Raw genomic sequence first — 210,989 nt, forward strand, 5'->3', positions numbered from 1 at the left:
GAGAAATATAACACATAGAGAAAAATAATAACACATAGAGAAAAATAAGTTAACAAAGAAATAGGGGAATGTGCTTTATAATGTATTAAATAAGGAGTAGAAAGGACTTGTTCTAGGGAAAGAGGCACAGGCAAAAATGTATGACAGATATGTGGCAGACATTTATGCACTTAAGTGCTTTCGGAGTTCTTTTCTTTTCTTTTCTTTTTAAGAGTTTATTTATTTATTTGATAGACCAAGGTCACAAGTAGGCAGAGAGGCAGGCAGAGAGAGGAGGAAGCAGGCTCCCTGCTGAGCAGAGAGCCCAACGTGGGGCTCAATCCCAGAACCCTGAGATCATGACCTGAGCAGAAGGCAGAGGCTTAATCCACTGAGCCACTCAGGCACCCCTCAGAGTTATTTTCTACATATATAAGGAAATACATATATATGGTCTCCCTTCTACACTCCCCTAGCTATTTTTTCATGAATAGCATTATACTAAAAACACTGGTCTATATCTTGCACCGTGAAGCTTGGAGTTCATCCCATATGAGAACTTAAAGAGCTTCCTCATTTTTAAAAAATGGCTTCCTAAAAGTGATAAATATACTCAAATTAGAGTATATACTCAAGTCAGAGTATACTAATGCTAAGAATATTTACAAGAAGGTCAAGGCCAGATTCAGGGAGATTTGAAAACTGAATGTGAACTTGCAAACTTTAAGGACTCAAAATGACTTGAATTTTAGGCAAGTAGTTCTCAACAACTGATAGGTCCGAAGTCTAGTTGAGACAGTTTTGTTTTGTTGTTGTTGTTGTTTTTTTTTTTAAGATTTTATTTATTTGACAGAGAGAGATCACAAGTAAATGGAAAGGCAGGCAGAGAGAGAGAGAGGGAAGCAGGCTCCCCGCGGAGCAGAGAGCCGGACGTGGGACTTGATCCCAGGACCCTGAGATCATAACCCGAGCTGAAGGCAGCGGCCCAACCCACTGAGCCACCCAGGTGCCCCTGTTTTGTTGTTTTTTAATACCACTGTGTCTCATTTATCCTGTCATGTATACACTTCTCTGATTTTTATTTTTATTTTTATTTTAAGATTTTATTTATTTATTTGACAGAGAGAGATCACAAGTAGACAGAGAGGCAGGCAGAGAGATAGAGAGGGAAGCAGGCTCGCTGCTGAGCAGAGAGCCCGATGCGGGACTCGATCCCAGGACCCTGAGATCATGACCTGAGCCGAAGGCAGCGGCTTAACCCACTGAGCCACCCAGGTGCCCTGATTTTTGTTTTTTTTAATAAAGATTTTTATTTATTTATTTGATAGCAGACATTACAAGCAGGCAGAGAGGTGGGGGGGGGGAAGCAGGGCAGGCTCCCTGCTGAGCAGAGAGCCGGGTGCGGTGCTTGATCCCAGGACCCTGAGATCATGACTGAGCCAAAGGCGATGGTTTAACCCGCTGAGCCACCCAAGTGCCCCGCCTCTCTGATTTTTCAACACACCAGTGATCATATTGATCACATAGCATTTCATAAATACCAGCAAGTGTCCTTGATGAACAATATATGTAAATGAATCAATAAGTAACAGACAGCCCATAAGCTTACAAATGTCTTTCTCAAAAAAGCTAGGATTTTTTTTTCTCTGTTTTGTTTAAAGGTAAACTGTTCTCTTTATTTTGTAGGGTTTTGTTGTTGTTGTCATTGTTAAGTAATCTCTACACCCAAGGTGGGGCTCCATGACTCCCTCCTTTAAGCTCCTTCAGCTCAGGTCATGATCCCAGAGTCCTGGGATCCAGTCCCATAGTGGACTCCTTGCTCAGTGGGGAGCCTACTTCTCCCTCTGCCTGCTGCTTCCTCATGCTTGTGCTCTCTGTCTTTCTCTCTAACAAATAAATAATAAAAATCTTAAAAAAAAAAAAAAAGTCACATGCTTTGTTGACTGAACCACCAGGTACGGAAAATTTTTTCTCAGTTTTGATGGGATAGTGACTCTAAACATTTCATATATTACATCCCACCAGTGTGGTTGAGAATCAATTTATGAAATATTTTGTTGGTTAAGGAAGAGAAAGTGGGGGAGAGAATAGAGGCAAAACTGTCAGCCAGGAAAGGTGAGGTGCCTATGTAATTAGGAATTGGGGAGAGTGTAGGAGGGAAGGAATGACCAGGATTCAGTTACCAAATGGTTAGAAGGCCACAGTCTGAAGAAACATCCCAAATATGATTCTAAGGCTTCAAGAACAAAAGAGATCGCTTTCAGATATGAAAAGTGACTAGGAGCAAAAGTTTCTCAGTTTAACCTGAAATGCAACAACTTTTGGATCTAAAGATTTATTTTTATTTTTATTTATTTATTTTTTAAGGATTTATTTAATTTGGGGGTGGGAGGGAGAGAGGGGGGAGAGAGAGGGAGACAGGGAGGGAGGGGAATGGGAAGAGAGCGTGCACCAGGGGGCCTATGAGAACCAGTGCCAGTGAGCTACCGAGGGACAGAGGAAGAGAATCTCAGGCAGACTCCAGTTTAGTGGGGAACCCCAGGCAGGCTCTGTCTCATGACCCTGAGATCATGACTGAGCAGAAACCAAGAGCCAAAGGCTTAACCAACTGAGCCGTCCAGCCACCCCCAACTTTTTGGTCTGGATGCGACCTTAGAGATACATTTTAAACCTTTTTTTTTTTAAAGAATGAAGAAACAGGGGTCCTGGAGGGCTCAGTCCTTAAGCATCTGCCCTTAGCTCACATCATGATCCCAGGGTCCTGGGATTGAGCCCCATGCTTCCCCTTCTCTCTTCACAGCTCCCCCTGCTCATGGTCTCTCTCTCAAATAAATAAATAAAATTAAAAAAAACAAAAACAAAAACAAGTTACTTGCCTAAATTTTCACAGTTGGCTCAGTATAGGCATGTCCCCATGGTTAAGGTCGGTTTACTATAAACTTGGAGAAGTCCTTGAAGCCATTCTCACGCTGCACTGCAGAAGCAGCTCTACCAAACATTGGCTCTAGATCAGTCATGTGTTACAGGAGTCCTAAGTTATAGCTAGATATGGAGTGACAGTGTTCTGGAATTTTAGGTAAAGTGTAAAGCAGAGGGGTTTCTAGTATGCAAGGAACTACTCTATTTTTTTTATTCATTTATTTATTTTAAAGATTTTGTTTATTTATTTGTGTGACAGAGAGATCACAAGTAGACAGGCAGGCAGAGAGAGAGGAAGGGAAGCAGGCTCCTGGCTGAGCAGAGAGCCTGATGTGGGGCTCCATCCCAGAACCCTGGGATCATGAGCTGAGCCGAAGGCAGAGGCTTTAACCCACTGAGCCACCCAGGCGCCCCTTTTTATTCATTTATTTATGGAACTGCTATTTTGACCTACTAGGTACTTCTCACTTTACATGTATCTCATTTAATTCTTACAACCCTAAAAACATGACCATTTTAGAGATGAGAATATTGCATTTAGAAAGGCTAAATTGCTCAAGCTTGTAGGCAAGAATCTCAAATCCCAGCCCAAAGTCAGAAGAAGCGTACATCGGAGAAGTCAGGTTCATTCTGCTTCTTTGCATATCGCCCTCTTGACCCAATACACCCAGAGAAGGTTAATTCACACACCTTTGGAGCCAAGGTGGGGCCAGAAAGCCGATAGGCTGATTTCCAACCCCGGTCAGAGGTTTTTCACGGCGGATACAGGCCTTTCAGGCTTCGACAATTTACACCACCGTGGAAGTGATGGGGGCGGTCAGCTAAAAACTGGGGCAAGAAGAAAAAGGAGCAAGGAGGAGCTGTCAGAACCGTGTGAAGAGGGTGAGGAGTGAACCATGTCTTTTATACTCTACTTATGCTGTTAAGACCATCCAGCGTTATTTATTTATTTTTTAAATATTTTATTTATTTGACAGAGAGAAATCACAACTAGGCAGAGAGCCGGACGTGGGGCTCGATCCCAGGACTCTGGGATCATGACCCGAGCCGAAGGCAGAGGCTTTAACCCACTGAGCCACCCAGGCGCCCCCCATCTAGCGTTATTTAACGAAGCTAATCCTTGGCCAGCTTCAGTCCTCATCGCCTCTCAGAAACTGTTTTAACCTCTTAGTTTAGATCTGGAAGACTAATAAGGCAAGCAAGGTGTGCACTTCCGACTTAAGTGGAGACTCACAGTGTGAACCAAAACTTGAGCCATCCGGGCGACAGCGATTTGAGGCCAGTTTTGAAAAGAAGTTGGGGAAATGGGCGGGTTCGGCGGCTAGACGCGCCTGCCGCAGAGGGGTGGGGCCGCGTTTCCTCCCAGCCCACGCCGCCTCCGCCCGCCACGTGACCCGCCGTGTTGTGGTCCGGCCCGCGTGGGTGGCGGGAGCGGCGGGAGGGCGGGGGCGACGAGGGCCGGGTCACGTGACGGGGTTTAAATCTCCCGCAGCCGGAGCCGCGGGGGCGCCACTGCCGCGAGTCGAGCGGGAGCAGAGGAGGCGAGGGAGGAGGGCCAGAGAGGCAGTTGGAAGATGGCGGACGAGGCGGTGCTCGCCCTTCAGCCCGGCGGCTCCCCCTCCGCGGCGGCGGCCGAGAGGGAGGCCGCGTCGCCGCCCGTCGGGGAGCCACTTCGCAAGAGGCCGCGGAAAGACTGTCCCGGCCTGGGGCGGAGCCCGGGCGAGCCCGGTGGGGCGGCCCCTGAACGTGAGGTGCCGGCGGCGACCGGGGGCTGCCCCGCGGCGGCCGCAGCGCTGTGGCGGGAGGCGGCGGCGTCGGTGGCGGCGGCGGGCGGGGACCGGGAGGCCCAGGCGGCGACGGCCGGAGAAGGAGACAATGGGCCGGGCCTACAGGGCCTATCCCGGGAGCCGCCGCCGGCCGACGACTTCTACGACGACGACGACGACGACGACGACGACGACGAAGGCGAAGAGGAGGAAGAGGCGGCGGCGGCGGCGATTGGGTACCGAGGTGCGCAGGGCGCGGGCGGCAGGGACTGCGCATCCCCTCCTCCCCCTCTTGAGGCCCCTTCTGGTATGGGGTTGGCGGGGTTCTCTGAGGCGGGCTGGGGGCTCAGGTCTGGTTCTGTGGCGTCCCTCTCCCCACCACTGGCCTCGACTGTGCACCTCTCCGGCTGATGGCCGGGCTGCTGGAGCGGCTCGAGTACTCCCTCCCTCTGCTCCTTCTTTCCGTCCCTCCGCGGCCCGCCTGCGCGGCCTCGCGCTGTGCGCAGCCGCCGGGCGGCTGAGCTCCCGCAGTTGGTTTTTAAAGTAAGTTTTCCTCTCCTCCTACTCTTTAGCATATTGCCTTTGTTTAACATCTTTCGCTTTTCCACACCCCTTACCTGCACTGTTAAATCTGCAACTTTTGCTGGTCCTTTGCATTAACCTTAGTTGTCTTTGCAAACTGACACACCTGTGCAGTTCGGTTTGGTTTTGTTTTGTTTTTCTGAGGAGCTTTATTTTTAAACTTGTTTTAAATTTTAGGGAGTAGAGCTGTTTCTAAAGTCATAGTCTGCAAAATTTGAAAAGCATAGCTTTTTCTAAAAGACATTACCGTTCTTTGGTGCGGTTCATGCTGGGTATGGAGCATGATAGTACTTTAAGAGTATTTAATATAAGTAGTGCTTTTTTCCCTGATTATATACTTAGAATTTTTTAGATTAGGTGTAATTTTGTATGTTCACGTATATCTGTAACGCCGACACGAGTTGACATTTTTCTGGTATGCTAAAACATGTGTTAGTTAGTTGTGTATGTCATGTCCTGTCATCTTTGAGGGTTTTCATATTTTCAGTCTGAGGAGTTTCTGTCCTGGATGGATGTTCGTCTTTATCAAAAATCCAGTCAGCAGACCATTTGACTATACATGTGCATTAAGGTCTAGATTAGTAAATCGACCCTTGATTTCAATGAACAGTTTAATATGGGAAACCACGCAAATGTATCTTTGTATATCTAGTATTATATGAGAAGGGCATAGTCATAGTTTGAATGACTTGTGAAGTTTTTGACAAGTTTCATGAATTCCTATTTTGATCAATAAGTTCAGTGTAACCAGTACTTTAGTGTTTTGATTAAGTATAATTATTTCTAGATTTTGATGAACTTAAAGTTTTAAGATTGTGCACAGAATCCGTAAAGATGTGTATATACTGCTCCTTTGACTGGCACAGGCTGACCCAGGAGGCATTTTTTAATCTAGGCAATATGAATGAATGTTCAGTGGTTTATTCAATCACTGCATCATAACTCTTATAGATCTTCATACATTTTAGATGCAGCTTTGCTTCAGCAACCTCAAGTTACTTTGGGTTCTTTTGCAGATGACCTTCTGTTTGATGATGAAATAATCACCAACGGTTTTCACTCGTGTGAAAGTGATGAGGATGATAGAGCCTCACATGCAAGCTCTAGTGACTGGACTCCAAGGCCACGGATAGGTATGATTTCAGAGCTTTACAGAATGTACTCTTTGTGTATTTTTTAAAGTCAACTAAAAATAAAGTCTTATGTACCCTTAAAACCTGATGAGGTTTTTAGGTGTTTCCTGAGATGTAGTGTCCGCTTATGTTTCTGGGGGAAAGTCTAGTGCTTTGTTCTGTTTTTGTTTTAACTTGTGATCTCTGTCTGTCAAATAAATAATTAAAATCTTTAAAGAGATTTTTTTTTTTTTTAATTTATTTAACAGAGAGAAATCACAACTAGGCAGAGAGGCAGGCAGAGATAGAGGAGGAAGCAGGCTCCCTGCGGAGCAGAGAGCCAGATGCGGGGCTCGATCCCAGGACCCCGAGATCATGACCTGAGCCGAAGGCAGAGGCTTTAACCCACTGAGCCACCCAGGCGCCCCAATAATTAAAATCTTTAAAAAAAAAAAAAAGATTCTATTTATTTGACAGAGATTACGATTAGGCAGAGAGGCAGGCAGAGAGAGGAGGGAAAGCAGGTTCCCTACCGAGCAGAGAGCCTGATGCAGGGCTCTATCCCAGGACCCTGGGATCACGACCTGAGTCGAAGGCAGAGGCTTTAACCCACTGAGCCACCCAGGTGCCCCTCTGTTTTTGTTTTTAAACAGCTAAATAAGCCCATGAAAGCTGGCATCTGGTATTTCTCAGGTCCTTTGCACTCCTCCAGTTCTTCACTTGTACCCCCTCTGTGTGGAGTGCTTTTTCTCCAGTTAGAGTATCTTGCTCTTTCTCAATTCAAGTCTGGTCTTTTTTCTTTTTTTCCGTAATACTTACCACTTCTTAATAAGCTCTGTATCTAACTTTTTTGTTTTAGTTCCTGTATATAGAATATAAACTCCGTGGGAGCAGGGGTTTTTGACTATATGGTATAGCATTTTGTTGGTGTCTAGAAAAGTACTTGGCACACAGTTTGTGCTCAGTAAATGTTAAGTATGGATAAAATGGGAAGGTATTTTGACGTAGAAAACACTATCAGATTTTTTTAAATTTTTTTTTTAAGATTTTATTTATTTATTTATTTGACAGAGATCACAAGTAGGCAGAGAGGCAGGCAGAGGTGGGGTGGGGAGCAGGCTCCCTGCTGAGCGGAGGATGTAGGGCTCAATTCCAGGACTACAGCCAGAGCCGAAGGCAGAGGCCTAATCCACTGAGCCACCCAGGCGCCCCTACACTATAAGATTTTTATATTATATGACATTACATAAAATATTACATGACCATCTTAATGTGCTCTCCGTCTTTGAAAAATTGTCTTGGGGCGCCTGGGTGGCTCAGTGGTTTAAGCCGCTGCCTTCGGCTCAGGTCATGACTCAGGGTCCTGGGATCGAGTTCCACATCGGGCTCTCTGCTCGGCAGGGAGCCTGCTTCCCTCTCACTCTCTCTGCCTACTTGTGATCTCTTTCTGTCAAATAAATAAATCAAATCTTAAAAAAAAAAAAAAGTGTCTTGACTCTTTAAACAGTGGTACTTAGTTCCTCTTTAGTATCTGTAATATTCAGTCTATTTTTGGTTTTCTCAAACTAGAATACTGATCTAAGAAATTTCAGGATAAAAATTATTACTATCCAAAGCATCAATATTGTGTCATTTTGGGAGATTCGTTAAGATCAGATTGAAGATTATTACTGGAAAATTTTAAGGAAATTGTTATTACGAATGGATTTCCTGTGGGCTTATGGGACTGGTGTCTTTCCTTTATTGATTTGTAGAACTCTTTTGTACATACTTCTGTTATTAATTACTGTGTATTCTTCTGGATCTTAGCCTAGACATTTAATCCTGGTGGTTTTTTCTTTTTTGTTTTTATTTTATTCAATATTGTCCTAGAGGTTCTAGCCACTATAATAGATAAGAAAAATAAAGGCGTCTATATTAGAAAGATAAAAGATAAAAAAAGATAAAAGCTGTTACTGTTTGCAGTAGACAAGATCATCTAGGTAGAAATTTGATGGAAATGTCCAAAACTACCAGAATTAAATGCTTAGACCGAAGTTATAGGATACGTGATCGTTTAAAACTCAATTGTATTTCTTTATAGTAGCAACAATCAGAATTTGAAATTTAAAAGTTGATGTCATTGACCCTTTTATCATATAATGGCCTTCTTTTTCTCTTAGAATCACTTTTTCTCTTAAAAGATCATTTTAAAAAATCTGTACTGTATATAGGTTGACTTCAAATGGGCACAGGTGCATTGGAGATGATTATAGTAGTCACGATATAAGACATGATTTTAGGTTAAACCAGGATGATAGTAATGAAGAAATAAAGAAAAAGTTGTTTTAAAATTAAATTTTGAGGTAGAATTGGCAAATTTATTGTAAATGCCAGTCATCTCTTTTTATATCTTACCAATCTGTGATTTTTAATGTCTTCTTAATTTAGAAAGTTATTTTGGGTTAAAGAAGAGTGTATCCTTGACAAAGAGGAGATGTAACTGAATTTGTAGAGTAACGCCAAAAGCTATTAGAGAATCTAAGATTTTTATCCAGTGAAGATAGTGCTTTGATCAAGATTTATCATAGATGTATAACCCTTATATTTGTGTTAAGATAATTTTATAGTACGTCTTTCAAAAGATTTTTAAAAAGTGTAAGTGGCAATACTTCATTTTGTTGCCTCTAGGAATGAGACACACCCCCATCTATCAAGGCAGAGTCCTAAGGGTGGACTTAACAGCACCAATAAAAACATAGGTTTGGTTTGGTTGTTTTAAAAAAAAAAAAAAAAAGGTAGTCAACTCTGACATTTTTAAAATTAATTTGATTCTCAAAATACATACTTAGTATTTTATAGATTGAGATACTTCAACTTTTTTTAATTTTTAATTTAATATCTTTCTTTGGCTTCAAATGATGGTATCCATGATAAAAACAAACAAGAAATGGTGGAAGAAGCAATTGCTTTGGAAACAGAAAATTAGAGCATGGAATTTGGTGTGCAACTTTGGGTGTGCATTCTGGCTTTGCCACTTACTAAGAGGCAAACTATTTTACCTCTCTCAGTGTCAGCTTTCTTTCTTTCTTTTTTTTTAAAAGATTTTACTTATTTATTTGACAGACAAAGATCACAAATAGGCAGAGAGAGAGAGGAGTAAGCATGCTCCTGCTGAGCAGAGAGCCACGTGCAGGACTCTATCCCAGGACCCTGGGATCATGACCTGAGCCTAAGGCAGAAGCTTAACCCCCTGAGCCTCCCAGGCACCCCAGTGTCAGTTTTCTTATCTATTAAACATATTTTAAGGAAGACTTATGTGGTTTAGTAACTGACAGTTCCTGACATTAAATAACTACTCAGTAAATGAAGGTAATCATTATCAGCATTTGAATAATTCTGAAAGTTTTTTAACCCAAATCAGCTTAACATACTAAATTTTTAAGTCTTTCATGACATATTTTTTTGAAAGAAAATAATAAATGATCTGAATAGTGAATTTTGGTTTTACTCTTAGAAACAGGAGAACAGAGTCTGGATTTATGTAAGAGCTGGCACCTCTTTTAATTTGATCTCCTTAAATCTCATTAGGATAGAGCACTAGCTCTAAAGAATGAATACCTTTATGTTGCCTTTTTTTTTTATTTTGAAAAAAATCTTTGAAGATTGCTAATTCATTATTTTAGAAAATGAGATTTTGAATTACCTGAGGTGGATTAGATCTAATTCTTTTCCTTCTTGATGTAGGTCCATATACTTTCGTTCAGCAACATCTCATGATTGGCACAGATCCTCGAACAATTCTTAAAGATTTGCTACCAGAAACAATTCCTCCACCTGAATTGGATGATATGACATTGTGGCAGATTGTTATTAATATCCTTTCAGAACCACCAAAAAGAAAAAAAAGAAAAGATATTAATACAATTGAAGATGCTGTGAAATTACTGCAAGAGTGCAAAAAAATAATAGTTCTGACTGGAGCTGGGGTATGTAAGATGTATAAAAAACACTAGTAAAAGAGGGATGTGTGATTTTTCTTAGGCTTTTTTCAATTATAAGAAACATTTTTTTGTGTAGAAGAATTATCTTAACATGATAATGGGAATTTGTATTTGGAAACTACTATATTAAAAAAATGCTATAGCAGTTGTTAAACTGGTTCATTTCTTTAAAAACCTCCAGCAACCATAGAAAAGACTTCTGTTTGTTAACACAGTAAGTGGAGTTAAGGCTAGGTTTTTACTATTAATACACTACAGCTCCTAAAGGAGAGGCAGGGAATACTTTTGCATTGAAGTGTGTTAGCGTCTGTCTGATGGAAAAATTGGGTCTTTGTTCCATCTTTATGGGGGAAATCAGGAACCTAATTGGTATTCATAAGTAAATAACTTAGTGTTGGGAAGGCAACAGGTTTCTACCTCCCCTTCATTTTAATTTAAGGAGATACGATTGTGGTAGCATTAGCCCCACTTTGGGTTCACACTTAACTAGCTACCTAAGGCCATTATGTGTTGAGAACAGAATATGTTACATGACCTGGGGCAACTGTTGGAGTAAAATTCAGTCTTGCTTTTTGCCATTTTGAGTTAAGGCAGAGTGCTATTTAATCATAAATAATTATCAAGAATAGTTCTACTTTGTTCCCAGATGTGATTTAAATCAGACAAGCTTATTTTACTCTGAGGTTAGAGTGGAGTCAGTTGATAAAATTGTGAAACAAAAAGTTAACTTTTGAAATTCTGATTTGAAATGTCAGTTAAGATTTAAAATATCATATGATAGAGTTTTTAAAGAAAATACAGAAATTTAGTATTCTTGAAATAGTAGAACCCTGACCAGATGACAATTATTTTTTCAGATACCTGACTGTGATAGAAAATCATGCCTGCTTTGTAGTTAAAATAATTTGAAATGGTTTACTCTGTCCTCAAATTGTAGTTGCTTTATGTCTTTAAACATAAACCTTTAAGTTTAAAATTTAGCCTGAAAAAAAAAATTAGTCTGACTTAAAATTCTTTACCCCATTATGAATGGAAAATGTGATGGATTTCATTATACTGGGTTTTTTTGTGTTTGTTTTATTTGAATTTGAAATTAAGAGTAGGACAGTATTTTTGTTCCCCAAAATAAATTTTAAAATAAACTATTTTTCAGCTCTTCCCTAATTATATGATGAACTAGTAATTATAAACGTAGAGATAGAAGATTTAATTGTACAAATTATGCCATGCATATTTCAGGTGTCTGTTTCTTGTGGAATACCTGACTTCAGGTCAAGAGATGGTATTTATGCTCGCCTTGCAATAGACTTCCCAGACCTACCAGATCCTCAAGCAATGTTTGATATTGAATATTTCAGGAAAGATCCAAGACCATTCTTCAAGTTTGCAAAGGTACTATGAAGTTTTCTAGTTCTTTGACCTTCTCTCATTAAAATGTATTTTATTCACATTTAGGCTTCTTAAGTTTACCATTCATTGTCTAGTAAATTGAGTCCTAGGACTGTGGTTTAGAGTAAGATCACTGAAATAAAACAATTTCAGTCAGAATTTTCTTCTTCCCAGAAGGGGGACTATCGTTTACTTTTTATTTTAGGATTGAGCTTATTTATTTATTTTTTTTTTAAAGATTTATTTTTTTGACAGATAGAGATTACAAGTAGGCGGAGAGGCAGGCAGAGAGAGAGAGGAGGAAGCAGGCTCCCAGCCAAGCAGAGAGCCCGATGCGGGGCTCGATCCCAGGACCCTGGGATCATGACCTGAACCGGATGCAGAGGCTTTAACCCGCTGAGCCACCCAGGCGCCCCTGAGCTTATTTTTAAAGAGACTAGTTCATATTTTTCAAGTTTGTGTTTTAGTAATGGCCGTTACATTGTTCGGGCTACTTTAGAGGTCAGTAGACGATATGAAAGTAAAATCACTGTTTTGATTTTTAATATTTTTTTATGGGTCATATTGTAATCTCTTGTATTTTTTTATAGTAGCCAGAGATTAATACATGAGGATGTGCCTCAAAAGTCTGTTTTTAGGGATGAAAATTCTTAGGTAATTTTAGTCAAGTTTGCTTTATTTTGCTCTAGAGTATCTAGAGCTGCACTAATTCAGAATCCTTCATCCGCATGGGGCTGTTGAGTACTTAAGTGTACTGAGATGTGATGTAAGTGTGGAAGATGTACCAGATATTGGAAATATATGGAAAAAATAGAAAATAATATATATTTACATACACTGATTATATGTAAAAATAGTAATGCTTTTGATATTGGGTCAAACATTATAATTTCATGTTTTTAATGTGGTTACTAGGAAATATAAATTTTATACATGACTCACATATTTCTATTGGGCAGCTCTCTTATAAAGTTTAAGATTAAATTATACCATGTCCAGGAGATTTTAGTCATTAGAAAACTTCTATTTTTTTATTCTATAGTGGTTTTATGGAAAGAAATTGTAAAATTGTTATTGCTAAACTTTAGTATATTTGATAAGGGTCTTTTGTATTATTGACTAGTTTTTCATAAATCTGGAAATTAAATGAACCTGATTTTTAATTAAAGAGCACTACTTTCAGACTTTGAAGTACTATTTATATAACTCAGAAAAGCTGTAATATTCCACTGCTAGTGGTAGGTACTACATGATTTTTGAAGAAGTGAAGTATCACTTAATTATAGGTTTCTTGAGTTGGACTTAGACACTCACATTATAATAGCTCTAGTTAACAGAGATCAACACTTAGAGGGCCAGCAAGTAAATAGAAATTACCTTATATTTGATGATAAAAGTTGATTGACTGGTACATTTATATAATGCTCACTAGATTTTTGCTGTAAATTCTGTGTTCTGAGAAGAAACACATTGCCCAAACTAATTTACCTTAAGTATATATTAAATTGTAGTAAAGTAGTAAAGTAGTAACCTGATACTTGGAAAAATGTGGTAACTGAGAGTTGAAATAGCAAGGGTAAGAAACTTCAGTTGTCTTATGTACAGACTGGATACTCAGTTTGAGCTTAAACTAGCTTTGATAGGTAAGAATCTGTAGAAGCAATTCAGAATTACTCTGCTAAGGACAAATTATAGGAATTTTAAAAAATGAACTTAACAGAAATCTAGACCATGCATAAGAGAAAATAAGTGAGTTATGGTAAAAATGGCAGCTGTTAATGTGTTACAATGTTTTTAGTCACTTGTGTACATCTTTTTTTTTTTAATATATTTTTTTAAGATTTTATTTATTTATTTGATAGAGAGAGGTCACAAGTAGAGAGGCAGGCAGAGAGAGAGAGAGAGAGGGAAGCAGGCTCCCCGCTAGGCATAGAGCCTGATGCGCGACTCGATCCCAGGACCCTGAGATCATGACCTGAGCCGAAGGCAGCGGCTTAACCCACTGAGCCACCCAGGCGCCCACTTGTGTACATCTTTAACACCCCTGGGAGAAGAAAAGTTTTGAGGGGCAGCATTTTTTTCTTTTTTCTTTTCTTTTTTTTTTTTTTTAATATTTTATTTATTTGACAGAAATCACAACTAGGCAGAGAGGCAGGCAGAGAGAGGAGGAAGCAGGCTCCTTGTGGAGCAGAGAGCCCGATGTGGGGCTCGATCCCAGGACCCTGGGATCATGACCTGAGCCGAAGGCAGAGGCTTTAACTCACTGAGCCACCCAGGCGCCCCGGGCAGCATTTTTTTTCTTATATAAAAGTTTTAAGATTTTATGTGTATTTTTTTAGTTAATAAAGTGAAAAAAATTAAGTTTAGTCTTATAAAGTGCATCCTTTCTCAGTTTTGTTTATATAAATTTAATTCTGCATGATTGCTTTGAGTTTTCATTTAAGTTATGGTAAGAGCCAAATACATTAATCCTTGTAACTGCTACTCATATAGGATTGTTATACTTTAATTCTCACACTGCCTAAACGAATGCTTTTAGTTGCTGAAGTAGCATTTAAAATTGATAGTAATGGTAATAGACTGAGTTAATTTTGGTCTAAAAAATGAATAGGAAAAAGCTTAAGCAGGAAATAAGGACAAAGAATGAAAGATCATATACAGAAATGGAGGGTAGGGAGGATATGTAAATCTTACACAGTATTATACTAGATTCTCAAAATATTACATAAATAAAATACTCATAACCTAAAATTTTTTATCAGTTTCTCTAACTGGCCAGAAAGTTCATAAAGATGGCTGATGATTTTAGTTTGTTATGAGCAAGTAAATTTAATATGATACCATGAAAAAATATTACTGGTGAAATTTAGACATTTTGGAAGGAAGGAATTTCTACACATGTATTGAGGCAGTGATTATATATAATTATTGAGAAGAAACAGATTTCATTTAGATGGGAAATTTCAACTGGCTCAGTAGAGAAGTTTTCTCAATCTGTTGACATTTTGGGGTGGGTAATTATTTGCTGTCAGGAACTGTCCTATGCATTGTAGGCTGTCTAGCAGCATCCACGGCTTTCTCCCACTAAATGCTATTAGTAACACTCTCACTCCCAGTCATGACAGTCAGAATGCCTGCAGACATTGCCAAATGTCCCCTGTTAAATTGGTCCCTTTTTGAGCACCATTGTATTACAGTGTGCCTACCTGTGGGTATCTCTTTGAATTCTTGTATATAAGAACAATTAAGCCCAACACTAAAGCTGTGTAGCAGTGTTCTGAGCCATTATCCTAGTGCATAGTAAAGATTTGGATTGATAATGAGTTGTGGTCATGGTTTTCAGGGGTCTAAAATAATTTACTGATAATTGTTAAAAACGAGGGGTTATATTAAGAGTCAAGGTGAAACTGAAGATCTATAAATAACTTTCTGTTGCCAGAAAAGACTGTTCACAGGGTGTAGATGCTATCCCATATTGAATTCAGTGAATATCCTTTACTCTAAAGTGATTAAAAGTCAAATAGTAGAGGGGGAAATATGAACTGAATTTTTAGGAACTTAATTCCAAACATCTTTATATATATTCAAAAAATGATCACTTTGTTAATGTTAATGTGCAAACATACCAGATTCTGTAGTTAGAAACTTAAACTCTTAAAACCAGCTCATCACCTAGCATCAAAAAATGCAAGCCAAAAACAAAAAGCCAGAGTCCTATTCATCTGAAGATAATGTTAGTACCTATGTATATGTAGGTCACTTCTGTATAAACGCACCTATAGTTTTACACCCGAATGTATTTTTTCTAATTTATTTATTGAATGCATATTTTTGTTATAAAAATGAGCTGTTTTGTCTACTGCTTTGGATTTGTAGTCTTTTGCATTTAATAATTTTTTTCTTTCAGATATTTGAATAATTTCTAATGGTCATATTATGTTTATCCACTGGTGTACTATAATTCCACAAGTGTACATTTCGGGTGTTTCCTATTTTTCTTTTATTGTAAATAGTGTTGCTGTGATTGTCCTTCTTGGCATGTTTCCAGTGTTTCTAGGATAAATTCCTGAAATTGCAATTGCTGAAAGTCATGGTATGTTTTTTCTCACTGCTACCTGGAAAGGTGGAATAAAATACACTCCTATCAGAAGTGTATTAGAAGGCTGATTTAGCATGCCCCTGACCCCTACATACCTAAGAAACCCTCCACAGTGCACTATTGGTATTAAAATACTTAAAAAAAATCACATGCGCACGTGTGTTTGTGTGTGTGTGTTGTGTATGTGGTTTATAAATTCTAACTGTATAAGACATGTTAGTTGGCTTCCCCAATCAGTCTTCTCTACCTCCAGTCTCTTCAAAGTTACCATGGTAAGATATTTTCTTGGGTATCCTTCCAGGAAAAAAAGAGTAAACTTGGATGTGTATATAGAAGGAGGGACATTATTAGAAGTTTTCAGTATTTTAAAAATAGTTACTAACAGAATCACACATCCTCTTCTCTACCTTGCTTTTTTCCCTACTTAATATTCTTGGAAATAGTTTCATGATGGCACTTACAGATATACATCATTTTTAAGAAAAGACTGCATAGTATTAACAGTTGTACCACAATATATTTAATTAGTCTCCTATTAATGGATATCTAGAGTTGTTTTTAAGGCAATTAAAAATCTCAGATAAAAATTAGCATCTTCTCATACTCATGTTTTGTTTTTCTTTATTAGTGTGGATGACTGCTTTTTACTCCTGGCATTGTGTATAACTTTGAATTGCCTATTTGTTCTTAGCGGTTTTTTTCCATTGGAATGCTTTTCTTTCTCATACTGACTTGTGGAGATACCATGCATTCTTGAAGAGTGTTTTTAAGTTAGATAGTGATTGGAATTCAAGCTTGCAGCAGTCCCTTGAAGAGATGCAAAATACAGTACCTAATAGTGGTGCTTATTAGCCTAGAAGAGTAGTAGGGAGCTTGATGTTGAGGGATCAAAAATTGAGAAGGCAGCATGCATAGTGATTAAGAACCACACTTTGTTTTCAGAACTGGATTTGAATGACAGCTTTGCTACTTGTTCTTGTGACTTTTGGCAAGTTACTTCTGTGCTTTAGTTTGTTCATCTGCAAAATGGGGATATATATGTCTGTAATAGAGTCAGCAAACCTATTCAGTATAGGGCCAGATAGTAAATGTGATTTTCTTTGTGGACCATATAGGAACTCTGCCATATTGTGTTTGCCTTTCCAACTGTAAATTTTTTTTGGGAGGATTTTATTTATTTATTTGTCAGAGAGAAAGGGGGGGGCATGCTCACAAGTAGGGGGAGTGGCAGGCGGAGGGAGAAGTAGGCTCCCTGCTGAGCAGGGAGCCCTCTGCAGACTCAGGTCCATGTCCTGGGATCATGACCTGATCCAAAGGCAGATGCTTAACTGACTGAGCCACCTAGGCATCCCACCTTTTCAGTGGGTTTTTACCTCTTCTACAGCATTATAATAAATAAAGGACTCCTGTTATGCCTGGTACACGTTGAAAGTTCATTAAGTGGTAACTAATAGCTTAACTGATTGAAATTCTCTTGTGCTTGTTTCTGGGTACATCTGCATGGAAGCAATGCATGTTTTTTGTTTTTTGTTTTTTTTTTTAATTTATTTGACAGAAATCACAACTAGGCAGAGAGGCAGGCAGAGAGAGAGGAGGAAGCAGGCTCCCTGTGGAGCAGAGAGCCCGATGTGGGGCTCGATCCCAGGACCCTGGGATCATGACCTGAGCCGAAGGCAGAGGCTTTAACCCACTGAGCCACCCAGGTGCCCCGCAATGCATGTTTTTAATAGCATTTCAGCATTTGGTCCCAGTTCTTCCATTCTAATCTATAAGTACCCCTGTGGCAGTAACAGAATGGCCTAGCTCACATGATTGTTTTCCTAATAATGCTTCAGGATGTTGAGATTTGGGATGGTCTGTCTGAGAGCAGACAGTTCCAACAAAGAAGATCAATCCAGGCATTTGTGACCTTTTTTTTTTTTTTTTAAGATTTATATATTTGAGAGAGAGGGAGAGCACAAGGATGGGCAGAGGGAGAGGGAAAAGCAGACTCTCCACCGAACAGGGAGCCCAGGACCCTAAGATAATGACCTGAACTGAAGTCAAATGTGTAACCAATTTAGCCACCAAGGCCTCCCAGTCCGTACTTTTATCTGAAAGTTTTAGCCTCAGCCATTTGGTTTTTAGCAGACTTCATGTTAAGAGCCTGCCTAGGAGTAGTGTCCTTTAAAAGCCCTACCATGGTAATTTTTTTTTTTCATTATTTCAGATTGTATCCTTTAGTTTGAACACAGTATTTACATTTTTTTTTTTAAGATTTTATTTATTTGACAGAGATCACAAGTAGGCAGAGGCAGGCAGAGAGAGAGAAAGGGAAGCAGGCTCCCTGCTGAGCAGAGTGCCTGATGCTAGACTCAATCCCTGAGATCATGACCTGAGCCCAAGGCAGAGGCTTAACCCACTGAGCCACCCAGGCGCCCGTTAACATAGTATTTAAATCTAATGGTTCAGACATGGCCCACTGTATATTCGAAAGAAAATACAGTTAAGATTCAAGTCATTTAGGTTCTCACATAATAAAATGTAGACTTACAATATTCATAAGTTATCCCCAGATACAGAAATTGATTTGTAACTTTAAGGGCTAAACTACCCTGAACTGTCATGGATTGGACATGAAGGGAAACTGGAGTGTACTGAATCTGATGTACTGCACATCTTTGTGCTTCTTAACCTTACTCTTTAAAAAGGGAATGGGGGAGGGCACCTGGCTGGCTTAGTCAGTAGAGCATGATGAGTTCAAGTTACATGTTGGGCATGGAGCTTACTTTAATAAACACACACACGCACACACACACACACACACACATACACATACATACATATAAATAGAGGAATAGGGGATGATAAGACACAGAAAAGTTCATTCCAGGAGGGTAGAGTCTTGGTACTGTTGCTCCCCAGACCTGCTCTCTAGGTAGTCATTTGTTCATGTTATGAGTTTGGCATGTTGTTCTCGTGTTCCTTATTAGAATCCATTTGTCTGTAGCCTCGCATATCATAATGTTTGTTGTAAAAAAAAAAGTATATATTACATATTTTTAAGATTTTGCTTATTTATCTGACACTGAGAGACAGCGAGACCAGGAACACGAGCAGGGGGAGTGGGAGAGGGAAAGCAGGTTTCCCGCCAAGCAAGGAGCCTGATGTGGGGCTCGAGCCCAGGACCTTGGGATCATGACCCGAGCTGAAGGCAGATGCTTAATGACTGAGCCACCCAGGCACCCCTAAAAATATATATATATATATATATATACACATATATATTTTTTAAGATTTTATTTATTTATTTGACAGACTGAGATTAGAGGCAGGCAGAGGCTGAGCAGAGAGCCCGATGCAGATGCGGGGATCATGACCTGAGCTGAAGGCAGAGGCTTTTTTTTTTTTTTTTTAAGATTTTTATTTATTTATTTGGCAGACAGAGATCACAAGTAGGCAGAGAGAGAGAGGAGGAAGCAGGCTCCCTGCCGAGCAGAGAGCCCGATGCGGGGCTCCATCCCAGGACCCTGAGATCATGACCTGAGCCGAAGGCAGAGGCTTTAACCCACTAAGCCACCAAGGCGCCCCCCCCCAAAATATATTTTTTAATAATACTTTTAATCGCCATTTCCAGAGAGCTTAGTAAATAATTATGGTGATTAATCCTTTAAATGTACTAGAACAAAGCATTCTGGGGAGAAAACAGTAGTTAGTATAGCATGTTGTAGTGGTTCAAAACATAATGTTAGCTTTCAGTTTTCTATAAACATAGTTTTAATAAGCTCTTCACTTGTTACTTCTTTCTATATGCATTGTCTGTTTCTTAAATTGCAAAGTTGTCAGTGAAATTCATGACAAAAATTTGAACGTGAGGCAGAATTTTGGGGTTTTGGTATAATATTTTCAGTAATATAGGTATATGTATATGGCGGTGGTTAGGAGATTTGCTTATTATTTTTGCCTAAAAGGTATCCCTGTAGAGAGTTTCTTAAAATTCGAAATATTAAGTAGGTGAAAAGTAAAGTCATCTGTAATCTTATTAAAGTTTTTTGTATAACGTCAGAAGTTGAATGTTTCCCCACCTGTCAGTAGCTTCTTTGTATCCTTGACTTGGTGTTTGTGTGAATGTATCTATAGACATGTGCTTATTAATTTCTATTTTTGCTTAATAACAAAACAACAAAAACAAAACTCTACACACTGGTGACTAACTTGCTTTTTTTCACGTCATTGGACCATTTTCCAGGTCAGTACATCTAGACCTCTCACATTCATTTTAATGGCTGCATACTCCACTATTATGGATGTAATATATTTCTACAACCGGTCCCCTATTGACAGACCTACGGTTGTGTCTGATTTTTTGCTAGCATTGTAATAGGTTAGAGGCTGTAATGAATGGGAAGGAAGTAGGTAGCATTACTACTTTAAAGAAGAAAGTAGAGAAGAAACTTCCTTTGCCATAGTCACTTACTAAATGAAATTTAATAAAAACACTGTCAAAAGTTGAGAGGACCAAAATTGATACTTTTTCTCTGATCTTTTTGCCATGTGTATATCTGAATTCTTTGTTTTTAAAGAAGAAACAGCATTGAAGCATTATTTGGGGGGAAAAACACACACACAAAATCCAGCAACTCAGCATTCATGAGCAACTCTATACTATACCAGTATGTGCCTGTGCAGTGGAAGGAAAACAATTTTGGTAAGGAATTAAAACTTTAGCTTTAAACTTCCAACAGGTTGATATTTATAATGAATGATGAATAAACAACTTTTAATATTGTGTTGACAGTGCCTTTTAGTTTTTAAAAGAAGTCACCATATCTTTGATATCTTTAATTTCAACTTAAACTTTTCTTTTTCCTTAAAAAAAAAAAAAAAAAAACAACAAAAACCCTGAATTTGCAGCCAACAAAAAATTAGATAAGTTCTCAGGTGTGTATTTCTTCTGACTTTTATTAAGATATCTGTTAACATTTACTAAAGATGTTTATGGGTTGACTTTTTTCTTCAAGGGGCAAGTTCACTAATAGCTGAGTTTTATACATATTACAGCAGCAATCCTTTTGTAGGTGTGTGTTGCAACCATCTATATGCTTTGAGATGCTCATGTATTTTTTAATTTATTTATACATGGGGACTATCGTTGGTAGTTTTTTGGTTAAACCTAAACATGACATGTGTTATACTTATTTCTTTAATCATTTTTTGCCTTTTGCGTCATATAGGAAATATATCCTGGACAGTTCCAACCATCTCTCTGTCACAAATTCATAGCCTTGTCAGATAAAGAAGGAAAACTACTTCGGAACTATACTCAGAACATAGATACACTGGAACAGGTTGCAGGAATCCAAAGGATAATTCAGTGTCATGGTTAGTAAACTTCAGAATGCTTTCTGTTATTTAATTAGTTCCATAGGAAAAAATAGGATTAGAAAGTAGGTTGCCATCCAGAAATAGATTAAGCTTTTTTATTTAGTCATGTCAGTTTAGATAAATTTTTAAAAGTAAATACAAAAAAATTTAACCAGAACTAGTGGCCTTGATACTTAATTGTACAAATTAATTGTACAGATTAATGTCCTATTGTGTTTCAAAAGGTGTAGCAGTTGTATTCCATTAAATTCTTCTAAATAACCCCTTTTGATTACAAAAGTAACATTGACATATAAGAAAACGACCTCTTTAGTTTATGAAACTAAACAAATGGATAGTTCAGATGTATAAAATTTAGAAATTTTGAAGACTTTCACTCAATTCCAGGATAATTAAAGTAGGCGCAGGCCATTTTCTTATGTATCTATACTGTTTTTGGGGTGCGTTGGTAGCTTAGTCGGTTCAGTGTCTGCTTTCAGCTCAGGTTGTGATCCGCAGGGTGCTAGGATGGAGCCTTGCATGGGGCTCCCTGCTCAGCGGGGAGTCTGTTTCTCCCCCTGCTTGTGTTCTCGCCCCCTTTCTGTCAAATGATTGAATAAAATGTTTAAAAAACAAAAACAAACTTGTTTTTAATGTATAACTATTAATTAAGCTGAGGTCACACAATTACAGCCTTCCAAGTCTAGACTTTTAGTTCTGGAGGAATTGGTTTATTTTACTGAGAAGAATAGCTTTAGAAAGTGTTACTATGTCAGCATCTCAATTGAGGACTGGATTCTGTCTGTATTTATTATGTATATGTATTTTAATTATTCATCCCTGAGATTCCCCTGTGGAATCTTAATTCTCTTTTCTGGGGCCAAACTTTATAATCTTTGTGGTATGTTTAAATAAATAGAAACGTTATTTACTAATGCATGTGTGTATTGGTTTTTAGGATCCTTTGCAACGGCGTCTTGCCTGATTTGTAAATACAAAGTAGACTGTGAAGCTGTACGAGGAGATATTTTTAATCAGGTAATTTATTACCCATAATTTAGGAATTGTGCATATCTTTGGTCTTATTTTTTTTTTTTCTTCTTTTCTGAAAATGTGTGGTACAGAAAGATGCCAGGAAGATAATATTACCATTGGAAATGCTGATGAAATAAATATATAAGAATCTTTTAATCCCTTAAGTTGAAAACACTGCTCTATAATGTCTCTAAAATGATGAAATTGGTTAATTATTCAAGTTAAAATAAAAACCCAAATCATACATGAGGTGTTGCTAATTAGAGTTTCTCTTACTTTCCCTTTTTAGTGCATGTTATATTTTGAATTTTAAATTAGTTCATTAGTTCTTGGTAATCCTTTAAAGCATTTAAAAAGTTACTCTAAAAGGTATTTCATGTATGATCGCTGTCCTCCAAAAAAGAAATACGGGAAAATAATGGCAGAGAATAAGAACCATCCAGAAAAATTTTATGTGCTTAGTCGTATATGTAGTTAATCATACATAATTATGAATGGAGAAAAGCACATTAAAATGGAATCTTTGTCTTAAATTTTTTGAGAGGATCAAGACATGTGTGTATATATATACAAGTGCTGGTTTTTCTTAATCTGTGGTGGATATCAAATGTATGTCTTCAAGGATATTACAATAGCTACATACTTAGACAATAACACCATTGTATTTCATTGTATGTTGGTAAAGTCATTGATAGTTGACATTGCCATTGAGGGTTGTATTCAGTTTTCCCTACTATTTATCCATAGCTTTTCCTCTTTGATAATCCCCCCACTCCCACCCAGGACTTCAACACATGGCTTATTTATTTCATATGCTTCTATACTTCAGTTTGAAAACACTTTTTTTTTTTTAAAGATTTTATTTATTTGACAGGCAGAGATCACAAATAGGCCGAAAGGCAGGCAGAGAGAGAGGAAAGGAAGCAGGCTCCCTGCTGGGCAGAGAGCCCAATGCGGGGCTTAATTCCAGGACCCTGGGATCATGACCTGAACCCAAGGCAGAGGCTTTAACCCACTGAGCCACCCAGGCGCCCTGAAAACACTTTTTTTATGTGGGAAGTCTATTCTTTAAGTTTTTAATTTTAATTCTGGTATAATTAAAATAATAATTCTATTAAATATTATTTTATTATTAAATATTATTAAATAATAATATTTATATTAATTTCACTACAATATAGTAATTCAGCTTTGATAATTTGGAAATGCATTCTTGCGAAGTGTGTAAGTGTTGATTATTTCTAACTTGAGTGCTTTCCCTTTTCCTGTCTCAACCAAAATGTGGACCCTGTAGGTGGTTCCTCGTTGTCCTAGATGCCCAGCTGATGAGCCACTTGCTATCATGAAACCAGAGATTGTCTTTTTTGGTGAAAATTTACCAGAGCAGTTTCATAGAGCCATGAAGTATGACAAAGATGAAGTTGATCTCCTCATTGTTATTGGGTCTTCCCTGAAAGTAAGACCAGTAGCACTAATTCCAAGTAAGTTGATGATTTTTACAGCATATTTCTATACAGATTGCCATAGGTTGTGGGTCTGTACAGTGGACCGCAATGATCTTATTCTCTCTGTGGGTTAAAGAGTGGTGAAGAGCCAAACTTTATTTCTTGGTGATGTTCATATTTGTGGAGATTGGTTAATCTTTTTGGTGCAGGGTTTGGGAAAGGAAAAAACTAAAACAAGGGGAAATAGCTTTTTCAGTGGAGTGTGTTTCTGTTATGACAGGAGTTAGCTTTAGCTAATTTTCAAACACTTAGGAAACAGTCCTTAATCTATGTTTTTCTAGTCTTAATTTGATTATAGTTGTTGATCGTTCAAATGTAGTCGATTTTTAGTTCCAATAAGTTCATATGTTAGATATAAATGTAATCTAGAAGTGTAATATATTCATATAAGAGAATTTGGGGGCTCAATGTTGGTCTGTTTTTATGAGAGTAACAGTCATGCTTTGGGGCATGGAAGTGGCTCAGTCAGTTGGGTGTCTGAACTTGGGCTATAGTGTCAGGGTCATGTGGTCCTATGCTGGGCATGGGTGCCTGTTAGGGATTCCCTCTCTCTCTCAAAAAAAGTAACAATCATGCCTTGTCATAATCATTGTATGTGGATCAGCTTTACCCATAAGGGATTTTGTGTGTTTGAGAAAGCTCAAATATAATTTAAGTCCCTTTTACTCTCAGGAATATTTAACATGTGTTCTCATATTATCTCTCTTCTCCCTCTAATGAGGAAGCAAGGGTAGAGGAAGATAGAGTGACTAAATTCACTAGCATGAGGTGTGCCCTAAAAGGTGAGGGAAAAAGAATATCAGACTTTTTTTTAAGATTTTAAAAAATTACTTATTTATTTGAGAGAGAGAGCGAATGCACGGACGTCTCCTCAGGGATGCCTGACACTGGCCTCAATCCCAGGACCCTGGAATCATGACCTTAGCCAAAGGCAGATGTTTAACCAACTCTGAGCCTCCTAGAAGCCCCCAAACTTTTTTTTTTTTTTTAGAGGATTTTATTTATTTATTTTAGAGTACATGCATTGCAGGAGGAGGAGCAGAGGGGAAGGGAGATGGAGGAGGAAAAGAATCCCTACTGGAACATGGGCTGATCTCAGGACCTTGAGATCATGACCTGAGCTGAAACCAAGAGGATGTTTAACAGACTGAGCAACCCGGCTGCCCCGAGAATATCAGACTTTTTTTTTTTTTTTTTTTTAAAGATTTTATTTATTTATTTGACAGACAGAGAAATCACAAGCAGGCAGAGAGGCAGGCAGAGAGGAGGAGGCAGGCTCCCTGCGGAGCAGAGAGCCCGATGTGGGGCTCGATCCCAGGACCCCGGGATCATGACCTGAGCCGAAGGCAGAGGCTTTAACCCACTGAGCCACCCAGGCGCCCCGAGAATATCAGACTCTTAATCAGAGAATTAAATTAGAACTCTACATGAGCAATCATATAGGCAAGCCAGAGCAAACAGTTGGAAGAAACAGGAGTTCAGCTCTACAATTCTGCATTTTTTTCCTACCTGCATGTGGTGGCTTTATCAGTTTCAGTCTTCCCAAAATAGCTGTGAAATTTTTTGACAGAATATAGGATAAAATTTAATGAATACCTTACTTTATTTTTTAGTTATTTTTTCTCTTTAAAGGTGAGCAGAGACATTCTTAAAAGCTTTCTGTGGGGCAGTATTAATAGTGTGTTGCTGATACCCAGAAGTTATTTTTAAACGATGTAAAACACAGGTATATAATGGTGGAAAATGGACTTGAATGAATTTCCACACATTGTATCAGGAGCTGTTTTGATAGAGTAACCATCACTATGTGCCGAGAGCTCTTCTGTGCACTTGATGAATTCTGACTACAACCTTGTGAGAAAGTACTGTTACCTCATTATACAGTCAAGGAAATTGAGGTACACAGTAGAAAAGCCTGAGAAGGTTGCTCAGAGGTAATCAGGTGTTGGGAAACAGGATCTGAAATTTTACGAAGATGCTTAACTGCTCATCTCTATTTGATGGCTTTATAGGAAATGGGATGGCTTGGCTAAATAGTAGTGGCTGGTTTCTTTTTTGGTGTTGGGAGCATGTTAGATTTTGCATAGTGTTTTTATTGTGGCTTTATTAGCTCCCTTCCCTTTTTCTAATGCATTTTTCATCTTATTTTTAGGTTCCATACCCCATGAAGTGCCTCAGATATTAATAAATAGAGAACCTTTGCCTCATCTGCATTTTGATGTAGAGCTTCTTGGAGACTGTGATGTCATAATAAATGAATTATGTCATAGGTTAGGTGGTGAATACGCCAAACTTTGCTGCAACCCTGTAAAGCTTTCAGAAATTACTGAAAAACCTCCACGAACACAGAAAGAGTTGGCTCATTTGTCAGAGTTGCCACCCACACCTCTTAATATTTCAGAAGACTCAAGTTCACCAGAAAGAACTTCACCACCACATTCTTCAGTGATTGTTAAACTTTTAGACCAAGCATCTAAGAGTAATGTTGATGATCCTGGTGTGTCCGAGTCAAATGATTGTGTGGAAGAAAAATCACAGGAAGGACAGAATTCTTCTAAGAACATTGAAAGTGTTACTGAACAGGTGGAAAGTCCAGATTTGAGGAATGTTGGCTCTAATACTGGGGAGAAAAATGAAAGAACTTTAGTTGCTGACTCGGTGAGGAAGTGCTGGCCAGCTAGACTTGCAAAGGAGCAGATTAGCAAACGGCTTGATGGTAAGGAAGTGCTCTTGGAGGTATAATTATTTTACCATTTTGAAGGTGTAAGTATTTTAACAAAATATTTGCAAGAAATAAGCAATTTTGGCAGGTTAGTTGATAGAAGGTACCTTTATGCAGCCAGATATAACAGTTGTGTTTAGAGAAACTGTAAAGTTGAGAATTTAACCTAGAAGAAGGTTTAAACAGTGGTATCTTAGAGTAGGGGAAGACAGTGTGTTAATTCAAGTGTTCTCTGTATCTTGTGTTCCTCTAGGGAATGAGAAGGTAAGCATTGAATTGAGAAGAAAATTGAAAAATAAATTGTACTCTGCCATTGTCGGGTGAGCTTTAGCTGGTAGAACAGATGACTCAGATTTGGGGTGGTTACCATAGGGCAGCTACTTTATTTATATACATTATTTGATTTTAATATCATGAGGCAGGAACTATTACTATTTTTCTGCTGTTGGTGGGGAAACTGAGGACTATAGAGGGGTAAGGACCCTGTGCAAGGTCAGTGAGGACATGGAAGAGCCAGTTTGGATTCCAGGTCTATCCTCAGAGCCTGTCCTCTGAATCACTATGCTGTATTGTCTCAGATCTAGGAAACATCTGATCCTTCTCCACAGAATATTAGGAATAGCATCTACCCAGTTTTTTGTTTTAATTGAAATATAGGTGACACGAAATAATTAGTTTCAGGTGTTTCACATAGTGATTATATATCTTGGGAAATGCTTACCATGATTAAGTGTAGTACTGCCACCATACAAAGTTAGTACAACACTCCACCCTCCCTTCTCCTCTGGCAACCACCAGTTCTGTTTTTATGAGTCTTATTTTTTAGATTCCACACATAAGTGAAACTGTATGGTATTTGTCTTTTCTCTGACATATTTTTACTTTGCACAATACCCTCTAGGTCCTCTAGGTCCATCTGTGTCACAAATGGCAGGATTTTATTCTTCTTTATGGCTGAGTAATATTTCATTGTTTATATACAACACATTTTCTTTATCCACTTACCTGTTGATGGATATTTAGGTTGCTTTTATATCTTGACTATTGTAAGTATTGCAGTGAATATAGGGGTACATATATCTTTTCAAATTTGTGTTTTTGCTTTTTTAAAGGAAGATACCCAGAAGTAGAAATCCTTGCTTTTTTAAAGGAAAATACTCAGAAGTAGAAATTTTTATATCTAGTTCTCTATTTCTTTTTAAGGATCCTCTGTACTGTGTTCCGTAGTGGCTGCACCATTTTACATTGCCACTGGCAGTTTGTGAGGGTTCCTTTTTCTTCATATTTGTGCCAGCAGTTCTCTTGTCTTTTTGATAATAGCCATTTTGACAGGTGTTAGGTGATCTCATTGAGGTTTCAGTTTGTAATTTCCCTGATGGTTAGTGATGTGCTTAGCATCTTCATGTGTCTGTTGGCCATTTATATATTGTCTTTGGGAAAATGTCTGTTTGGAGCCTCTACCCTTTTTTTTTTTTTTTTAAATTTTTATTTTTAAGTAATCCCTTCACCAATGTGGGGCTCAGACTAATAACTCCGAGATTAAGAGTCATAGTCTCCATGGACTGAGCTAGCCAGGTACCCCTATTTAGCACCTCTGCTGGTTTTTTCATCCAGTGTTTCTGCTGCTGTTACAAGAGTTCTTTGTATAATCTGGATGTTAACCCTCTATGGGATACATCATTTGCTAAGTATCTTCTCCCAGTCTGTAAGTTGTCTTTTTATTCTGTTGGTTTCCTTCACATGTAAAATTTTAGTTCGATGTAGTCCCAATTACTTTTAGGTCTTTAGTCCATTTTGTGTTTATTTTTGTATGTGGGGTGGGAAAGTGGTTGAGTTTTTTTCTTTGTGTAGCTGTCTAGTTTTCCTAATACCATTGATGGAATAGACTATCTTTTCCCTATGGCATATTTTTGCCTTCTTTGTCACAGATTAATTGACCATATAAGTCTGGGTTTATTTCCGGACACTCTGTTCTGTTCCATAGATTTGTGTCTTATTTTTGTGCTAAATTTGTGCTGTTTTAATTACTGTATACCTTCATAGTACAGTTTGAAATCAGGGAGCATGATCCCCTCCAGTTTTGTTCTTTGTCAAGGTTGCTTTGGCTATTTGGGGTCTTTGTGGTTCCATTAACACTTTAGGATTATTCCAGTTCTGAAAAATGCTGTTGGTGTTTTGATAGGAATTGGATTGAAACCATAGATTGTTCTGGATAATGTGGACATTTTAATAATAATAATTCCAATCCATGAACATAATAGGTCTTTCACCTCCTTGGTTAAATTTACTTCTAGATCTTTTAAGTCTTTGATGCAGTTTTAAGTAGGATTGCTTAATTTCCCTTTCTGCTACTTTGTTATTAGTGCATAGAAATGTAACACATCTATCCTGTTTTGACACATAAGAACTCTTTATCAAGTAGTAGGGTGAAAAGGGCGCGCGCCTGGGTGGCTCAGTGGGTTAAAGCCTCTGCTTTTGGCTCAGGTCATGATCCCAGGGTCCTGGGATCGAGCCCCACATCAGGCTCTCTGCTCAGCAGGGAGCCTGCTTCCCCTCCTCTTCGCCTGCCTCTCTGCCTACTTATGATCTGTCAAATAAATAAATAAAATCTTTTAAAAAAAAAGTAGGGTGAAAAATCCTAATTAAAGTTAAAAAAATATATATATATTCTAACTTCAACGTAACAATCTTGTATAACTTTTTTTTTTTTTTTTAAGATTTTATTTATTCATTTGACAGTGAGAGAGAGACAACCAGAGCAGGAACACAAAAGCAGGGGTAGTGGGAGAGGAGGGAGCAGGGAGCCCAATGCAGGGCTTGATCCAGGATGCTGGGATCATGGCCCGAGCCAAAGGCAGACGCTTAACGACTGAGCCACCCAGGCACCCCAGTCTTGTATAACTTTAAAACATTAAGTCCCATTTCATTTACAGTATATTACTTGTTCTCATCATTACCATAAATGAATTTTAGTTCATTTGAGTAAGACTTTGTATTTTCCATACCAGGCACACTGTGTAGTAAGTTCTGGATATACAGATCAGTTTGTTGTGATCAGTTTGTTGATGTTTGTATATAGTTATAAGAAATGTAGATGTTACTTGGAGGGGATTAGGTATAGAAGGCTTTCCAAAAACCTAATTTCTGACTTTGGTCTAGAATAGTAAGTAGGGAGTTAATGAGGGAACATCTTCCCAGGAGAAACTAGGAAAAGCATAGAAGAATGCTTATGTTTGCAAATGTTCAGGGACACCTGGCTAAACTCATTTGGTAGAGCATGTGACTCTTGGTCTTAGGGTGGTGAGTTCAAGTCCCAAATTGGGCATTGAGTCAACTTAAAACTAGTCAGGTAAATACTGATGTCTGTTACACACAGTATCTATCTACTTACTAGAAGACTTTTTTGCACTGGGATTTGAGTATCTTTTTGACAACTGGGTCAAACAGAAAACTCTTTGCTCGCCTCAGGAAGCAAAGATCAAACCTGGAGCAGTTTTCAGATTTTTCTCTACTAATTTAGGCCTTAAAGGAACAGGCTTTGGTATTAGACCTGAGTTGTCTCAGACCTACCTGGGCAGAGTTATTTAAGCTGTTTCTTAATCTGAAAGATGGGATAAAACAGTCTATATTTCAGCATTGTGTGATAGATTTTAAAAGATAACTGATGGGGCGCCTGGGTGGCTCAGTGGGTTAAACCCTCTGCCTTTCGCTCAGGTCATGATCCCAGGGTCCTGGGATCGAGCTCCGCATCGGGCTCTCTGCTTGGCAGGGAGCCTGCTTCCTCCTCTCTCTCTGCCTGCCTCTCTGCCTACTTGTGATCTCTATCTGTCAAATAAATAAAATAAAAATCTTTAAAAAAAAAAAAAGATAACTGATGTAGAGTGTAAAATTGGATCTGTTAAAAACAAATTACCATACTAGTCTTAATTTATGTTTATCATCTCTGTTGGTGAGATCAGGGTTGTAAAGGAAAATGAATATGGGAGCATATATGAGGCAAACTTTTAAGTCTTGTCTTGATGGTTCCCAAGAAGAGCCAAAAACCAAACAGGTACAGGATTCTTGGGCTAAGAAATAGTAGATTATTCTGTTCATCGGGGGGCTAACACAGAATGAAGCATTTTTTCGAAGCACGGATAAAAACTATTTTAGTAAAATGAAAAACAGCCATGTGCTGGGGCCCTTTACAAGAGATACTAAGAAGCAGCAGATGGGCTTTTCTGTTAGCAGCCGGAATACAGGTACTCCCTCTTCCAGTTATGGAAATTGATATGAGTAGCTTAGAAAACTGAAGAATACTATGTATTCTCCCAAAATAGAAGGAAATAACATGGTTTTCACGCTGCAATTTGTGATCTACTAGTGGAATGTGAAATCAGTTTTGTGGGTTCAGATCAGAATTGTTATGCACAAATTAGGTTGTTTCAAAGTGAGAACCTCATCATGATAGGGTATAAAGTTTGAAAGCCATTTTGAAGAGAAACCTAGATATGCTTTGCAGATGGTGTGTCACTTCAGAGCAACTATGTCCGTAGCCAGGCTTTTGTGAATCAGTCTGGGATATGGTACAATAAATAATACATTTATTATGTGTATCAACAGGCTTAAGTTAAAAGTTACTTGTTTTTATGAATTCAAAGGCAGAAAACTTATTTCATCATTGAAATTTCAAGTTCCCAGGGCGCCTGGGTGGCTGAGTGGGTTAAGCCTCTGTCTTCGGCTCAGGTCCTGATCTCAGGGTCCTGGGATGGAGTACTGCGTCGGGTTCTCTGCTGGGCGGGGAACCTGCTTCCCCCTCTCTGCCTACTTGCGATCTCTCTGTCAAATAAATTAAATCTTTATTTAAAAAAATTTTTTTAAAATTATTTGACAGATTACAAGTAGGCAGAGAGGGATGGGGAAGCAGGCTCCCCGTAGAGCAGAAAGCCTGATGTGGGGCTTGATCCCAGGACCCTGAGATCACAACCTGAGCCAAAGGCAAAGGCCCAATCCACTGAGGCCCCCAGGTACCCCAAATAGAATCTTAAAAAATTTCAAGTTCACACCAAAGGGGTGCTATTAACCTGGAACCCGTAACTTAGGGGAGAGAGGAATTGTCCTCACCATCACAGGTCACATCTTAAACTATGAATGCAAATTTGGGAGGAGGTTGGAAAAGAAAGGTTAACGTCCAATGCTAGATCAGTGTTTCTCATACTTTGGTCTAGGACTTAGGTAAAAATAGATTGATTTAGTATGTGGGTGGTGGGGCTTGAGAATCTAAACTTCTAATAAACTCTCAGGTGATGCCATTGCCTGCAAACTACACTTTTGAGTAGGTGGTGAGGCCATTATGGAATTAAAGGTCTTTGAAAATAATGAAGGTGCTATGAAGGCATACTATATGCTTTAGAGAGGTTCTGTTCAGTGAACACGGACTGAGTAATGTAGGCAGGCCTGGATATTTCATGTCATGAATTCTGTTCAAAGGAGTTGGTTAAATAACCTTTTTTGAATATGGTTCTGTATAGTTATTCATACTTAGTTGATAGAGTTGTGAAAATTAATTTTCCAGATGAGGAAATAGAGGCAGAGAGATTGCCCAAATACACAAAGCAGAACTAAGATTTGCAGCCGGGAGTGAGCACTTAGTTTTTGAAGAACACTATAGTAATAGCCTCTAGTATGGATACTCAGGTGAAAGGCAGAGCTGGAATCTACAATCAGACCAAATTAGTCTTATAAAACTGGGAATAACTTATTTCTCTTTTATTACTGTATTTCAGGTAACCAGTATCTGTTTTTACCACCAAATCGTTACATTTTTCATGGCGCTGAGGTATATTCGGACTCTGAAGATGACATCTTATCCTCTAGTTCTTGTGGCAGTAACAGTGATAGTGGAACATGCCAGAGTCCAAGTTTAGAAGAACACCTGGAGGATGAAAGTGAGATTGAAGAATTTTACAATGGTTTGGAAGATGAAGCTGATGTTAATGACAGAGCTGGAGGAACTGGATTTGGAATTGGTGGAGGTGATCAAGAGGCAGTCAGTGAAGCTATATCCATGAAACAGGAAGCAACAGACATTAACTATCCATCAAACAAATCATAATGTAATAATTGTCCAGGTACAGGAATTGTTCCACCAGCATTAGGAACTTTAGCATGTCAAAATGAATGTTTACTTGTGAATTCAACAGAGCAAGGAAACCAGAAAGGTGTAATATTTATAGACTGGTAAAATGGATTGTTTTTTTCCATGGGTAATTTTTAACTTCTTATTTCTGTACTTGCACACTCAACACTAACTTTTTTTAAAAGAAGGGTACTAAGTATCTTTAATCACCTGTTGGTCAAAACTTTCTTTTAAAGGTTCATTTGTATGATACATCCATATGTATATATAATTTTGTTCTTGCCTAGTGAGTTTCAGCATTTTAAAGTTTTCAAAAGCCATTGGAATGTTAAATTAAAGGGAACAGCTTATCTAGACCAAAGAATGGTATTTTCACACTTTTCTTTATAACATTGAATGGTTTGAACTCAAATGTCTGTTCTGCTAAACTTTTATTAGCACAATGACCTATTTTTAAACACTGGCATTTTCCAAAACTTGTGGCAGCTAACTTTTTAAAAATCTCATGACATGCAGTGTGTAGAGGAAGTCAACAATATGTGGGAGAGCACTCTCTTGTCTTTACTTTTTAAAGTAAGACTTGGTGCTAAGAGTTTCAGGAATATTGTATTGTTGAAATGAAGATGGCTTTTGTACTTCCTGTGGACATGTAGAAATGTCTATATTGGCTCCTAAAACTAACCTGAAAAAAATAAATGCTTTGGAAATGTTTTCAATTGCTTTAGAAACAATAGTGCCTACCTGGGTACCCTTCGTTTCAAGAATATTTGCCCTTGTTTAAATACCTGTCACTGTGGTAAAAAAAAAAAAAACCTGCATCAGTTCTTTCCCACAAGTATTAAACTGCCAAGATGTGAATATGCAAAGCCTTTATGAATCTATAATAATGGTACTTCATCTGGGGAGAGTGTAATATTTTGGACCGCTGCTTTTCTTTTCCATTAATGAGGGGAGCAACAGGCCCCTGATTACGGTTCCAAAGTACTAAGATGTTAATTATAACTCAGCCAGTAAGTACATGTCTCCTGTTGGGAGGATTTGGTGTAATAGACACCAAACTGCTAGCCTAGTATTGCAGAGATCAACATGATGTAACTTGCAATAGCAGAATAGTTAATGAATGAAATTAGTTTCTGTAACACCTTTATTTAAAAGCTTAGCCTGCCTTAAAACTAGAGATCAGACTTCCAGCTGCAGAAGCTTCCTAGCCTTTCCAAAAAAAGTTCATACTTTATAAAATTGCACTGAGCAATTTATTTTCCGGACTTTTACCCTACATTACTCCCAAATTATAAAGTATTCCTATGTTGCTTTAGTATTTATTACAGTTTTTAAAAAGGGTTTGAAATATAGCTGTTCTTTAAATACCCAGCTAGGACCATTACTGCCAGAGAGAAAAATTTTGTTGAATGGCCACTTCCCTACCTAAAAGATGTTTCAATCTGAATTATTTGGCTACACTAAAGAATGCAGTTTATTTAGTTTTCCATTTGCATGATGCGTGTTTGTGCTATAGATGATATTTTAAATTGAAAAACTTGTTTTAAATTATTTTTACAGTGAAGACTGTTTTCAGCTTTTTATATTGTACATAGTCTTTTATGTAATCTACTGGCATATGTTTTGTAGACTGTTTAATGACTGGATATCTTCCTCCGACTTTTGAAATACAAAACCAGTGTTTTATACTTGTACACTGTTTTAAAGTCTATTAAAATTGTCATTTGACTTTTTTCTGTTAAATTACATTGTTCAAGGTATAAAATTTTAATCTTAAAGATAACTTGCACAGCTTTGAGGGCCATAGTAAGATGCTTTCTTCTGACATTTCTTCCTTCAACTTGAGTCTAAACAGAATAGTAAGCAAACACTGGTTTTGGCAGTTGGTGCTTCACTAAAAGTTTCAAAACTAATAGTTCAATTCTAGGCCCAGAAACCTTTGTAGGTGAAAAGTGGGGAGAGGCAAGGCAGGGCCCAAGAACTTGATATACAGAAGACCTGACATAGTTCAGCACTTTGGTAGTAAGAATACAAGATTGTATGTGCTATAAAAGCATGGAGCCTCACAGATAACACAAGTCTTAACACACAGGAAGGTGTGGACAAAAAATGACTGCAGACCACATTTGGTATGAACTTTTCAAGGCTGCCCTGCAAACCTTTAGTCCATTCAAGTTCTTGAGTGACATACTACTGTTCAAGAAGCCAGGAACATGCCCCTTGATTTCCTCACCAGCAAATTTTTGAAGTGAATTTTAAAACAGTACTCTTATTCGTCTAGGTTATTTATAAAATGTAAAAACAAAATAAGACAGTACTCTGCCCTGGTATGTCCTGTTTTCACTAGAGAAATTACCTGTAAAAATTTCATTTTCAGGTATTAAAAAAAAAAGACTGCATTCACTATATGCACAAAATGGGAGGGTTCATACCTTAAAAGGTGATGGTCAGTTTAAGTAGTTAAGCTAAGTACATGTTTCGACAACAGCTAATTTTAAGCCTTGTATTGAGTCTCCTTGGTTAATGCAGTATATATTTAACTGGTTGTAATACCCTAATTAACGACGCGGTTTAGTTAGCACTGCTCTTCATGGTATCGGAAATAATAGTGTGCTTTTTTTTTTATTTGACAGAAATCACAAGAGAGGAAGGGAAGCAGGCTCTCCGCTGAGCAGAGAGCCCGATGCGGGACTCGATCCCAGGACCCTGAGATCATGACCTGAGCCGAAGGCAGCAGCTTAACCCACTGAGCCACCCAGGCGCCCCAATAATAGTGTGCTTTCAATCAGTGGTGGGTTTACATCATCCACCTATGAAGCAATTTTTTTTTTTTTTAAGATTTTATTTATTCGACAGAGATCACAAGTAGGCAAAAGAGGCAGGCAGAGAGAGAGGAAGGAAGGAGGCTCCCTGCCGAGCAGAGAGCCCAATGCGGGGCTCAATCCCAGGACCCTGGGATCATGACCTGAGCCGAAGGCAGAGGAGTTAACCCACTGAGCCACCCAGCCGCCCACCACCTATGAAGCAATTTGGTTAAGTTTCGCTGGAAAGAAGTCTCAAGTCCTAGACTTGTAACCTAGAAAGGCAGTGTGTGTATGCACACCATAACAAAGTCTAAAGCTAGGATGTTACCAGAAATACCGAGAAATGGTCTAATGACCTCTCCCCACTTCTGAGTGCCTCTCAACTCTATTAAATTGTCTGGGAAACTTTTTTTTTTTTTTTTTTTTTTATTTATTTATTTATTTATTTATTTGATAGAGAGAAATCACAAGAGAGGCAGGCAGAGAGAGAGGAAGGGAAGCAGGCTCTCCGCTGAGCAGAGAGCCCGACGCGGGACTCGATCCCAGGACCCCGAGATCATGACCTGAGCCGAAGGCAGCGGCTTAACCCACTGAGCCACCCAGGCGCCCGGAAACTTTTTTTTTAAAGATTTTATTTATTTATTTGACAGAGAGAAAGATCACAAGTAGGCAGAGAGGCAGGCAGAGAGAGAGGAGGAAGCAGGCTCCCTGCCGAGCAGAGAGCCCGATGCGGGGCTGGATCCCAGGACCCTGAGAATATGACCTGAGCCGAAGGCAGCGGCTTAATCCACTGAACCACCCAGGCGGTTTTGTTTTTTTTTTTTTTTTAAAGATTTATTTATTTGACAGAGATTACAAGTAGGCAGAGAGGCAGGCAGAGAGAGAGGAGGAAGCAGGCTCCCAGCCAAGCAAAGAGCCCGATGCGGGGCTCGATCCCAGCACCCCGGGATCATGACCTGAGCCGAAGGCAGAGGCTTTAACCCGCTGAGCCACCCAGGCGCCCCCCAGGCGTTTTTAAAACAAGTTATAACCTGGGCATCACTCCATTTAATTGGCATAAGGAGACTCGTGCATCGTATTAAAGAAGGTACCTCCAGAGGTTTGAGAAAGGAAAAACACAGGGAGTTCCCTTCTGCATTTGACTCTCCATTCCAGAGAGGGGTTGGCCTCACAGGGAAGGCAGACTTCCATGAAACAAGGGGACTAGTCTCAATTTATCTCTAGGAGTGGTTCAGCAATTAGCAAACACTGGCAAGAATAGGGGGCTACTGGGGCACCTGGGTGACTCAGTTGGTTAAGAGACTGCCTTTGGCTTGGCTCAGGTCCTGGGATCAAGTCGAGCTCTCTGCTCAGTGGGGTTTCTCCATCACTCTCTGCAGCTCACCCTGCTTGTGTTGTCAAAATCTTGGGGGGAAGATTTTGGGTCCTGGGATCAAGTCGAGCTCTCTGCTCAGTGGGGTTTCTCCATCACTCTCTGCAGCTCACCCTGCTTGTGTTGTCAAAATCTTGGGGGGAAAAAAATAGGGAGCTATTAAACCAGGAAGAATTCCTTGGTAAAGGAAACTACCATAAGAGTATGGATGGGGGCACCTGGGTGGCTCAGTGGGTTAAAGCCTCTGCCTTCGGCTCGGGTCATGATCCCAGGGTCCTGGGATCAAGCCCCACATCAGGCTCTCTGCTCCGCAGGGAGCCTGCTTCCTCCTCTCTCTCTGCCTGCCTCTCTGCCTGGTTGTGATTTCTCTCTGTCAAATAAATAAAATATTTAAAAAAAAAAAAAATAAAGTATGGATGGCGGGCGCCTGGGTGGCTCAGTGGGTTAAGCCGATGCCTTCGGCTCAGGTCATGATCCCAGGGTCCTGGGATCGAGTCCCGCATCGGGCTCTCTGCTCAGCAGGGAGCCTGCTTCCCTCCCTCTCTCTCTCTCTGCCTGCCTCTCTACTTGTGATCTCTGTCAAATAAATAAATAAAATCCTTAAAAAAAAAAAAAAGTATGGATGGCCAAAGTGCAAAAAAGGTTGGGGAGTAAGGAAGTGGCTAACAGGAATACATGCCCTTGCTCTCAGCTCACCATATGCTGCTCCTTCAGGGGAAGACTCCCCTGTTAACACTTTGAGGACTTTTTGTTAAACGAAAAACTAAATGTAAAAACCAAATGTAAGAAAGGCTAGTGCTTTTTATTGTAATTCTCTAGTTTTAAAAAACTGCATTCTGGTTTTATTGCATGCAATATATGTCTTGGTTCTACCATTTCGGTCAGTTTGAACAATGGCTATTGATTAAAATCACTACTGAACCAGACAGGAGCTACAAACAGCTAATTGCTCTTACTAGTAGATCTGTACGGAAGCCAAATATTTTCAAGTTTAGGCCACTCCATAATCACAGTCTATAATTTAGAGAACTCAGTATTTGCTTACTTTCTACACTAACATACAAAGCTCAAGATATTATTCTTGCCTTTTTTTTTAGAAAAATAGGCTGCATATATTAATGTATAGCCCAATGCAGAGCTCAAACTCACAACCCTGAGAACAAGACCTGAACTGAGATCAAGAGTCAGATGCTTAACCACCGACTGAGCCACCCAGGCGCTATTTTTAAAAAAAGCAAACAGGGGCACCTGGGTGGCTCAGTGTGGTTAAGCCGCTGCCTTCAGCTCAGGTCATGATCTCAGGGACCTGGGATCGAGCCCCGCATCGGGCTCTCTGCTCAGTGGGGAGCCTGTTTCTCCCTCTCTCTCTGCCTACTTGTGATCTCTGTCAAATAAATAAAATCTTAAAAAAAGAAATGGATGCACAGGGAAACAATACAAAATGAAGAATTTTCAGAGGGAGAGTGCTACTTTGAGAGCTGAATTACTGTATGTGAGAATACTGCTTAAGGGCTTCCATCTATATAAAAAGACACCGATGGCTTATCGGTGGCAGTTTTTAAGTTAAACTGGAAAATAGAGGTCCACAATCCCTTCTCTAAAACCCTTGGGCTCATTTGCATTTTTGAATTATGAATGTTAACAGATTTTTTAAAGCACCCAAAGGGGTCTGAGGCAGCACTTAAGATCAAACATACTAAAGTAAACCTATTAACATCGCCACAGTAAAATGTATAATACCATAAATAATAGCCTCAACAATTCAAATCAAGTTCTGCTGCAAAATGAGGTAACACAAATTTTTTTCAGAGTTGTTTTGGATTTGGGAATTGTAATAGCTAAGAAAATTTGAGACCTCTGTAAAACAGTTTTGTATGGCAAAGGTAAAATCTAAATCTAAAATCTAAATCTAAAATCAAAATCTAAAAGACCTTCCCTGAGACCCTGAGGAATTTTGAATCTTATATGAGAACCACTGAAAGGGCAAATATTAAACCAATAAATCTTTATTACTTAAACAATTTTCACGGCATTTTAAAAAATAAATTTAAAAAATAAATATTTGCATTATAGCAGAAAATCACATGTGTAGCATCAACTCGCTGTTACAGTTAATCACAGGAGATAACTAAGCATCAGCACCATAAAAACTGTGTTAAGATTTGTTTCTAAAAATTCAAGGAAATAGTCTAAAGCACTGAAAATTCTGACTAAATACAAACCTGCAGCATCAGTAGTTTTGGAAGCTATAAGCCAGTGGTTGGTTCTCATAGTAGCCACTTTCTATTCCTGGCAGCTGTAGGACAAAGTTCTTCCAGTACCGAGTATTAAGCTTTCTGATAGCCTCCCATTTATCAGTAGCATCTCCAGGTTCACAAAAGGAAAGAACCACAAGTTACTTAGGTAATTCCTATCTGTAATTTAGATTTGCACAAGGATATTTATTCTAGTAAAAAAGCAAAGACTGTTTCATCATGCTAATTTTTGCTTTTATAGATTCTCAGAATAAGATTTAATCATAATTGTTAATCCTTGTAGCTCAGTTGAATTACAACCATAGAAACTGTACTGGTATCAGAACATAACTATTTTATTACAAAACTTAACATTATTTACAAAATGAAAAAATAATCGAATGACTATTGCAGGCCAAAGATAAAGGTTTTTCACTCAGTGATTGAAAATTAAGCAACATTTCCATGCACTCACACACCAGATCATTTGTGAAATATGCAAACTCTTAAAATTCATGTTAGTAAAACTTCAATGTATTCACAATGCTCGTATGTTTATTGGAAGATGGCAAAAAAAAAAATCCATGGTTCTGTACAATAAGCTTAATATTAACACAGTTTGTTCATTTTCCTTTAATATTTTTTAGCTTTCATGAATACTCAGAGCATTGAACATTTTGCAAGTAAGAATTATAACAGTACTTCTGTCACCTTGCTGAATTCATCACCACAAGAAAAACACAAATAATTAGTTTAATGCTTTTGCAATAAACTGATTAGTTAATATTTCCAAAGTTATATTAAACTGAAGCCTTCATTATGATCGATTGCTTGAATCAGTTTAGAGCGTAGAGTTTCTTTATCTTTGTATTTTGGAAGATCCAGAAGATTAAAACAGGTATGAGAAACTGGGAGATATTCCTCGCCACCTCCTGTTGACTGGATGACTAGTTTTAGACTCTTCATACCAAGAATAGGAATGCGATCACTACCTGTCAAAAATACTAACAAGAAAAAAAAAATCATTCAGCCAACCACTTTTATCAAAACATAATAGAGTACCAAGTTATTTAGTACAAGTACAGTCACCATGGCAAACCTTTATATTATTACTCTATTATATTATTACTCTAATGTGGAAGCATGATTTTGGAGACATACTAATTATACATCCACACAATATTTTCCCTTTATTTTTTTTTTTTTTTTTTTTTTTATACTTTTTATTTATTTGACAGAGAGAAATCACAACTAGGCAGAGAGGCAGGCAGAGAGAGAGGAGGAAGCAGGCTCCCCGCAGAGCAGAGAGCCCGATGCGGGGCTCGATCCCAGGACTCTGGGATCATGACCTGAGCTGAAGGCAGAGGCTTTAACCCACTGAGCCACCCAGGCGCCCCATATTTTCCCTTTAGAAGTATAATCTTAATGTTAGCACACAGAATATGCTTAAAAATTTTGATGAATAAATGACTACTATCCCTGGCAAAACATTTGAGAGCCATTCTTTTGGGAATAGCAATTTAGTCTATACATCAAATACAAAATGCAGTTTTTTTCAAACTGCAGGTTTTTTTTGTTTTTTAGAGATTTTATTTCTTTATTTGACAGATAGAGATTACAAGTAGGCAGAGAGGCAGGCAGAGAGAGAGGCGGAAGCAGACTCTCTGTGGAGCAGAGAGCCCAATGCGGGGCTCGATCCCAGGACCCTGGGACCATGACCTGAGCCGAAGGCAGAGGCTTTAACCCACTAGCCACCCAGGTGCCCCCAAACTGCAGTTTTGATTATGATTCCTTTTTCAATGTTTCTAACATTTTTTTAAAGATTTTACTTATTTGACAGAGAGAGACACAGTGAGGGAGTACAAGCAGGGGGAGTGGGAGAGGGAGAAGGTGGCTTCCTGCTGAGCAGACAGCCCGATGCAGGGCTCGATCCCAAAACCCTGGGTTCAGGACCTGAGCTGAAGGGAGATGCTTAACGACTGAGCCACCCAGGTGTCCCAGTTTCCGACATTTTTGAATAAAAATTTATAATGGACAGCTAAAACCCAAATCACTTAAGAAAGACTTGTCATCCTTAAAATACACAAATTCAGCAAGCTTATTTCAGCTATCAGAAAAAGATTAACAAAAATATTCTTGGTAATAGCAGGAATATCAAAGGGAATGTCATTTCCTGATGAATGGATAAGTAAGATGAGAGACAGACACACACACGATGGAATATTATTCAGCCATCAAAAAGAATGAAATCTTGCCATTTGCAAAAAATGTGGATGGAGCTGCAGTGTATTTGGCTAAGCAAAATAAGTCAGAGAAAAACACCATATGATCCCACACTACGTGGAATTTAAGAAAACAGATGGACATATGGGAAGGAGGAAAAGAAAAGAAAAAAAAGGAGAGAGGGAAATAAGCCACAGTGAGTCTAAATGACAGAGAACAAACTAAAAATGGAAGGGAGGTGGCTGAGGGATGCGCTAGATGGGGGATGGGTATGAAGGACCGCATTTATGAGCACTGGCTGCTGTATTTAAATAACAATCACTGAATTCTATGCCAGAAACCAATATTGTGCTCTATGTTAACAAAATTTAAATTAAAAAAGTAACAAAATACAAACATAGGGAGTGTCATTTCAGTAAGCATATAAATTTAACAGATGAAAGACACACTAAATAGGTTATAAATGAGTAAAGTCCTACAAAAGTTCTATTTTCCACAGAAATTCCCAAAGTTTTGATGAAAAAGGAAAAAAAAAGCCAAAAGAAAAAAAAAAGAAAAGAAAAAGCTATCCTCTAGAAATCTTTTTAGAAATTCTAAAAGGAACTAAAACCCTAGTTGATTGTAATCAATGTTAGAGTTTGTTTTCATTTGAAAGAACCAATTCTATTTAAGGCAAACTGAATGCAGCTTTCAAAATAAGAATGCAGATAAAAAATTTACTCTAACTGAAAATTAGAAACAGTACCTTGGAATGATACTATAGGGAAAACACCTTATCCTACAAAGTGGTCAATTAATATATGAAGGTAAGTTTAATAGTTGATTCCATTTCCCATAAAACATACAGGACTAGTTAGAAATACTTACACAGAAATTGTTTTTTCTTTTCCAGTGGTAATTCATGAAATACTTCCCAAAAAATTTTTATCGTTGGATGTTCTGCCCAATACTCCCCTTTGTATTCTGTATTCTAAAAACAACATAATCTTTTATTAATATTAAGTGATCCTAGTTTTGTCTTGCATTTGACAAGTTTTCTGTGGTAGTCAATTTCCACAATGGCCCCTAATGATCTCTGCCTCCTACTGCTCATGCCCTTCCTTATGCAGCCCCTCCCACAGAATATAGGCCTGACTCTGTAATCATTAGGATATAGCAGGTATGAGAAATACATGAGTGACTTCTGAGGCTAACTCATAACAAACTCTGTGGCTTCAACGTCTTTGATCATTCACTCTGGGGAGAACCAGGTGCCATTTCAAGAGGACACTCAAAGAACTGTATAGGGAGGTCATCTTGGTGAGACACTAGGCTATTAGCCAACAGTCTTGTGAGTGAGCCATCTTGGAAGGTAATCTATCCTTAATGAAGTCTTCAGATGACTAAAGCACCAACCAGTATCTTGACTGCAATCTCATGAGAGACCCCTAAGCTAAAAACACCCAGCTAAAGCTGTTCCTGAAATGCTTGCCTGCAGAAAAGTGGGAAAATAAATGTTCACTGTTTATGTTAAACCACTAAATTTTGGGATAATCTGCAGCAGTGGAGCTAGTGTACTTCTCTTTTTAAAAAAAATGCCAGCACAGGGGCGCCTGGGTGGCTCAGTGGGTTAAAAAAATGCCAGCACTAAGAAAAGGTGAGGAAAGAGGAGAGAGGGAGCCATACTTATTGAGCCCCTGTGGATAGCAAGTACTGTGCATGAGATTAGGGAGACATTAGTAAATAAGACTGAAACATAGTCTTTGCCCTGTAATAAGGAGGTAGACATTAAATAATTTAACTCTGATGAATACAAAGAAAGAGTGTTCACTGAATAGTATGTCAAGAGGAACTTAACATAGGCTACACAAATCTGGGAAAGCATCTCAGTAGATGGTAGTCTCTACAAGGTAAGGAAGGACTTTGTTGACTGCAGTTTACCCAGGGCTCCACATTTTGACTAAATCTCTCTTTTGCTGTGTAAGAGAGAGAACCTGAGTAGTCTAACAATCCCTTACATTAGCTCTGAAGTAATTCTACTGCTTTTAGCCTAACCATTCATCCTGCCACCACAATAACATGATGTACCAATTTCTGAGCCTTTTAGAAATTCTAGGCTGTGAAATGGGTTGCCTCTTAAAAACCCTGTCCCTCAGGAGGCTTAGAATTCCATTTTCTTTGCTCTAGTCACTCATCAACTCATCCATCCATGCATCTTGTCTTCAAAAACCATTTTTTTCTCTTGTTAATGGTATTTTTATATTTTCTCTGTGTATTCCTATTTTTATTCCTTTATTGCCATTCTAGTGAGATTCTGGAAAGGAGCAGAGAAAAAACATGTTTATTCTAGCATGTTTAACTAACTAGAAGTCCTAATTATTTTTGAACTTAAAAAATGTATTCCCTGAATTATTAAAGGGTAAAATTGGCCTCTTCTGGTGTGTGTATAGTTCTGTGAGTTTTAAGCACATGTATCAACTCGTGTACCTACCACCACAATCAGGACACGGAACACTTCATTACCCCAAAGAACTCTTTAGTGCTACCCTCTCCCATCACATACCCACTCCCGCCAGCCCACTTCACCATATTTTTGTCTCTTCAAAAATGTCATGTACATGGAATCATACAGTCTATAATCCTTCTTCACACTGTGTAAGGACTCTGAGTCATCCCAAATGTCGCATGTATCAGGAATGTATCCCTTTTTATTGTTTAGTATTCTACTGTATGGATATACCCTAGGCTGGTTTATACATTCACCCACTGAAGGACATCTGGGGTTGTTTACAGTATTTGACATATTTGCAGACTTTTAAAAACACAATTTAAAAAAAAACAAACTGGTAAAATACCTATAACGAAGTTCACCATCTTAACCCTTTTTACGTGTACAGTTTGGTGGTATTAAGTACATTCACGCTGTTATGCAACCATCACCACCATCCATCTCCAGAACTCTTCATCTGGCTAAACTGAAACTCAATACCCATTAAATGTCCCATGTTTATAGATTTTTGTATGAACATAACTTAATACCTTAGAGTAGAACTGCTAGCTCATGTGGTAAGTGCATATTTAACTTTATAAGAAAATGCCAAACTGTTTCCAAAGTGGCCATACCATTTGTATTCCCACCAGCAATGTATGAAAGTTCCCAATGCTCTGTATCCTTGTTAGACTTACTGTATTTTGTGATGTTAGCTAACTTAATAGGTGTTGTTAATGTATCAAACTTTTTAAAATTATTTGAGTGAGTGAGTGAGAGAGAAGGAGACAGAACAGGAGCAGGGGCAGAGGGTGAGGGAGTGCGAGAAGCAGTAGAAAGCCCAATGTGGGGATCAATCCCAGGACCCCAGGATTATGACCCCGAGCCAAAGGCGGGAAGCCTAACCGACTGAGCCACCCAGGTGTCCCATATCAAACTCTTACTGTGAGAATTGTATCAGGTGTTTTCTAGGTTACAAATAAGAAAAAATTATTTGTGTGTGTGTGTTGAATTTTTAAAAATTCACATATAATGTATTATTTGCTTCAGGGGTACAGAACAAAGATGGAAAAACTTGTAAGTCAAACTTGCATACATCTTTCTCAAAGCTGATCTAGCCTAGCACTTTTTATTCAGTGTTTATCTGAAGAAATATCTGAGAATTCTTTGTACAAAGAAGGAAAAGGAAAAAAGTTGTTTAAAAATTCCTCATCTTCTTCCTGAAGATCCCTTTATTGGTTAAGGCACTAGTGATGAAGATCATGAATATTATTTACTGTCTGCTAAAAAATTTAACATTGAGAATAATCAGGAAAAAAAGAAACAACGATCTTAAGCAATGTGAGTGCTTTTCCTAATGGTTTTCCTATGATTGGGCAGAACAAAAACTCAGTTTAGCTGGACTTCTATCTTATCTCTGTCATAAATGACATTTTCCATACAAAAACTATCACTACCCAAATCCAAAAATGCTATCTAATTCATTTACAAGTAAAATTCATTAATTGTGGACGAAGAAGGGTACAGTGTTTTCCTGTAAATAGGACAGTAATAGTGTAAAATGGAAAACAGTAAGTGAGAGTGCAATTTTTCCATCAATAAGCCATATTTTCCTTTTTCCTTTCCGTTAAAACAATTCATAGAATTCATAGATTTGTTTTCCCCTACCTTTTCCAGTTCCTTCCAATCATAATTTGTATTTCCAATAACCATTGCTTGTAGTTCATTTGGCTGGAAGAGTTGAAGAACTTTTCCTCCACAGACCTTATGAAAGCCCGCATGAAATGCATCAAACAAGGAAGCCACTGATTTATTGAATATGTAATCCACATAAGCATCAACAAACTCCTGCCTAGAAATGAAAAAGGCACACATGGCAAAGAATATAAAAATCTTCTTTTATGGAGAATAGATACATAGTCTCAATAAAAATTTGAGTGCTCCTGTACAGTTGTTACTTGTACTTAAACTGAGGAAGTTTGACTATGATTCTAAGGGGACAAAGTCTTTGCAGAGAAGTTAATTATTCTTTCTATACAAAATCCAGTATTATCTGGGATGCATGTAGACTTAATCTATCATTCATAGCCCAATGTAAATGAGGCTATTCCGAGGTAAAATGTTATTTCCTAATGGGAAGAATGATGACACAAATGTCTATCAAAATAATTTTTTTTAGTATTTTATTTATTTATTTGACAGAGAGAGACACACAGTGAGAGAGCGAACACAAGCAAGGGGAGTGTAAGAGGGAGAAGCAGGCTTCCCACTGAGCAAGGAACCCGATGTAGGGCTTGATCCCAGGGCTCTGGGATCATGACCTGAGCCAAAGGCAGTCGTTTAACGACTGAGCCACCCAGGCGCTCCCAAAATAATTTTTCAATACTCACAAACTGTTGGAGATTTATATGCACCACTCCACATGTATCCCTAAAAAGATTCATCTGTTAAAAATATCAGGTGATAAAAAAATGAGAGCTTTGGGATTCAGACTATTAGCAAACAACAGTCTGCTTTTCCTCAGGGTTCAAGGATCTGAAAACAGGGGCGCCTGGGTGGCTCAGTGGGTTAAAGCCTCTGCCTTCGGCTCAGGTCAGATCCCATGGTCCTGGGATCGAGCCCCGCACAGGGCTCTCTGCTTGGCAGGTGGCCTGCTTCCTCCTCTCTCTCTGCCTGCCTCTCTGCCTACTTGTGATCTCTGTCAAATAAATAAATAAAATCTTTAAAAAAATTTTTTTTAAATTATTATTTTAAAAAAGGATCTGAAAACAAAATTTTTTTTTTTTTTTTATAAAGTAGGCTCTGTGTCTGACGTGGGGCTTAAACTCATGAGCCAGAGATTAAGAGTCACATGCTCTACTTACTAGGCAAGTCAGGTGTCCCAATAAAATTTATTTTAAAAACTAAATACCAAAAGGGTCATTAAGCACTCTTTTAGGATAATCATTAAAGATTACAAGTACAGTTTCCTTTTCAAAACTATGTTATATACATACATGTACCCAAACACACACAAATACTTCTGATGCATTTTCCTGCAAGGAAACTATTCAAAAAAAAAAAAAAAAAAGCCCTCTTTACCTAATAATTAGCACTACAGTTTATTAATTTGTTCTGTTAACCACAAATATTTTATGCAGCTATCTAGTCAAACAAATAATGAGAAGGGGTACTAGATGATTTCAATATTTTTTACCCCTGTCTTCCAAATTAAAAAGGATAATTCTACAAATGGGAATACTGGCAAATTCAGTTATCCTAGCAAATTATAAAATTATTATAAAATAATTCCAAAGTGAATTTATTTATTTGTTTTACTTATTTGAGAGAGAGAGAGAATGAGAGAGAGAGAGCATAAGAAGGGGAGGGTTAAATGGAGAAGGAGACTCCCTGCCAAGCAGGGAGCCCAATGTGGGACTCTATCCCGGAACGCCAGGATCATGACCTGAGCTGAAGGCAGTTGCTTAACCAACTGAGCCACCCAGGTATCCCAAAGTGAATTTAAAAAGAGGAAAAAAGGAGGCCACTGTAATATAAAATTGGCGGGCCTAAGGAAAAATCAATAGCATATGCTATTAGGCTCTGATGAAAAGCAGCAGGTAATTCTGTAATGCATAATTTTATAATTCATCCAACTGGAAAGTGAAATTATCTGTACTATAAGGGCCTTAAACACAAAAGGCTAAATTATTTTATGTGCTAACATTTTTATCTTCAACACTTTTATTATCTAAGTAGGAATGGTAATACAAAGATAAAATTCTTTAAATTGTTTCTAAACTAGATTAAAAAAAACTAAACAAGATCTTTAAAAGCAGGAATAAACCTATCTAAATCACAAAGTTTTTCAAAACCATTTTTTTAAAAGAAAGGTTAGAAAAACCTAAATTTTTTCACATTGTTTTAAAAACAGCTTTATTTTTAATCAAAGTAAGACATATGCACAGTTTTAAATGTCAAATAGTAATACTCCTAACAGCCAACATTTACTGAGCACGTACATGTGCTAGGCACTACTCTAAACATCTTAGAATTACTGCCTCATTTAATCCTCAAAATAGCCTCATGAAATAGGTACAATTTAACATCACATTTTACAGAAAAGGAGACTGAGGCATGGAGACATTCCTACATTTACACAGCTTTGAAGTAGCAGAACCAAGATTATAACCATTTGGATAAAGTCCCTTGTAACAGCCAATAAGCTAGCTCTGTCTAAGGAATTGTAACACAGTAGAGAATGAACCAATTTTGTCTTGCACCTTTAGAAATTTCAGATACTCGAAGGCAAATTCTTAACTTTTTGCTATTCCTTCTGATATTTACCTTCAAACTTCAACAACCTAATTTTATTGTTATTCCTTAATTTTCCATTTAAAATATAATCTAATGAACTGATTATCTACTGTCGGAAGGTGAAGGTTTACCTTTTATTTACTTGGCCCATTCTCACTTTGTCTCCCCCAAGGCTCCCATTATAACAATTTTGGTTCACTATTCACTGAAGTTAATATTTTTATGATTATAAATATTATTCAGAATTAACCTAGAGTAATTTAGGGTTACCGGCCTTTTCTTAAAAAGAACTTCTGCTTCCCTAATTTGCTACTTCATCTCTAACTTCAACAGAAATGTTAACCTCCTTTAGACTTATTCAACTCTAGGGAGCATCACATAAGGGAGCATCAGTTGTATTTTTCTTCTGGAGCCTTCCGTCCTCTTTATTTCACCCACTCTGGTTGCTCTTCCTAAACCTACACATTGCTGTTTCTGCAGAAGGAAGCCTCTTTGCCTCTCTTCTATATTGGATCCTATGTGTGTTTTTTGATTTTTTTTTTTTAATTTTTTTGATCATGTGTCTTTCTCTTTCTTGGTTTTTTTTTTTTTAAAGATTTTATTTATTTATTTGAGAGAGAGAGATCACAAGTAGGCAGAGAGGCAGGCAGAGAGAGTGAGAGGGAAGCAGGCTCCCTTCAGAGTGGAGAGCCGGACGTGGGACTCGATCCCAGGACCCTGAGATCATGACCTGAGCCGAAGGCAGCGGCCCAACCCACTGAGCCACCCAGGCGCCCCTCTTTCTTGGTTTAACTCCTTGTTTGGTGGAACACATTCTCCTGTAACTTCCTGTGAAAACTGCACTGGAAGTAGGTATCTGAGACTCTGGATGCAGGAAAATGTTTTAATATACACTGATATACTTGACAGAGAATTCGAAGTTAAAAAGTAATTTTTTCACACAATTTTGATCTCCTAGCTTCAGTGTCATTCTTTAGACATTTCATGTTATTCTGATTCTTAATTCTTTGTATATGGCATACTTTTTTTTTTCCTGGAAGGTTTTAGGATCCTTTTTTCCCCTGGGGATTTTGAAATTCTATTTTGCCTTGGTATGTCTCCCCACCGCCCCCCCACCCCCCACCTTTTGATGCTTTCAATTTTTTTTTTTGAAAGATTATTTTAACACAGAGAGAAGAATCACAAGCAGGCAGACAGGCAGGCAGAGAGAGAGGGGGAAGCAAGCTCCCTGCTGAGCAGAGCCCAATGTAGGGCTCAATCCCAGGACCCTGAAATCATGACCTGACCGAAGGCAGAGGCTTATTAACCCACTGAGCCACCCAGGCGCCCCTTAATGCTTTCGATTTTAAAGGCATGTCTTTTAAGGTATGCCATTCAATTCTGCAAGTTTTTTGATACCATTTCTTCAACAAATTTCTTTCAGTGATTTTTTTCCCAATTTTTAATTGAATTTTTGATACTTAGAAGAGAATAATTTTTAATCCATATAGATAAGAATACTGATTTTAGTTTCTTTTGAAGTTTTGTTCTTCATCCTGCATTGTTTCTCTATCTTGGCGTTCTTCTCAACTGTTTTGGTTTTTCCTTAAAGGGCTATCAATCTTTGGCTATCCATTCATATTTAAAAGTGAGGCAGTTTATCTAAAAAATCCTCCAATATACAGTGCAAAGGGGGGGGGTGTAAATCAATCTACTTGTTTTCAGTTCTGTCTTTCACCCACCCTGTGCCTAACTGTACTCAAATCCACAGTCATCTCCCTGCCCACCCACCAGCATATCCAAAGTCCCTTTAGTTCAATCTTCCCCAGAAGATAAATTTTCAACCATCTGTCCAGACTGGAAAGGTGAAGTTGCCAGGCTACTGTACTAATTAAAATGGGTTTTTGTTTTTTTACAACAGCAATCTTTCTGTCTCCAGCATTCCCCTAAACTCCATATACCTTCTTCTAACATTTTTTATTCTCAATGCCCAAGACTTTGGCAATATAAGCTGGCTGTCTTTGTGGCTCCTCCCAGTCCAACTTATGTTGCAGCTTTCTCTGGTTGGCTAGAGTTAGTTACCCTGTTTTTCAGATTTCAAAAATGAGTTTGTGGTTGTCCCCTCTCCTTTCTCTTTGTTTTGCTTGTTTATGATCTTTTTATCCCAAACTTTAGTCATGTCTTAAAGGGATTTCAGAAGCAAAAGGCAATTACTTCCTTACTAACCATTCAAAAAGTAAATTCTATCTGAGTAAAAACTTAAGGTTGTGACATGTTTCTATATACAGAAGAAAAATGCCTATGGAATCTTATTACTACCACTGATGCTGCTATAATTCACTTACCGATTTTGTTTGTTAACAGCTGTGTCTGCACCATTTAGAACCAGCTCTTTCACTTCTGTTGCACCAAAGTTTTCAACTGTGATCTATTAATTTAAATTTTTAAAAAAAGTCAATGTCAGACTCAAAACTTATTAGATTTTAATAACCTATTATTATATTCTACCTTTCTCTCATTAAATATAAAAATAAAACTGAGGTAAAATTCTGCTACTACCATAAGCTTATTTGTGAATTCTGTATAAAGCCATACTAGAAATTTTCATCCTCTGTAGTAGTGTGAAATCCTACTGTGATTAATTAATTACAAATTACCAAGTGTTTGGTTAGTTAACAACAGGAAACTGAGTATTTATTATATGCAAAACTTTTTTTTAGAACAGTCACTATATTAGAAAGGATGCTTTCTTTGTACACATGACAGAATCTAAGTGTCAAAATGTATGTAGCCCAGACCAGCTTTGCATTCTTCTCACATGACAACCACTGCTATGTATGTATTCCTAGTATCTACCTTGTTTGCATTCTTGATCACAGGTGATTTTTCTAGTATGCTATTAATTGGACTTATAAAGACAGTCAATTATTTTGAAACTTTTTATTTCCCTTACTAGTCTGCTAATTTTTCTATTAATATTACCATTCCCACCTTTGTATTTTTTCTTTCTAGTCCCTCTTTTTGGAATATTGCCCTCTTCTATCAGAACATTTTTTTTTTTAAAGTACCTGCTATCTAGAAAACACTGTGGTGGTAGTGGGATGATAAGAGATGAAGAAATCCCTGCTGTGGAGTTTATTATCTAGTTAAAGAGGAGAAATGTGTTATGTAAACAACTTCATATAATAAAATAAATGTCATAATAGAGACATGAACAAAACGCTATCAGACCACAGAAGAGAGAACACTCACTTCTAGGTGAAGGAAGTATGAAAGACCTCAAGGAGGAAACGTCATCTGAAAAGAACCTAGAAAGATGAGTAGGCTCTCAAGAGATTGAGAGGGGAAAAGATTTCTGACTGAGCACAGAGACTGGATAGGATACACATGAGAGTAAATATCAAGTTCTGAAAACATATGGCCCTAAAACTAGGAGGATAAGGTATGTGAGAGAATATGTGTGACGTGATAAAACTCAGCATGAACAGAGGGACAACGTAGGTTAGAAAGAAAGTCATATTTACAAATTTTTTTGAAGCCCATTATAGAGCTATTACTATGCAAGCAATGAAGAGTCACCAAAAATTTCTGGGGAAGAAATGGCAGTGGGAAGAAATGTTCAAATTACCATAGTTCTTGAATATACTACCCATTCACAAACTTGGTGACTGATAAATTAGAAATTATATTGTTTGGAACCCAATGTATCAGCCCACTGAGATAATCAATAAAGGTTTAAAGATAATTGATACTGCTATAAGTGAAACTGAGTTGAAGAATTAAACCATTAGAAAACCAACCATTCAGTTGAAATGGGGAACTAAAAATTTCATAGTAAACAGAAAAAGTCCAAGGAAGACCTTTTTCCTTGGGGGAAAAAAACTCTTAAAATATATTCATTTATTTCATCTTAAATCTACCAAATTTTCTTCCAACTGTACTATGTGCCAATTCTTTTTTTTTTTTTTTTTTAAAGATTTTATTTATTTATTCGACAGAGAGAGAGATCACAAGTAGGCAGAGAGGCAGACAGAGAGAGAGGAGGAAGCAGGCTCCCTGCAGAGCAGAGAGCCCGACGCGGGGCTCGATCCCAGGACCCTGAGATCATGACCTGAGCCGAAGGCAGCGGCTTAATCCACTGAGCCACCCAGGCGCCCCTATGTGCCAATTCTTAAAATGATGAAAAAATGGGTAAACTTTTTTGAGGGGGCACACAGTATTTCTGGTAAAACTGTGTAATAGCAGAATCCAGTATCTGGCATATTTCACCTCAATATCATAAAGAAGATTATTTGAGGGAGAAAACAAATACACGATGTTTTTAAAATGAAAAAGAAAGAAAACCAAAGGTTTTACCATTTTCCCAAGAGTTTAATTTTAATATTCAGATCATTTCATTCTGAAATCCCTTCTCATAATCTTTGCTTATTTTTTGTTCTTTGTCAACTGTCTACTTCTGCCAGATCCTTGTTTGTCAATGGCTTTGCATTTGGATGGGTAAGTTATTCACCATCCCTTTCACTGAATTAACAAAATTCTGTATCTTTGATTTGCAATTTCATTTTCCAAATAACTTTCCAACAGATTTGCATTTTTACTGTGGTATGTCATTTAAAAGGACAGACAAATGGTCAAGGACAAATACTAGTGTGAAGCAGAAAGGGATGTCTGAGCAGGAATTAATCTTTTAAGTGGTAAGTTTATTACTGAATATTCTATGTATAATAACCTTTGCTTCTCTAAACACTCTTATAATTGTAGACTCAAAAATGAATACTTGAATAAAGAGGTCCTCTTGTATTTGTAAAGGCTCTTTAGTATAATGATAGAGCACTAGGCTCTGAAGTCACAGGCTTGGGTATAAATATTATTTCTGACATTTAATGATTGTTTTCAGTTTTCTTCATCTGTAAAGTAAGGATAATAATACTAATCTCATAGGACTGTTATGAGGATTAAATGAAATAATGTACGTACTGTGACTAGCATATAGTTAATGCTCAATAAATGTTAGCTAAAATGGGTTAAGAATTCCACCCATCCAAAAAAAAAAAAGACAACCCAAAACCTATAAGGCACAGCTGTTAAATAAAAGGGATGATGAATAATCAGGCTATTCTTTCCATCTTACCGTAAAATTAAGACAAAATGTTTCCTCAACATCATCTTCTGGATAATCCAGTAACTGCTGCATGCTTCTGCAAAACAATACATGTTTCTTTGAGGTAAAACATTATTGGGTATTTTGACTATTTTGGTTATGAATACATACATATTTCTCATTCATTCTTGATAAAATCCTTTTATTAATCTGTACTTTTATATTTGTTCAGATGGTAGATATACAATGGCTACCTAATGAACAATTCCAAAGGAAAAAAAATCACTCTAAGGTCTTTATCTTTTCTTCTGAATACAAAGGCCATGTATCCACCCATTTTCAACATCTGTTCTTACTTATATACAATTTTTTTCCATTTTATGTAATAAATAAAAAGAAACTTTACATATTCCAGCTAGGAATGAAGGTAATCAAAAGTCCAAATAAATCATTTAACTACTCTCAGGAAACATTACCTTCCTAAGTTTATTATCTGATATTTGCAAAACACTGTTAAATTACTAAAAATTTAGCAAATGGTTTTATACATACAAGTCTTTCAGTAGAAAATTCTGGATCTGGTAACACAAAGAGTTCTCCAATATCAGAAGGGCTTTTGTTTTAGAAATTGAACAAGAGCAAAATAAATTATTCCTAAAAGGAAAGCTTTCTGTACATTTCCCATTCTCTATTAAAACCTTTGTCACTTTTTGTAACTAACCTTCCAACATCAGGTACTAATTCCTTCAAATCATCCAAGGATGGCTTCTTTTTTAGCAGTTTCTTATACAAAGCCAAAGGAAAATGGAGGTCCACAATAGTAAAATTATAAATTGCTAATCCACAGATAACACCAATCAAGTGGAACAAATCACTGTCTTCAAATGTCTAAAGATAACAGAGAAAAGGAAAGATGTGTTTTCTCCAAGTTTTAAAACAATAAATTCTTCTGATGACAAAAACACATATTTGGAGTAGAAAAATTTGAAGATATAGGAATAAGTACTGATTAATAACAAGGAAATAGCTCATTCTCAATCACATCTCCATGAGATAGTATCACGATTAGCAGTACTGCACATTTCCATCCAATATATTTTCTTTTTAAAAAATATTTTATTTATTCATTTGAGAGGGAGAGAGAGAGAACAGGAGCAAGGGGAGCAGCAGAGGCAGAGGGAGAAGCAGATTCCCTGCTAAGCAGGGAGCCCAACGTGGGGCTTGATCTCAGGACCTTGAGATTGCGACCTGAGCCAAAGGCAGACACTTAACCATTTGAGCCACCCTGGTGCCCCCTACCCAATATATTTTCACAAAATAAAGATCTAGCTAAAACCAGACTACATGTATAACTTCACAAGTGGCCTTTTCCCCAGAAATATAAAGCATTTCCACATCATTAAGCATTAAATTAATAAATGAAATGACTACTAGAACATTTAATCTGATTTAAATTATATACTTTTAAAATTTGGAAAACAAAAAGCATAAAGAAATTGTAATCACTTAGAAACAAGAATTTAAACAATATTTTTATGTATTTCCATCCACTGTAAGTTTAAAAAGTAGTGAAATTTTTTCCTTTGTCTAATCACAGGTATTTTCTTATATCATTAAATATTCTTCTACTAAAACATGATTTTTACTTACGTACTTTTATTATTTTTAAAGTAGGCGCCACAGCCATGGAGCCCCGAGTGGGGCTTGAACTCATGACCTGAGTGAGATCAAGAGTTGGACGCCCAACTGACTGAGTCACCCAGCAGCCCCCATAGAACATGTTTTTTTTTTTAGAACATGATTTTATAATGATTGCCTATCACTCTTACAAAAGTACCAAGGTCTGCTAAATTAGCTATTTTACTATAGTTGGATATTTAGATTTTTAAATCATTGAATCATTATTTACCCCAATCTTTATTCAGTGAGCATGATAGGTAAGAGAAAAACATTTTTTTATCAGATTTGGAGCTCGACCTAGCTCATTCACTATCTAGCCTCAGTGTTTTCAAAGATAAAAACAGTATATCTCATAAGGTTGTTGTGAGGATGAAATGGTATTAATGCATGCAAAATACTTTCAACTCAGTTCCTGCAGCACATGGTAAAGGCATAATAAATGTTAATTATTCCATAATATTCAAAATAAGATGGTATCATTTCTGCACACACACACACATATTTTTAAGATTTTATTATTTTAGAGAGAGTGAGTGTGCACAAGGGGGTGGCATGGGAGGGGCAGAGGAAGAGGGAGAGAATCTCAAGTGGATTCAGTGCCAAGCATGGAGCCCCAAGCGGGGCTGGACCTCACAACCCTGAGATCATGACCTGAGCCATAACCAAGAGTCAGATGCTTAACTGACTAAGCCACGCAGGCACCCCCTTCTGCACATATTTTTGTCCACAGTTTGGAATATTTGCTTAAGAGAAATTCTGCTTTGTAAGAAGATTTTAGAAGTCAAATGGACAGTTAAGCATACCTCGAAACTTTTTGTTCACACCTATTCCAATTTACTCTGACACTTGTAGTCTAGGAAAATGTCTATCTTTCCACATTTTCATCTGTATACAAACACACACGCATTTCTACTTGAGTTAAAAAAATGAAAACTTGGGGTACCTGGGTGGCTCAGTCACCTAAGCACCCAACTCCTGATTTCAGTTCAGATCAAGATCTTAGGGTTCTGATAGTTTGTCCCCTCTCCATCAGGCTCCACGCTGGGTGGGGAGACTGCTTAAGATTCACTCTGTCCCTCCCCAAACCCCCCCCAAAAGAAAAAAACTTGTTTTAGTATATATTTTTGTCTATTAGTGATACTGAAAATGAGGGATTTGTGTGTAATTGTGAAATGCCTCTTTGTATTCTTGGCCCATTTACCTTTCAGGGGCCAGTGTTATCTTTCTTTGGTGCAAAAAGACGATTTTATTGCAGCACGGATCCGTAGGCAGAAAGAGCTGCTGCCGCTAGTATTTTCTTATACATATTTATATTTGAATTCTTCATATACCAGGAGTTAATATTACCCTATGTCATATTTGTTAAGTATATTCCAGACTGTTATATGCTTTTTAATAATCTTGCTTTTGTTATGCACAATTGTCACATTTTCCCCCAGTGATCAAGTCTTTTTCCTCTGTGATGTCCTATACTGTGTTTAAGTTTAGGAAGTCCTTTTTAAATAGGGCAGATTGAATAATGTGTTAGTTAATCTTCCTCCTGAAATCCCTATAAATGAGAATAAAGGAGTAAAAATGATATATACCCACAAGAAAAAAAGAATAGGGGATGGTTTTAATATCATTAAAGAGATATTAATATTTTAAAATATGAAAAGTAAGACAGATGGCTGGTACCCGGTTCAGTAAAGCAGAAGAAACTTAAACAGTAGATTGCTAAGAGAAAAGTCAATGAGAAGCTAATTTGTACTTCAGGCTGAAGAACTGGAAGTACCAAAGAAATACCTTAAAGTCAAGTAGCTAAGCTAGATCAGTTGGTAAAACATAAGACTCTTAAAGTCAGAGGTACTCAGGTAGGCTTAAAAACTAGAACGAGTGGTAAAAAGTTCCTTGCTTTACTGGAAAGGATGAGCCAAAGTAGCTCTGGATTCTCAAACAAGTGATACATTTAAAACAAAGGGATCAAAGGGTTCAAGGGGATAAAGAGGTACAAATCTCTAGTTATAAAATAAGTCACAGGGATTTAAACTGCTGCATACAGAATATAGTCAATAACGTTTTATTAACTTTGTATAGTGACAGATAACTACACTTACCACAATGAGCACTCCATACTGTACATACATGCTAATCATTATGTTATATACCTGAAACTAAGGTCAACTATACTTCAATTAAAAACGTAATTTAAAAAAATTAAAATGTAAAATACACACACAAAAAACAAGATGGTCAGGGGCGCCTGGGTGGCTCAGTGGGTTAAAGCCGCTGCCTTCAGCTCAGGTCATGATCCCAGGGTCCTGGGATCGAGCCCCACATTGGGCTCTCTGCTCCACAGGGAGCCTGCTTCCTCCTCTCTCTCTGCCTGCCTCTCTGCCTAGTTGTGATTTCTCTCTGTCAAATTAATAAAATATTTAAAAAAAACACACAAAAAAACAAGATGATCAAATGAAGGTATGTATAGTTAACAATGAGAATCCTAGCCTCCCTTTCCAGTGTTCAGAACACTACCAGAACACTGGCGATCAAAGAGTAAAAAACACAAAGGGTGAAAAATTATATATGTTGATATTTGAGGGTTCCCTCTTCAAATGCCCATATCTAATCACTCTATGAAAGGGGACTTTAAATCATAATGTGTATGCCCACAGGCACTAGGTGGCTCAGTCAATTAAATGTCTGACTCTTGATCTCAGCGTTTTGAGTTCAAGCACTGTGTTGGGTTCCATGCTGGGCATTGAGTGGTTCCATGCTGGGCACTGAGCCTACTTGGGGAAAAAAGAAAAAAAAAAAAAATGCACAAACTAAGTAGCTTTTCAGTGTCACATTCTTAAAAATGTGAATAAAAAGTCAAGGGTGAGGGGCACTTGGGTGGCTCAATGGGTTAAAGCCTCTGCCTTCGGCTTGGGTCATGATCTCGCGGTCCTGGGGTCGAGCCCCGCATCGGGCTCTCTGCTCGGTGGGGAGTCTGCTTCCCTCTCTGTCTCTGCCTGCCTCTCTGCCTGCTTGTGATCTCTGTCAAATAAATAAAATCTTAAAAAAAAAAAAAAGAAGCCAAGGGTCAGAAGAAAAAGACAAAAGAAATAAAAGAAACCTGGAGGTTATAATTGGTATGGTGGGGGAAAAAAAACCCCAAACTGTCAAACAACAATTAAAAAAATGGCCAAAATTCAACAAAACTTAGGAGGCATGAAAAAAAAAAAGGATACACGGCCCATTCATAGGAAAAAAAGAAATCCCATAAATTGTTGAGAAATCTCAGACATTGAATTTACTAGATGAAGATTTTAAATAAACTGTTTCATTTCATTTTTTTTTAAAAGATTTTATTTATTTATTTATGTATTTATTTATTTGAGAGAGAAGAGAGCACAAGCAGGGGAAGCCACAGAGAGAGGAAAAACAGGCTCCCGCTGATCAGGGAGCCCTGATGGTGGGTTTGATCCCAGGACCCTGAGACCATGACCTGAGCGGAAAACAGACACTTAACTGACTGAGCCAGGTGCCCCCAAATCAACTCTTTTAAATATGCTCAAATAGCTAAAGGAGATCATGGAGGCAGTGGGTGGAGGGGGAAGAGAACAGAACAGTAATGTCTTATGAAGTAGAGACTATAATAAAGAGACAGAAATTATGGAAAAGAAGCAGGCAAAAATTCTGGAGCTGAAAAGTACAATAACTGAAACAATTCACTGGAGGGGTATAAGAGATTTGAGCAGGCAGAAAAAAGAATCCACAAACTTGAAAATATGTCAGTTGAGATTATCTACTTTGTAGAACAGCAAGAAAAAGGAATGAAGAAATATGAAGAAAGCCTATGATACCTGTGGGATACCATCAAGTGTACCATTATACACAGCAAAGGGCCACAAGGATGGGAGGAAAGAGACAGAAAGAACCTTTGAAGAACCGGTTGAAAACTTCCTAATTCTGATAAAAGACACAGATCTACCACCCAAGTAGTTCAACAAACTCCAACTATAACAAACTTGAGATCCACATTAAGACACATTTAAATCTAAGAGTTGAAAGTTAGTTATGACAAGTACTGCAAGCAGGAAAAGAGAAGCAACTCACCACACAGTAGGGCTCTTCAATGAGACGAAGAGCTGATTTCTAATTAGAAACCATGCATGCCAAAAGCAGTGGGATGACATATTTAAAGGGCTGAAAGAAAAAACTGCCAATCAAGAATTTTATATCCAGGAACTCTCATATTTAAAAAACACAAACAAAAAAAAAACCCCAACAATTGAGTTTGTTGCTACTAGACCTTCCTTACAAGAAATGCTAAAGTCCATCAGCTGAAAGGAAAGGATGTTACACAGTAACTCAAAGTCATACAAAGAAATAAAGAACTCTGCTAAAGGTAGCTACACAGGTAAATATAAAAGTTAAAATTACAGTATTTTTGATTTATAACTTTTTTTCTGTATATGGTTCAAAACTCAAATGTATAATTACAAATCTACATTAATGGGCACACAATGTATAAAGCTGTAAAGTGTGACAATAACAAAGAGAAAGGAACAGAGCTGTTCTAGGAACAGTTTCTGTACACTATTAAAGTTGATATTAATTCAAACTAGACTGTTATAAATTTAAGACTGTTATAACTGTAACCCTCAGAGCAAGAACTAAGGTAATAAGAGATCTCTCTCTTGCTCTCTCTCAAATAAATAAAAAATTTTTTTAAAGATTTTACTTATTTATTTGACAGACAGAGATCACAAGTAGGCAGAGAGGCAGGCAGAGAGGTGGGGAGGCAGGCTCCCTGCTAAGCAGAGAGCCCAATGCAGGGCTTGATCCCAGGACCCTGAGACCATGACCTGAGCAGAAGGCAGAGGCTTTAAGCCGAAGGCAGAGGCTTTAACCCACTGAGCCACCCAGGCACCCCTCAAATAAATAAAATCTTTAAAAACACACACACACAAGCAAACAACTTGAAAGGTAAATGAATTAAATTCCGTAATCAAAAGGCAGAGACTGGGGCGCCTGGGTGGCTCAGTGGGTTGAGCCGCTGCCTTCGGCTCGGGTCATGATCTCGGGGTCCTGGGATCGAGTCCCGCATCGGGCTCTCTGCTCGGCAGGGAGCCTGCTTCCCTCTCTCTCTCTCTCTGACTGCCTCTCTATCTACTTGTGATCTCTCTCTATCAAATAAATAAATAAAAAATCTTAAAAAAAAAAAAGGCAGAGACTGGCAGAGAGGATTTTTTTTTTGTTTTTTGTTTTTGTTTTGTTGTTTTTAAGTATTTATTTGACAGAAATCACAACTAGGCAGAGAGGCAGGCAGAGAGAGAGGAGGAAGCAGGCTCCCCGTGGAGCAGAGAGCCCAATGTGGGGCTCGATCCCAGGACCCTGGGATCATGACCTGAGCCGAAGGCAGAGGCTTTAACCCACTGAGCCACCCAGGCGCTCCTGGCAGAAAGGATTTTTAAACAAAGCCCTGTTCAATGATAGCTGGTCCCTAATTTACAATATTTGACATGATTTTTTGGTTTTACAGTGGTGCAAAAGTGATCTGTGCCAGTAGAAGTTGTACTTCAAATTTTAAATTTTGTTCTTCTCCTGGGCTAGCAATATGCAATATGATAATCTTGTGATGTTGAGCAGAGACAGTAAGCCACAGCTCCTAGTCAGCCATGCAATCATGAAGGTAAACAAATAATACACTTAAAATCCTTGTGCTTATACAACCATTTTATTTTTTCACTTTCAGTACAGTATTCAATAAATTAGGTGTGATGGGGCACCTGGGTGGCTCAGTGGGTTAAAGCCTCTGTCTTCAGCTCAGGTCATGATCCCAGGATCCTGGGATCGAGCCCTGCATTGGGCTCTCTGCTCAGCGAGCAGCCTGCTTTCCTCTCTCTCTGCCTGCCTCTCTGCCTACTTGTGATCTCTGTCGAATAAACATTTAAAAAATAAATAAATAAATAAATAAAATAAATTAGGTGTGATATTCAACACTTGGTTATAAAATAGGCTTAGTGTTAGATGATTTTACCCAACTGTAGGCTAATATAAATGTTCTAAGCATTTTTTAAAAGATTATATTTATTTGAGAGACACAGAGAGCAACAGTAGGAGGAAAGGGGCAGAAGGAGAGGGAGAAGCAGACTCCCCATTGAGCAGGTAGCCCAAAGCAGGGCTCAATCCCAAGACCCTGGGATCATGACCTGATCCAAAGGCAGACACTTAAACCAACTGAGCCACCCAAGTGCCTCTGTACTGAGCATATTTAATGTAGGCTAGGCTAAGATATAATGTTCAACAGGTTAGATGTATTCAATGCCATGTTGACTATAGAATTTCCAACTTACAATGGGTTTACTGGAACATAACACCATTGTAAGTCTAGGAAGATCTGCATATGCTGTCTATAAACCTCACTCTAAATCCAAAGACAATAGATTGAAAGTGAAGGTTTGAAGAAATGATATGCCTAGTAAATAAAAACCAAAATAGAGCTGAGTGGTTATACTAATATGAGACAAAAACAGATTTTAAATCAAAAAGTGTCAATTTTTATTTTTTTTAAAAAGTGTCAATTTTTCAAGAAGATATAACATTTACAAACATCTACATACCTAATATAGCTTCAAAATATATGAAGTAAAAACTGACACAATTAAAGGGAAAAATACAGTTCTAAAATAAAAGGTGGAAGCTTCAATATCCCACTTTCAATAAAAGATATGACAATCAGAAGATCAATAAGGAAATAGAGAACTTGAAAAATACTATAAAACAACCAAAGCTAATAGCTACAGAACACTCCATTCCACAACAGAATATTGTTGTTTTTTTCCAGGAGAAAAAAACAGGAGAGAACATATGTTAGGTCAAAAACTAAGTCTCAATAAATTTAAAGAGACTAAAATCATCAAAAGTATATTTTCAGATCCCAAGAATAAAACTAGAAATCAACAATAAGTTGACTGGCTCAGTGGCTCAGTGGGTTTAGCTTTTGCCGTTGGCTCAGGTCATGATCCCAGGGTTCTGGGATCCAGCCCCATGTCCAGCTCCCTGTTCAGGTGGAGAGCCTGCTTCTCCCTCTCCTTCTGCTGTGACCCCGCTTGTGTTCTCTCACTTGTTTGCTCTATCAAATGAATAAATAAAATATTAAAAAAAATTGAAACCAACAACAAAGAAATATGGAGACAGGGCACCTGGCTGGCTCGTTTGGAGTAGTATGCAATTCTTGATCTCAGGGTTGTGGGTTTGACCCTCATGTAGGGTGCAGAGATTACTTTAAAACAAATGCTAAGCCGCTGCCTTCGGCTCAGGTCATGATCTCAGGGTCCTGGGATCGAGTCCCGCATCGGGCTCTCTGCTCAGCGGCGAGCCTGCTTCCCTCTCTCTCTCTCTGCCTGCCTCTCTGTCTACTTGTGATCTCTCTCTGTCAAATAAAAATAAACAAAATCTTTAAAAAAAAAAAAAAAAAAAAAAAAAAAAAAAAAAAAAACCAAATGCTTTAAAAAAAAAAAAAAAAAAAAGGAGGGGCGCCTGGGTGGCTCAGTCATTAAGGTCTGCCTTCCGCTCAGGTGATGATCCCAGGGTCCTGGGATCAAGTCCCGCATCGGGCTCCCTGCTCAGCGGGAAGACTGCTTCTCCCTTTCCCACTCCCCTTGCTTGTTTTCCCTCTTCCACTGTCTCTCTCTGTTAAATAAAATCTTAAAAAAAAAAAAGGAAATATGGAGAGTTCAAAGATGTGAAAATCAACACATTCTTAAACAACCAATGGGTCAAAGAAGGTATCATAACAGAAAAACTTAAAAGATACAGTGAAATCAGTATTCAAAGGGAAATTTATCATTATAAACATATATATTGAAAAAAAAAAAGTACCTCAAATCAATAACCGAACTTTATATCCTACGGAACTATAAAAAGAAGAGCAAACTAAACCCAAAGCTAGTAGAGGGACATCATTAATGAAGATTAAAGTGGAGATAAATAAAACATAGAATAGAAAAACAATGAATACAGAGAAGCAATAAAACCAAAGTTGATTCTTTTAAAGCATCAACAAAACTGACAAATCTTTAGTTAGAATGACCAAGAAAAAAAGACTCACATTACTAAAATCAAAACTGAAATTGGGGACATTCCTATTGTCCTTACAGAAATAAAAAGGACTGTAAGAGAATACTATGAACAATCGTATGACAACAAAATAGGCATTCTAGATGAATCAGATGAATTCCTAGAAACATACAAACTACCATGCTGACACCTGAAAATCTAAAACAAAAAACCAAAAAACCCCCAAGGAAAAAAACCTATAACAAGAAACTGAATCACTTATCAAAAAACTTCCAGGGGTGCATGGGTAGCTCTGTCAGTTAAACATTTGCCTTCAGCTTAGGTCATGATCTTGGGGTCCCTTCTGCCTATGCTCTCTCTCAAATAAATGAATAAAATCTTTTAAAAACTCCTCAAAATAAAAAACATTCCAAAAGGGCACCTGTATAGCTCAGCTGATTAAAAGTCCAACTCTTGGTTTCAGCTCAGGTCATTATCTCAGAGTCATGGGACTGAGCCCCACGTGGGTCTCCATGCTCAGTGGAGAGTCTGGGATTCTCTCCTCTCCCTTCACCTCTCCCCCTGTGCACATGTTCTCTTTCTCTGTCTTTCAAGTAAATAAAATCTTACAAAACAAAACAAAACCTTCCAACAAAGAAAAGTCTAGGACCAGACTCTACCCAAACATTTAAATAAGTTACAACAATTTTTCCTCTTCCAACAAATGGAAGAGGGAACACAAGAAATGGAAGATGAGGGAACATTTTCTAACTCATCTGTGAGGTCAAACTACCATGACACCAAAGACAGACAAAGGCATCACAAACACCAAAAAGAAAACTATAACCAGTATCCTTAACAAATAAGGATGGAAAAATCATCAACAGAATACAAGTAAACTAAATGGATTATATACCATGACCAAGTGCGCTTTATCTCCAGAACACAAGGTGGGTCAACATAAGAAAATGTACCAATGTAATACATCACATTAATGGAAATGAAGGAAGGAAACCACATGTTCATCTTGAAGCAGAAAAAGCGTCTGATAAGATCCCACTCTCTTTCATGATAAATGATAGATAAGGAAGAGAATTTGCTTAACATGATCAAAGGAATTTATGAAAAATCCAGAGCTAATATCCAACTCAGATCAGGAATAAGAAAGGCATGTCTACTCTTACCACTTGTATTTGACAGTGTACTGGAAGCTAGAATTAGGCAAGAAAAAGAAATAAAGGTATCTAAATTAGAGGGAAAGAAGTAAAATTAAATCTATTACATTTGTGGATGTCATTATCTCATAGAAAGAAAATCCTAAAGAATCCACAAAACCAGGGCGCCTGGGTGGCTCAGTGGGTTAAGCCTCTGCCTTGGGCTCGGGTCATGATCTCGGGGTCTTGGGATCGAGCCCCACATCGGGCTCTCTGCTCGGTGGGGGGCCTGCTTCCTCCTCTCTCTCTGCCTGCCTCTCTGCCTACTTGTGATCTCTGTCAAATAAATAAATAAAATCTTAAAAAAAAAAAAAAAGAATCCACAAAACCACCTATTAGAGCTGATAAATGAATTCAGCGAAGTTGTATGACACAAGATCAACATACAAAAAGCAGTTGTATTTCTATACCTCAGCAATGAACAAACCAAAAATATAATTTATGAAAAGTTTAATTTATGACAGCATCAAAAAGAACAAAATGTTTATTCAAGAACAACTTCATCAAATCTTTAATGACCTTTTTTGAAGAAACGGACAAGCTAACTATAAAACTCATACAAAACTGCAAGGGACCTCTAATAATCAAAACAATCCTGAATGAGAAAAACAAAGTGGAAGGACTCATACATTCTAATTTCAAAACCTACTACAAAGCTACAGTAAATAAAACAGTGTGGTACTAGCGTAAGGACAGACATTTATATCACTTAAGAGTCCGGAAATAAATCCGTACCTCTGCAGTCAATTAATTTTCAACAGGGGTACTAAGACTATTCAATAAGGCAAGAATAGTCTCTCTAAAAACAATGATGGGAAAACTAGTTATTCACATGCAAAGAATGAAGCTGAATTCTTACCTCACAGCATAGACAAAAATTAACTCAAAACAGATCGAAGACCTGTAACAGCTAAACTATATGACTCTTAGAAGAAAATTCAGGGGTTATAGTCAATGGTTTCTTAGTTATGACATCAAAAGCAAAACAAAAGGAAAAAAACAGATAAATAAGACAACAAAATTTAAAACTTTGTGTGTCAAAAAGATATTACCAAGAAAGTGAAAAGACAACCCATAAAATGGGAGAATATTTGCAAATCATACATTTGCTAAGAACTTAGTATCCAGAATATATAAAGAACTCTTAAAACTGAACAGCAAGGGGCACCTGGGTGGCTCAGTGGGTTAAGCCTCTGCCTTCAGCTCAGGTCATGATCTCACAATTCTGGGATCGAGCCCCGCATCGGGCTCTCTGCTCGGCGGGGAGCCTGCTTCCTCCTCTCTGCCTGCCTCTCTGCCTACTTGTGATCTCTGTCAAATAAATAAATAAAATCTTAAAAAACAAAAACAACAACAAAAAAACTGAACAGCAAATAGACAATCTAATTTAAAAATGAGCAGGACTTAAAAAGACATTTGCTATAGAATATAACAAATGGCCAAACAAGCACATTACTAGCCATTAGGGAAATGCAATTCAATACCACAATGAGATGCCACTTCATATTCACTACACTAATAAGATATAAATGAATATATTTTTGAAATATACTGGAAAACAGTTTGGTGGTTCCTTAAAAAGTCAAACTGAATTATAACATGATCCAGCAATTCCACTCCTAGGTATACATCCAAACTAACTGCAAACAGTTTGCAAACAAAAACTTGTATATAGATGTTCATAGCAGCATTAGTCATAACATTTTATCAAAAGAGCTAAAACAACGGAAATGTTTATCAATTAATAAAGGATAAACAAAATATAGTATATATCCATACAAATAAGTATTATTCAGCTACAAAATGGAATGAAGTAAGTACTGATACATGGTACAGCATGGGTGAACCTTGGAAACAAGCTAAGTAAAAGAAGCTAGCCACAAAGGCCACATCTAATATGACTCCATTTATAGCAAATATCAAGAACAGTCAAGTCCAGGGGCACCTGGGTGGCTCTTGAGCCTCTGCCTTCGGCTCAGGTCATGATCCCACAGTCCTGGGATCAAGCCCTGCGTTGGGCTCTCTGCTCAGTAGGTAGCCTGCTTCCCCTGCAACCCTGCTTGCCTTGTGATCCATCCCCCCACTCTATCATATAAATAAATAAAATCTTAAAAAAAAAAAAAAAAAGAACAGACAAGTCCATAAGACAGATAGTAGAATAGTGGTTGTCAGGGGCTAGAGGGAGACAGAAATGGAGAGTAACCACTTAATGTCTACCGGTTTCCTGTTGAGGTGATGAAATGTTCTGGAACTATCTGTGTGATGGTTGCACAACAATGTGTGAATGTACTAAATGCCACTGAATTGTACATTAAAAAAACTCCTAAAATGGTCAATTTTGTTATATGAGTTTTACCTCATGAAGAAATATTTATAAGAACATATGGCCCTCTGCCTTCTCCCTCTCCTTGTCAGTCAGGACTGAGCTTTTAGCTAATACAACTACTCTGAAGTAATGGCTCAGTAGGTCTGGAGCTGAGCTTTTAAAAAATTTATTTATTTGACAGACAGAGATCACAAGTAGGCAGAGAAGCAGGCAGAGAGAGAGGGGGAAGCAGTCTCTCTGCCGAGCAGAGAGCCCGATGCGGGGCTCGATCCCAGGACCCTGATATCATGACCTGAGCCGAAGGCACAGGCTCAACCCCCTGAGCCACCAGGCGCCCTGGAGCTGAGCTTTTAGCCATATAAGAAGAAGACTATTATGTAGGGTAAATTGAGTAAATATCTTGAAGATGCTAGCTATGAACTTTCTTTTTTTTTTTTTTTTTAAAGATTTTTATTTATTTATTTATTTATTTGACAGCGAGAGAGAGAGATCACAAGTAGGCAGAGAGGCAGGCAGAGAGAGAGAGAAGCAGGCTCCCTGCTGAGCAGAGAGCCCGATGTGGGACTCGATCCCAGGACCCCGAGATCATGACCTGAGCCGAAGGCAGCAGCTTAACCCACTGAGCCACCCAGGCGCCCAGCTATGAACTTTCTGCTTTAAGTCACATAAAACAGAAAAGGCTAGAGTAAATTCAATGATGTTTGCATAGAGTTAGAAGTATCAAGGGATGCGCATGGGTGGCTCAGTCAGTTAAGCATATGCCTTTAGCTCCGGTCATGATCTCAGGGTCCTGGGATTGAGCCCTGCATCAGGCTCCCTGATCAGCAGGGTTCGCTTCTCCTGCTCCCTCTCCCTCTGCTCCTGACCCCACTCATGCACACTTTCTCTCAAATAAATAAAATCGTAAAAAAAATAGAGGTATCAGTATGATCTTGTGTCTGGAAACCATATATATACTGAACACCACGAGATGTGTACATGTGTGTATACATATTTACAGCTCCTAGTTCTGTCTGCTGAGAAATTTGAAAGCAATGACTCCCTGGTAGTAGTGAGAACACTTAGGATCCAGAGCGTGACTTCTAAATACCACTTCCACCCGAAGAAGTCAGGGCTTTTAAGGAGAAATGGTTAATACCAAGGCTGGGGTAAACACAAGAAGAGCCTGGAACATTTGTTGTACTAAAGGCAAAGAATTAATTAAGGAAAAATAGGGACATATCAGAAGTACACAAGAGAGGAACCAGTTCAACAGGACTTCCATTTCCATTGGCCAAAACAAGATATAACTGAAAAGTCTCACAAAGATCTGTGATAAAGCTTGCTGAGACTGCCACTCCCCTGGTTTCAAAACAATACCTCTCTGTAGAACTGAATAAAGGCCCACAGAACTCTTTTGTGTCCCTACCAGGACAGGCCTCCATCTTATGTACCCTCTCGAGTTCTATCTGCCACATCATTAACAAACTACCCTAAGAGACCAAGCCAAGAAGACTGTAATTCAATCAGATTGTCCATCTACTGGGACAACAGGGTGGCTTAGTCGTTTAAGTGCCTGCATTTGGCTCGGGTCATGATCCCAGCGTCCTGGGATTGAGCCCCACGTCAGGCTTCCTGCTCAGCGGGAAGTCTGCTTCTCCCTCTCCGTCAGCGCCGCCCCCCACCCCAACCCCTGCTTGTGCTCTGTCTCTGTCTCTCTTTCTCAAATAAATAAAATAAATAAAATTTATAAAAACAGGGCGCCTGGGTGGCTCAGTGGGTTAAGCCTCTGTCTTCGGCTCAGGTCATGATCTTAGGGTCGTGGGATCAAGTCCCGCATCGGGCTCTCTGCTCGGCCGGGAGCCTGCTTCCTCCTCTCTCTCTCTGCCTACTTGGGATCTCTCTCTGTCAAATAAATAAATAAAAATCTTAAAAAAAAATTATAAAAACAAAACAAACTCTCCAACCTATAGACATCTCCCTAGACAAAGATGAGATAATATGAGCATCAATAAAGATAATAACTACAATGGACTAAAAACACCAAAAATATTAAATCCGTGAATAAATAATATTTGAAAACAAAACGAGAAAACAAATGGTCACCACTGAATTATGCCAATGAACAGATTTATTCTTCTGCAAAATTAGCAACTGAAGTAAGAGAATCCTTCCCCATATGAATTACACTTCTAAAGAACCAAATAGTAGATGCAGGTAGATTTCTCTATATAGAAGTATCCAAGCCAATAAAATGAAAAAGAAATTAAAGAGTAGTACCACTTTTACAACCTAATAAATTAATGAATGTAGTCATTGATCATCAATGACTGCTAACATCACAAAGGACAGTGAACGTCCTGAAACAATGAATAAATAACACCACAAGGTTTTTAGAACCAATAGTAAATATTCTATTCAAATTTCTTTCAACTCTTTCTATAACTGAACCATCTCCCAAGGGTAGCAAACTTGCTCTTTAAGGGGACAGAGGGGAAATATTTCAGGCTATGTTGATCACAGGATCTTTGTCTTAACTATTCAACTCTGCCTCTTCCAGCTGTAACTAGAAAGCAGTCATGAGCAGGTAGATGAGTGGACATGACTTTCTCTGCAAGAACATGTGTGGAGAAGAACTTATGGACTATAATTTGCTGAGTAGTTACCTCTGCCCTAAATGATAAGGTAGAGAAATCAATGACTGCTAATAATAAATTAATTTTTCCCAAAAGAAAAGTTTATCTGATAATTATTATTTAATCCTCAAAAATCTCAATCAGCAGAAGGAAAGGTCATTGTCACTCTCAGGCTGACTACTCCTTTAACTTATTTTGCTAATCTGAAATGTGTCAGAAGTATTAAGGTGTTCTGATGACTCTGAGTCCAAAAGTTTGTAATATTTCAAACTGTAATAAAGCAAATCTCTGAATGTTAGGAATCTAGTAATTCTGACTTACTGAGTCAACTTGACACATGTAGGTATACATACATAGGAATATACAGAGAAATAATTTAGACAGTTGGACCTTACCTTATCAGAAAACCAAATGAGCCTGGAATCTTCGTAATACCTAAACATTCCATACTTAGGATCCAACAATTCCCTCATGATGAGCAAGAAAAATTCTTTGCGTACTCCTCCTGCATCAACAGCATCTTCTCCAACAAATATAACCTAAAACAGCATAATGTAAACACTGAATGTAAAGAAATGGAAGTATATTCTGAAGAGCTGAGAGACCATAACATGTAATTTATTAACAATAAATGCTCAGCAATTAAGTTTTAAAAAATTTAGAAGTTTTATCAAGTTTCAAAGATACTTACAAAACTTAATTTTTTAAAACTATTAACTGCTGAGCATATATTATAATATATATGTATTAGAAAACGTCGAATTACCTTGAGTGGCTTTTTGTAGTCTATATTCTTTGTTTTCCTAAGGACTTCCATTGCATCTCCTACAATATTTTCTCTACGCACGACTAAAATTAAGCAGGGATTCACAGATTCAATCACTGGGAGAAAAAGAGAGGACACATTCTGTCTGTGGGCCTGGTCAATAGCCATCTAGAAAACAAAAGATTAAAATTTTAACAGCGATGCTACAAAGAAACTAATGTGACTGGGTAAGCTAACTTCTACCTATTGATTATAAATCCTATATTTATAATTCCTATAATAGCAGCTATACTACTGATTCACAGACCGCCTAACACAGTTACCTAGTAGAGCATAAGAGCTTAATAAAACTATTCTCAGCATAAAGTGCCTTTCTGAATGTGTTTATACTGAAGTATAACTAATGATACCATTAAGCAAACACGGAAATATAATATGGTAAATCTGAACACTGCTATTTCTCAAAAAATAACTGGGATGAAGAGTGAGAAGAAAAAGAAAACAGCATTAAAACAACCTCCAATGATTACAAGGAATAGCCTGGCTAAGTAGTATTACAGAGATTCATCTAGAAGAATGACGGCCACATGTGCTCACAAACCAAGCATTTGGCCTTCACCATCTAAAACCTTTGGTTTTTTTCCATATGTTTTTTCCTGTGTTCTTGTTCTAACGTGGAATATACTATATATTAGTATATGTGCTGCCGAAGCGAGCACGAATAATGAGGCAATTATTGTTTTAACAATAACCATCAAAAAACTGCTTTGCCAGCTGTTAGTATAAACCCTACAAAAATATTTATTTCTTGTGTTGATGAAAATGGATACAAGCACATCTCTAAAATTCCCCCAGTATTTACGATTTAAATATCTGGAGGCATTTAAAATACTAAATGCATTTATTTTAAAGGAATGAAAATAATTATCAAAATTGGGTGGGGGAATAATTTTTCAAAGCATTTTTAGAATATTAAGTGCTCAAGGTTTCTTCCCAATCTTCTTAGTTCTTAGCTTCTACAGTCTGATACTCTATACCAGAAAATAGAACTCAAAAACTTTTTAATTTACAGGCTCAAAAGATAAAGCAAATCTACTGTAGCTCTCAAAGTGATAATATAAATCAGTTATAAAAATCCTCATTATAAATGAATAAATGTTCAACATAAAACAGAGCACGTGGGAGGAGAAAGGGGAGGGAGGAGCAGGAGATGGCCAATCTTAGGAAAATGCCTTATTTATTACTAAAAACTTTCTTCAAGGAAACTTTGTATCCTCCCCTAACAAGTGATGAAATGTCTCTTATTTTACATCATCTCATCTCTAGTTACTCCCATTTTTTTTTTTTTACCAAGTATATAAATATGGAATATATAATGAAGGAAGATTTGAAACAAGTCAATGTTCATCAAGTAAATTAGTAAAACTGTTTACAAAGGTTGCATATTTCTATAACAAAAAAGGTTTATACTTTTTAGATATAAAATGATTAAAGGCTAAACTCTACTATTTTCATTTAAATATACAGAAGTAGCTCTCATAAGAATATCTACATCACATCCAACAGTCCTCTTTAGAAGGTACCAAAGGTACTTTGCAAAAAGCCAGACCCCACTGAGGTACAGAATGTTCCCAAGGATTACTGACTGTAGGCAAACTTGAAATATTTACTTTTAAAAACCTTACAGAAACAATTAAAAAACCATCCTCAATCAGATTAGAATTAAACTATATTTTACCTGCATCTGTAACACTGCATCTGTTTGTAACAGAGTAGTTTTTGCTTGGGCATCAAATACAAATGGATATGTGCAGATTGTAACAGGGATATCTGCCAACTGGAAATAAAAAATTAACATATTAGTACAAACTGATTTGTGATATATTTTTTTGTAGGTACTGTCATTTCTTTTAAAGCTTATCACATTCTTGGTTTATTCACTTAATTGCTGCTCAGGAATTATTAATAAAACATACTTCTTACTTTCAAATATGGAATGTTTACTGATAATGAGGCACTGGAATAACCCCAATTCCCAACCAATAACTCTGATTTTAGGAGGGAATTGTATACTTAAAAGTCCATACAATTGTAAATTACAAGTATCTCCTGTTTAGCATATATTAACTCCGAGATTCAGTGAGTTAGGGTGCAAATATATTCTAAAACTGGGGACTTTTAGGGCATCTAGGTGGGTTAGTTGGTTAGGCGTCCGACTCTTGATTTCAGCTCAGGTCATGACCTCAGGATTTTGAGATGCAGCCCCCTATCAGGCTCCATGCTGGTATGGAGCCTGCTTAAGATTCGCTCTCTCCTTTTCCTCTCGCTCTCTCCTCCACCCTCTTAAAAATAAAAATAAAATAAAATTAGGGGCTCCTATGTTAACCCAGTTCTTATATTTTAGGTCTACTCTAGCAACTGAGGCCAGTAATAAGCAATCTGATTGTCCATTTAACAGGTATTTACTGTATGTCATTAGTATGCCAACAAGTTCAAGAATCTTTCATTCATTCAACCTACAAAGCACAAGTATTATTTTCCCTCAACCTTTAACGTTGAGAAAATTGACCTATTATTGCCATTATCACACTTAATTACTTTAAAATTATTCATCCTAGCAAGTAGTACAGTTATTGACTGACTGCTAAGTATTTTAACAATGCAGAAAAATACAAAGAGCTATGAATTTCCAGCCACAGATTCTTACAGTTGGAGAAGGTTGTATTCCTACCATGTACCCAACAAGACAATGATTTTGTGTCAGCCCTGAAACAAAGCCCCCTGCTGTAAGGTTTCTGTGAAGACAATATACCATGATACAACCCACTTCTGAAGTGCTTAGGAAGTTCTCTTTATTCTGAATTCACATTTCTATACATTACTATGCACTATTTCCTTTTGTATTTCAGTCTTCATTGCAAAGAAGTATATACGCTTTAACATATTTCAAGTCTCCATGCTCTCTTTAAATTGTTTTTCTTCCACAGTAAACATTCCCAGTCTTCCCAGCCTAGTCTGAAAATAATACGGTTTCCACCCCTTCTCCTAAATGCCTATCTAAAAATGTATTTTATCTAAGTCTCTCTTAACAAAAACAAACAAAATAATCCAATAGAGCCCAGTCAGTATAGAATATGATGAGACTATCAACTTTTTGTTGTCAACATATTAGACACAGGCTGAGTTACATTAACATTACATCATCATTCTTCACTGGTTTTCAAATGACATTTTCACCTTGATCCTGTATTTGTGTCACTTCCTACTGATGGCAGGAAGTGATTTCACTACTCTGAAACTCAAAAACTACCGAGATGATTTCTAAAGTCCCTTCTGGTTCCAAGTCTATGATTTCATAATCTTATGTGCTACTTCTATGTGAAGATGAGGAAGCAAACAATATTAGGCCTACGATATAAAGTTAATTCTAAACGTTTCACTGGGAAAAAAACAACCGCCCCCAAAAAAACAGAAGTATGAAAGTATAAAAGAAACATAAAAGCAGAAGTATAAAAGTACAAAAGTATATAAAAGAAAGTATAAAAAAAAAAGTATAAAAGTATAGAAAAAAAAGTATAGAAGTATAAAAGTGTTAAAAAAAAAAAAGAAGGTGGCTTAGGTTTGTTGGTAATGTAAACTGAAGTGCTAGAACTTTATACATTAAGATGGTATGTTATACAAAGTGAGGAAGATGACCATAATGGGTTTATTTAACTTTATTATCATTTTGAGTATCAATTATAGTTTAAAAACTGAAAATCATTTTAGTTCTGTAATATAAAATATTTTCTACCTTACTGGGTAAGCATTTGTCAGAACTTAAAAGTATGCTTTTCTTATTACAAAGGACACATATTAATTTTATACTGGAAGACTTTAGGAGGGTAGAAATTATTTTTACACAAATACTGGTGAAATGCATCATATAGAGATGTAATGTTAACTAAAACAGAGGTTTTACTTTTCTTCAGGAAATTCCTCTGAAATGTTTAATAAGGACAATTCCTATATACTTATTAAAAAATAAAAGCCACACAAAACAGGAACCTTGTGTTCTCCTATCACTTAAGACAAAACAGAGTATTTCCTACTCTGAACATGAGACTACATTACACCAAACTTACCTCAGTTAATCCATGGTTGACATCCTAAGACAGCAGTGCAGAATATAACAGTAATGAGGAAAGAGCAATGTTAGTGTCCAAATTTAACTATTTCTATTCAAAGTAGATTTCATATATTTTGCTATAGCAGAATACTGAATTAACAAAGTAGAACAAAATACACCTACAACAAAACTTACCCTTTGCACGTGCACTTTATCTATCTATTATCTATAAAAATAAGAACTTTGTTTCACGTATCTTGTGGTCATAAACCCATTTGTAGAATTTAGGTAGAACAGGGAAAATAAACCTAAACTTGTTCTTGAAGATGTAATTTTATGTCTCAGTTACTCCACCTGGAAAATGGAGAAAATACTCCCCAGACCTCAGGACTTGATTAATTTTGACAAAATGTTTGAAAAGTCCTTAGTAGATTAAAATGTTACATGTAAACAAAGTGAAGAAAATTAAGCCATTACTTATTTCAACTAATTCATTTTAGTTTGTGTGCTTCCCCTATAATAAACTGTAAACATTGGTTTAACAGTTGTCAGTGAGTTCTGTGAGAACTTGCAGCCAATTATCGAACCTACAGATGGGCCCTCCCCCACCAAACTGCAACTTGTGCCAGAAGTGAGGGCAGTCTTGTGTGGACTATTCCTTCTAGCTTTGCAGTTTGCTAAATGCTCACATGCCTTAGGGGTACCTTTGGAGACTTTAAGATATGAGCAAAGACTTAGTATTCTCTTACTATATTGTGCTAAATAAAACCAAAGCAGTATGAGTGTAAGCAAAATATGACTCCATACAAATCCTGTTCTGAGAAAGGTAACTACTGATTAATATTTTCTTCCAAAAAATTCAGAGTACCAAGGTATCACTAGATAAGTGCCCCTACTGGCAGCGTTAACAAGAACATATTTAGAAGCTGTACTGCAGAGAAAGCCTTTTAGATTACACTCAGTTTAATTTGAAACCAACTTAAAAGGAACATGTGACATTCTTTTATAGTTTATCTGTGGGACATTTTAACTGTGCTATTATTACTATGAAAGTCCACAAGCAAAGAAAAAACCTTTCAATATTTTCTGACTACCTATAGCCTGCTTGATACACTAGATACCAAGACAGTTTATATCATGGGAGATTAATTTTTTTTTCTTAAGTAAATAATAAAACAATATAAATGCACTTTTTTTATTGCTACATGTAAACAGATAAAGGTGCTATGCCTATCATTATGCACTGGGGAAGTCAATAAGATTGTTAGAATTTATGGTGTTACTAAACCACACTAAAGCAGAATCTAAGTTTGACTGTAAGCTGAAAAGAATATAGGAAATAATGGGACATATGGAAAACTTGAGAAAAGAGAGGCTTTTAGATATCAAGTAGAATGACTGTCTAGGAGAGCAGCATCAAAGGGTAAAACAGGTTAAGATCATTATTAGCAATTTCAATTTAAGGGTTAAGGATCTTATACAAAAGCTCAAACCTTTAAAAAGGTAAATGCAAAAAGAAAAAAAGGTAAATGCTTAAAAGAGCAATGGATGAATTCTTCTGGGAAATAGGAGTTGCAAGATAGTTGTTACATTAGTTGCAAACCTGATTCAGTCAAAGTAGTATTTCTAAGAGAATTTTAAAAGGAAAACAAAGTCAAGTGGGGGCTGGAGACAGGCTATCATAAAACATGTGAGGTCAATTAAAAGTCTATTGCTAAAAATATGACATATCATTCAGTGTGTGACCTACTATTGGCTCCAAATCTACATCCTCAAGCACTAGTTGTTGGCTGTTTTTAGACGGGAGTCCTAAAAATGGGTCAAGGCTTGCCTAATTTTAGTTACTCAATGTCCTAGAAGCTGGAGTGAGAAAGGCTTGAAGCAATGTTCAAAAGTCAGGTTCTCATGGTCTAAAACAGACCTCACTAAGGATGGTTTTAATACCAATGTTTAATGATGGTTCCTGTTATAGACAAGAAGATGGAGCTCCTTGGCACATTTTAGTTTTGACAAATTACTAATGGCAAAACATTATACCATTGCTGGTGTCATCTTGATATAATGACATAACACAGGATTACTCTAAAAGGGCATAAAGAGGGGATACTGAAGTTAATGAAGTAATTCCAGTAAAAATGAAAGGTCTTGGTAACTAGATAGAAATGGGATAACTTCTAAAACATGAAGGAAGTGGAAATGTGTAAACATAATTTGGTAATCCAGTGCATAAGGAGTTAATTGAAGAAGTCAGTCAACAAAATATTAATGCCATTAAAAATAACAAGGGAGCTTTAAAAAGCAAGGATGACCTTTTGTAGGAAGTATTACAGTTGCAAGGGAGCACAAATGTACTTTTCTTTTTATTAAATGAGAACAAAACTCAAACCTAGAAAGTACTGATGTATCTTTCCCAAGCTAAGCTGGTTCTCCCCAACTGTCATATCAGTCTTTCTAGTTTGCTGGTGAACATGTCACACTGCTACCTCAGCACTGAACATAGGTAAAGTACAACTTTAACGCCATAGAACAAATAGTGATGATTTATAGATACAGTACAACTAATATCAAATAAATAAGACTTGTGACTTTATATATATATAATGTAGGGGGCGCCTGGGTGGCTCAGTTGGTTAAGCCTCTGTCTTCGGCTCAGGTCACGATCTCAGGGTCTTGGGATTGAGCCTTGCATGGGCTCTCTGCTTGGCGGGGAGCCTGCTTCCTCCTCTCTCTCTGCCTGCCTCTCTGCCTACTTGTGATCTCTCTCTGTCAAATAAATAAATAAAAATTTTAAAAATCTTTAAAAAAATATATGTAATGTAGCATCGAAGACTAAAAACTTCACCAAGTATTTTCACTAGTATCTACTTATATCTGACATGCCTTACATAGCTATATAGTTCTAGAAATAAATGAGTATGTATTTTTAAAAAATGCGTAACATGAAACGTACAGTAATTCAAACTAGCAGACCCAGCATATGCCTTTCTATACTTCATTCTAAACCAGTCAATTTTTACTAAATAAATATTGATGATATGTATGCACAGTAACTAGAAGTTTAAGAAAGGGAAGAAAAAAGAGCAGAGTTTAGGAGCAACTACTAAAGTATTTTCAACTTAAGCAAAGTTAAAAGAAGGTAAGGAAATACACAACTAAGAATAGTACCTAGAAAGTGGAGAAAAATCAAACAGCAGAAGAGAAAGAGAACCCATGTGCCATTTTACTTTGCCAAGAGATTAACTGTAGAGGGAAAAAATAGAGAAAAAACAAAAGGAATTCAAAAGTTTCATACACCAAAATCAGAATCGTGAAAAAAAAAAAAAAAAAAAAACAGAGAAACTTACATAGGAACAAGCAAAAACTTTATAAAAACAAGTAAAAAGAAAGAGGTAAAAAGGGATGGGAAAATGAAAGGGGATGAAGTAAAGTCAGAAGTATCAGCCATATAAAAGGACTCTATAGGAAAAGCAAAGAACTTCACAGAATTAGTTTTTAATGCTTAGGGATCAAGGAAGTGTGTATCTGCTAGATTCTTAAAATCCTTGACTGGGAAAGAAAAGAAATGGAAGAAAAAATAACTCAAAAGATTATTGCATGAAGACAAATAAAATACAGGTAAAATAATTTCCTTGCAGTATTTAAAACAGGGTAAATAAAAAAAAAAACAGGGTAAATAAATAATACCTAAGGACAAATATTCCTTGTAATTCATAGTAATTACATTTTATCAAAGACTTAAGCTTCCACACTGAAGCAATGGAATTATTTCAAGACTATAACTCTTATTTAATAGTGGTATACGTGTATGTACATATACATGTATGTGTGTAGTATGTGTATATACACATGTATATGTATACTTATGTATATACACATACATATCATCACAAAATAGCATGTGATTATCTTTAGGATGGATTCTTTAAAATCTTTCACTTAGAGTGTTAATGTGATAGTTCAGCCTAGAATTAAGACTAGTAATGTAAGCATGAATTTTATTAAAAAGCCCCAGGAAAAAAAGTCCTTAGAGTTATGTGTAAATGTGAAATGTGAAAGTGCTCTGAACTCTCTGAAAGAAAGAAGTTTGTGAAATCCAATGTTATAACATAAATTAATGAACTATGTAAGAGTTGCACAAAGACTTTCTTTCAAAGTAAATGACAGCTTTCTATTCCCAGAGGTAGATTAGAAGAACCCAAATCACAGGTTCTACATTTTGATTTCTAAGATGTGATATTAAACTCACTACGCAAGTTAAAGAACAAGCTTTCTCTCATTCTGTCTACAAATGAAGAGAAAGGAAAAGCATATTGTTGAAAGAGTAGACTAACAGAGGGCAATCATCAAGTATAGCAAACATATAATCTGGAGAGAATGAGAAGCAAAGAAGAAAAGCCTGGAAATTGGAAGGTACTCTTCTACTGCCTCCCCCTTAGCAGAAAACAGCAGAGCTGAAATAGCTCCTAAGGAAATTCAATTTGATATCACCACAGCTATATACCAAAAGAAGCTTGGATACAGGCCTGCCAAACTTAAAAGTAAACATTCAAACCACAACTTTTCCACATAACACCAAGATTACTACAAACTAAAAAATGCTATTAGACTGGCATTTGTCCTACTTGCTCAGAATACAAGTAGTTTATGACCTACATACTAGATATAAATTCAGATGGCAAAGTATCTTTTCATAGTGAGACAGGAGGATATGACTCTCTAAGACAATGTTTCTCAAACTAGGCTTGCAGATCCCTGGAGAATATAATTTTAGGGGTCTATGACTGCTCTGGGAGAATTTGTAATTTTGGTGTTTTTAATACCAGTATTTTAAAAAATTGATTAAAAAAATCTAAAATTAGGATAATCCATTTATAATCCCAGTATTACAATGAAACTCCAAGAGTTGCAATGGTAGTAAATGTAATCACACTGGTGCCAAACAGGAAGCATCTCTGTGTCTAGGACTTCATACAGAAATGATGTGCTTTGTAAGTGAGGGCCAAATGAATATGACATCTCATTCTAAAAGCAAATGTTTCACTGTAGTTCAAATAAAGACAGCAAGGTAACATTAGACACCTCAAAGCCTGTGTATAGGCAGCCAGCAACAGCCATTATTTTACCAGGACTTAACTATGTGCCAAGAACTATGTGCCAATCATTGGTATGATCCATATAAAGTGCCCTAAGCCCTTTATATGGATCATACCAATTAATCTTCTCAGTAACTATAAAAGGTAGGTACTGTTATCTCTAATATACAGAAAAAGAATTAATCATTTCTCCAAGGACACAGAGAGAGTAAATGCTAAGCTTTTACTCTCTGTAAGCTGGGATTTGAATCCAGGTGCTCTTATGTTATACACTACTTTCTCATCATATTTAGGCTGTGAGGTGAGATTCCAGATCATCAAAACAAGTATCCTCCACACTAATATTAACTTGAGTTTTTAAATCTGTAGTCTTACTTATATAAATCTGTTATGGTTTCAGAGTTCTTTTAAAATCTAAGCAGCCAGGGCGCCTGGGTGGCTCAGTGGGTTGAGCCGCTGCCTTCGGCTCAGGTCATGATCTCAGGGTCCTGGGATCGAGTCCCGCATCGGGCTCTCTGCTCAGCAGGGAGCCTGCTTCCTCCTCTCTCTCTGCCTGCCTCTCTGCCTGCTTGTGATCTTTCTCTGTCAAATAAATAAGTAAAATCTTAAAAAAAAAATAAAATAAAAAAAAATAAAATAAAATCTAAGCAGCCAGAGTTTAGAACTAGTGTAGTGTTTGTATATATTTAAATAAGATGATCATAATGTAAGTGAATGCTGGACTTCTTAGAAATTGTTTTACTTTAAAAGGGGTCCATGTATCACTCCAGTTTCAAAAACACTGCTCAAAGACCTAGGGTACCCTACATTGCTTTGTCTGGGCTTATATGCAAAGTCAGGATACTGACACCACGCCCCACCCCGCGCCATGGCTTACCATAACACTTCAGATAAAATCCAAGTTCTTGATCCTAATTTACTAAACCCTCCATGATTTGGTGCCTGTCCATTTCTCTGATCCTTTCCCAAAACTCTTTCAACTTCCATATTTTAGACATACTGGCCTCTTCCTATCCTTCAAACATGTCAAGCTTGTTCTCACCTAAGGTCTTTTACTGGATATTCATTTTTTTCTTGAAATCCTCTTTGGTTTGATCTTATGTGGTTGCTTTTTGTCACTTAGATTATAGCTCATATTTCATCAGACAGGACTCATCAGACAGATTGATTACTCAATTGCAAGAAATCAACCACAGTCTTTCTTTTATTTTAGTTCTCGATAGACTGCAAATTATTAGCTAATATATTTGCTTTACTGGATTACTGTCCATCTTTCCCACCAGATTATGAACTACATAAGAACATGGCCCTTATCCGTCTGGTTTCTCATGTATATCCAATACCTAAATTGATGCCTGTCACTGCAGGTTCTCAATATTCTCAGTATTTGTTAAATGAGCAAATGAGTAGACCTAAATCTATTGAAAGGCTACAAATTTGACCTACAATGATTCTTGGGGTGAGGGGGATCAACAAGTCTCTCCCCTAATCAAGATGCATATACCTAGTGAAGCAAAAGATGTTCTAGAAGTGACCTGATTTCTACAGATTAAGAGTATTCCAAAATGAGCATGCACTAATCACACTGAGATTCTAAAACTACTATATATGTTTGGTGCCTACTACACTTATTCCAGACACTATTAGAAGTACTGGTGAATAAAATCATAGAGTGCCTATCCACAAGGAACTTGCAGCTGGTGCCTAGCAAGCCATGAAAGGCTACTCAGCCTTCTACAACTGCTACAGACACATTGCTTAAATTACCTACTTCACGGGGAAAAAAGTTGGCCTCAAGTATACTATAATGGTTAGCAGCAAATCTGTTTTAGATCTGCCTACTCACTTCTATATTAAAGTTCTGTGTGTCTAAATGAAGCTTTATAAGACTGCTATTATTTTAATGCGACATGAAGTATCTAGTTATTAGAAATTTAGCCACATGGGAAGGGGTATGTACACATGGGGGTTTAGGTCAAAACTCTGAAAATTAAGAACTTATGAAAGTGGGGAAACTAGAACCAATGGTCCTACAACTCTCTTCTGATAATTCTGAGGCACTAATTTCACAACAGTAATACATTCCTAGAGCTCCAGTATCAGGGACTCCAATATTCTCAACATGAGAGAATTTAGAGGCAACCTCAAGAAAAATAAGTGAAAGTTAAGAATCTGTGTCATATTTGCGTTTTTCTTTAGTTTGGCTGGGCTTTGGTATAAGAGCGGAATGTCTACTTATAAATACTGCAGAGTAAGTAGCTATCCCTTCCCAATGTGTTTTTATTTCAAAAATAAGATCTGAATAAAAGCTCTGAAAAAACTCTGGTGTTTCAAAAACAAGCAATTGTTTCTTTTCTGAGAATAAATGATACATAAAGATGAAATCATAAGATGCAATAGGAAACATACCATTCCATAGGCCTGCTGTTGGACCCAGTTGATATAATCATTCCTTATGTCTATTAATTCTTGTACTTCATGTATGTAAAATTTATCATACTGTATAATCTGTCCCGATTTCTCATTTACCTACAAAAAAAAGTATAATTATCATTAAGTTTAACCAGTACCTAATAAAGAGATTTAAAATGTTTAAATAGAAAAAGTCTTGAGATTTCTTAGCTAATTTTGCCTTTCTATAAAAAAATTTTACTGAGTATCTACTATATGCAAAATGTTAGTTAAGTGCTATGTGAAACATAAAGAGGTCTAAGACGGAATATATGCATGTAGTACCTCAAAATCTACTAAAAAAAGAAAGATACTTCTGTTACCACCACATGAGATATGTACCATTAAAGTATACATGGTATAGAAAAACTAGAATCTCTAAGAACTTCTGCCTGGGAAATAGGAATTAAGTAATAATAAGAATAGCTAATGCTTGGGGCGCCTGGGTGGCTCAGTGAGTTAAAGCCTCTGCCTTCAGCTCAGGTCATGATCCCAGGGTCCTGCGATCGAGCCCCACATCGGGCTCTGCTCTGCAGGGAGCCTGCTTCCTCCTCTCTCTCTGCCTGCCTCTCTGCCTGGCTGTGATTTCTGTCAAATAAATAAAATATTAAAAAGAAAAGAAAAGAATAGCTAATGCTTGTTAAGTGTTAACTCTGTACTGTCATCTGAATAAAACTAAGAGGTGATATTTGGGTAGGGCACAAAAAAAATGAAGAGAGGGCAAATTACCACCCTAAAAATTACTCACTAATTACAAATCCTTGCAGTGAAGAGCACTATGACTGAGTGATCAAATCAATCACCACTGATACTGAGACAAATATAATGCTCCTGATGATAATGCAAAATAGAAGTACAGGCATCATATATGAAGCAGAAAAACATTTAACCCGAATCTAATCAAGTCTCAACCTAAATTCCAGTTCATAGGTAATCCAAGAGATAGAGGACCAAATTAAGTATCACAATAAGGAAATAATAAAATATTCTGATTGTAGGACTTTCATAAGAAGACTGGCCAGGAATCTACAAACAGTTAAGGGAATGCGATAAAAAAGTGGGGGTTGTTATAAATTAAGAGAGACATACAAGGGTTCTGGTGCTGGATACAGCAGAGCTCTTTATGTCAGACTAACCTCCTGACAACAACAATTATAAACTCTGGATAATATATGTAACTCCGACAATCCGAAAACACTGGAGATCAACCAAAAGCAAGCAGAAACAGGAAGGCACAATCTTTGAAAGAAGCATGGGTGATACACATTTTGGCCCAAGGGAGTACTTACAAATCAGCGTCAGGTTAAGGGGGTAAAACCTCAAACACAAAGCAGCAGTTTTACCAGACAGAAGAGGCAAATGTTACAAAGTGAGGCAGCCAATGAGGGAGAAGAATCCCAGAAAGGAATCCAGAGGGTGAAGCTATAAAACTAGCATGCAAAGTACCCCCACATCTTTTGTTTTTTTGTTTTTTTTTTTAAATGCATTTTTATTTATTTGAGGGAGAGAGACCAAGCAAGTAAGCAAGTAGTGCCAGCAGGGGGAGGGGTAGAGGGAAAGGGAGCTCAACTCTACTTGGGACTTGATCCCAAGACCCTGGGATCATGACTTCAGCCAAAGGCAGTCGCTTAATTGACTGAGCCACCCAGGCACCCCACTTTGGCTAACCTCTCAAACTTTGAGGGCACAAGGTGAGACTTGGGCGGTGAGGGTTGGGGGGGGGGCGGGAATACAACCCAGCAGAAAGCAGCAACTTGGGAGGCTACTCTTAAAGCAGACTTTAAGACAAGCATTTCTGGAGAAAAAAATGCACATTTGATAGGCATAACGATAAAAGGACTGATTTATCAAGAAGTCATATAACAATTCCAAATTACCAGTGCTTCGAAAATAGATCTATCGAAAACAGACGAAGGGAGGACTGACAGAATTTGTTGCTAATTTTAATACCCCTCTCTTGGTAACTGATAGGAAAAAAAAGAAAAAGAAAAAGAAAAAGAAAAAACCACCAAGCACCAAAGATCTGAACAATTTCAACCATCCTGAATTCACCATAATAGAATATTCCACCCAACAACTGTACATAGAATGTTCACTAAAATACTAAAATAAAATATCCTGGGCCACAAAACAAGTCTTAACAAATACATTTAAAAGAATCCAAGGTGGGGCACCTGGATGGCTCAGTGGGTTAAAGCCTCTGCCTTCGGCTCCGGTCGTGATCTCAGGGTCCTGGGATTGAGCCCCACATCAGGCTCTCTGCTCAGCAGGGAGCCTGCTTCCTCCTCTCTCCCTGCCTGCCTCTCTGACTACTTGTGATCTCTGTCTATCAAATAAATAAATAAAATCTTTAAAAAAAAATTAAAGAATCCAAGGTATAACGAAGTATGTTCTCTGACCACAATGGAATTAAACGACAAGTCAGTAACTAAGATATTTGGAAAATTCTAGCACACTGCAGTCTATCCGGTCAATACCTCTAAATTACCCAAAAATGTATCTTGAATCCATCAAAGAGCTAAAGCCGTAAGATAATCAAGTAGTCTGAAACCCAAAGATTGAAAGATACTTCCAAAGAAAAATCAGAATGCCAGAAATTTTAAATTTCCCAAAAGAAAATTCCAGACTAAGATAGTTTGATGAATTCTATCTAACACTTAACGAAGAAATAATACCAATCTTAAACTCAGAAAAGAGAGAATGAGGGATTATTTCTTAATTCATTTTATGAAGTTAGAGTAACCTTGATACTAGAAGTTGATGACAATACAAGAAAAAAATGATCAGATCAACATCCTTCATGAATACAGACCTAAAACCTTCAATAAAATATTAGCAAATTAAGCCCAATAATATATATAAAGTATAACATATAATGCCCAAGTGGTATCCCAGGAATGCAAGGTTGGTGTATCATTCAAATATTAATGAATTTCACTATGTTTCAGAAAAAAAGTCAGAAAAGAAAAAAATGGCTTGTTCATCTCCACAGATGCACAAAAAAGCATCTAACAAAATTCAGCAACTCTTCATAATAAATACTCAGAGCAAAACAGGAATAGATGGGGACTTCTTTGAACAGATAAAGCCCACCTAAAAAACACAAAACACTACTGACTGCTTTTTTTTTTTTTTTTTTTAAGATTTTATTTATTTATTTGACAGAGAGAGATACAAGTAGGCAGAGAGGCAGGCAGAGAGAGTGAGAGGGAAGCAGGCTCCCCGTCGAGCAGAGAGCCCGATGCGGGACTCGATCCCAGGACCCTGAGATCATGACCTGAGCCGAAGGCAGCGGCTTAAACCACTGAGCCACCCAGGCGCCCCTGACTGCTTTCTTTTTAAGATCAGGAACTAGGGAAGGATGTCTTCTACAACTACAACCATTAATAGTCAATATTGTTGGTAAGTATTATTAGTCAATAAGGGAAGAATATAACATGCTTTTGTGTACATAAAAAATCCAAATGAAATCTGTAAGAGAATTACTGAAACTAATAAATTAATCTACCAAGGTCACAGGGAATAAGACCAATACACAAAACACAACTGAATTTCTCCATACTACCAAGAAACAACTGGAAAATAAAAAAATTAAATTCATTTACAGTAACAACAAAATATTTAGGAATAAATTTAACAAAAGATGTTTAAGACCTCAGAACTGCAAAAGACTGCTGACAGAAAATAGAGACCCAAATACATAAAGATATATACTTTGTTCACAAACAGTAAAAGACTAATAAGACTCAATAAATGGGGAAAAAAAAAGAATAAGAAGTAGAAGGAAAAAAGAAATTTGACTCAACTCTAGTTTTTTAAAAAGCAGCAATACAAAAATATTTTTGGCACAACAGAAGAAATTTGAATATGCCTGGATAGTCAGGTAGATAATATTACAGAATTACAATTAATTTCCATAAAAAAAATAATAGTTTTGCTGTTATATAGGAAAATGCCCAAGAAGAAGAATGCTGAGGTGGCATCAGGATTTACTTTCAAACAACAAGAAAAAAGTATATACACACACATATATGGTGCTCGCTTCGGCAGCACATACACACACATATATGGAAAAGCAAATGTGACAGCATGTTAATAATTACTGAATCTAGAATGGAGGGTATGTATCTATTTCGTTTGTCTTTCAATGTTTGTATATAAAGATATTCAAAATAAAAATTGAAGATTAAAGTAAGTGAAAAGTATTTTATTTATTTATTTATTTATTTTTGAAAAGTATTTTAAAACAAAGTCTGAGGAAGAAAATTTTAGGCAAAGAGAAGAGCATGAACTAAAAGAGAAAAATTTCATAGGAAAATTAGGTTTTCGAGTCAATAAATGATAGAATAAGAATGGCATTTTATTAAAATTTTCTGTTGATGGTGTGAAATACAGTCAAAAGTAAGTACAGAGGCTGGTGGAGGAAATAAATCAAGATATTAAAGATTCAAGATTTCTAGATAATAAGAAAGAATGCAGAGGCTGTGGTAGCTAACTGATATCGACAAGAGTCAAAACCAACTTCAAAATTCAAGCATGAGGAACTGAAAATACGAACTGTATTTTCACAATATGTGAAAACACAGTTTTATATGTGTAACACAAACACATATAAGTCAGGAAAAGAAGACAGTTCTGGTAGGAAAGGACAGCTGGGAAGGCAAGAAATTTGGTATTAAGTCATTTTTTATTTTAAAATGATGGCAAGAGAAAGGTTTGCCTAAAACACATAACTGAGAACATTTTCCTTAAAGGAGACAAAACTGTGGCAGGAGCTGAGAGAGAGGTAGAAAGTAAAACAAAAAAGGTCAAATACAGACCACTAGGAAAGATGGCACATTTAGGGGAAGAAAATAAGACATCAAAAAAAAAAAAAAACCCGAAAACCAATCTGATCTACACACAAACTAAATAAAACTTGCTAAACATCCTACAAAATGTAACAAAGGTAGGTGCTTATAATTAAAAAAAAAAAAAAACTAAACCAACTAAACAACATTCAAAAAGGAAAAAAAGAAATCATTAAGTAGAGGTATGAGACAGTACTTATGTCCAAACAGGTGCCCTATAGCCACAAGACGAATGGACAAATAAAATTAGAAATACACACACACACACACACACACACACACACACACACACACGTAGTTTGTGCTTCTAATGACACTTCACACTTTCACTGAAATGCAAATTTTACCTTAAAACCCCTCAGATGTTATGTTCCACAAATAAAATAATAATAGCTATCATTATGGACCACTGAGTAGACGCCATGCACATTACCTCATTTAATCTTTAAAACAACCCTGACACAGACACTATTATTATCACAGATGAATATACTAAGGCTTAGAGTTCAAGAATCTTAACCAAGGTCACAGAGCTAAGAGCCAGAAATCTAACACAGACCTCTGTTACAGACATGCGCTTTTTTTTTTTTTTTTTTAAGATTTTACTTATTTATTTGTCAGAGAGAGAGAGAGCGCACAAGCAAAGGAGTGGCAGGCAGTGGGAAAAACAGGCTTCCCACTGAGCAAGGAACCCTATGTGGGACTTGATCCCCAGAACCCTGGAATCATGACCTCAGCTAAAGGAATACACTTAACCAACTTCCCTGTACTCTTTATTTTTTTAATACACATGCATTCTGAGGGCACCTAGGTTGCTCAGTCGGTTAAGCACTGACTGTTGATTTCAACTCAGGTCATGATCTCAGGGTTGTGAGATGGGAGCCCATGTGGTGCTCCAGAGTTAGTGGGGAGTCTGCTTGAAATTCTCTTCCTTTGTCCTTCCCTGTGCACACATGCACACTCTCTCTGATAAAATCTTAAAAAAAAAAACAACACCTTGGGGCGCCTGGGTGGCTCAGTGGGTTAAGCCTCTGCCTTCGGCTCAGGTCATGATCTCAGGGTCCTGGGATCGAGCCCCGCATCAGGCTCTCTGCTTGGCAGGGAGCCTGCTTCCTCTTCTCTCTCTGCCTGTCTCTCTGCCTACTTGTGATCTCTCTGCTCTCTGTCATATAAATAAATAAAATCTTAAAAACAAAAAAAACACCTTAACTCACTATATGACAATTTTATTCCTCAGTATATGTTCATATATATATGAATACATATGAATGACTACTTGCATAGATAAATGTGTGCAACATATATTTAGAATATATACAAAAACATACTTTGTATTAACGTTTAAAACTGTAATTAAGGGGTGCCTGACTGGCTCAGTCAGAAGAGCATGTGGCTTTTGATCTTGAGGTCATGAGTCTGAGCCCCACATTGGTTGCATTGATTACGTTAAAAATAAACTTCGTTTTATTATTTCCTTCTTAAGATTTTATTTATTTATTTGACAAGGGGTAGGGGGGAGAGCAAGCACAAGCAGGGAGAGTGTCAGGCAGAGGGAGAAGCAGGCTCCTGCTGAGTAGGAAGCCCAATGTGGGGCTCAATCCCAGGACGCTGGGATCATGACCAGAGAAAAGGCAGCCACTTAACCAACTGAGCCACCCAGACACCCCAATAAATAAACTAAAAAAATTTTTAAATAAATAAATAGTCACCAAGTATAACCAATGCTTGATCCTGTGGCCTCCTCTTAAGAGAAAAAATAACCCAGTTTAAGAAGCATATGTTAATAATACTGCATTCACATCTGACTCTTGATTTCAGCTTAGGTCATGATCTCAGGGTCATGGCATCAAGTTCTGCATTGGGCTCCACATTCAATGGGGAGTCAGCCTGAGATTCTCTTTTTCTTGCCCCCCATGTCCCTGACATGTGCAAGCACATGCATGTGCACTCTCTCAGATAAATAAACAATCTTTAAAAGAAAATGCTGCTGCTGTCATTTTCAAAGTTGATACTTTTAATCCCTCTATTTGGTGACAAAAGCACTCTGAGTCTTTTTTTCACTGTTTGATTAAATTTTTATCTGTGGTCAGGATACACATTTGGGAAAAACTGACCAGAGTAAAACTGTTATTTCTGGCTTTCAAACAAAATAAAGATACTTAGTTTATATATGGCGATCAAAACCCTCATCCTAGAGCAGCGGTCAGCAAACTATATATATAATGCTATGAGCCAAATCCTGCCCTCAGACTGATTTTGTAAATAAAGTTTTACTGGAAAGGAGCCATGTCCCTCCATTTACATACTATCTGCAGCAGAGTTGAGAACTTTTTTTTTTTTTTTGAGAGTTGAGTAATTTCAAGAGAAATCATATGGCTTGCAAGGCGTAAAATACTACTATCTTTACAGGTAAAATCTGCAGGCCCTTGTCCTAGTATCTTTAGTGAAGATCTTTCTACTAAAAAATAAAACATACACAATACTTACACAAAAAACTCTTTGCCTTTTCCCTGCCAATATTTGTTTATAAACATACACACCAACTTTTAATCACATTGGACCCTAAAATTTACTGAGTCCTATATAAAATGACTCACATCTCACTGACCAATATATATTTTTATCTTAAATATTTTAGATTTTAAAAGATAAATTGTAGTTTCCTTCACCAATAGCAACCAATGTTTGCAGTTTGTATATCCTACAGATAGATGTTTTTGAAAAGAAGTGCTATGCAAGAATAAAAAACAATTCAGAAACCAGTTTTGGCTCAAAATAGACAAATATCAAATTTACACTGGGGGAAATTATGGCTGATACTTAATTCAGTCACAATGATTTAACTAAAGAGAAAATCAGTTAATACTGCTTCTAATAAAAACAGGGAAATTAAACAAGAAGACTGATCTAAAAGACCTGCATATATTTACGTATAAAATCAACAGTCTAAAAAAAATATATACACACACACACACACACACATTTGTATGGCAGATAACATTGACATTATTTTCTCCAGGAAGCCTTCCTTTATTCTTCAGAGTTATGAGCCCTCTTATGTGTTTTCATAGCACCCTTTATATTCCTCAATCTAGCACTTACCATGCTTTATAACAAATGTTTATTTATTTGTATGTCTATACTGTTCTATATTTACAATCTCAGCAAGGGCAGAAATCACATCTTTTCTTTATAACTGCATCCCTAATGTCTAATACAATGATAACATAGTAGGCTCTCAATAAACATTTGTGAAATGAATAAAAAAGAAGAAATCCCAAGTTTAAAACAACCTATACAGTAGTATTATGGCCTAAAATACACAAAATAAAATCTATGTATGTTTAATCACAACACTTCTATTTCACTTTTCATTACTGTTTAGTATTCTGGTTCATTAACCTCAGTTCAGAGGTGGTATATGTTAAGTATATATGTATGCCTTATCTGTTTGGTTTATTTAAGTGTTCCTTAACAACAACAAAAAAAATTTGAAAATCACTGATTTAGAAGATTACCATGATATGTAGCAATTGGGCTAGAGATGCCAAGTCAGTCTTCTCTTTAGGTGTATCAGTATCTCTACAATGTACTGTGTCAAAACTCAAAAACTACTAAATAATTGAATGACTTGCCAATAAACTCATTTATTTGGTAATATATCCATTCCTGACAGCAAGTACCAGAGCTACCTTTCTTATAATACCATTTGGAACACTGGGAATGATTTTTAACTTAAAAGCTTTTGAAAGGACATGACATAAGGGAGGAACCAGTCATCCACATATCCTGAAATGATTAGTAAACACAGTCCAATTCTCTAGTTCCTGATCTAGTTCCTAATCCTTGACCAGTAGGTCAAGAAGGCAACTATTTGAGGAAACTTCTAATTTTCAACCATGGAGCAAAGAGAAGGAATATAAACACAGTTGTCAGAGAGAAGGTGTTTTTGAAAATACAAGTTTCTGATAAGCAACTTGGGTTTCACTAAAAATGAAAATGAATCATCCTTGATGATAATATCCACAACTATCTATTTGTGGCAGATTAGGACCAAGGAAAGTTTTCTTCAAAGTAAGAGGAGGAGAAAGATAAGTGATTGCCCTAAAGACTCCCAGTAAGAGATGCTTCAAACATTAATGCTTCAGACATTAATACCATTATCATTCTGCTTTTGAGTGTAACAACTTCAAACAACAACCCAGTTTCCTCATAACCCAATAAATCAAATTGAAAGTAGCCATTTCCCAAATGGTGGTGGTGGTGGTAACAAAATCATTGCCTTATGAAAGTAGAATAATTACATATATTATATAATTTGAATAATACATTAATTGTGGGAAACTTTCAGGCCAGTATTTTAATCCTTATTTTATAGATAATTCTCCATTTACATATATGATAAAGGAAAAGGCTTGTTCAAAACCACACCGATAGGAAGCAGCAAAAATAGTCTTTTAACAATAAAATGCTACCTGCGATTATGTAAGTATGAACCTCTAGATCTAGGGGCATAAAATAAAAGCAAACCCCTTTCTAAACATGTTCTATTACCAAACCAAAAGAGAAGTACTTTTGTAGCAACATGGACGGGACTGGAAGAGATTATGCTGAGTGAAATAAGTCAAGCAGAGAGAGTCAGTTATTATATGGTTTCACTTATTTGTGGAGCATAACAAAGAACATGGAGGACATGGGGAGATGGAGAGGAGGGAAATTGGAAGGGGAGATGAACCATGAGAGACTATGGACTCTGAAAAACCTGAGGGTCTAGAAGGGGTGGGGGGTGGGAGGTTGGGGGAACAAGGTGGTGGGTATTAGTGAGGGCACGTATTGCATGGAGCACTGGATGTGGTGCAAAAACACTGAACACTGTTATGCTGAAAAGAAATTAAAAAAAAAAAAAGAAGAAATGGCAGGGACTTTGGAAGCAGATCTGTATTTGTATTTCGATTCTCTTATTTATTGGTTTATGACTTTTGACATTTAGATTAAGGGGTTTTATAAACTACAGAGTTTAAAAAGTTAAATGAAGAATATATGTAAAGTGCTCACATGAATTAATGTAGAAGGGACGTTCTAATCTTGGCCAGTGTTAAAATTATTTCCTCTTCCCTTTTAGCCAGCAAGAACACGGGATCCTAGTTTCTAGCATTGCTCCATCAAAAAAGTCTCTGGAGATGGAGTCCCATAGGGTTCTACCTCAGTACAAGTTGAGGCTTCTAAACTAGGCAAAGAACTTAAGTTACTTGCTCAAGTTCAGTCTTCAATTATTAAAAAAAAGTTCAATTTCTCTTCCTTCTCCCACCTTCCCTTTAACTTGTGGTAAAGACATAGCTAAAGAAACCAATTTTTTTTTTAAAGAAGTAATAAAGATAAACAGATAAAGAAGAGAGTGAATAATTATTTGGCAATAGGGTACAGCTGACAAAGGATGATTCACTGAAGTAACAGTAAAACAGAGTCCAGAGGAAAGAAAAAAAAATCTAATTAATCTCTTGAATCCTAGACAAAAGGCACACAGAAAAGCAAAAACTCATCCTATGAAGACAGAGGATTTTAATAGAAGTTTACTGCAGAATTCAATTAACCCTAAAATGCTGCAAGAAAGCCTTATTCTGGGAAAGGAAAAAGAATGACTTGTTTTCCCATGGAAAGAAATGGCAATCATCTCTTCAATTATAGTAAGAGAATTACTAGGAATCCTGAACATACTCAATACCAAAGAAAAAAGTAAATTCAAGAAGTTTAACTGAGGAAATACCCAGGAACTTCACTAAAAGAGTAAGAAGGATTATCTCTTTTATCCCTTAATATTTATCTTAGTACTAGGCAAGAAGGGTCTGAAAATGCTAAAGAAGCTATTAAGGAGAGGAAACTAAAGATTAAAGGTTCCAGTGGGTTTTTTAGTCATTCTAGAGATAAGAAACATATGCTTCTCCCTTAGGTCATGTCTCCCAAAGTAGCTTCTCAAGAATACCAAATGGCATAACAGAGATATACCTACCAGCTGTCAGGGATGTCTCAAATCCATCTTTAATCAAACAGCTGAGACTCTACTTCTTCATGTAACTTTGAACTGCTACAAGTGTAAAGGGTACTATTTCTTACACTGGGAAGAAGGGCAGGAAAGAACAATAGGCAAATTAATGAATTATATATGGTTCCAATTTCAAGTTAGTTATTTGTTTCAAATGGAATATTCTACTTTGATTGAAACCATTAGTACCCAATAACAAAAGAACTTGAGTTTAAATATTCATAATCACAACCAGGATGCAATCTCTCATATAATAACCACTTATAAATGACAAAAATCATATTTAAACTAATTATGTTCTTCACAAAGAAATGTAAGGAGATTTCTAATTCATTAGTATGCTATTGTTCTGCCCAACTACAGACAAGTTATCTACAAATGCCTAACAAAGTCAATTAAGACCAAAGCTCCAAAGTATGTATTATTTTTTTAAAGAAAAATTTAGTTAACTTTTCTAAATATCTGTAATCTGTATCTCTTAAACTAACCTAAATCTATAATATTAATGTTAAAATAAACATCATCAATCTATTAGGCAGCAATGAGGAAAGAGGAAAATAAAAGAACTACTGGACATACCCTATGCAGTATTTCTAAAACCTTTAATGCAGTATGAAGGAAATTGTTGAAAATTCTTCTTTCAGAAGGGGGGATGCCGATCTTGTAGAGTTTCAAAAGATGTACCACAACTTCCTTAAAAAGTTCTACAATCTTGAGGAACAGCGGAGGTTCAAGTACTGACCACCAGTTTTCTGTTATTAAAGGGTGAACATACAAAGAAAATGAATTTTTTAAAAAAGAATCACAATTTTCAAAATCATACAAGACTTTTCTTCTAAAAGCAGTACTCTCAACCCTCTCAAAATCCCAGGAAGATCCATATAACACAGTATTTTATGTAACATTTCTAGAGTTCATAGACATCATCCTGCTCTCAAAGATTACTGTTCTGAAAGCTCTCAGAAGCAAAAATAAAGTACAAAAGGTCTTCTGAATTCTTTTTGTGGCTTCCTAAATTATATTAAAAACTTAATACTATACCTAATATTAAAATCAGTTATTAAAAAGGACTTACAGGGTGGGTACCTGGCTAGCTCAACAGGAGGAGCATGGGACTTTTGATCTCAGGGTCAGGAGTTTGAGACCCATTTTGGATGTACAGATCACTAAAAATAATAAACTAAAAAAAAAAACCCCGCACCACACCTTTAAAAAAAAGTGCTTTGAAAAATCAGAATGTTAATTTTTAAACATGCTAAAGTTCCAATATTTAGGGATCTTTTCAAGTTTTATCTTTCAACCTAACAAAGTTGAAATATTGTGAAGTATAACACCTTTAAAATGCAAGGTAATCCTGAAAATTGGATACTGAGTAGTATGTAAAGTATTAACATGTCTGTTCTTCCCCACATATTTGTTTGTAGTTGTTAATTGCAAACACCATAATCTTATGAGGCAGCCAGAAATAAAAAAACTTTTGACAACATGGAAGGAAATACTCTTGTGAGTCCCTGCTTCACTTACTGAGGATTCTACACTTTGCTTAACTACTTCCTCTGCTCACTCTTAGCCTAAAACTTTCTGTACTGATTTTATGACTTCTATATATCTTAGCTTCATAAATCAATAAATTCTATCAGCAAAGAAAGTACTAGGTTAAATGTAGCAAGCAAACTATAATGGCCAGGAGACAGAGATGAAATCTGGACAAATTGAGAAATTAAGTTGAGAAAAGTTTAGGCCAAAAAATTACAGTGGATAAGAGATAGAACAACAAGATCAGATTAGTGGTAGAATCTCATCTACATTCAGAGAAATAAAATCAAACATGGGGAAATTAGCAGGTAAGAGATATACAAGGCAAAGAGTTTATAACAGAGTTCAAGAAGGATTTAATACCCATCTTTGTTCAGTTTTAATTGTTCCTCCACCTTTACTTCTTTAATAGCAAGACCAAGAGGGACAAGGGAGGGGAAATACAAAAAACAGCTGGTTCTCTTTCCTGATACTGTCTCTGCTGCTGTTTGATTAAAATTTTAATATTTAACATGCTTTGCCTCCAATAACCAGCATGACTAGAAAAAAGCAATGAAAGGAAGAAAAACAGGTTTATTTTTCTGTAAGACAGTGTCAAATAAGCAGGGTAGCAAAATTTCAGACAGCAAAAAAAATTAAAAACTTATTAGCACCTTTATTTAAAGAGAAAAAATTACAAAAGAAAAAAAAAAGACCAGAATTCTTACCAAGTACTTTCAGTGGTGCCTTTTCTAGATTCACAAGAGCTGTACCAAAGGGAATTGCTATTGTTGTGAAATTGTTGGAATCACTCATCAGGGGGCATTCTGGTAGAGTAAGATAAAACCTCAATGCTTCAACATCAGGTAAGGAGCTAGTCAGTTTAGGAATAAGATTCTTTTCCAAACTAGCTGCCACCTATATTTTGACAAAAAGTAAAACCTACTTTATTTAAAATGAATGTACTTATCAAAAAGAAGGAGAAAAATCATAAACACAGCAAACATAAAATGGTTAAAAAAATGTATCTTACAATGAATCACTGAATGTACTTTGAAAGACAGGAAAAATTAATGCCTAAGCATTACTAAGAGCATTTTAAAACTCTTGTGTATAAATTTCAATTTAAACTCTCTATAGCTATACCTATATAGAAACTTAACCAACATGGTAATGTTAAGTATGAAAGGTCTACTTAAACGTTTATCTGGAGAGGTTTACAGATATTTGATAGCTAAGCTGTAAATGCTTTAAAATAAAACCTTATTTAATTCTTATATTGGCTTATATAATAGAATCATAAACAGCACATCACAATGAAGTATCTAAAACTATAAAGTTGGTTAGGCTATAAATATACAAAATAATATAAAGTTCAACAGGCTATATAACAAAATATAAAATACTTCAAGAACAAACCTGCTGAGATATCTGAGGATGATCAGGTTGTATAAGTTTGTGGAATAAAAGTCTAGCAGCATTCATATCAACCCCTGAAAATTTGGTGCCTGTTCTATAGTGATCATCATTGCTATAAAAGAGAAACAAAAAAAGAAGAGAGAAAAAAAATAATAAACCCTTAAAGTTATTTCATTTATTTAATATATTACTTAATACAATAAATTTTAAAAATCGTGCATACCAAAGAATTACCACTTACCTAACAGCTAGAAAACTTCCATTTAGACAACCAGAGGAAGAAAATGTTCCATCTATTTCACTAAAAAGAAAGTTAAAAATCCCCAAATCACAAAATGAGAAATCCAGTGTCCACATTTTTTAATCAAAATATTTAATATACTTTTTAATGCCACAGAGCACTCCTCTAACCAATATTCAACTAGTATAAATCAGAATTTTATAAATTACTAAATTACTAAAGGTTAAAGTAATACCGCTTATCCTAGACTTTCTAAAATTCATCAAACTGAGCACCCACTACTCTTAAGGCAGTCTCCCATCCAAGTACTAACCAGGCCCAACCCTGCTTAGCTTCCAAATCAAATGATATTAGGTGCATTCAGGGTGGTATGATCACAGACACAAATCCAATGTTGTGAAAAAAAAAATTGTTTTTTTACATAAACATATACATTTAATTTTCTTAATTATACAGGATGGTAAATCTAATATCAGATGTTACTATTTTTTCTGAAATCCACTTTTTGGGGCTTTTAAGAAAAATCTTAATTTAGGAAAACAATCTATAGTTTAAAAAAACAGCTTATTGGGGCTCCTGGGTGGGTCAGATGGTTAAGCATCTGCCTTTGGCTCGGGTCATAATCCTGGGGTCCTGACTGAGTCCCCCATCGGGCTCCCTGCTCATTGGGGAGCCTGCTTCTCCCTCTTCTCCCTCCGCCCCTCTTTCTCTCTGTCTCTCATGAATAAATAAATAAAATCTTTAAAGAAAAAATAATAAAAACAGCTTATCAGATATAGTCCCTCATCCCTAAAACCAACGCCATCTGCAACAAGAGAAAACTCTAAATACTAAACAAGTTCATCTACATGCAGAATATTCAAGAAAGATTTAATACTTAAATCTTTTAAGAAGCATAAAAGTTAAGACAGTGAACACTAAGAAGCTAGAAGTAACATTATTTCAAATCCAATCCTAGTGGTTGTGTTTAATATTACAAGTTATCACTTAATATTATATATATGAAAAAATTAAAACATATAAATATATTCAAATGAGAGCTCTTAACGTATCATTATAGAAATTCCAGACATTTAAACTTATGTATTTGGTGAGTGATTTTTTTTTTAGTAAGTGATATTAATAAAATACTTATTAAACAAAAACTTCTAAGTACAAGATAGCACTACCATGGAGGTAAGAGGTTGTATTTGTGTTGGGTAGGCAAAATGTTTTTCTTACTTGGCTATCTCCACAGGCAACCTTCCAGAGGGGTAGCTCAGCCATTTTTGAATTAGAGCTTCATTCACAGTCCAGATCTGTTTTGAAGGATCAGGACATCTAAAGTCATCTGGTGGCCCACAGTTCTAAATTTAAAGTAAGTAGATTAGCCAGAGAGCAGATATATATATAACTTAAACCAAGACAAGTTTCCACTATGTATTTCCGTTTTTTTTAAGAGTATATCTCTACTAAATACCTGAAACAGTACTTATCAACTGGATCAGAAAAATTCTGCAGACTTGGGGGCAAAAAAGTTTAAGGCAATTACTTTGTAACATTAAAAAGAACATTAATATGGGCTTTAAAAATTATTCAAAATTATCTGAGCTCAGTAATTATTTGTATGACTACTATTACCTGGCGATTAGAGTAATGTGAAAAGCTTTGATCGCCCCCTGAGAAAATTCTTTTCACACAGAAATATTCTTCAGAATCTGTAATAAAAATAAGATGTAAAGAAATTCAAGATTTATATGACATTTTCAGGCTATCAAATATGCTATTGGATTTTTCTCTTAATAATCTAACTCAATTAGACATTCCATTCAGCATTCAACAGTATAAAATGACTTGGAATATTTTGATTACTGTGGAAAAGAGACTGACCTAGTGACACACACTGAATGATTCTACAAGCATAATGAGCACTTGGTAAGTCTGCAAGTCTTTCTTCCAGCTTGCACAATAAAGCGGTGTTTCCAGTCTATGCCTTTTTTATCTCAATATATTTTAGTTTAAACTGAAGATGATGTAAAAATTGAACGAAGGGTGTAAAAGCTCAGAAGAAAATAAAAATTAAGAATATTAATTTTTAAAAAAGAATGACAACAAACAAGTAAATGTTAAAACTTCTTGAGTAAAATACTTGATAATGCAAAATTTTCTTTTACTATAGCTGTACAAAAGTAAGATGACACACACAGCTCTGCATTGGCAACTTTTTATTAAAAAAACCCAAATCAACCACCTGGGTGGCACAGTCGGTTAAGCTCTGTTTCCATTCAGGTTGAGAACTCAGGGCTGTGAGATCCAGCCCTATGTTGGTCTGTGTGCTGTTCTCAGTGGAGTCTCCTTAAGACTCCCTCTTCTGCACCTCCCCCACCTGCCGTGTGTCTCTCTCTCTCTCTCAAAAAAAATAAATCTTAAAAAAAAAAACAACCAACAAACCAAATCCAGTCCAAAAATAATTAATAAGCAAATTTAGCAGCAGTAAAATTAAGACAATAAAGTTCTTTTTCAAAAAGATATTCAATGCCTCGTCCTTTCTTCTTTTTTGCTTTTCAAAATGGAAAGAGCATCTATTATCAAAAGTACTGTGGGGGAGAAAATAAAAAGGACTGCTGGGCTAGCACTCAGTGGTATCACATACCAAAACAACAAGCCCAATACTGGGTTAATTAAGTCTCATTATTTCCAAATATAATACATTTCTGTCATCCTACTCCTGACCCCCACTACCCTTTAGTTTGCTAGTTCTTTACCTTGTATTATTTGTAACCATGGCTGCTACAGAATTATAAATTCTTAAGGACCACATCTTAATTTCCTTGATTATTCCCTACTACCAAGCACAATGTTTGATTTGCAAAAGAACTCACTAAATATTTGTTAACATCAATATGTAATACAAAGAAATATTTACCTAGCTCAGAATATACTGAGAACTTCAGAGTTCAAAACATCAACATGACTAAATTTTCCACAAGTACCAAGAATGCTCTATGGCAAAAATAATTTCTAAGAACAGCTTAAAAGGGTAAATCTAAAATATTAAATAAACAAATGATTCAACTTAAAATCTTTTCTCTACATCATTTTCACAAATCTACTTGAAACTGTTAGCTTCCTTAAAAGATTTAGCAGGATGTTATTCATTTATCCCTAAAATGTGATTCTACTCTCTATAATCAAGAAGAAAGATGAGTACAGTACATAGTAAGTTTCTTGGGGATACGAGGGAGGTACCAAAAATAATTTTTCTTAATTTCCTTGTAATCACTCCTCCAAAAAGTTTATAAAATCTAGTCATCTGTCTTACACAGCTTCTTACAGACTGAATTTTGCTAATTGTATCCTCAAGGTTTCCCCTCACATTTCTCTTCATCTTCTGTACCTCCTGTAAATTGGTGGTTGGATCTAGAAAGGCTTTAATTAAAGTCTGAATGTTTCAACAAAACTATTACAAGGTGGTAGCAGGAGCTGTTCTTCCATCAGGAAGCACACAATGTGTGGCTGGGTTTCTTTCTGCAATGTTAGGAACCACTGATGCTCGGTGCTTAGACCATTAATTCACTGTGTGTTGAAAAATGATGATATGCTAACATTACTTCCTCCTCTTGTAGCTGGCCCATTAGCTTCCTTACCTACATAGTTTGTTACCCAGAAAAAAATTAACTCTTGGTCTTTTCCATTATTTATTCATCTCTTGCTTTTTAAACTTGTATTTCTTTGACACTAAGGAGGATAACATTTTTTTTAAAGGATTTTATTTATTTATTTGACAGAGAGAGCACAAGTAGGCAAAGCGGCAGGCAGAGGGAGAGGGAGAAGCAGGCTCTCCGCTGAGCAGGGAGCACCATGCAGAGCTCAATCCCGGGACCCTGGAATCGTGACCTGAGCCAAAGGCAGACACTTAACCAACTGAGCCACCCAGGCACCCTGATAATAATTTTTCTTGAAGATTTATTTAGTTTAGAAAAGAAGAGTGCATGAGCAGGGGGAGGGGGAGGGAATCTCAAGCAGACTCCCTGCCGAGCATGGAGCACCACATGGGGCTGGATCTCACAACCCTGAGATCATGACCTGAGCCAAAATCAAGACTAAACTTGACTGAGCCACCCAGGCACTCCAAGAGGGTAATAATTTTTGCATGGGTTTTAGTTAACATGAATTTCCTCTTTGGGCATTTCCATTAATTTCCTTCATCTGTTGAGTGTGTTAATGTTTGTCTTATTTATTTATTAAGTGTCTCACTGTTTTTCTCACCAATATGTATGAGCACTTTGGATATTCAGGCTAATTAATCTTAGGCTGTATTTGCTACAACCATTTTTCTTTTCTTTAAGATTTTATTTATTTATTTGACAGAGATCACAAGTAGGCAGAGGGGCAGGCAGACAGAGAGGAAGGGAAGCAGGCTCCCTGCCGAGCAGAGAGCCTGATGCACTGCTTGATCCCAGGACCCAGGGATCATGACCTGAGCCAAAGGCAGGCTTTAACCCACTGAGCCACCCAGGCGCCCCTACAACCATTTTTCTTAAATTACTTAATTTTGATTCACACAGGATTTGTTTTTCCATTTAATCAAACGTATTTCATTGCCATAATGCTGAGAAAGGCTTTCCCATTTCATGTGTGTTTTTTTTTAAAGTAATCACTACACGTGGGGCTCCAATTCACAGCCCCGATATCAAGAGTCACATGCTTTTTTTTTTTTTTTAAGATTTTATTTATTTATTTGACAGACAGAGATCACAAGTAGGTAGAGGCAGGCAGAGAAAGAGGAAGGGAAGCAGGCTCCCTGCTGAGCAGAGAGCCCGATGCGGGGCTTGATCCCATGAGCCAATGACCTGAGCCAAAGGCAGAGGCTTTAACCTACTGAGCCACCCAGGTGTCCCTCACATGCTCTTTTGACTGAGGCAGCCAGGAACCCCAAGGCTTTTCCTAAGTTTGAATCAGAGAATTATTTTAAGAACTTTCTAACATTTTTTTAAAAAGATTTTATTTATTTATTTATTTGACAGAGGAGACACAGCAAGAGAGGGAACGCAAGCAGGAGGAGAAAGAGAGGCAGGCTTCCTGCCAAGCAGGGAGCCTGATGTGGGGCTGGATTCCAGGACCCAGAGATCATGAGGTGAGCCCAAGGCAGATGCTTAATGACTGAGCCACCCAGGTGCCCCAGAACTTTTTAACATTTAATTCTTTAATCCCTTTATAACTTAGTGTACACTATTAGGTTACGATCTAAACTGACCTTTTCTCCCCAATTTTCATGTGTTGAGTAATTCTCCTCCCTTCTCAGATTAGTGATGCCTTGTTTTAAAAAGTTATGAAAAGGCACTATCTCTTCCACCTATAACCACAACACTAAAAATCCTGACACTCTTCTCCAACAAAGTGTTCTCTCAAAGTCCTTCTCAATATTTATCTCCAAGAACCATTACCAACCAACTATAGAGTTTGTACTTGAAATAAAACTTACATGCAATACCTATATAGAATTCCCCTCCCTGGACTTTCAATTAAATTTGAATGATCTGAATATCTATGTTATACCAATTATCTGATTTGTTAGTTTTATGTAGTACATATTGTCCTATCTAGAAGGGCTATTTCACATTCTTCTTTGCACTTTACAAAATATTTTTTACATTGTCGGAAAAAATTATGAAGACTTTGAAACAGGGCTCCCTGCCCACCAATACTGAGCCCTGATTAGAACACCCTTTAGGAATCTCTCCACCTGAAAGGTATTACTGAGCTATTTACGATTCTGTAAATTATACTTCTATTTAGCAGCAGTACTAACAGAGAGATACAACTATGTGTGCGCCTTTTTTATTTTTTTAAAGATTTTATTTATTATTTATTTGACAGACAGAGATCACAAGTAGGCAGAGGCAGGCAGAGAAAGAGGGGGAAGCAAGCTCCCCGCTGAGCAGAGAGCCCGATGTGGGGCTTGATCCCAGGACCTTGAGGTCATGACCCGAGCTGAAGGCAGTGGCTTTATTAACCCATTGAGCCACCCAGGCACCCCGCCCTTTTTTTTTTTTTTTTTAAGATTTTATTTACTTACCTGAGAGAAAGCGTGAATACAAGCAGGGGGAATGGCAGAGGGAGACAGGCTCCCCACTGAGCAGGGAGCCCAACACACATTCAATCCCAGGACCCTGGGATCATGATGGGCTGAGAAGGCAGACACTTAATCAACTAAGCCACCAGGTACCCGTGAATGTGCTTCTGACTTACAAGGAAAAAGGAGTACCTTTTGATGGTCTCTGAATTCTTTTATACTTTTAGGACATTCAGGACCCCAAACAGCTTCTTTTTTTTTTTTTTTTTTTTTTTTTTTTTTAAAGATTTTATTTATTTATTTGACAGAGAGAAATCACAAGAGAGGCAGGCAGAGAGAGAGGAAAGGAAGCAGGCTCTCTGCTGAGAGAGAGCCCGATGTGGGGCTCGATCCCAGGACCCTGAGATCATGACCTGAGCTGAAGGCAGTGGCTCAACCCACTGAGCCACCCAGGTGCCCCCCCAAACAGCTTCTTAAACAGAGTTTAAGAGGTTAAAAATCACCAATACTGTATTAGAATTTAAAGTTAAGGGGGGGGAGCTTTTTTTTTTTCTTTTTTAAAGATTTTATCTGCGGAGAGAGACTATGGGCAGGCAAGTAGGGGTAGCAGCAGGCAGAGGGAAAAGCAGGCTCTCTGCTGAGCAAGGAGCCTGATGTGAGACTTGATGACCTGAGCTGAAGACAGACACTTAACAACTGAGCCACCCAGGTGTCCCCCCCACCTTTTTTAAAAAAAGATTTATTTATTTTAGAGAGAGAAGAAGCACAGAGCTGGGGAAGATGCAGAAGAGTGAATCTTCAAGCAGATTCCCCACTAAGCATGGAGCCCATTGCAGGGCTCAATTCTAGGACCCTGAGATCATGACTTGAGCCAAAATCAAGAGTTGGATGCTTGATCAACTGAGCTACCCAGCACCCCTAAACTATGAAAATTTTAAATATTGATTCAATTTAAAGATGAGCAATAATGAATATACTACATATTAACAAAGAGAACATCTTTAGTAATAACACGAAAGTCATTTTGATTTCATGGACCCTCTGAGATAACACCACTATCCTGATGGAAGTCTGTCTGTTTTAGAACATGAAAGAATATAAATGAAGACAATGTAGCAAGTAAATTTTATTTGCCTTGGTTTATATTTTATTCTGAAAGAAGCTATAAAATGTGTTAACATCTTAGCAAAGTTCATTCAATTTTGAAGGGTGTGCTCCCATGGTTTAATGATTAATGCCTTCACCTATGATATAAAATATTATTCTTTACTTTTTTGTGTAATCTGATAGAGAAAATTCTGTGTCTTATTAGAATAATCTTTGATGCTTTATGTTGACTTTGTTTTTCATTATTTCAGGAGGGAAAAAAAAACAAATGGTCCTCAGTTTAGGAAGAACTAAAAGTTCTTTTCAATCTTATTACCCTCCACATTTATTCTGAAATCTTTTACTGTCACTTTGATAAAATAAGTAACCAATTATTGTTTCTAACATTAATAGTTGTATCTTAATAAAGTGTTCAAATCTCCTCTCACGATTTCTTTGATTTTTGCCTTCCTGTTATGGGTTCAATTGTTTCCCTAAAATTCACATGTTGAAGTCTTAACCCCCAGTAACTCAGAATATAACTGTATTTATAGACAGGCTTTAAAGAGGAGATGAAGGTAGAATGAAGTTGTTTGGGTACTTGGTGTACTTAGTATAAGAGGAAAAGACATCAGCAATGCAAAAAACACGGAGAAAAGGCCATGTGAGAACACAGAAAAAGGCAACCATCGCTAGCCAAAGAGAGAGGCCTCAGAAGAAACCCAAACTCCTAATATGACACCTTGATCATGAACTTCTAGCCTCTAGAACGGTGAGAAAATAAATTTCTGTTGTATAAAGGCAGTCAGTCTGTGGTATTTTTTATGGCAGCTCTAGCAAATGAACAACATGATTCACAAAATCATATCCTAAATAGGAAAACGAAACTTCTAAAATACCTTTTACGCATCTGTGAAAATATCTTTGAGATTTTCCAGAGAGGACTGGACAGTTATAAAAGTTATTCTTTTAATATGTAAGAAGAGATGCAAGAAATAATTAGCTTTGTTTGATGTGTTACTATTTCAAGAGTTGCATGGGAAGAATTGTCAAATCAGAAGAGACACTAAATCTTCCCTAAGTTAAATGTATATGGTAAAATGTAATTAATACAAACATTTCAAAAATTGTTTGTCTTATGATAAGTCCCTGGAGATTTGTCAATATCCTTGTTTTCTATATTTTTAAATGTGAAGTAAAGCAGTATTCAATACTCTTATGAAATTGTTTTTATTTTCCTATATTTATCAAAGTCTAATTGGTTCTAATTTCAGTTATTATTTAACTGTTATTTTAAACGTTTTGTGCTATATTCTTACTGCTTTAATTCATATCTAGTATCTTCTTGGTTTGCAAATGAGATGTATTTCAGACTTACTATGAAGTCATAAAAAATACTGATTTTTTATCAAGTGAAATCTCTTTACTTGAAATTCTTAGTGTTATTCCTCAAACATTAGGTCTCAGGATTATCATGTTATATCTTAACATTTTTTCATCTATAAAAAGTTACCAAAAAAAAAGAGTTACAGTCCTCTATATTTATGAGTCAGATGTTAAGAGTCACACTGTCTATGAAAACAAGCTTAATCAACATTTTTAGAAATGTGTTTTGCATGCCACAGACACAACCGAATATCCCTGTCAGCCGTATTATTCTTATAATAAATGCTCTTTATATCTTTCCATTTGACAATTATCGGCAATAAACTAGTCACAGTCATTTTAAGCCTCTGTCATCTATTGATTTTACTCTAATGCTTATCTGAAATCTCTCCTATAAACTCTGATACAAGCCAGAGTTTGCATTTTCAAAAAAGAAGGACATCTCAGAGGCATGCAAAAAGGACTGTACTGTGTATATGAAGCCACTTATGCTTCATAGAATAGACACTCAGGCACAGGGCTCTGAGGAAACATAACTCAGGTAAAGAAACCTCACACTGGAATGGATGAACTGATGAAGAAAAATTTATTGTGGTTATTTGTTTAGAATAATGTTTAACTTTGTTTTAATGTTCTGTTTTTTGGATATATAAGGGAACTATCTGTTGTTCTTCTCAAGATATCTAATTCACAACAGTTTTGTAATTCTGCTTTATTAAACTGAAATGAAACATTTTATATTGGAACTTCCCTCTGCCTCACTTCAGCTTGTCAGTCTCTCCTGGAGAGGAGCTTGTATCCTGATCTGGCATCCCAGTTTTGGTGGCTGCTGCCCAGGGAATACCTCTAGTTCACCCTCTAAGGTCACCTGACTCTGGGACCTACTGGGGTTTATGCTCACAGGTCTCACAGGACTTTATTCAACAGAAAAAGTTCTTAAACAGCTACCACCCCTAGGGTATAGCAAGAGACAACCGATAAAGATGTTCAATCTTTCTGTAAAAGTCCCATTAGCTTATTTCTGTAGCTCTGGTCTGAGAAGCAGGATTCTAATTGAACACAGGGCTAAGGGCCTACTGTAATCCTCCCCAGAGACCTCAGAGGGAGGGCCTTATCTCTGTGTTCTCCCTCTGCCACAATCCAGAGCACAATTACCTCCCACAGAGGAATTGTATACACATCTGGTGTCCTGGTTTTTGTGGCTGCCAAGCAGTGGATACCTCTTGAGTGCCAGGTTCTGATGGACTACAGGATTTGCATTCCTGGGACGGGGGTCTCATGGGTTGTAAAAATTAAAGAGAGTTCTTGGCTGGCTACCACCCCCCGTCACAGCACAAACAGCAGACTGAATTATACCCCCATTCTTTCTGTGAAAAAGGTCTACTTGCACGTCCTGGAGCTTCAACCTTAGGGGCAGGATTCTGGTTTAGCATACATCTATTGACTAAGGTGATCTCTGGGGACTAAGGCAAACAGATGCCATCTTTGCTCTGTCCCTCTGCATTACTACAAGTCACTGCTATCTCCTGGAATGGAGCTTGGACTCCTGATTTTCATGACTTTTTCATGAATGGAGCTTGGATGTCCTGATTTTCATGACTACTACTCAGGGGATGGCTAGTGGGACTTTCACTTGTGGTCCTACAGTACCATATATATTTGCATACCTTAAAAGCTGCTACCTGAGTGTCTAGCTTCCAATCAATCTGAATCTAAGTGCTGTCTGAGATCCTCCCATTTGGGACACCCATAGGCCTTAGCACACCCTTAATTACTGAGAGCCACAAAAAATAAAAGACAGCTTGGACAATCACAAAGGTCTGAGAGACAACCAAAACCTAGGGCAGTTAAACTATATTACAAAGCTGTAATAACCAAAACAGTACAGCATTGGCATAAAAACAGACACTTAGATCAATGAAACAGAGAAACCAGAAATAAACCCACAAATACATGGTCAATTTGTAACAAAGAAGCCACGAATATATAATGGGAAAAGGACAACCTCTTAATAGATGGTGTTGGAAAACTGGAAGGCCACATGCAAAAGAATGAAACTGGACAACTATCTCACCCCATAAACACAAACTAACTCAAAACAGATTAAAGACTCGAACATTAAGACCTGAATCATAAAATACCTGGAAGAAAACAAAGGCAGTAGTTGACATCAGTCTTAGAGATGATTTTTTGGGTTTGACACCAAAAGCAAAGACAAGAAAAACTAAAACTCTTCTGCATAGCAAAGGACACCATCAACAAAATGAAAAGGCAACCTGAGGGATGGAAGAAAGTATTTACAAATGATGTATGTGATAAGGGGTTAAATATCCAAAATAAATACAGAATGCATAAAACAATAGCAAAAGGCAAATAATCTGATTAAAAATGGGCAGAAGATCTGAATAAACATTTCCCTAAGGAAGATATACAGATGACCAACAGGTATATGAAAAGGCGCTCAACGTCACTCCTCATTAGAGAAAAGCAAATCAAACCCACACAGAGATATCACCTGTAAGACTGGCTACTATTAAAAACACAAGAAATAACAAGTGCTGGTGAAAATGTGGAGTAAAGGGAACCTTTGTGCACTGTTGGTGAGAATGTAAATTAGTATAGCCAACTACGGAAAATGGTATGAAGATTCCTTAAAAAGTTAAAAATAGAACTACCATGTGATCCAGCAATTTTACTTCTATGTATTTATCCAAAGAAAATGAAAACAAAAACAAAAACGAAACTTAAGACTATATGCACCCCCACATTTCCTGCAGCATTATTTGCAATACCCAAGACATGGAAGCAACCTAAGTATCCACTGACAGATGAATGGTTAAAGAAAATGTGATACATACACACACACACAGAGGAATATTATTCAGTCATAAAAAAGAATGAAATCTTGCCACTTGTTACAATATGTATGAGTCTTGAGGGTATTAGCTTAAGTGAAATAACTCAGAGAAAGGCAAATACTGTATGATCTCACTTACTTCTATGTGGAATCTCAAGGGTGAAAAAAGCTCATAGATATAGGGAACAAATCAGTTGTTCCTTGCCAGAGGTAAGGCGGGTGGTAGGGTGGACAAGATGGGTGTAGGGGGTCAAAAGGTATACATCTGGACACAGATCCACACAGAAAGAGAATGCCATGTGAAGATGAAGGCAATGATCTACTTGCCAGGAAATGCCAAAGACTGCCAGCAAACCACCAGAGGCTAGGAGAGACACATGGAATGGAGGCTCCCTTATAGCCCTCACAACAAAGTAACCCTGGGGTGCCTGGGTGGCTCAGGTGCCTAATTGTTTTTGGCTCAGATCATGATCTCATGTCAGGCTCTCTGCTTCTCCCTCTCCCTCTGCCCCTCCCCCCCCAACCCTGCTCCTGCATGCTCTATCTCGAATAAGTAAATAAAATCTTTAAAAAGAGGAAGAAGAAACCTTGCTTTTTCTTGGATTTCTAGCCTCCAGCATTGAGTCAATAAATTTGTGTTGTTCAAGTTACCTACTCTGTGGTATTTTGTTACAGCAGCCCTAGTACACTAACACAGTTGTCCAAACATTTACCTTCTAAAGAAAGGTGTGCTCTGTGCCAAGCTCCAAGGGCATAATTCCAAAGCCTGGAATAAGAATTTTTTTTTCACCTGTGATCTTGAGGCCACAATAGACAGTTTATGCTAACAATGTGATTTATGGTGGGGTCCAAGGGCTTCACCTCCGAAGGGACCAAGGAAATTCATATTTAATGGGGTGCCTGGGTGGTTCAGTCAGCTGAACGTCTGACTCTCTAGGTTTCGGCTCAGGTCATGATCTCATGAGTCATGAGACAGAGCCCCATGTCAGGCTCTGTGCTCAGTGGGGAGTCTGCTTGAAGACTCTTTCCCTCTGCCTCCTACCCCACTCACTCACACTCTCTCTCTGAAATAAATCTTAAAAAAATATAAATTCACATTTAGCTAGTTTTTATCCTACACAGCCTTAGTATAGTGCAAAATAATTATCAACCCTTATATATATGATACACATATATGTAATTTGTGGTAAAATAAACACAAAATTTCCCATTTTAACCATTTAAATTGCTTAATTCAGTGGCATTAAATACACTCAAAATGTCCATCTATTAATTATTCATCTCCAGAAAGTTTTCGCTAACAATCAGAAATTCTGGGGAGGGGTTAAGATGGTGGAGGGGTAGGGCGATGGTAAGTTTGTTTCCTTCCTCGAATACAGCTAGATAAGTATCAAATCATTCCGAACACCCAAGAAATCAATGAGAAGTCTTAAGAGTACAAAGCTGCACATCTATAAGCAGAAAAAATGACCAGTGGAAGGTAGGAACTGTGGAGAGTTGATTCACGGGAGAAAAAAGCCACCAGCACTGCACAGGGGAGGGAGCCCTAGTGGTGGAGTGGGTAGTTAGAGAAAAGGGGAGAGAGAAAAAGAGTTTGTTGGGGGGGGGGGGGACGGGTGGTGAAAACACACACACAGGACTGTACAAGAAAACTGTTCCCCAAAACCATTGACTGGAAAAAAGGAAAGGGTTTCAATACTGCCAGTTGTTTTGTTTTGTTTTTTTTAAAAGATTTTATTTATTTGACAGACAGAGATCACAAGTAGGCAGAGAAGCAGGCTCCCCGCCGAGCTGAGAGCCTGATGCGGGACTCGATCCCAAGAGCCCGGGATCATGACCTGAGCCAAAGGCAGAGGCTTTAACCCACTGAACCACCCAGGTGCCCCTTCCTTTATTTTTTAAATTAAAAAAATTTTATTTTATTTTGCTTTATTTATTATTATTATTTTTAAAGATTTTATTTATCTATTTGAGAGAGAGATCACAAGTAGGCAGAGAGGCAGGCAGAGAGAAAGGGGGAAGCAGGGTCCCCGCCAAGCAGAGAGTCCGATGCGGGGCTCGATCCAGGACCCCGAGATCATGACCCGAGCCAAAGGCATAGGCCCAACCCACTGAGCCACCCAGGCGCCCCTATTTTTATTTATTTTATTTATTTATCCCAAAGAAAGAACAGGAAGAAGTGATAGCTGGGCATTTAAGCAATACAGAGAGAAGTAAGATGTCTGAACTAGAATTTAAAACAATTATAAGGATAGTAGCTGGACTTGAAAAAAGCATAGAAGACACTAGAGAATTCCTTACTACAGAGATAGAAGAGCTAAAACCTAGTCAAGCTGAAATTAAAAATGCTATAGCTGACAGCAAACCCAAATGGATGCCATAACAATGAAGATATATAAAGCAAAGGAATGAATCAGTGATGCTGAAGATAAAATTACAGAAAATAATGAAGCTGAGGAGGGAAACAAAGATGATGCATCACAAAGGTAGACTTAGGGAACTCTGACTAATTAAAACATAGTAACATTCATATCATAGGAGTCCCAGAAGGATGAAAAGATAGAAGTGGCAGGAAGTTTACTTGAGCAAATTATAGCTGAACACTTCCCCTTAAGTAATTTAAGGACACAGACATCAAAATCCAAGAAGCATGGAGAACTCCCATTAAATTCAACAAAAGCCAGCCATCACCAGGGGTACCATAATCAAATTCACAAAATACACAAACAAGGAAAGAATTCTGAAAGCAGCTAGGGGAAAAAATGTCCTTAACCTACAAGGGAAGACAGATCAGGATCACAATCTGTCACAGTAACTTGGCAAGCCAGAAGAGAATGACAGTATATTTATTTTTAATTTTTTATTTACTTGAGAGAGAGAGAAAGTGAGAGGGGAGAGGGTGAGAGGGAGAAGCAGACTCCCTGCTGAGCAGGGAGCCCCATGTGGGACTCCATACTGAGACTCTGGGATCATGACCTGAGCCGAAGGCAAAGGCTCAACCAATGAGCGAGCATGCAGGCAGCCGACAGGATATATTTAAATTGCTGAAAGGGAAAAAAAGTGCAGTCAAGAATATTTTATCCTGCAAGGCTATCATTCAGAAAAGAAGGAAAGATGAAGAGTTTCCCAAACAAAAACTAAAGGAATTCAGGACCACTTAACCAGCCATGCAAGAAATATTAAGGGGGACTCTTCAGGGGAAAAAACCACCAAAAGCAACAAAAAAAGAAAGGAACACAGAACATCATCAAAAATACCACCATTACAGGTAACACAATGGCACAAAATTTGTATTTTTCAATAATGACTCTGAATGTAAATAACTAAATGCTCTAATGAGAAGACACAGGGTATCAGAATGGATTAAAAAAACCAACACCCGGGGCGCCTGGGTGGATCAGTGGGTGGGCGCCTGGGTGGATCTGCCTTTGGCTCTGGTCATGATCCCGGGGTCTTGGGATCGAGCCCCGCATCAGGCTCTCAGCTGGGCGGGGAGCCTGCTTCCTCCTCTCTCTCTGTCTGCCTCTCTGCCTACTTGTGATCTCTGTCTGTCAAATAAATAAATAAAATCTTAAAAAAAAAAAAACAAACCCAACACCCATCTATATGCTGCCTATAACTCATTTTAGACCTAAAGATGCAATCAGAAATTCTGTACCCATTAAACAACTCCTCTGTTCTCCCCTCCCCCAAGGCCCTGGTAACCACTATTCTACTTTCTGTCTCTATACATTTGACTGTTCCAGGTACCTCACATAAGACCAATCATATGATATACTGTCCTTTTGTGAGTAGCTCTTTTGACTTACCATATTATTTGCAAGGTTCATCCATGTTGTATTACATATCAAAATTTTACTCCTTTTTATGCCTCATTTTCAACTACATACACCTACCACATTTTTTTTCCATCTACTCATCTGTTGATGGACACTTGAGTTGTTCACACTTTTTGGCTACTATGAATCTACAAATTTCTAATGAAAATAAACTTCGGCAAAACAACTAATTTTACAATTCCATTTCCTAAATGAAACAGGAGGAAATCAGAGAGGGAGACAAACCATAAGAGAGGAATAATGTCAGGAAACAAACTGAGGGTTCCTGGAGTGGAGGGAGTGGGAGGGATGGGGCGGCTGGGTGATGAATACTGGGGAGGGTGTATGTTGTGAACGCTGTATACTGTGTAAGACTTTTGAATCACAGACCTATACTCCTGAAACAAATCACACACTATATGTTAATAAAAAAATTCCATTTCCTTTCTCATTTGAATGCAAATAATCTCAAGGTACAGTTTCAAGGGTAACAAAATGCACTCCTAAGTGACTAAATTTTACAAACAAAAATACATGTTCATGCTCCTTTTAACTATAAAATCTCTGTTATGTGGAAGAAACTAATATAATAAATCACCAACATGCCACTAAGGACACAAGAACAGCATTACTAAAATAAATGCATGTTCTAAAGCTAAGAGTGACTGGAAGAAAATGAAGACATATACTAAATACAAAATGAAACAAAAACAAGACAAAACAGTATCACAGGCTGACCTTTGCTATATAAAGTGTAACTGAAATAGCCTTTTAGTTACCAAAAAAATTAAAAAAAAATCTTCGGGGTGCCTGGGTGGCTCAGTGGATTAAAGCCGCTGCCTTCGGCTCAGGTCATGATCCCAGATTCCTGGGATCGAGCCCCGCATCGGGCTCTCTGCTTGATGGGGAGCCTGCTTCTCTTCCTCTCTCTCTCTGCCTGCCTCTGCCTACTTGTGATCTCTGTCTGTCAAGTAAATAAATAAAATCTTTAAAAAAAAAAAACAAAAAAAGTCACTAAAAAAAAAAAAATCTTCAAGATCATTCATAAAAAGTTATGGACCTTTTCAAATATCAACCTTCATCCTACGCTCACCACTGAATAAAATCTTGACAGAACACGCAATTCAAAGAAAAATCCCTAAAGAAATCAGACATACTAAAATGAACAGGAAGAAAATTTGAGGATTAGTTTAGGATGATAAAGGAAATACACATATTTGGAAATGTACGTATTTTTTAAAAGCATATTTTATCTTTTTTTTTTAATATTTTATTTGAGAGAGACTGAGAGAGAACACTAGCGGGGTAAGGGGCAGAGGGAGAAGCAGGCTCTCTGCTAAGCAGGGAGCCCATTGCGGGGCTCAATCCTGGGACTCCAGGATCCGGATCTGAGCCAAAGGCAGACATTTAACTGACCAAGCCACCCAGGCACCCTTACCCCTAAAAAGCATATTGCAGCATGTTAAAAAAGTAAATGAGAAAACGGCATTCAAATGTTTCAAACTCTTTAGGAAATTAATATCAATGAAAAAATAACCAGATCTACTGAAAAAAAAAAAAAGAAAAGAAAAATAAATAAATCACAGATGGGATAAAGCAGTAGGGATATGAAAACAAAAGTATTAAAAATTTAATACTTTAAGTAAGGAATATATTCACATGATTCAAATTTCAAAAAAAAATAGAAACTGTCATGTATTTTAAAGTCCTGTATGTACTCAAATAAATTGAAAGCAGGGTCTTCAAGGGATATCTGTACACCCATGTTTACATGATTCACAACAGTCACAAAAGGTGGAAACAATCCAATGTCCACAACAAGTGAGGAGACAAACAAAATATGGTATATACGTACAATAAAACGTTATGCAGCCTTTTTTAAAGAGAAAGGAAATCCTGACACATGCTACAGAATGGATATACCTTAAGGACATTATGCTAAATTTATGAAGTCAGTCACAAAAAGACAAATACTGTATGATTCCACTTACATGAGGTACCTAGAGCCAAGTCAAATACATAGACACCAAAAGTAGAATGCTATTTGCCTGCCAGTGGTAAGAGTGAATGCAGAGTTGCTGTTTAATGAATACAAAGTTCTAGTTTTGTAAGATGAAGAGAGTTCTGGAGACTGGTTGTACAACAATGTGAATGTTCTTAACACTACTGAACTATACACCTTAAATGGTTAAGTTCATAAATTTTATGTTATGTGTATTCTACACAAAACAAAAATACTCCTGCCCAATGGCATCTAGCCACAGTCCAGTTACCATGTGCCCAGCCCTCTGAAACCACTTTTACTACTTTATCATGAGTTTTCTTATGCATAAATAAGCAAGTATAGACAAATGAAGCAAATGGATACACTATTCTGTATCTTGGTATTTTGATTAAACAATGTAGTTTAGAACTGTTCCATGTCAAACACAGAAAACTTCATCATTTACGAGCAACATTTTACTAACTTAAACTTGTATAGCAAAGCTTTAACATAACAAAACTTACCAGTATCTGGTGGGCACTGCCCATTATAAGGGAACCAATTTCCTTTCACAGTGAAAGGACTTTTCCTGTTGCTTGTTGAACCAGTTCCTAGCTGTCCATTACCACCAAGTCCAAAAGAATAAATTCGTCCTGATGAAGGAACAAAAGCAGAAGTGTGCTGCCTAGAGTAAAATGATAGAAAATCTCAGACTTAATGTTACCTTCCAAACAATTTACATTTAGAAAAGCACACAATAATTAACTGATGTAATTTTTCTCTTCAAAAATATATTAACAAAACCTTTACAGTTCTAAAATTTTCTGTATAAACTAGTTATTAAAAGTCTTATTCTACACTGAATAAATTTTCTACTACAAAGGTAGGCTGCATAAGCATGACCCTGAAAATTTCTACAACTGTCCAAATTTATAGTGGAATTCCTAATAAGAGGTAATTCAGCACAAGGGGTAGCATCTAACTATACTGTCCAAGTTCTCCCCTTTTCTTCCCTATAAAATTCTAGCCTGAAGCATCTATAAGGATCCACCTCTGGACACCAATCAGAAGTTTTATAGTAAGCAGTGGGCAAGTAATCCAGTACCAATCAGATGACTGAGGGGTGTGTGTATAATAAAACAATGCATAAATATATAAAACAATACAATGTTTCCTTTTTTCTAAAGAAACTGTTTAAAGCCACTAAATTTTAGGGTGGTTTGATAATATATTACCTACACTGGCAAATCCTTTTAGGGCACCTTCAAAGTCAGTTCAAACAAATACAAATAGTTTTGAAAACAAATAGTTTTCAGATTTCTTTGCATTTCCCTGTGGCATTCCCTTCAGTTCCTGGCAAAATAACCTGTTATTTAAAAGGGGTTTTGATTCAAAGGGGTCTTCAAGTTATCTAGTCTCCCACGTTACTGAAAATCTAAGTAGAATCTAAGAACTGTCCCAAGTCCCCTCTAAAGAGATTTCCAGAGGTTAAAGGGCTGATGCTTTTTCCCCTTTTAATGTCTTTTTTCCCCTTCTGAGAGTCAGACATTTAAGATCTAGAACATTCAAAAGTAATTCTATATACAAAGGAATTTAAAAAGTCACTGTGCATGCCCAGGAAGAGGTGTGGGCTCAGAAAAGATGGGTGCCTGGGTGGCTCAGCTGTTTAAGTGTCTTGCCTTTGGCTCAGGTCACGATCCCAGGGTCCTGGAATCAGCCCCTCATTGGGCTCCTTGCTCAGCAGGGAGCCTGCTTCTCCCTTTCCTGCTCCCCCTGCTTGTGCATGCTCTCTTTCTCCTTATCAAATAAATAATCTTAAAAAAAAAAAAAAGAAAGATAGAAAAGACCCGAGAAGACCTTATGTTTACACCTCAAGGCTTATGTGTCCCTGCCACAGAGATAACCTATGACAATCAGGAAAAAAAATCAGCAACCCTGGAAAAGGGATCTGATGTCCAGAGCTATACATTATTAGATTCAAATGTCCAGTTTAAAAAAAAAAAAAAATCATAGGACTTAAAAAGAAATTGGGATGTATGGCTTATTTAAAGGAAAATAAAATTAACTAACACAGGTAAACAAAATGATACAGCCACTTTAAAAGGCAATTTGATGGTTTCTTACAAAACTAAACATACTATTACAATAAGATCTGCAAATCATGCTCCTTGTTATTTATCCAAAGTCGTCAAAAAGTTGTGACCCACGAAAACCTGCACAGACATTTTTAGCTGCTTTATTCATAATTGCCAAACCTAGGAAACAAACAACATGTTCTTCAGAAGGGAAATGCTTACATCCAGACAATAAAACACTATTCAGTGCTAAAAGAAATCAGTGATCAAGCCATCAAAAATGGGGGCACCATAAATGTAAATTACCAAGCAAAGGAAGCCAATGGGAGAAGGCTACATACTATACAATTCCAACTTTATAGTATTCTGGAGAAGGCAAAACTAAGAGTAAAAAGATCAGTGATAGCCACAGGTTAGGTTAGGATGAATAGGTGGATCACAGAGGAATTTTATAGCAGTGAAATTACTCTATGTAATACTATGATGGTAGAAACATGTCATTATCCATTTCTCTGAACCCACAGACTGTACAACACCAAGAGTGAATCCTAATGTAAACTATGTTTATCTGATAATGATTTGGCAATGTAAAGTCATTAATGGAATAATATTTCCACTAATGGAATAACTTTGGTGGAGAATGTTGATAATGGAAGAGCCTATGCACATGTAGGTACAAGTACAATGGAAATCTCTGTACCTTCTACTTAATTTTGTTGTGAACCTAAAACTTCCATAAAAAATAAAGTCTATTTAAAAAAAAACCAAACCCCAAACTGGGGCACCTGGGTGGCTCAGTCGGTTAAGCATCCAACTCTTGGTTTTAGCTCAGGTTATGATCTCAGCGTCGTGAGATGAATGCCATGTTGGGCTGTGCTCAGCTGGGAGTCTGCTTGAGATTCTCTCCCTCTGCTCCTGCTCCCACTCTCTCTCTCAAATAAATAAAATCTTTGAAAAACAAAAACAAAAAACCAACAGAAACTATCCCCAAGAAAGACCAGAGGGAAAATCTTAACAGATAAAAACTAAAATAATTATCTTAAAAATGTTCAAATAACTAAAGAAGACAAGAAAGTCAAGAAAACAATATATGAACAAAACAGAAATATCAATAAAAAAGAACAGAAAGCCTAAAAACAAATCAAAGAGAAACTGTGGAGATGAAAAGTATAGTAATTAAAATGAAAAAAACTCACTAAAGAGATTCAAAAGCAGATTTGAGCGGGCAGAAAAGGAAATGAGGGAATTAGAAAGTCTCAGGAACAGAAAGAAAAAAGACTGAAGAAAAGTTGAAGAGAACTTAGGGGTCCTACAGGATATCAAATGGACCAATATAGGTACCATGGAAATTCCAAAATGTAAAAAAAAAATAAAGGGAAAGATCAAAGATATAATGGCCCAAAACTTCCCAAATTTGAAGAAAGACATAAGCATCCAAGAAACTCAATGAATTTCAACAGGATGAACTAAAGAGACCCACACTTAGATATATTACACTCTGTCCAAAGATAAAGAAAGAAATCTGATAGCATCAAGAGAGAAGTGACTTGTCACACCTAAAGGATCCTTAATAAGATTAAGAAATTTCTCACCAGAAACTCTGGAGGTCAGAACAGACTAAGCTAACACAATCAAAGTGCTTAAAGAAATAAACTATCAACCAAGAATCTAATGTCTAGCAAACTGTCCTTTCAAAGTGAGGGAGGAATTAAGATTTTATTATAATTAAGACTTATAATTAAGATTTATACATAAACAAAAGCTAAGGGAGTTGGTTATCTATACACTAATAATGAACAATCCAAAAAGAAATTTAAAAGACATATGATGAAAACTACAAAAAGATTAAAAGACATAAATGAAAATTAATGACATAAATGAAAAGAGAGCTCCTATTCATGGCTTGGAAGACTTAATATTGTTAAGATGTCAATACTTCCCAAAGTGATCTACAGATTCAATTCAATCTGTCACCAATCATGGAAATATAAATTCAAATCATGATTAAGTAACACTATATACCCAGGAGATCAGTACCCAAAAACCTAGCAGTAATAGGATGAGTAAATAATTATATACGCACATAACTGAATAAAACACAGCAATGAGATCTAATGAAGGCAAACCACAGCTTCACACACACAGATAATCAATCAAACAAGTTCACATGTTATTAAAAAGTCACCAAAGACTACCTATAAGACTACCTATAAGACTACCTATAATGTGATTTCAAGTATCTGAAGTTAACAGCTGGCAAAACTGAACTATATATATATTATATATATATAAATAAATAAATTTGGGGGGGACCATACTGTATAGGGATATCTACTACATAGAAAAAATTAAGCTAAGTGGTCAAAACTTAGTCAAACAAAGTACATTTTGTTTCTTGAAAGTCTATCTAATTTAGTCTAACAAAGGTGAAGCTCAATTTCAACGCTGTGACTCTTCTATTTACTCCCAAGAACTGGGAACCAGTGTTCCAATTCAATTTTTACCAATAACTAATTTTATGTGTTAAATAATTAACTGCTCAATTTTCTCATTTTTTTTTTTAAAAGATTTTATTTATTTGACAGAGAGAGATCACAAGTAGGCAGAGAGGCAAGCAGAGAGAGAGGAGGAAGCAGGCTCCCCGCCAAGCAGAGAGAGCCCGATGCGGGACTCGATCCCAGGACCCTGGGATCATGACCTGAGCCGAAGGCAGAGGCTTAAACCACTGAGCCACCCAGGCGCCCCTCAATTTTCTCATTCTTTAAACTAAAAATAGGTGGATGGAACACCTGGGTGGCTCAGTGATTAAGCATCTGCCTTCAGCTCAGGTCATGATCCCAGTGTCCTGGGATTGAGCCCCGTTGGGCTCCCTGCTCTGCGAGAAGCCTGCTTCTCCCTCTCCTACTCCCACTGCTTGTGCTCCCTCTCTGGCTGTCTCTCTCTCACTCTGTCAAATAAATAAAATCTTTAAAAAAAAAAAAAAGAAAGAAATGGAAAAGAAAAAAAGATGATTTGTATTTTCTCTTCAAGTGTGATGCTATATACAATGTATTACATATTCATTATTAATATCTTGTCCCACCCAGTTAAATTTGTTTCAAATAGAGAAAAGTAAAATAATCAGTAGAAAAGGTATTTCTCCTGTTAACTATTACTCCTCAGCAGCAAATCAGGCATTTAGGGAAGAAAGTTTATCTTAGATTCCTAAACTGCTTAACAATTAAAAAAAAAAAAAAAATCCCTACTTCCAGCTAGGAATTGGTATCTTCCAGTAATCTGCAAAATGACCGACAGAAAGGGAAAAAGGAAAGAGACCCCATTATGTTTTTCAGACTTTCTAGAAAACAAGGAATTATTCCTTTGGCCATATATATGCAAATCCACAAAAAAAGGTTATACTGTAGACATCAAGGGGACAGGCACTATTCAAATAGGAATGCCCCACAAATGTTACCATGGCAAAATGAAGCCTACAACGTTACCAAGCATGCTGCTGGCATTGATTCTTTTTGTCTAGAAAATTTCTGTGCATGCTGAAAACATTAAGCACTCTGAGAGCCAAGACAGAGCTTCCTGAAACATGTAAAGGAAAACGATCAGACAAAAAGGCAGCCCAAGAAAACAGTACCTGAATTCAACTGAAGTACCAGCCTGCTCCACCCAGAGAAGTACACTTTGTGAGAACAAATGGAAAGAAGCTTCAGCTACTAGAACCTGCTCCCTATAAATTTATGACCAGGTAGGTGTAAAAAAATAAAAGACCTCTGGACTGTTAAAAAAAAAAAATCCTAAATAATTGTGTTATGGAGACTAAGATACTCTCTTATACAATAGCTTACCTTCCACAAGCAATCTGAGTGACAATGCTTCCCATAAGTTCAAAAACTTTCCTTGGGTTTATTTCATGACTGGTAGAGTTATGACCCAATTGACCATACCCTCCAGCTCCAAAAGTAAACACTCCACCTTCCTAAAAAAAAAGAAAAAAAGAAAAAGAAGACAAACCCTTTATCATTAAAAGGCCTGATAAAAGAAAATAATATTTAAGAAAACAGGTTAATCTTTAATATACGCAGTCAATTTTTCTCTTCTATTGCCTTTGCAATTTAACAGACAACAGCTGACTTTTCAGGGTAGAATCCCCTAAACCTAAGAGAAGTGCAGGCTATTTTCACATATTTTAAAAGCACCTATATTCTTATCACTATATTTAGTTGAAGCCATCATTAAAGAGATACTAATCATTTTTTGCATTGCCTTTCATGGTCATTATATTGACAATCTTGTTGAATCCCAAGTACATAACCTATAATATATCACAAAACCTAAAACTGGCTATCATCTTCAGTTTTCAAACTAGTTGTGCTTTTATACAAAGCCTCTGCAGAAAGAGTGCAATTAAACCAGAGTGCACAGATATAGCTCTTTTTAACACACAGTTGCTACAATGCAGGGGTTAGGGGCGTCAACCCCTTGTGCAGTCAAAAATCCACATACAACTTTTGCCTCCGCCAAACTTTACTAATAGCCTACACTTCTGACTGAAAACCTTACTGGTAACATAAACAATACCTAACTTAACTTTTTTGGATTTCTAGGCTACACAGTTTACCTATGAGTTTTTTCAAATTGTTGCAATCTCCAAAAACTTTACCAATATATTTGTTGAAAAAGATCTGTGTATAAGTGGACCCATTCAGTTCAAACCTGTGTTATTCAACGGTCAACTACATATAGTCTTTAAAAAATTTACGGTAAAATACACAACTGGATTAGGTTAAGTATATAAAAAAGTAATTTGTCATAAGAGCTTAACACAAACACAATTGGTTTTTCAATTTAACTACTTTTCTTCAGAATTGTAGCTGTATACACAATTTTATATTCTGCTTTTGGCATTTAGTAGTTTAAGTATATATATGACTATGTAAGGAAATTGATTTTTCTTTTTAAAACTTTTTATCATGAAAATTTCAAACTACACAAAAGACATGTATATATAAATAAAAAAATATATATACATACACACACCATCATATAACCATCACTTGGCTTTAACAAGCAGCAAAAGTTAAATAACCTTGTTTCATCAATGCTCCTCCCATTTTTCTTCTTCAGGGTACTTTTAAGCAAAAAAAAAAAAAAAAAGAAAAAAAAAGAAGTACTAGAGTACTTTAAAGCAAACTGTGGACATCAAATCCTTTCATGAATGTGTATATATCTTTATGAATGTGTATATACCTTTAATTTTAATGACATATACCTCGCACATATAAATACATAACACAGTAATATTATATTTACAAAATTAATATTAATTTCCTTTTTTTGACAGAAATGGCAAAGTGTTTATTTTTTAATTTATGGTTTTTGTAACTGATATCTTCTTTTCCCAGTTTTATTTATGTATGATGAATTGATGAATAAAACTGTATATATTTGAAGTATATAATGTGATTTCATATACAAATACATTGTGAAATAACTACCACAAAGAAGTTTTTAAATACACCCATCATCTCACGTGCTTTTTTTTTTTAAGAATGCTTCAGATCTACGCTCCTGGAAAATTTCAGGCATAGAATACAGTATTGTTAACTAGTCACTATGCTGTACATCTTATAACAGAAAGTTTGCACCCCTGACCAATTTCCCCCCATTTCCGCTACCCCAACCCGAGACCCCGGGAAACAACATTCTATTCTCCATTTCTACAAATTTGATTTTTCTTTTTTTAAGATTCCCCACATAAATGACATGATAATGGTATTTCTCTTTCTCTGGCTTATTTCCCTTAGAATAATGTCCTCCACATTCATCCATGTTGTTCCAAATGCAAGTATTGCCCTCTTTTTTGTGGTTTAATATTATTCTTCTGTGTGTGTGTGTGCGTGCGTGCGCATGTGCACATATACATATATGTATACATCACACATTTTCTTTATCCATTCAACTGGTAATGGACACTTAGGTATTTTCTTGGCTATTATGAAAAATGCTACAGTGTCACCTGGGTGGCTCAGTCGTTGGGCATCTATCTTCAGCTCAGGTCATGATCCCAGGGTCCCCTGGGATCCAGCCCCACATCGGGCTCCCTACTTGGTGGGAAGCCTGCTTCTCCCTCTCCCACTCCCCCTACTTGTGTTTCTCTCTCGCTGTCCCTGTCAAACAAATAAAATCTTAAAAAAAAAAAAAAAAATTGAACATGGGAGTGCAGTTAACTCTTCAACAACCTGTTCTTATTTCCTTCAGTATATACTCAGAAGTGGAACTTGCGGGGCCATATAGCTCCATTTGTAATTTTTTGAGGAACCTCCCTCCATATTGTTTTCTATTTGCACCAGTTTACATTCCCACCAACAGTGGGAACAAGGGTTCCCCTTTTCTTCACATCCTCACCAGTATCTGTCTTTTGTTTTTTTGGTAATAATCATCCTAACAGATGCGGGGTGTTATCTCACTGTGGTTTTGATTTGTGTTTCCCTGATGACTGTGAGGTTAACATTAAGCATCTTTTCATGAACTTGTTGGCCATTTGTTACATTCTTTGGAAAAGTACCTATTCAAGGTCCTTTGCCCATTTTTAAACTAAATTCTTCATTTTTTTAGCCACTGAGTTGTAGGCGTTCCTTTTATATTTTGGATATTAACCCCCTTACCAGATAAACGGTCTGCTAATATTTTCTCATTCCATAGGGCTGCCTTTTCATTTCATTGACTGTGTCCTCTGCTGTGCAAAACCTTCATTTGTAGTTCTATTTATTTTTGCTCTTGTTACTTGTGCTTTTAGAGTCATATCCAAAAATGATGACCAAGACCAATGTTTTTCACCCCATGTTTTCACCTAGGAGTGTTAGTTTCAAGTCTTACATTAGGTCTTTAGTTCATTTTGAGTTAAATTTTGTTAATGACAAAAATAGGGATTCAATTTCTTTCTTTTGCATATAGATATCCAGTTTTCCCAACACCAGTTATTGAAGAGACCAAACTTTCCCACTGTGTGTTGTTGGTGCCTTACCACTGATTAGTTAACTGTATAGATGTGGGTTTATTTCCGAGCTATCCATGGTTTGACTGGTCTATGTGTCTGTTTATGCTAGTACTATACTGTTTTGATTACTATAGCTTTGTAATAATTTGAAATCAGGAGCTTGATGCTCCAGCTTTGCTGTTCTTTCTCAAGATTGCTTGGCTATTCCTGGTCTTTTGTGGTTCCATATGAATTTCAGGATTTTCTATTTCTGTGGAAAATGCCACTGGAATTTTGATAGGGGTTACACTGAATCTGTGGATCACTTTCAGTAGTACACACATATCAACAAAATTAATTCTTCTCATCCAAGAACATGTACTATCTTTAGATTTATTTGTATCTTCTTCAATTTCTCTTACTGATGCCTTACATAGTTTTCAGTGTAGAGGTCTTTCACTCCTTGGTTAAATTTATTCCTCAGTAGTGTATTGTTTTTGATGATACTGTAGATGGGACTACTTTCTTAATTTCTCTTTCAGAGTTTGCTTAGCGTATAGAGATACAACTGATTTTTGTATGTTGACTTTGTATCCTGCAACTTTACTGAATTCATTTTTTGGTTTGGAGTTTTGGGAGAGTCTTGTATATAGGATTTTGTATATATAATATTATGTCATCTGCAGACAGACAATTTTAGTTTTTCCTTTCTAATTTGGATGCCTTTTACTTCTTTTTCTCTACTAAAATAACTCTGGCTAAGACATTCAGTACTACACTGAACAGAGGTGATGAGGGTGGGCATCTTCATCTTATTCTTGATCTTACAGGAAGAACTTTCAGCTTTTCACCACTGAATATATTAGCTGTGGGCCTATCATTTATGGCCAATGTTACATATTCCTCCTATACTTTACTGAGAATTTTTATCATGAAAGGATGTTGAATTTCACCAAATGCTTTTCCTCCATCAAACTAGGATGATCATATGATTTTTATGACAACTAATGTGTTTCGACTGATTTGCAGATGTTGAACCATTCTTACATCCCAGGGATAAATCTCACTTGATCATGGTATGTGATTAAATTTGGTTTGCTGGGCCTGTAATTTTATTTATTTATTTTTTGTACTGTCTTGTTTGGCTTTGGTATGAGCATAATGGTGGCCTCATAAAATGCATTTAGAAGTGTTTCCTTCTATTTTTCTTTTTGAAAAGTTTGAGATGGACTGGCATTATTCTTAAATGGCAGAATTCACCAGTGAAGCCATCTGGTCCTGGGGTTTCTCTCCCCAGATCCAATTTCCTTACTAGTTAGTTAAAGCTCTGTTTAGATTTGCTATTTCTTCATGAATCACTCTTGGTAGCTTGGATGTTTCTAGAAATTTATCCATTTCATCTACGTTATCCAATTTGTTGGCATATAATTGTTCACAGTAGGTCCTTAAAATCTTTTATTTGTACAGTATCAGTATAATGTTCTCCATTTTTTATTTTGAGTCTTTTTTTTTTTTTAGTTCCCCTAAAGATCTGTCGATTTTTTTTTCCTCTTTTCAGGAAAACAGTTCTTGGTTTTGTTATCTTTTCTAATGTACTTTTTGTCTATTTTTACTCTGACCTTTTTAATATTCTTCCTTCTGCTAACTCTGGGCTGTTCGGTTTTCTTTTTCCCTAGTTCCTGGAAGTATAAAGACTGTCTCTTTGAGAGTTTTTTTTCTCTTCTTTCTTAATGTAGCTATTTATTGCTATAGATACTTTATTGGAAATGCAGTGACAGTATTATCACTATCTATCCCCTTAGAGTTGTTTTTGTGGCATCCGCTAAGTTTTGGTATGTTGTGTTTCCATTTTCACTTATCTCAATATATTTAATTTCTCTTTTACTTATTTTCTGACCTACTGATTGTTCAGGTGTGTGCTTTTAAATATCCACATATCTGCAAATTTTCTGGCTCTCCTATTACTGATTCATACCATTGTCACTGGAAAAGATACCTGATATGATTTTAATCTTCTTAAATTTGTTAAGACTTGTTTTATGACCTAACATATAATCTCTCCTGCAGAATATTCTGTTGTGTCCTTGAGAAGAATGTGTATGTGCTGCTGTTGGATGGAGTGCTCTGTATATCTGTTAAGTCCATTTGATATAAAGTGTAGTTCAAGTCCTTTATTTCTTTATAGACTTTCCACATGGATGATCTATCTGTTGTTTAAAGTGGGAGTACTGGAGTCTCCTACTATTAATGCTGTCTGTTTCCATCTCCAGCTCTGTTATTATTTGTTTAATATTATTGAGATGCTCTCATGTTTGGTGCATATGTAAGTATAGTTGTTATATTCTCTTCATGAACTGACCCCTTTAATTTTAATTTCTTAATATTGGATACTGAGGCCATGTTTAAAATTTTCCTGATTATTAAATCACACCAAAGTACATGTCTGCTTGGTAATGTTAAAAATAAGTAGGTTAACAAGTTTCACAGCTTAATCTATGCACGTTAAGCTTAATGTTTCAATCTTTGTCTTTATCCACTGTTAGGGAATATAAAGTAGAGATTTTTCTAATCTTATTATTTCTTCTAGATTTATTAGTTGGAATTCTACAAAGAGCTTAACTCATCAACTACTAAAATTACTCTGAAATACAATCTGCAAATAGGGGGCAGGGGAAATGCATCTTTCACACTTACTAATTTTTTTTAAAAATGAGTTGTTCTAGCAACTTCAGAGATAAGCAATGAAGTTTGCTTTGTATTGACTTGAGGAAGAAAAGTATCATAATGAAATCATGGATTTTTATATGTTTGGTATATTTCCATTTATTGCCATTATTATTTCTTTTTGTGAAAACTCCTGGATGCTGTCCCTCTGACAATACCTTAGTCCTTTTTTGTAACACATAATAGCCAAGGCTATTCTTAGATGTCCCCCTCCACCTCTGGATATGAAATCAGACTCTTCTCTAAGAAGTCCTGGTTATTTTTCATATAGAGTCTACAACAATCATGGGATGCCCACTGTTTCCAGATTGTACATGGCTAATTACTTCTAGGACCATTCAGTGATCATGGCAAAAAAATTTTTTAGAAGGAAAACAATAAGAGTTTGTAATGATACTCTTAAAGGTGATTAAAAGTAAAGATCACAGGATTTTAATTTAATTCCTATTGTTTCATATCTCTTTTAAGCTGAAGGTCATAGTTTCTAATGATAGTAAAGTACTTATTTGCTTTATCCTATCCTCTATGTAATATATTGAGAATAAGACTATCAACTTTATTACTAACAAGACTACAGAAGGCAGTTTAAAATTTTTGGGTGAATTCAGTTTACCTTTAGGCTACTTCCTACTAGTGATATACAACAACATACTATATTTTAAAAGGACTTAATTAAAAGAATTCTCCTTTTGTAGTTGTGCCACTAGTATTTATTAATTTTCAACTTTTTAACAAGTGCTTAAAAACATGTATGTTAGGGGTGCCTGGGTGGCTCAGTGGGTTAAAGCCTCTGCCTTCAGCTCGGGTTATGTTCCCCAGGTCCTGGGATCGAGCCCCACATCGGACTCTCTGCTCAGCAGGGAATCTGCTTCCTCCTTTCTCTCTCTGCCTGCCTGCCTACTTGTGATCTCTGTCAAATAAATAAAATCTTAAAAAAAAAACAACAACATATATGTTTGCTTTTTAATTATGTGTAACAGTTTCTAGGTTCTAAAAACAAAACTGTAAACCCAAGTACATTTGATCTAGCTATTAAATTTTTAAAAATACAAATACCATGTAACATGTTCATCTTTTATCCCTACTTATGCAAAAGTCAACTATTCTGTACCTTTTTACTTAAATATATATCCTAAAGATATTCCACAGCATAATATAGAGATCTTCTTTATTCTATTTTACAAGACTTGTAAATACTGTTTTACAAGTCCTGGGTGGTTACTACAGTTTGTTTAACTAGAGTGCTACGGAAAAGACATCTGCATTCTTTCATTCTTCTGCTATTAAAATAATGCTGCAATTAAACTGCTTTGTGCACATATAATTTCCTATCTTTGGGACAGATTCTTAAAAGTAGGGTTGCTAAGTTAAAATATGTATGTATATGTGATATGCATAATGAATTTGTAAATGAAATTGAAAAAAATCTGACATCTTTATGATAGTGTTCAAACCCATTAACATACATGTCTTTACATTTATTGTTTTTTTAAAGTCTGTTTTTAAATTGCTAAGATAGGTTTTGCATGAAGAAACTGCTTCATAAAGCAACCTAATTTATTTGCAAAAAAATTCTTCCAGAAAAACAAGATATATGGATATGGAACTGTATTCTAACTTAAATCAAGGGAAAATAAAATATTTTTCTATTAGGATATTTAAAACTATCTTATTTTGTTAGAAATAAAATATACGAAAAATTCCAGTGAACAAGTACCACCAGCTACTATCTTAAGAGGAATACAGAATATTAAAATTAAAAAAAAACCCAACAGATATGAGTAGTTACATATCCTGGGAAAATAAGATTAAGTGGTTACTTGAAGGGCTGAATTTGATAAGCATTAACACTGTGAGTCTTTCTACCACAAAGCTAAGGAATAATATATAAAATATTTACTATTATTTCAATATAGCCTTATTTCTTCTAACCACCCAAGACAGAAGAGAATGACGACTTATAACTTGCCAACATGAGTTATTAAAACTATAGTGACTAATTTGTAATTTGAATGATAAAAATCAATAAAATATAAGATTAGCAGATAAAACTTCCTTACTAAAAGGCAAGTAAAATAAATTTTTAAAAACTAACTTTTATAATTAGTCATATTTTTAAAAGTACTCTGAGTATATTATACTTGATAATGACTAAGAATAATTCTTATAAAAAAATTCCCAATGTGGGAGTGTGTACAATTTTGTGTATGTAGAAGTCTGACTAGAAGTTAATTTTTTCTTGCTAATATTATCTACTATGCAGAATGAAGAAAGATAAACCAGCAAAAAATTTCATTTCTAATTCAGCTAATAAAAAATGTGCCAGTTCCTTTAGTTAACATGACTATAAATAATATTCCTGTCAAAGGTTAGTTTAATGTGTTTATTTTCATTCTACCTCTAATCACTAAAGGACTACACAGTCCTGATAATGAAATGGCACATACCCAAGAAAGTTACAGGACAGAGTTAAAACCATTAACAAGATTGTGATGAAAGCTCATTATAACTACTTGCCTAATACTTAGCCTGTGGTTAACAGGCAGATTCATTCTCTTCCATTACTTGTTGTACAGTATTTATAAGCCAAATGGGAGTTAAAGTTAGGCAGTTATGCAATACAAATGGGATTGATACACAGAGGATGGCAAGTCTGACAAACTAAAAAGGAATTTTTTCATTCAAAATATTAAATAGCATTTCACATAAAGCTGAGAAATTCATTAATACATATTATCACATTTAATAGTAGATCATAACTCATATTTCATAACAATAAACAGTTGAAAATTAAGGTAAATTGTTTTTGACAAGTAATAATTTAGTTCTTGTCTTTAAGATAAATTACTTTTTAGACATCAATAACACTCAAATTTTAATGTAAATATCATGAAAACATTCACTTATTATAAATTACTACCATGAGTAATAATAAAGAAGTTTTATAGGAATACAATACCTTGGTTAGTGCAGCAGTATGATCTTCTCCACAACAAATATAAACTATTTTCTGAGTTCTTAGTGACTTTAGTAAATTAGGAACATACCTATCTGAAAATTCCAACAAGAGACGTTAACGGTATTTTTTAAGTTAAAACTCTTCTAAAATGTGTTTCCTCTACAGCTTCCCAAGCTCAGTAGACAGTGATAAATAATTTTAACTGTGATTCAATGATTTAGTAGTACAAGCCTACTTAATTGGGTTCCCAGGTCTTTCTATTCATGCTGCTATAAGAAAGAATGGTTTTAAAAAGTAACTTAAGTGTTAAACTCCCTTAACGCCAATCTTTACAGAACTAGAAATCAAGGAATTTCAAAGCTATTTGCTTCTAATATCATTCTTTATATTCACCTCATGATAATTAAGCTCACAGGATTCTATTTAAATACTTGAAAATTATACTTTCTGCTATTTTGTAGCAGAAAAGAAGTATGTCCTAATCTGACATTTTTCTTATGCAGAACAAAATATTTTAAAATTCTGAGTATTATTTGTTTATCATTACCAGTTGTTACTAGACCAACAACTCACTTTTGTCTACCTAAGTCATAACAATTATGCTGAATTTTATGAAATTAGTTTCTGTATTTCAGATACTGGCATCTGAATTAATGTAGTTATGAAAAATCAGTTCCAAGATCCTGACTTGTTTCAAGTAATTATAATTCTTAAAATTCAAATTGTTTATTTTCAATTCTAGAATCAATGTTAAAAGTGAAGCTTCAAAATAAAGATTTAATGACTCAGATTATTTTAATATTTCCTTGAAAAACTCAAATACATTAACACTTCCTGTTACTTTCCACAATAATTTTACAACCTCTTTCCACCTAATGGTGGCCAATAATGTGATTACCAATTGAAGTAATGTTTTTCACAACTTTCTTTTAATGAACATCTAACAATAAGATTTTTCCAGATATACTTTCTAGAGTTTATTTTGTGATAAAATGGTATTCACTGGTACTCCCACCATCCCTTCAAAATATTATTAAATGGAATTTTTAAATAAACCTCTCATCCCCTTCTCCATATTGGGGAAGACTTGGGTATATTTCTTTCTGACATTAAGAATCACTGATCCATCTCAAAAGATCATTTCTTTTAATGTACATTTATCTATAAATAATGAGAACCTACCATTTTCATCATTAAGACCTAGTTGACCAAATTTGTTGCGTCCCCATCCAAAAATAGCTCCAGAAAGGGTGAGTACAAAACTATGGGCTCCTCCTGCTGCAACTTGCATGAAAGGGATTCCAAGCAAAGATTTAATCAGCTGTGGTGAAGCTTGCTTTTTACAGTCAATGCCTAAACCCAACTGGCCATATTTATTTTGTCCCCAACAGAAGACTTCACTTGCTGTAAAACAGAAATTATAAAATTAACTATTTTCCTCACACACCCAAAAATTTCATTTGAAGATCATCAGTTACTTTGGGACATTCTCCTTCTCATCAAATGGAAGTACATATTCACCTTTATTAAGTTTATTTCTTATCTGGAAACATAACAGAAGAACATTCAAAGAAACATCAAGAACAACATTCTGTATTAGTACACTTTAAGTCTGACTCACTTTATTAATGAATGGGTAAGGCACATTAACTCATTTCCTTATGTTTCTTAAGATAGAACTATTCCTCAAGTCTCACTTTTATTCTGTGATTTATTTCAAAAGGCACTCAACCAGGCTCAAGACCTGTTATTATATACTGATCACATTCAAAATTTTATCATTAGACCAGACCTCTCTTATTAGCAAAATCCCATGTATCTAATTGTTTACCTGACCTCTACACTTGGATATTATAAAGGCACCTCCAGCTCAGTGTGTTCCAAACAATTTATGACCCCCACTTTACCTCCCATATCTGGACCTATGCTCAGTGTTCCCCATCTCAGTAAATGATTCTATAACTGATTCAGTAGCATGAGCCATAAACATAGACATGCTTAAAGAAGACATACTCTTCTTTCTTCTCTTACCTTATATACAGACGGTATCACTCTATTATATATCAACACATAATATAGTTTTCCTTCTAGAAGAAAAATACGGCAAATAGATCCACTCTTCACCATCTCTGCTTGTCACTTTTGCTCCCCCAACTATCACCATGTCTTGCAACTTTAGGTTATCTTTTTAATTTATTAAATGGCACTAATAACTGACACACTAATAATTGTTTTTAAAATTCATACTATAAAATAGTACACACTTAAAAGTAAGTTTCCCTCTAAAATCAGATGTTGGGTTCTTTCCCAAGAGACAACCACTCTTACCAATTACTGGTATGTACTTCCGAAAATATCTTATGCATATACTAGCAGACATCTGTATATATAGAGAGAGGTATTATTAAAATGTAGATTTGATAATGTGGCTCACCTGAAAAAAAGATATCAGAGCCTTCCCACTGACACTGGGATAAGCACTTTTAACAAAGCCTGTTAATGTTCTACATAATCTATGTTTCCAAGCTCATTTCATACCCATCTCTTCCCTTACTCTAGTGATACTTGTCCTCCCTTTACATTCTCCAATGTCCATTTCTCACACACTTGCAGTTCCTCTGTGAAGACCTTCCCCCCAACTTTTGTCTAGTTCACTTCTATTCTTTCCCAGCAGCAACTTTTCCTGGTAGTCTAGTTTAAGTCCAGTCCCCCTGTTATATATTCCAAATATCCCAATTTTTTCTTTACAATCCTTTTTCATAGTATGTAATTATATTGTTATTTGTATGATTATGACTATAAATATAACATAAGGGCTAGCAGCATACTGCTTACCACTATATATTATGTGAACGATGCCAAACAAGGCCAAAAAATCCCTGTAAGTCCAGACAGAAAATTGCCCTCCTCATCAGCAAAACGTCTGGGTTTAAACTGATCTTGGATCTACCTACCAAATATCAAAAGAAGAGCTAACAAAGTAACAACAAAGAATACAGGGATGCCAGTCTCCCCAATGCCTATAGAAATTCAAATGCCTTAATAAGGCATTTAAGGCCTCTGTAACACATTACCTCAACTGAAGTATCACTATGTCTCCCACGCTCAGAATATCTACATAAAACTACATGCTAACATTCAAATACACAAAATACTTTCCTAATTCTACGACTTTACTAGTACTATCACCTTAGCCAATCTTCAACACTTCCTCTAGCTACTTCTCAACATTTCTCTAACTCTGAATATACTTTATTCATCTTTTAAAACTGCATCAAATACCAAGTCCTTCTTTATTATTAATAATTTTATTGATTTGAACTAGTTACACTTTTTTCTTCATTCACATAGCACTTTACTTTGACCTTGACCAAAACAGTATTTTTATCTCAAACCAGTTATTTGTGTATCTGCCCCCTCCCCTAGATGGTATAGGCCCTAAAATTATTCTATCATCTTACCTGTATTTCCCTACAGCTAGACCCTAGTGCTGTATTCACAGTGGGCCTAGACATTTAATGAATTAAATAATAGTAATAATGAAGCCACTGGAGATTATTTTTTATTATTTTTTATTTTTTTTTAAGATTTTATTTATTTGACACACAGAGAAAGAGATCACAAGTAGGCAGAACAGCAGGTAGAGGGAGAAGGAGAAGCAGGCTCTCCGCTGAGCAGAGAGCCTGATGCGGGGCTCGATCCCAGGACCCCAAGGACCATGACCTGAGCCGAAGGCAGACACTTAACCGGCTGAGCCACCCAGGCACCCCTGGAGCTTATTTTTTATTATTACTTTTTAAGATTTTATTTATTTATTTGATAGAGACAGCAAGAGAGGGAACACAAGCAGAGAGAGTGAGAGAGAGAGAAGCAGGCTTCCCACTGACCAGGGAAGCCCAACTCAGGGCTCGATCTCAGGACTCTGGGATCATGACTTGAGCTGAAGGCAGATGCTTAACAACTGACCCACCCAGGCGCTCCTGGAGGTTATTTTTTATATGGTAAAAACCAACATAGTAACCCATGCTACAATCCTCAGCAGGCAGGTGAAGAAGCTGAATAAGAAACAAAAGCGGGCGCATGGATGGCTCAGTGGGTTAAATCCTCTGCCTTTGGCTCGGGTCATGATCCCGGGGTTCTGGCATCGAGCCCCACATCGGGCTCCCTGCTCCACACGGAGCCTGCTTCCTCCTCCCTCTCTCTCTCTCTGCCTACTTGTGATCTCTCTCTCTGTCAAATAAATAAATAAAATCTTAAAAAAAAAAAAAAAAAGAAAGAAAGAAAAAGAAACAAAAGCAAACAGGGGCACCTGGGTGGCTCAGATGGTTAAGCATCTGCCTTTGCCTCAAGTCAGGATCACCAGGTTCTGGGATCGAGCCCCATATTGAGCTCTCAGCTCAGCAGGGAGTCTGCTTCTCCCTCTCCCCTGCTTGTGCTCTCTGTCCCTCTGGCTCTCTCAAATGAATAAATAAAAATCTTAAAAAAAAAAAAAACAAAACCCAGCAAACAAAACTAATAGGATGCTTAGACTTGTTTTTACTCATAAATAGTCTGAGATCAAATGAGATTGAACAAGTTGTAACTTTCCCCCTATAGAACACACACAAAAATCAATCCCACCTCTATATACTAGCAATAACTTCGAAATGATTCAATATAAAATCATTCATTTCATATCTAGAGGAAAATCTAATAAAAGATGTGTAAGACCGCTCCACAGAAAACAACAAAATACTATTGAGAAAAATTAAATGGAGATTAAAGTACATATAACATGTTCAAAAATTGAAAGAATCAATACTGTAAAGATTTTCCTAAAATTGATTTATAGAAACAATGTAATCCCAATCAAAATCCCAGTAGTCAGTGGGTCTGTGAAGACTGACAAGCTAATTCTAAAACATATTTGGATATGAAAAGGATCAAAAAGAACCAGGACAATCTTGAATTTCAAGAACAAAGTTAGAGGACTTTCTGTTCAAGTATCCAGTAATAAAACTGAAAAGGGGTAAGAAAATAAAAGTAATGCTTACCTTTAGAAAGTGCAAGTGAATGATAGTAACCGCAAGCAACCTGTACTACCTGGATATCTGACAAACTTTTAATATTTCTAGAAAATAAGAAAAGAAATCAAAATCAGTTAATTCCATTTAATAAATGGATCCTGAATAATATTTATTAATGCCATTTACTGACTACCTATTATGTGCAAATAGGTTCCTACTGATCTAGCAGTACATGCTTTTTTATATAAGTCCATTTTACCCAACTATTTATGCTAACATCAGTAAACAAAATTGAATGTGAAAAAAATTAAGAGGTGTAATGAGAAAGTACTTTGAAAAAAGAATTTAAGCAAACTACGTTCACGCCTCAAGTATTCCTCACAGTGCTTTTATAATTCAGATATTTCCTTTTATCAAAAGAAATCTTTAGCTCAAAGTGTGAAACCTGGCAATATAGTTGTAAAACAAATGTACATGATCTAATTTGTCTAAAATTGGCATTTGGCCTAGTTTAATACATGTTCTCTATCCGGTTCCTTTAGAACCAATAGGGATTCTCATCACGTGGTGCTACCAATTCACATTATGAAACCTAGTCCTTCTGCGCTATCCTTTTCCTTTACATCTAAATCAGTGATATTAAACTTAATTCTTTGCTAGAGAAATTTAATCAATTCATATGTATTATGATCACTGATATAGTCAGTCATATTTCTGCCACCTTGCATTTTTTTCCTTATATTTTTATAGTTTCTTCCCCCCTTTCTGATTTTTCCTTAACTGTAATACAATTCTGAAGGCTAATTTTTAAAACATTACAAAAATCAAGTATCTTTTGCATCAATCATCCCAGGTGTTTGTTATGCAGTTCCCCTTCTCCTGGTCATTTTGTTTTTCCTGAATGAGTGTTTTCAAGGTAAGAAGGGGGGAGGAAACATAAGTTTCTTATTTCCCTTTACCTGATACTGCCACCTGACCTGATTCTGCCATATGAGAGTCCGGAGCAAGTTCTGACCAGAGTGTCGATACCCATGATTTTCGGGAGGCAGCTTCAGCAAATCAAATTTCGAGTAGGAGAAAGGAGAGTTACTCTAATTCCATACCGTCGTACTAAAAATATTTTTATTTAGTGGATTTATGTTCTTAACTACAAAACCTGAGAGTTGCACTGCTATAATTTCGTAGAATCCAACAAGTTAACAGGATCCAATGCACCTTCAGATTTTCAAATGTAGCAAAATGCCATTTTTTCTGTAATTAGCAAAATCAAACTCTAGCAATGCAAAAACAGGAATAAAAAAATACATGGATATGTGCAACTGTGCTGAAATTACTGAACATTTACTGTTACTGTTTATGCATATTAGGCACATGACACACTGACCACTGAACTATGTTAAATATTTTTTAACTATATTAAATATTTTTAAAAACTTGTTCCAGGTATCAAGTCCAAATAAGACATTTCAAATACTAAACTCTCATAGCACCTTACATTTTTTCCTTCATAGAATTTATCACTGTTAACTACTAGTGTACTCTGCTCAACAATAAGCTCTATAAATGCAGACTATGTGTCTTACATTCATAGGCTCCCCAGCACTTACCACAGTGCCTGGTAAAAAATATGTAATGAATACACTGTTAAAGGACGAGTTTATAAAGTCTTTGAAGCTTTAATATTAAACTGTTTCATAAAGTCTGTCACTAAAACTTCTAAATTTGCATAGCAATTTATACTTGCTGACTTCCACATTTCCAAAATTATCATAAGGCTTGGAATACAACATAAACACTAATTTCTTTAGCCATGTCTGCTATAGTGACAAGGAAATGTATTCTTCTATGGCATTACTGTTTTAAAAAAATCTCCTTTCAGGGGACACCTGGGTGGCTCAGTTGGTTAAGCGGCTGCCTTCGGCTCAGGTCATGATCCCAGCGTCCTGGGATCAAGTCCCATATCGGGCTCCTTGCTCAGCAGGGAGCCTGCTTCTCCCTCTGCCTCTGCCTGCCTCTCTGCCTACTTGTGATCTCTGTCTCTCTCTCTCTCTGACAAATAAATAAATAAAATCTTTAAAAAAAAAAAAAAAATCTCCTTTCAGGCGCCTGGGTGGCTCAATGCGCTAAAGCCTCTGCCTTCGGCTCAGGTCATGATCCCAGGGTCCTGGGATCGAGCCTCTCATTGGGCTCTCTGCTCAGCTTTCCTTCCTCTCTCTCTGCCTGCCTCTCTGCCTACTTGTGATCTCTCTCTGTCAAATAAATAAATAAAATCTTAAAAAAATAATAAAATAAATCTCCTTTCATCTCCATGTAAATTAATATACAGAAGGTTTTAGGGAGATGAAGGAGGGTATGTTTTTCTTCTTTCCTTTTTTTTTTTTAAGCTTTCAGGAATAAATAAAAGAAAATACTGAATGGTAATAAGTTACCATATTAGTTCCCCATGTTCCATTTTCCTTAAAGGACAACAAATTAGAAAATTCCTAATGAAATATAATTTTTTTAATTCATCAGAAGTAATTCTCTTTAAGTAAAAAAGCTAATGTAAATATTTAATCTCTAATTTTTTAAATGATTCAAATGAAGTCAAGAAGTAAAAATAAGCCAGAATAAATTTTGTAAATAAAAATATATATTTATGCATATACACAACATGAAGATTCCTAATTAATCAGAACTATGAAGAGAAAATCAGAATTCAGACATCTAGGGTCAACATTTTCTAACTGCTTATAGATTTGAAACAACTCACTAAAGTTTAAAGTATGTCAAACATTTTAAATGGCTATGACATCACGAAATGAGTCACTGTAAAGAAATGAATCATTTCTTTACTGTATTTTGAAAGATGTTTGAAATCTGTAAGAAAACAGTATTAGTAAACTTGGAATAAGATTTGTACTCCCCTCCACTGGGAAGTCTGCCAAAATATATTAATTGTTGAGTATGTGTGCTACTGTACTGTTATACTTTACAATTTAATGTACAGGGGCATTAAAGGCATAAACCAGGCACTTTCAGTTGTTTGTGAAGGTAAAATTCCAACAACTGCTAACAAAGACTAGTAAAAAGTTTACACTACATAATGAAAAATCTCAGAACTAAAACATTAAATATTTTGCCAAATTCAAACTCAACAAGGCATTTAAATTAAGTACAGCTTTTTGTATGTCAATTATACCTCAATAAAGTGGTTTTAAAAATATATTTTACCAATTAAACATAATTAACAATTTTCTATTTCCCAGTGAAGCCACAACTTCCTTTGTGATCTAAAAAGTCTTAGCACCAACTCTTCTTTTAATTTTGAAAGATTTACGCTAACAATCTAGTCACTACCACTGAGAAATACATTATCTTTTTAATCTAAAATTTTAATATATGTTCAAAATTGAGGAAGTCAAGAAAATAAATTTTACTTTTGACCAAGCTGACAAGTCAAACATAATTAGTTTCTATAATCGAGAAATAGCTGTTCTCACAAGGATAATGTTATACCACTCTCTCATAGTTTTTATTGCATAGGTCCAAGAAACAGAATTTTTTTAAAAAAACTACAATTTTATTACCAATAACTGGTTTTCTAAAGTTTGCATGGGAAAGTATGTATTTCCACTTATATCAAACTAAAAGGTAGTAAAATTAGCTTTAACTTTTTTTGAAGTAAAGGTGTAACATATATCCTATATAAAAAGAAATAACTAGGCAGAAATGCAGGTCTATAGGCAAACCATAGGAGCAAGTTTATATATCGGGAACAAGTTGAGGGTTGCTGAGGGAATTGGGGGTGGGGGGAGATAGGGTAACTGGATGATGGGCATTAAAGGAGGGCACTCGATGTAGTAAGCACTGGGTATTATATGCAACTGATGAATCACTAAATTCTACCCCTGAAACTAATACTACACTATATGTGAACTTGAATTTAAATAGTTTTAAAACAAAAAAGAAAGAAATGCAGTATGTCTACAGAGACTAGCATTAGTATTGAATAATGTGTCTTTCCCCAGGGAGTAGTGATTTCAAAATAAAATAAAATTAGAAACTGGAAAAGATTAACAAAGTAGTAACAGTTTCAAATATAACCTATTTTTAATTTTACATTCTTCTTTCATTTTCAAGTGTTACTTAATTTCAATACCCTCCTTATCTACTGGCATAAAAATGAATTTTGTTTTCAAGAAAGTACAGCCTAACGTGACTCTTCAGTTTTCTGATCATTCTTACAAAAATTATAAACACTAATTTTTTTTAAAAGATTGATAGAGAGAGACAGTGAGAAAGAGCTTGAGAGGGGAGCAGGTCAGAGGGAGAAGCAGACTCCCCGTGGAGCTGGAAGCCGGATGCAGGAATCAATCACAGGACTCCCAGATCATGACCTGAGCCGAAGGCAGTTGCTTAACCAACTGAGCCACCCAGACACCCATAAACACTAATTTTTTAAAAATCTATTTACATATAATTGAGCTTCCTCCTGTCTTCTACATGGTTTATTCAAAATGAATGCAAAAATTTCAAAGCTGGCTGACATCTCTAAGCATACAGAAAAAGCCTTGCATCTAAAAATAGTTTGGGGGGCACCTTTGCTTTTGGTCCTGGGATTGAGCCCTGCACTGCATTCTCTGCTCAGCAGAGATCCTGCTCCCCCCACCCCGCCTGCCTCTCTGCCTACTTGTGATCTCTCCCTCTGTCAAATAAGTAAAATCTTAAAAAATAAAATAAAAATAAAAATAAAAAATAGTTTGGTACTACAATTTAAAAAAAATCACTGTCAGTGTTTCATAAAAATATATTTCTATGTCATATATCAATTTGATTACAAACACACTTGTTTATGACAAAATGGAACTGCTCTTAAGAGTTAAACTGTTTGGATGTAAGTTGTGTCAGGATGTCATAATCTCATATTTTGGATGTACTCAGTGACTCAGCTATTGTGGGGTGCTACTTGGGGGCTTACCAATAAAAACACATGAAAAAAAACTCTAGCTAGAGGACATTTAGATTATAAATACTGAGAGTTTGTGAGGACTATCCCAGACTCTTAGGTCTTAGCTAATCTAAATAGCTCTCCAAAGACAGGGTAATCAGTGCCAGCCACAGTAGAGGAGACGTTCACCTTCAGGGGTAAAAACCCAGCAGCAGTCCTAGGGAAAAGATCCTCTTGCCCATCAATACTTGCTAGATGTATCTTTCCTTAGCAACGTGCTCTAGAACAGGGACTTTTACTTTTGTGCTGGCAGGAGAAAATCAGTTCTTAGTTGGCTAAGCCATTTCTCCCTAGTATCAAGTCATATAAAGGTATACCTAAACTAAATTTGATTTTTATTACTATCACCTCTTGCTTGAAACAACAGTATGATTTATCTATCACTTGTTTGAAGTATGTTATTTATCTCATATGTCACTGGCTTGTGAAATTCCTTCAGTAAACCTGTGCTAAACAGAGGTCAGGCAAAGACAAACTCAGTCTCTGAGCATGATTTGCCCCAAACAAAATATACTGAAATACTAAATTGCCCTTCAACACATGAAAGTATCAGTAAAAACTATATATATATGTCATAACAAATCAGATCAGTCCACTGAAAACTGAGTAGGTTGAACAGGAGAAATGCCTTAACACAGAGCTTAAAAGTTAATACACATTTAGCAAATAAAAACCTTCCAAGTTTAAACCGAATGACAAATAATCAAATAAGATCTCTTTTCAGGTCCCCATCCAGGTTTACAAAACAGCAAAGTCACAAATGCGTAATTTATTAAAGGGCACTGTTCAAATAAACTGTCATATAATAAAATTCTCTTACAGTTACTTTTCTTTCGATTTACTAAGTATCTATGGATTACTGACTGAAATCCCTTATACTAGAAGTATAAGGAGAACAAAATGTCAGAAGTATAAGAGCAACAAAATGTCAGTATGATTTTAAGAAACCAATGGAATAAATATAAAAGAAATTAGAAAGCTTTGACATAAATCATGGTTTTGAATTGGTGATTTAAAAATCTCACAGGAAGGTCCCTTTTCAATTGTAAAAACACAAAATTTTAAGAATTTTATATTAAAAAATCCCATTCTACAACAGCTATTTGTGGGAGAAAATAAAAGCAGTAGAAGATATGACAAAATGTGAGGTCACTATGTTTCTATGAATGCTTTGTATTATCACCTACCCATAGCTATATGGTTGCAAATTACCATTTTCTGAAATAAATCAAAACTGAAATGACTAAAAAATTCAATTTACTTAGCTTAAGGAAAAAAGACTTTCTCCCAAGAACACCATCATTAAGAGATACTAAAAGCATAATGGGAGTTGTGTTTGTTATTTAATTGTTATAAACAAAAGAAATTAAGGGGAAGAAATCTGGGGAGTTCTGTGGACTTTAATTACAAGATCAATCAAGGAAACATGTGAATATGATATATCCAAAAGTCCAACTGACAATTTTTACTAAAACAAATATAAAATGTTAAAGACCAAAAAACCTTTTCATAAATTAAAACAAAGCAAATGCTTAACTGAATACTTTTAAGTTCTCGATAAACATATACAAGGAAAGGTCATAGGCTTACTAAAGGATCTAGCTAGCTACCCTTCCTAGCTTAAAAAACTCATTTCTAACAATAAGAGTTTCTGTTCTGAAATATTATTAGTTCCTGTGTTCCGTTTCCTTATCCTAGTAAGTTACATCCTATTTCTTAAACCAAAACAAACATTAATCAATGTTAAGTTAAAAACAAAATATCTAAATGTGTGTAAAAATAATGCTACCTAGATTTATATCTAAAATTAGTTTAATACCTTTGTTTCTCTGGAGAGTTTTCTTTTGTCCCTATAACTATTACTAGGAAGAAAGAACAAGAGTTTAAGGAAGCAAGAATTTGTATAATTTAAAAAACAAAGCGTGAGTTACTGTATTATTTATGCATTTAAAACAAATTGGATACTTTTCTTTAAATCTGTATATTTTTACCTAAACATGTTCACGCTATTAAAATTTTCAGTATTAAAACAATGGCTATGCCCTATGTATATCTCTAAGACTATGCAACATTGACTAGGCATTTATTTAATTTTGAAATAAATGTATGATGAATTAGTAACAAATTAAATTGTGGCCACTGCTTTGTAAAAAATTGGAAAGTGACTGAATTCTTTTTACATTAAGCATTGGGACTTCTATATTCAATAAAAACAATACAAAACAAGATAGAGAAATATGCAACCAACCAATATTTAATAAATATTTTAACAGTGGGGTACTCAAGATAGAACCAGTAGTTTAAATTAGTCTAAACTGCTTAAAAATTTTAGTAATAAAATAGAGTAAAGTATATATTCCCCATCCCATTTCTTTACAAACATAAATAATTTAGGGGAAAATATGTAATACATAAAAAATAGCACTCAGCCCAAATTAAAGGCCAAAACCTACCTAGTAATTCCAAGGGAGAAGTAATTAGATGTCAACTCTTACTTGCCCACAGTAAGCAGAATAATTTAGATAACAAATTTATTATAAAAGATTGTTAAAGACCTCTTTTTGGTCACCTTTGTTACCTGGGTACTCTGATACATTCCTCTGATCCTAGCAGGCCAAGCTGTCCATCAGAATCGAGACCCCACGCATACACCTGGCCTTTGTCATTTAGTGCTAATGTATGAGCTTCTCCACATGAAACAGCTACGATATTTTGGGCATCCAGGGCAACAACCTGCTCTACAGAAATCAAGAAGAGAAACATTATATTCTAGTTTTGAACTACCAATGGGAATAAAAGTCTTCATCTTGTACAAAAAAAAAGTTTAAGAAAATGATAAAATACAGACTAAGTATAACAGTAGTTACTGTGAAAAATTTAACAAGTATGTGCCATATAAAATTCTCATTGTGGTAAATACAAGTATACATCCTAGGGCATAAGCAACTCAAGTATTAAGTGACTCGAACATTTTGGGGAAGAAGTTAAAGGTTTATAAAGTTGCTCTCAGAAAGGCTCTTCATTCAAAGCCATAACCAGTAACAGAAGAATCCAGCTGAAAAGGGAATCATTCAAATATCCTGGGCCAAATTAATTAATAATGAAATAACTGACATATACTACTATGGAGTGATTCTGAAATTAATGAAATAATCTGAATTAGCAACTTCTGACAGAAAAGCAAATTCTTTATAGAACTCATCAATAAAGCATCTACTAGATATGCTGAGGGAACTGAAAGGCAATGTAACCGTAACAAACAGGTTTTAGTTTATGAACTGCCATTTTAACATGAAAGAAATAAAAACCCCATTATGTAGTTAAAATATATTCAAGTTTTAAATCCGAAAATAATTTAAAATACTGGTCCTTCATAAGATTATCAGTAGCTACTGACAAACCAGAAAAGAAAGTGAAATTGTTTCCTTAGTCTCCTTAAGATGTGTAATGTCTATCAGTTTTTTAGTACTACTACATTTTTTTAACATGTCATTTAAAATGAACCTTTTTTTAGCCTAAAAAAACTGTACTTTCTGTCTTCAATAAACTGAAAGCCTCATGCTAAAGAGTGGTTAAACTGAAATCAATCAGGATTTCTTAAGCTATCTTAAGCTATCTACACTTAAGCTCAATGTAGAAATGTAGCTGTTCAATAAAGAAACCAACCGCATCAGAAACGTTTAAATCCCTATGGTTAGAGAAACTCCCATTCTACCTGGATTACTACCCTGCCTTTTGGGGTGGAAGGTTAGCCCTACATAGCCTCTAAGAATCTATACAACTTCAATGATATTATTTGAAGTACTCATCTTAAAGTACTATGAGTTACTAACTCGTGAACCTGGTGAACAGTATGTGGAAGTTCATTATACTAATCTTTTACTATTTGTAGATATTTTGTACATGTTTTTAAATGAAATTATATTGTAAGAACATACAAAACAAGCAAAGAGAACAAGATATAACATATTGCCCTCCCCCAAAAAAACAAGAAAAAGGATTTACAAGTATAACATCATTTATTTACATCAAAACAGTACCATAAATCTTAATTATGAAGAAAGAAGTAAAACACTCAAAAAATCTGTTCTCTTTCACAGAGGCCCCAGAACTAAGTCAATGTATCTCCAAGACTATCCTCAAAGGAATATAGTAAGAGCAGAAAATGACAAGATGACAAGACAAATGAATAAGACTGGTCAGTTCAATAGCAAATGAAGAGTACTTAAATTAGATAGCAATGGCTATACAATCAAAGGCACCAAAATCCAAGAAACAAAGAAACAATAATCATTCATACCAAACACTAGTATTTACTGTATACCCTTAATGCTCCAAACCCTGGAGACACAATGAGAATAAAACATTTCTAGTCCTCAGAGTTTCCAGTCTACAGAAAAACAGATGAGGTAAGAACTGTGATTAAATGCTAAGATAAAGATACACAAAAGGCCCCAAGGGAACATGAGATACTCACTAAAACCTTAAGATACAAGAATTCTGGAAGACAGTAACACTTAACACTAAATCCTGAGCTAAGGAAAGAGGAAGAGATTCCACGTAGCCATTTGAGAAAATTCTTACAGCAAAACAAACTAAAATCAAAGTGAAAAGACTAACAGAAAAACGGGGGGGAAAATGTTATTCATACCTCGAAGAAATAATCTTCCCAATTTTTACAGACATAGTTGGAAAAAAAAAGACCATTAATTCAATGAAAAATGGACAAAAGATGTCAACTGATAGTTCAGAGAATAAGAAATAGAAATGGCCCTTAATCATATGAAAAGATGCTCAACCTCATTGATGAGAAAACTGCAAATCCAAACTACATTTAGAAGCCAATATGTTGATTTAGAAAATTTATAAAACCATACACTTATAACTTTATACTTTTCCACATGGGTTAACCTTTAAGCATCAATGTTTACATATATCAGGAGAATAAGAAAAGCCACCGAATTAGAGAAAATATCTGTAAAAGATAGATCTAATAAAGGACTATTATCCAAAAATACACAAAAACCTCTAATAACTCAATAAAAAAATAAAGAGCCCAATGAAAAAATAGGCAAAAGAACTGAACAGACACCTCACCGAGGACGATACACAGATGGCAAGTAAGCCTATGAAAGGATGTCCCACGTTATATAACATGGAATTTCAAATTAAAATGAGATACCACTATACACCTTATTAAAATGGCTCAAATTGCTGGAAAGGATAGAGAGCAACAGAAACTCTTATTCGCTGCTGGTGTGCATGCAAAAGGGTACAGCCACTTTTGAAGACAGCGTGGTAGTTTCTTATAAAACTAAACATACTCTTATCTTATGATCAAGCAATCACACTCCTTGATATTCACCCAAAAAGAGCTGAAAACTTATGTCAATATAAAAATCTACACAAAGATGTTTGCAGCAACTTTATTCATAATTGCTCAAACTTGGAAGCAACCAAGATATCCTTCAATAGTGAATAAACTGTGGTACATCCAGATGATAGAGCATTATTCAGCAATAAGAAGGAATAGGCTATCAAGCCATGAAAAGAGACACAGAGACTTAAATGCACATTCCTAAGTAAAAGAAGCCAATCTGAAAAGGCTACATTCTGTATGATTCCAATACATGACATTCTGGAAAAAGCAAAACTTTGAAGACAGTAAAAAGCTTAATGTTTGCTAGAAGTTAGGGGAAAGAGAGGGATGAACAAAGCACAAAGTTTTTTTTAGGATACTAAATAAAACTATTCTGTATGATACCAATACTGTTCTGTACAATACTACATGTTATTATGCATTTGTCAAAACCCAAAGATTGTACAACACAAAGAGTGAACCCTAAGGAACCCATGGACTTCGGATGACGTCAATGTAGGTCTGCTAATGGTGGTAAATGTACCACTGTGGATGGGCTGTGGACAGTGGGGGAGATTGTGTATATATGGAGATGGGGTATATGGGAACTCTATTTTCTGCTTAATTTTGCTGTGAACCTAAAACCACTCTAAAAATAGTTTATTAATTTACAAAGTTTATGATTATAATAAAAATCACACCAAGATACTATTTTTCATAAAAATTCAAAAGCTTGTTAACAACCTGTCGGAGAAAAAAGCACGCTTATATACGGATAACAGAACAAAACAGAACAATCTTTATGGAAAGGAATATGGTAATACCTAACAAAACATATCCATTTACTTTCTGGACCTACGAATTCAATTTCTACGAAAATATCCTACAGATACACCTAAGTACTAAAGAGTAGCAGAATATGCCATGTTGGCATAGGATTGTTCTGAGCTCAAAGACATTAAGTACAAATAGATACAAGAAAAGCTCTCTGCCTTCTCCTTACTGCCTAAAAGCATGACATAAATATGTGAAGGTATCCACCACTTCCTTCTCTACTAGAAAGAACAGAAGTTAATCACCAGAGACAACTCCAAACTCTTACCAGCTCAGAGATGGCACCAGGAAAACCTACATTACAAACTTTCCTAACTAGTGTTTATCTTAGTTTCCCCACCTATTTACCTTCCCACAATTGCCACCCCAGAAATTCAATCCTTTTTGCTATTACTTCTCTAAAAATTTCTTGTTCTTTTGTTCTGTGTAAGCCCATGCTCTATCACTTGAGTTACTCATCACAAGTTTATTAACACATGTGTTGGGGTCCCATGTATAAGTTCAAAGCATGTGTTAATAAACTTGTTATTTTTCTCTTGTTAATCTCTTTTGTCTAGACAGGCCCCAGCTAGAGAACCCAGGAAGATAGGGTACAAATACACGTGTGCATGTGTTTCTGTTTGTATGTGTGAATATGTGTATTATATTTGAAGCACTGTACATAGTAAGACTCGAAATATGCCAAATAACCATTAGTAAAAGATTTCATTTACCCACTGGAATACTATGCTCCACAAACAAGATGTTAATAATATTGAGGAAACTCTACATAGGGATACAGAAAGACCTCAAGAGTATATAAGCAAAGACAAAAAAAATATCAAGATGTGGAATACTAAATGATTTGTTACTGTGTTTGGAAATACAGTAGACAAATGTAAGAGCAAAACTTCCCAATGTGTATTTATATTACCTTGATTTTTGAACCATGTACATATGTGTCTATTCCAAACAAAAAATAAAACTTAATTAAATGCAACATTAGAGAAAATAGTTAAAGCCATGTACTAAAACCAATGTTTTCATTTTGAAACCAAGATGAACTCTAATTTTTTTCTACATACTAAAAATTCAAGACAAATAATCTTGGTTCTTTCAGAATTTTTGTCCCATCAAATTAATGAGATACCTATTCTGAGACTGGATAGCTACTTCAGAAACACACAATTAAAGAAACATAGTAACAGTTATATGTCCCAGAAATAGCATTTAATATAGGCTTCTCAGACAACAAACACACAAAACTCAAAACATCCCTGTACAAATCTTTAAAACTATTGTTTTTCCCAATGGCTCATCAAAACGAATATCCTCAATACTCCCAATTCCTAGTATACTAGAAAATCAGATCAGTGGTATACTGAGACACTTCGAACCTAATGAAATTACATAGTTGAATGCTTAAAACAAGATTGCCTGAAAAGAGAGTCAATGATAAGCAAGAATAAAGGAAGAATAAATGAACCCAGTAAAACAAACAAAAAGAAATTCACTAAGCCCAACTCAGTGATGCCACCTGTGAGAAAGAAAACAGAATTCATACCAAACCCAATAGCTAACATTTATTATTTGCTATGTACTGGGTACTATGCTACCAAATTTTAATCATTAAGCTACATTTGACTTTCAAAGCAAAATTAATAGAGAAAAAGGAGGAATAAGTGGGAATTAAATTCACTTCAATTAGAATTAGTATGGATATGTAAGTTAGAGGACAGAAAGCAAAAGAAAAACTTGCCAAGCAAGCCCATTAAACAGTTGATTCCCTTGATAAAGAGAGGTTACAAGAAAATGTTGGAATTATGAACGTATGATGCTAAAGTTTTAATAATGGCACATGATTATTACAGTCAACTATAGTTCAGAAAAGAAGTTATCCCTCTAAAAAATATAAAACAGATAAAATATGTGGTAAGTGTTTACTGTTGGTCATTGTGTTATTCTTTCCATCTTTGTTTAATGCTTCAAATGCTCATATAAAGTTTGAGAAGAGTCTTAACACTGTGTTCGTATCAGTATTTATGGCTCACAAGAACATTTAGTTTGGGGAGGCACTAAAAGGCAAAGAAAACAAGTGGTGGAGATTACCTTAAGAAAAAATGTGTTATTCCGAGACAGGAGCAAAAACAGAAAATATAAAGAACAAGAGAGATGTAACATATCTATCTTGTAAATACTGATAGCACATACATTCTAAATACATCTCTAATAAGTCCTACATCATCATTACTTCTGGTTGTCCTTATACTTACATTGTAAAAATGCAGTATTTTTGAAAACTAATGGTGCACTATTTTAGTAAGGAGGAAAAAGCCATCATCTTTACTACATAAATGTAAATACAGCCACTTTTAGACTTATAAAAACAAATTAAAATGTTCAACCTAATGACAGATTTTCAATATCATCTATTTCCTCCCAATTACCTCTGGATATATATCTGACTTCAGCATTTGTTCATAAACAAATTGTGTCAAATAAATTTTGTGTCACACATATTGTAAAAGAAGAATACAGCTGCACATCCTTTTAGCAATACAGGATAGATCTAGGTTCTTGTTGCAAAATGTTACATGATAAAATCCTTCCTATTGAATAACTAACTGGATAAAAACATCCTATTTCCTTTAGGACCTAAGAAATATATTCATCAATTCTTGAATTTGTGAAAAGAGTTCATGTAGCATACTATCTCCAGACTCACTGTTTAAGAGTTCACTTAAATGATCAATTTCATATTATCATACAGTGATGATCTACATTCACCTTGTGATTTGTCCAGTAACTGTGAAACATCTTCCTCTGTCAATTTTGTCATTATGGACAGAAATAAAAAATCTTGCATTCTCAATTTTGCATTTGTACTCAATGAGAGCTATAAAAAGAGGAATAAAAGCTACAAAGACAGTGACTTGAGACTTCTTTCATTTTCTTAAAAGCTAGTATAAAACACTGCACAATGTATGAAGAAAACAGTGTTAAATATTGATGATTTATTTCATGGCACCATCCTTCTAGGAAACCCCATCATTGTTCCACTTACAATTTTCGTCTGTTTATTTTAGTCTACCTGAGAATATAATCAATTCTCATTATAGGGCAAGAGTTATGTTTATGAACTCACCACAAATACTTATTTACCAAATATTGGGTTAGGCTCCCGCAAGCCTCTGATCACATTTTCATGAACTGATCAACACATAACCTGTTTAATGTGTGTTTCTGCTTAAAGACATCTTATAATTAATACATATTGATTCACTAACATTCAACAGCACTATAACTCATGCTTCAATGTATTTATCTAGTACGGCATATAACAGCCTTCTTGTGCTTAGAACGCCAGATAAAGCTTCAGTACTACATTCAAGAGGTCATTTTAAACAGTGAAATCACCAATAAAAGTATAAAAATGTAAAATATGTGGGACTAAATATACTGCAAAAAGGATACTTGTTTAACAGTATGAGAGCTGAAACAAGAAAGCAGAGCACTGTTTTGCTGAACCTCAGCTGGGAGTGTGGACATCAAGAGACTCAATTATTATGCAGCTCAGCATATATGTGTGTCCAGGAATGATCATAAAATCTCTGTGAATATTTACTGACTGACCAAGGCTGATTTAATAACAGTAAACATACACACTTCACCTTAGACAACCAGTCACAAAATACACAAGATGGTCTATTAGTAGTCTTTTTGCTAACCAGGGTTTAAACCTGATACTAGGATATAACCAGCAAGGGGTTCCTGGGTGGCTCAGTCCATTAAGCATCTGACTCTTGGTTTCAGCTCAAGTCATGATCTCATGGGTCTTGAGATCAAGCCCTGAGGGGTGAGCTCCATGCTCAGCAGGAAGTCAGGTTGAAGATTCTCTCCCTCTGCCCCCACCCCACTTGCATGTACAAGCTTTCTCTCTCAAATAAATGTTTATAAAAGAAAAAAAGATACAATCAATAATATGCTCTGAGAACCTTATAAACAAAAAATACTAATAGTAAAGAATGCACTGTCTTCTCAAAAAACAAAAAGGAATGTATTGCCTCCTGGATCTAAAGGTAATACATACTACAGAAACAACATTAGTAACATTCATAACTATCATCTCTTAAAAGCTGATTATTCAAAATTCTAAAACAGCTGATTTGAAGAAAATTTGAACACTATCATGTTACTCTGTATCCTCTTTCACCTACAGATCTCGAAATCTTGCTATAGGATACGTGTTCTCCCAAAATGTATGTTTAAATCCTAACCCTCAGTACATCAGAATGCAACCTTACTCGGAAACAAGGTCAATTATTAGTCAATAATTAGTCAAGATGAGGTCATATGGGAGTAGGGTAGGCCTCTAATCCTCAAAAGGGGAATTTTGGTCACAGTCACACAGGAAGAATACCATATGAAGAAATCCTGACAGCAAACCACCAAAAGCTAGGAGAGGGCCCTACATAATTCATTCATAAATCAGGGACTAGTTGGTATGAAAGTACAATTACCAACCAAGATCCCAGTCCACAATTAACCTTAATTCTTAATGTTGTCAACAAGTTTAATGAAGTTCTACACATATTTTTAATTAAAAGGAATGGATTCCAACAAAGGCTGAACAACTATCAATGTTTTATACAGGGAACAAAAATCTTTGCTGATGTTGTTCAGGTTTATCAACGTCTAAAAAACAATACTGTTAGGAGCGCCTGGGTGGCTCAGATGGTTAAGCGTCTGCCTTTGGCTCCGGCTGAGGCATTAAGCCCTGTGTCTCGCTCCCTGCCCAGCTCAGAGTCTGCTTCTCCCTCTCGCTCTGCCTCTCCCCCTGCTTGTGCTCTCTCTCTCTCAAATGAATAAATAACATCTTTTAAAAGAAATAAAATAAAAAATAAAAAACAATACTGTTATCGATAGCAACAAGCACAGTAATTCGGTAACAAACACTGAGGTCTCAAGGAATAAACTTTATTAAATAGCTAATTTTTAAAAAACACCATTTCAACGTCTTACTAAAAGTTTAATTCTGCCAGAGCTTAAGTTTCAAAATCCACTAATACTCATTAGTTGCTATAAATATGGGTTTCCTTTCCCTTCTCTCCGAATTTCTCAAAACTCTTAACTAGAGCAATGGAAAGCACACTTAAAATCTACCTCTAAAAGTTTAAAGTTTATGCAATACCATTAGTATGAAATTTGTATAACCTCATTCTTATTTAAAAATATGTCACACATAGACCCAATATATATGCAGAGAAAATACTGAAAAAATAAATACTAAATTGTCAATACTGGTTACCTACAAATGGCTTTTTCTTCTTTTCTTCTTTAATTGTTCATAGAACCATATGTGTAGTTGATGCATTTTACGATTTGGCTTTTTAAAGATGAAGACATTAATTACTTGGAATTAGGGAATGGCACCAATAAATAATTCAGAGTGGTTTTTTCCCCCTTTAAATAACCATAGTGCTAATTTTATTACAGAAGTAATAACCAAAAGGCAACTTCATTCAAGACATGTACTTCTCTACTCCTACAGTGAAATTACCATTCATTGACACTTTTTTTTTTTTTAAGATTTTATTTATTTATTTGACAGAGAGAGATCACAAGCAGGCAGAGAGGCAGGCAGAGAGAGAGGAGGAAGCAGGTTTCCTGCCGAGCGGAGAGCCCGATGTGGGACTCCATCCCAGGACCCTGAGATCATGACCTGAGCCGAAGGCAGAGGCTTAACCCACTGAGCCACCCAGGCACCCCCTCATTGACACTTTTTAAAGGACCTGTAATACAATGCATATAATGATAAGACAAATTAATAAAACTAAACATCTAAACTAAATAAAAACAAAAACAAAAATTACATGAAAATGTTTATTCTCTAAAATTACCACCAATAGGAATCTGGAATGGTATAACCCATAGTCACCAAAACACCTTAATGAGTTCCCTGATAAAAGCTAAAGTTAACATAAAGTAATTTACATGCCTTAGTTGACAGCTCACAATAAAATAATGTTCTTATGGAGACAGAACTAATTAAATTATAAAATTCATTGTAACAGATATTCTTAAATTTGTACCCCTTTTATACATTCTATTACATACATGTGTACAGATAGCATACATAGTTTATTATGTGCCTGGCAATGTGTTAAGCACTTTATTTACTCTCATTTAATCCTCATAATACCGTAAGACAGGTGTATCATCACCCCTACTTCACAGATAAAGGCACTAAGATATAAACATTTCCCTCTTTATTGAACTGCCATCCCTTTGTTAATATTTAAATATTAAATAACAAGGTTATGTTTTAAGTATTTTTATACTTAAAATTTTATATCTAGGGTTTTTAAACATTTTTTTCTTTAGAAAAGTACTTTCTGTGGATCAGCCAGTTGAGTGTCCAACTCTTGATTTTGGCTCAGATCATAGTTTCAGGGTCTTGAGATCAAGTCCCCCCGATGGGCTCGGTGCTCAGCTTAGAGTGTGCTTGAGATTCCCTCTCCTCCACTCTCTCTGCCCTTCCCTCCCCAACCTGCATTAACTAACTAAAAAAACAAATAAATAAAATCTTTAAAAAATTAAAAGTCCTTTCTGGATGTCTGGCAACCACTGAAATTAACTGCTTTGAGGAGAAAAGAAGTTCATATATAACGACCCCAATATAAATATAGTATCAATCAAATAGTTCCTTTGCTTTCAGGACCAGCAAGAATGAACCCTCAGAATATACTATCAGAGTTTTTACTATTTTTTTTAGATTCTTGTATATCTGACATCCGTTCATCAAAGGGCCAATCACATTAACTGTATTTTCTTGTTTTCTGTATTCCTGAAGCTGACATTTGGGGAGCAGGAGGCTTAGTGACCCCAGAAGAGATGGCGCTCCCCAAGGCTAGCTAATTCCTAAAGATAACAACGGGCCCACAAGCATGCCTTTTATATGCATACCAACCAGTCCCTATCTCCTTATCTCTCACACACCAAGCCAGTATTTCCTTTATCCTGAATCACCCAGGGCCAGGTAGTGGGAAACTAAAAACCAACCCTACAGCCCAAACCTGGAGGAATTCACCAAATTAGCCCATCCAAACTGTTTATTCTGCCCAGTATGCCCTTTACCAAGGAAACCCCAATGAAGGCCATGATCTAAGATCTCCCCTGTGCTCCTGTCTTGTGCCTCTTAACTACCCTAGTGTTTTCCCTATGGCTGTGCAGCATGTGACTCCCTTTCTCTTGGATCTGAATATAATAAACTTCTTCCAACTTCATTCTTGTTTCCTATTATGGCCACACTGACTTTAACCATATTATACCCAACATATACATTCTTACAATTTAAAATTTTACAATTTTGGTTATAACATCACTGATGGCTATCAAGTTCATTAAGAGTCTATAATTTTCGGGGTGCCTGGGTGGCTCAGGTGGTTAAGCGTCTGCCTTCAGCTCAGATCATGATCCTAGGGTCCTGGGATCAAGCCCTGCATCAGGCTCCCTGCTTGGTGGAGAGCCTGCTTCTTTCTCTTCCTCTGCTGCTCCCCCTGCTTGTGCTTTCTCTGTCAAATATATAAATAAAATCCTAAAAATAAAAATTTAAAAAAAAATCTATAGTTTTCTTCTCTTCCTATGGTACATCCAGTAAAATACACTGATCATGTATTTATCCAACAAACTCCTGGGTCCCTTCTGTATACACCAGTGTTGTCACTAAAGTAATGAAGATATATAAAGGCTTCTACCCTTCAGGAACTGACATGGTAGAGAAGATCTTTACCCAAATAATTCCATACAAATAGGAAGACAGAAATGCAACTTATTAATTTACTGAATGCTAGGTAACTGTGCTTGATACCACACAAGGTATTTGACTTGAGTCCTTGTGAGAGTGATCATAAAGATATAGGATAGTCCTTCAGCTGGGCAATATTCAAGAGACAGAAACAGAATATGCCGTAGAAAGAATAATCCAGAATTACTAGGATGAGCTCAGTGGGTTGAGCAGGGAGATCAGTAGGAAAGTTGTTGCCACAATCTGCATAGATGGTAACAGTCTAACTAGAATGAAAACAAAAGAATTTTAGCTTGAGATAAGAGGAACCTAAGGGCCCGAGAGTTTAAAATAACTAGCTCAACATCAAATATTTAGCCAGTTACCAACAAAATGAAAAGACCGGAGTTATTTAAAAAACAATCAGTAAGATTTGATAACTCTATTAATGTCAGTGTTATGGGCTGGAAGCAGACCCTCAGGTGAATCTAAGGTTTGAACCTAAGTGAGTTCAAGAAACATTAATAAACGGAAGAGTTTATTAATTAATAAACATTAATAAAAGGAAGAGTTGTTTTGTAGTTTATTTTGGAGAGATGGACATAGCTAACTTACAGTATAACCATTTCCATTTAAAATATTCCTTTTTCTCCACATTTTATGAGTTTTATAATTTCATAAACATGCATATTTGTCCTTCCTGATTTTCTCCTTCCTATAGTCAAACACCATATAAACTATGGCTACCCTATTTAGGCACACTGGTGTTAAATAACTATAAATGCAAAGAAAGAATAGAAAAGTGTAAACAAATGCATTTATTTTAAACAGCCTATCATTCTAGGAGAAGCAGAATTTATAAGTGTGAATAAGCAGAATTTATTCAAGTGTCTATGTTCCTCAAAATGTAAGTACACAAACTACACCTTCTGTTATACACCGAATGTCTGCATCTCCCCAAACTTCATATACTGAAATCCTAACCCAAAATGCCATGGTATTAGGAGGTAGGGATTTTGGTAGGTGATTAGGCGTTAAGGTGGTACCCTCATGAATGAGACTAGCACCCTTTCCCAGAGAGCTCACTCATGCCACATGAAGATACAGGGAGAGAGTGGCCCATTATGGACCAAGAAGCAGGGCTTTACCAGACACCAGATCTGCTAGCACCCTGATGTTGGACTCCCCAGCCTGAAGAACCATGAGACATGTACATCTGCTATTTAAGCCACCCAGACCATACTAATTTACAGCAGTCTGAATGGACTAAGATATCTTCTAATTATTCATCATTGAATAAACTTTTGAAAATAATGATAAATCTAACTTCTAACATTTATGTGCTTCTTACAGGAAATAAAAAGGGATCTTTACTTTTTTTATTTTTCTGTATCCATTATATCTCTAAAGTCTGATGGTAAAGGAATCCAATTCATTTTATATCTTGTTTCCATACATTTCTTCTAAACACCACAACCATAATTTTTTTTTAAAATTCTGGCATACTTTTGAAAATTTGTCATAATATGAACTCCAACAAGGTAACAGAAGACAGAAGTATTTTCATGCTTAATGCAATTATCTGGGGCATAGTAGGAAGACATGTTTGTGGAATAAATGCCTGAAGTTCAGTTTTAAAATAAAAGATGTGCATTGTCTATCTAAAGGCAAAAACAGAAACAGCATATAGCCCACTTTTAATGTAAGGCAGACCTAAAATTAAATTCCCACTCTAATATTAATGGCAGTTTTTTTTTTTTTAAAGATTTTATTTATTTGAGAGAGAAAAAGCGAGAGAGATAGCATGAGAAGGTGGAGGGTCAGAGGGAGAAGCAGATTCCCCACTGAGTGGGGAACCCGATGTAGGACTGGATCCTGGGATTCCAGGATCATGACCAGAGCCAAAGACAAGTCATTAATCAACTGAGCCACCCAGGAGTAATGGCCAGGAGTAGTGGCAGTTTTCTTTTATGAAACATTGAGAACACTCACATGCCAGGCACTGTTCTTTTCACTGTGTTATCTTACTTAATCATTACAACCATCCTAAGAATGTGGCAAGATTATCCTAACAGAAATAAATACTTAGGCACAGATAGGCTAAACAATGTGCCCAAGAAAACACAGCTAAGAAGTCAGTCTGGATCTAAGCACTCTAATTCCAGAGCCTATTTAAAAATAATGATAATATATTTACATTACTAAAATAAAAAAAAAGGTATGCAGTGAAAAATCTAGGTCTACCAATCATTATCCTCTCTCAACCTAGTTCTCATCCCTTATCTTACCTCTATACCAAGGTAATCACTATTATTAGATATATGTATTCCTCCAAGGTGTTTTAAATGTATAGGCAAATAAAAATATATTTTTTCATATTTTATTTAAAACATAGGTTTCTGTAAAATGTTATATATCTCACTCTTTTTAATGATGTATCTTAGAGATCTTTACATATTAGTACACAAAAAACTCCTTTTTTCTTTTCTCAATTACTTAGCATTACATCACACTGACTGAAGAAATGACAATTTATTTCACCAGTTCCCAACAGACAATCACAAGGTTGTTTCTATTGTTTTGTAATTATAAACAATGTTGCAATTTAATATGTCAATGAGCCATCCTGTACAAGTGTACAAATGGAGCCATCAGAACAAGAGCTATATTCTTGTGCTTCTTGAAGAAAGGGCATGTGCATTTCAATCCTAACATATGTTTGCAAAATACCCTCCTAGTGTTTACCAATTTACACTAACAATCTATGAACACTTCTTCACTGACAGCCTCACCGCAGAGGATATCGCAGTCCCCTCCCCTTATTCCCAGGGGATATATCCTGAGGCCCAGTGGGTTCCATTTTAAAACCACGGATAGTAATCAATACTGTATATACTGTTTTCTCTATACATACATAATATTTAATTTATAAATTAGGCACAGTAGGAGACTAACAATAATAAAACAGAACAATTATAACATACTGTCATAAAAGTTATGGGGTCTCATCCTCTCTCAAAACATCTTATTGTAATGTACTCACCCTTCTGTGAGGATGTAGGATGATAAAATGCCTACCAATGTGATGAAGTGAGGTGAATGACGTAGGCACTGTAACATAACATTAGATGAGTGCTGACCTCCTGACAATATCAGGAGGACCATCTGCTCCTGGACCTGCAGATGACCATGAGTAATAAAACCACAGAAACGAAAACCCTGGTTTGGGGCTAAAGGAGTTATTCTATTATCAAAATTAAAGATTTTTGCTAACCTGTTAGGTTAAAAAAAAAAAAAAAAAGGTACCTCAGTGTAGTCTTCTGCATTTCTCTTAATATGAATGAAGCTGAAGAGTTTCATTTAAGAGTCATTTGTATTTCCCTTTTTGAGAACTGCCTGTTCATATCCTGTGACCATGTTGCTACTGGACTATTTTCTTTTCTTTTCTTTTTTTTCTTTAAAGATTTTATTTATTTGACAGAGAGAGAGATCACAAGTAGGCAGAGCAGCAGGCAGAGAGAGAGGAAAGCAGACTCCGTGCTGAGCAGAGAGCCCAATGTGGGGCTCGATTCCAGGACCCTGAGACCATGACCTGAGCGGAAGGCAGAGGCTTAACCCACTGAGCCACTCAGGCACCCCTAGACTATTTTCTTTTCATCTTGTCAATCTCTAAGAGTGCTTTCTATACAAGAAATTAGCATTTTGATTGAGTCAAATATTTTCCCATTTGTCTTTTAACTTGTTTATTTTAGTGATTTCTACCTAACCAACTTTTTTCATGTAATTTGCTTTGCTATGCCTCTTCACAACTGTCAGAAAGGCTTTCCTGACTCCAAATTAATAAACGAATTTGTCCATGTTTTTTTTGAGCAGATTTATCATTAGTTTTTACATTTAAATATCTGATTCACCTGGAATTTATTGAAATATATACATGGCATGAGGGAATAATCCAAATTTTCTTTGTTCCCTAGATGACGCTCCTACTTTTTTCCAAGATCATTTATTAACAGCCCCACTGAATTTTTCTCCACTGATTTGAGGTGATTTAGGTCTATGTCTGGGCTTTATATTCTGTTTAATACATCTATTTGTGAGGCAGTTTTAACTATTAAGACTTTAAAATATTTTACATATTGGGGCACTTGGGTGCCTTAGTCAGTTAAGTGCATGTCTTTGGCTCAAGTCATGATCCTAGAGTCCCAGGATCAAGCCCTGCATTGGGCTCTCTGCTCAGTGGGGAGTCTGGTTCTCCCTCTGCCCTTTACCATACTCTCATGCTCTCTCTTACTTTGTCTCTCTCAAATAAATAAATAAATAAAATCTTTAAAAAATGAAATGAAGTATGTTACATATTTCTGCTCTTATTTTTCAGAGTTTTCCTGGTTATTTTTCTATAAGAACTGAGAATCCATTCATCTAGGGCCTTCAAAAAAAAAACAAACCACTTTGGTATTTTTATTAGGATCACCTTAATTTGACAAATTAATTTTAGAGAAAATGTCGACAAATTTACTTAGGTTAGCATTCTTACTTAACAAACATGGTTCCCATTTGTCTAAAATTTTTCTGTCCCTCAGAAATGCTTTCAAGTCTTCTTCATATAGGTCTTGCACACTTCTTAGGTTATCTTTCTCTTGCTATTATAAATGGTGTCTTTTCTTTCACTGGTAACATCTAGTTGGTTCTTGTTTTCATTACCTTTAAATTTTGATTTGGGGCAAATTTTTAGCCTCTTGAAGTTTTATTTCCCTCACTAGCAAGACTGAGCTAATACGTACTTTGCAGGGTGGTTTTATGATTCTGGGATAATGTATGAAGGATTTAGCTCAGTGCCTGGCACATAATGGTGGTTGCCATTATTATTTTTAAATATTAGCATTCCAGTATCTAAATAATATATTCTAAAAATATTTGCTAAATTTCTCTCTAGTTAATGAGGTTTGTTATCTTTCCTCTATCTTTACACTGTCATACCAGCTTCTAATGTGTTCCCTCCTTTCCTCTATATTTCCAGTTGCAGAGGCTTACTCAACTCCCCAACTCAGTGTAGAAATAGACCTATGTTCACTAAACTATGCTGGTGTTGGTAACACCAACCTGTCGGGCTTTTACCTAATTGCTCTCCAGAAGATAAGTTTAGGTCTATTATGTCTGTTTTTGTTAGAATGCCTAGCTATGAAATCCATAGGTAAGCAATACCTGGATCAAAAATCAGAAAGTATACATGCAACTAGTTAATTAATACACTTGGGACCAACTGTGGGAAGCAATCTAAGCTCTACTTTCATCATGCCATACTTAAAAATCACAAGCTTCTTCAAAACAGGTAAAGCAGAGTTACCGGAGGCAGCGGGGCGGCAACGGCAGTGAGCGGGTCATTGTGGCCTAGAAAAATCCTGCAAAAATGTCTCTGTACCCATCTCTTGAAGACCTGAAGGTAGACAAAGTTATTCAGGCTCAAACTGCCTTTTCCACAAACCCTGGCAACCCAGCAATTTTGTCTGAAGCTTCTGCTCCCATCTCTCAAGATGGAAATCTCTATCCTAAATTGTATCCGGAGCTCTCCCAGTACATGGGCCTGAGTTTAAATGAAGAAGAAATCCGTGCAAATATGGCCGTGGTCCCTGGAGCACCAGTTCAGGGGCAGTTGGTAGCAAGACCTTCCAGTATGAACTATATGGTGGCTCCTGTAACTGGTAATGATGTAGGAATTCGTAGAGCAGAAATTAAGCAAGGGATTCGTGAAGTCATTTTGTGTAAGGATCAAGATGGAAAAATTGGGCTCAGGCTTAAATCAATAGATAATGGCATATTTGTTCAGCTGGTCCAGGCAAATTCTCCAGCCTCATTGGTTGGTCTGAGATTTGGGGACCAAGTACTCCAGATCAATGGGGAAAACTGTGCAGGCTGGAGCTCTGATAAAGCGCACAAGGTACTCAAACAGGCTTTTGGAGAGAAGATTACTATGACTGTTCGTGACAGGCCCTTTGAACGGACAGTTACCATGCATAAGGATAGTACTGGACATGTTGGCTTTATCTTTAAAAATGGAAAGATAACATCCATAGTGAAAGATAGTTCTGCAGCCAGAAATGGTCTTCTCACAGAACATAACATCTGTGAAGTCAATGGGCAGAATGTCATTGGGCTGAAGGATTCTCAAATTGCAGACATACTGTCAACATCTGAGACTGTAGTTACTATTACAATCATGCCTGCTTTTATCTTTGAACATATTATTAAACGGATGGCACCAAGCATTATGAAAAGCCTGATGGATCACACCATTCCTGAAGTTTAAAAGTCATGGCACAATGGAAACTTCACTGAACTCCAGTTTACTTTTTGGGCAACTTAACTTTATATTATGCACATGAAGCTTTCTAAGAGCCAGAGAGCATATGCTGCATGAAGACCTTTCTATCTTACATTATGGCTGGGAATCTTACTGTTTTGATTGGATATCTTGTTCACACTTCAAGATCGTAGCCTTATCCTGGTTTTACTGATGTGAAACTGTGGACAGATTTTAACTGATTTTCATAGAGTAGTTTCTCTACTGGAAACCTGATGCTTTTACAAGCCATTATGATTAGAATGACTGATACAGGCTTAGCTCTGTGTTAGAACCAATCACCTTTATTTTACATATCAAGTAGTGCTGTTCATATTACTTTAGTTCTATGGTATAATTGCATTTTTAATGTGTAACCATAGTACATGTAGAATGACTGCTTTTGATGTTTTTTTAGTTCTCTGTGTGTGTGTGCGTGTAAAATACCAATTAAGTACACTGGTTTCATTCCATGTAAGCATTATACAGTGTATGTAGGTTGCTTGAGATTGTGTTGATCATCATTTAATTGTAACTACCTTTACTTAATACGCTTCAACTGTCGCCTTAACTGTGTTAAGCATCTAGAATAAAAGCCAAAATATAACTATTGCTGCCTTTCTAAAACCCAAAATGCAGTTCTGTGTTAAACTGAAATGTACACTAGCCCAGAACAATGTAATGGTACATAATGAGCTATAGCATAGCTGCTTAGTTGCATTTGAGATTTTCTAGTCAATTGTGTAATGGAAATTTCTTTCTTCTAAAACTTACTGGTATTACTTTCTGAGAAATGATTCACTATATATTAAATGTAAAAATTCTTATACCAAATAGGATAAAGTTCTGACTCCCTTTATTCATTTGTAGATTAAGTGGAATAATACCTAATTTTGTCTTTAACATTCTGTAACCTCACTACTTTGGGATGGTCTTAGGATGTTTCCCAGGGAATCTGTTCCATTTCCTGACCCCTCCCTACAAAATGGAAGTGACACTTTATCCTGATTTTTTTCTTTATGGTTTATGCCTATTTCATCTTAATTAAATATGTATAAATAAAGTGAAAAAAAAAACAAACAAACAGGTAAAGCAGCTAAATTTCCATGCAATTATTTTCAGATGCTCCTAATTCTGCTCCTCTTATAGCCTTATGCTGTTCTTTCCCCATTCCCTTATCCCTTTCACAGAAGCAACAGTGTATCTGAGGACACATTTCCTAGCAGCTCTTGCCTACATGCCAGTGCATATACAATATATATTAACAATTATTTCAGCTCTCCTTGGAATCAAAAATAACTTCTAGAGATTGCATCCTGTGATTAAAAAAAACAAAAACCTGTTTCCAGTAAAACCTGGAAGGAATCAAGTCATGCATAATTAATTAACAAGTCTGTGTCAGTTAAGCAATAATAAGCAAATGAACCTCTCAATAAAATTCAAATGAGTGGGCTATCAGATGGTACCTGGCAGGGGCGCCTGGGTGGCTCAGTGGGTTAAGCCACTGCCTTCGGCTCAGGTCATGATCTCAGGGTCCTGGGATCGAGTCCCGCATCGGGCTCTCTGCTCGGCAGGGAGCCTGCTTCCTCCTCTCTCTCTGCCTGCTTGTGATCTTTCTCTGTCAAATAAATAAATAAAATCTTTAAAAAAAAAAAAAAAAAAGACTCTGCCTTCGGCTCAGGTCATGATCTCAGGGTCCTGGGATCAAGCCCCGCATCGGGCTCTCTGCTCAGTAAGGAGCCTGTTTCTCCCTCTCTCTCTGCCTGCCTCTCTGCCTACTTGCGATCTCTCTCTGTCAAATAAATAAAATATTAAAAAAAAAAAAAAAAGATGGTACCTGGCAAATAAATATTTCAATTTTACAAAGGTGTTACATCACCAGGTGCTTTAAACAGTCCCCACAAAACACAAAATTAAGTACTGTTGACAGATTGTTAATTACTCAAGTAAATAGGCTGGAATCTGGGAGAAATTTAGAGTTGAAATGCTAGCCTACTTTGTACTGAAGAGTAGGAAAAAAAAAACACTGGAAATAAAACATCTCAGGCCTTCAGCGCTGATCTTTCTCCCAACTTACAGTAGTGAATTTGTTGATCACTGAGTATTGTTACCAAGTTCAAAACAAAATTCACCTCATCGTATCTTTTCTCTAACATTCCTTCTCTCCCCGGAATCCACATTTCTATTAATTACTAATTCAACCTTGGATCACACCTGGCTCCCCCTTTACCTTACTGTTACCAAAGTAAGTGGTTATCAAAGCCTGTCAGTTCTGCCTCCCTAATCTCTCCTTGATATAACTGCTCCCTTGTATTAAAGGGTCATCATTACAGCCTGATTTCTTTACCTCTAAATTCTCTCCCCTTCTTTATAAAACCTGTTAATTCTCATTAGAAACTATCAATGGATATCCACCAAATTAAACTCAAGCTCCCTAATTTGATTAATTCTATAATCTGAGCTCAATTTTACCTTTCTAACCTTCTTGCTCACATTCTCAGACATTTTAGTTAACTGGACTACTCATCCCTTAATAGGCCTCCAATCTGCCAATTGCCATTTGAGCTGCTTTACCTATAAAGCATTGCTTTTCATTCTTTCCTCCTTGAAATACTATGTATCCTTCTAGATCCTATACTATCTTCCCTATAGACAACCCACTCCATTCCAAATGGTTACAACATTCCTCTGTACACAGTAATCTGTTTATGCATCTTATAACACTTAGCACATTTTATATGCATTTCTATTTATTTCTGCACTTGTTTCATCTTCCTTTCTGGTTCTTTAAATGATATTCATCACATTATACTCAAAAGCCTGCCAAATGAATAATTTTTAAAATTTTTATTTACAAATATCTTCTTAGCTTTATCAACTTTGCAGGGTGAGGCACAACTATGCTTACTTTTGTTTAAATAAATTCAGTTATTGTTTCTTCTAGATTTGCTAAAATTAAAGATATTCTTTTTCCTAAAGAAACTAACAGAGAAGCAAATAAAGACTGAACTGAAATAAACACATGGTATCATAATTTATAACAAAAATCTGGAAATAAATTCCAAAAAACAGGAGAATGAAAATTTTGGAATGTTTAAATGAAGTGCTAAACTATCATTAACAATATCCCTACACAATATTTTAAAACACGGGGAAATACTTATTTAATTATTACTGAAACAAAAAATTGAGATATAAAAATATACTCTCAGTCTGTGATCACAAACGTACTAGTACAGAAAAAGTGTTAAGTAACAATAGTATTTCTCTATATATGATGGTATTATGGTTGATTTTTTTCTTGCCTGTATTTTTTCAAATTCTCTACCAAGAACATGAAATACTTTTATAATGAGAAAAAACTATGAACTAAAAATGTGTTATTTCAGAATAGCAGGATACGGGGCGCCTGGGTGGCTCAGTGGGTTGAGCCCTCTGCCTTCAACTCAGGTTACGATCCCAGGGTCCTGGGATCGAGCCCCGCATCCGGCTCCCTGCTTAGAGGTGAGCCTGCTTCCCCCTCTCACTCTCTGCCTGCCTCTCTGCCTACTTGTGATCTCTGTCAAATTAAAAAAAAATAAAAAAAATAAAATCTTAAAAAAAAAAAAAGAATAGCAGGACACCTAGCAAAAGGGGGAAAAAAAAAAGGAAACTAAATTCAATTCAGGTATTAATAAAAAAATAATTAGGATATTTTAAAATAATGTCAAAAACACATTAAAGGACTCTAGAACATTTTCTCTAAGGCCAACAAAAGCTCAACTAAACTTCTGCCATCCTGGAACTGAAGAAAAAAAGCATAATTCCATGCAAATATTATAGTTTGAAGACTGAGCCACCAATATTCAAGAAACTTCCCTTATTAATAGTAATTCCAACAACACATTTATACACAGCACAGGTTTTTCTTACATGTAAAGTAACTATCACAATTCATTAAGATAATAATATATCTTTATAATTACTGTCTTAATTCCATCAGCATGAAAAAGATCCATAGAAGCTGAATGGGGGTAAATCATGGGCCCTTTAATATGGTTTCTTCATTAATGCTTCCCACTCTTCTACTCACTAACACAATCCTATCACAAAAAGCCCTTGCAACAATACATGAATACATGTCCTCTATTAGGTTTTCTTTAATATGTATGTACCTGTACCTGATAAATACCCAAGTACCTGATATGCTTTCTAGAAGCCTAGGAAAATTAAGTATCTATGAAGTGAGACTTATTTCTTCAAAGCAATTTTAAAGTACACGGGGTCTGTAAGAAATGAGCTTTAATAGTACTGCACATTTGTATGACATATTGGGAACACAGAACCCTAAGAACACTTACTAAGGAGATGATGGAAACCAGACCACCTAAGCTTTCACCCGCAACAAGGAATCCCTGTAACTCCCCAAACTGGGAAACTGAAATCTACCATACTCCTATTCTTTCAAGGAAAGTGGTTCACTAGGAATCAGATAAATAAAACAAAACAAAACAAAAAAAAAACCCACCAATATACCAAACACAAACCAAAAAATCATTGGTTCTAAATCTCTTAAGCCTCTATTTGTCACACTGCTCAGGTTAGACATCTACTTCTTTCATTGTCTTCTTTGTGGATTAAAGATTTTATAAAGCATTAATCAAACCAATGCATCCTACAAAGAGCTACATGGCACTTAATACAACTAATCCAAGTTCCAATGCTGACACCAAATCAATCGCATCTGGTAGTTACTATGGATCTTGGATAGCAGCACAGCAAAGCATTAGACAACAAAGGGAAGTAGAATATGATATATAACAGAAGAAAGAGAAAAGACTGGATGTTACCATAGTTGTTTAAGTATTCCTCATACCACACAAGGTTACAATGAAGTACACCAAAGTGGTAACACAAGCAAGCATCTTGGTAAAATAATGATTTATTTAAACAGGCCATCATATAAAATGGCAAAGAAACAAATTAGTATTTGATCTGCCTCAAACAGAAGATATTACTGTAAATAATTCTAAACATACGAACAATTTAGTGAATAAGGTAGGAGACTGGTAGACTTATATTTTCAGATTCAATTTATAGATGTTCACCAGTCACCTGCTGTTTTGACAAGTTACTTACCAACTTGTGCTGCCATTTCTCCGTAAATTTATCCCCTAAGATGAGGATAATTCTTGCAAATTGTGTCACAAGCATTTTGAAAGGAACCATGAGTTATTGTGTAATGCTCTTGAAATTCCTCAGATGTAGGGTCCTACACAAAGTAAAGTATTATTATACATCTCTCTAACAGTAGTCATCTGTTTGCATTATGATTTTTTTTCCCTACCCTTGACACTGTGATTCTTGGGCACTAACCTTCCTCAAAGAGTCCAAAGCAAGTCTTCACTCCTGACCCAAGTAATTACTTTTTTCAAGTCTTCTTATCATCCACATCTTTCTCATCCTTAGAAAGTATTATGAAAACTAGGGAGTTATAAAACATAATAAGCTTCTTTGGTATTATATGCTTTGGTTCACTAAGAAAACATGTGGGTAATTTGGTAATTTTGGTAATTTTAATCTACGTGAACAATTTTATTTCACGTTTTTATACATTTATTTTCCTATATTATTTTTTAATTTCAACTATATTTTAAGTTCACTTATAGATTTATGTTCTATGAACAGAGAGAGCAAGTCGGAAAATGATGTAGCAAAAAGGCAAGCAAGTAATTACTGCTATGTGACCAAAATGCTTTCATTGGGTTGACCCAACAGTAGAAATCACCACTTTGGGATACAGGGAAAAAAAAAAAAAAAATCAATGCTCATGATTTTTATAACTTCTGTAGAAGAGCTGAGCATAAGCTACAACTAATTTTATCATACATTAAAAACGTTTTCTGCTGCTGACTTTGCTAATCAAGTTAGTCTTCAGTTCAGGAATGAAATACATATATTTGAATTTTTAGATTATGTCGGCATATTACATCTTGAAAATAGGACTCTCAACCTTCTTATATACTTCCTAAAATTATTTCCTTCTGAATTTATACATCAAAAGGGAAGAGATAGTAAAATACATCCTCCTTGTATAACATTAGTTATAAAACAGTAAAATTTTAAGAGTTTTTTTTTTAACCCTTGAAATTACATTAACATATTGACAGAAACTAGTTTCCTCCTAGGTGAATAAATGTACTATTCTCTACTAAATATGGCATGGGAAAACCTTCATGGGATAAAGGTAAAAATCACAGGATATACAGTGCTCCCTTAACATTTGCTAGCCTACTAATTGTTAGTCTTTTAATCTTATTTTACTTCAGTCTTCCTCATTTATAAAATGGGGACTATAACACCTGCCCTAGCTACCACACGAAACTTGTGAGGATTAAATAAGATAATCTAACTGAAAGAACTCTGTAAACCACAAAAGACCATCAAAACAATCATTTTTAAGAGGACTGTATCACATTATTTTACAAATTTATGGTCATAAAATAAGTAGTATTTCTAACATGAAATAAGTGGAAATAGATGTGCAAAACATTAGGACCATGGTTACCAAGTAATACCTATGATTGAATATACAGTGAATAAATGATCTTGTTTAAAAAAAAAAAAGTACACCACCTACACCACCTATACATTATCTTAAAATATTCACAAGTGAATTTGGAAGGAAATACAAAAATAAACTATTTAGATGGACTGGTCTAGCATATTAAAGATCAAATGTATTTACCTTTAGCTACAAATTAAGAAACTAAGAGCCACTAGCTAAAAAAGTTTTGAAAAATTCTTATTAAGGAAAAATACATACATGGAAGTGAAACAGATGTTCACTCCTCTAGAAATAATCAGAAAGAGCTAGTAGTTATAGCAAGGGGCATACATATACAAGAGAACGGAGATGAACATGGACACAATTTGTAGTCTTGGTCTATAATAAAGGGTATCGGTGAATCTTTCCCATGTGGTTCCTAAAATTTTCAGAATGGAAACCTCTCCCAATAGGCCATAGGCTGAATCTATTTACTACACGGTAAGCCTGAGTCCTCCAGTACATTATGATAACTCTCAAGAATAGCTTATCCTGGGCGCCTGGGTGGCTCAGTGGGTTGGGCCGCTGCCTTCGGCTCGGGTCGTGGTCTCGGGGTCCTGGGATCGAGTCCCGCATCGGGCTTTCTGCTCGGCGGGGAGCCTGCTTCCTTCTCTCTCTCTCTGCCTGCCTCTCTGTCTACTTGTGATCTCTCTGTGTCAAAATAAATAAATAAAATCTTTAAAAAAAAAAAAAAAGAATAGCTTATCCTTAATGAAGCCACATGTTTCTCTACAGAATATTTAGTATAGAGCCATTATCTACATTATAGAATATTTAGTATAAAGCCATTATCTACAAGGAAATAATTCCTAGCTCCCTCCTTTCTGTATGCTGTCAGTTTAAAGCCTGATAAAATGAACTATGTTTATTACATAGTCCTAGAAATTCAATTAGACTCATTCAATTAACAGGAAACTTTAAAACCAATTATAAGAACTCCTTACCTTCTAATTCAGTCTTCAAACTCACAAATTAAAAAAAAGTTGAGGAAAGAATACATTTAAATCATTAAAGAATTCTTCCCAAGGGAAATAATTTTAGTTAAAAACATTAAAAGTTTCCACTCAAAAACCTTAAATCAAAACTGAGTTTAAAAGAAAAGTCCCTATCAGAGCAACTACCTCCTTTTGAACTTTTACTTTCTCCTACCTCTCAGATAGACTTCAGTGTGCCATTGAACCTGGACTTCCAGTAAAAAGCTTTTCTCAAGATCAGGTTTTTCTCCTTTAAAACTAAACTATATTTCAGCTCCAAATTTATTTTCTGCTATTTATGTGATGAAGAGTTGAATTAAAATTAAGACTTCATTTTCTCCCAGAAATCTTTAATCTACCCCACAATGACACTTCCCATCATTTAAATTTCCCAGTTTCAAGGGACGTATCATGTCATGTCAACCTTCAATCCTCTCTAGGTATTTCATTTATGTGTCTCAACTCCCAACCCAGGCTCCAAATTTTTCAAAGACAAAGTTCATGCCTTTTTCATTTTTCTAGTCTGTAAGTTTACCCTGAACAGTAAGGCAATCCTGAAGAAGTATTTTAAATTAGGTAAACCCACCCTTCCAACTTTATATTACCAAATAATGCTTCCAAGATGAATCAATACAGTGATATAAATGTCACAATGCAATCATCACAATGTCAACATGACCACAAAAAAACCTCTCATGGCTAGTTAAGTTTCTCAGAATCTTACCCGCTGAGTTAAAAGCTGTTAAACACATGTACTATTAATGCACAATGTCTATCCTTGTCCTGGACACAAAACAGATACTTGGTAAGATGTAAAAGATTTAAACTTTAGCAAATTTCAGTAACTATACTGGCAATTTATACAATTTATGCTGGCTTCAAACTTTTTACTTGTCCTGTAGCCTCTCAGAAACTACTAAAGCAATACACAGATTTGTTCAATTATTGCTATGGTGCATGTTAAGTATTTAAAAAAAAAAAAAAGTCCCAAAACCATGAAAATTTCAACGTGAGGCAGCATTCCAAGCTAAGCAAAAAAGGTAAAGGATACATCTGCCTCTGAAGCAGTAACAGTAAATACATATCAATAAATTACAATTTGTGTCTATACATGACAACCTCAATCACTGAGATTATGAAATTCTGATAAGATTCCATAAAATATTCTTAGTGAGGTAGAGTACAAGACAGCTGCCCCTTTACCTTGAGTTCTGCAATAATTAAACTATTGTATTAAGGATTGCTACCATTCATCCAAAAGACTTAAATTACAAATTAAGGCAGACGGAAAAAGATTAAGACCCTACCAAGAAAGAAAGGATGAAAACTACACAGTTTTTACAAGTTAGAAAGGTGAGGTTCGGCATGGTGGTGAGATGATATGAAAGATGAATAACATGCTTTAATTTAATATCTTACTATTTTATATCTACATTATTCTCTCAAAAGTAGATTAACAATAGAAATCACTTAAATAATAAAGTGGTAAAGAAAAATAATCCCATAGAAAATATTTAAGTGACATTATTGTTAGTTAAAAGAAGAAACTATAAATCAGTACAGCTGTGGTCTTATCTGAATTTACCATCTTAAGAATTAACTTTTAGTAATCATAATTGAGAGCAAAATTCACATAACAATATTTCTAAGTGTGATAATATCTTATTTTAAAGTCTATATATAGGAAAAAAGAACATGACATGTGAACAAATTCCTCAAAATTCTCATTACACTAAAAATTATTTTACATTTGGCCTACACCACACTACAAAATCAGTACATAATCACAGTCACAAAACTTTTAATAGCTAGTGCTGCTACCTGAAAGTTGGAAATTAGGGGAACAAAAGATATTTCAAACTAAACCAAATAAAAATATGTATTTCATACACCATTTGGAGAACAACAGAAAAATCAGAATATATTGTAGGCAAGCTTCCATCTTATTTACTTTTCTTTCTGATGTATGGAAAACAACACAATAAATTATGCATTTAAAATCTGCCAAAGCAGCTGACTAGTACTTATTACACAGGACCTACATTCTATATGCTCTATACCTATATACTCTGTCCAAGAGAAAAGGTATCCACGTGGCATGCCGGTTTTCTATTGCTTTACATCACCCATAATTATATTCTGAAACCAAAGCTTCATACAATAAGGGTTTATAACAACAGTAGTTTAAAATAATAAAACCACAAGGTAATGAAGTATTTAGAAACATGCAAACGTGAAGGATATATTTAACTCCAAGTTTGCTTTTAAAGCTTGATTTAAAAAAAAAAATACGGGTTTAGAACTAGAGAAATTACTTGACATTTCAAATTTACACGATATAATTATTAGAAAGAGCAGACAAAAAAATTTTCAACTTACCTGGTTTCTTCCTGGATTTTTCATGACCTAGCTGTCCTAGATCATTACATCCACATGTGTACACTGTTCCATCATCCAGAACAAATACAGTATGTCTGAGTCCACATCCCACATCTCGGACCTTTTTATTTACAAAAAAGTCACTTTTTCGGGGCTCTAGCACAATTTCTTCATCAATTCCACCCAAACCTAGCTGTCCAAAAGATGCATTTCCCCAGCACAACATGTTTGTAATTCTTTTGGTCTTCCAGTTTCAATAAAAAACTTCCTTCTGAAACACTGGAAAGTTGGAGGTATACCTATGTCTGAGGAGATACAAAAAGGTTAATATGACTTCAAAGGAAACATGATATATAATTGTTCTTTCAAGTGCTATGCTACAATTATTACTACACAGTAAACATGAAATCTATTTTATAATATGCTTCATAACTATCACCCAGTTTCAAAAATCAAGCAGTTGAATTTTTAAAAATATACAGAAACATTTACAGGAAATTTCACTGTATAATCTTTGTAAAATTTAGAACATATCGACCAGTTTTGACTGTTTGCTATCTTGTGACTAATCTAATGGAAATAGTAAGTACTTTGATGAAATTAATTTTTGCTTCACTTTTAATCATTTTATTGAGCAAGAAATAAAACATCCATCTACTAACCCCAAAATCAAGTATACACATAATGAAAAATTTTGCCAACTACACAAACATAAAACCTTGCAATCTCCTTCAAGTCACAAGATAATTAAACCTTTTAATACCTACCTCTGTCTCAGCAAACAACTGAAGTTCTTATTTGTAACAGAAATAAAACCAATCATGGTAACTTTAAATTTCCCACAATATAAATGATCTTCCAATTATACACACTAATAGGCCCTAGAGAAAAGTATAGTTCTCGCCAAATCTTAAGACAATCGTCTAATGTATTTTTTATAAAATACATTTTTATTTATAAAAAATTATTTTATATTTTTTTATTTATAAAAATGTATTTTATATATCAAAACAGTAACAATCCGACCTCACCGCTTATTTAATTTTAAAACTAAGTCAATGTACATAATTATATACTCACAAAACAAATATGGAGTTTCAGTATCAAGATGTTCCCCCAAATTCAACATTTTCTATTACGAATGGCAACCGTGACAGAAAAATAGTTCCCCTGGGCAATCTGTATCTATCTATACCTCTATGACAAGTATTTGAAAATAGGAAAAAACTGCAAACAACCCTAGCACTGCCGATTTTTCAAGAACAGGAATGGGGGATGGGACATTGATAGTTTGGTGGCGAAATCTGTAGAACTTTCCAGTACATGAGTATTTCTTCCCTTGTAAAGACACGTATCAAAGAGTCCTCTTCTTGTAAACCCACACAGACTTTTAAACACATCACGTTACTAAATAACAATTACAGGAAGTCAGCCTTATTCCCGTTGCAGTCACCCACATTCCTTACACAGAACCTGAGAAGTTTCAAAATCCAACTTTCCTACGTTCGGGCTAGCAATTACCAAAGCTGTCCATTCCATGACCTATCCATTCAGAGAAGTTTGATTTTATTCTTTGGTGACATCGGAACTCGATGGTTCCCGAGAGTTCTGCATTGTCTAGCCGTATTTTTTTTTTAAAAAATAGAGGACAGAAAAATACCTCTGATTTCAGCGCATGAGGTTTAACCATCGTTTATCATCCTTTTCTTTAAAAAGTCAGAGGTATGAGAAAGGCGTCCTCTCACCAGCAACAGGTAGGGGAATGAGAAGGACTTTATTCCCATCATCCCCTGAAAGTGCACTCAGATCAGCCCAGGGGAACCAGGGGAGTGAAATGGTCTGCACACACCCAACCCCGCGGGCCGATCAGTCAAAACTACGGCAGCCGCCCGCTCGCAGCAGCCGAAGAGGCCAGGCGACAAGACTCCTCACTTCGGCGGGCCTCAGTCCCAGGAAGCCCTTCCCCAAGGAGGTGCGACATTTCAGCCTCCCGGCCAGAGAGCACCGACAAAGTCCTCGTCCCCCGCCCCCCACCCCGAGGAAGCGCTGAGAAAGCACCCAGCGCCAGGCCGGCCTGAATCCGCCCAGCCCGGCCTGCCCCCTCCCTAACGCCGTCACACGCACCCGAACCCACGAGGGCAACGACTCACCCAGCCCCTCAAGGCAGAAGCCCAGGGCGACTGGGGGCAGCGCTCCCCAGAGAGCGAGGCAGCGCGGCAGCTGAGGCAGGTCTCCAGCTCCTGGACCCTCCTTCTTCAGCCAGTGGCGGCGAACACCAAGGCTCCTCCGGCGTCGGTGCCGCTGCTCCGCAGCTCCCTTCCCCGGCTCCTGTGAAACTTTACCGGGTACCCAGAGAAAAGCAGCAGCCACCGCTGTCCAGTCTAGAGACAGCCGTCAGCGACCCGGATGGAGCGGGCGGGGAAGGACAGGAGGCAAGCGGGGTAGAGAGCGCAAGGGGTGGGGAGAGTTGGGGAAGAGACTGGGGAGGAGAAGGGAGAAGGGGGAAGGTATCTACGCGGGGAGGGGGAGGGGCAGGCCGGAAGTAAACCACAGAGCACGCGCGCGAGCCCGCCCACTTCCCGGCCCGCGCGCGTGCGCCGGAATCCTCTCAGGGCCCCTCGACTCGTGCGCATGCGCAGTGCCCGCTCTGCGTTGCTTTGAGAGGAGAACGTCAAATGCAGAAGTTTGCGAAAGCCAAGTAGTGGTGTTTGGCGTGTCTTGCAACAAAGTTTCGGCGCGCTGATTGGCATTTTTAGTGAAGAAGACTCCTTCGTTTTCTGGTTTCGTTGTCTTTCTGCTCATAGGTTTCAGTCTCTATTATTTCCTTCTGCCTTTTTCCGAGGAGAATTTGAAGTGGCAGATAGACATTGCAAATACGAATATAAAGGCGGGTGAAGTCTTTTATTTTACCCTTAGCCTCAACTGGAGCTAATCTGAGGATGTACGTTCATAGCAATGACTGGACCTACTGGCATGAAATATATCAGCACCACCAGTTCAGGTTCCTGTCGTGATGGCGGCCATCCCATTGCGCTCTGCCTGAAAGATAAACTTAGTGTAGGGCATCCTTCATTCAGGGAAAATTAAGCAGTGCATATGACTGGAGTCCCCGCTTCATAAAAACGAAGTCTGGCTTTCCTAGACTAATCTTCGTAGCAGTCTCTTTAAAAGAAGAAAAACTTGAAACGAGGCACTCTTGAAATTTTGCTAGACTTTGCTAGAACCTGTGACTCCAGAGTGACTATTGAGAACTCAGGAAGAATTCCTCAATAAGCCAAGTTTCTTTATCTCATTGAAAAATCTGTCTCAGATTAGGAAATTCCTGTGCTAAAATAAGTATGTGTATTTTTTTTTAATTAGGGCTGCCATAACAAAATGTCATTAATTGGATAACTTAAAATAAATTTATTGTCAGTTATGGAGGCCAGAAATTGGAAATCAGTGTGGCAGCAGGATTAGTTCTCTCTTGAGGTCTCAAAAGAGAATCTCCTCCATACGTTTGTAACTTCTGGGGTTTGCTGACAATCCTTAGTATTTCTTGGTTTGTAGATGCATCACTGTAATCTCTGCCTCCATCTCTATATTGTGTTCTTCGTGGTGTGTCTGTGTCCAAATTTGCCTCTTATAAGGACGCCATACATTGGGTTAAGGCCCACCCTGATCCACTATGACCTCCTTTTAACTGAGTTACATCTGCAAAGACCCTCTTTGCAAATAAGGTCACATTTTCAGGTACTAGAATTTAGAGTTAGGCATATTTCTTTGGGGGATCCAATTCAACTCACAGCAGTGTGTTACAGAAACAAGCATGAAAATGACAAGATACTTAAGCAATGAAAGCACAATTTCAATTTTGGGAGTGGTGGGGATACTAACAAAACAGACTTTATTCTTATTTTGATCGCTTCCTTGCCCTGGACTTTTGTCGTCTTTTAACCTTAAGGTCTTGATGTTTCAATGCATCATTAGAGGGGAAGTTATGGGATCTGGGATCTTTAAGATATTGCGGCACCACGGAAGCAAACGTTCGAAGCCATGTTCAAGTGCCTTGGGGTCTTTCTTTTGTTGTAAACGTGGGGCTCTCTTTTAGCACTGAATTGTTGAAAACGCCAGCCAGATTCTACAAACTGGGGTTAGCTAGTACTTCCTGATCCTGGGTGAGTGAGTTGGCAGGGGAGGTGATTTCATTCCTATGGATCCTTTCAACTGACTGGTCAGCTCACTAACCGAGAATTTTAAGAGGGGTTTTTTTGTTTTTTTTTTTTTACCATTTTATTTTTTTCAGCGTAACAGTATTCATTGTTTTTGCACAATACCCAGTGCTCCATGCAAAACGTGCCCTCCCCATTACCCACCACCTGTTCCCCCAATCTCCCACCCCTGACCCTTCAAAACCCTCAGGTTGTTTTTCAGAGTCCATAGTCTCTTATGGTTCGCCTCCCCAAGAGGGGGATTTTTTTTAAGTACTTTTTTGAATGAAATTTTTTTGTAGTTATTGTATATGTACCAAGAAAGCTATAACTTAGGGTTTGGTTGTGGTTTTTGTTCCTTTTTTTTTTTTTTTTTTTGGTTTTGTACTTTTTGGGGAATGATTTGTTGATTTTTATTCTTTCCTAACTTTACCAAAGTTTGCAGCTTTTACCTCAATAGAACAGGAATATTTTAAATCCCATAACTGCAGACAGACCGGGGCGATACTGTTTTAAAAGTTTTTCTTTCCTCCTTGTTATTAGGTTTGTTAATGTATTAGGAAGAAACAACAAAATCCCATGTAGACTTTTTCTAAAAAGTTCAATGTTCTTTGTCCAGATTTTAGATTCTCAGAATAAATGCCTTTTACAGATGAAAAAAAAAAGTTTAAGATATTGCAACAAATAAATACTAAAATTTGAGTTACTTAACATAATGACAATATATTTTCTTTTATATTTTAACAGCGCAATTGAGTGTTCGCACTAAGTGATGAAACTGATTTCCAGGAACCTTGTGTGATGGAGGTACAGCGAGCCTCTTAGGCTCCCTGTTAGGGAGGTGCCACATAACACTTTGACACCAATAACATTTGCAAGAACTACACACTTAGGTGCAGAGGGACGGGGAAACATACTACCTGTCTGAGTTCCCAGGTACTTCTTTATGGAAGAGAAAGCATGAATTAGTGGACAGCTATCTCTGCCACTTGAATGCATCACTATCTGAAATATTTTTAAGGCTTATTAAAAAGGGGAAAGAACATTTCTAGATGTTTGTTTTAACCTTATAAATCTATGAAACTGTGGTGCGAGATCTTAGAAAATAACCTGTGATTATCTTTAAGACAAGTATATGTGCAGAAGGCTATTAGGATAATATAAATTTGTTGTACAAAAGCAGCATTAGATGGATGTGTGTGGTCTCTAGTGCTCATTTCTCTGGATTCAGAGCCTGAGGCTATAGACCATCTCAGACTTCTGTCCTTCTATACTCCCAAAGACACCTACAGACATTTATTAATGGTCTGTTTTAGAGAAAATTACTTCTCAGTCATAATTTCTATAGATGGGGAATGTTAATAATCCCTATTTCACTAGGTTGTGAGGATTTAATAAGGTAACACATAGAGTACCTTGTACCTGGCAAGTGTTTAGAAAATATTAGCTTTTTTTTTTTTTTTTTTTTAGAAAATATTAGCTTTTATTATTATTTATTATCCTGAACTACAAAGTATAAAACATTTGGGAAAGCACTTCATCTCACCAATAATGATACAATTTTAAATTAGAAGATATGTAAGGGGCGCCTGGGTGGCTCAGTGGGTTAAGCCTCTGCCTTTCGCTCAGGTCATGATCCCAGGGTCCTGGGATCAAGCCCCACATCGGGCTCTCTGCTTGGCAGGGAGCCTGCTTCCTCCTCTCTCTCTTTCTGCCTGCCTCTCTCCCTACTTGTGATCTCTATCTGTCAAATAAATAATAAAAAATAAAAAAAATCTTAAAAAAAAGAAGATATGTAAAATAACTTTTACTTATGGGGTTATTTTCATTAAAAGAAAAAATAGTGCCCACACTGTTGAAAGACCACTAAAATAGGTATTCATCCTGTCCCACTCTACCCCTTGCTACTTTCCATCCAGCCATACTGCTTGTGTTGGATCTCACCTCACCTCCTTCCTTTGTGTCTCTTACCCTTCCAGTCTTCCTTGACCACCCTGTCCATAATACTACCCTGCCTCTAGAATCTTATCATGCTTTATTTTCTTTCATATCCATTATCACTACCTGATATTTTATTGTATAATACACAAATGGATACTATTATATTGCATGTCATATATTGATAACTTAAAACAGAGAATTATATACAATTCATATGTACAGCTGACCTTGAACAGCGCAGGTTCATGGGTCCACTTATATGAATTTTTTTTAAATATCTTATTTATTTGACAGAGAGAAATCACAACTAGGCAGAGAAGCAGGCAGAGAGAAAGGAGGAAGCAGGCTCCCTGTGGAGCAGAGAGCCCGATGTGGGGCTTGATCCCAGGAGCCTGGGATCATGACCTGAGCGGAAGGCAGAGGCTTTAACCCACTGAGCCACCCAGGTGCCCCCACTTATATGAATTTATTATACTAAAGTACTGTAAATGTATTTTCCTTATGACTTTTTACACAGCATTTTCTTTTCAGTAGCTTACTTTATTGTAACAATACAGTATATAAAACATATAACATACAAAATATGTGTTAATCAACTGTTGATGTTATTGGTAAGGCTTCTGGTCAACAGTAGGCTATTCGTAATTAAGTTTTTGGGGCGTCAAAAGTTATACACGGATTTTCAACTCTGCAGGTGATCAGCCCCCAACCCCTGCATTGTTCAAGGGTCAGCTGTATTATATAGATAGATACATAACTTTTGTCTTCTCTACTACAATGAAAACTCCATAAAGGAAGAAGTTTTTTCTGTTTTACTCAGTGCTATATCCCATATAGCTTGAACAGTTCTTGGTCTATAGCATGTGCTCAAAAATATTATTGAATTTATTTATTTTTTTTAAATATTTTATTTATTTATGTGACAGGCAGAGATCACAAGTAGGCAGAGAGGCAGGCAGAGAGAGGAAGGGAAACAGGCTTCCTGCTGAGCAGAGGGCCCGATGCGGGGCTCGATCCCAGGACCCTGAGATCATGACCTGAGCTGAAGGCAGAGGCTTAACCCACTGAGCTACCCAGGCGCCCCTATTGAATTAATTTATTAATAGTGCTGGCAGCATTGTAAATTATCACAACCTTTTTATAAACAAAATCGGCTGTCATGTTTCAAGAGTCAATACATTTCAGTCAGCAATAGTTAACAATATTCCTTATGAGACATTGTTTTTTATAATTTCTTTTTTTAAGATTTATTTATTTATTTGACAGAGAGAGAGATCACAAGTAGTCAGAGAGGCAGGCAGAGAGAGAGAGAAGGAAGCAGCCTCCCCATGAGCAAAGAACCCAATGTGGGGCTCCATCCCAGGACTCTGAGATCGAGACCTGAGCCAAAGGCAGAGGCTTAACCCACTGAGCCACCCAGGTGCCCCTCCTTATGAGACATTGTACTAACCTATTTACCTGTATTATGTCACACCTGAACTCTGTCCTAAGAAAATACAAGATGCCGTCAACAAGTCTTTATTTTGAGCACCTACTATGTGCCATGGTCCCAATTATAATAGGAGAAATAGATAAAAACAAAGAGGCAGCAAATAAAATCATGAACAAAGAATTTTATTGTGATATGATTTCTAATAGCAAAAATTAAAAACAACCTAAATTCCAAAAATGGAGAAATGGAATGCATGGCAAGATTAATCTTTTTATTGTTAACTTTGATAGAATTTGTCACCAACTGCCACCAAATCATAGGTTCTACCTCAAGGGGACAACTGGAAAAGCCTCCTCTAGTTATTTTCCCCACTCCTGCTTTCCAAGTTTAGAGTCTTCAGCCAAGCAGGTACATGCTCACATTTACTTCAGTCCCTCAGTGAGTCTCTCCATCTGGAGAGTTCTGCTCTTTTCATCCAGCCTTATGAAGCCCAATGGTTATCTCATCTCCTTGGTCTTTGACCTAGCATTACAGCTTTAGCCTGAAATGAACATAAGGCAGGCAGATCTTTTTTTTTTTTAAGATTTTATTTATTGATGTGTTTGACAGAGAGTGAGAGAGAGAAAGAGAGAACAAGGAGGAGCAGCAGAGGGAGAGGGAGAAGAAGGCTCCCCACTGAACTGGGAACCCAATGTGGGGCTCAATCCCAGGACTCTGGGATCATGACCTGAGCCAAAGGCAGATGCTTAATGGACTGAGCCACCCAGGTGCCCCAAGCAGATCTTCTATAAGATTCCTCAATAAATCTTTACTGAACACCCACTCAACGCTGTCTTCCCACTTCTAATAATACCTATATGTATACATATATCTATATATAAATAACAAGTAGACACCAAGTAAAAGTACTTCATATTGTAATAAATACTAAGGAAATAAAAAAGAGGTGGAAATGGAGAAAAGAGTAAGTCTTTGAAATAGATGGATAGTGAAGGCCTCAATGGAGGAGTTGCTATTAAAACTGAACACAAAGGGAAGGGTCAAGGTGTAGGAAGAGAGGTATGAGAAAACATTCTAAGTGGAGGGAGCAAAGCAAAGCCTTTGAGCCAGGAAAGGACTTGGCATTTTCCAGGAATGGAAAGAAAATTAGTGTAGATGGAGTTCAGGGGCGCTAGATATGTTTGGTGATAGATAGCCAGAGGCCAGAGCAAATAGGTCATATTAAGGGATTTTATTGCAATTACTCCTCAAGGGGTTTAAGTAAGGAGAGGGGAAACAATTATAAATATTAAAAAGATTACTTTTGCTGCTGAACTAAATAAGATGCTGAAATGGAGAAAGTTATTTAAGAGGCTTTTGCAATAATCCAAGTGGATTAATACTGGTGAGGACTAAGTTGGTTATGATGGGATGTAAAGTGAAGTAGATAGATTAAAAATATATCTTGGGATAGGACTAACAGAGTTGTGATGGGTGGTGTGTAGGGGATCAGAGAATGGGAGGAATGCTAGGTGATCACTGGTAGTTTTCTGACAAGGACATTTACAAGGTTGAAGATGGCCGATGAGGGAAGAGGGATGACACATTTTCACTAGGAGCAATTGTGTTTTGTTTTAACCTTAAGTTTGAAAAATCAAGTATGTGTTTCTGTATTCATTTTGTAGGGCAGCCATAACAAAATATCACAGACTAGGTGGCATAAACCACAGAGAATTATTTTCTCTAAATTCTGGAGGCTAGAAGTCAGACATCAAGGTGTTGGCAAGTTTGCTTTCTTCTGAGGCCTCTCCTTGGTTTGCAGATGGCCTCCTTCTCCCTGGGTGATCACATGGCCATTCCTTGGGCCATGTGTTCTCTGTGTCCTAATCTCCTTATAAAGACACTGGTCATATTGGGTTGGTGCTTACCCATTTACCCTCAGTTTACTTTCATTACTTCTTTAAAGCCCTATCTCCAAATATGGTCATATTCTGAAGTACTAGGGGTTAGTACTTCAACATATGAATTTGGGAGGACACCAGCCCATAACAGTTTTTCTTCTTTTGAATTGCATTATAAAAAGTCTTTCTTCTCTTATTCTAGGTGTGTATGGACCTAGCCCAAAGTGGGTGAAATGGGAGAAAAACTCTCTTTTGCCACATAAATGAAAAATCACAGAAGAAAAGGTTGTCCCTTATTTTTAATAGATGCAAGCAAAACAATTTTATTAATAATATTATGTTACAATATATGCCTTTTAATCTCAACATAAAGAGTAATAATTCTGAATCTTTATTATAGAATCTTTCTCAGCACCATTCTTGTAATTATGCTAACCTCCTTTACTGCTCCAAGTGTACATTCTGGCTTCAATTTCTTTCTCAGGATGCTAGTGTGAAACAGTAATCAATGTTCCTATTATGAATACCCGAAACATTTTTAAATGCTCTCTTTTTATAACTCTCTCTATAATTTCTTTGTATTTGCTTTTCATCCCCTAATTACAGGAATTCAACAGGCATTCAAATAGGCATAAGCCCGAAAAATCACATGTAATGTGGTCCTTGACCAGTATGTGGGGATGTGTCCATGCCTTTGAAATTACAGTGCAATTACTCTAGTTACTATACTGTCTAAACAAAGTTCTCAAAACACTCTAAAGTTTTTTTTGTGTGTGTGTGTGGCAGCAAAGAATAAAAATGGTTAAATAAAGTCGTAACTGTGTGATAAACTATACTTCAAAATTAATTTTATCCCACAACAATCATAAGATGAGGATTCTGAGTCTAGTTAATAATGAACATCACCAAAGCAATAAAGTGTGAAGTAAAGGATCTGTACTTCTATGAATCTTTTAAGTGTGTGTTTTCATTTAAAAAAAAAACTATTAAAATAGCAGTAAAGAGGAAGACTCTCCCATTAGAGCTTAACAATCAAACTTTTAGGTAGCAAATTGAATTATTTTGTTGCTACTGGTTTCATAGTCTTATAAAGATGTTTGAGGTTGGAAATTTCCAATTTAGCTGTTAGAAATATGAAATCTGGGAAATTTGGTTTATTTTGTCCCTTGTCCCAGCTCCCACACCAAGCTAAATCATTAATATAATCACCAAGTCAAATGATGAGATTGTATATATGTATACAGAAACACACACATATGTATGCACATACATACATATATATATATTTTTAATAAGTGTAAATTTTTAAGTGACATGTCTCACTGCCCTCAAACAGGATCAGGACTAAAACTATAACTACAGTTCTTTGTCAAATTAACAGTACTACTTCTTTGAATAGAAATTAGCTATAGCATAAATATCTTCATCTATTGAATCCTTTATTAATAACTTCCAAAATAATGGTATAAAAGAAACAGCCTTGTTGTGTATCCTAATCAATGATCACTTTTTACAAGGGGAACTGACAACATATCTCAGATTCTTACTTAAGTATTAAAAAATCTTATGGGGGCGCCTGGGTGGCTCAGCGGGTTAAAGCCTCTGCCTTTATCTTGGGTCATGATCCAGGGTCCTGGAATCAAGCCCCACATCGGGCTTTCTGCTCAGTGGGGAGCCTGCTTCCCCCCCCAACCTGCCTGACTCTGCCTACTTGTGATCCCTCTCTGTCAAATAAACAAATAAAATCTTTTTAAAAAAATCACACCCTTTGGTCTACTTTGTTAAAAAAAAAAATCTTATAAAGGCAGCACAGAGGACTGCAGAATTAAAAAGATAAAAAAAAAAGAATTAAAGAGATGGAAAAGCTTTTTAAACTCTCCCTCAAAAAAAGAAAAATAAATATATAAATAAACTCCCCCTCAACACATGCATAACAACTCATGTACTATAGAACCAACTATTAGTTGCCTTCAGCATACAGATAAATTTTATGCTTATTGGCTACAAAATTTTTAAAAATGTATACTGCTACTCGTGGATTTTTTTTTGAAAAATAAAAAAGATATAATAACTGGTATCCAAAAATAAATAAAACAGACATTTTTATGGACAGATTTTTCAATAGAGTTTAAAAATGTATTCTTATAGTCTCAATGTAAAATCTCATAGCCTGAAGGTACACTTGAGCCTAGTGACTAGGAAGGACAGAGTGTTCCTAGAAGACAAATTATAGTTGCCACCTCCACATTGCCTAAATACAGTTTAACCACATTAAAATGACAGAAATGTTTGTCCAAGAAGAATGTCATGCAGTTCAAGCCTCTGTTTTACTTTTTAAAAAGGGAGAGAGAAATTGCTCTTTGTAAACACAGGGATTTGAAAAGTGGAAGTGTTGTGCTGTTCACTTTCAGCAAACAATAACCTCATCTGTTCAATCAGTTTCAATCAACGGTTCCCACTGGCAAGTTCTGATAGTGTTGACAATAAAATAGGAATCCTATGGAATGGTGAATGTTAAACTTGTTCTCAGTGTGGAAAACATCTTTTTAAAACTTAAGATACTGCATGATCAGAGAATCTAATTACACACTAAATTAATCTATGGTAAGGTATCTTACCTTACCTTACCTTATCTTATATTTCTGTAACTTGGTTACAAATAGACTGGGTAAGATGGTTTATTTAATGTAAAAACTCTTCTGTTTAAAATTTAAATTTGTTTAGTATGGGAAATTCTCATTTAAAAACTAAAATGGGTTTTATTTTAAAATATTAATGCTTATTGTTAATAATTCTTACGATTTAGTAAGAATGAAGACAATAACCATCAGAAATACCACCTTAGGGGATACACATGGCTAACATTTTATTGAACATCATTATGATATTTTTTCCCTACTCCAAAATATATTGCAGATACATAGAGGTCAATGTAAGTTTCCCTAATGGATCTTGGAGCTTTGTAGCCTACTTTTTATTCAATAGGGTGTTAAGGACCTTTTTCCAAGTGTTGAGGGACTTCAAGTTCATGTAGAAGACATACTCAGACCATGAAACTACAGGGCCGTTATCTACAGATATAAATAAATAATAGATGTGTTCAGTATTCTTTTGTTTAAGTTGAAAAAAATCTTTTTTTCCAGTGTTACTGAAATAGAATTGGCATATAACATTGTGTAAGTTTAAGGGGTACAATGTAGTGATTTGATATACATATATATTGTGAAATTCTTACCACAATAAAATTAATGCCTCCTTTACCTCAAGAAAATCTTATTAACTTGACTATATCCAGATGTGTCTTGTTGCCCTGATAGTCACCATCTGTGTTTTCACAACCTAGAATTGGCTTCTTCAGGTTCTTCAACTAGTCTGGCTCCATAGAATAGCAAAATGTTTATGGGAATATAAAGGAGAGCCTTGAGATGCTACTTAGCCTATATTAATCCTGTCAACTATACTTGTATATTTCTATCCTTTAAGTTGATAAGCAATGTGTTTGATTATACCGATAACATAAGAAGACGTAGTTGCTTTGCTCTGTGGCCATAATTATTCAAACTTTACCCCTCCTACCACAACCTCGGTTCCAATTATCCAGCCTGGACTTCTGCCATAGCCTGCGGACTACCTATCATCTTGGCTCTTTGGTCCCCAACCACTGGGGTGATATTTCTAAAATGCAGATTTGATCATATTTCCTTAAAATTTTTTGTCATCTAGACATTTAGTATCCCCTATAATCAAGTCTTTACCCCTTCTGCAACCTCATCCCTACCACATCCTCCAAATCATATCTTATCTTTATATTATGAGCTATGAAAAATTCTCTCTCATACCTTCCCACATTTTCATGTTGTTTCTTTAACCTAGTAAAATTATCATTTTTCAAGATTCAGCTCAAGCAGTACTCTCCTTGTGAAGACTTTCCCTCTCTGTCACAATTGGGAAAACCCTACCCTCTGTTGTAGAACTTGACACTTTATAACATAATCAATTGTTTATCTTCTCCCTCACTAGACTAGCGGGCTCAAGGTGAGGAACTTGGATCTTTTCACCCTTGTATTCCTAAAAACAAACAAATATAAATTGTTTCATATTAAAAGCTTTAGGTGGCACAATTTTTTTCTTTGAATAATAAAACATGAGAAATAAATGGTTAGAAAATGTTATTTATTGTGCAAAATCTTTCAAAACAGCGTCTCCAGGGTAAAACAATAATTAAGAAGGCCTCAATGGAGAGAATAGAATATGTATATAATTAACATACATTAAATATTTGTTAATTGAGCAGTTCTTTGTTTAGATTATAGTCTTTCTAAGGGAGGAACTTGCAGTATGCTCTTTTTTTATTATTATTTCTTCCAATGCCTGGCAGAGTACTATGTTCATAGAATAATTTGAAATCTGTTTTTACTGGTTAACCAAATGAGTGAATCCATTCATTACATCAAACTAAATCTCAACAGGAATTTGTAAGCCCTGCCTCTTTGAATCTCTGTGCCTACTGAAATACCTTGTAAGTTCTTTGAAGACAGGGGCTCTACTTTATTGATTTCTATGCTCCTAGGTCTTAAGCAAGAGCACAGAATGCAATAGAAGTTTGATAAATCTGTTATCAAGATTATATTAGTGAAATACACATCTGCTTTGCTTATTATTGTATCCCCATGACCTAAGGCAACACCTCTTTCTAAATAATTTTATTTTTAAAATTTTAATTCCAGTATAACATACAGAATATTATTACAATATAGTGTATAATAATTCTATATATTACTCTGTGCTCATCAAGGTAAGTGTACTCTTAATCACCTTCATCTATTCCAACCCATCACCAATAAAATCTAGATTTTATGTTAGATTAAAATCTAACATAAAAAAGTTTTCGGGGCTCCTGGGCTCAGTCGGTTAAGCGTCTGCCTTTGGCTCAGGTCATTATCCTAGGATCCTGGGATTCTCGGCTCCCTGCTCCTGTGGGGAGTGTGCTTCTCCCTTGCCTCTCCCGCCCTGCACCTGCTCTCTCTCTCTCTCTCTCTCATAAATAAAATCTTTTTAAAAATGTTTTCCTTGTTCCCTTTGGTCCAGAAATAAATTCAGATTAGAATAAGCATAATTCTGAAAGATATTTTATTTCTTACTATGAAATAGCTCAACCCCACAGAGGTGGGGAGGTGGAGAAGGAAGAGAAGTTGGAAACAAACAAGTGAGACTCAGAAGGAGAAAATAGCTCCCCCGAGGGGAGCCACATGCTCTGATACCCATGGCAGCCGCATGAGGAAGCAGCCTAAAATTAGCAGAATGGGCAAGCCCAGGAAGGGAAAGCCGAAGCAGTTTTCCCTGCCCTCAATAAGTGAGGTGAAGGGCCCCGAGCCCTGGGGGAACCCTCCTTAGCCTGTGGAGCTCCACTGCACTTCATGCCAGGTAAGGCCCTCCCTCGGAACTCACCTTGGGAGGTGAGGCAAGAGATTTCTTATGGGGATGTCCAGACAAATGAAAGGTTTACCATTGCTTAGTAATGAGGTGCCTCTAGGAATCTAATAATTAAGACAGCAATAAAAGTATTCATTATACCCATCTTCACATAAGGTATACAAGTGAACTACCTCTTTTTACTTTGTTGAATTGAGGTTCTCTGGCGTATGTAGATGCCGGGGTTTTTTGTTGATGTTGTTGTTGTTATTGTTTTTTAAGTGTTGGAGTAAAGGAAGGAGGCGGTCCTAAAAATTTTGTTAAACCACGTGGAAGAGGAAACTTCTGAGTGGCATTAAAAAAAAATGGGTGTGATACTGTAGAGCCAAAAAAGAAAGATTAGAGATAACACAAATAGGATTCAGTGGGCAACAGTGTGCATTTTCATAGATGAAGTACAGAGTAGTTGAGCTGGCAGAGGACAGACAACAGAATTCTGGAGGGGGCCAGGATTTTCTCAGTGTTGTTATTTCATAACAAGAGGTCAGTGACTTATTTTATGATGCATATATGTTATTCCCAGTAAAGGTATTCATCTGTCACTCTTCACAGTTTCTGTAAGTTCCTGGTTTGTGTAGATTTTGTATTATCCGTAGATTTATTATCTATTGCTTTTTGAAGTTACAACTCATTAATGGTAAAAAAACAAAAAACAAAAAACAAAAAACCCTCCAGTGCTATTAAGAGGTGGCTGACGGGGGTGCCTGCGTGGCTCAGTGGTTTAGAGCCTCTGCCTTCAGCTCAGGTCATGATCCCAGGGTTTTGGGATCGAGCCCCATGGCCAGCTCTCTGCTCAGCAGGGGGCCTGCTTCCTCCTTTCTCTCTGCCTGTCTCTCTGCCTACTTGTGATCTCTGTCTGTCAAATAAATAAATAAAATCTTTAAAAAAAAAAAAAGAGGTGTCTCACAGAGTTGATCTGAAGGGATTGTGCAATCGGACAGCAGAAATTCAGAACTACTTAAAAAGTTACAGTCGTATTGAGATATAAGTCATATACCACACAATAAACTTATTTGAAGTGTACAGTTCAGTGGTTTTTAGTATACTTACAGAGTTTTGCAACCATTGCCACAATCAATTTTAGAATATTTTGTCACTCCCCCACCAAAAAAACCCAAAAAACCAAAACCAAAAGAAAACCCAACCCATATCCAAAAGCAGTTACTCATCTTTTCATCCAACACTTCCCTCCCCAACAGCCCTAGGCAACCGTGGATCTACTTTCTGTTTCTATAGACCTGCCTGTTTTGACCATTTCATTTATTGCATATGATTTCATTATGCAATCATACAATATGCAGTCTTCTGTAAGCTCCTTTTTTGGTGGGGGGAAGTAATGTTTACATGCGTAGCTGCAAAGAAAAGAACCCTCTCTCACTGGGGGTGTTAACCGTTGGTTCATCCTGAAAGAGAGTTGTCATTGCCACCAGTCGCCATTTAGTTGAGCTTTTCTAACCCATCACTCTAAGATTATTCAGTTATAGTGGCACTTCAGTGCTATATATAATTATGTGATTAATAAATTTTGTCAGTAACATATCATTCTTATTTAATAATAATCTTGGATATAACCTGATGGGATAAAGCACATCCATTCACAATATCATTAGATGGTATATCTGAAGCCTTAGTAAACAATAAATTAAGTGAGATACAGCATGTCTAGAACACTGCCTGGCAGGTATTGGATTCTTAGAAAATAGCCGTATTTTCCTCTCCCCCACTTGAACATTTACTCATTAAGCACAGCAGATTTGAAGAAACTCTTACCCTAGCGGAATGCTTTAAGCATACTAGTTACTCAATAAATGTTTATTAAAATAGGGAAAGGAGCATTTTACAACTATAATATTATTTCATACAGGCTGTGAGAACAATTTCATGTGCTGGGCTAGGAGGCACCAGTTGTAATTCCAAGTTCAGGCTGACATCAACTGTAATCTTGGATAGCTGAATTGCTTTCTCTGATCCTCAATTTATCTGCAACTCCAGACTGAGAATGATATGCTGGATCACAGCTAAAATGCCATCTCCTCTGTTCATTTTGTAGAAATATCTTATGGCAAGGTCTCCAAGACATTCCTGCCCCATATTTACTTCACGCTAAAGATCACACACTGAATTATAGGATTGCTTCTTAGGGAAGCCCAGATGTTTGTCCTAAGATCTTGCAGCTTGTAATTACCTTAATAAAATCACCAGGTTATATCACCTGATCTTTAGCAGTCCAAGCTCTGAAATGTAATTTGTTTTTCAAAATTTCTTATAGTGATCCAGTCCTTTAGCATAGTACTTATATTAACCAAATTCCCACAAAAGTAATACAGACCCCACAATTCCAGTTTGTTAATTTACAACGAGAAAAATGGGTTTATAGCAAATCAAATGTCATTTTCTCCTATTGTCTTATTTTTTCGTCTATAAGGAAATCTATTTAAAAAAAAAAAAACAAAAACTAAAGCAGCTCCTGGGTGGCTCAGTCATTAAGCATCTGTCTGCCTTCAGCTCAGGTTATGATCCCAGGGTCCTGGGATCAAGCCCCACAAGGGGCTCCCCGCTCTGCGGGAGCCTGCTTCTCCCTCTTCCACTCCGCCTGCTTGTGCTCCCATTTCGCTGTGTCTCTCTCTGTCAAATAAATAAATAAAATCATAAATAAATAAATAAATAGAAATCAGACTGCTGCTGCATGAGCACGGATTGGAGCAAGGCAGGGAACTGGCCATGGCATTTGGCAAAGTTGACCTGGGGGCTCCCAGCAACACTGCTGAGAGCAGATAGGGCGCTCTTGGATGAACACCGCTGATTCTTTCTTCTTTGATTTCCTTTTCCTACCTGTCATTCTGATTACTTCCTCAGATAAAGATGTAGATGTAAATACAGATAAAATGTAGAGACATATTTATATTTGTAAACACACGTATATTCGACAGATAACACCAATTAGGCAATAACAAAATTTTGCTCTTTTTTTCCCCTTTTTGTGTCCTTGGAGCATTTTTTCCTTCTTGCCTTGAGGGAACACTTTTAGATTGTTTTTCTCTTTATAAATATATTTTATATTATATATATTTTATTATATATACATGCTTAAATATATAGTTTATATGTGTTTTGTATATATATATATATATAATATGTGCTTAACAGATGTATTTAAAAAATACAGTAAGAAAAAATGTGAGAGAAAAATCCCCCATAGTTCCACTACCTAGATACAACCATTTAACATCTAGGAATATTTTACTCCAGAACTTTAAAAAACAAAAGAGAGGCATATTATAAACACTGTTTTGAAGACTGCTTTTTTTTAAAATTTTACATATCACAATTATCTTTCCATGTTAAAAAAATGTATGCTGGGGCACCTGGGTGGCTCAGTGGGTTAAAGCCTCTGCCTTCGGCTCAGGTCATGATCCCAGAGTCCTGGGATCGAGCCCTGCATCGGGCTCTCTGTTCAGCAGGGAGCCTGCTTCCACCTCTCTCTCTCTCTCTGCCTGACTCTCTGCCTGCTTGTGATCTCTGCCTGTCAAGTAAATAAATAAAAATCTTTAAAGAAAAAAAATGTATGCTGTTTTTAATTTTTTGCTATTACAAACAGTTATGAACATCCTTATAAATATATTAGAATGACAGTTCTTTTCCTAAGGTGTCTAAATTTACATACATTAGTCATTGTATGTTGATTTTCTATTTTAATTTTCAGAGTGTTAGAGGTGTTTGGCTGATGCCTCCGTGTGTTTTTTATGATATAAAATTCTTTTTTAGCCCTTTTTTTTTTTTTACAGATTTTACTTATTTATTTGAGAGTGAGAGAGGGAAGAGGAGAAAGGGGGAGGGAGAAAGACAAGCAGACTCTGTGCTGCGTGTGGAGCCCCACACAGGTTCTATCTCACAATCTAGAGATCACGACCTGAGCCAAAACTGAGAGTCACCGCTTAACCAAATGAGCCACACCAGTGCCCCAATATAAAATTCTATCATATTTATATATCACTTTTATTTTTTATTTATTTTTAAAAGATTATTTATTTATTTATTTATTTGAGAGAGAGAAAGAGAGAGAGAGCACAAGAGTGGGATGAGGGGCAGAGAGAGAAGCAGACTCTCTGCTGAGAAGGGAGCCTAATGTGGAGCCCAGTCCTGGGACTCCAGGATCATGACCCCAGTGGAAGGCAAATGCTTAACCGACTGAGCCACCCATGTACCCAATATATCACTTTTAAAGATTTTTTATTATCCCATTAAGATTTTTAAAAATATTTTATTTATTTATTTGAGGGGGGGGTGAGAGAGAATGAGAGAGAGAGCATGAGAGGAGAGAGGTCAGTGGGAGAAGCAGACTTCCCACTGAGTGGAGAACCCAATGAGGGACTCGATCCCAGGACTCCAAGATCATGACCCCAGCTGAAGGCAGTCACTTAACCAACTGAGCCACCCAGGTGCCCCTCACATTTAGATTTTAAATACTTTATATATTATATTCATAATCTCTTCAAACATTTTCCTCATTTTTCAGTAACTGAAAAGATAAGTTATCTGAATTATATAGAATGATTTGCTCAAGGTCATATAGCTAAAGAGAGAGCTGGAGCTAGAACCTGATTTTTTCCTTAGGTCAGTGATTTCCAACTTGTGAGTAAGAACCCTGGACAGTCATGAAGCAATTGTAAAGGGTCCACAAATTCATGTGTCCATCAAGCCTTGTCTGAAAACAGAATAAATATTTTATTTACTGGATAATATTATAAGTAATAGAACATAAATTTGTTAAAAATAAATATTAAATTAATGGTTGCTTTTTGTCCTTAAAATTTTTGAATCAATGGATTAAAAATTATATTTATCATCACTTAAGAGATCTACAACATTTTTAAAAAGATTATTTATTTATTTATATGAGAGAGAGAGAGCATGAGCAGGGGAAGGAGGGGAAAGTGGAGGGAGGGGTAGGGGCAGAAGCGGACTCCAGGCTGAGCAGTGAGACCCATACAGGGCTCAATCCCAGGACCCTGAGATCATGACCCAAGTGGAAGGCAGATGCTTAACCAATGGAGCCACCCAGGTGCCCCAAGAGATCCACAACATTTTTTGATGTGTCCTTGTCCTTAAAAGAATTAGGAAACTGCTTTCAGCCTTGCTGCAGTTCACTGTGTTTGCTTTCAAGTATTATAAAATGGCTTAAACTCTTGGCAAAACCATGCTATAAAAATATAGCCAGCAGTATTTTTTATCACAAATAAAATTTCCCTTGTGATATGTAAATTGTGCTGTCCTAAGATAATCTTACTGGGGCTCGTTCTTTAGCACATTCAAAGAAAATAAAAATATAAGTGGCTAGTAACCGTGTAAAGATGTAAGACATGAAAGGAGGTGAGACATGAAAGGCATGCCAGTAACTCTTTCTTGCCATTGTTCGCAGAAGTGTCCTGGGCACTGGCAGGGCAAAAGTTCCAACCATAAACCACATCACAGATGGAGGTCCCGCCTCCGTTCTGAAATATGAGCCATTTCACAACTCTACAAACTCGGAGTACCTAGAACATCCTCAAAGGAGGACCCTCAAAAAAGAACCCTTTCTCTTTTGTAGACCCTCAAAGGAGAACCCTAACATTTCAGAATCTGATCACAAAGAGCAATTTAAGGAATTTCCCTCTAAGTTTTCTTTAAAAACACACAAAAAATTTTTTGAATGTTCATAATGGGTTACCTGGAACTCCAAGTGGTCAAATTTATAAGAAAAGAAAGTAAAATGGTTGCCACGGGCTAGGTGTGGATGGGAATGGTACTTATTATTTAATGGGTCCAGAGTTTCAAGTTTTGCAAGATGAAAAATGTTCTGAAGATGGAAGGTGGTGATGATCGCACAATATAAATGTTCTTAATGCCACAAAGCTATACACTTAAAAATGGTTAAAATGGTCAATTTTATCTGATGTATATTTTACCATAATTAAAAATACAGTTTTTAATTTAATCTATATTTTTAAAATAAATACATTTTTAAAAGAAGAATATGTTACCTGGAGATGAGATTTCTAAATAGATTTTTGATGATGACCTTTTCTCAAAATATGAAAATAGAACAGAATTAGACATGTTATTTCTTTTTGTATGAATTTGATTCGGAGATGGGCAAAAGATGCTGACACTTTTTTTTTTTACTTTATTTGAGAGAGCGAGAGAGAGAGCGAGCATGGGTGGGAGGGGCAGAGGGAGAGGGAGAAAATCTCAAGCAGACCCTGTGCCAAGCGCAGATCCTGACATGGGGCTCAATCTCATGACCCTGAGATGGGGACCTCAGCTGAAACCAAGTCAGATGCCCAACTGACTGCACCACCCAGGCACCCCAAGATGTTGACTTCTAATAGTCCCTAAATCCTACGTATGTGGACACAGTTCATGAAAACTTGAAGATAAATAAAATAATAGTGATCTATGCCAATAATAACTCAACACTCAGATTTTTTTTTTCTAGTATTGGGTGGTTGTGTAACTAAGGTAATTATTCTTTCTGTATATCAGTTTCCTCATATGGAAAACAAGAATATTAAAACGTTTGCTGACGGGACTCTGATGAGAAATAACTAAAAAAACAATAAACACACTTCAAATGCAGTGTTAATACGTAGAGCATTTAAATAATAAACACACTTCAAATACAGTGTTAATACATAGAGCATTTAAATAATAAGATTTAAAACATCTCTTTTCTTTATATTTGACATCTGACCCTGTTCATCATCATTTCCATTCCAGCATTTACTTAATAGCTCTAAATCTGTTTTATCTTATTCTGCATGGTCTTTCTATGCATTCAACATTCGTCTATTAGATAATTTAGAATCATGGAAAGATTAAGATATTCCTCACTTCCCTAGCTCTCTCCTGTCTATATCACTTAACTTTAACCATTCTTTTGTTACCTAAGTTGAATACCAGTCTTGTGCTGACATCCTCTTTTAGCTCAGATGAGAAATAAGATACTTACCAGTACCCTCAATTACTATTTTCTTGTCATAAAGCACATACCATAGAGTGGATATACGGCTCTGATATTTGTCACCACTCTACTTATTTGGCTAAAGAAGTTTCGTTTGATACCTGGGTTGTCAGATCAAATTATAATTTAAATCCTTTAGCTATGTTTAGCCCCTTGGCAGTGGGTGAGTTGAGAATTTAGAATTCAGAAGCAGATGGCTCAGGAGCATGGTAACTAGATATGAAGCTTTTTACCTCTATGTCATTGGTTTGAATCTGAACTTGGTTGATCACTATTGGTGTTCCATACAAGAGGTAAGTGATCTGATTTGAATCTCTAATGAACAACACACCGTGTTACAAAAACTCATCACTCTTGGCACTAATTAGCATTCTTGTTGTCAGCGTCAGGAAACAAGCCAAGGACTGAATCAGTCTGGAAACCTGAACTGCACTGTGTCTGAGTCATCAGTCTAGGTGGCCCATTCAGCCCTTGGCCTTTCGTTAGGGTTTACAGCTTAGTGCAACTGTGTCTCCTTCACTCCCTAGGACTTCACAAAGCTAGATTAACAGATAAATACTTAAAATAATCTTTTGATAATAAAGATGGTAATAATGATGGCTAACATTTATGGGCCAGTTGCTAGAAGCCAGGCATTTTTCTAAGAGTATTAATTCCCTTCATTCTCGCAGCAGTCCTATGATAGATACTATTATTTTCCGCATTTTTCAGAGATGAGGAAACTCAGATTAAATAACTTGCCTGAGGCTTCTCACATAGGAAATGGTGGAGTTGGAAGCCAACTTTCCATACAATTATTCTCTGCTTAATTATAGTGCTTATTTGATTTTTTTTACCATATTACTATACCACTGATATATTTTTTAAAATTCTGTGTTTAAACCAACCAACATATATTAATGTCTCAACTTTAAAATTGTTCATCTTTCTGAACTAGTTATTATTATTACTATTGTTTATTTCTGAAAGAGGTGATGAATCTTTCTTAAATTCAATCCATGTGCATCATTATTCCGAGTTTAAGGGGGAAAATCTTGATTTTACAATGGCTTTTCTGCCCATCTATTTTTTTCACTGTTTGAGCTAAATATTAACTGAACTTGGAAACATTCTCTCACCTTATCTTTCCAAATTAATAGAGAAGAGATAATCAAATAAAATAAAACTCTGCCAACCACTCCATCTCAATTACAAATGTAGTAAGTGATCATCCAAATCTCCCACTTACTATTCACACAAAATAAGAAGGCAGATAAGAATTTTTTTGAAAAGCTGGATCTCAGGTGCCTGGATGGCTCAGTTGGTTAAGCATCTGTTTTCAGCTCAGGTCATGATCCCCATGTCCTGGGACTGAGTCCTGCATCGGGGACCCTGCTCACTGTGGAGCCTGCTTCTCCTCTACCCCTACACCCTACTCACTCTCTCTCTCAAATAAATAAGTAAATAAAATCTTTAAAAAAAAAAAGAAAGAAAATCTGGGTCTCTATTTTATGAGATTTCCCAGTAGTTAGGGAGAAAAGGTTTCGTACCTTGAAATGAATGACCATTAAAATAAAATTCATAAGCAATTAGATCACTTTAATGAACAAAATAAATTCATTGGTTCTCACAACTAGTTTTCTTAAGACTTAATGAAATATTATTTGCTATAACTACCAGGTAGAAATAAAAAAGAATCTATAATCACTTTTTATGTTTCTTTTAGTTGTCATCTACAGTCAGTTACTCAAAGCATGTTGTCTCATTTGGCACATACTTATTGTTCCAATTTTGCTAACAGATAAAGCTTGGGGTATCCCCCAAAATAGCTGTTATTGAACTAAATTAATAATGGAAACTTGGCAATTGGGGTTTTACTGCTAATATATATCTACATGTAGTATGGGTATTCTAGTGTGTAATGTTCCTCTGTACAAAATAATGATAATAAAGACTTCAAGCACAGTACTGTTGTTTTGCTTTTGTTTTGTTTTTATTAAAGCCTAATAACCAGTATGTGATTGCAAATAAATTCAAAAAAGATGAACTGTTAAGTAAACGTCTACTTAAAATATAGTAAACATATGGTCTCTCATGCCTGATTTCACCATGTCTAGTAATTGGCAGATCGAGATGCACAGAGGGGATTGTCCATTATTTCTTGTTGCTTCAATTCCTTTAAGTTTTTTCTGTGACTGGTTAGAGGTAGTGAGTCATCCAAATTTCTAACGACTTGGAAGGACTTTGGAGCAAATCAGTAAATCAGCATAACCTCCAGATCACTGGAGGCCTCCTTCTGTTACTCTGCATGCTCTGAGTTGCTGTTTGTTTTGTTTTTTTTTTTCTTTTTCCCAAATTGATTCCTAAAGGCATTAGTGACAGCGTGGATTCCTCTGAAAGGTAGTGTGATATAATCGAGAAGAGCTTGGGCTTTGGCGTCATGTAGACCTGGGTGTGAATCACAGCTCTGAGTGGTCTTGTGCAAATTTTTTCTCTGATCTTTAGTTTCCTCCTCTATAAAACTAGGATAATAATATAGTATACCTTAGACAATCTCAAGGTATACTTCCTGAGACTTTTTCAGATCCCTGAATTTGCAAAACCACAGTACCATATAATTTTTTCAGTTTCATCCTCCATAAAATGGGGGTAATGACCCATACTTCCTGGGTTGTTCTATTAAATTAAATTATGTATTGAATATGAACAACAAGGCTTGGTTGATGTGGACACTGGGCTGGGTCAGCTAGGATCCCTCAGAGAGCTAAATAATTCATTCTGGCTTATCTGTCTTTCAGAAGTCCAATTTGGAGTCAGTCACAAATAGATGAAATCTTAATCTAAATTAGAGAATATTATATGTATTTTAAGTGTATGGTTTATTTCTGTGAAAATAAGAGCTCAGTCTGTGACTTGAGCTGGAATCCCAAAGACCAGGGCATGAGAGTGGACAGAACCGTTCCTCAGTGATGGGCAGCTGGGTCCTGAAAACCCAAACTCAAAGAAGCAGTCTATGCTAGCAAAAAGAAAGTTTGATTTTATGGGGTGAGCAGAAAGCAAGGGCCTTATAGAAAGCAAAGGTTATGTAAAGTTTAAAAGGGGGGAGGGGCAGCAAAAATAGTAGTAAGCCAGTTCAAGAAGATGCAAGGGTATGAAACTGCCTCCAGGAAGCACCTACGGAAAAACTCTCAGGCAAGATTGGGCAAGCTCCAAGCCTTTTCCGAAAGCAAGGGTACCCCATATCAACTAACTCAGGAATTGAGAGCATCCGCTGAGCCAAAGCACGTAGCTCCTTACTTGATGACTGGTGCACAATGAGCATCCAATCATTTTTAGCTCCCTTCCTCAATTGAATTGATTCTTTTTTTTTAAACTTAAATTCAATTAGCCAACATATAGAATTGATTCTTAATAGTATTTCTATGTTAAACTAATGTCATAATCACCAATGACAAGTCACTTAATGCTGCTGAGAGTTTAGGTCATTTACTCATTCCTGGAACAGGAACAGGAATACAAATATTCAGTAAATATTTGTAGAATTGAGTGAGTAATTTAGGACAACTCAACAATTAATGCATCATCCTGCTATGGACAGATATTTGTTAAGTACCTACTTGTGCCATACCATGAGATTAAAATTGACTGGCCTATAGAGAAAAAAATTTATGGCTCCAATTCTCCAGGAGTTGACCTATTTAAATAGAAAAAGCATAAATATATACATGCAAAATTAGTTAAATGCAGCAATATGAGAAATGTTGGACCACTAGTTAATTATATAATAACGTGAAGAAACAGTGAACAAAGGCAGGGAGGAAAAGAAAAGGCAAGGAAATATTGGTGAAACTTTTTGGAGACAGGATTCTTGTAGAAAAGGGGCATGTATTTTATAGGATTAAAATGATTGCATTTCTGCTTATACTTTACTTGGCTGAAATTTGTACAAAATTGTGAAGCAAGTAGACTATCTACAAATAGATTTATCCCCAGCTCAGTTTACACAGTGGTAAATTTTTCTTGTTTAATTTCTCTATGACATTATATGTGTACTTATCCTTTTTATTGACATTATAACCCATATTTTGAATTAAAGCTTATTGTCTAGGCCAGAAATAAAAAGGAAAGTATGTCTCAGACATGAACAGACTAGGTTTTAACAATCCACTCTCAGTTCGGAATGAAGAGCAATTGGGTGGTGAGCAGAAATGAATAAAAAGGCAAAACAAAAAAAGATTTCCCAGGTCTTCCTACATTAAAGTATGCTGCCTTTATTTGACAGAAAGTTTACTAAAGCAAGAACCACCGAATGGATAGATCCATATTCAGATAAAAATGTAAACTCGGTTAAGGATGTAAAATACAAATTCCTTCTGAGTTTTTCATGGTTTGTATTTTCCAAGCTCTTATGCTGTACTGTTTTCTACTTGCCAACATTTGCTAATTTCATGGCAGATTTCATGTAATAAGAAGATAACTTCTCAGAAATATGTATCAACCCTTGCTATTTCAGTCAACCAATTTTACTGAATCTTTTTAAGACAGTAGCCCTGGGGGCGCCTGGGTGGCTCAGTGGGTTAAGCCTCTGCCTTCTCTGCCTTCAGCTTGGGTCATGATCTCAGGGTCCTGGGGTCCTGGGTTGGAGCCCCGCATTGGGCTCTCTGCTCAGCGGGGGGCCTGCTGCCCCCTCTCTCTCTGCCTGCCTCTCTGCCTACTTGTGATCCCTCTCTCTCTCTGTCGAATAAATAAATAAAATCTTAAAAAAGAAAGAAAGAAAGAAAGTAGCCCTGGATGTAGTCACATGTGATTTTTCTGTTCTCCTCTTGCTTCTGTTAAAGAAACATCATAGTCCCAAAATCAAAGTCATAGCTTTAATAACCCTTTGCCCATCGATACATATAAACATAATGTGAATTTCTTCCTTTGGGTGATTTCTGATTTTTTACATAATCTACACAATTACTCTTCATGAGAAGGCAGTGGGGGCCAATAAAAAGAGAATTTTTTTTTCCTTCACATTTTTATTTACATTCTAATTAGTTAACATATCGTGTAATATTAGTTTCAGGAGCAGGATTTAGTGATTCAACACTTACGTATAACACCCAGTGCTCATCAAAACAAGTGCCCTCCTGACCTCCTGGGATTTAACCCATCCCCCACCTACCTCCCTCCATCAACGCTTAGTCTGTTTTCTATAGGTAAGAGTTGGGGCACTTGAGTAGCTCAGTCAGTTAAGCATCTGATTCTTCCACATGATCTCAGCTTGTGTTCCAGCTCAGGTCATGATCTCAGGGCTGTGATATGGGGCCCTGGGTCAGGTCCCCACTCAATGGGGAGTCTGCTTGAGATTCTCTCTCACCCATCCCTACCCTGCCCCCTACTCTTGTGCACTCTTTCTCTCTTTCTAAAATAAGTAAATCTAAAAAAAAAAAAAAAGTTGCTTATGGTTTGCTTCCCTCTCTTTTCTTCCCTCTTCCCCTGTGTTCATCCATTTTGTTTCTTAAATTCCACACAAGAGCAAAATCACATGGTATTTGTCTTTAAAAGAGAATTTGTCTTAAACTAAAATGCCTAGATTTGAATTTGCCCACTGTGCAGCTCACTGGTTAGGTAACTTTGGGAAACTAACCTTTAAGACTTTGTTTCCTCCTTTTAACTTGCAAGTAGCAATACCTTGTAGAGTTGCTCTGAGTATTAAATAAGAAGTAACTGAGGCTACTCCTGTCTTAGAGTACACTTGGAAGAAATGCTAATTCCCATTTCCTTTCCTTCACATCATTAGTGTTAATGTGATTATTTGGGTCGTGGGTAAGAACACCGAACTTTGTTTTTGGCTTTCTGAGATGTCGGTGCTACCCAAAAATAGAATCTGAGTGGAATCACCCAGAGCCTGGCATACTGGCATTTAAGATATTCAGTGCTAATGTTATCAAGAGAGAGTTATTTCAACTGTTGTTTTCCTATCCCTAACTTGCAAAATATTTATTGACCCATATTGATCAGCTGAAAAGTAACACCAGAGCATTTAAATTTACTTCCCAAGGAGCAAAGCTCTTAAATTGTCTCAGCAAAATGACTACCATAAGTAGAAATTTTTTTTTAAATTTTTTTTTCTTTTTTACAGATTGAGAGAGAGAGAGAGAGATTACAAGTAGGCAGAGCAGCAGCCAGAGAGGGGAGGAAGCAGGCTCCCCGCCAAGCAGAGAGCCCGATACGGGGCTCGATCCCAGGACCCTGAGATCATGACCCGAGCCGAAGGCAGAGGCTTAACCCACTGAGCCACCCAGGCGCCCCCATAAGTAGAAATTAAAAAAAAAATAGTTCTCTCAAAATATTCAGACTGTCTTCCAGTCTTTCAGCATTACTACCCAAGGCTTCTTTCTACATAACAATTCATGTTCTCAGCTAAATTATTGCAGGTAATGTGTCTGAAAGCATTTGCTTTTTTCCTTCTGTATTTTCTCTTCTTTTTGTTAATTTGTTTAGTCATCCAAAAAATCTCAGAGCTGGTTTCAGTCAGAAAAATAATAAACTTAAAATTCTATATAGCATTCCTCTAAAGTACTCACTAAAAGAGAATGTGTTTTTTGTTCATTTTTACCCTTAAAGTTTTTCACAAAGGAGCTCCTGGGTGGCTCATTCATTAAGTGCCTGTCTTCGGCTCAGGTCGTGATCTGAGTGGGGTGGAATCGAGCCCTGCCTCAGGTTCCCTGCTCAGTGGGAAGCCTGTTTCTCCCTCTCCCACTCCCCCTTCTTGTGTTTCCTCTCTCACTGTCTCTGTCAAATAAATAAATAAAATCTTAAAAAAACATTTCACTAATACTTTAGAAATGTGAACATTTAAATATTTGCAGTAGTTATGAGCACAGACTTAGAGTTAACCTTATGTTTAATCCTGGCTCAGTCACTCACTGGTGTGGCCTTGGCAAATTTTTTTTTTTTTTTTGAACACAGATATTTTTTATGACATCAATTACAGGGCTGGTGACTTGATGAGGAGAGGAAAATATTTCAAACCATACTTTAATGATCTCCACCAAGAACCCCTAGTGTTCCAAATGAAACGTGGGTCTCTAGGCTTTGTTGTTTTTCTTTTTCCTCCATTTTCCTCCTCATAGGGAACATAAGTTACCGCTGAACAGAAGAGATGGTTAATTATGTCTATACTTTGCAGCAGTGGCTCACAGGCCTTCTTATCTGAATAGCAAAGGAAAGGCCTGGGAGAACAGAAGGCTTTGAGGGGTGCCTTGGCAAATTTTTAACCTCTAAGTCTCAGGTTCTCATCTCTAGAATTCTAATAGTCCCTACTTCATAGACCCCTGGAGGAGTACATGAAATAAAACACAATGTCCATAAAGAGGTTAGCACAGTGTGTAGCACACAACTAAGGAATGTTAACTCATTTCTACTGAGATGATATATTTATATGTGTGTTAATATAATCATACTAGTGCAGTGAGAGGAGAGAATCAATTGTACACCTGAGGATTATGTACTTGATATTAATTGTTTTGAATATCTTCAGTAACTTAGTGTTAAATACAGACACTTTTTAAAAATTCGGGGAAGCAGTTTTTCTTCTTGAAAATAATACTTTCTAAAAAGCGGAAACACTGATACGTTCTCCATATCAAAAAGCACAAGTAAAGAAAGTCCTATTGTGTCAGGTACCTGGGTGGCTCAGTAGGTTAAACATCTCCCTGAGGCTCAGGTCATGATCCCAGGGTCATGGGATGGAGCCCCACATCAGGCTCCCTGCTGGGCGGAGAGCCCGCTTCTCCCTCTGCCTCTCACCCATGCCTTGTGCATGCTCGCTCTCTCTCTCTCACAAAAATAAATAAATAAATGAAGAAAGAGCTATTGTGTCTTCATGGAAACCATATAGTAAAGCTTTACGCTACCTTAAAATTGAAGGGGCACACATTATTATAATAATCGATTTTTCCCATATTTATTTTAATAAGTGTATTAACCGTATTCTTAGTTTTATATCAAATAAAAAGTATTTACACGTGTCATGTGCATCCTGTGTATAGACACTTTGCCCATTCCTCTACTTTATTCTTAAAAATTCCATCCTTATTATCCTTGTTATCTAAGGAAAGATCAAGAGAAGTCTATTTCCTTAGTCATCTTAGTCATTATCCGCCTCCACCGTCCCTCCAGGCTAAGAACATCGTGCAGACTGAGTTATTAAAGTTGATCTGCAGGAGCAATCTGTTCTAAACGACTGTCCCTGGATCTGCCACAGAACCCTGTAAATACCCTTCATTACTCTGGCCGGGTAGTGTCACATTTCCTTCATGATACTTCTGTGGCTGACACCAGTGAGGCAGTGAGATCTGGGCTTTGGATGATCCTGACTGATTGATACAGGAATGGTGTTTCTCCTACAGGTAACCACAAATTTACTTCTCAGGATAATGTTTTAAAATAGGTGTTCTATGTATAGTTTTCAAAAAATGTTTTTAGGTTTTGAAACGAAGTGGGTTTTGGAGGTAGAGCTTTTCTCATGTTTTTGGGTTTAGTTTTAGGTAACCATTTTCAATACCGTTTAGATGAAAAAGAAGTTCAGTAAGAATTTAATTGTATTTCTCAATTACATTGTATCATGGGGTTTGGAGAAGACCCTGTATAATCTACCATACATATATCATTTTGGATGGACAAGAACTTTTCTTTGGTGTGAGTACTCTTCTTGTAAACAAAGGTTAGGAAACCCATACATGTCTTTATTCTTTAAAATAACATGTAGAGGAGTTTTTGTTCTTCTCATCTGATACTGGGGGAGAGGGGTCATAGTCAATATAAACCTGTGAACTTAAACAAAAATTATTGAAACTTTGGTTTATGTGAGCCATTTCTTTTCAAGAATTAAAATCTACAGCAATATGGAAAATAGGAAATCCAAAATTTTACGAATCTACTAGCACAGAATTCTTGCATGTTTATCCTCCAAGTGAAGACTTCCTCTGTCATAGATCTTCCAGGTTCCTTGATATGCCGGTGGATCACCCTGACGTGAGTAAATTGTTTCTGTAGCTGAGTGACTGAATTAAGAAAACAGCTGAAGGCAAGCACAGGATCATGTTTAAACCACAATAAACACATGTGTTGGATGGGCCACTCAACTTTATGGGGAAGGCTTAAGGCATGTAATCTTGTGTTTACTTGTCACTTCTGAAATTTCTTTTTAACTATGTTGGAAATTTTTTTAAAGTTTAAAAAATTGTTCTTTGTATTGATAAACTCTGGTAAAATCTGAACTAACAGGCATGTGGTACAATGTTTATGTAAGTACTACAGTAATAACCAGAATAGAGGCTGTGGTTACTTGGGAGAAAAAACTGATTAAAAAACAAAACAAAACAGAGTTTAGAATACAAGTTTCATGTATTATAAGCAAGATGTCCACAAGTGCTGAATATTATTTATTTTAAATATTTACATCCAGCTTTTTTTCCCGTGTTCAAAAACTTTTGTATACTGTCCTATGACTGCATAATTTGTATGGAAGTAGAAATGTGTTCACTTACAGCATGTGTATACATTTCCCTTTGGAAAATCAAATTGTAGCACATCTATTTTTACCCGAGATGGAAGTTCCACTTTCCCATATCCCTAATGAGGAGCTAGTAGCAGTTATATTGATTAGGTTTCAAGATCTGAGTGGGATAGTGGGGGATGACAATCTTATATTTATTTATTGAGAAAGGAGAGAATGGCTTTTTTTCTCCCTTTTAAGATGTATTTATTTGTTTATTTTAGAGAAGGATGGGGGAAGGAGCAGAGGGAGAAGGAGAATCTTGTGTGTGTGTGTGTGTGTGTGTGTGTGTTTTGTCAAGTTTACTAGTTTTCTATCCCAAATATAGTATTACTACATAACGTTATACCAGTTTGCAAAATGTGCTCTTTTTATACATGCATATATGTATATACATATATATATGCCCAGAGTGAAGCCCAATGTGGAACTTGAACAAGGAGAAAGAATCTTAAGCAGACATCCTGCTAAGCACAAATCCCTATGCGAGCCTAGATTCCACAACCCCAAGATTATGACCTGAGCTGAAATCAAGAGTTGGACGCTTAACTGACTGAGCTATCAGGGTGCTCCCAGATCTTACCTTTAAAGAAAAAGAAATTATTGGAGCAACCATATAAATAGAAAGTGTATAAACACAATTAAGTAGTCTTGAGGTTAGTATCAACACAGGATTAGATAAAAGAGCAAAGGAATCTGTCATTAAAGATCTCTGCTACTGTGGTAATAAAAACAGCCTATCCGCATAATTCAGTTCTTTTTCTAACTTTTTTCCCTTCACAGTAACCTGGATTATTTAAAAGTTTTCCTCAATTTTTTTTTTTCACCTTGCCTGTTTAAATGCAAAACTCCATAAGAAAGGAATAGGGAAACCTCTAATGTGATCAAAATAAACAAAGAAATTTTATATCTATTCAGTTTACAATAGGGAGTCTCAAGATGCCTAAAAACGCTAAAAAGATCTCTTAGTAAATTCCCTAAGGTTAAGAATTTTGGTATATTTTGTGTACTGCTTTAAACCCAATTAAACCTGGTACATAGTAGGCATCTGGTAAATATTTATTGAATGAATGAATGAATGAGAAGAATTCCTACAAACTGCTGAGTGATTTAATTTAGAATCTAGATACAAGCCAATACATTATTTCATGCTATCTAAATCTAAGAATGACCCTTTTAAAAAATAACCCATGACATTTACCTGAATTTTCACAATGCGGGCTTCTGCCAAGATTAATGACATTACAGCACACTTAATCTGTACCAAGCAATGGGATTGACTTCTTTTTCCCCAAATTTCTATTCTGAAAAAGTATGAAATTAATATGAAAGAACCTATACTTTGACAAAGAAGGTTTTTGAGCAGATGTTGGTTTGGTTAAGCAGTCTTTTTATTGATAATTGGTAATGCTTGTGAAAGAAGACATCTGGCATAGACTTTTTCAAATAATACACAAAAATGTTATTCCAGTTACTAATACAAGAATAGGAGTTGTAATCTATTATGTTACAGAGTCATATTGACTTTTGAGTTGTAATCTATTATGTTACAGAGTCATATTGACTTTTGAACAATATCTGATTGGCTTTTTTTTTTTTTTTTTCTGATGAAGTTTGTTCGAACTAATTTGTTGTTGGATTTACTCTCAGGCTGATTTTTTTCCTCTCCATTTTTTGGGGGGGTGTGGGTGTGATCTCTAATTAACAACTTTAAATGTTAGTTATCTTCTCTGCTTTTGCTTAGCCTTTGGTCCAAAACTCCCCACTTTTAAAATGTCAGACCTCAGCTTTGTATGGCTTTTCATAGCCAAATTTCCTAAAATGTATCAGTGCTTAAATGACAATAAATTTTTCCATTAAAATTAAAGTTCCTAAAAATTAAAATTTTGAGGGGCGCCTGGGTGGCTCAGTGGGTTAAAGCCTCTGCCTTCAGCTCAGGTCATGATCCCAGGGTCCTGGGATCGAGCCCCGCATCGGGCTCTCTGCTCGGCGGGGAGCCTGCTTCCTCCTCTTTCTCTCTGTCTGCCTGTCTGTCTACTTGTAATCTCTGTCTGTTAAATAAAATAGATAAAATCTTTAAAAAAAATTAAAATTTTGATGTATTTCAAAATAATGCCATTCTCTTTGACAGATGGAACATGGTGTCATGAATTCAGTAGTAATTCCAAACATAAATCAATTAAGAACTTGGGCCTCCAGCTAGGAGTGAAATTCTATAGGTAGAAAAACTGATTGACCCCCACCGCCCATAGGTGCTGTTCCGCTATGGAATCCCTTTGCTCAGTTTTCTCCTGTCCAATCAGGTGGAATGTTTCACAGGCACATGGTTTATACAGCTCAAAATAACTTGGGACCTGTGAGCTGACAAATGCTCTGGCTCCGGTGGTGACAGGTTGTCCAGCTTCTTACAGCCATCTTCACTGAAACTAAGGTTAACTCCTCACTCTCTATGGACGGCTACTCTCGATTTCCAAGGGCGTGAAGAATTTTCTTTTTCTCCTGTGCTTTCATCTAAAAGTTCTCCTTGGATAATTATCATCACAGTGGATTGCCTGGGTTGGACATCCTCATCTGGGTCAACTAAAAAAAGAAAGGTAATATCCAGATTTAAGTTCTCAAGTGTGTTTTGATAACAGGGCGTTGACAATGGGAAAAGGGATATTTCAGAGACCTAGTTACTGTGGTTAAGAGGGCAACCTAGGATAGCTCCTAATTGTGCTTGATGGGACACAAAATTTTACAAAAAACAAATTTTCTACATGTAAAGATTTTGGAAGGGATTGGTGAGAGTCACAGAGATCACAGCCTCCTTGGGTCCTAAGGAAAAAATACCTCAACAGAGGAAGTTGTGACATGATACATACATCATAGGTATTTCCACATGTTCACTTATTAAAATAACAGTGTGTATAGAGAATTTGTGTGCGATGCCTATTTCCTTTTTAAAGGAAGTCAAATCTAAAATAATATGACTCTGTAGTTAAAAGACTTTCATTTTAAATTTTTTATCATGTAAAAGGATACGCTTGCTATATTTAGTGTTGGGAGATCTGCTCCCTGGATTAATGTACACAACAGCTGCAAAAAGTCTTGCTCAAAGGACATTGCTCTTTCTTTCTCCTTTCTCTCTCTCTCTCTCTCTCTCTCTCTCCAACTGCATCAGAAAGACACTTGACAGTCAGTGGCAAGTGTTTGGCCTGGTACACTGCACTATTAGCAGTAATTAGAGGCACATCTTGAATTATATTTTAAAAACCATGTAAGCAAAGAAAAAGAGAACTTGGATTAATCTGTATTTCCATTCCCCGAAAGTAAACATTACAGCGATGGTGCTAAGAAATTTTCTATTTCGTCAACCGATTTTTATTCATACTTGTTAAAGATACTAGAATCAATCAGTTTGAAAAAAACAAAACACCTATCCATTTTTGTTCTCAAAAAATTGTGGTTCAGCTACTTTCACATTGATAATGACAAAATGAATTCTACAAACTCCAATAAAGAATCTGTGACAACTTTTCAGTCTCTCCTTAATCATAACTCCTAAGTACATGTAAAATCCACAATCCTTTTCTAGGAAATTGAGACTGTTTAAACTTAAAGGTACAATAAACGTATTTTTTAAACAAAGGTTAAGATATGCGGTCTGACACGTGATTTGACAACAAACAAAATATTTAAAATCAAGGCCATTCCAGGAAATCTGAAATATATGCACATTATATTTATTTTGTTGGTAGACAAAATTATAGCCATTACAGAATCTTGTAATAATGGACTATGAAACAAACGGTTGGACACTATCCAAATTCTGGAAGTTTGTCTCTATTCCCACTTATAGAGTATAGCTAATGTTATTGGAACTCATACTAATGTGTTAAACCCCCAGCTCTATAGATCTGTGATTTAGAATACAAGCTCTCTATTACATGTTTCTATTACAGTGTGCTTAGTCCAATAAGTGGAATGGACTCAGAACCACAATTCATGGGCATCAAAAATTGAATGAGTTTTTAATCCAGGCTGGGTTTTGTGATTCATAGAGATGGTTTATTCAAATTTACTTTTGACATAAGACAGCCGATAAATCACTTTTCATCATGGAAGGGCTTTAATGAACTAAGATGCCAGCTAAATTTTCAACAGTTAATGCCATATATGTAATAGGAGTAATGAACTGAGCTTGCTAACCTCAAAATACAAGACAAATGATGCTGGTAATCCCAGAATAATTACGATAGTTTCCTTCATTGACATTGAGATTTGACAAAGGCATTGCTTGTCACCCAGTGTCATTACCTATAACAAGACCAAAAATTGAATTTTTTCCTCTCTTAGGAGATACAGAAGAATCAAGCACCATTGAGATCTTTTCTTAAATTTCTGCGGTGCTGCATACTTGACAGAGAGTTTTCAAAACTGCTAGGGCATTGCGCTTTTGCCTAAAGGGAATAATTCAAGTACAGACAGAATAGTCTGTTTAAAAATTTAATAGTTGTGGGGTGCCTGGATGGCTCAGTGGGTTACGCCACTGCTTTTGGCTTGGGGCATGGTCTCAGGGTCCTGGGATTGAGCCCCACATCAGGCTCTCTGCTCAGCAGGGGGCCTGCTTCCACCTCTGTCTCTGCCTATCTTTCTGCCTACTTGTGATCTCTGTCAAATAAATAAAATCTTTTTTAAAAAAAATTAAGAGCCTATATTCAGCAAATACATTTTTGGTGGCACAAAGGTTTGTATGACTGTTTACTTGCACTCACCAGAGTTTGTAGAGTTCATGTATAACCAGAGTCACCTTGACCGGTTCTGCACAGGCTGCGTGTTGCCTCCACTTGGAGTCACAATGCATTACACCCTCTGGGAGGGGCCCAGCTCAGCCTTCCCACCCTGCCCTTGAACTAAATCTAGATCTTCAGATCTGGAGCCTCTTGGGGGCACATCTTCCTCTCCCAATCTAGCCAGCATGTTATGTCAATGTAATCTGGGAAGTTACCTTTTTCAAATCCTTCATCACCTAAAGAAATTTGACAGGCTGAAAAGGGATGAAACTGTTCTATTGTTTTCTTATTTAAAATGAATCTTTGAGTTAATGAGATTGACATTTTCTCGTTTTTGATTTCCTGTTTGAGAGCTAAGTTCACCACAAATGGTGAGATCTTGAGAGTGATCTAAAACCTCATTTTTTTGTGACGACCACCAAACTCTTTTTACATCCTGGAGGCCTGAGGTCTTTCTGTTTGCTTTTCATTAGCCTTTCCACACATTGTGGACTTCACTTTTACACAATTTCTTTGCTGTCAAGGTTAAATACTAACCTTGGGCTCTGGCTTCAGTATCCTTTATTTTCCTACATGTTTATCCTGTTCTATATTCAAAAACAGAGGAAAGTATGTAGAAGCCAATCTCTTTTCTCCCACTCAAACTAAATCCTTACTTTCTTTCCTACCTTCCGCATTTTAGCAATTCAATTAAAACAATAGTAAGAGAAGGGAACCGCTTACTCGCCCTTGGCCCATTATCTAAAAACCTTTTCCTTCCTTTAACCCCTGCCCTTTAAGGAATGTCCCTAATTTAGCAGATTCCCACTGTTTCTCCTGTATATTACCTCTGCTCTGTCTCTTTAGCTCAACATTCTCTTTTAATGTATACATTTGTCTCTCTTTGTTTTTATCTGCTGTTTTTCCTGTTTCAAACTGAAAGAGGAATTGAGGGACTAGACCTTATACAATTTCCATAGTGTGGGTTATGACATAGGCTCTGACATATTTCTATATATTTCATGTCCTTATTCTGATAATGCGACATATACTAACTTACTAAATGACTAATGTCATTCACACCAAAAATAGATTAGAGATAAAACTAAGATTGGGGGGGGGGGGGCGCCTGGGTGGCTCAGTGGGTTAAAGCCTCTGCCTTCAGCTCAGGTCATGATCCCAGGGTCCTGGGATCGAGCCCCACATCGGGCTCTCTGCTCAGCGGGGAGCCTGCCTCTCCCTCTCTCTCCTCCTGCCTCTCTGCCTACTTGTGATCTCTGTCTGTCAAATAAATAAATAAAATTTTTAAAAAATTATTTAAAAAAAAAAAAACTAAGATGGCGGTGATCCTGTAATAGTAACGGGATGGGAAACTGTAACAGTGAAGAAGGATTTACCTCAAAATGCGTCCCATCTGCAGTCAACTCTTTTTTTAATTAACGCCTCTTTATTTTTGCTTTTAAGATTTTTATTTATTTACTTATTTGTCAGAGATAGAGAGAACAAGCAGGGGGAGTTGTAGGCAGAGGGAGAAGCAGGGTCCCCGCTGAACAAGATTCCTGATGTGGACTTGATCCCAGGGTACTGGGATCATAGGGTACTGGGATCATGACCTGAGCCAGAGGCAGAAGCTTAATGAACTGAGCCACCCAGGGGTCCCTGCAGCCAAATTTTTAAAAGATGATCTGTACCCAACTCTCCAGGACTAGTTCCCATGTCATGGGATTTGGTTCTTGGCCCAGCAAGTTTCTCCGAAAGTACTGAATTAGATACTTCTATTGTGTGGAACATCATAGGACAGAGAAGGCAAGACAAATGGATCAACACCAGCATTAAAGAGAGGGAGGCAAATCCCAATTTTGTTGTTGATTCTTCTCCTAAAGAACATTCTAGGTATAATAATTACACATCAGCAGAAAACTATCGCCTTCAATTTGTGTTTTTAAAGCACATTCTTAAAGTGCTTTCACAAACGAAACTATGAAGTAAACGGAGTAGTTCTGCTTATCCTCAGTTTAAAGGTGAGTTAACTTAAAGATGTCTTATCCTGTCCTATTCCAGCTCTCTACATGAATAATTATTAAACATTAAGCTATTTTTTGTGTTTACCTAGAAATGAGATTTGTTTTCTCATTTAGATATCTAAATTTGTTTAGGTATCTATCTCATTTAGATATCCTCAGTGTTTATGTTTAAGTCCAAGTTATTTCATATTAGGTTTTGCTAATTCGCTGGCCAATGCCCCAGTTTAAATATTCGTATTATAACCCAAAGATGGGCGTATACCAATGATATTTCCAACAAGGACTTCTTAGAGCTTGCAAAAAAGGTAGTGCCTAGTTAACATGAGTTGAGAAATATACCCAAAGGTATCAACATCAAATTTTGTTATTTTGAACCAGACCCTTAATTTTCAGCAAGTTCTCAGGGCAGATCCTCTCGTCAGGAGAAATCCCGGGGGAAAAATGGAGCTATTTAGCAAAGTAAAGAGCAGTCAATAAGCCATCTACGTCACCAAATTAGTTTATATGATTTACTAAAGTCTGTGTTGATTATTGATGTCGCCTTGTTTCATTTCCAACCTAGGAATCTCACCTTAACCATGATCTGTTTTTAAGGACAATTACTCATTCTTTTGTTTTGTTTTTAAACTTTTTTTTTTTTTTAAGATTTTATTTGTTTATTTGAGACAGAGAAAGTGAGAGAGAGCATGAGAGGGGAGAAGTTCAGAGGAAGAAGGAGACTCCCCACGGAGCTGGGAGCCTGATACAGGATTTGATTTCGGGACCCCAGGATCATGACCTAAGCCAAAGGCAGTCGTTTAACCAACTGAGCCACCCAGGTGCCCCTCACTCATTCTTATTCTGAAAGTGGCATTAAATCTGTTTCAATTTTGTAAGAAGCAGAAAGAAGGAAGCAAAGTCCAGTGTCACTCTGAATGTCTCAGATGAAATGTCTTAGAGAATTCTTAATTTCCTTTCCTAAAACCTGCTCATCCAAGAAAATGATTCCACCACGCGCCTCGTAGCTTACGCCTTAAATACTGGAGTCACCCTTGACTCTGCTCTTTCTCTCCTATCTTTCAGTCTACTAGCAAATTACACTGCCTCTACTTTTAAAAAAATACCTCAAATCTGATCATTTCTTACCATTTTCCCACTGGTACCATTCATTGATCCAAGCCACCATCATCTCTTGCATAGCATATGGCAAGGCTCCTAACTGATCTGCTTGTTTCCACACTTACTCCCTTCAACTTGATTTTTTGCATAGCAGCCATGATTAATTTTTTTCAAATACTGTGTCATCCACTTCTCGAAACTTTAAAATGTGTCCCCATTTACATGTATAATAAGATTCAAAGTCCTTCCCATGGCCTGCAAAACTTCACATGATCTAACTTTGTACTTTTCTGACTTCTTTTTCTTCTACTCTTCTTTTTCATTCACCTCCTGGCACAATGGGATTGACTCAAATACAGCGAACATTCACCTCCCTTCACCTGAACACTTACTTCTTTCTCAGTTAGGAACATTCTCCACCCACGCCCACTGCAAGATGGTCACACGACTAACTTCTCCACTGCATTAGAAGCTATAACTGATCTTCTTAGCTGAAATAACATACCTTCCCCTCTCCCCCTTCATTCTCTATACTCTCGTCTTATTTATTTTTCTTCTTAACACTAATGTCTTCTCCACCAGAATGTACACTCCATAGGATAGGGACTTTGTCATTTGTTCACTGCTGAATCCATAGTGCCTAGAATGGTACCTGGCACAGAGTAGATGCTCAATAGATATTTATTGGATGAATAAATGAAAGCTACATTAGCAATAATAGCATTTGGGTTTTTTAAAAGTACAAATTTTACAACAGATAGTTTTTACATTAAAGCGTGAAAGAGAAAATGATACATTTTTAAATTTCCTACTATAGGTAATATTTATCAGCTTAACAATTTATATATGTATTTTCATTTGACAGCCTCTTAAAAGAGAATTGCTATTATCCCATTGGAAAGATGGGAATAATTGAGACTCAGATGCATTAACTGACTTGCTCAAGATAATACAGTTATTTAGTGTTGGAGCTGGGATTCAAACCCAGGTTTCTGATTATAATTAGATGTACTTTGATACTTCTGGTATGAAAGAAAAGCATAATTCCAGTTATTTTATCCATCATAAATTTTCATTTGAAAGTCACCTTGAAGTGATTACTGCTTTTACCAGTTTATATTTCTCCTTTTTCTCTAAGTTTGTTTTGCAAATATGATTTCTATTTATCTGTCTTACTTTATCCTGTAGTTAGAATAAAAGATAAACAACAACTGATTTAGCAGGAAATTCTAATGAGCCAAAGAATTCAACAGATATTGATTGATCCAATTCCATGCGCTGTGTGTGCACAGAGATGATGGTATACAAAAACAAAGTGAGGTAGACAGAAAAGTAAATAGGCAAATTTAATGTGTTGTGGTAACTGCTATATTTGGAGAGAAGGACAGAGAGGTTTGGGATCACATTGCAGAGGTACCCAACCCAGAACAAAGAAGAAATCCCACAGCGATGTCTTAGCTAAGAACTGCAGACCATGTAGATCTTGGCCCAGTAAGGCAGTGAGGGAGGTGGGGACAGGCAGGTGCCTAAACAAAGAAAATGTATACAAGATCCACAGGCAACACAGTTCTTTCATGAGGCTACATTTTTTTTTTAAGACTGCATGTATTTCAACAGAGTGTAGATGATGCTGAATTAATTACAAATCAGAGCTCAGCTGCTCTTCAAACTTTGTCCTAGGGTCAACTACATCACTAGCTCTACTTCCATTTCTTATCATGCTATGTCACTATAGTTGCTATTTAATAATAATAATAATAGCAGCAACTACCATTTACTGAACACTTACTAAATGCCAAGTACATTTATTCATGACTTCAATCTATGAGACGGCTGTTTTGCAGACGTCTCAGCTGAGCCTTATAGAGGTTAAGTGACCTTGTTGAGTTTATACAGTCAGAAAGTGTCAGAACTGGGATCTGAACCACATCCATCTAACTCCAAAGTTTTAGGTAATAAACAGTACATTAAAGAACATTAAATAAGTTAATTAAGCATTAATTAAATTAAAAATTAAAGCAATTCTTTATTTTAAAAACTGAAAGTTTTTTATCATAATAATTTCTTACAACCATAAGCATCAGAATAGGCAAGCATTTGCACCTCAATTGGCTTCTTGTCTTTAAAAAAGAAAAAAAATGGTTATCCAGAGCAGTGATTACTTTTTACAAGTATTTTCTTTCCTATTTCCACCATAAATATAAAGTTCTTAAAAGTTTTTCAACGTTAACATCACCTTTACCTAAATATTATGTTTTTAAGAAAGATTTTATTTCTTTATTTGAGAGAGAGAGAATGAGCAGAGGTTAGGGGCAGAGAGAGGAAGAGAGAGAGAAGCACACTCCCCACTGAGCAGGGAGCTCAATGCAGGGCTCAATCCCAGGACTCCTAGATCATGACCTGAACTGAAGGCAGATGCTTAACCAACTGAACCACCCAGAAGCCCCTAAATATTGTTTTTTGCTAACATCATTTGAGTGTTTATTACAGGGCTTTGCATTCTGATGCATGTTTTAAGGGCTTTGCAGTCATGATGTTATCAACATCCCAGAAATTAGATATTATCCATGTTTTACAAGATGAGGAATCCAAAGCTCAAAGAAGTAAGCAATTTCCTCAAAGTCACACAACTGCTAAGAGTTCATGAAACCAGAATTTGAAAACCAGTCTGACTTTAAGACCAATAATTCTCATTCCATGTTGCCTCAAGATAAAAGCCGTCTTAAAATACAGAGTTAGAGACAAAGTTACAATAAAATACGATATACAGTAATGTCCAACTAATAGAAGATCATTCTGATTTATATATTACTTAGTTTTCTCCTTACGTTTTTAAATACAGTTGGCCCTTGAACAACACGGGTTTGAACTGTGTGTGAGTCCACTTATACATGGATTATTTTACATTAAAAAAATACAGTACAGTGCTGTAAACACATTTTTTCTTCCTTATGATTTTCTTAAACCATTTTATTTTTTCTAGCATAGTTTATTGTGAGAATATAGTATATGATACATATAAAAATATGTTTTAATTGACTGCTTATGCTATTGATAAGCCTTCTAGTCAATTATGTGTTATTAATAGTTAAGTTTTGTAAGAATCAAAAGTTATATGTGGGTTTTTGACTGTGCAAGTGTTGGTGCTCCTAACTCCTGCATTGTTCAAGGGTCAATTGTATATGCAGAAATTCAAATGAGACTAATGAAATAGTTGATTTATAAATGAGAAGGATTTTTTCATCAGTATAGTAATTACATTTTAAAATAGCATTTTGCACCTTATTGCACTTATTTTTAACTCTTCTTCTGTATGTTAATGCAGACATGAGACAAATTTTCAATTGATATATCAATTATACTTTCATATACTATTTGGTATATCATTTGTGGTCCTACCAGATTTAAAATAGCCAGATAGCTCCATTTAATGAATATATTATAATTTAATTAACCAATTTCTTATTGAACATGGTTCCAATTTTTAATACTATCATCTATACTGGGATGAATATCTTTGTAGATAAATCTTTGCACTCATCCAGCACGTTTGCATTTTCGATTCATTTTTAAGGTACAGCAGACTTCACCCAAACAAATGACACCAGTAGTGGCAATTTCAGGCTGTAACAAGCATGTGGAAAAATATTTGGCTCTAGGCAGTTATTTCAGCCATCTCTAATTGCCCTCTCAAGGTGACCGCTTACTTTGCCAATTTAGAGGTTGGTTTTGGATAGCACTCTAAAAGCTCAAGAATTAGAGCGGTTCTCACTAAGTCTTCGTTGTGATGTAGGTAAGGCTGTCTTATACGGGAAAGGAAAGGAGTGAACTGAAACAAGTTTGTCATAGAATCATAAAGCCTAAAAAGATTTAGATAACTTTCCTCTCCATCTTCCCAGCACAGGGCCTAGCACATGGTAGCCAAGAATAGCAAGCAAATGGTCTTCATCTCTATGACCATCTCTGAGTGATTGGTGGTGACTGAAGGAGTAGAGTGTTAAGAAAGTCAAGATCCATGGGAAGAGCACTGTACTCTGTTAGCTGATCTTTTAAGGAAAGAGAGAAGTAACAGCCTACAGGTCACCAGTTTGCCATCCCTCTAGTAAATATGTGACTCAATAAATGATAAAATGTTAATAATATAAAGTTGCTTTGTA

At 36.4% G+C, this 210,989-nt stretch overlaps 3 protein-coding genes across 9 annotated transcripts; 2 read left to right on the top strand and 1 right to left on the bottom strand.

Moving 5' to 3' along the window:
- Nucleotides 1-4,396: 4,396 nt before the first annotated feature.
- On the top strand, nucleotides 4,397-33,094 carry SIRT1 (sirtuin 1). 2 transcript variants are annotated; one of them, XM_046027442.1, is made up of 9 exons: nucleotides 4,397-4,908; nucleotides 6,263-6,379; nucleotides 10,085-10,326; nucleotides 11,581-11,733; nucleotides 21,043-21,190; nucleotides 22,131-22,210; nucleotides 23,502-23,688; nucleotides 25,865-26,428; nucleotides 32,200-33,094. In XM_046027442.1, the coding sequence occupies exons 1-9, from the start codon at nucleotides 4,473-4,475 to the stop codon at nucleotides 32,526-32,528; spliced, it is 2,256 nt and encodes a 751-aa protein (XP_045883398.1). In that variant the 5' UTR covers nucleotides 4,397-4,472; the 3' UTR covers nucleotides 32,529-33,094. The 2 variants fall into 2 exon arrangements, with proteins under 2 accessions (XP_045883398.1, XP_045883400.1); XM_046027444.1 differs by lacking the exons at nucleotides 4,397-4,908; nucleotides 6,263-6,379; nucleotides 10,085-10,326 and adding an exon at nucleotides 20,392-20,516 and having other exon boundaries at nucleotides 11,597-11,733.
- A 5,624-nt stretch (nucleotides 33,095-38,718) lies between these two features.
- On the bottom strand, nucleotides 38,719-170,027 carry HERC4 (HECT and RLD domain containing E3 ubiquitin protein ligase 4). Of its 6 annotated transcripts, none has more exons than XM_046027437.1 (25): nucleotides 169,666-170,027; nucleotides 167,516-167,820; nucleotides 139,860-140,019; nucleotides 132,319-132,395; nucleotides 128,468-128,689; nucleotides 127,286-127,377; nucleotides 118,472-118,602; nucleotides 113,082-113,242; nucleotides 96,992-97,068; nucleotides 96,593-96,717; nucleotides 95,372-95,431; nucleotides 95,131-95,242; nucleotides 94,440-94,629; nucleotides 92,776-92,948; nucleotides 81,265-81,384; nucleotides 73,779-73,802; nucleotides 71,393-71,491; nucleotides 69,655-69,822; nucleotides 69,284-69,427; nucleotides 53,750-53,916; nucleotides 53,059-53,125; nucleotides 50,273-50,355; nucleotides 45,321-45,504; nucleotides 42,053-42,155; nucleotides 38,719-39,966 (listed from the first exon to the last, which is right to left on the bottom strand). In XM_046027437.1, exons 2-25 carry the CDS (start codon nucleotides 167,739-167,741, stop codon nucleotides 39,758-39,760), a joined length of 3,174 nt encoding a protein of 1,057 aa, XP_045883393.1. In that variant the 5' UTR covers nucleotides 167,742-167,820; nucleotides 169,666-170,027; the 3' UTR covers nucleotides 38,719-39,757. The 6 variants fall into 6 exon arrangements, 5 of the variants coding, with proteins under 5 accessions (XP_045883393.1, XP_045883394.1, XP_045883396.1 ...); XM_046027438.1 differs by having other exon boundaries at nucleotides 169,640-170,027; XM_046027440.1 differs by lacking the exon at nucleotides 169,666-170,027 and adding an exon at nucleotides 162,695-162,827 and having other exon boundaries at nucleotides 167,516-167,643.
- LOC123955421 (syntenin-1-like) lies at nucleotides 156,575-158,224 on the top strand. The gene has a single exon (XM_046027445.1). It carries the CDS (start codon nucleotides 156,647-156,649, stop codon nucleotides 157,541-157,543), a length of 897 nt encoding a protein of 298 aa, XP_045883401.1. The 5' UTR covers nucleotides 156,575-156,646; the 3' UTR covers nucleotides 157,544-158,224.
- Nucleotides 170,028-210,989: the final 40,962 nt, after the last annotated feature.

The sequence above is a fragment of the Meles meles genome, chromosome 13 (assembly GCF_922984935.1).
Source record: "Meles meles chromosome 13, mMelMel3.1 paternal haplotype, whole genome shotgun sequence".
NCBI lineage: Eukaryota > Metazoa > Chordata > Mammalia > Carnivora > Mustelidae > Meles > Meles meles.

What these genes read in the sequence shown, in the direction of transcription:
- HERC4 (XM_046027437.1), bottom strand. Translation starts at nt 167,741, where the DNA reads ATGTTGTGCTGGGGAAATGCATCTTTTGGACAGCTAGGTTTGGGTGGA. An exon ending in ACTACAAAAAGCCACTCAAG is followed by an intron (nt 69,428 to 69,654) that starts GTAATTCGACGT and finishes ATGCTGTTTTAG; the next exon opens with GTTATATTTGTTGGAGAAGA. An exon ending in TTAGTACCTGATGTTGGAAG is followed by an intron (nt 53,126 to 53,749) that starts GTTAGTTACAAA and finishes ATTGTTTTGCAG; the next exon opens with AAGCATGCAGCAGTTACTGG.
- LOC123955421 (XM_046027445.1), top strand. Translation starts at nt 156,647, where the DNA reads ATGTCTCTGTACCCATCTCTTGAAGACCTGAAGGTAGACAAAGTTATT.
- SIRT1 (XM_046027442.1), top strand. Translation starts at nt 4,473, where the DNA reads ATGGCGGACGAGGCGGTGCTCGCCCTTCAGCCCGGCGGCTCCCCCTCC. An exon ending in TAGTTCTGACTGGAGCTGGG is followed by an intron (nt 10,327 to 11,580) that starts GTATGTAAGATG and finishes TGCATATTTCAG; the next exon opens with GTGTCTGTTTCTTGTGGAAT. An exon ending in CATTCTTCAAGTTTGCAAAG is followed by an intron (nt 11,734 to 21,042) that starts GTACTATGAAGT and finishes TGCGTCATATAG; the next exon opens with GAAATATATCCTGGACAGTT.